We start from the raw sequence: 243,793 nt of genomic DNA, 5'->3' as shown, positions 1-243,793 counted from the left end.
ACAATATTTTTATTCATTCTGCATTACTAGAGGGGCATTCTGTTATTAAAAGCGTGAATGATCTTTCAGACCACGATGCACAAATTTTAACTGTAAAAGGCTTTTGAACTCACACAAACGTCATATTTAATTACAAACTATGTAGGAAAGTTAATCCAACAGCAATAGAGAATTTTTTAAACTTTGTCAAGGGACAAGAGTAGCAGGATGTTTGTAGTGCTGATAACATAGATGATAAACACAATTCTTTCCTTAACACATTTCGTATTCTGTTTGAGAGTTGTTTTCCATTAGAACGTTCTAAACGGGGTACTAGCAGTAATAGGCTGCCCAGGTGGCTGACTAGTGGGATAAGGATATCTTGTAGAACAAAGAGGGAATAATATCAAAATGTTAGAAGTAGTCATAATCAAGTTACAGTAGCCCATTACAAACAGTATTATAAGGTGCTTAAAATGTTATTAGGAAGACAAAGAGTATGTGGTATGCAAATAGAATAGCCAATAGCTAATTCACGTGATAAAATTAAAGCCATGTGGTCAGTTGTGAAGGAAGTGTCGGGTCAGCAGCACAGGGTCGACGATATAAAGTGAGTTTGCAGTAAAAATGTTTCCGTTAGTGATAAATCAGACATATGTAAAGTATTTAACAACAATTTTCTGAGCACTACCTGTGAAATAAATAAAAATTAAGTTTCTACAGGAAATCATATAACTTTCTTGGCAAATGCCTTTCCGTGATTGATGTCTGAAATACTCCTCTGTGATACATACAAGGGGGAGATGGAGTCAGTAATTAAATCACTGAAGACTAAGGGCTCTCATGGTTATGATGGAGTGTCTAGCTGATTATTAAAGTACTGTGCTGTACATGTTAGCCCAGTATTTAGGCATATTTGTGATTTTTCCTTTAGGAGTGGTCAGTTTCCTGAGTCATTAAAGTAGTCAGTAGTAAAACCGCTTTATAGAAAGAGGAACAGGATAATGTAGATAATTTTTGACATCACCAGAGTTTGCTAAAGCTATTGAAACGGCTGTGTATGTAATAATAATTGATCATTTCATATCACACGATTTGCTGTCAAATGTACAGTTCGGCTTCAGAAGTCGTTAAACAACTGAAAAAAACTGTACTCTCTTTTCTCTGTGAGGCACTGGAAGGGCTAAACAAAAGGTTTCAAACGCTTGGCATATTTTTTGATTGAACTAATGCATTTGATTGTGTTGATAACAAAATATTGCCCCAGAAGTTGGACCATTACGGAATACAGGGAGTATCTCACAATAGATTCACCACTTACTTTAGCCACAGGCAGCAAAATTCATTACTCATAATGCTGATAACGGCTGTGCTGTGAGGTCTGAGTGGGGTAATGTCAAGAGGGGCGGTGGGGTGTCCCTGGGAACAGTGTTGGGGCCACACCTGCTCCTTATTTTTATATAAATGTATGCCCTCTAATATTATGGGTAACTCTAAAATCTTTCTGTTTGATGATGAGACTAGCTCGGTAGTAAAGGATGTTGTTTGCAACATTGGCTTGGTTTCAAATAGTGCAGTAGACGACCTAAGTTCATAGCTTGTAGAAAATAAACTAACTCTAAATCACAGAAAGACTGATTTTTTTACAGTTTCTAACACACACTTCAACAAAACTTGACGTTTTAGTTTCACAGAACAAGCATATGATTAGTGAAACTGAACGGTTCAAATTCCTAGGTATGCAGATAGATAGTAAGCTGTCGTGGAAAGCCCGCATTCAGGATCTTGTCCAAATACTTAATACTGCCATTTTTACAATTCGAACGGCGTCAGATGTGAGTGACCTTCCGACACGAAAAGTAGTCTACTTTGCTTATTTTCATTCGCGTATGTCGTATGGTATTATATTTTGTGGTAGCTCTTCACATTCCAAAACCATATTTTGGTCTCAGAAACCGGCGGTTCGGGCAATGAGTGATGTAAGTTCACGAAGCTCTTGTCGACCCCTGTTCACGTGACTGGGTATTTTGACAATGGCTTCTCAATATATGTATTTCTTACTATCATTTCTTATTAACAATATTAACTTATTCCTAAGAATAAGCAGCTTTCACTCGGTTAATACTCGGAAGAAATCAAACCTGCATTTGGATCGGACTTCCTTAACCCTTGTGCAAAAAGTGTGTAGCATACTGCTCCATCCATTTTCGATAAGCTACCAATCGAATTCAAAAATCTTAACAGTAATCCTAGCGCTTTCAAATCGGAACTGAAGAGTTTCCTCATGGTCACTCCTTCTGGCTCTGAGCACTATGGGACTTAATATCGGTGGTCATCAGTCGGTCACTCCTTCTGTTCTATCGAGCACTTACTTGAAAAATTAAGCTGATTCTTATTGTATTGTTGATTGCCTTTACTTAAACTTTTGAAGAGACTTTTTTCGGGTTCATAAACATATAATTTATAGCTGTTACTACTTTAATGTTGTAATTTCATGTACTGACACGGTCCATGATCTCTGAGATTTGCTCCTCAGTTTGATCATACGGAACTTGGCGTGTAAATAAAATAGTGGTGTGTGTGTGTGTGTGTGTTGATGTATGTTTGTGTGTTGATGTTTACGGAGTTTCTGTGAGACTGAGGTTTTAAATTCGCTGTCACAGCGCTTGCTTGCAGCAGTTTTGCCTTGGAAGTAGCTGGGTGTGCTCCTGTGGAAATATTGGCGGTTGTCGACAATGTCACCCAGTTTCATTGCAGTATGTTACTCGGAAATTTCATACGCCGGCAGAAAATAAGCTACCTTCCAATGTAAATACCGCTTGACTACGCATATTGTTGGAATCTAACGCAAACCATAATCGAAATTAAGTATTGTCTGTCCGAGAAATAAATAACTATTCCCAAAATCTAGATAGATACTATTAGAAAAGTAACAAAAAATTGTTTTTTTACATAATTGTTTCTACAATTTGAAACCTTTTCAGTCTGAAATAATCATAGAACATTTGGAAACACTTAAGTTTTTATAGTGTTACAGCATCGTAAATAGACTATGGATGAAAGGGGACTGGGTGGCGGTCGAGGGTGGGGATGCAGGGCGCTTCGGATCCGTAGAATTGAAGCAACCCTCTTCAAAAGATCCTTTAGAATCGAACGAAGTATAGAATGTGCTGTCAAGAGTTTCCCCTTCCGCTCTCCATATAACCTTACACGTCTCTCCGCATCGGAACTGGGTTTCATAAGTACCGCCCAGATGACAAGAATGGGCGATATTTTGCCATTTGGTCTTCTAATGGTATAATTTTGAGCAAATCTGAAACACTGCAACACCAAAGTTCTACCAGTCTCCAAATAATGATCCAGTACTAACATTATACTGTTATGGATATGTAATTAGTCTGTTATAGTAGCGTGTAATATTTTTAACTTATCGTAGCGATAGTGGACGAATGAGAACTGGTTTGCCTCTTCTTTCTTGTTATAAACTTACCTGTAAAGAGAAACCACCCCATTAGCGTACAGAACAAAAGCAATAAATGGCAACACTTGTTTTAAATTCTACTTTAAGTAAGAACTGAACTGATAAGTGAAACAGTAACTGAGATCAAGTAATGTGCAGCACCTGGTCTTGGCTAAAGCATAGACGGGCGATAGCTGATGGTGCAATCGATACATCGAAAATTAAAATGTAGCAGTGGCCATGTTGACTATCGACAGTGTGAATCCCTTTGCCGTTTTACGTTTGAAAACCAAAATAATATCCACTTTCACTACACGGCACCTATGTCGCACGTAACTTCATTTAGATGGTAGGAGGCGTACCCTAACTGGAGCGGAATTAAATACCCCGTCGCGGTCTCCAATAGCTAAGCACAGCGCTTCGTGGAGAGTTGTTTGTCTACACAGAACGCGGCGTGCGGTACCGTGTACACTCCCCTGTGCCACAACGATCGCTTTCACAGCGGCTTTGTCTTCCTCGTCACAAGGAAACGCCCAAGAGAATGTTTTGCAATTTTTTTTAAATTCATTGGTCTTTGAAACGTGCCCACGCAGCCGTCTCACCACTGGTAATGTTACACTACAGTTAGTTCTGACGTCAGTGTAAATCGCAACATGACACGAAATTACATAGGCTTAACAAAGGACATATTTCGACGTAAAGTAGATTTTAGATCAGTAATATAATGAAACAAGTAAAGAAGATGAAGATGGAAGAAAGTATACACAGATGTAGTATGCTGAAAAAAGCTTACGGGTAACAAAATAAACAATGATGAATCGCCGTTGATAGACATTTGCACATTTGGGATAATCCTAATTTGCCATTTCATAATGATGGAAGGACTTGTAGCCTGTTTCAGGAGGCTTGGTGAGTTAGTTTGGTGCACAGTGTTTATTCAACAACAAGGGAACGCTACTGCCACGTTCGGACGTTCGAACTCGATGTGACGCCAGACCCATACTCTTCAGTAGGCAGGAGCCGGATGCAACGATCAGCCGCGTTTTCCAGAGCAATCTTGGCCTGGTGGCAGTTAGCCGTTCATGTTTTTAAAATTAAACAAAGCATCACAAGACGTCAGCTCAACGTATTACTACGTAATTCGGAACACGGCAGAGCCGACAGCTTTACACCATCTATGCCTACATTAACATAATTAAATGTCCAGAGCAATCTTGGCCTGGTTGCAGCTAGCCGTTCATGTTTTTAAAAGTAAACAAAGCATCACAAGACGTCAGTTCAACCCATTACTACGTATTTCGGAACATGGCAGAGTCGTCAGCTTTACACCATCTAACCCTACATTTACATAATTAATCTGTAATTCGCAATTAAGTGCCTGGCTTGTCCTATTCGGAAAGTTCTCCAGCAGTCTCTTCGCCTTTGTATAAACATTCACTTCCGACGCACAATTTCCGATATTCTCTCTTTGGATACTCAGGACGAAGGCTATATAGATAGTTACTGATACTGGAAGTTGTGTTTCACGCGGTTTCTCGAATTTGCAACACCGAGTAGGACCGCTCTGCAATTTTCTACGCATATGTGACATGTGGATGTGCACTGAAAAGGTACCAGTATTTCTGTTATCGAAACTGCTCACAGGAACTTTAGTATGCTGTTGCATTTCTAGATGATAATTTACAGCTTGGCAAAGATAAGTGCTTATCTGACCAAAGTGGCACAAAGGCATTGCAACATTGATAGTATCGTATCTCTTGCAACATTCTGATATGGTTTTTTCCGTAAAAGCAAGAAATAAATCTATCAAACACTGTCATAGCTGACGAACATACAGAGCTTTTTCCTGCTATGAGAAAGGCTGTATTAATTGTTTTTGCTCTTCCTGAGATTATATGCACAATAGAACGATCCACCTGCACTCTAGGAAGAGTAAGACTGTGGTTGTATTCTACGATGAGTAAAAACAGCTCATGTGAGTGTTCACCTACGGAAGGTGAGCGAAACATTTGATTTAACTAAATTGTTGTTGTGGTCTTCAGTCCTGAGACTGGTTTGATGTAGCTCCATGCTAGCCTATCCTGTGCAAGCTTCTTCATCTCCCAGTACCTACTGCAACTTACATCTTTCTGAATCTGCTTGGTGTATTCATCTCTTGGTCTCCCTCTACGATTTTTACCCTCCACGCTGCCCTCCAGTACTAAATTTGTGAGCCCTCGATGCCTCAGAACATGTCCTACCAACCGATCCCTTCTTCTGGTCAAGTTGTGCCACAAACTCCTCTTCTCCCCAATTCTATTCAATGCCTCCTCATTAGTTATGTGATCCACCCATCTAATCTTCAACACTCTTCTGTAGCACCACATTTCGAAAGCTTCTATTCTCTTCTTGTCTAAACTATTTATCGTCCACGTTTCACTTCCATACATGGCTAACTCCATACAAATACTTTCAGAAACGACTTCCTGACATTTAAATCCATACTCCATGTTAACAAATTTTTCTGCTTCAGAAACACTTTCCTAATCATACAGTAAAGCTGCATGCGCTCGGGAAAATTTACGGCTCCAGTTTCCCCTTTCTTTCAGCCGTTCTCAGTACCAGAATAGCAAGGCAATTTTGGTTAGTGTCACAAGGCCGGATCAGTCAATCATCCAGACTGTTGCCCCTGCAATTACTGAAAATGATGCTGCCCCTCTTCAGGAACCACACGTTTGTCTGGCCCCTCAACAGATACCCCTCCGTTGTCGTTGCACTTACGGTACGGCTATCTGTATCGTTGAGGCACGCAAGCCTCCCCACCAACGGCAAAGTCCATGGTTCACTTACTCGTACTAGACACAGTCATTAGGTAATTGATAAAGAGGAAAACGCATTAGGTATGGCTGTAATGTCTTAGGAAAACTGCGTGAAACAAGATCAGGTAAAATATTACACTTTATGTAGTTTCATAACACATATCACTGTTCACCGTTACTTAATGAACAGAGGAGGAATGGCACCTAAGGCATGTACCAGATATCCAACTCTGCGTCTCATGTTTCGACATGTTTTGTTTTACCTAAACCTTCAGGCATTCGGAAGTTTATGTGACCCAAATGGACCAAGAATATCTTCATCGTCATTCACTGTTAAATGAGTTAGTAGTTAATCCTCGGCACACGTTCCCTAGCAGCTGCAGTGCAACTGTTTGAACGTTGCGATGGCAGCAGGTGGAAACCTGACATTGTCACTAAGACTTGTGTCGATGTGCTGTACCCCTAGAGTGAAGAACTAGGAAGAAAATGACACTGCTACAACATGGTAGCACCGGTTGCCCAAATTAAATTTAAATTTATTGTTTTGATAGCAAGAAATTATGTTCTTAAGAACTTGTATTGTGTAAAAAACTGATAACCCAGTGTAAGTTTTATTACATAATTTGACTGATCAGTAATTATGATTTTCACGGCTGGGCGCAGGGCCGAGGGATGCTTGTATGGTTGGAGAGGTGTGTTGCGGTACCTGAAATTTCACAAATTAACCACTGCGTACCTGCAACAATAACTGCTGCGAAAGACATTGTGGTGGGCGTGGTTTCAGTTCCTAGTTTCTGGTTTTCGATTTCTAGTTCTGCTCTTCCTGCTTGTAGACGCTGGACGCCATCCAGGGCATCGGGGTCACCTGAAGCTTCTCATCCCCTACTTCGCAGTCTTCCATTTTCCACTTTTAGTTCTTTATTTTGGCCATAGAGTTTTGTCTATCCTAACGCTGGAATCCATGTGTTGATTCAATGTGGTGAAGCTATAGTGGTTCTTCATAGTTTTTGCTTTTGGTTGTACCTGTAACTCTCTAAGGTTTTCCCCAACAATCTCTGTCATTCGGGATGTCATGTTAAAGTTTCCAATGGGTTGGTACATGGTGCTCACGTATGTATTCTGTCTAATGGTATTTCAGGACAGTGTCGTTGATCTGTGTTAGGAGTAGGGATGAATTAACTCGAGTTACCAAACAGAGTTAACTCGGGCTGAGGGGATTTCAAGACAGCTTGAGTCAGATTGTTACTGACTGGAGTTTTGCCCAGGCGGTGGACTTCGGCTGCCGCTACCGACGACGTCTTCGCGGGGACTAGTTTATCGCCATCCACCGACTTGACCAGAGTTGAACCGAGTCATATGTCTACACCTTCAGTAACGTGCTCGAACTGAATGTTACTGCATGGGATGTTTCACGTAATTGAATGTAAGGTGTTGATTAGATATTTTATTTGATATAACTAGCGAAATGTTTGACAAACATTACTTTTATTGTGTATGATTGAACAATGTCAGAAACCACTGAGCAGTCCATTTCCACAAGATGTTCTACAGCAGCCACGATGATAAAACTATTCCTTGAATTTTTATATACAAACAGAAACTAGATGACCCCCACCCACAATTCTGGAATTCAAAAAAGAAAAAAAATTCAAGCATTATTTAAAATGAGGTATAAATATCTCTGCAGAAACACTACTTTTGAAAGCTGGTATTTGGAGTAATGATTGAACAAGTTGACTAGAGTCCAAAAAAACGATTGAATTCTTTTTCACAATACATCACATTAAAAAAATATTTTTTTAAATTTAATTTTTCATTAATGCAATAACTTTTGATTAACAGGAAAGAAACATTATATTACATTATACTCTGCATTAAATAACACTTTTACTCTTGAGATTTACAGTTTTATTGTTTTAATTCTGGATTAATGCACTTCTAGGTACTTAGTGTTTGAGTTGCGCATTGTGTATAATCCATCATATGTATATTGAAGTAAGGAGTTAAGTAGGGCCAGGGTCAGTTTAAAATTCTGCTATAAAAAGGTCGGTTCAGAGAAATAAATGATACGGTGTTTATTCTTTGTTTTGTGTTTGCAGATGGGTAACTGTTGTTACTATACATAAAACATTTGTTTGATTTTCATTTCATTGTGAAATTAAAAATGTATTGATAATTATTTCCTTGTGAGATGGGGGTTAGATGTATTTTGTCTTTTTGTTTGGTAAAGATGTGTGATTAACACATTAATGAGATTGTATGGTGCAATAACAGAGGATTACATCAAAGAATTTTCAGTGACATCACGTTTAAGTCATTGGTGACTGTCCATGACTGAGGCCTATTAACAGTATTTCAGTGCACTAGTGTATATAAGTAGTTAAGTGATTTGAAAGTTGTGGTATATGAGATGGAAGTTTGAGTAATGCATATAAGTCATATGTATTGGTTGGGCCATTGGAAACTTATGACAGGCAACACATGCAATTGTAAATTTTGTGTATTATTGATATGGAATCTTGGAGTTAGTGACTGAATTAGCAATGTAGCATGTGAATGAGTTGCTGAATATTTGTATCTGTTCTTTTCATTTCATACAAAAATCTGAGATGAGAATAAACGAAAACCCTCCTGGGTCATTTATGTAACAGTGGCGCTCAACAATATGAGAGGTCTATCAGAGATATATTTCTGTACTATTCCCTTGTTTCTTACTTAATGGTGACTGTTAGTCCAGAAACCACATGGTTATAAAGTTAAGGGGACTGGTCATTGAATACCAGGGGAAACTTTGAAGAAATTTTCACTTTTCTAAACATTGTAACTCAAAGAACGACATTTGTAAGCCCATATAATGCTTACCGTCTTTTAATACATCTTTTGCGAACATTTGTATGTACAAACCACAGCTTTAGCTCTCACACATATTGTAATTGTACAGTTTTGTTGCAAGTGAAGAAAACATGCTAATTATTTATGTAAAAGATAGGTTCACATTACTCAAAATACAAACAAAGTATATATATTTAAATCAGACTAATGAAAAGATGGTGCTGTCATAAATTGAGGTACAAAAACATTTTAAGTATGATTATCAAAAATTTTTTAAGTTAATTCCGGGATTGTCTTGAGAAAAGCATTTTATTTTCAAAGTTAAGTCACAAGAGTAGTCTACTTTTCTGTTAAGCGTGTTTTAAGACAGTGTTCATAATTTCAGCTATCTGTCTTTAATAGGTTGTAACTGAAGAGTACCAGAATATTAAATAACTTTCAGAAGACTCAAGATAAGTTAAAACTTGCTTTTTCTATCAAACTTCATCCAAGGTCTGTATTCATCTTGTTTCTTGGGTTGTTGTCCTTCTCTTCTCTTTTTCACACTTCTTCTTCGCATTCTTGCTTCTTTGGTGTCTTCCAACAGGAATTTCTTCTGCTTCAAAGGGTCTCCTTTGGTCAGTCGCTATTAGAGCTTTCTAACAGGCATTCCCATCAGTTCCATAACATTAACCCTTGACACTGCACCGTCATTGAAACATAGAAAATCATCTAGAACACACATTTTTAAAGTATTCAATCCTACTACTACAGTTTTTGGTATTTGTTTCCATATACAACTGTTGAAACTTTCATTTGGATTTTGATTCCTACCATCTAAACACTTATCTAATAATCTTGTGTCACTACGATCCGTTTATATAGGTTTTATAACTTCCATAATAGCAAATGGCAAATAATGCTTATGATTGTATGTCTCGCCTTGAGTAACAGCCCTCTGGTGGCCACATCATAAATCACTGCCAGGTGGGCATAGGGCATGACAGTGGTTGTCGTCTGTGGAGGATTTATGAAAGAAGGTAGCCCATACTGTCTTTTTCAACCCATCAATGTTATTTTTATTTTGTCTTATGGTTTGTGTACAATAGTACTGCAGTATGTCTATTTCTTCGTCTGTAAGCCAACCACATCCACTAATATACTTACCATCAGCTAGTTTATTTCCCTTCAAATTCCTCTTCAAGTTCCTTAATCTTGTACCTAACCTTTCCTGGAACTGTACAACACATTCCATTTTTATCAGTTTTTGTGTCAGTGGAAGGTTTGTATTCATAAACTTTTAGGTATCGTTTTCAGTCTCCCACTCCTAGGTAAGATGTATACATCGTACCATATTCCACCACTGACCCGAGAAATATCTTGACAACATATTCAAATTCCATCCCTCTATTGCAATCACTAAAAGTAATCAAACAGTTATGATTTTCAGTTCCACTACTACTGCCACGACGGTACTTGGTAATACATTCCACAGCAATGACTGCCATTGTCCAAGTAGGTAGCTTTCACTACCTCTTTGTTGACAGGATGTATTCAGGACTGCAGACGTACATGTTTTGCTGTCACTCATGTCTACACATTCCTGGCAGCGTTTTCCACAATATCCCTTGGTACTTCTTCTTAAGTTGGTAGAATAATTTTACTGTACCTGTCAGATCTTTTAAGGGAAGTAAGTCCATAAGAGCAGAGAAAATTCAAAGAAAATTTATGCACTTCTGTATCCTATAATTATATGCATCATAGCATAAGAAAGTTTACCATTTGTGCTATACACTCTTTGTTTAGTTACTCCAAAAGTATAACCAAATTCACATAAATGACAAAAATTGCAAACAATTCTTAATTTTGGTGCACATTCTCTTCTAGCAGGTATCTTCTCAACTACCTTCACATTACTATTGCCACATCCCTTACACAGCAAAGCTTAATTTATTAGTTGAGACACAGCAGAGAGTTCAACAATAACACAACCTGAATCAATAGTTAGTGTTTCTATATTATCAGCACTAATACTGTCAAGCCCATAGTCCAAATATTTCAGTTTTAGGATCGAAGCACTTGGAGTAGTTGGAGCCGATTCAAGTGTTGTATGACGCTATATTCCAGTATTAGCAGACTTAACCCATTTGGTGAACCGATTTCCATAAAAGTTACGTTGTTTAAGCCGAACTTCTTAATTTTTTGTATTTCTTTCAAGTGGAATAAGAAACACACGCACACAATAAGAATCTGACGCAGACAGTTACATCGCTGTCAACAAAATATTCGCGCCAAAGCAACAGCAAACAGTGATTACACTCTCTGTATAAACAAAATACACGCAACTGTAAGACTGTCGCAGGCCAGCCAACTTCAGGGAAAAAAAGTCATAAGAACGAAACAAATGAGAGCAAAACTATGTTTTCAACAGAGCTGACTGTCTGCCATGGAGACGCCGTGGTGCGTGCAGCCACTTTTAAATTCCTCTAATTTTGGTACTCTCTTTGGTCCATTTTCCTAGAAGTAAGCTTTCCCTCGTTCAGAAAACTATAGAGAATTTTTTAAGACAAAACTTAAAAAAAAGTTTTTTTGACAGTTTTCACGTACAAGTTCCCATAAGGTGTTGTCAGTTTCTGTAAATTTATGTTTGTTTTATATTTAACGAATTAAGGTTCAATAGATAAAATAGCACACCTTCAGGAACTCGCAAAGTAGAAAAAGTGGGAAAATGTGATAAATAATCGTAATTCATGTATATAACCCAACTCGTCAGCAAATGACTCACAATATCCTTGAAATGTGGGATGAGTGTATGTACTTTTGTAATTGTTTGTAACTTATGCACATCGAAGTCTGCTATTTAAAGAGTGAATCCGTATAGATGGAGTGCACGAGGTGGCTGAACGGGCATGCAGTTCTCCTTCCACCCTTCCCCCTTTGCGTGCATGGTTCCCGACCTTGTGCAGTACAGTGACCTCTCACGCCGCACCATTCTGTGACTGGGCTCACTGTCGTCACACAGTAGAAATTAAGTGAGAGGACAGTGCTGTTCTACCCCTCAGCCGTACTGACTGATCTAGCTGTATTTCGCGATATGATGATATACATTTCCTGCCACAGTGTCCACCACGAACACAGTGAGGCAGCTAAAAAGTCTTCATCCTGTGCTAGATGTCTGTAATGTGCTCCTGCTACACTCTACCTGTACATGCACAGCAGTCATAAAGATTATGCGGATAGAGCACTGCGTCTCATAAGAGATTGTAGTGGGTCTACCTACCGCTGAAGCCTTATTGTGACATATCTTGGCATCTCTTACAAAGAAAAATTTCGCCACAGATCTGGAAGCAATGTACAATCTCAGAACACTTGATATCAATCATAGCTGCTGGAAGTTCATGTAGTCTTTACATGTTCACTGATAGTCAATGTGAGCAGCTTCCTCATTGGTCAAGATCTTGTTAACAGGGAGACGAAAAGATTCTACAATGATCACTGATTGCACACACAGCTGGTACAGTCATTAAGGTGCGATAATTTTTGAATGTGGACCCAGTGCAGTACTTCAATGAACTCCCCACGCACAGTGAAGGGGAAACCTGATTTTCAACTGACGGCCGATGTAGCCTACCTCAAAGAAACATCTTGAGAACATTAGGAGACGCAGAAATGATCGCGGTTGGTGCACAACGAACTGTCCATTTGCAGAATGAACTGTGACAGCAGCCTTGTGTACTATGAACCCACATCATCTCTTCCCCCTACAAAAGTTTTGATAGCACACTTATAGCTCCAAGTATGTGAACTGTACTGTGTGCAGATGTTACTGCTATGTCAGGATTTAGTGGCTGCGTGTTCTGTATTGTGATGGTTTCTGTTTTGTATAAATTTTTTCCTATTTATAAAAAAAGAGACTAACTATATTTCATTTCTTATTTACTGGGAGTATGAAATGTTCTGTTACGATTACAAACTTTGTTTATGTGAATGACTTTTCCGTCTAACAATTTCTGTAAGTGTTACTTCCGGAAACGTTGAAAGCTCATTTGCATTACATTCTAATAAGTTTGGAACTAGTTAGATGGAGTGGTTAGGGTTTTACGCATCTGTCAGGAATATTATAACTGATATATGGTAGAGATGACCTCTAAATAATCATGAAGTGACCAACTGAGTATGCACATTTTCAGATGATTTACTGTCAGATCATTTGATACTGCACACGTTTGTGTTCCCTGGCAGTCAAACACCTGTGTGAACGTGTATCTCTCTATTATTGCATCTGTATCATAAGACAGCTTTTCAGTTTTCCTAGTACGCTTTCACGCACAAGAGCTGTGATTTTCTTTCAGAACTTAAATATGTGGCACATCAGAAATCGTTGTTTATCTATTTTGATTTTCAGTAATTATCCATTGGTTATTTGCCACCTCTAAGTTTTTGCTCTCAAAGTATTATACAGGGTGGTCAGGAACATTTTGAAAAGCTTGTGAGGGCGTTACGGGTTAGGTTGTGCTGAAAAAGAGTTGATAACCTGTAAATTCGATACGTTGGGTCGTTTACGAGTTAACTGGCATTGAAGTTAGCCAATCAGACATTGCGCGCGCAAATTCAAGTATCACTTTGGAGGTGCTGTCGCTGTAAGTGTTCATCATTTGGTTTCCTAACAAAGGAGAGGACAGCGATACAAAAATAGGACATGATGTGGTAGTACGATCGAACCCAAGCCAGAGGATGAGAAATCACCTGCGCTATCATCTACGCTATGAGAACAACTGACACTAATTGTACCTGATGGGCCACTTGAATTTCTGTTTACAACTGCCTGATTAGGTGGCTAACTCAACCGCTAATTAACTCGGAAACTTATCGAACTTTTTCTTTACAACTATTTCTCATCACAATTTACAATGCATTAGTCTTACAAACTTCTCAAACTGTTTCTGACTACCGTGTACACTTTTTAATTTTCATATCAATAACGATGGGCGAATAATATGTTGTGTACATGTATGTTAGTGAAAAGAGAGATATTTTCGTTTTTATACATATTTGTGTAAGTAGTCTGTCTGCCAATGTTTGTGATATGTAGTGTATTAAATTTTGTTAATGTGAAAAAACATACTTTCCTCTCATGGATATTTCATTCTTTATATAAATTTATTTGCTACAATTTTTCTTTATGTTGTGTAATTCTATGTGTTATCAAGAAATACAATATTTTTGAAATTATTATGTACTGATGATCTAACTATCAAATAATTTTGTTTTCAAACATAAGCATTGCTCATAATTTAAAGAATAAGTTGTATTCTTCGTTAGAACCTGTTCATTAACATTGCATCTTAGATGGGGGACTAGCCTCAGAATGCAACGCTACTCCCAACTTGTTTTGTTTTGTAGGGGAAGAACGTGATGGAAGGGACCTGCTGGACAACTTACCACTTCCATGTAAATTGTGCTATTATTAAGCTGATTCACTGCTTATGGGTACCTGTTAGAGACTGGAGCTAGCCTTCAAGATGCCGAAGAATCCAGTTTCTTTATTTCTGCCTCCATACGAAGAGGATCAGCATTATTACAATACACTAATCCTGTGTATGGAACAGAATGCCTGCTAAATTTGAGTGGAATGCATTTCATGCTGGTGAAGGCAATTACTTTGTCTTCTAGTACAGGTTTGCCGGTCTTTGGCATGTAGTGAATAGACAGAGAAGTTTAACTGCCCCAGGAGAGCTTGTTGCTTTGTTCACATGTATCCTGTTAAGTTGGCAAGGGTGCACAGAGATACCTCCACACCCATTCACCACTTTTTCATGTGAGTGGTTATCAGGAGAACGCTGGTCAGCGCTCTTTTTCAAGAAGGCAGAAGGCGAGGAAAGGCAGTTTTTGTTCGACCTTCACTCAGCATTGGCACGTCAAAGGTTTATTTGAGTTAATAATCTGATTAATAATTTCTTTTTCAGCTTTAGTATGGCAGTAGTGACTTTCGTATCACTTTTAAGTACAGTTCGGTGTGTAGGTGATTACCAGGCTATCTGAGGGATCTGCTTGGTGTATAGGTCAAGTGCCTTCTGTGTGTTCCTGTAGTACAAAGGAAACTTTTCCTTGTTTAATGAGATTAAAAGTAACTTGCTCTGAGGAACCTTAAGGACAGTAAATGAAATTCATAATATATCTGCAAAGTGGGGAACTTATAAGAATGCCCGTTTGTGTCGACCTAATGTTTCCTTGAAAAATGTTAGAGATTTATCTGTGCACTTCATCTTAAACAGGTAGTCGTATTTTTCTTCTGTTGAGCATATTTCACTTTTAACGTATTTAGTGCTTAAACAGTTACTTTCTCCGCTTGATAGTTCTATGATGTCTTCCCAAATGTCCAGCCAAGTGTATATAGGCCCCTAAAGATCTCTAATTCATGTGTTTATTTAATACCTGTAGACACAGTAAATTTTTATTCAGTTTAGATAAGTGAAACTACCCTTGTTTTATTTCAGTTTGGCCATGTGTATCCTCATTTCAATGAGAAACCAATGAGCTACCATTTGTAATGCTAAATTAATAGAATTTTATTTATAGTATGGATTTTTGTGTTAATGAAATTTTTGCGTTTTGGCGCCGACTGGAAAAGTAGTTCGGTCCGTCTACCAAGAATACGATTGTTTTCCCCTGATTTTGATCTATAAAATGGATGGTTCCTACATAATTCTGATTCTTGAATTTACGTTTGTAGGACTGTTTTCCTTCTGCACACTGGTGTTATACGTTACTACCCGCCTAGTCGAAAATCCCTGATGTAATGTGACACGCCGATTAATTGCTCTAAGCGAGATGTGCAACGACTGGACGTTGCTGAAAAATAGACTACTGTATTCCGCGTGGGGTCCAACATGAAATATGCGACACCTCTGCTTTGTGTTTATTGGTTAAGAAATCTTGCTTGAAATTTCTTGGAAATCTGTCAATTACTTTCACAACCCCAAACCACACCCCCTTTAACTTACTGATTTTAACCGGTATGAGTTCTTGAAAAGAATGTAAATTTAGTGGTAATTGGATAGTCACGGCCATAAGGAAGTATTTTATGACTTCTATATGTGTAAGTCGTTATCCGTTGCCGTCTTTAAGTTCATTAAACACTAATCTTATTAACTGTCTCACTTTGCGACACTGGTGAGCTTGCATTTGAGCCACCTTGCATTTGAGCCTGACACAAAGCTCCCAATCAGTACACTGCTTGGACTCAGCTGACCCTACCAGGTCACATTATTTTATTCACAGTAGGTAAACTTCATTTTTCATGGAAATGAAATGAACGTATGGCATCGTTCGCTGGGAGGCCCGAAGCGGGAAAGTTCGGCCGCCAAGTGCAAGTCTTATTTCATTCGACGCCATATTGGGTGACTTGCGCGCCAGTGATGAGGATGAAATGATGATGAGGACAACACAACACCCAGTCCCCGAGCGGAGAAAATCTCCAACCAAGCCGGAAATCGAACCCAGGCCCTCTTGAATGTGAGGCGAGCACGTTACCACCCAGCGAAGCAGGCGGACATTATTCTTGATGCCTTACAAGGATAGCATAAAGGATTAATACGCAGACCCTGCGCAGGTAGAAGTAATGATAAACAGAACAGGAATTTCATATTTATTGTACTTTGCCCCGATAGTTCTAACTTGACACAAAAGGCAATAATCAATACATACGTTTTATTTAGCTTGCGCTGTATCATAGTTCACAAATACAGTTAATAAGTACATTAACAGAGAATTTTGATGCTTACAAATATACAAAGTTCAATAAATAACCACAATAACAATGCTAGAGTTTTAAATAATAAATGACACATCTTGATAAATACACATATAGGAACCTGTGTGCCAATATGCCAAACAAAAAGGCTAGGTACTAATGTATGCAATTACTTATTTTAAATTAAATTATATATATGATTGTATATTACATATTGCACTTCTCCTTGCCTTGTATGCTAGGTGAGTTACCGGTTTTCAGCTGTTGCTACTGAACTGCGAAAACTCTGTTTATGAATGATATTTCGCATATATACTCATATTTCAACAATCTATAATCTTATCTTTGGCCAAGCGAGATCAGAAAAGTGCAGCCTATATCGAGCATGCACAACCTGCGATCTGTCGTGAACTACTAGGCTGCATGTGGTTGACACTGGCGAATCACTGGCTTCCGATGTATGGAGTCCGAACTCTCGCACAGAAAATGTTTCGGCCGGGAAAGAAGGCCACTAGCTCATTTGAAAGTATGAAATGTTTTCCCGTCACACACTGTTGAGAAAGCGAAATTAATAATCTTTTCTCTTCCGTTACTCTCATACTTATAGTACGTACATGAAATGAATTTTATGGTGTCTCATCTTTGGTAGCCCTTGAGGAGATACTGCACCTGAACAGATCGGTCAGAAATTTCTGGATCCCGCATTTCTGCCATTTCACTCACATTTCCAGACTTATTCCTATTATAAATTTCGAGTTGCCAAATGGAAAAAGATAGCACAGAAACTGCACATACATGTACACTTAAAGCAGGTCTCTACATACACTCCTGGAAATGGAAAAAAGAACACATTGACACCGGTGTGTCAGACCCACCATACTTGCTCCGGACACTGCGAGAGGGCTGTAAAAGCAATGATCACACGCACGGCACAGCGGACACACCAGGAACCGCGGTGTTGGCCGTCGAATGGCGCTAGCTGCGCAGCATTTGTGCACCGCCGCCGTCAGTGTCAGCCAGTTTGCCGTGGCATACGGAGCTCCATCGCAGTCTTTAACACTGGTAGCATGCCACGACAGCGTGGACGTGAACCGTATGTGCAGTTGACGAACTTTGAGCGAGGGCGTATAGTGGGCATGCGGGAGGCCGGGTGGACGTACCGCCGAATTGCTCAACACGTGGGGCGTGAGGTCTCCACAGAACATCGATGTTGTCGCCAGTGGTTGGCGGAAGGTGCACGTGCCGGTCGACCTGGGACCGGACCGCAGCGACGCACGGATGCACGCCAAGACCGTAGGATTCTACGCAGTGCCGTAGGGGACCGCACCGCCACTTCCCAGCAAATTAGGGACATTGTTGCTCCTGGGGTATCGGCGAGGACCATTCGCAACCGTCTCCATGAAGCTGGGCTACGGTCCCGCACACCGTTAGGCCGTCTTCCGCTCACGCCCCAACATCGTGCAGCCCGCCTCCAGTGGTGTCGCGACAGGCGTGAATGGAGGGACGAATGGAGACGTGTCGTCTTCAGCGATAAGAGACGCTTCTGCCTTGGTGCCAATGATGGTCGTATGCGTGTTTGGCGCCGTGCAGGTGAGCTCCACAATCAGTACTGCATACGACCGAGGCACACAGGGCCAACATCCGGCATCATGGTGTGGGGAGCGATCTCCTACACTGGCCGTACACCTCTGGTGATCGTCGAGGGGACACTGAATAGTGAACGGTACATCCAAACCGTCATCGAACCCATCGTTCTAACATTCCTAGACCGGCAAGGGAACTTGCTGTTCCAACAGGACAATGCACGTCCGCATGTATCCCGTGCCACCCAACGTGCTCTAGAAGGTGTAAGTCAACTACCCTGGTCAGCAAGATCTCCGGATCTGTCCCCCATTGAGCATGTTTGGGACTGGATGAAGCGTCGTCTCTCGCGGTCTGCACGTCCAGCACGAACGCTAGTCCAACTGTGGCGCCGGGTGGAAATGGCATGGCAAGCCGTTCCACAGGACTACATCCAGCATCTCTACGATCGTCTCCATGGGAGAATAGCAGCCTGCATTGCTGCGAAAGGCGGATATACACTGTACTAGTGCCTACATTGTGCATGCTCTGTTGCCTGTGTCTATGTGCCTGTGGCTCTGTTATTGTGATCATGTGATGTATCTGACCCCAGGAATGTGTAAATAAAGTTTCCCCTTCCGCGGGACAATGAATTCACGTTGTTCTTATTTCAATTTCCAGGAGTGTATATCAGTAAATGACACTGAACAATGTATGAAGTTAATGGACCGGTATAATGAAAATCTCTTGTTAAAGGACTCTTGCTCATAGCTCTAAGATGTTGAATACATTCACATTAAATCTGTTTACGTTACTGTGGTTATAAAACATGTGTCTGTTTTGTTATAGCATAGGTGATACAAATTGCATCCTTTCCATACTTCAAGGAGTTGCTAAGCCTTGACACCATTGAACATTAAGGTATACACTCTTAATGTTTTGTTGGCTGTCCGTCGCCAACACCTTTACCTCATTCCCCCTCAATGAAAATTAAGATTTAATATTTTAGCTTTGATTTCAGTAAACTGAGGCACTTATCTAGCACATACAACTAGTAGTTAATGGCTGCTTGTTCTGTAGATGTTATGTAATAAAGTTAATTTGTAGCTAATAGCAACTATTTATCTAAAAAATTGTTTGGTTAAGTAGTTTACCGTCTACATTACAATCTGTGAATCGCTTATACGTTTTTGGTGCATGGAACAACGTTTCCCATCAGCATGTTACCATTTACAATTTACAACGGACTTAATCATTTCTATAGTAATCATTAACAATTGTTATAAGCAAGAGAAACCACTTCCTATCTCCTGAGTTATTGCCATTGTGTATGATTGTTCCTGTTGAAGTATTTTTAGTTTCATATTAGGAAACAGCTTCCATAATATGTACAAAACTAAAGTCTGATAAATTGTTTAACTGTCTTTGCCAGTTTCTTTTCAACCACTCAGTGCTGTCTTAGGAGAAATACTTCACAATCAATCATCGTTACACCACTAATGAGAAATCAGCTTTTACAGCTGTTTCAAAAGTTGAGTACTTGACATTCACTTTGGTAATAATACAGTATTTATGAATTAGAGGAAAAATTTATTTCAAGGATATAAAGTACAGTGATACAATAACCGGCGAATCAACAGACTGTTTGTGTTTTTAATGGACAGCCTTACAAAACAGTTACAGGACTCAGCACATTATTATATGAAGCCATATATGAAACACATGGAAAATCCACAAGTGTCACAATCCTGGAGCGATAGCAAGGGTACTCACAACTAGAGCATTTCATGTTTGTATCTTGTACAAAGCGGGTTGTAACGATAGGCTGAATGATAAAAATATTTTAGAATATCATCTTCAAGAAAATAAATATATTATTGACCTCTACGATTCCCAGGTCTCGATGTTTAATGTATTGCATAACTGCAGTAAAAATACTTTTATTACCAGTTCTTGTCCTTGACCTAGCATGTCTTTATATTCAGTTATCATTTGTATATCTCTCTCTGTCTCCCTCTCTCTGTCTCTCTCTCTCTCTCTCTTTCTTGACACACTACCACCCAGACACACTTCAAATAAATAATCTATTCCTTGTTACATCCTCCTTTAACAAAGTAGCATCAACTGTTACAGCAATATGACAGCTTAGTTGTGTGCAGGTAGGTACATTTCAGTCCATATTGTAACATATCACAGCTACAAATTTCTTAATATAATTATTGGTTTTTAAATTACAGAAAATGAAATGAGTTTATTGCCAATAAAATATTCAGTTCCAGTCTTAGTGCCAAAAATTTTCAGTACTTAAACAGAAGTATGAAATGTGACTTTCAATTAAAGAAATCAGCAGAAAACACATTCAAATTATAGGTTCTGAAAGTTACAATGGCACTTTAGCTACATTTGTATCAGCGGTGAACGAACTTCTCTACACAATTTGTTTCTTCAGCAGTACCAAATTAGTGTTGTTGTATTTTTTAATGTCTAGTGGTGCTGATGGTTCATTCTTCTTAGTCTGAGTGTGCCACACCAGTACCTAAAACAACGTAAAGAAATTATCACAACATGCTTGCTTGAACCAGCAATAGCTTTAAGAATTTGTCTCTCCAATCATGAACTGTCTGCGAAACTGTGAACAATAATCTAGTATATTGTAGTAATATGAGAGTATATACTTTTTGTCTATCTGAAGTGAATCTTATCGTATCCACATGCAGTACAACAAAATGGGTGTCAATTATCCCTGGTTTCCTAACATTCATGAACTAGTAGCAATGGAGTGACTACAAATAATGATAGCGTCATATTTATTGAAGGTTTATATTACTTAATAACGCATAGGCATCATCATTAAATGGAAAGAGTACTTAAAAAACCTGCCTTGTTAGCTGCTTGTGCTAATGTGCGGCTGCTTTGAGACACGGGGTACAACGATCCTAGATCACATCTCCCCAGGAAAATTAAGGATGATGGGTCTGTGTACTGGCCAGCCTCAATGTGAGTGAGTTTTAGCCGGTTTTCCATTTCGCACTAGGTGAACAGTGGGCTGGTATCCATGTTCCACCTCAGACAAAAAATCGCAAACATGGGTTTCTACTGATTTTGATAATCAAATTCTACCACAAATCAATTGAAACAATCACTATTCTGTATGTTCTTCATACAGTCATAACAGTTACAGTTAGGTAACTACAGAAATAGGAGAAAATACATGAGGCAGATATATATATCTGTATATGAAGGGAATTTTTAAAAATAGGGAATTACAATAGTTTACCAGCGCTGAAATCCAAGTGCGTAAAAGCGCCCAATTCCAGGACAAGGGGCGGCCCACTGATCCTCTACCGTGCCGACGTCACGGATGAGCAATGGAGACTACTATGTCAAACAACCTGGGTGTGTTTTTCGGTGGTTTTCCACATTCACCTATTTAAATAAATGGTTGGTTCCGACATACGATGTCAACACTATGTAACACGATGTCACAATTAATTTTTGATCAAACTAATCAGAGACTGGATAGGTGCACAGACTCCGGCCTAGGGAAGGGAGAGGGTGGTGTGAGGGCCTGGCAACAGCATTAAAATCCTTTTAGGAATGGTAACCGCACTGTAATAATCGCCTATATGCAGGTATTGTTAGTTATCTGTAAAATAGGAGATGGACGACATCAGTTCCAACCAGGTATTGGCTGGATAAAGGGCACCAGACAGGACTGAAGAAACGGAGGTAGCAATAAGTTTTGCATCTTAGAAAATGGAAATTGCACAGTAACAGGTGACAGGTCAATTACTAAAATAAAGATAATTACGTAAACAACCAAAACTTTGTAAATGGAAACGAGGAAAATTGAATATTTTAACACAAAAAAGTTTAAAGTAAAACAAAGCATATGCTTTGTAGATACCCTGTTTCATCAATTACTATTACAGGTGGCACAGTTACTAAGAAATGAGAGAAACCTGCACAGGCATTAAAAGATTTTTATAAATGTGTGTATGATTCATAAATTGTTTAAGCGAGTGTGTGTGTGTGTGTGTGTGTGTGTGTGTGTGTGTGTGTGTATGTGTGTAACTATTTATTGTGTACATGTGTGTGTCCGTATGTGCTGTGTGTACACCAGCTTCTTAAAGTACATTGTGCAAAAGCTAGCGAAGTTTTGATTCCTTTTTGTGTGTCTGTCTATAAATCAATGCTTCTGCTATTTGATCATTTGTCTCCTATTCTCATTACTCCACTCTACCAGAATTTTCCTCGCCATGATTGTACAGTTCCACACATGAATTAAAAACTCAAATAGTGCATAATGAAAATAATGATATTCTAGAAGTAATTTGAATAGATGTGTATAAAGCCATTCAGCAAAAGGCATATAGAGAAAATGGTGTTTCAATACGAAGAACACAAAACAATTGAAAACAAAATTGCAAAATTGTTTAGATAAAATCTTTGGAGTGCGAAAATTCGCTAAAAGTTTGAAAAATATTGTAGTTTTTCACTTCCTCAAGTACATAGACTTTAAAGAAGATGAGAAGCTTTATATATGTAAGTATCATCGATATAAGGTTCAATATATACTTTAAAAGTATCCTCAGAGCGATATTAGAAGCTGGATTTCTATGAAGTAGAGAAAGAATTCATGAGTAGAGTAGTGAATACTAATAAGTAATTTGGCAGCTGTTCATTGACTACTTTCAACTACTCTGTACGTTCAGCTCTTGTGAAACCCATTTAACTACACTGAAGGATATATCAGTGCTAAGAATTTCATGTGTGCCACACACCGTAAGGTGGCTTGCGGAGTATGGATGTAGATGTAGATTATAGGGGATATTCTAAAGTGAGGCCAGCATTAGGCAAATATATTCAACATCACCATCAGGCAAAAAGATTCCAAATCACCAAAACTGTTCCCGACAACTGTAAATAATAACTTCATGCTCATAAATGGGAAAAAATAAGGAATACTGGAAGATAAGTGGAGTGCCATCACTTTGCTGATGAAATAGTGCTATTTACATCATGTGCAAATAAAAAAATCAATAATTAATGCCAGAACTCGACAGAGAGAGTCGAAAATAAATGAGAATAAGAGAAGACCATTCTTAAGGGCTAGAGGAGCTTGAGCTCATCAGAAATTTTGTTAAGTTATTTTATTCTTTGAATTTTTCCAGTACTCTATCAAATATTTTGAGTATGGTATGGGTTTCGAGCAGTATGGGTGACAGGAACCAGAAGCAATCAGGTCCACTTTCTACTGCTCTCTTGCAAAGACACACGAAGTTACTGTCAGCCACCAGTAATTAGGCCAGGCCCTGCCACAGCTCCTCTCTCACAACTCTTTTCAGGGTGCCCTTTCAGAGGCATGAATCTATTTTTCTTTCCCCGCTTCATTCAGCCAGTGGCGTGGGTCAGCTCTCACCACAACCCCAGCTGTGAAGCCTGTAGTCGTAGTGACTTGACCCAACTGTTTCCCTTTCACCACCTACCTCCTTACCACAGCATTAGTGAAGGTCACTTAGACCAGGCCCTGTGGATGGACGAGCTCTGGCATGCCCTCCTTTCCCTGCAACCCATCGAACCCTGCTGTTTCTGTCACGTTACCACTCTCATCTCCTTGTCCACCTGTCTGCACAATGTTTGGAGCCAGCTGGGTTGGTCTGGTAGCTCGAATTTTCACCAAAGTCAGTTAACATGCTGTTAAGTGAATTTACTGCATTTCTTTCCGCCCTACTGCGAAATGTTAATGGAAAATGTTGCACAAAGCGTACAGGGCCCTCTCGTAGTAGTATTCTTTGTTGTGGAGATGTTTCGTTGAAACTCGAGTATTCTTACAGAGATTTTAAAGTAAGTAAAATAGACCGTTTGGTAAATAAGTCCCATTATTTATTAGCTATGGAAGGAAAGCCAGAGATCAAGCAGTTAGATGCACATCAGCCAAGAGTTCTCTTGCTGTTTTAATGCGATAGAAAGAAGAACAGAACTTTCCGCAGTATATGCTCCGGCAAAATGTTAAGATATGTTGAAGATAAGCAAATGTTATCTTTTGTGTGTTATTTCGTTGTGAAGGATCTAAAGCATTTTACTGAACCACTTGACGCTTGATATTTAGAAATTCCTTGTAAATATAAAATGTCTGACACCACTGACATTGCTGCTCAGAATGACTGAGCGTATGAAATATCAGTTCAGAAATATAATGAAACTGAAGAGCCTTGGAGGTAGGCGCATGGAGCGATGGTCTGGTGGGTCCCAGTAACAGACTGGTGGTGGGGAGGAGTACTTTGTTAGATTTCGGATGCACATCTCCTAGTGGAAGTGTGAGGCAGGTCACGCCACACACAGTCGTGAGGGCCGTAGGTGGCCGGCGGGCAGACGGCTTCTGTCCCAAAAGGAGAGGTACACGACTCAGCACCCTACACTGCTGACTTCCGGCCAAGCAGCGGCTGGCGGTCTCTCAGTGTGTTGGGGGTCTGATTTCAGCGGCACACACCTTCTTCTTGCTACGACTCCGTTCTGCTGTAGCACACCCACTATACGCCCTCGCTCAAAGTCCGTCAACTGCACATACGGTTCACGTCCACGGTGTCGCGGCATGCTACCAGTGTTAAAGACTGCGATGGAGCTCCGTATGCCATGGCAAACTGGCTGACACTGACGGCGGCGGTGAACAAATGGTGCGCAGCTAGCGCCATTCGACGGCCAACACCGCGGTTCCTGGTGTGTCCGCTGTGCCGTGCGTGTGATCATTGCTTGTACAGCCCTCTCGCAGTGTCCGGAGCAAGTATGGTGGGTCTGACACACCGGTGTCAATGTGTTCTTTTTTCCATTTCCAGGAGTGTATTTGAACCTTATATACCCCCAAAAACACAATTTATACGCATACTGTACACTGGTTTTGACTTGATACCGTTCGCTAGATAATCAAGTTCTCTGACCTCCTAGCACCAAAATGTGTGTCTAAGCTATCTCTATAAAGCTGGACAGACCCTGCGACAAAAAAAGTCCTCATGTGACGAAACAACAAACAAGCTACAATAAATCCTGGAATAAAACATTGCAAATTACCCCTCCAAATAATCTTATATTGATGTTCTTCAGTACAGAGTCACCGTTTTGCGCTCCCCGCATATTCCAGCAGACCGCATGAATTTCCTTTTCGCCCCGGTACTTCTTTCATGTACAACAGCTGAAATTCGTTATTTGTCTACTGCCTTCCATTGTCTTCCTCTCCAACGAGTAACGTGACAGAGCATCGGCAGTACAATTCTCGGTCCCTTTAATGTAGCGTACCTAGTAACTAAATTGGCTCTGAGCACTATGGGACTTAACACCTGAGGTCATCCGTCCCCTAGAACTTAGAACTACTTAAACCTAACGAGCCTGAGGACATCGCACACATCCATGGCCGAGGCAGGATTAGATCCTGCGACCGTAGCTGTCGCGCGGTTCCGTACTGCAGTGCCTAGAACCGGTCGGCCACCTCGGCCAGCCAACTAAATTGCTGATGGAACATTTCCCAGCGCATCAAAGGGTCGTTTAGTATTCTGCAGTCTTGCCGAAAGCTAAGGACCTTATGCTCAGGTAGCACTGTTGCCTCTCTACCTTCCAAATGCATCCGGAACTTTTTGAATGCATACACGATTGCAAGCAGCTCCTTCTCAGATATGCTGTATCCGCATTCGTGATTGTTGAGTATGAGGCTGGCGAAAGCCACACTCCGATGTTCTACCTTCCCTCCGATATGTTTTTCTTGGAAGATTTCGCAGCCTATCCCATAAGCTGAACGGTCCGACGACAAACAGAACGAAAGTGTCATGTTAGGATTTGGGTAATTCAATCCTCCATCCTCAAGAATTTTCGATAAAACTCACGTGATCCGAAGTACGACTTTAATTGATTTCTGTTGCTTGGCCTTTTACTATCAGTGGTTGATTTTAGTATCGCAGTACTCGGTAAAATTCCCTCAGATGGAAGACTGTGTACTAGAAACTGAATTTCCGCTTGGAAAAATTCGCATTTGGCAATATTTAAGGTCATCCCACCTAATCTTAAGGACACAAGCACTTCCTTCAGCAATTTACAGTGTTCGTCCCAGGATTCTGTCGCTATTAAAATGTCGTCCACATACATCACCACCTTACTCCCTAAGCGTTCTGCTTAGATATGGCTTAGTGTTCTCACAAATACTGCCACTGAAATCTTGAAGTCGAACGGTGCAACCTTAAACCGGTAGCTTCGTACTTCGAATAAGAAAGCTGTGTAAAGTCTGCTTTCTTCTGCCAATGGGTTTGCCAAAAACCTGAGATCAAGTCAACAGTACACATCAGTTTTATGTTCCTGAAGTTTTGCAGCAGTTCCTCCATATTATCAGGCTGGTCGAGTTCTCTCACAATTACCTTATTTATCTTACACGCATCTAACATGGTTCTAAACAATCTGTATTTTTCTTCAAAATTACAATGCGATTACAATAATCGCTCCTACACTGCTCTATAATATCCCATTCTAACATTTTCCTGTACCTGGCCCAGACGGATTCCCGATCAGAAATGCGTGCGGGTTCACTTTAATGGAATATTCAAATTCTGTTACTTTACCGGGACGATCAGAAATATGTACTCATAGCGGCACAACAATTCACATAACTACTTTTCCTCTACCTCCGATATACCCTCGACTGCTTCTACCGTTTCCTTTATCCTGCCACACATATTGTTATCTTCAACCATGTGTATTTATGGTGTGTCCAATATGGATGGTCCCCATCAAAAGATTCTTAACGTTTACTTTCCTTTTTGCACACTTAATTACAAAATCTAAGCCCTTTCCCACACAGTGAAGCGGAGTTTTATATTTACATAAGAAATCCGTTCCCAGCACCACATTATTTACCAGTATTTATTTATACTAAAATTATTCTCTTCGTACCTGAATTCCAATAGCATTTATAGCCTGATATGCTGACTGAAACCCACAACTGCCGTTTTAATTTTTTCACTATTTACGGGCAGTAATACAAATTTCTTATTCTTTCCCTATAAAAAAAAACCTTTTAACACTGCCGACACATTACTTCCAGAATCGAGCAGTGTGCCTACTTTCTCGTCATTACTTTAATTTCAATGATAGGCTGAACATTAATCATTTCTTTTCGCTCTAAAAGCTGTTCCTTCAACAAATCATTCTCTAAGTCTCGTTCCTTCTCTTTCATCTCCAGAGTACGTATATTCTCTTTGACTCACCCCTGACTTATATAATAGTCTCAAAATCATTCAAAAAATGCTTCTTTCGGCCTATTTTCATTTTCCTCCCTTCTAGACTTCTCAGTATATTAATCTTCTCTCGAGTCCACAAATGACGCTATAACGATTGTAATGTTCTATCATTCCATTGACAATCAGTTCCAGTAAAATCTCATTCCTCCTTAAGACCCTTTTCTGTCCAAATATCTGTTTCTACCTTTGTATCAAACACATTGTATTCTCCCTTAAAATAATCGAGTTTAGTAGCTAAAAAATCATTGTCATAATTTAAAATATTACGCTTTACTTCCACGTCATTACAAACACTTTCACAAACAGCACTTTCAATATCCACAGATAGGTCATTCAACTTGCTACATAAAACCGCACTTACCTCTGGCGACAAATCATCAATATAAGAACCGTTCATAGTTACAACATCCTCGGCCGTTACATCGTATAAATTGTAGCTACAGGATCGTGCAATTTCAAAATAATCAGTACCATTAAATTACGCTGTGTTTTTATTTAAACCTGAGCATAATACCTTTGCCTCTTCTACACACTCCTGCGCCACATTAATTTCAGATAGCACATCAAATTCAGATTCACATCCATTCTCAAACAAAAATTTAAAATCCATATATCCATCCAGAATATCGGGTTCACCTCCATTAATAGAAATATATGCACAGAGTTCTTCCTCTGAAGTATCAATACCAGCATCTTCAACTTTCGTAACTTCAAAAATAGGTTCAAATGGCTCTATGCACTATGTGACTTGATATCTGAGGTCATCACTCCCCTAGACGTAGAACTTCTGAAATCTGAGTAACTTAAGGACATCACACACATCCATGCCCGAGGCAGGATTCGAACCTGCGACCGCAGCAGCAACGCGGCTCCAGACTGAAGTGCCTAGAACCGCTCGGCCACAGCGGCCGGCTTTAGTAACTTCAGCACACAAACATCATTACTAACTTCCTTCAAAAATAATTCACCAATATCCACTGGTACACTCACGAACTCGTCAGCAGCTGACGAGACTAATGCTACGCCGCCCTTATAAACCTCCTTAACAATTTTCGCCATCATCAGCTTCATCATTATAATCGTTACCGCTGGTTAGTATGTCTATAGAATTTTCTATACCATCTTGCCTACTCATACAATTTCTTACGTTGCCTCCCAGACCTGTGAGCAACTTCTCCACCTCATCACAGAAATTTTTCTTCGCTTTATCTACCTTAGAGTCAAGTATCCAAGCTTCATCAGAAATTTTGCCCATTTTATAGCGAATAGTTTTTAATTTTCCGTCTAACAATTCCTCGATTCTAATAGCAATTGTATCTACTTTGTGTTTCACAGCCGAAGCTGTTTCCGATTGAACAGAATCATTTTTTTTTTTATTTAAGTCACCCATATCGGTTTTAAGAGAGTCAGATTTGGATCTCAATCCTCTTATCATTTGCATTAAGTGCGACATCATGTCTCCCCCAAATTCATCTCCCTTGCCCGATTTCGGACTATTTGCCCCACTAAATTCACAGCCGATCACGCTTTCCCGCTCTGACATCGGTCTAAGCGGCTCGCTAATAGTTTCAGATACACACAAACTGGCCGATTGCTTAATATTAACGACGTTTATTGTTGCCGATTGAACTACAGAATCATACATAATTTCGCTATCAGCACGGGTACTTATCTTGGTCGAGCTGGATAGTACTGACATGGTATTTCGGCCGATGTTTCAGTTGAAGCCGATGCTGAAGATCTCGTAGCCTCTGCGGTGGTTCTGCAATCGCCACTGAGCGATGAGTCATCGTTGAAGATGCCGCTTCTGGCTGGAACCACGTACTTTCGAAGTCGCCTCTTCTTCCTCGTTACTTTATCACCACTCCTAAGCACTGGTAAAACTTGATACGCAAAACTGTTGCAAAATTCGTAGCTCAGAGCCCCCCAGCAAACTGCCTAAACTGCCACTGAATTGGGACCTAGACCACAGATTCACAACTCTCAAAGAAATCTAATATTCAGTCCTGAACCGATCTCATATTTAAATTTGTGAGAGGTCCTGCCTATCTAAGTTCAGCAAATAATTTTGGAAACACTTCGCAGAATTTAAATCCAGTCCTAAAATTTTCCAGATTCATATTCCGCAACTAACACTTACCATAACCCAATCCTCTTCCTACACTTTTTAATATTTATATCGTTCAATTAAAGTTCCAAAATTCCCAACCCGGACGAGCCCCCAGTTGTGAGCTAACATACCAAAGATGTTCAGGCTCACATGCGGCTCCTCTTCGTCGAAATGTCTTGGCTCAAACTCCTGTATGGTTTGAACCGCACGCATCGCATTACACGCTCAAAATTAGACACTTGTAACCCTTTGGTTAAGTTGTCTGGCTGATGGTATGTTTGCGAATTTGCTTGAACCATACAAAGTTAGTATAATATATAGTAACAGTAATAATAATATCTGGAACTACATTAACGACCCATAAATGACGTTGGCCACACAGTTGAGACTTGGTTAGAATAATGTTTATTCAGAAAGCAAACTAATAGAAGAAGTGGTCGTATTAAGAGTTACTGTTCAACTCGAGCGAATATCCATTTGACACAGTTCGATCATTTATAATCTCATCGTGAAATAAGAATTCAATATTCCACCTCGTTATCTACACGAAATGTTAGAGTTCACACCAGGCGCGCGGCTGCTCACGGATCGGAGACTAAGTCCTGCGATACCACATAACGTTAAATTTTCTAAGACGTTTCACTCCCTAGCTACCTAAGGACCGACTGTCCGCTTTCGCTTCTCAATCGGAACTGTCCCTTTGCCTGTCTCTGGCCGCGATCCCGCGCGCCGAACATCGTCGCTCAACTGACTAGGGCAGTTCCCTCCCCTGAAGCCGTCCGTCTTATTGGCTGCAGCTTAATCAACATTATTTTCCATTTTAACATATTTAAATAACCAAAGCTTGACCATTTACACGTTCTAAATAAAGTAATAGCAATTTTCATTACATAATAAATGTTCAATTCTTTTACATAAAATCAATATAATTTCCTTCTAAACGTTGAATGTCACGGCCGGTAGCCTTGTACCAAAGTGCTTTCTGATTAATAAATAAAGAACAAACGTAACTATTATACACTAAATTTTATGGCAAATAGTCTATTACCTAATGATTCAATAAGGTGTCATGTTGTCATTGTTCAATGTGTTCTGTGTGGAGGACATGATGATCTGATACGTAACTGAAAATACTGACAATTTCAATTTATTATACATTTTAAACAAATAAAGTTACAGAGTTGACATTTACAACATTAATCATATTAATGATGCGCTTCTATTTGAAATGTCTTTCGTTAAGATCGACTAAAGCGTTCAGATTTTTGCATTCAGGTCTTTTTTTTACAAAACTTGTTAATTTCGCTTTAACAGTAAATCCTAAACTATTACAGACATGATCAATATTTAAATTTATTTGGGACCACCATGAAAATTTATGAAATATTGTAGATTAAAATTACTGTAGCTCATTCCCTGAATTACTACAGATTTAAATAATTTTCATAAATGTTTCCCTTTAAGGCGGGTCTTAGGTCCTCCATATTTAACATTGATAAGCCTTCCCGGGGACAAACACCTCCTAAGTGAGGTTTCCCTATGACGTAGGTTCTGGTCTGTCTCACTCGCAGACTACAGCGCTTAGGCCTGATAAGCCTGGCCTCATTCAGCACAATAGACGCCTGTGAATTTCCCCACCTCGTGGCGAATCTGTGCTCTTTGTGGCACACGGTCCTAGACGACAGGATTCATTTGACAATACCTGGAAGGTTGTCTCTTTCGGCCATGTACTTAAATGAGAGGGAAATGCTCTTTCACTCACAAATTAATTGATTAAAGATACGAGCCCCTGATTACCATTCCATACTGGGAAAACCGGACATCAATAGAACTTTCCATTTCCGCAGTACATGCGCTGCAAGTTTTAGATGATGTATTCTGCAGATATTGAGCCTCACCCCTTGCTCGTGACACCCATACTGCCCAAATCAACCAGGTGAAAGCTGTCACTGGAACTCGTGTCTCCTCAAAAATACCAACTGCGTTCACCAGTCACATACTGAACTTACAGATGCAGCTCAACCCCCTACAAAACTTGACGTGACATTGTAGTCAAACAGTATCAAAAGAGAATGACTGCACTCAGCTTAGCATATACAGACTGAAAAGCACATCTGCAGTGAGGTATATTCTGAATTCAAGGATGGCTGTTGGAAGTTGTGGTTCACACGTCACACTGTGGGGGCTGGTTCCCGCTCTGCAATATGTTGGTGGCGACATCAGCTCTCTAGACACCATCGTGTTATGGTGGCTAGAGCAATATTTCAATGATACGTCTTGTATACAATGTGAGGCATTCACTCCCGTGGCAGGTCGGCCATCACCGAAAGGTGGCTGGCTGGTGGCTGGCTTCTGCCCCAGCAAAGAGGTACACGCGTCATTACCCTGTGTTGTTGACTTCAGGCTGAACAATATCCAGAGTTCTGCCAGTGGGCTGAGGCCATGACATCAGCGGCATGTTTCTTCTTCTTGCTGTGACTGTGGTTTGCTCTTGCTCGATGAGACTCTGGCGGCTAAGGGCCAACTCGGGTCCAGCACAGAGATGAGGGGGTACTATCATCCACTGACATGTGGCAGGTGTCTGGAGCTGTGGTACCATGTCCCACATGGAGACTCAATGGTAGAGGTAGCTGGCCCAAACCAGTCTCGAACCCACTGCTGCAGCTGGCGGCGCCTGCTCACCTCATCTAGCATAACCCTGGCATAATGGTGGTGCTCCTGGACTCTGAATACGCCTGCCTCAAAATTCACAGCTATTTATATGGCTCCATGGGCATTTGTTGCTCTGTTAGCCAGCTATTGATCGTATTGCTTACATGCGATCTTATCCCGGGGTGGTGACACAGTCCTGACAACGCCAGGTATTACTGTTGCACGATGCAGATTTCGTGGAGTAAGTCTCATCCGTTTTTCCGTATTTTGTGCACTTTCTGCTATATCCCGTATGCCAACACGAAATACTTAGCAGCCAGCGGTAGCTAAGGCAACGCTCCTCGGTAGCCACCTTACAAAGTCCTACGAGTTTCACTTAGAAATAGGTATCAATGCTACATTACAGTTATGAAGAATAGACGTATATTAAACGTTTAATTGAAGTAATGAGGTAGCATAATAGCATAAGGTCTATGAATGAAAAATAGCTGTCCTCTAACTGTGACGGTTTATTAGATTAGCTACGTCTTCGAGGAAATTTTAACAGTGGGTCAGATGATCCTTAAACTGCTCTAGTACTTCAATCCGTAAAGAAATATCACAGATTATACAGAATATATTTTAGACTTTATGTGTGAAGCTAACACCGAAGAAATGATTAAAGATATTAATACTGCAACTTTTATTTTTCTGCAGGCAAATGAAACAAAACACATTACGTGCAAAAGTTTCTGACTATACTGCTGCATATTAATGGGAAGAAATCTGTTGAATGATTAATTTCCATTGAATATTAATATTTTGCTCTTGGTGCGGTTCTAAAAAGAAATCTGAAACCTCTCTGTGATAATGAAATATTAGTTGCTGAAGCACATGGCGGGGCACAGGTAGAAGTGGCAGTCGTAGGGATATACAGAATCTGATGCAGAGTGTTGCCACACAGCAGAAATGTATTACAGGCAAATGTAAATTCTTCCGGAAGTCCTCTGCAGGCAGTACCAAGCCAACGTGAGCCAGCTCAATGGCCCATTGCGCAATCAAAACGACAAACAGCAAGAAAGGGAATTCAGCGAAAAGCAGAACAAACCGAGAAGATATTGCCCCGTGAGCGAGAGCCTGGAATCATAAAATGAGCATCATGACCTTAAAGAAGAGAAGACAGACCTTCATTCTAACAGCGCAGCTTGATTTCGCATGAGAAACTAAAATTTTCTCAAGAACACTGACAAAAATGCAGCAAGCTAAAGCCATGAAAGCCATTCTCGCAAAATAGAGAGATAATGAAGACTACTCACGAGTCCCGAAAATCGGGCCACATTCGGTCATCACCGGCCAGTAAAAACATCACTGTCACAGATGAGCAGTAATGAACACCCAGGCTTCCGAGTCTGAACCTGTTTACGCTTCTGTACACCAGCTTTGAGGCTGAGCCTGTGGTATGCTGCAGCTGTTCACCGGGACGACTTCTGTCTTCAGGACTGCGAGCTGTCTGGTCTGGTGATCTCGGTCATTGTGAGGTGTCGGCCTCGCAGCCACAGACGTGAAGACTTGTAAACCCTATCTGCAGCTTACTGAACCAAACTGGTTGTGTATGGCGCACACTCCACCTGTCGTAGTGTTCGGGAGGCACGCTAACCGCTGCTGCCCCTAACTAGTCGCAGTAAGCAGTCACCGGCATCCCCAGCATTCCTTGGTGGAAAGGCTATACCGTAGTTCATCTCACACTGTGCAGATCTGCCGAGAGTTTCTGTGAACACATCCTCTCTGTAGTGCCCTGCGGTGGGCAGGAAAGAACTAACGATCAAATTTGAACACACTGTAATTAACTAAAACGCCTTCTTGGCTTATGCTAATTTCCAAACACAAGAACAACAAGAAGCGCAACAATTCTTGTGGTGACAAAAGCCAGATAAAAGTACAAGACAATGAAAAGAAATAATAACCAAAATACTACTCTATACAATTACAAAGTGGCGTCATGATACAACTTTCTACTGAAGGCTACAATGAGTGTCTACTAGGCTAGAGCCGACGTAGATATTGGCGGGAGCTGTCCTAGCTGTAGGTGCACATTGCCGGTCTGACTCGGCGGTGTACTACACGTAGTCACATTAGTTTCAATTGGTGAATCTCTATCACTTGGCTTTTCACAAAATAGTGCCGTGTTTGTGTGGGAAGTCTGCTGATTTTTAGATCCACTGGCGGGCTCGTGAAGTGATGTCGGCAGACCACCTTGCTTGTCTGTTGTGCGGGCCCTCTAACTGATAAGGGACCGCTACAACAACCTCTATGTATATGAGAGTGCTCTGGTGACATGTAGCCGCTTTCCTATGCAGAAACACTTGTTGTATTGAAACTTCCTGGCAGATTAAAACTGTGTGCCGTGCCGAGACTCTAACTCGGCACCTTTGCCTTTCGCGGGCAAGTGCCCTACCAACCGGTAGAGGCAAAGGTCCCGAGTTCGAGTCTCGGCCCGGCACACAGTTTTAATCTCACAGGAAGTTTCATATCAGCGCACATTCCACTACAGAGTGAAAATCTCATTCTGGACTTGTTGTATTAGTTACGCCGTCCGCCAGCGAGGCATGCAGAGGCCTCTGAAGATCGCTGAGACAGCGGCAGCAGGTTAGGAGGCCATGCATTGCACAGTCTTTGTCTTGGGCACGAGTGTAAACTTCACTGTAGTAAATTCTTGTTGCATCACCAGCGCGCTGTGCGCCGATCGGCCACATCCAGTGCACCCCATGCTCTATCATCCTGACAACAGCAGCAGTCTCATTGCAGGCATATACAGAACTTTCCCGTATGCCAATTACCGGTTGATCAAAAAGTCAGTATAAATTTGAAAACTGAATAAATCACGGAATAATGTAGATAGAGAGGTACAAATTGACACACATGCTTCGAATGACATGGGATTTTACTAGAACCAAAAAACCACAAACGTTCAAAAAATGTCGTACAGATGGAGCTTCATCTGATCAGAATAGCAATAATTAACATAACAAAGTAAGACTAAGCAAAGATGATGCTCTTTACAGGAAATTCTCAATATTTCCACCAACATCCCTCAACAATAGCCGTAGTCTAAGAATAAAGTTGTGAACAACACTGTAAAGCTTGTCCGGAGTTATGGTGAGGCATTGGCGTCGGATGTTGTCTTTCAGCATCCCTAGAGATGAAGGTTGATCACGATACACTTGGGACTTCAGGTAACCCCGAAGCCAATAATCGCACAGACTGAAGTCTGGGCACCTGGGAGGCCAAGCATGACGAAAGTGGCGGCTGAGCACACGATCATCACCAAACGACGCGTGCAAGATATCTTTCACGCGTCTAGCAATACTTTTTTTATTCTAGTAAAACACCATATCATTCCAAGCATATTTGTCAATGTTTACCTCTCTATCCACATTATTCCGTGGTTTATTAAGTTTTCAAATTTATACTGACTTTTTGATCACCCGGAACATTTAGCGTGACAAACACTCAATGAATTTGGTTACTCTAAATGTTTGTAGTACATATATAGAGGATGTTAGGTAGGTATTTACTGCAGTCATATTTTGCCCTTCATTGCCTTCTATCAAAGTGATTTTTTATGGACTCTGCTGTAAGAGAATATATTTTTTCAACTGAGTGGAATTTCAAGTGTCGCATTGTAAATGGTGTACCGCAAACCCAAATTACACTTATTGGAATGTTTTGATAATATTGAGGAAAAGCATATTTGAGATGATAGGAGAGTAAAGCGATCTTTTGCTTTAGAAAGTCTGCTTCACAATCCAAACTTTCTCTTCCTCGAATTCTTTGCTATGAGACTGTTAAACATGTCAGTGTTGTATACCACACAGTTAAGATACAGAGTGCATATGCGTTTACGGTATCCAGGGCATTACTAATAAGGCTGCTAACGTTCTTCTTTGTACGGAAACCATCTACCTTCACATAAAAATAAATAAAGATAACTGTTGTGTTAAAGTGAAGAACAATTATATAAAGAGAGAATGTAAAATATTAAACTATCTCTTATTCAGCGTCCAGTGTTTTAATAAAGATTCGAGCTACTGTTATCAAAAATCTGAATGTAGCAAATGTGAAGGGTATGCATATTTTCGTCTCTCTTTAAATGGCTGCAGTGGCAGATGCCTAATAGCTACGTTATTTCGACATTCATATTCTATTTTTTCCTTAAATTATGTTATGTTACATACAGATCTATTTATTATTATTATGGTCCAAACGGTCATCTCAATGTTGCATGCCTTTGGACTGGAAAATTAATCTTAATTTATTACCTTGGAGCAGTTGTTTGCTTTTAGTTCTATTTCATTGGGCTCAAACGGCGCTAGACTCTTCAAAAAACCATCTTCTTCAAACCCAGTCTCATACGGCATAAAAGCGTTTGGTCTCTGTAAATAAACAATTATAGAACTTTTTGAAAATACTCCTGCACTTCTAATTGTCTACACACATTAATAAGTGTGTGCTGAGCAGATAAGTAACAGGGCATACATTCTTTTTTGTTCTTAGGCTGTAATTACTACCGAGTAGTTTAGCTTCTGAAAATACACTCAATAAAACTTTGTTAACAGAAGCAATTATAACAAACAATTAATTATATCTCTGTACTTTTGTTTTTCTTATTGAAATGTTAGCATTGCCTCACCTGCAACAGGAATTCTACACTCACTGCAAACCCTGCCATATCTACAGGAAATTTTCGTTCAGATATCCAGCCATCATAGAAACCTGCTAACCTGCCATCTACAACCACAGGTGTGCTGATACCATAACTTCCGATTAAGCCTACAGGCCACATTGCTACTCTCTCAGTAGACCGCACCTGTAAAAGAAAAAAAAAATGTACCTTATAAAGTACCATTACACTACCATCAGATATCTCTAGCACATACCAAGCGAAACCGTGAGATAGAAGGGAAGGAATGAATGAGGAGAGGGCCATCTGAGAGACAGTAGGCGAAGAGATGTAAAGGCAATGATGAAATGATTGAGAATCTAGGTATGCTGGCAATTCAATTCGCAGTTAAGTTAAGGAACGAATGAGAGTCTGATATATTGCCAAGAGGTATTCCCAATATTAGGTGTACATCTTGCTTTGATTAACATTATTTTATTTGTCGCATGTAAAAAAAAAGAAACATGCCGCACTATAAATTATACAGCGGGTATTTTGAGAAATATCAGCGCCAAACGAAAAGTGGGGAATGGACAAATAGGGTACCAATTGAAAACAGTGATGTGCAGTTTAATAAAAGGGGGTCTGTCGTCCTTAAAGTGATAAGGAGAATTAATAAAACTTAATTACTGATGTGAGGAATTCCTTTTTTCGAATCTTCATTACCAAATATAGATTTTGAACTGAATAACGAGCATGAGATCTAATTTTGCAAAAAATACCTAATTGCTTGAAAATGGTCAAAGTAATTAAGAAAAATTTAATTTGTAATTTGAGGGAAATTAGACTAAGGATTTTTGTCCGAATTTTAATAGACAAGTGAAGAGTGATAATCTACGGGTATGAAACTGACCAGCATGGGGTCTTACTATGCAAAAAAGGGTTTAATGCCTTGTATTTAACAGGGTTCCGAAAAATATTTAATAATGATTTATGGGTAATTTTTTTTAGAATTTCATCTAGAAACGAAATGGTTGAATAAAGTATCAAATAGACCAGCATGACATGTAATTTTGCGAAGACAGAATAAAACTGGTGGAAAAATCAAGAAGATTAAAAAAAATGTAAATAGTGATTTCAGGGAAAATTTAAAAGTTTGGCGCACAGCTCATGCTATCTACGGAAATGAAGTGTCACAAAGTTCACCTCCGCAAGGCATGGCCATTATGAGCATCAAAAGATACATTGGTGTGATATTTAAGAGTCAAAATGTCTTCAGTGAAACTTGACTGTATTTAGCGCATTTCGAGAAGAGACTACGAAAGGAAATGAGGTGACAAAAAGTTCGTTCCTTACAGCCATAGATAATTTACATGCAAAATTGCATTCCTGTGATATTTGCTTGTTAAAATGGTTAAAATGGCTTACCTTGGATCAGGCACTAAATGTAAAATATTCCAGCAACAGATTGCTGCCCAAAGTTTGAAAATAAAATCAATGAAAAGGGAATGGGTCAAAAAGGATTAAAAGAAGTTAGAGGAACATTTGATGTGATGATGTTGGAATACATTTGCAGCAAATAAGGTGCAGATTAAGAATTTGAAGTTGTATGTCTGACACAAAATTTAATATTTTAAGAATTACTAGAGGATAATTATCTGGTGGATGGTGTAGACTGTGAAATCTTCTGTTTTGTGGCCTTAACATTTTTATATCACCTATCGCTGAAGGTGTGAAACAGTTTCAAGAATTCTTTAGTCTCAAAACTTTTTTGGTAGGGAATCCTTCAAATACGAGGAAAGAGAATGTGCATTCTCAATCAGCACATTATTTGCTGTTGCATCATTCACAGAAAATGTTTCTCCAATGTATTTTATTTGTTGCTTTTAGAAAAACCATTCCATAAATATGTGACCATTCTTTCCTTTCTTTAAAATCTTTTATATCATTCTTCTTTATTATGATTAGTTGTACTGTATAACAAACATTTAATTTCTAGGATTATTTTATTACCAGTGAAGTTAACAGATAATGCACAAGACACTTGATCACCTGAGTGTACGTTATTTCCTTGTATGTATGTACGTATGTATATACTGAACTGAGGACCTAGAGACGACGGCGAGGCTTCGTCCCCGCCGCAGCCCTAAGTGGTACACAAACCCACAACAGGCTACAGCAGTCCACTCACCCCACCGCCACCCCACACGGCCCCCATTGGACCCTCCGCCCTAACCCTCCGCCAGGAACGATTTCACACGAGTGTAAGCCCAAGGTTTGTGTGATAGAGTAATTATCGTGTACGCGTACGTGGAGACAGTGTTTGCACAGCAATCGCCGACATAGTAGAACTGAGGCTGAGTGAGAGGAACCAGCCGGCATTTGCCGATGCAGATGGAAAAGCGCCTTAAAAATCATCCACAGGCTGGCCGGCACACCGAACCTCTACGCTAGTCCGCCGGACGGATTCGTGCCTTCAGGTTCGGGAAGCACTGCATTAGACGGCATGGCTAGCCGTGCGGGCCACTACTTCCGTTCTGAAATACACCAAAGGTATTTTGATAGTGCTCTGATGTATTTAAAACTTTGAACAGACTAATGTTCGGTAATAATACTTTTTAGTGCAACATTGCTCCTCATCTAAGGCGAATTAGAAATAAAATGTACAAAACCGAAATTAAAATTTCGCCACTTACTTCTTCAGAGAGGATATCACTGGAGCGAGGACTACATATAGGCTACTATCGAAAACCTTTCTTCCTGGAGTATTAGCCCTTAACGTATCGTTTGAGAAGTTGGCAAGGTGGAGCCGAGGTACTGGAGGACGTAAAATTGTGAGCACTGGTCTCGTGTCGTCATCCCTGGGTTGCTCAGTTGGTACAGCAGTTTCCCACGAAAGGCGAAGGCCACTAGTTCGAGTCTGGGTTCGGCACACAGTTTCGATCTGCCAGGAAGTTTCATTTATACCTGTGTTTGCAGGAAACCTGTTGGTACTTGACATTTGATTTTTGTTTTGTGTGCCGGTGAAGTTTCGAACCGTTCTGGATGACGGCAGAATGGCGACTACATACGACTCACATTATAAGTAGCGAGCTGTTATTTCATTCTCTGGTACATGCAGAAAAACCATAGTAAACATCCATAAACGTTTGTGTGCAGTGTATGGCGACGTTGCAGCTGACGGGAGTACAGTTTGGCGATGGGTAAAGAAAGTTACAGCTGCAGGAAATGCAGAAACAGAGCTCCATGATCAACCACGCTTTGGACGTCCTGTCACAGCCACTTCTCGGACATGCTGTATCTTGAGTACGCCATTATTCGCGCCGACTGGCGCATCATAACATGACAATCGGCTCATCAGTTGTCGGAATCATTGGAAGTGACTCTTCCTGTTGGTACTTGACATTTGATTTTTGTTTTGTGTGCCGGTGAAGTTTCGAACCGTTCTGGATGACGGCAGAATGGCGCCTACATGCGACTCACATTATAAGTAGCGAGCTGTTATTTCATTCTCTGGTACATGCAGAAAAACCATAGTGAACATCCATAAACGTTTGAGTGCAGTGTATGGCGACGTTGCAGCTGACGGGAGTACAGTTTGGCGATGGGTAAAGAAAGTTACAGCTGCAGGAAATGCAGAAACAGAGCTCCATGATCAACCACGCTTTGGACGTCCTGTCACAGCCACTTCTCGGACATGCTGTATCTTGAGTACGCCATTATTCGCGCCGACTGGCGCATCATAACATGACAATCGGCTCATCAGTTGTCGGAATCATTGGAAGTGACTCTTCAATGATCGAGAGTCTAGGATATTCAAAGAGGTGCTCTCGATGTGTTCCACGAATGCTCACAGCCGATCACAAGATTCAAAGAAAGGCCATTTCATCTGAACTGTTGGAGTGTTTTGAGACCGACAGAAATGCCTTTGTGTCACGAATGCTTACGGAGGACGAAAGCTGGGTGCAGCATTTTGCGCCGCAAACGAAAAGGCAGTCTATGGAGAGGAATCATCCTCATTCGCCACAAAAGAAGAAATTCAAGACAGCCCCTCTGAAGAAAGGTCATGGTGACAGTCTTCTGCGCCTGCAATGGCGTCATTCTCGTGGATGTGATGCCAAGATGGTCAACCATCAATTCAGGAGCATACGTGAAGACTGAATAAACACAAGAACCATTTATGAAGTGCTCGATTGGACAAGAATCCAGCAGAAAGTATACTCCAACACGATAACGCAAGCCCACACGAAAATCTGAGAACCTGGGAACACGTCGCCAAATTTTGTTGGACATCACTGCCTCATCCACTCTATAGCCCACCCCTGCCACTCTCGGAAGTCCATCTCTTTTAGCCGCTTAAATATTCTCTAAGGTGAACAAGCTTTGAAGATGACAAGAGTGTCAGTCATGCAGTGAAGACATGCCCACACCTACAGGACAAGACCTTTCACCAGCAGGGAATGCCGGCTCTTCCACAACGTTAGCGTACGGCCATAGAACGTGATGGAGACAACTAAACAAAAAGGACATGGACAAGACATGGATATTGTGATCAAATTCTGACTCTTTAATATAAATATATTCTAAGAAGAAAATGTGAGGCATTACTACAAAAAATGTTCAAATGTGTATGAAGTCTTATGGGACTTAACTGCTAAGGTCATCAATCCCTAAGCTTACACACTACTTAACCTAAATTATCCTAAGGTCGAACACACGCAGCCATGACCGAGGGAGGACTCGAACCTCCGCCGGGACCAGTCGCACAGTACATGACTGCAGCGCCCCAGATCGCTAGGCTAATCCCGCGCGGCGAGGCATTACTTATTGAACGATCCTTGTAGTATCGTCTCAGTTATGCCACTTGATTCGTGATTTACTGTGTTAAGTGGCAGTTCGTAGTCAACAAGTAAGACAGACGTAGAGGCAGCCGTGCTCAAAAATGTGTGAACGGACAAGAGCTGCCCATGGTCGACCCAAGCCGACTGCGTCAGGTATCCGTAGCGCGCACGTCTGCCGACAGGCGAAGTTACGGCGACGTGTGGCCAGCACGGGCGCGTGTCAGAGAATGGCAACGGCCAGTGAGAGCGGAGCCACCGTACAGTACAGAAACGTGTTCTGGATTCCATTTCTGTTAACCGCGGACCAAGTGGGTCCAGCTTGACTCCAACTGACCACCGACGCGTAGGGCAGTTTTTATGACGCTCCCCGTTCGTTTTCGCACTGCGATCGCGAATAAAGCTCGTTTCGTTCCAGGCACGTGTCCAATGTTCTCCTGCGGTCACGTGAACGCTCGACGTGCTCATCACTGACGAGCGTAAGCCCTTCAGGATAGTGTTGTAGCGAAACTGCAAGGCAACACCACTACAGTGTTCGCCAATTAATAGACACTGAGATGTGATTTAATTGATGAAGGGAGAAAATACAAAAATGCAGTAAATGAATCAGGTGGAAATGAACACAAAAATTTCAAAAATGAGATCGACAGAAGCGCAAAATGGCTAAACAGGGATGGCTGGAGGACAAATGTAAGGATGTAGTGGCGTATATCACTAGGTTCAAATGGCTCTGAACACTATGGGACTTAACATCTCAGGTCATCAGTCCCCTAGAACTTAGAACTACCTAAACCTAACTAACCTAAGGACATCAGACACATCCATGCCCGAAGCAGGATTCGAACCTGCGACCGTAGCGGTTGCGCGGTTCCAGACTGAAGCGCCAAGATATCACTATGGGTAAGATAGATACTGTCTACAGGAAAATTAAAGAGATCTTTGGAGGAAAGAGAACTACCTGCATGAATATCAATAGTTCAGATGGTAAACAAGTCCTAAGCATAGAAGGGAAAGCAGAAAAGTGGAAGGAGTATATAGAGGGACTATACGAGGTCGATGTACTTGAGAGCAATATTATGGAAATGGAAGAGGACGCAGAGGAAGATGAAATGGGAAATATGATACTGCTTGAAGAATTTGACAGAGCACTGCAAGATCCAAGTCGAAACAAGGTCCCAGGATTAAACAATATTCCATAAGAACTACTGGTAGCCTTGGGAGAGCCAGCCATGACCATACTCTTCCATATGGTGAGCAAGATGTACGAGACTGACGAGATACCTTCAGACAAGAAGAATATGATAATTCCAATTCCAAAGACAGCACGTGTTGACACGTGTGAAAACCTCCGAACTGTCGGTTTAGTGTGTCACGGTTCCAAAATACTAACACGAATATAGATGAAGGGAAGGCAAACATACGTTTATAGCATTTGTAGACCTCCAGAAAGCATTTGACAATGTCGACTGAAATACGCTCTTTCAAATTCTGAAGGGGGCAGGAGTCAAATACAGGGAGCAAAAGGCTATTTACAATTTATACTGAAACCAGAAGGCAGTTGTAAGAGTAGTTGGGCAAGAAACGGAAGCAATGGTTGAGGAGGAAGTGAGACAGGGTTTGATCCTGTCCCCAATATTATTCAATCTGTGCACTGAACAAGCAGTAATGGAAACCTAAGAAAAGTTTGGAGTGGGAATTACAATCCAGGAAGAAGAAATAATAATCTTGAGGTTTGCGAATGACATTGTAACTCTGTCAGAGACAGCAAAGGATTTGTGACAACAGTTGAACAGAATAGACAGCGTCTTGAAAGGAGGATAAAAGATGAACATCAACAAAAGCAAGACAAGGATAATGGAATGTAGTCGAATTAAATCAGGTGATACTAAAGGGAATCAGATTAGGAATTGAGACACTTAAAGTAGTAAATGGAATTTGCTATTTGGAAAACAAAAATGTAGACAGGCGACGGCAAGGAAAGCGTTTCTGAAGAAGAGAAATTTGTTAACATCAAAAATAGATTTATGTGTCAGCAAGACATTTCTGTAAGTATTTGTATGTAGCAATGTATGGAAGTGAAACATGGACGATGAACAGGGTAGACAAGAAGAGAACATAAACTTTGTAAATGTGGTGCTACAGAAGAATGCAGGGAGATTAGATGGGTAGATCACGTAACTAATGTGGAGGTACTAAATAGTATTGGGTAGAAGAGGAATTTGTGACCCAACGTGACTAGAATATGGAATCGATTGGTAGGACACGTTCTGAGGCATCAAGGTACCACCAAGTTTGTATTGGAGTCAACCGGGAGGGTAAAAATCATAGAGGGAGAGCAAGAGATGAATACAGTAAACACGTTTAGAAGGCTGTAGGTTGCAGTTGTTATTCAGAGATAAAGAGGTTTGCACAGGATACAGTAGCACGGAGAGCTATATCAAACAAGTTTCTGGACTGTAGAACACAACAAAGAAGGGATTTCATTTTTTTCACTTTTTCATTTAGTCATCTGTGCAGAATAAATACATATTCGGCAAACGAGTGCTTATTAATTCCCATCACTGTGGACCACGTCCTGAAGAAAAGTATTGCCGGTTCACTGCAAGACTGACATGTAAGCTGCGGTGGTACCCACATGTTCCCCCTTCACTCGTGTCCCCGGCTTGATGACGAGCTAAACACGTGCTGATGAATTATCATTAGCACGGGTAAAGCTTTACGGTAATGGATATAACAATTTGAGGAAATAGCGAAAGACAATAGACGGTAGACGAAAGGCAATAGACGAGCTGTTGGCGCTCATCCAGGGGCTTTGAAGCGAGCGTGCAGGCAGGCACTCTCAGCACGGACCATCCCTGCCTACCCACAGCCGGCTTAGAAAGACTTCCGCACGCAAATCAGTGCCCTGCGGAAGCAGTCTTCATATATGCGACTAATGGAGGAGTTAGTCTGGCGAATTTCATTGATTGCATCAGCAGCTGCGCCAAGAGGAGTGCGGCGACACGAGGCCAGCTCAGTTGCTACGCCACCTGCGGAGCCTCGCACAGTCCGACAGCACGGCCCTCGACTCGCTCTGGCGCGATATCCGGATGTACAGGCGGTCAACCTTGCACAGTCAAAAGTGCAGCTTATAGCGCGCAAGACAGAGCAGCATAGGCGGCCAGTACCGCTGCCGCGGCAGCCTGCGATGACGCAATCCCGCCGGCAATTATGACCCCGCGGTGATAGGGAGACCTTAACAGCCACCAGCACGGACGCCGACCTGCACCACTCAGGTTGCAGCACTCAGCTCGTAGATCGACCGATTGTCGCACTCAAGGACAGGGGCCAGCAGATCCCAATACCGCCGACTCGCTCACGCAACCGGCGGTACCAGCTGCTCAGGAAGTACACCGCCGATGTGAGAGCAGTTCCCGCGCGGCTTTTGCTGGTATCATTCCCGCTTTGGCAATCGACAAAGTGTCGACCTCCCTGCTCACAACCGAACGTCAGCTGCAACTGGACCAGGGGATACCGTTGTCCCATGGAGCATCCAGGAGTCTCTCCGTGGCAGTCCGACTGATCAGCTGAGTGGTAACGTGTTTGCTTAGCATGCAGCAGGCCCGGGCTTGATTTCCGACCGAGTTGGGGATTTTCTCCGTTCGTGGATTTTCTGTTGTCTTGTCTTTTTATCATCATCGACATCCAAGTCGCCAAATGTGGCGTCACCTTGGAACATCCCCGATTAAATTCCTTATTGGGATTTGTGTAATTTACCGAAGCCGCCGAACAGTTAATTATTAGAATTATATGACCGTGTGGTTAATGGATGTAAGGCTATCGGTTTTCTGCTGTGGTTTCGGGGGAATTTCAAACGAGTGTGGCTGTTCTGAGACGGAATAGTTAATGATAGAAAGTTTGTCTATTATTAAGGACCACAAATGTTGCGATGTTCAAACTGATATATCTTTTCTACTAACACACAAATTATGAGGCAGTTGCTACCTTCGCCTTACACGTTTAATTACTGTTATATCTTTTTATTGGTTGCTGATTTCAAGTATTTCGTCACACGCAATGATGGTGGTTAACATTCACAACAATCCTCACTGCAATCCATGGTTGTTGCTATCCGTCGCGGTTGACGAGAAACACGTAATTAGGCACTTGTCACTTTTGGTTTCATGTCACTCGCGAATCGGTGTCGATAAGCGTCCACCACACGCTGATCAGGGGAACGCGCTCATTTGTCATACTGCGGTGAATTTACCGTTTACTGCTCACTCGACAACCACTCTTGCCCGTCGCTCTAGTACGACACCACACTCAACACTCGTCTGGTACTACTCACTCAACACTCGTCTCACTGCCTCCTGCTGCGCTCGACAATCGACTCCTGTTTTCTATCGACCTGGGAGTCGGATTCTAGCATCTATGTTCGTGGGATCACAGATCCCTTACAACCTGACGTAAGACTGGGAAGTCGGTGGCCGAACTTCTGTACATGGGGCCTCCCGGCCATCAGTGCTACACAATCACTTTATTCAATTTCTTTGTAACAGAACGTTCTAGCATGGTGAGGTACCTTGTCGACATAGATTCTTATCTGTTTACTTTCTCCCGATCTACGCTAAGAGACGTTCGAAAAGCCAAGGCACTGTTACGATGGCAAATAATTCAGCAATAAAAACGTATGGCACATATCATAGAGATTTGGACCTTGGACTGTGCTAGATGTATGCATGGAGGTTCTGTGTGGCTGACATAAATGAATTTGGGTCCGGATTTGCATGGTCTCTACAAATTATTAGCCGACTTGTAAGCGCCCAGCCGATCGATTCGACAACGAATCTGAAGACAGTAGGACAGCGGTGGCCAGCCGCTTTCATCAGTGTGAAACCAGTGAGGTCGTCCTGACCGTAAACAGACATAGTGCAAAAAAATGCTCTTGCCCACCTGGTGCACTGCAGTACGTGAAGAATTCGACTGTCCACCACACCGTGACTACACTTGGCCCACTCACTTTGTGCTGTCAACATCCATTCATTCCCGAGCGATTCGTAGAAGCAAAGTCGAGTTCGAAGCAAATCATGCGACAGGGCATAGTTCGACCATCAAGCAGCCCACGATCCTCATCCTTGCACTCGGTTCCCAAGAAAGATAATTCGTAGCTACGATGCTGAGACTATTATCTCTTAAAGGCGCGACAGTGCTGGACAGATGTTCAGCACTATACTTACAAGATTTTAGACACGCCTTAGCAGTTACAGTTAAATTTAGTGAAACTGACCAGGCGAACGTGTTCATGCTGATTCCTATGGCGTCTAAAGACGTTCAAAAAACGGCGATTATCAAGACAGTTGGGCTTTTAGAAAGCTTGTAGATGACGTTTGGCCTGCAGAATGCTCCTCAGACCTGGAATCTTTTCCTGGATGGCGTCTAAGAGGGCACGACGATCCCTCATGTATGCAGAGTCGCCCCAATTCCACAGCCACCACCTAACGACCATCTTTCTACCCCTGAGCGAGACTGGCGTCGTCATTAACGCCTCGAGAATTATATTGTGGGTCACGGAAATTGCGTTCCTGCGGCATTTAATCACCCCTATCGGATCCACGTCACTACTGGACAGGACGTACTGCACACGCGGACACTAAAAGATACGCCGCTATCTTGATATGATAAATTTCTATTGGCGCCATTGTCAAGTGCCGCTGCGATGCCGGAAACCCTGACTGTGGCGGTACAGGGCTCTACCTCGGAGGGAAGTACTCGTGTTAACTGGACGTGTGCAATGGAGAGAGGCTTTATTAAGTCAAAATGGAGCCATGCAGTAGCGACACTGGTCACTCACACACCCTGCGTGGCACTGAACTGGCCGTGGTCGTGGCTATTAGCCAGACAGCTCTAGGTGGAGTGATTCAACAGTATATTGGCAGTACCTGGTAGGCACTTGGTTTCTTCTCGTGGAAGGTATTAGGGTTGCAACGTGACTGGAGTGCCACCACTGTGAGTTTCTTGTTGTGTTTGAGGCAGTAAAATACTTTCGCCTATCAGTAGAATCCCGTCCCTTGGCGATTTTCACAGACCACAAGCCCCTAAAAAGCGTGTTTCGGAACATTAATAAGTGTAAACCGTGGGAGTTCAAGCAGTGGGGGACTCGTCGGCGACATGGAACACGCCAGCCGGTAACGCTATCAGGGAATATCGGGGAGAGATTTATCTGACTGACGCAGATACGCCAGTCCCTCAGCCTCCCCTCTGCTGCTCCTACCACGTGTCGAAGTCATGGAACAACAGCACCGCACGTAGAACAAAGGGTCACCTGTGCACGTGCCGATCCTCCTGGACCAATAGGAATCAAGTTCCCCCTCCCCTCACCAACTCCTTCTGAAACCAGTTATCATGTGTACCCAGTACGCAATAGAGAAAGAAGCATGTTTGCTTCAGAAGGTACTAAATTTCTCACAAATAGTAATAACAATTTAATATCAGATTCGTTATTGACATTAATTTTTCGCAACTACTCCTATCTTCCTCCTTTTCACTAGATGTCTGTACAAGGAACATCAGCAGCATAGCTATCCTTAGAAAATGGCGATAAATATTACTGCGATAAGCCACTTTCACATTCCCAAGTACCGGGTGATCAAAAAGTATAAATTTGAAAACTTAATAAACCACGCAATAATGTAGATAGAGAGGTATAAATTGAGCCACGTGCTTGGAATGACAAGGGGTTTTATTAGAATCATCCCATATTGCTAGACGTGTGAAAGATCTCATGCGCGCGTCTTCTGGTGATGATCGTGGGCTCATTTGCCACTTTCGTCATGCTTGTCCTCCCAGGTGCACATAGATCTGTCCGTGCGATTATTGGCTTTGGGGTTACCTGAAGTCGCAAATGTATCGTGATCGACCGACATCTCTAGGGATGCTGAAAGACAGAATCCGAGGCCAATGCCTCACCATAACTCCGGACATGCTTTACAGTGCTGTTCACAACATTATTCCTCGACTACAGCTATTGTTGAGGAATGATGGTGGACATATTGAGCATTTCCTGTAAAGAACATCATCTTTGCCTTGACTTACTTTGTTATGCTAATTATTGCTATTCGGATCAGATGAAGCGCCATCTGTCGAACATTTTTTGAACTTTTGTATTTTTTTTGGTTCTAATAAAACCTCATGTCATTCCAAGCATGTGTGTCAATTTGTATCTCTCTATCTACATTATTCCGTGATTCATTCAATTTTTCAAATTTATACTGACTTTTTGATCACCCAGTATTATAATAAAATGATGCCACGACATTTTCATATAACCTATTGCTATTTGCTGTAATTTCCCCAAATACCCACGCCCCCACTCTAAGAAAAAAGATTCAACCAGTGCACAGCACATTATTCTAAAAAAAATACACCGATATTCAATCAACACAGTGTGATGTGTCTGCGAAACAATTTCCGCAATGCAACAGATACACACATGCTACATTTTGTTTGTCTCTTTAATTGGTGGTGACATCGTAGCGAGGCACAGAGAAGTTACCAGTCGAGCAACGGCGCCAGATTGCAACACGTAGGCCACCCCCTCCATATGTCCGGCGCTGCCCGCCACCTCTGTTATTAGCGTGCCATTGTGTAGCTACCACAGTGTAGCACCCAAGCAGGGAATTGCACTCTAAACACTCTATCTGTCACTGTACAGGACAGGAAATGATAGGGGTAATACACATTACTGAAAAGCGTACACACCCACGACCGACCAAGAAGCTATCTGGGAAGAGACTAACGCCCTAGCCTCGGACTGTGTACCTACTCTCTCCCTGCAACCTCTCCCAAGGATACAGTAAGCTCAAACACTTCCTGTGGCATCTGCAGTACGATAAGTCAGGCACGACGTTACCTGTCAAAGAGACAACCGGAAGCAGAGCTTAATGGCTAACTATTAAGTATCGATAATTCTATATAATAAAATGTGCATAAATATCGATGATATTTCAACGAATGTAATGTTAATAACATACTACTGCCGCTAGCAATGTATTCACATATACACTACTAGCCATTAAAATTGCCACACCAAGACGAAATGCAGATGATAAACGGGTATTCATTGGGCAAATATATTATACTAAAACTGACATGTGATTACATTTTGATGCAATTTGGGTGCATAGACCCTGAGAAATCAGTACCCAGAACAACCAGCTCTGGCCGTAATAACGGCCTTGATACGCCTGGGCATTGAGTCAAACAGACCTTGGATGGGGTGTACAGGTACAGCTGCCCATGCAGCTTCAACACGTTACCACAGTACAAGAGTACTGGCGTATTGTGACGGGCCAGTTGCTCGGCCACCATTGACCAGACGTTTTCAGTTGGTGAGATATCTGGAGAATGTGCTGGCCAGGGCAGCAGTCGAACATTTTCTGTATCCAGAAAGGCCAGTACAGGACCTGCTACATGCGGCCGTGCATTATCCTGCTGAAATGTAGGATTTCGCAGGGATCGAATGAAGGGTAGAGCCACGGGTCATAACACATCTGAAATGTAACGTCCACTGTTCAAAGCGTCGTCAGTGCGAACAAGAGATGACCGAGACGTGTAACCAATGGCACCCCATACCATCACGCCGGGTGATACGCCAGTATGGCGATGACGAATATACGCTTCCAATGTTGCGTTTACCGCGATGTCGCCAAACACGGATGCGACCATTATGATACTGTAAACAGAACATGGTTTCATCCGAAAAAATGACGTTTTGCCATTAGTGCACCCAGGTCCTTCGTTGATTACACAACCCAGGTGCTCCTGGGTAACAGCAGCCATGGTCTCCGAGCTGATAGTCCATGTTGGTGCAAACGTCATCGAACTGTTCGTGCAGGTGGTTGTTGTCTTGCAAACGTCCCCATCAGTAGACTCAGGGATCTACATCTACATCTACATGACTACTCTGCAATTCACATTTAAGTGCTTGGCAGAGGATCGAGACGTGGCTGCACGATCCGTTTAGCCATGCGGATAAGATGCTTGCAATCTCGACTGCTAGTGATGCCACGCCGTTGTGATACAGCACGGCGTTCCGTATTACCCTCCAGAACCCACCGATTCCATATTCTGCTAACAGTTATTGGATCTCGACCAACGCGAGCAGCAATATCGCGATACGATAAAACGCAATTGCGATAGGCTATAATTCGACCTTTATCAAAGTCGGAAACGTGATGGTACGCATTTCCCCTCCTTACACTAGGTATCACAACAACGTTTCACAAAGCAACTCCGGTCAACTGCTGTTTGTGTATCAGAAGTCGATTGGAAACTTTCCGCATTTCAGCACGTTGTAGGTGTCGCCACCGTCGCCAACCTTGTGTGAATGTTCTGAAAAGCTAATCATTTGCATATCACAGCATCTTCTTCCTGTCCGTTAAATTTCGCGTCTGTAGCACGTCATCTTAGTGGTGTAGCAATTTTAATGGCCAACAGTGTAACAAAGCACTTGACAACTGAAAGCATCTTCCGAAACGCATCACTGGCATAGGCACCTCCAGCATTAGCCTTTCTGGTTCTGAAATGTAGTATTTGACCAACAAAGCGATCAGTGATTTATAGTGACAGATCGCAGGAGCTTGTTGTTGTTATTGACCACCCCGCGATTTTATGGCGAATAAAGTACACCTCTTGAAATCGGACAGTCCAGGTGTTACTCCACTGTGTCATCCCCACGGTAGATCTTGCTTATCGATCATTAGAGGAATTAATGTACGCCTCGAAATACCTTGTTGTAATTGTCTGGAGCGACCTGATGTAGGGTTGATAAAGCATATCTCTGATTCGGATGTTCTTGCAGGAATTAACTTTGTCATCCACGCAAGAAGTGGCTTACAGACAACGTATTAGTCTGATCTTTAATAAGAGTATTTACCCGTCGGTCTGAGGCCCTTATCAGTTTGGAATAATGAAATAGATGTGCGTTTAAAATTGGTTCTATTCCATACCGGGTGCCTTGTGCACCGGCTGGTCATGAACTTCTTAAAATAAGTCAGTCTAGTGCGGAAATTGTTTCATGTGTTTATGGGCAACGTCTTGTGGGGTATGTTCAGTTTAACCTAGAGACGTAAAACAACATTGTGAGACATAGGTACATTAAAACGGGGCAAGGGGTACGGTGACGCAGAGTGCCAGGCTGTCTAGCTATCTTTACAACTAACAATAACTGTGAACTTACGTAAGAAGTAACGTGCTGAGCCAACATCTGTCCTTCAATGGCAGCATACGACCTTATGAGAAAATTATTAACAAATATCGACGTGTTGTCATTAGGCAAATATAAAAGCATACGAGACCTGAAGCCGGGAATAAAATGCTAAGTATAAGTACAATATGTACCGGAAAGAAGAACTGTGACAAACCAAAAACAAGTTAATTAAAAGGCTTACATAATATGGAGGCCACTGCGTTCCGCAGCATGGACCGTTCCGTACAGGGAAGGAATTCTATGTGCAATTTTACGATATAAATGGAGAAAGCTAAAATTATGACACTATCCTGTAATCATAATTGCTACTTACATAGAAATATAAAGAGCCCTGGAACATAAGATACGTCGGACCTTGCAGCCATCCACAAAAAAATGAAGCTGCAAAGACAAGACTTTCCAACCTTAGTGACAGACGTTATAAAAATACATCTACATCTACATCTACATGACTACTCTGCAATTCACATTTAAGTGCTTGGCAGAGGGTTTATCGAACCACAATCATACTATCTCTCTACTATTCCACTCCCGAACAGCGAGCGGGAAAAACGAACACCTAAACCTTTCTGTTCGAGCTCTGATTTCTCTTATTTTATTTTGATGATCATTCCTACCTATGTAGGTTGGGGTCAACAAAATATTTTCGCATTCGAAAGAGGAAGTTGGTGACTGAAATTTCGTAAAAAGGTCTGGCCGCGACGAAAAACGTCTTTGCTGTAATGACTTCCATCCCAACTCGTGTATCATATCTGCCACACTCTCTCCCCTATAACGTGATAATACAAAACGAGCTGCCCTTTTTTGCACCCTTTCCATGTCCTCAGTCAATTCCACCTGGTAAGGATCCCACACCGCGCAGCAATATTCTAACAGAGGACGAACGAGTGTAGTGTAAGCTGTCTCTTTAGTGGACTTGTTGCATCTTCTAAGTGTCCTGCCAATGAAACGCAACCTTTGGCTCGCCTTCCCGACAATATTATCTATGTGGTCCTTCCAACTGAAGTTGTTCGTAATTTTAACACCCAGGTACTTAGTTCAATTGACAGCCTTGAGAATTGTACTATTTATCGAGTAATCGAATTCCAACGGATTTCTTTTGGAACTCATGTGGATCATCTCACACGTTTCGATATTTAGCGTCAACTGCCACCTGACACACCAAACAGCAATCTTTTCTAAATCGCTTTGCAACTGATACTGGTCTTCGGATGACCTTACTAGACGGTAAATTACAGCATCATCTGCGAACAATCTAAGAGAACTACTCAGATTGTCACCCAGGTCATTTATATAGATCAGGAACAGCAGAGGTCCCAGGACGCTTCCCTGGGGAACACCTGATATCACTTCAGTTTTACTCGATGATTTGCCGTCTATTACTACGAACTGCGACCTTCCTGACAGAAAATCAAGAATCCAGTCGCACAACTGAGACGATACCCCATAGCTCCGCAGCTTGATTAGAAGTCGCTTGTGAGGAACGGTGTCAAAAGCTTTCCGCAAATCTAGAAATACGGAATCAACTTGAGATCCCCTGTCGATAGCGGCCATTACTTCGTGCGAATAAAGAGCTAGCTGCGTTGCACAAGAGCGATGTTTTCTGAAGCCATGCTAATTACGTGTCAATAGATCGTTCCCTTCGAGGTGATTCATAATGTTTGAATACAGTATATGCTCCAAACCCCTACTGCAAACCGACGTCAATGATATAGGTCTGTAGTTAAATGGATTACTCCCACTACCCATCTTGAACACTGGTGCGACCTGCGCAATTTTCCAATCTGTAGGTACAGATCTATCGGTGAGCGAGCCGTTGTATATGGGTGCTAAGTAGGGAGCTATAGTATCAGCTTAATCTGAAAGGAACCTAATTGGTATACAATCTGGACCTGAAGACTTGCCTGTATCAAGCGATTTGAGTTGCTTCGCAACCCCTAAGGGACTGCTAAGAAACTCAGATGTTCGTGTTTCAAATTCTGGAATATTCCATTCGTCTTCCCTGGTGAAGGAATTTAGGAAAACTGCGTTCAATAACTCCGCTTTAGCGGCACAGTCGTCGGTAACAGTACCATCGGCACTGCGCAGCGAAGGTATTGACTGCGTCTTGCCGCTTGTGTACTTTACATACGACCAGAATTTCTTCGGATTTTCTACCAAATTTCGAGACAATGTATCGTTGTGGAACCTATTAAAGGCATCTCGCATCGAAGTACGTGCCAAATTTCGCGCGTCTGTAAATTTTAGCCCATCTTCGGGATTTCGCGTTCTTCTGAACTTCGCATGCTTTTTCCGTTGCCTGTGCAACAGCGTTCGGACCTTTTTTGTGTACCACGGGGGATCCGTTCCATCTCTTACCAATTTATGAGGTATGAATATCTCAATTGCTGTTGCTACTATATCTTTGAATTTGAGCCACATCTCGTCTACATTCGCATAGTCAGTTCGGAAGGAATGGAAATTGTCTTTTAGGAAGGCTTCTAGTGACACTTTATCCACTTTTTTGAATAAAATTATTTTGCGTTTGTTTCTGATGGATTTGGAAGAAACTGTATTGAGCCTAGCTACAACGACCTTGTGATCACTAATCCCTGTATCAGTCATGATACTCTCTATCATCTCTGGATTGTTTGTGGCTAAGAGGTCAAGTGTGTTTTTTCAACCATTTACAATTCGCGTGGGTTCGTGGACTAACTGCTCGAAATAATTTTCGGAGAAAGCATTTAGGACAATCTCGGAAGACGTTTTCTGCTTACCACCGGTTTTGAACCAGTATTTTTGTCAACATACCGAGGGTAGGTTGAAGTCCCCACCAACTATAACCGTATGAGTGGGGTATTTATTTGTTACGAGACTCAAACTTTCTCTGAACTGTTCCGCAACTGTATCATCGGAGTCTGGGGGTCGGTAGAAGGAGCCAATTATTAACTTAATTCGGCTGTTAAGTACAACCTCCACCCATACCAATTAGCACGGAGTATCTACTTCGACTTCACTACAAGATAAACCACTACTGACAGACACAAACACTCCACCACCAATTCTGCCTAATCTATCTTTCCTGAACACCGTCTGAGACTCCATAAAAATTTCTGCAGAACTTATTTCAGCCTTTAGGCAGCTTTCTGTACCTATAACGATATCAGCTTGTGTGCTTTCTATTAGCGCTAAAAGCTCAGGGACTTTTCCAGCGCAACTACAACAATTTACAACTATAATTCCGACTGTTCCTTGATCCAAGCACGTCCTGTAATTGCCATGCACCCTTTGACATTGCAGCCCACCCCGTACTTTCCCGAGGCCTTCTAACCTAAAACAACCGCCAAACAGCCTCCGCTACCCGTGTAGCCGCCAGCTGAGTGTAGTGAACTCCTGACCTAACATATAGTTAACCGGAAGTTTTTTTCCTAATCGTCATTCCTAAAGTACTGAGCAATGGCGATTCGGTTATAACTTCCTCGACTTCTCTCGGTTTTGCTTTATTCTTCGGAGTAAATGCCTTTTCCCCGCAGATCAAGGACTTAAGGTACACGGTCATATAGAAATGTCTAATTAGCAGGAGATGGTGGAGGGTTATAAGGTGAATGCAGCATGGATGCCTATACAAGAAGACGCCATTCTCGCCTCATACTCAAAGATGCCACTACGCATGGAACAAGTTATCAGGGCCCATGGCGTACCCTTTGCCTTCTGGTAAACTCAAATGCTAATCGTGTCTGCAGAACATACTAGTTTTCATGTCCAATGAATACGAACGTCGTATCTCTAGTCGTTCAAGGTATTCTGTTTCTTTGTTTTTTTTTTCGAAACGTGTGTATAAACCCCAGAGTTTGCGTGTGGCTGTGGTAGATAGCTCGTTTCGGCTGTACCGATGCTGGACGTTATTTGTCGACGAAAAGGTTATGTCCACACCATATTTTCTGGTAGGGGACATCGCCTTTTTGTCGATAAACTATCTTACGATAGTGTGCCTACAGAAGTGATTTTAACAAATGTAGTATTAATGAGTAACGGATCTAGCAGAAATTTAAATTTGCCAGGACTGGTTTTTCTGTTGATAAAGGCCGTCTGTAATATGAGGTTGCGTAGTACACGTGGTGCCGAGGTCACGACCACCTCGCCAGCTCCTCCACTTCCTTCTCTTCCTTTGTCTGAACAGGCCTCAGAAGTTTAAATGGTAGCGAGCAACAGCCATCTCATCCTCAGCCGACATCTGCTACTTCTTGCAAAAACCAGGGGCATGTTATCAGAAAATCACTCTCTTGTCCATTGTCAGCTTTCACGACTAGAGCTGCTATTGTGCGATTTAGTCAAAATTCAGCAGTTGTGATGTCTTGTTGTGGTGTACTCTATGAGAATTTGGTATCGGGGAAACTATTACATTATCATACAAATACGGCAAACTTCACAGATGGATATATTTTATTGTTAACTATTTTAATAATTTGTATATTTGTATATTATTTTAATAATTTGTATAAGAGGATGTAGATGAACATGAAATGGGAGATATGATACAGCGTGAAGAGTTTGACCGAGCACTGGAAGACATTAGTCGAAACGAAGCCCCAGGAGTAGACAACATTCCATTAAAACTACTGATAGCCTTGGGGAAGCAAGTCCTGACAAAATTCTACCATCTGGTGAGCAAGATGTATGAGACAGGCGAAATTCCCTCAGACTTCAAGAAGAATGTAATAATTCCAATCCCAAAGAAAGCAGGTGTTGACAGATGTTAAAATTATTGAACTGTCAGTTTAATACGTCACAGCTGCGAAATACTAACGCGAATTCTTTACAGACGAATGGAAAAACCGGTAGTAGCCGACCTCGGGGAAGATCAGTTTGGATTCCGTAGAAATGTAGGAACACGTGAGGCAATAGTGACCCTACGACTTATCTTAGCAGAAAGATTAAGGAAAGGAAATCCTACGTCTCTAGCATTTGTAGACTTAGAGAAGGTTGTTGACAATGTTGACTGGAATCTCTTTCTAATTCTAAAGGTGGCAGGGGTAAAATACAGGGAACGAAAGGCTATTTACAATTAATACAGAAACCAGATGGCACTTATAAGAGTCGAGGAGCATGAGAGGGAAACAGTGGTTGGGAAGGGAGTGAGTCAGGGTTGTAGCCTATCCTCGATGTTATTCAGTCTGAATATTGAACAAGCAGTAAAGGAAAGAAAAGAAAAATTTGGAGAAGAAATAAAAAAATTATGGTTCGCCGATGACACTGTAATTCTGTCAGAGACAGCAAAGGACTTGGAAGAGCAGTTGAACGGAATGGACAGTGTCTAGAAAGGAGGATATAAGATGAACATCAACAAAAGCAAAAGGAGGATAATTTCATATAGTCGAATTAAGTCGGGTGATGCTGAGGGAATTAGAATAGGTAATGAGACACTTAAAATAGTTTGCTATTTCTGGAGCAAAATAATTGATGATGGTCTTAGTAGAGAGGATATAAAATGTAGACTGGCAATGGCAAGGAAAGCGTTTCTGAAGAAGAGAAATTTGTTAAATCAAGTATTGATTGAAGTGCTAGGAAGTCGTTTCTGGAAGTATTTGTACGGAGTGTAGCCATGTATGGATGTGAAACATGGTCGATAAATAGTTTAGACAAGAAGAGAATAGAAGCTTTCGAAATGTGGTGCTACAGAAGAATGCTGAAGATAAGATGGGTAGATCACATAACTAATGAGGAGGTATTTAATAGAATTGGGGAGAAGGGGAGTTTGTGGCACAACTTGACTAGAAGAAGTGATCGGTTGCTAGGACATGTTCTGAGGCATCAAGGGATCACCAATTTAGTACTGGAGGGCAGCGTGGAGGGTAAAAGTCGTAGAGGGAGACCAAGAGATGAATACTCTAAGCATATTCAGAAGGATGTAGGCTACAGTAGGTACTTGGAGATGAATAAGTTAGCACAGGATGGAGTAGCATGGAGAACATCAATCCAGTCTCAGGACTGAAGACCACAACGACAACAACAAGACCAGAAACTTGAAAGACTCTATTTCAATGAGATGCTGAATGACTAAAGAGTCATTACAGTTAATACTTTCTTGACTGGCTACATCATTTAATTGTGATGCCACCCAATACCATTTATTTAATTCATTAGAACCAATTGTACTTTATGTTATTTATTATTCGCAATGACTTCCCAACGTTTGGTAAATTTGGACTGACTATCACTGATAGTTGATGTACATTACGCAGTCAGGCTGCTGCCGGGCGTGGAACCTGAGTTTGGCGGTTTAGCGTTTCCGACCATAGTGAGTCAAATGTCTAATCTGAACCACATCATTCGCAGCACTAGCCTTCATCAAATTTTTTCCTGGTAAATGACAAATGACTTTTCTCATCCGGAATAATCAAATGTGATTTTAATTTTGCTCATTTAATCGACTCTTTTCCATGCTACATCGATTTGGGACGGGGAACTTGATTCCCATTGATCCACCGCTTCCGCTACGTAAATGGCAGGACCCTTCGTTCCTGAAACAGTACTGATGGTTTGGTGGCCTTATCATATGCTGGGGGGGGGGGGCAATTGAGGGAAGGTGGAAGGGGGTTTATGCAAGCCAAGGTCGTCTAGAAATATACTTAATACAGCGCTGCTATCCACTACACCGCGCTGATTGCACCACAGCCCATGGCAGTACACTATTTTGCATTAACTGTGTGGGGGAAATCGTTACAATCTGTGATGGAAGTAAGTTCTCTAAGCCACTGTGGCTTTGAACATGATATTTTCTGCCCTCATCTCATTTACTGTCAGCTTGTATCTACGTATGTGTGTGCAACAATCCTGACTCATTTTCAAAGCACCATGTTGAAAACTGTGAAGCACAGCACATTTTTTTCTAGGTGTTGACCTCTCTTAGTGAATGTGGTGTTCAGTAAGCATACATTACGCAGTAGGTTAGTTTGCCTTCCAAACTTTCTTGTACGATTAAGGATTATATTCTGTAGAAAACACACAAATAGGCTTTAAGGATTAGTCTTTAGTTCTCGTACTCTCTTACAGAATAAAAACATTATTATCTGTTGCCAAGTATGGCTGCAATTGTGTTCCTCAGGACAAAAGGAAATAATGTAGCTACAAGTGGGCTGCAGTGCGTGTTATCTTATTCAAGAGATGCTAGAAATTTAGGAAGTTACACAAGATTTTTTCTTTAAGATAATCATTCGAAATTATGTGGAAACTGCAGGAATTACGAGATGATTTATGTTCATAAATAAGTTTTAAACAACTGTAACTTCAAAGAATTCACGTTCCATTAATTTCGGTGGAAAAATTGGTTTCTTACTTCTTCAAATAACCGAATGTCATAAGAGTTGTCGTCATCAGCAAAATACAAGACACCTCTCGATGCGTTTGCTCTTATCCACTGCAGGCCCCTATTTCGTTGTGGCACTCCACGTGGTTTGCTTCCTGGTAGGATGTTACACTCCTCCGGCATAGGCGCTACACAGAAAATAAATAGCAAATTAGAACGGAGGTAACATCTGGCACCCGGAGTATATCAACTTGCATAGCCCGTTGAAATAATTAGTAGGTCGATTAAGTTGTAACTTAGACAGCTGAAAGAGCTGTAATGATATTCTTCACGACTGGAATTAATCAAGTTTAAAACATTATGAAACAGCTGTTTAGGATAAAATGCAGGCATTATTACTGTAAAACTCCACATTGTAATAACATATTTTGTCTCAGTACATTAACAGTATTTTATTTTCTTTATTGTGTTTCCTCTTTAGTGATAGCATGCTCAGGCGCTAATTCGAAATGACACACAAACTGAAAATTAAGCTATACTGCTTACGGGAATGAGATATCACGAATATTTGGTTTTCTTCCATAGTATGATATTACCAATTTAAAATTGTGCGTTGATTTCTCAGGCTTACAAGTTTTAAATTGTCCACATTTGTAAAAGATACGTCTATTTTGAAATCTCAGAGACAAATGTACAGTCTTAGGCATATAAACTGACCGCCGGCCGGCCGCCACGGAGATTAAGTCCGAGTCGTTCACTTACGGTGGCCAAGAAAACTGACCCCCCTTGACAACTCTAAGTCCGGCCATCTGCACAATCTGGCAACACTGTAAGATGCGGAAGTGTTGAGAGGAAGTGTTGTCTACTTCCGAGATGTTATTGGAATGTGTGAGCACGCGGTCTAGTGGTAATGCTCGAGCATTCTAAACTTCTGATCGCCTATTTGCCTCAGTTTTTTTTTTTTAACCACATTTCGGCCCTCGTGTAAAGTTATAAGGTAATTCGATTCACATTCTACCCACCAGCAACAACAAGTACTTCCAGAAACAATTCCGCAGGACGGTTCGTGGCTACATAGCGATCGGAACAGCTTACGCTCGAGCGTTTCCTCGCGCTGCAGCGGCTACCGGCCACCGGCCAGACACCACCCGCGGCCTGAAATTCGGCGCCGCCAATGTGAACGCGGCGCGACGCTGTCAGTGTATGTATTAACTGTCATTTTCGAGTCTGAAGTACTAGTTATCATCTTACAGTTCAGCATAGGATTTTGCTTACCTGAAAATCATGAACTACCGTTAAACATTGTAAAACTGAGTCGCAATTGGGAAATGGTGTAACATCTACAACACAATATTTACTTTTCATATAACAGAGTGGTGAATGCAGAGGAGGCAGCTAGAAAGATTTGAACTATGTGTGTAGCGAGTGCTTTAGGGAAAAATACGCCAGAAAAAGATATTCTTGTTTCAACAAAGATCGTTCTGGCATGAATGATTTTCCACATTAACGAAGTCTCGACTACTGATATATGTTATGGATTACCATTTAGCCGTCATGCGACATTTGCATTCAACAAGCAAAGTTCAGAAATCTGGTGTAGGAGTACTGCATGCTCTAATTCGAAACAACAAAAATCAGTGGAGTGGCTATTATTGAACGTCATCAGGTCGTTCACTGAGCATTCCTATGCAATACTGTTACTGGTGACGAGTTATGATGCCTTTATCGTTAACTTCCTAAGAATAAATGAAAGGCTGAGTCCCACCAAAAGACGTAAACTTGAGCAAAGGGAAATGTGAACATAATATTTTACATCTGATAGCTCCAAAAATGTGTTTTGCGCTACGAATTCTGCCCTAAGGGGTGTGTGCATCACAGCTGGAATTTATTGGCAACAACGGAGACACCTTTCGGTCGCAGTGTAAGAAAATCGACCACCAAAACTACATTGCCTGTGCTACTGCATGATCACGCACTCTGTTGATTTTAGAAACAAAACTATCCAAGAGATTGATAGGAAAGTCGTCTCTCAGGTACTTGTATTTATAGCGAGCATTTGTCCCTCTCGTCATATACTCGTAAAATTTTACCTTTCCCGCTGTTGATCGGTCAACCGTCATGGCAACTCATTTCTAGACGAAAATACTCTTCAAACTACACTGGTCTAATGACATCGTTAGAACCAGTAGGTTTCTACAGGCGTAGAATTTATAAACTACTTTAGCATTGTCAGATTGTTTTAGATATCGTGAAAGGAAATTCCGATGCTGATTAATTCCTCTTTGATGATTACTTTTGCGTTCAGTAAACTATTGGAAAAGCCAATTAAAATATTCACCAACGGAGGCAGCGAACACATGACAGGCAAGCACGTTACCTTTTTTAAATTTTTTTATAGACGCTACCCCTTTTTTTGACGCAACCTTCCTTTTTTTTTAGGTGGATCAGGTAGGGGGCTGGCGGAGGCAAGGTGGGCAGGGGTCGCGACCCGAGGCCTGTCCACGATGTCTCCTCCCTCCCATCCTGGGGATGTGATGTGGTACAAAGGATACAGTTGGTGTATTCTTGTGATTTTTTTAATTTATTCATTTATTTATTTTTAATTTCTTTTTAACTTTTTTTTAATAGTAAGGAGCTGAAAACTAGTAAGTGCACTCGTTGCGTCGAGTTGGGGACGCACGTAACTGAAACCATGCTAATAGTTGTAGAAAAAGGCATAAAGAAAGAGAGCAAAGTGCGGGGCGCAGGAAACCATGAAACAAAACTGAAGGGTGGAATCCATACCACCATTAACCAGTGCTACATCTTGCACCGGATGGGAAAACTAAAAGTGCGAAGATCTTTTCGCACTGGGGACAAAAAGAGGAAATGGGACAAATACTGCTACAGAGTGTGAGGGTTCACAACGAAACTCTGCATCTGCTGTATCATCCAGGTATGACTTCCCGTAATGATGAATGTAGATCCCACGTTGTACCGTGTAGTGTTCTATTATCGTATTGTAATTTTAGCTGCTCTTACCCGAGATGTTCCAGCTACGTGGAGGGTCGTGGAATGCACTCCACAAAAAATTGGAAAAATATTGTCGATACTTTGGGTTACGGAGGATCTTGCAATGTCGTTCCTGCAAATAGTTCCAAAAGTCTAAAGTGTCCTTAGTGCCGTCTTGAAACAAATAGTGCACTGCATGTCCACGAAGCCACGTCATTGCATTAGTTTTAGTGCGTGGGTAATACGTTACATCCGGGTATAAGATAGTCTTGGGTTCGATATGATTCGGCGTTACCCGAAGGAAGTATGCTGACATTTGCCTCACTAAGCGCCACACTGCTGTAGACTCGCCACAGCTAAGACGGTGTTCATCGTTGTCTTGAACGCCACAGCTCGTGCACGTGGATGAGTCTACCATGTGGATCGCATGTAGCCTTGATCTGGTCACTTGCTTACCGTTGACAGTGATATACCACATCGCCGTGACGTCAGTGTCCAGTGTTACGTGGTGAATTGTCCTCCACACTACTCGCCAGTTGACGTTCGGGTGCTTCCTCTCCACTACGTTATCGGGTCGTCCACGTTGCAGGACCCTATAAACCGTCTTTGCCGTCGCCAGTTGAGTCGCTGGTAAGGCAAGTCGAACGTAACTGAGTTCAAGGTAAAAGACACCGATGTAGAATAGCGAAGAGAGGACGTGGTGTATCGGCACAGGCGGCAACAGGGAGGGTGGTGCTAGTTCTTCTATTAACAAACTGGTCACATTGTCCGGCGGCGGTGCCATAGTTTGACTAATGTGCTCACAAATAGGGCGACCGCTCTGTCATAAACGTGATAAAGGCCAAGCCCTCCCCGATCCGGGGGAAGGATGAGAGTCTCATATTTGATTTTGAAAAGCATTCCAGAACTCACGAAGGACCCAAAAGCCGCAAGTATACGGCGAGCTAACATCACCGGTATAGGTAATATCTGGGCGTAGTGCGGAATGCGTGACGCTAAATGTGTGTTGACATACTGGGTCAGTTGGACGATGTCCAGGGCTCGTACGCGGTTGTTGCCAATTCCAGTCTGGACATTTCGTAAAAGCCGTCGAAAGTTGTGAGCAGCGGTCCGTCGTATATCGTCTGTAAAATCAATGCCCAGACATTTCAAATTATCACTGAGCAGTAAGGGGGTGACACTGTTCTCAGACAATCCGACCCCGATGTTCATCGCCACCGATTTTGCGACGTTGATACGACTACCAGTGGCCATGCCATATTTCGCTATCCAAGTTAGTGCGCTAGCGGTGTCGTCACCGTTGCGGATGACAATCACCAGGTCGTCAGCGTACGCTTTACATCGGAAAGTGTGGCCTCGTAACGTCATACCCGTTAGTCGTTGGCGCAGGCCGCAGAGGAGAGGTTCCATGGCCACAGCGTAAAGTAAAGTGGACAGAGGGCAGCCTTGGTGTATCGATCGAGAAATGGTGAGGGGCTGCGAAGGTCGGCCGTTGACGATCACCTTGGACGTCGCGCCACGGAGTAGTCGCATGACGACAGTGACGAATGGCTGTGGGTACCGCATATGTTGGAGGATCGCTTCCAAATAGTTGTGGTCCACTCGGTCGAAAGCTTGACTAAAATCGATGGCCGCCAGTGCACCCTTCAGATTACATGCCCTCGCCAGTGAGATCAAGTCACGATATTCGCTGAGTGCCGTTTGAATATTATTGTCGCCTCCTAATAACGTCTGATCGGTTGAGACAACATTGCGTAGGGTCTGGCGTATCCGCGCCGCCAACAGTCGAGAAAAGGTCTTAAAGTCGCAGTTCAATAGCGTCAACGGGCGGTAGACTGCAGTCGTGAGCCACCGGACGGTTTGTGAATAGAAATAATCATCCCTTCCACAAGGGCCGCAGGGAGCGGCACGGCCGGGGATAGTACACTCCTGGAAATTGAAATAAGAACACCGTGAATTCATTGTCCCAGTAAGGGGAAACTTTATTGACACATTACTGGGGTCAGATACATCACATGATCACACTGACAGAACCACAGGCACATAGACACAGGCAACAGAGCATGCACAATGTCGGCACTAGTACAGTGTATATCCACATTTCGCAGCAATGCAGGCTGCTATTCTCCCATGGAGACGATCGTAGAGATGCTGGATGTAGTCCTGTGGAACGGCCACCTGGCGCCTCAGTTGGACCAGCGTTCGTGCTGGACGTGCAGACCGCGTGAGACGACGCTTCATCCAGTCCCAAACATGCTCAATGGGGGACAGATCCGGAGATCTTGCTGGCCAGGGTAGTTGACTTACACCTTCTAGAGCTCGTTGGGTGGCACGGGATACATGCGGACGTGCATTGTCCTGTTGGAACAGCAAGTTCCCTTGCCGGTCTAGGAATGGTAGAACGATTGGTTCGATGACGGTTTGGATGCACCGTGCACTATTCAGTGTCCCCTCGACGATCACCAGAGGTGTACGGCCAGTGTAGGAAATCGCTCCCCACACCATGATGCCGGGTGTTGGCCCTGTGTGCCTCGGTCGTATGCAGTCCTGATTGTGGCGCTCACGTGCACGGCGCCAAACACGCATACGACCATCATTGGCACCAAGGCAGAAGCGACTCTCATCGCTGAAGACGACACGTCTCCATTCGTCCCTCCATTCACGCCTGTCGCGACACCACTGGAGGCGGGCTGCACGATGTTGGGGCGTGAGCGGAAGACGGCCTAACGGTGTGCGGGACCGTAGCCCAGCTTCATGGAGACGGTTGCGAATGGTACTCGCCGATACCCCAGGAGCAACAGTGTCCCTAATTTGCTGGGAAGTGGCTGTGCGGTCCCCTACGGCACTGCGTAGGATCCTACGGTCTTGGCGTGCATCCGTGCGTCGCTGCGGTCCGGTCCCAGGTCGACGGGCACGTGCACCTTCCGCCGACCACTGGCGACAACATCGATGTACTGTGGAGACCTCACGCCCCACGTGTTGAGCAATTCGGCGGTACGTCCACCCGGCCTCCCGCATGCCCACTATACGCCCTCGCTCAAAGTCCGTCAACTGCACATACGGTTCACGTCCACGCTGTCGCGGCATGCTACCAGTGTTAAAGACTGCGATGGAGCTCCGTATGCCACGGCAAACTGGCTGACACTGACGGCGGTGGTGCACAGATGCTGCGCAGCTAGCGCGATTCGACGGCCAACACCGCGGTTCCTGGTGTGTCCGCTGTGCCGTGCGTGTGATCATTGCTTGTACAGCCCTCTCGCAGTGTCCGGAGCAAATATGGTGTGTCTGACACACCGGTGTCAATGTGTTCTTTTTTCCATTTCCAGGAGTGCAGTTCGCGACAGATGTCCGTCCATCGGGAGGCTAATAAATATTGAAAAGTCCGGTAAAATTCCAAGGGGAGGCCATCGGGACCCGGACACTTGTTGACAGCTCCTTTTCTAATGGCGTTGATCACTTCTTCTTCTGTAATTTCTTCCATCAAGGCCGCTTCTATTACCGGGGTGACTGTGCCGTAAATCGTCTGAGAGACGTCCTCCAGTGCTGTCGGATCAGGGGTCTGAGCGGAATAGAGCTGGGAATAATGATTGTAGAAACCTGTGTTTATGTCTTGTTGCTTGGTGAGGCGATGACCGTCCTCCGTGTCAATGAAGCGTATCAGCGCTCGTTGGCGTCGTTTACGTTCACGGAGGACGTGGAACATTGACGGGCGATCGCTAGGTATCCGATCCTGCGTCCTCGAGCGGATGACTACCCCCTCTAGGTGGCGTCGCATATGAACGAGGATCTGAGCCTTAGCACGGTGGACCGCCGTTTGTCGTTCCGGAGACGGCGCCATAGCATCGCAGTCGCGCAGGACCCGGAAGTAAAAGTCGAGTGTATGTCTTCGCCAAGTAGCGTGGTCGCGACCGTAGGCTATCAACGTTCCCCTCAGTGCCGGTTTGGCGCAGTCCAACCACCAGCGGATCGTTGTGGGATATGCACGGAGGCGATTTTCACACTAATGCCACGTATCCTCAACGGCTTGGCGGCAATCCAGGTACGACAGGTGAGCGATGTTTAATTTCCACGGGCTGCGGCTCCTCCACACTTGTTGCCGCCGCAGGGTGACGGCACAAATGTAAGCTGAGTGGTCCGAGAATGCTGCAGGGCACAGTTCCGCATCCTGTGTTCCAGCGGCGAGAGAGAATGAGACATAAATCCGATCGATACGACTCGAAGAGTGACTCGTGAAGTTGCGTGAATCCCTGTCGGTGGCCGTGAAGATGTTCCCAAGTGTCCACCATCTGCAGGTCTCGAATTAGCGTCTCGAGTTCCGGGCAGAGATTATATCGTGGGAGTTGGTCTCTGGGCGCCAGTACGCAATTGTAGTCACCTCCAAACAACAGATGGTCGTGGGGGCCTTGGAAGAGCGGGGCGGCGTCTTCCGCAAAGAATCGTGAACGTTCGCGACGTTTGTCTGTCCCGGAAGGTGCGTAGATATTGATAAGGTGGGCACCCAGTACTGTGAGTGCCATTCCTCTTGCCGCAGGCAGAAACAGCATATCGTCCGCCACTATCCCTTCCCGAAGAAGTACAGCGACACCGCTGCCTGTTGGGGAAGCTGGAGAGACGCAAGCATCGTTACCGTACATGCCTGGGAAGGCGTCGACGTACACTTCCTGGAGAAGGGCTATGTCGGTGGAAGCAGAGTTCAACATATCCTGAAGCAAGGATAACTTAGCGCGCGTCCGTATAGTGTTGATGTTTATTGTTGCAATGTGATAAGTTTGAGGTCTATCCACAGCATCCGTGTTGGCCATCAGTACCCCTGTAAGGCTGTCTCGTCACTCTAACTGATGGCGGGAAAGGGTCAGCACTGGTGGGATAAATTTCCCCCCGTGTCGTCCGACACGATGGGCAAGGAGTGTGCCTCACAGTCGTCCGCCCAGTCGCCATGAAATACCATCGGCTGTTGGTGGCTGTTAGTGGCTGCTGCGGCACTCGGCGCTGACTCCATCGGCTCTTCTGGCTAGGAATCGGGACCGGCTGTCTGCATGTGATCCTGCTGTTCTGTGGGGTCGGAGGGGCTGAAGCCGTCACCACGGCGATCTGTTGAGTTTGAAGTTACAGCGGCCTCTGTACCGCCGGTTCCGTCGTCGGAATTTCCACAGTCCATGTCAGACGATCGCTGCAAACACTCATCCGATGGAGCACGCCGCCATCTCTTGTGTTTTCGCGGGGAACGCTGTTTACGGACGTGTGCTTCAGTGTCTGAATGTGGGTGGATTTCTTCAGCTGCTCCGGTGTCTGGAAGAAAAGCCGCTGTCGGCACAACCCGTGGTTCAATTTCCATCCTGTCATCCACGTCTGCTTGCAAGGTCGGTCGGTGATTATCTTCAGGTGGGGATGTCGTTGTAGAGGCCGGATCCTGTACTGCAGAAGCCATTATGTTCTCGCCATCGGGGGCGGCTATCGGACGAGTGTTGTCAGCATCGGTAAAGGTTGCTGCCCGTGTAATTTCGGCGTAATTGAGAGGAAGGGTCGTCACCGTAGGAGTCTTAGATTCACCTGTCGGGATTTGAGTAAGCCGTCGTCGGAGACAATCCGAATGGACGTGCCCTACTTGGCCACAACCAGAGCAAGTGCGTGGCTGACCGTCATACATAATGATCGCCCTACATCCGCCGATGACAAGATATGGCGGAACATTTTTGGTCAATTCAATTTCAATCTGTCGTACGGGGTACGTTGTAAAGGTGGTCCATTTTTCGGCCATATGGCTGATCACTCTGCCGCAAGGCTGGAAAGCCGCGGCGACTGCGTCCGGTGGTACTTCAAAAGGGAGTTCGAAGACGCGTATCGTACGTAGGCCAAGCCCCGCGTGATCGATAGAGACCGCCCCAATATGGCCATCAGAATGTTTGAATTTAAGACCGTTCGCATGTGCGCTCACGATTCTGTTGTACACCTCGTCACTTACTAGCTTGACGTAGACAACACTGCTCGTGATATGGAGATGGATACCAATTATGTCTCGCGAGTCAATTTTAACGTCGTCACGTAGGAAACGTTCCACTTCAAAAGCTCGCGGTCGTGCATGATCGGGTTGAAAACTGATCTTGATGGTGGTTTATCTGTATGAATGTGACATGTTGCGTCGGTAGTGATGGACTCTAAACTAGCGACAACGCAGTAGTAAACAACTACGGGCACTCGCGACCGCGCGGACGGGACGTAAACAAGACGTCCTCGCCGCAGCGCTGCGGAAAGCAGACTGATACCTAGGAGCTAGCGAACAGGTGTGGTGTCATTGACTTACTTATTGGCCCAGTAGGCGCTATGGCAGATAAATCGCAACATAAGAGGCGGGAGTATTTGTATTACTCGTGTGGAACGACTTTCGCTGACTCAAAAGCATTAACCTGAAATCCTTATGTCACATTTCAAGAGAAAATCACATTATTCAATTGAAATGACACGATAATATCAAGTGAATTTAGGAAGCTAGTTTTGTGCCATCAAGGTAGTAACTCGTCGGTCACAGAGGTGCCAAATATATTCTGCACTGTTGCCAAGTTTCAGTTATACTGCCAGGAAGAATACCAACTGATGTGTTCTGTGAGCGACCTCGGAAATGACTATATCTTCGTCTCAAAGTTGCGAGTGGCAAGGGCCGCAATGTCCTCATTATATGTCAATGAGCCTTAATTCGCATTTCTGTAACTAGGTTTAGGGGCTAGAGTGTAATTACTTGTAATACATCGATGCACTGCGTGCAAACTAAATGTCATAAATTAATAACTGCGACAAGTATTTGTGTTTACCGGCCTTAATCAGACGGAAACATTGAAAGCATATTCACCAGACGCCATTCACAATGGTGGTTGAGTTGGCAACGTATCTTTGCTGTACAATATTGTTATTGAGATCACTGTCATTGGCACATCCTCCAGAAGACAGGCATGGTCTGGCTTTTTGTTGTCGGCTTTTCTGACGGATATTCTGCCTTTGCTCGAAAAGTGAAGACTTAAGGCGAATTCGAATATTCCATATGACGAAAATATGATGTTTCTATACTTCCAGCTCTAACATTCAAAAAACAGTTACAACAAGCGGCAGAAAAGCGCCTGTGAACCAACAATTAATAATGCAGTCATAATTAGTGGAATCTGACAAATTCCATCTGTCATCTGATAATTGAGAAAAACTACTTTTTTCATCTGCACAGCAGCTCAGTATGAACTCATGGGTTTCATAGGATTTCTATACTTCATTTCGTTGTGATCGTTTGCAATGACAGTAGGGGAGGAGCAAAAATATACTTTTCTAGTGGGATTTGAATTTTTGGCTATAGTTGCAGTAGCACGTCCAGTGAGGTATCAAGAATGTGAACAATCACTCATTGCTGTAGTATAGGCTAGGGCAGAAAGAAGGAGGTTTCTGACAAAATAAACGATTAGAGACACTGTCGCTGTCACTTATTAAACAGGGATTGTTCATAAAAATACAACTATATGTAATGAAATGAGTAGGTTGCTGCCGCTCCAGTCCTGCACTATCACTGATTTGCCAGACATTTTCCGAATAGCACTTAAGATAAAAATGTGTGTGTGTGTTTCTTTTCTTTCGGACATTTCCGAAAGCACAGACACTACGAATCGAAATAGACAGCATTGTTAATCAATTAAATATCGAAAGACAGATGTCCAGGCTGTCATGGGCGTTAAAATAGAACAACGGTGTTAGATGAAAATTTGTGCCTGACTAGGTCCGACATGTCCGAAAGAACAGACACCACACCTATATCCATATTGAGGGTGTCTCAGGAGGAATAGTAGATATTTTAGCGGGTGATAAGGTGGTAGTACAGACGAATTGCATAAAAAAGTTACAAATAAATGCGTCCACTTTTTATTCAAACAGAGATACAGCTGTTAGTACGTAACGCTAACAAACTCAAAGGAAAGGCAAATGAGGACGTTCAAAGTTGATTTTCAAAAATTCGCCCACCAACTACAATGCACATTTGACTTCTCTTGATAACACCACATGTAGCTCTCCCGAGGTCGTCTTTGCGTTCTTTTATGAGGGCTGCATTTTCATAATCCGAACTATCAAATCGGCTGTTGGTTTTACTTTTTCTTTGTAGATTTCGCCTTTAACCATCAGTGCAGGCAAATATCCAAAGAGGTAAGTCCGGGGACCTTGGTGGCCACGAAATGTGCCCATATCTATTGACCCATCTTCCGGGAAATATTAGGCTTGGATAATGCCACCTGAGGACTAGAATGTGCAGGAGCCCCGTCATGCTGGAGGAACATACGCGTTCTTGTAGCCAAAGGAATCTCTTCCAATAATGCTAGAAGCTCATTTTCAAGGAAATGTAGACACCTGGGTCCTGTAAGGACCAACATATGAAATGAAAATGCCTTGAACACAGCTATATGTACTCGATAAAAATTGGACACATGTTATATGGTATTTTTCTGCAATTTCCTCTACTACCGCATCGTAAAATATTTACTATTCCTCCTGAAACAGCCTGTATAATTATTCAGGTGTCGACTGGTTGTCGAAAGTTTCAGTGCTAGATGCACGTCATCGTTCGAACCCCGCGGGAAAACAGTGTGGCCGCGAGTGAGTGGAATCATGGACGAGGGGGAAGGTGGGATTGGGAGGGGTATGCACCACGCATGTGGTGTGCGGCAAAGTTGGGTATTCGCGTCTGACGAGTACCGTGTGTAGATAGGTGCTGCAGAGAAGTTGGCTGCTGTGTCCCTATAGTGCCCACCGTCGGAAGTACGAGTTCTGCCTCCGGCGCGGGTGTGTGTGTTGTCCATAGCGTAAGTCAGTTTAAGTTAGATTAAGTAGTGAGTATGTTTAGGGACTGATGACCTAAGCAGCTTGGTCCTATAATATCTTAACACAAATTTAGAAAATTTTAAATCCAAAATACTGCATCTCGGTTCTTACAATAGTGCAATAGGTGCGCACTGGTCAGATGTAACTGAAGAGAGACTCCAGTTCTGATTGTGGTTAAGGGCGCATCCCAAGCGCATGGCTACGAACAAATAGGGGCGGAAACTTAATGTCATCGAAGCCTTGTTGAAGGACAATGACATGCGATCGTTAGACCGATTGCAGAACATTCAGTTTATAAATACATCCATACTTAGCAAAATATGTCGCAGCAGTCTTACCGATACCGCAGGTCACCGCACATAAAATACTAGCTGCAGCGTGTTGATATGTGTGGAAACAAAATGTCTTCAAAGTATCCTTCCACACAGCGACTTTGCAGAAGCAAAACGGAGGACATGGAATTAAAGACGTTAAATCTAGATGTGACGCACTATTTCTACCTTGTGCTTTTAAAATAATACGTGCCACTAAGACAGGCATCATGAAACTTCTGTTCCTCTCGATAGATGCTGGGGATCGCAAGGCTCCTGTTAATGTAGCACATATAGGTGCCGGCCTTAATTACGTCCTGAAGTACTATGGCGATTGGAGCTGTATACGACTTCCACTAGCGCAAACCAACACTAGAACCGTCTATGATTATATTACCAGACATCGTCTTCACAACCCAATTCAGGTAAATTAACCTACTAAAAACTGAATGAACGTATGGAAAAATATCAACAATAAAATTCTGCCAGTGCCGTATGGTACGACGTTGTAAACGAAACTATACCCACAACGGAACGATTATGAAAAAGCAAATTGAGGCCATCTCCATACTGCGACAAATGTCGGCTTGTAGAAACTGTAGCGCACATATTCTTATGTGAAAATAGAATCAGAAATTGGGACTACAATAGGAAGAAAATAGCACTATTAACAGAACCGCAGAAAGTCATATACCGATAACTGAAGCCTTACAACCCAACTGGAAATGTTACCCGTCCGCAAAGAATACCAGTTTTTCGTAGCTTCTGGGACTGTTTGTGTTTTACGTGTTAACAAACAAAACTTCGAACTAAGAACAGTACATGTTTTATATTGCAGAAGAACATTTTAAACTGAAGAAAGATAACAAGTCTAAAGAAAGGTTTCAACATTTTTGTCTATTGCTTTATGTGGGGTACAAAGAAGTGGGCAGTTTTATTGATTAGAAGCAGAATACTATTCTTTCACCTTTTTATTCCTGGAATCTGCTTTTATATTGGTTCTAAAGTCAGAGCTGTTCTAATTTGGTAAAACCCCTCCGGCTCTGAAATTTCTTTCATTTGTTGAAAAGTATATGGCTTCCTTACAGACCTCATATGCATCCAGTGCATAATAACTTAAATTGTGAATATGTTTCTGAATCAATGTTTGCGTATTTTTCCGTCACCAGTATGACTCTTATAAGTTATGTTCTTCAAGGTACGCACACCATTGGAGGCGGAAATCTGTAATTTATTTTACCTTAATCACTACTTCAATTTTGTTCTACAATTTGAGGCTTATATAGGAACAAACATGAAATACATGGGAATAATGCAGTTACTCAGTGACAGGTATGGGGGAGCCATTGTGGCCAGGCCTCGGATCTTCGACCCTTGCCCTCTTTGCCTCCGCCAACCTGGTGCTGAAAGTCTTCTCAAATTAAAAAAAAAAATGCAGTGGTCAGCACGTCTGTCTAGTAAGCAGGAGGACCAGGTTCGAAGCCCGGTCGGTCACAAATTTTCATCTGACCGTTGCTGTATTTCAACGCGCTGTGACAGCGTGGTTGTCGGTCTTTCGATATTTATGATGCAATTGTCTTTTGAGGCAATAGAGGTGATTTGCAAACAATTGTCTTGCCATCAGTGTAACAGGACTTCAACGGCATCCGACCCTTAGTCATTGCTTTGTGACGGCACTAACTCATGTCATATAAATCTAATCAGATTGTAGCGCATATTTAGTAAAATAACGAATGGTCAGCATACAGGTATTTACGAACAGTAGAAGCAGGATTGCAGCGAACTGATCACTTAACCAAGTGCAACGTTGAGTACCTGTATAATGAGTCATTCCAGCTGCGTAGCTGAGGGTAATGTTTGTTAAATAATTCACTGCAGAATTAATGTAATACCCGCACGATGATCTCTGTAGTCATACTGTATCATTAGCAGCTGGCGAATGGAGTGCTATGTTGGTTAAATCGGATTACTCAAGTTAATGCCAAATAAAGAGAAGTGACGAAACCACCACACTATCTTTACTTAAGCAGGTATTCAGTGCTAAATTATGTGCGCCATCATTAACGTTACTGCAAGCAGTTTGATAACTACACCACCACTACTACTGCCAACCTGTATCATTATCATCAGACAGTTGTAACTCAGAGTGATTACAAGTTGCTGATGTTAGTCAAGAATAGCGGAAAGGGCCTCATGAATGTGATGTTCCATTTGCATTACGCCTAGGACGGAGAGAATCCTAAATAACAGTACAAGGTCACGCAGCGAAGAGAAGAGTCCTCGTATTGTCTCAGGTTCTTGCAATCTGATATTAATGCAGTTCCTGATGGTTTCACACGAACGGATTCTTTTGACTATCGGAATACTCATATGGGAATTATCAAAGTGCAATTGCTAGAAAGGTCAACTACCTTAATAACACTTCATTCTGGATTGAATGAGACTGAGAAAGTAACGTTAATTTGATGCTTCTGCCCATCTCCTGACGTCTTACTGAATGAAGTCTGACGTGCACGCACAGTTCTGTTGCCTGCCGCATGAATTCTGTGAATATGAAGTCATTGCTGAATACAGAGAAGTGCAAATATCCTCACTGCTCTAGGGGAACTCGTCCTTGTTGCATTTTCCCATACCGTAATTAGCGCAATAACGTAATGTTTATTCTTCTGAAGAACTTGACGCCCACAAGTCCTTAAATAAGAATCGCCGAGCGTTAGTAATGCCTGAAAGGAAACAGACTGTTGGACAAAAGAATGGACAGCTTCCTGCTTTTTTGCTTTTCCGATAGGGCCTACGATAAGAATCTGGTATCATATTATGCTTCAGAACCCTAAACTGTTTATTTTTTTACTTCATACTAAACCAAAATCTATGACATGAGAAGAGGAAATGACGTATACTTCTCAGGAACTTTAGTTTTTCGTGTTTATTTTCTCACTTCATACTAAGACAGGGGCGTTGATATGAGAAGAGGAAATGAAATACACGCTTCCAAGACATAATATTTCCTTGTGTGCTACTACTGCACTACTGCGTGCATGAAAACGCTGCAGTTAATTTTTGCGTCTTAGACAAATTTTGGTGTCATCTCACATTACTTTGTGATAGAGTTCCCATTTTTTGGGATTCAAATAGAGTGAACATTTCATCACTGGTAATTATTCTGGTGACTAATGACTTGGTACCCGTTGCAATTCCTCCATAGCAACTGTGAGTAGAGTCCCACGTTTCTTACTATAAGAACAAGCACGCAGTGATGTCCGCTCACTGCAGTCAGAGCCAAGGTGATTTCTTTCTGTTTATGGCGAAGGGTCTGCTGCAGTGTCTACGCTCAGCGAACATAAATAAATCGCGGCGGCATTGGGCACTGCTAATCGCTGCACTTGCCGTGAGCCGCGACAACAAGAGCGCACTATCTCCCCTAATGAAATTATGGACTTAATACATCTTACTTACTTAACGTAATATGCTGGACGTGGGTTAGGTAAGAATTCAGTTTGTAACTTCCCATCGCATTAAAATACTTTACAGACATATTTGATGCAATATTTACTATGTCTCTAATGTTAGTAGTTTTGATTCAGATTGTGCGTGATCACGAAAACACACACACACACACACACACACACACACACACACACACACACACACACATTCATTGATTCCAGTGATTATGACGACTACTGTGTGTTGAACGACACATGCACCAGTCAATTCATCAGTTGGCGTCGAGTGGATGAGATTTTTCAATTACCTTGTGTGTGTTGTAGATTAAAGCTGAAGAAACTGCAAAAAGGTGGGAATTTAAGGAGATGGGATATGGACAAACTGGTTATACCAGAGGTTGTACACAGTTCCAGGGAGAGCATAAGGGAACAAATGTCACAAATGGGGAAAAGAAATGCAGTAGAAGAAGTATGGGTAGCTCTGAGGGATGAAGTAGTGAAGGCAGCAGAGGATCAAGTAGGTAGAAAGATGAGGGCTAGTAGAAATCCTTGGCTAACAGAAGAAATATTGGATTTAATTGATGAAAGGAGAAAATATAAACATGCAGTAAATGAAGCAGGCAAAAAGGAATATAAACGTCTCAAAAATGAGATCGACAGGAGGTGCAAAATGGCAAAGCAGGGATGGCTAGAGGACAAATGTAAGAATGTAGAGGATTATCTCACTAGGGGTAAGATAGATACTGTCTACAAGAAAATTAAAGAGACCTTTGGAGATAAGAGAACCACTTGTATGAATATCAAGAGCTCAGATGGAAATCCATTTCTAAGCAAAGAAGGGAAGGCAGAAAGGTGGAAGGAGTATATAGAGGGTCTATACAAGGGCGACGTACTTGAGGACAATATTCTGGAAATTGAAGAGAATGTATATGAAGATGAAATGGGAGATACAATGCTGCGTGCAGAGTTTGACAGAGCACTGAAAGACCTGAGACGAAACAAGGCCCTGGAGTAGACAACATTCCATTAGAACTACTGACGGCCTCGGGAGGTCCAGTCTTGAAAAAACTCTACCATCTGGTGAGCAAGATGTATGAGACAGGCGAAATACCCTCAGACTTCAAGAAAAATATAATAATTCCAATCCCAAAGAAAGCAGGTGTTGACAGATGTGAAAATTACCGAACAATTCAGTTTAATAAATGACAGGTGCTAAATACTAACGCGAATTCTTTACAGACGAATGAAAAAACTAGTAGAAGCCAACCATGCGGAAGATCAGTTTGGATTCCGTAGAAATATTGGAACACGTGAGGCAATACTGACCTTACGACTTATCTTAAAAGAAAGATTAAGAAAAGGCAAACCTACGTTTCTAGCATTTTTAGACTTAGAGAAAGCTTTTGACAATGTTGACTGGAATACTCTCTTTCAAATTCTGGAGGTGGCAGGGGTAAAATACAGGGAGCGAAAGGCTATTTACAATTTTTACAGAATCCAGATGGCAGTTATAAGAGTCGAGGGACATGAAAGAGAAGCAGCGGTTGGGAAAGGAGTGAGACAGGGTTGTAGCCTCTCCCCGATGTTATTCAATCTGTATCTTGAGCAAGCAGTAAAGGAAACAAAAGAAAAATTCGGAGTAGGTATTAAAATCCATGGAGAAGAAATAAAGACTTTGAGGTTCGCCGATGACTTTGTAATTCTGTCAGAGATAGCAAAGGACTTGGAAGAGCAGTTGAATGGAATGGAGAGTGTCTTGAAAGGAGGATATATGATAAGCATCAACAAAAGCAAAATGAGGATAATGGAATTATGTTAGGTGATGCTGAGGGAATTAGGTTAGGAAATGGGACACTTAAAGTAGTAAAGGAGTTTTGCTATTTGGGGAGCAAAATAACTGATGGTGGTCGAAGTAGAGAGGATATAAAATGTAGAATGGCAATGGCAAGAAAAGCCTTTCTGAAGAAGAGAAATTTGTTAATATCGACTATAGATTCAAGTGTCAGGAAGTCGTTTCTGAAAGTATTTGTATGGAGTGTAGCCATGTATGGAAGTGAAACATAGACGATAAATAGTTTGGACAAGAACAGAATAGAAGCTTTCGAAATGTGGTACTTCAGAAGAATTCTGAAGATTAGATGGGTAGATCACATAACTAATCAGGAGGTATTGAAGAGAATTGGGGAGAAGAGGAGTTTATGGCACAACTTGACAAGAAGATGGAACCGGTTGGTAGGACATGTTCTGAGGCATCATGGGATCACAATTTTAGCATTGGAAGGCAGTGTGGAGGGTAAAAATCATAGAGGGTGACCAAGAGATGAATACACTAAGGAGATTCAGAAGGACGTACGTTGCAGTAAGTACTGGGAAATGAAGAAGCTTGCACAGGATAGAGTAGCATGGAGAGCTGCATCAAACTAGTCTTAGGACTGAAGACCACAACAACAACAACATTGTGGGTGTTTGTGTGTTTGTTTGTGTGTGTGTGTGTGTGTGTGTGTGTGAAATCTTTTGTAACTTAACTGCTAAGGTCATCAGTCCCTAACCTTACACACTACTTAACCTAAATTATCCTGAGGACAAACCCACACACCCATGCTCGAGGGGGAGGACTCGAACCTCCGCCGGGACCAGCCGGACAGTCCATGACTGCAGCGCCTTACACCGCTCGCTTGGATTGCAAGAATTGTAAGGAGGAGACTGTAAGAAAATGGACTTGTATGCTAAAGAGCTGCGACAAAGTAAAGCTTGACCGTTTAGATTTATTAGTTTCATCAACCTTGACGAATGAGATAAAGTTAAATTCGTTACTACTGTTGAAAGCTGAGTAAACTACGTCGAAGGACATAGCCTTTCATTCCTGAAGAATCTTACAGTCATTTGTGGTCAGTTTTGTAGTAGATAATAACAGACACGACATGCACAGTTAGTCCACAGTTTATTGTCTGTGCTGTTGTGGCTGTCGTAAGTATCCCACTTACAATGTCCGGTGGCCAAAACCTTAAGCCCACGGTAAGTTAAGTTAGAATTACAGAGGAGGAGCTTACACTATGTAATAACATCTATGACGAACCCTATATCACTAAATACGTTGAGATACAACGATACTAAACAACTCGAATTGAATGGGAAAAAATATGTTTCTTTCATCAAACAAATATCTCAAGACGACATTCACCCTCGAAACATGGCTAGAAGCAGACACATGACTTCACTCAGCAGTCAGACTGTTCCACAGGACAGTATTCAAACACAAAACCGGACTGTGTCTCAGTGAGTATCTCAGGACTTTTCTACTGTGCCCGCCAAAGAGAGCCAACTGGACATTACACAATTTGTGCCAGTGACCCTTCATTCTATGCAGCATTTAAAGGTACCTTAGTATTGATGTATGTCGCTATCCACACATGTACTCAAGTTAAGTATTATAAAACTTCCATTAATAAATAATTGTAAAATGTTGCTAATCTGTTTTGCGAAGTATTTTTCCTTAGCTGTTGCTAACTGGTACTGCTACAAAGCTGTACAAGTACAGCGGATGCGTGCAACGTTTATATGGCACATTTACGCAATACATTTATACGTTTGAGGCTAAGTGCATTTGGTAAATGAAACGTATCCAAATTTAGTAGGGATGAATTGAAACATCTTCCTGTTGTTAACAATGTATACCAATTTTATGGTGTTTAAATGAGAAATCTTATTTTATGAAGTAATATCTTTTCAGTGTTACCTATTATCACCAGACGTAATTTCACTGACGGGTTGAAATGTTTACACAGGATGTTTTCTTTGTAACAATTCAATCGTTTTCGAGGATTTATTCGCACTATTTCAAGAAAAAGTAGTGGCTTTATGAGTTTATTAGGAAATTCTTAAAGTTGAAATAAATTACGTTACATTGTAAATTGTATATGGTAGTGAGTAAAGATAAATCTGCATTTTACATCCACATCTAACTCTATACTATGCAAACAACTAAGAAGTTCATGGCATGGGATATTTCCCATTGTGCGAGCTATTGCTGCTCCTTCACATTGAGTATATGTATGGAGCACAGGAAGAACGATAGCTTAAATGCATCTGCAAATTGTGAGCGCTTGAAATCTATAGGGGAGCGATACGTGGTGTTTCCGAGCTTTCTAAACGAATCCTACCTCTTGAAACATTGTAAATAGGCTTTCAGGGGACAGTTTGTATCTGTCAGTCTGTCATCTGAAAGCAGGATGACAGACACAAACATGGTTCATATTTAACGCAGGTCAGACTACAAACATGAAACTCGACAACGGTTCTGAGAGCAGATTTCCGTCTAGAAACATTTCTACCAAAAGCATCCAAGGCACATCCTACAGGTTTTAGGTTCGAGGAGTATCTACGAAATTCCATATGTTAAATATCTTTTTGCAGGATCTGCATAACATGAATTACCATATTCTAGATGACATTGAAATCTTATCAAGTTAGACAATCCTCTTGGATACTTTTGAGGGGAAACTAATTACGGATAACTGTAAGGTTGCTATTGATATTGTTTGCAAGGGTCTTTGATATGCTAGTCAAACAACAGGAATCAGAACATACTTTGCTGTGGCACGCTTGAAATTGCTTCTACATATTTCGATAATCTGCAGCCAGTTAATAGACTCCTGTCACCCAATCAAGTGTCAATTGTCTGCAAGTGTTCTCGTATTTCAATACAAGCATACAGTGTCGGAACGTTTGTACGTCCAAAAGCATTTATACTGATCAGCTGCGTAGAGCTCTTGACAGTATCCACTACATCGATGATATACTTCTCGCCAAGAGTAACCCTATCAAACTTTGTTAAAAATCAGAGTAAGATTCGATGTACGTTTTGTAGAGGTTGACTGTAGGCTTGCAGGCAGTGGAGATGCCTCGGCTGCATGCCAAAGTAATCACACGGTGTAAGGTCTGCCGCAAGTGGGAACACGGGTGCAGAACTCCATTATAATAACTGATACTTGTCTGAGAATATAAGAATCGATCTTCCATATATTCATCAACCAAAGCAATAAGACATTCTTTGTTCCACTGTGGAGACACTTGTAGCCACTGAACTGCACTTTGAGGTTCTGCTCCTTATGTTGGCCCCATCTTCCAGACTGTGACGTCAGACGCCGACTAGACCACTGACTGGCCGGCGCAGATAATGTTCAGGGAACGCTAGAAGGAGGAGAGCACCGGAATACTAAGCGAAAACGCAGTGATGTCCCTACATATTGAGGCCGTCCAGCGGGCGACGGAACTTGGTGCGGTGCCAGTATGTGAACCAACTTGTAAGCTTACAGCGAATAATACTCCCTGGGAGATGTGATTTACGGTGACCATTTCTCTTTATTGTAAAGTTACCGAGTTCCGTGAACTAGGAAGTCTCCAATCCAATGACAAACTTGCACCCTTGTTCCTTGATTTCTTGTTTTGTTCATTACGAGACAGTGATACGTACACTGACAATTGCTAAGGAACAGAGACACTGTTGGACATCAATAATCAGTGGCAATAATGGACGTCATGGAACAAATCTGCAACGAAAAATGGTACGTGTTTCACCTCATGGGAAAGCAGGATGACAGACACAAACATGGTTCATATTTAACGCAGGTCAGATTACAAACATGAAACTCGACAACGGTTCTGAGAGCTGATTTCCGTCTAGAAACATTTCTACCAAAAGCATCCAAGGCACATCCTACAGGTTTTAGGTTCGAGGAGTATCTACGAAATTCCATATGTTAAATATCTTCACTTTCCAGTGTTTGTAAGACCTTAGAAATCCGGTGAGGACTGGGATTGTCGTCCATGAACTGAAAGTAAGAACCTACCGCACTCCAAACCAGAATAATGTTATCCAGAATATCCTCTCTGCAATACCGCTGTGCTATAACGGTACAGCACGCAAAGATATCCAGCACTCTTCGACCGTCTTGCATAATATCTGCCCACACCTTAAGGTCTAGGCCTCACCGGTGACGTTCACGAACATTCTGCGGCGTGTAATGTGTTACAAAATTGTAAAGAGAGTCGTCTGTCACAATGCAGTGCGATTTGTCGGAGAACATCAGCATGTACCACTGTTATTGACCCCAATTAACATCCTCTGCACGCCAACGAACGCATTCTCGACCACTGCATGATACAAGTGGGATCAGCTGCACAGGCTTTCGTCCACAAAAAGCAACCCGATTTACATGCCGCGAAGTGCTTCTCATATAAACACGTTGCAAGAGCTGCAGTGGTCTGCTCTTTTTCGCAGACAGGGTAACGTATCGATCCTCTTGGAGTCTGGAGGTCCGTCTACCATCACCGGAATTTCCACCTTCAGCGGCCTGTTTTCAATCACGATATGACTCTTTTGGACACAGATACAGGGTGTTTCTAAAAGAACCTTACAATTCTGAAAATTCGTATGAATTTATTTATAGTACCTACAGAGATGACTGTAGTGTCAATGTGGAGGGAAATACGTCAAGTTTGTCTCACTTAGCTCACTAGAGCGAAACAGAAGCGCAAGGAGCGCTAGCGGCAGTTGCGTTAAAGGTGGCTGCCTTCATTGGGCCCCATCGTGCTAGCTGTGAGTTCTGGTTTGAAGAATCGACGTCGGTGACAACAGTTAAGTGTAACTTCCGTACCACGTACACTGAAGATCCGCCTAGTAGGCCTAAATTTATGAGTGGCATAAATGTTTTGTAGAACAGAGTGCTCGGTAAGACATGGGAAACCATCAGGTGGTCCAAGTACATCTGACGACGTCGTTCAGGGAGTGAGACTACGTTTTTTCAAGAGTTAGCTCACTCTCGTAGGACGGTCGTCCAGTAAGTAATGCCCCACATTCCTTCAAAAAGCCGTTAATATAGACGGTCAAACTTCCCCGTTGGTGCTTCACATTTGATGTTTGTTCTGTGCGCCGTCGAAGTTTTGAACCGTTAGGCAGATCGCAGAGTCGTAGTACCGTGTCACAATTTCGTCTACACACGGCTCACGGTACAAGCAGCATGCTGCTATTGAATTCTTGTGTGCAGTATAAACATCTAGGTGAACATCGATAAACGTTTGTGTGCAGTATATGGTGGTGCTGCAGCTGATAGGAGTGCAGTTGGGCGATGGGTAAACAAAGTTACAGCCTCAGAAAGTGCAGAAACAGTGCTCCATGATCAGCCACGCTCGGGTCGTACTTCCTGTTGCAGCCACTCCTGCAGACATGCTGAATCGTGCGGATGCCATTATTCGTGCCGACCGGTGCGTCACAACTCGGCAATTGGCCCTACAGTTGTCGGTGAGCATAGGAAGTGCGACTGCAATGATCAAGACTCTCGGATATTCAAAGAGGTGTTCACGATGGATTCCACGAATGCTCACAGCCGACCACAAGATTTAAACATAGGTCATTTCATCTGAATTGTTGTAGCGTTTTGAGAGCGATTAGAGTCCTTTCCGTCACGGATCATTACGAGATACGAAAGCTGGGTGAAGCACTTTGCGCCGGAAACAAAAAGGCAGTCCACAGGGTGACATGATACTCATTCACCACAAAATAAGTAACTCAAAACAACCCCCTTTGCGGGAAAACCGGCCGAGGTGACCGAGCGGTTCTAGGCGCTACAGTCTGGAACCGCGCGACCGTTACGGTCGCAGGTTCGATTCCTGCCTAGGGCTTGAGTGTGTGTGATGTCCTTAGGTTAGTTAGGTTTAATTAATTCTAAGTTATAGGGGACTGTTGACCTCCTCAGCAGTTAAGTCCCTTAGTGATCAGAGACATTTGAACCACTGATGTGATGCCAAAAGGGTCAACAATCAATTCAGAAGCATACGTTAAGACCCTGAATAAACGCAAGAACCGTTTCCAACGTGTTCGATCGGACAAGAATCCAGCAGAAACCTTGCTCCAACACGATAATGCAGGGCCACACAAAAGCCTGAGAACCCCGGCACACATTGTGAAATTGGGTTGGACGTCACTGCCTCATCCACTCTACATTCCAGACCTGGGATTCTGAGACTTCCATCTATTTGGTTCGCTTAAATATTCTCTGCGGGGAACACAGTTTGAAGATGACAAAGAGTGCCAGTCGTGCAGTGTTTACATGGCTACGCATACAGGACAAGAGCCCTTCGACAACGTTGACATACGGCCGTAGAAATTGATGGAGACTAGTTAGGAAATTAGCACACAGACATGTTCATGTGTGTCGTCACCAAATTCTGACTCTTAAGAATAAATATGTTCTGAGAAGAAAAATGTGGAACATGTTATTGAACAACCCTCGTACGTAGGATTAGGCAACAGCTAGTGATTCTTACAAGGGAACCTCCCCATCGCACCCCCATCAGATTTAGTTATACGTTGGCACAGTGGATAGGCCTTGAAAAACTGAACACAGATCAATCGAGAAAACAGGAAGAGGTTGTGTGGAACTATGGAAAAAAATAAGCAAAATATACAAACTGAGTAGTCCATGCGCAAGATAGTCAACATCAAGGACAACGTAAGCTCAGGAGCGCCGTGGTTACGTGGTTAGCGTCAGCAGCTGCGGAACGAGAGGTTCTTGGTTTAAGTTTTCCCTTGAGTGAAAAGTTTAATTTTTTTATTTTCTGACAATTTTGAAAGTTCAGGCACTCACACATAATCAACTTCGCTCTCCTAAATTCCAGAACATGTTCCGATTTGCCTGGACATACGCAGGATTTGACGGTCAACACACGGAAAAGTTTGAAAACGTTAAAACGTTATGTTTTGACAGAGCATAGGGAAAATTTTGCGACTGTGAAACTGTTGCCTTGATTTGTTGCAGTTTATGTGACAAACTCTTATGTTTTCATCACTTTTTTGGGAGTGACTACTACAGCCACAAGAAAACCTAAATCCGGCAAGGTAGAAGAATCTTTTTACCCATTCGCGAAGTGTACAAGTTAGGTGGTTTGACAACATATTCCTGTCATGTGACGCACATGACAGTGTCGTATAGATTATATCAGACGTGTTTTCCTGTGGAGGAATCGGTTGACCTATGACCTTGCAATCAAATGTTTTCGGTTCCCATTGGAGAGGCACGTCCTTTCGTCTACTAATCGCACGGTTTTGCGGTGCGGTCGCAAAACACAGACACTAAACTTATTACAGTGAACAGAAACGTCAATGAACGAACGGACAGATCGTAACTTTGCGCAAATAAAGAAAGTAAACTTTTCACTCGAGGGAAGACTTGAACCAAGGGCCTGTCGTTCCGCAGCTGCTCACGCCAACCACGGGACTACGGCGCTCCTGAGCTCGTATTGTCCTTGATGTTGCCTATCTTGAGTATGGACCACTCAGTTTGTATATTTTGCTTATTTTTCCCATAGTTCCACACAACTTCTTCCTGTTTTCTCGATTGATCTGTGTTAAGTTTTTCAAGGGTGGGGGGGGGGGGGGGTGCGATGGGGAGGTTCCCTTGTCAGAAGCTTCGGCACAGTGCACAGCGCTCGCTACTCACCGACGAGGTGGTCGTAGCGGACGCCGGTCCTGGCGAGGAGTTCGGCGACGGCGGGCGTGGTGCGGGCCGCGTCTTCTACGACGAGCCAGTGCAGCGCGGGCACGTGCATCAGCGTCTGCGCCAGGCGCGTCAGCTCGGCCAGCTGCTCGGGCCGGCGGTACGTGGGGGTGATGACGTACACGGTGCGCTGCTGCGGTGGCGCCGAGTGCAGCAGTTGGCAGCGGTCAGCAGTGAAGGCAAGGGCGACGGCCGCCCGCGAGCAGCGCTGCAAGAGCCGGCGACAACCGAGTGAAAACAATCGAGTCAGTTTCTTTTACGTCTATGGTCACACTTTTTTTCTATTTTTACATCAGACTACCGATTTCGCTCTACAATGACCACCTTCAGATCTCTTTTATAAAACCATGTCCTAATATATTGGAGCCAGTATATTAGGACAGGGTTTTATAAAACATAATCTGAAGATGGTCAGTACAGACCGAAACCAGTAGTCTGATGCCAAATTAAACAAAAAAAAAAAACTTATTCCATATTCGGGTCCTGTTTTATTCGCGACCATGTCGCAGCTTGTGAAACAATCGGGTCATTGTGTTGTTGGAAACAGTCGAATCATTCGATTGTTGTTATACGTATAGGTTGAATTATTCAACAATCCTTTTGACTGGAACTAATCTGTTTGAACAACCAAATGAAAACAATCGTGTCAGTCAGTTGTAATTTTACCTATCGGTTCGGTTATTATTCGTTCTTTTTTTTTTCGAGCCTAAACAGTCAGTAGGAGCAATCGTATGAAAAGATTCGACGCCATTGTAGCTTTGCGTATTGACTGAAATATTATTTCTTTCCTTTCAACTGACGACAATCAGTGGAGGTACATTTGGTCTATGCAACTAATTGACGGCGGTTTATTTATTTCCTTAAGCGTTTCGCTTCTTTTATTTGGGAAGCATCTTCGGTGGCCTATAATACGTGTTTTTTCATACATGCAGTAAATGTATTATGTGATAGATACAATATACTCCAGTGTTACATTTTTCTCGCATTTTGATCTTGTATTTTAGGTTAGAACCAACTTTCGTGAAACAAATTTCATATGTGAAATTATCGTTTGGTGTTATGATTTCCAGCGCTGTTATCCTATGTGTGTGATCCTGGAGATGTATTCAGTACTGGGCAATTGTTGGAGCTCTTACACCCACATTTGTCACATAGCTTGCATTTTAAATTTTGTGATCAACATGTGTGTGTTGTAGACATTTGTCCGAAAACAGTACTTATAAATAAGCAAATATTGTGAGTTCACTATTACTCTTGTCCTGTTTGTTTTTCTTACCCACATGTTGCCAAGCTAAAGAAGTGTACACTGAAAACTAACGTCGGACCAGAGAGAGCCAAAGAGTGTGTACATGTGTATATGCATTTTGTGTGTTTGTGTGTGTGTTGAGGGCGGGGGCTGTTGGTGGTCATTCAGTGTAAGTTGCAGAATGTTAAATATGAATGTAATAACTGCTAGAGAGTGGCTGAGAGCCTTGGTGATCATCTCATCTAAGTTTTGATTTAAATGTTCTGTGGATGGGTACATGGACAAATGAGTGGAAAGGTGCTGGTTAGTATTATTATTATTATTATTATGATAATAATCTTCTTTTGACGTATGATACCTTTACTTTACTTACTAGTGTAAACAATGATTCATTTGGCATGTGTAAATGACAATTCAACAGTGTTTTATTTTCTGCTTGGGTTTTCTGTATGTGGTAATTTTCTTGCAGGATTGGGAGGTGAATTTTATGATAGATTCTAATTATTTTCGTATCATCTTCGACAGTGGTTGGTTTGTGATTATGTTCTCTTAAGTACTCTGTAAATGTGGAGTCGTTTGTCCTGTACTGTGTTCTTTGTATCTGATATCAAATTTCTGTCTGTTTATTTTTTTAATCTGTCATTAGAAGTGTAGTTTGTTCTTTGTAACAGACATCAAATGTTCTGTCTGTTTATTCTTTGGATCTGCCGTCACAAGTGTAGTTGATGTATACCTGCTTTCTGGCATAAGTCTCTGTTTTTTGTCAGTTTTGGGATGTATTTTTGCACAGGATTGTCTGTTATGTATGCTAGGTTTATTCTCTGTCTTTCGAAATGTTGGTGATTTCATGTGTGAGTTCGTGTTTGTATGTAATTGTGTATCATCTAGTGTCTTATATTTTTCTGGTTATTCTGTGTAGTTGGTATGATACTGAGTGTTTGCGTTTTTTCTGTTGTGTTGTTACCTATGGTTTGGTGCTTTCTGCTATTATTTTAAGTTTTATTTTATTGTTAAGCTTTGTGGCTGCGTTGCAACTTTAAGCATTGTTTTCTGCTGTTTGGATTATTATGTCAAGTTCTTTTTTGTGATTTTCTTCGGTGAATGGAACTGTGTTGAGTCCATAGGGCAAAAATTGAAAAACTACACACTAATATCAGCAAGTTACATAAAAATATAAAAACCACAACTGAAAGAGAGCAAAATAACCAAATTAGCTTTCTGGATGTAACAATCAAAAACTAAAACATAAGCATGTGTTTGAAATTTAATGTAGATCTGCAGCAACAGTCCTTATCATTCCCCAATCCTTGAACTGTCCACACTCACAAAAGCAAGCAGCACTTCGACACATGCTCCATAGAATAATCACAGTGCCACTCACCGAAGAAAACTGCCAAAAAGTGCTTGACATTATAATCCAAATAGCACGAAACAATGCTTACAATAGTAACATAGCCACAAAGCTTAACAATGAAATCAAAAGTAAAATAAAAGTAGGAAGCCCCAAACCACAGGTAACAACACAACAGAACAAAGCGCAAACACTCAGTAGCGTAACAAGTACACAGAATAACCAGAAAAATATAAGATACAAGATGGTACACAATGATAGACAAACACAAACCCACACATAAAATCACCTACATTTCAAAAGACAGGGAATAAGTCTAGCACGCATAACAGAAAATACTGTTCAAAAATACATCCCGAAACTGACAAAAGTAGACGTATATACCAGAAAGCAGGTATAACTGTAACACTTGATGGCAGGTAAAAAGGACGAACAGACAGAACATTTGATATCAAATATAAAGAACACATGGGAGTCTGTAAGTATGGGTTTAACCACTCCACATTTTCAGAACACCTCAGAGAACATAATCACAAATGAACTACTATTGAAGACGACATGAGAGTAATTAGAATCTACAATTAAAAACACCTCCAAATCCTGCAATAAAAGTACAATGTACAGAAAACCAAAGCACAAATGGAAACACTGTTGAATCATCAAGTACATATACGAAATAATTCACTGTCTATACCAACAGGAAAAAAAATAGAGTTACCCTCCTAAATAGGATTATTATCCTAACAATAATAATAGCAATATCACCCAACACCTTTACACTCACTTGTCCATAAACCCATCCATTAACTTTTAAACCAAAACCAGCTCATTACCAATGCTTTTTAACCACTCTCTGACATCTATTACATTCATATTCAACAGTCTGCAACTGATGATGACTAACGACCAATACCGCCGCCCCCACATTTCCCCTCCCCCCAACATAATATCTATACACTTTTTAGCCCTCTCTCTCTCTCTCTCTCTCTCTCTCTCTCTCTCTCTCTCTCTCTCTCTTTCACACACACACGTTTTTCAGTATATATTTCGTTAGCTTCGCAACATATGGGTAAGCAGACCAAACAGGGAAAGACAGTGAACTAACAGTAATTATATCTTTATAAGTAGTTTTTGAACAACTGTCTACAACTAGTTTCAGAAGAGTAATAGTGCACCTCAAAAACAAGGGTAAACAAGAAGCGCAATGTGAAGGAAAATGTTCGAAATATAAAAATATGCTTATGTTTCATAAACTGATTGATAGTGTGAGCTCCATATCAGATGAGAGGAAACGCAGGTGCTAACGAAAAATGTGGACTGTAAGTAATTATTTATTTAAATAAGAAGCTCGACGTGAACCGTTTTATAATCTAAAAATAACCCAAGACTGTATTGTTCTAGATCCCACCGAAGATGCCTTAGAGCAAAAAATGTCGAAAAGCGTCTGGGAGAAATACAAATACAGTGCAATAAATAAAGGCTTTTTTTTGTTCACAAAAGAAGTATTTCTGTGCTTGCTGCGAAGGTTGTACAAGCAAACAAACTTGTTAGAGTTCAGTGTGTCAAGGTGGCCATAATTTTTAGATCCGAATTCGGGACACATTATAATATTGTGATATCACAAGATAAGTCTGAAGTGAATGTAATAAATATAAATTCTCAGTTCAATTAGGTACATTGATTTATATTTTATTAGCACTTTCTAAGATGAAGTATGTGAGTGGACATGCAGTATTTATCAGTACTGCAAATTCGCTTAAGCCTGTCTGTATTCTTAAACAGTCTTTTGAAAACATTCAACTCAAGTTCATAATAATTCACTACAGTCACTTACATTGCCTTAGTAGTTTCTACAACAAACTGTGTTTTGCCACTGTCCGAAATAATACTCACTTGGGGAAAATATCCTTTCAATAAGAGCATACTGATATAGATGTAGTGAACATATAGTTCGAGAAAAATCGTTTCTTAATTTTTAAATCCGGGATAAACAGGTGTCCCGAAATACTTTTGAGACAATTAGGGACAGAGCTGGAGAAATCGTGATTTTCGCAAAAAAAGGGAGGAAGGGATGATAAAAGTTCACCTTAAACATGTGCGCCGTCTGTGGCGCACAGGTTGTCTACGCGATATTCCCGTTCCATGTCCTCCCTAAAGCGTGCTATTGCCGCTCTGGGGCAAGCTCACAGTTCGCTCGTACCTTCGTTAACAGCCTGCAGTGGGGCACCGTGTCAAGTACTTTCCCGAAACTTAAAAATATGGAAACTGCCTCTTGTCATTCATCCGTAGTTCGCAATATATCATGTGAGAAAAGGGCAAGCTGACTTTCGCATGAGCGACACTTTTTACAACTCTGCTAATTGGTGGATATTAGCTTATCGGCCTAAATGAAAATTATTATATTCGAACAAAGAATATGTTCTCAAGGATGGTGCAACAAACCGATGCTCCGGATATTGGTTTGTAATTTTACAGGCTCATTTTGTTAACCTTATTATGTACGGGAGTAACATGGGTGTTTTTCCTGTTGCTTCGGACTTCGCATTAGGCGAGAGAATTGCGATAAATGCAAGCTAATTAAGGGAGCAATGCACCAGAGTACTGTTTGTAAAATCGAAGTGAGATTCCATTCGGACCTGGTGACTTATTGTTTTCAGCTTTTTCCGTTGTTTTTCTACACCAGGTAGGCTTATTACTACGTCGTCCATAGGGGAGGCTGTTCGATGGTCCAATGAAGGTATGCCTCTATGATTCTCCTCAGCGAACCAAACGCGAAATTTAAAACTTCGGCTTTGGTTTTGATCTCTTCATCTGACGTACCACACTGTTTGTGGGAACGGATAAATAAATGTAATCTTCGCTGTTTACAAAAGCCTGGAATCTACTTTTGTGGTCAGCCAGGAAGCGATGGATAACATACTGATTTCCAATCTGGAAGACCGCATTACTCATTGTGCTCTCTGAAAGAGAATGCTCCTACTTGTTATCTAGTCAGCAGGATTAGGGAACTATCACTATGAATAAAAGATTAGAGTTTTAACTGATTGATGTATTCAATACGTGTTAACATGCACAATATACAGGGTGAAGCTAAATTCGCACACTCAGGCTTCGCAGCGCGACTCCTCACATGCCAGTTATAAAAAAAAAGGTCTGTCACGAAATTTCGTCCGGCGAGTACATCCGGTAGAAAAAGGACATTTAAGAGTGGCAATCTGGCAACGCTGTAACCACACGTATAGTAACTACCTCTTTCAGCTCATATCAATCGTGCTGTGCGGTTGGTGGAGTGGACAGAGTTTTGGGTTAGCATACAGGAGGTTCATGGTTCGATCTGGGTTGGGCCGCGTTTTTTTATTTGGTAAATGTAGTTCAGTTGGTACAGTATCTGGCATCTTAATCGTCAACAGCGATTGCAACGGGTCCTCTAGAAAATATTTGCATCTGCATATTACATTGGTAGTAACGGAAGATTAGTCATTTTTGAAAGAAGCACTTTCCAAGTCGTGGGCGTAATTAATTCGCACCACTTCGTCTACTAGATACGAAACCTGCTTTGTTTGTAGCCTCCTCCAGTGGTCCCATAGATTCGTACCAACTATTATTCTTGCCTCGTTCAGGTCCATCACATTTCGTTAGGCCGTTACGTTACCAGCAGGGCTAGCAACGTGCTTCGTGAATAGTGTCCAAACTCGGTTACTATTTGTATGTTTTATCACCATGGTCCCACTAATTATATGTCTTTCAGCATTGAGTCTGGTAACCAAACGCTGTTTAGTATGTATCTCAATGCATTAATATTATCATTATTATTCTTAGTATTATTGTTCTATCGATGGCATTGTGGAAATATCACGTTCATTACCTTAGGGAAACAGTGTAATTCGAAAATTTCACAATATGCAGAACAATATCGGTGAGAGGGGTAACGGGCGTTAGGTGGAACAGCGCACAGGACTTGCAGCGTGGTTATACTGTATGCGCTGTCCACCAGACAGGGACTAGTTGCGAGCGGTGTAACATGCACATGACAGGCTCCAATGTACAAGTGTACACATATCGAATTTTCTCGTTGTAAACCTGTAAACCATTGTGGCAAACCATGGCATACACATTCCATGAATATGTGGATATGATTCCGGCCCTTGGTGCATCTGATAACCGGGCTGGTGTTGACGCTCATGAATATGCTCCTAGATATTCTCGTCTACGCCATCCAGCTCAAAATGTGTTCCGTTATCCGGAGCTGCACTTTTGGGAGTCAGGTACTCTTCTTCCACCACCACCACAGGACAGACGCCATTGACGTCCTGAATGCTAACCCAAAGCTCTAGCTCCTGCACCAACTACACAGCGCGATTTACATGTGCTGACAGGTGTACTTACGATACATGTGGTTACAATGTTGCCAGATTGCCACTCTTTAACGTCCTGTTTATGCTGGATGTACTCGCCATATGAAATTTTGTGGTACTTTTTTTTATTACTGGTATATGAGAAGTCGTGTTGCGAAATCCTAGAGCGCGAATTGTGCTTCACCCTGTATAATAAAATCTGCAATGATACAAATAATATCCGCATCGGAGACAGTAGTAGTAAATGGAAATGAGCGTTTGGCGTCATTGGCCGGGAGGCCCCTTACGGGGCAGATCCGGCCGCCTTGGTGCAGATCTTATTGCATTCGACGCCACACTGGGCGGAGAAAATCCCAGATCCAGCAGGGAATCGAACCCGGGCGCGTAGGACAGCAATCCGTCACGCTGACCACTTAGTTATGGAGGCGGACGCAGCAGTACTAACAGCAGTAACCTATGTGGAAAGTTCTATGTAAAATAGTCTGTCGCACTGACTTGTGATCACCAAAGTTAACTGCTCGCATTAAAAGTGAGAAATAGTCGCGTCACGTTCCATGCGCTTTTTCCGTTTATTTGGCGAAACATGTTCATTTGACCATTGTGAGGCTTCACAGAATTAACGTTGAGATAATGAAGTATACACTGGCAAAGTTTGAAAAAGTTATTTTAATTTTTAGTTTCACTCACGCACAGGAGCGTTCTGATGAATAGGCGCTGGTAGTAGTGAACTGGTGTAAGCGCAGCATGCTCGTTCATCTCTGTACCTCTCACAATGATACAGCCTTTGATTCGCCATAACATACCAACGAGAAACTGTGTGGAAGGCTTAGAATCACTTAGCAATTTTACATAGAACCAGAATTTTGTCAGGTTCTTGGTCAGATCTTTTGCTAAAGTGTGGCGGTGGTAGTTGTTCGCTGCTCCGCACACAGATCTTTTCACAGACGCACGAATCCCTACTAATGTTTGATGGTCACCATTTGCTATTTCTCTTTTGAACCTAAAGTACAACTGCCTTTGCTTCCTCAGCATTTTTGAATTTCATTGATAATCCACGGTGGGTCTTGTAAGTCCTTAATCCATTTACTAGGCACTTTCGCAGCACCAGGTGGTCACAACATACTTAAGTGAATCTCTCAGTCGAATAGGAAGCATTTTTGGGGTTTTCAGGTCTGACGAGTCTTTGGCACATGACCGGCTTCGCGCAATGGAATACGTCGGCGACAGGGGCTCTATAGTTGGAGACAGTACAGAAAGACTCGGGTATTACGCTAGGGAGGTAGAAATGAAGAAACAATATTCAGGGTCGGTATCTTGGTCTAATTTTATTGCTTCTTCTCGAGTTTACAGGACCCTGTGAAAGAGCACAGACACTGAGTCTTAATTTCACTAAGCGTAAAACATAGATGAGGCTTGCTAGATTAGGAACTCAAATTAGTGGAAAATGTAGCGCGCCTGGCCTATCACTTTGACTCGAATTCCAAAAGGAGACAGTTTCTTATTGTTCGTCATAGTGTACAAACGCGTCATACCATAAGTGACAATCAGCCGTAGGTACATACAAGCGATGATAGACGAACTACCGACAGTCCAGAGGTATGTACAGTCAAGAATACAAGCTTAAATCGGTAGATTCTTTCGCTCGCATAATTTTCTGCTGTCGGCTGACGGGCACCAGAGGCACGTCTGATAGCTGGAAGTCTCGACCTGTTGAACTCTACCCTGCTCGTCAACTGGTGGCCTCTTTGTTCTCTGTTGTCCTCATCATTTCATCATTATTCGTGGAAATGGCGAGACTGGACTGAGTGAAAATTGGGAATTTATACAGGCGCTGATAACCGCGCAGTTGAGTGTCCCACAAACCAATCATTATCATCATCATCATCTTTGTGCTGTGTAGGGGCAGTTCAGCTTGAAAGCAGCCGTTTCTTAATGATCGCAACCTCATATTGGTTTGGCGAAAGCGTCAAGCACTGTACGTCTCCACGTAGGTTTCCAGGCTCTACATGTTAAAATTGTTACCGGGATGACTTTTTTTTTTGTTGGCAATCCCTTAATGATACTGACACTACAGCGCAGAGTCCTCCAGACCAGGATTTACGGACTTTTTAAACTTTGGGCTTAATTCCTCTACGTCCATTTTACTGTAAGTGACTAATATCAATTCTCTCTATGTGAGATGCTAACAACTACTGATATGCTGTTCCTAGCAGAAAGACTCTCCTATCACTTATGGCTGATCTATTAACTTTAATGGGCAACGGCCCTGCTGCAGTGGTAACACTGGTTTGTGTCAGATCACCGAAGATAAATGCTGTTGGGCTTGGTCAGCGTTTGGATGGCTCACTGTCCGTGTCTGCTGAGTTGTATTGAAAAGTAGGATGCCCGCGGCTCTCGTGTGGCCAACTGCTGAGCTGCTTGGTTGGGAAGTAGCGGAACCTGTCACAAAAACTGACGATTGCTGGGAGAGCTGTGTGTTGACGACGTGCCCCTCCACATCTGCCTCTGGGGACGCCTAAGGACTGAGGATTACATGGCAGCCCGTCGGTACCGTTGGGCCTCCACGGCCTCTTCGGACGAAGATCGTTTTTTCTCCTTATTAACTTTTATAACCATAGTTGTGATGTACTGGGCCGTGTGCACCACACCAAACTTCAGAAGCTCATGTTCCTTATGCATATAAATGATATCCCCTCTAGTACTATCGGTAACTCAAAAACATTTCTACTTGCTGATGACACTAACTTGGTAGTAAAGGATGCTGTGAGTGACATTGGCTCGGTTTCAAATAGTGCATTTCATGACGTAAGTTCATGGCCTGTAGAAAATAAACTAACGCTAAATCACAGTATGACACAGTTTTTACAGTTTCTGACACACAACTGAACAAAACCTGACGTTTTAATTTCACAGAATATGCATATGATTAGTGAAACTGAAAAGTTCAAATTTCTACGTTTTCAGATAGATAGGAAACTGTCGTGGAAAGCCCTCTTTCAGGATCTTGTTTGGAAATTTGTGGGAAGGACTATGGGTCCAAACTGTTGAAGTCATCGGTCCCTAGGCTAACGCACTACTTAGTCTAACTTAAACTAACTTCCGCTAAGAACAACACACACACCCGTTCCCGAGGAAGGACTCGAAACTTCGACGGGAGGACCCGCTCGCACCGTGACAAGGCGCCTGAGAGCGCACGGCTACCCTGCGCTGCAGGATCTTGATGAAATCAATCAATTTCTTTATTCATACTTTGACAATATACATTGCATGGATTTCGTCAATTACAATATAATTTCTTATGTTTCTTTTGTTTCAAAAACTTGGATAATAAATACAAATATTTTATATCAGTATATACAAATAAAATTATTTTTCCATATTCAGATACTTTTCAATGTTATAAAAAGTACGAGTTAGTAAAAACTGTTTAAGATCTACCTTGAGTTTATGAAATTTTTAAATTTTCTTTATTGTAGCAGGCAATGCACTTAAAAGTATTTTGGCCTGGTAGTTTACACTTTTTTGGTAGAGTGCTGCTTTGTGGACATCTCTGTGAAAATCATCTCTGTTCCTTGTCTCATGCTTATGAAAATGATTATTTAATGTTGAAAATTCCTGGTGAGTTTTCAGAATGCAGACACATTCATAGATGTGACACATCAAAAAAAGTTTTGCATCACCCCAGTTCGCAAAACTTCTGAAGATAGACGCTAATTGTGGATATTGTATCAAAGACACAATCCCTTTGACGGTTCAGAGATGTCACTAAACCAGTCCAGAGATGTAAACAACCATGCATGAGCAGCGCCTGTTATACGGAGGAGCTCGGACAGCCCATCAGTTCCAGTCATTCCACCAGGAAGGAAGTGCACGGCTCGTGTCATCTGTAGTTCAAAAATCTCTAGACGGTCAATACCGCAGTTCGTCCTCATCGTTACTTTGTGCCAGGAAGGGCTCTCAACAAGGGAAGGGTCCAGGCGTCTCGGAGTGAATCAAAGGTAAAAACAACTAAGTACATCGGGGACCTATAGGAAATTTTCCAGGTGAATAAATAGAAGTTCAATCAAAAGCTCATTACTTGTAATACAGTAACAGGTGTTATCGTGAGAGCATTGTATGCAACGGTTCCAAAAACTGTCAGCTGTTTCGTATGTATAAACGTACAAACCACACAGTGACCAACAGTCAAAAATGAGAGATGGCCGAGCGGTTCTAGGCGCTTGAGTGTGGAACCGCGCGACACTTATGGTCGCAGGTTCGAATCCTGACTCGGGCATGGATGTGTGTGATGTCTTTAGGTAAGTCAGGTTTAACTAGTTCTGAGTCTAGGGGACTGATAACCCCAGATGTTAAGTCCCATAATGCTTAGAGCCATTTGAACCATTTGAATCAAAAATGAGAGGGAAATACGATGCCCTGGCCTGCACAATTAAGATCCTGTGTGTCGTATAACCTAGTCCCCTTTATAAAATATGTAGAAATTTAAGGATAATATGCAAACGTTGCACGCCATCAATCTGACAAGACTGGTCAAAACGAAATGAATTATACAATGGCTCCTCTGGCTAAGCGAGGTAGCCAACACAGACGGCGTGGGAGCGCTGGAATTTACAAAGATCGACACAGTTATATCGTACGTATACTGTAAAAGAACACGGCAAAGATAATTAGAAATGATGATAGTGTCTAACATATAAGAGGGCTGTCGGGAAAGTAAGTTCCGATAGGTCGCGAAATGTAAACCACATACAAAACCAGAAACGTTTTATTTGCAACATTTAGGTACACCTTCCACCTACTTCTCTACATATTCGCCGCTCCAACTTCGAGCGTTGTCGTAGTGTTGTATTAACTTTCCAATATCCTCGCCATAGAAAGCAGCCGCCTGTGCTTTCGGGCAGTTACGAGCACTGGTCTGCAGTACGTTGTCTGTGGAAAAATTTTGTCTTCATAGCCAGCGGTTCTTGTGAGCAGAGATGAAAGTCTGGGGCAGAAAATTACGGACTGTATTGTGGGTGATCAAACACTTCTCATCAGGAACGCTGCAGGAACGTCTTCATTGCCCCTGCTGTGTGCGGCCGAGGATTGGCACGAAGAAGGAACTGCTCGACAGTTGTGTTATGTGGGCTGCATGACACAGGCGAAATCTCTCACCAGGCCCTCATACTTGGCGGGAGACGCTATTCCCTACGCACCTTTACGTGCTCGCTGTTCACTCAAAACTGAAACGATCGACGCGACACGCTCGACGGGCATACTAGAGACACTGCCCAACACATCTGTGCAAAGCTTTAACGGATTTTCGCAGTAGTTTCCATTTCGCGACCAATCGGAACTTACTTTCTGACAACCCTCGTTTATGAGGCGCCCCTCTGTCAATGTTAGTTCATCCCGAATATCACAGGTACCGAAGGGTTTGCCTAACCAGAACAGTGAAGCAGAGTCCACACAAGTGGAGAGGAGATCCTGCTAAACGCAAGAACTGTGCTTAAAAACAAAAGGTTTCGGCTATAAATGGTCCTGTAGCACGTCGCTATAAAACTTCCTTGTCGTAGAAGGGGTTCGATTCTGGGCTCGAGAATGTGGTCTGTGTAGAAGAATGATTGTCCCTGAACAAAACAATACGCACAAGAGCAAAAACACGTTAATTATATTTTTCTAGCCATAGCAACATATGTCAGCTAATTTATTAACAACTGATAACACATCAGTTCGTAATTCACAACTGGCATTATTCCATATATGATATCATATCTTTGACTGCCATAAGAATATCACAAATGTTTCCAGAATGAGATTTTCACTCTGCAGCGGAGTGTGCGCTGATATGAAACTTCCTGGCAGATTAAAACTGTGTGCCCGACCGAGACTCGAACTCGGGACCTTTGCCTTTCGCGGGCAAGTGCTCTACCATCTGAGCTACCGAAGCACGACTCACGCCCGGTACTCACAGCTTTACTTCTGCCAGTATCCGTCTCCTACCTTCCAAACTTTACAGAAGCTCTTCTGCGAAACATGCAGAAATAGCACTCCTGAAAGAAAGGATACTGTGGAGACATGGCTTAGCCACAGCCTGGGGGATGTTTCCAGAATGCCTTAAAGGCAAAGGTCCCGAGTTCGAGTCCGGTCGGGCACACAGTTTTAATCTGCCAGGAAGTTTCATATCAGCGCACACTCCGCTGCAGAGTGAAAATCTCATTCTGGAAACATCCCCCAGGCTGTGGCTAAGCCATGTCTCCACAGTATCCTTTCTTTCAGGAGTGCTAGTTCTGCATGTTTCGCAGAAGAGCTTCTGTAAAGTTTGGAAGGTAGGAGACGGATACTGGCAGAAGTAAAGCTGTGAGTACCGGGCGTGAGTCGTGCTTCGGTAGCTCAGTTGGTAGAGCACTTGCCCGCGAAAGGCAAAGGTCCCGAGTTCGAGTCTCGGTCGGGCACACAGTTTTAATCTGCCAGGAAGTTTCATCAGAAATGTTATTCCTTTAAACCTGTGTTATAGAGTAACAGATCTTTATAATAGCATTATTCGTAACACAAATGTTCGATTGGATGCATTGATACAAGCGCCTCCTACTATTATATTGGACACTCCTAACATTTCTGCAGATACTCAACTGCAAGCGTGACATAGTCGTCCTTTCAGCACATCTGTATTTTCCGGTTCCGTTTCGTAAACCCCGGCCTTGATATAAACCTAGAAGAAAACAGCCAAGGGCGGTAAGTCAGTTGATCTCGCTCGCCATCGAATTCAACCATCACCGCATGTCCAGCGTTCGGGGTACAAATCGTTCAGATATTCCATAATCCCTCTTCAATAATGGGGTGCTGTACCATCGTGCTGAAAGCTGTAGCTCCCCGGTAACTGAAGTTGGATGTGTTCTAGGAGATTGCCAAGATTCAGCAGACCAATTAGTCTGGGAGCCAAATAAACCGATCAAATGATGTGGCCTCCTAGATTGCCGTACCGTACCTTAACACCCAAGAAAGCTTGCGGGTGATCTTGTTGTAACCAATGAGGATTTTCAGTAACCTAGTGGTGCACATTGTGTCTATTGACAGTTCCGTCATTGGCGAAATAACTTTCATCTTCCCATAAAATCTGCCTAATGAATTATTGATTTACAGATACTTTAGTTACTGGAGGAAGTATGTATGTATTGGTGAATAGCACTGTTCTGCAATCATGTGGCTAATACACAGTTTCCAGTCACTGCTGTGCTATGGTATAGTTAAACAACAGCAGGTTCGATAGTTGGGAGACTGCTTGTGGAAAAAGAGGACCTGCTAGCCAGCACCAGATTGGAGTCTGTAACAATAATGACAAAACTTAAGTACAAACACACTGGATATGTAACTTGTATGAAGAACTGTAAGGTGTCAGGCAAATCCAACACCTTCCATGAAAACCCTGACATAATAAGCAAATCTACTAGTATGTCAGATAGCTCCGAATAAATCGTGACATTAAACTAACCAAAGTAATACAAGTAACGAGTGAGCAAATGGAATGCCACAGACTAACACAGGAATGCCTAAATGCATGTCGTACCTTCCCACCGTGAGGCAGACGCAGTTCCGAGGGGAGAAACGAGGACAGAAGCCGAGAGCAGAACCGTGTTAAGCTAGAAGGCCCTACGATAAGGGATGGGCTGGACACCCACGCCGCCAGCCTACCTGTACGACTACACAACCCGCACGTTTTAGCGTGAGGCTTTTTAGCGTCTCTGTTACATAAAGGACCACCCCTCAGCCCATGTTAAAAGCTAGAGCCCTCCAGAAAAACAGTATAGATCTTACGATAACACAAAATGGGCCACTACCACCCGCAAGTTTTAGTGTGAGCGTGAGACTTTTTCGTGTCTCAGGTACGTCAAGGACCACCCCCCAGCCCATGTTAAAAGATAGAGCCCTCCAGAAGAACAGTATAGATCTGACGATAACGCTAAAAGGACCACAGCTGCAGGTTTTAGCGTGAGACTTTTTAGCGTCTCTGTTACGTTACAAACTTTAAAAACATTGCCCCACCACGAAAAGTATAACGTTTCTCATTGGATAGAGAGAATTTTTGTAGGCGGAGCTTAAGGTTAACATTGAGACCCTGATTGGTCAGATAAAAACATAGCCAGATAGTTTTTTTAAACTAACTTCGGTAAATTGTAGTAAGGAGAAGTTAGAGGAGTTACTTCCGAGATGGCGATGTGAGCGGAGCTGTGCCGAGGGCCGCTGACGCCCTGACGCTGCTTAAACACCGACAAGGTAATGAATGCACGCGATGCCGCAGTTTTGAGCGCATAAGGCTTCACTCAGAACTGCAGAAGTGTCATCTGTTACACCCCGTTTTTGCGTAATACTAGTGGCGATCGTTAATTAAAACTCATGGTGTTCACATTTATCACTTGAAGTAAAGATCTGAAACGCGGTGATTCTTCTTTTATATAGTTATTGAGAAGCCACATCAGCCACTGTAATTTACGACAAGTTAGATAAGTAATTAAAGATAATTGAGGGTCACTGTAGATCATTTTGATAGTTTTTTCTTTTGTGAAACTTAAATTTAACCTAGATTATAGATGTGATATGGCATAGGTCATCCTTCGATCGATTGTAGAACTTGGAAACCCATTTAGGGAATATTTGTTCGCATTTTTGTTGAACGCAGTTGGTTTTTACCATCCTGTATTAAAACATTTCCTTTTATCAATAGTGCAATTTATAAACGATGTTTCGTGAGTAGAATAAAATTTCCAATGGTAAACTTAACTGCTTTTTCGACGTTATTTTACCAGCTAACTAAAAATAGGAAAGCCCTAAATTTAGTTAGTATTAAGATTCTTTTACAGGGAGTGCAGTGGAGCTGACGCAGAGATCATTAAGTATTTGGTTATATCATCGATAGTCTCACTGAACTCTTCTGAATTCTACATGTCATGTGTGGTCTGGCGTCTCCTTACCAGCAACAGGTCCCAGGTTCGAACTAGTCAATTCCCTAAAAAACACGCTCAGAGCGTCATTGAGCGTAAGTGGTAGAGAGACACAATATAGAACAATCAGACACCACCATGAATGTTTAGAGAACGGCTTAACATTAATTCATCACTATAGATGAGTGTGTCTGTAAAAATACGTATACATTACGGAAACTCCCACATGGAAACCATACAACTTCAGAAAGATATCGGATTGTGGAGATCGTTTCCATATATGAGGGTTGTCCAGAAAGTACGTTCCGACCGATCACGAAATGGAAACCACTGGGAACATCGAGTAAAGCTCTCCGCAGATGTGTTGGGCAGTGTCTCTAGTATGCCCGTCGATCGTGTCGCGTCGCTCTTTTCAGCTTTGAACTGTGAGCACGTAAAGGCGCGTAGGTAGTAGGGTCTCCTGCCAAGCATGAGGGCCTGGTTAGAGATTTCGCCTATGTCGTGCAGCGCACATAACACACTCATCGAGCAGTTCGTGCCAATTCTCGGGCGCACACTGCAGGGGCAACGAAGATGCTATGAAGACAAAATTTTCCATAGACAATGAGCTGCAGACCAGTGCAGATAACTGGCCGAAAGCACAGGCGGCTGCTTTCTATGACGAGGATATTGGAAAGTTGAAAGAACACTACGACAACACTCGAAGTTGGAGCGGCGAATATGTAGAGAAGTAGGTGGAAGGTGTACCTAAATTTTGCAAATAGAACGTTTCTGGTTTTCACTCTGGTTTACATTTCGCGACCGAACGGAACATACAACCCTCGCAGTTGTTGGTGGAGGTGCAGCTTAAATCGATGCCATCCAGAATCTTTTGTACCAAAGATCTAGATATCCTCAGGTCCGCCACAGCTTTCTTTGTCTTGATTGCGATGAGAAATAAGTATTACTGGGGGAGGTGAAATGACCTTTATAATATTAACGGTAATGACCATAATAGCATTAATGTTGTTATTATTGTTATATTCCTTTTTTAGACGTTATGTCTGGTTAAAAAGGGAAAGTGACGCGGACCTTGATCGAGCGTTACTTCCTTTTAACCCTACGATATATGTTACATTGCATTTAGGAAGTTTCGGGTAATTGAACATGTATAAATAATTACAGATCTCTGTAGCTGTATATATACGTTTGGATGTAGCTGTATTGCGTTGATGTACTAGTGGATATTGTGTGGTATGACTCTTGTAGTTGATAGTATAATTGGTATAATGTCAACTTTATCCTGATGCCACATGTCCTTGACTTCCTCAGCCAGTTGGATGTATTTTACAATTTCTTTTCCTGTTTTCTTCTGTATATTTGTTGTATTGGGTATGGATATTTCGATTAGTTGTGTTAATTTCTTATTTTTATTGCTGAGTATAATGTCAGGTTTGTTATGTGATGTTGTTTTATCTGTTATAATGGTTTTTTTCCAGTATAATTTGTATTCATCACTCACCAGTACATTTTGTGGTGCATACTTGTATGTGGGAACATGTTGTTTTATTCGTTTATGTTGTATGGCAATTTGTGATGTATTATTTTTGTTACATTGTTCTGTCTTCTGGAGTATTCAGTATTTACTAGCATTGTACATCCGCTTGTGATGTGGTCTACTGTTTCTATTTGTTGTTTGCAAAGTCTGCATTTATCTGTTGTGGTTTTGGGATCTTTAATAATATGCTTGCTGTAATATCTGGTGTTTATTATTTGATCCTGTATTGCAATCATGAATCCTTCCGTCTCACTGTATTTATTGCCTTTTATTAGCCATGTGCTGGATGCGTCTTGATCGATGTGTGGCTGTGTTAGATGATACGGGCGCTTGCCATGTAGTGTTTTCTTTTTCCAATTTACTTTCTTTGTATTTGTTGACGTTGTGTGCTCTAAAGAAGTAGTTATGAAATTGCAGTGGTGTAGCTGATGTATTTATATGAGAGATTGCTTTGTGTATTTTGCTACTTTCTGCTCGTTCTATAAAGAATTTTCTTAAATTGTCTACCTGTTGATAATGTAGGTTTTTTTATGTCGATAAATCCCCTTCCTCCTTCCTTTCTGCTTAATGTGAATCTTTCTGTTGCTGAATGTATGTGATGTATTATATATTTGTGGTATTGTGATCGTGTAAGTGTATTGAGTGCTTCTAGGTCTGTGTTACCCCATTTCACTACTCCAAATTGGTATAGCATAAGTATTTATAGCTTTTGTCTTGTTTCTTGCTGTCAATTCTGTTTTCAGTATTTTTGTTAGTCTTTGTCTATATTTTTCTTTAAGTTCTTCTTTATTGTTATTATTATTATTATTACAAGTGATGCTGCAACCTAAATGCAATAGCGTGATAATACTTTCGTTTATACTACGTTGTATGTACGCTTTATTTTCATTTAAGCTAGGCTTAGCGTGCGTGGGATGTGCTACAAAATACTGGCTAACGTTCCGGGCAACGTCGGTGTGTCTCTGATTGATCTTTCCACGGCACTTTGAACCTGGAAAGGTCCCTGTATTCTTAAGAACATCTCTGTACGTCTAAAACTATGCGCAGAGGGTAGGCGTCAGACTGGAAAACGTTCAGACCTCAGCTGCATTGTGGTGCGTTTCCTGTAGATCAGTATCATATCGGTGTATTACGTTGCAGCTGTTACCTGTTTGACTGTGAGACCTGATTAGAACTACGGAGACAAACGGCCACGCGAACTTCCCAGATCGGAACCAAGAGGAAGAGTACGCAGGCGGTGGCACAGCTCGCTGGAGGTTCGCTTCTCCCTCGCTTCCCCTTTAGATAGCAGTGTCGAGGCAACCCTTCTAGCACCAACGTATGCGGTAAACATAAAACTACAGAGGATTCCTTGGGTGAGACACCTGGTATGAAAAAAATGAGGAGTGCCCAAATGGTCTTAAGGCTGTAAACAGCAGGGACTGCTGTGTTGTTCATCATAGAATTTAACAACATAGAATTATAAAATTTAAAATATCGGTCGAAATGAGACGGTAGCTGATGGTAACGAGCGCCATCTTGCGCGAAGCAGGTGGGGTTCCTCTAGCAGCGCTGAGGCCGGCGCAGCTGGATGGACGATGGCGGTATTGCTACGCTGTGAATGCCCAGGCTGGAAGACGTGCTGTCGCAGCATTGCAACGAGTATTTGCTCTATAAAATTCCATCGAAGATACCGAATAAATAATTCTGGGTGAATTCTTTCTGTTCATTCACAATCTTATCTGGGACCTGCGTCACGCTGGAATAAATCTCTAATCCTTCGAGCAAGAAATATTTTAACGTCTCAACCGTATGCTTTTCAGTGGTAACATGTGACCCAAAAACTGTTCTATTTTGAGTGTAGTTGTGATCGATGTAACGTATATTAAAAGACCGGACTGTCTTGTCAATATGGAAACTGTAGCAGTCGTTGCAGTTGATTTTGTACACACCCGATTTATGCAGCTTACTAAGATTTGTCCCAATTCAGTTTCTTATTTGTGTTTTAAATGAGTTGTTAATATGGATGTCAGTATTAAGGAAAAACACTGCTCAACTTCTTGTGACACATGACCATTGTAGGCCCTGGCTGAAAATTTAACTTTATTCATACGATTACATAAAAATTCGTAAGTTTCCAGGTTCACTGTAGACTGGGTACTATCTAGGGAGCCATCAGGTGGTGTTGTACCTTTGCCTGCTGAGATTTTTCGAAAGCCGAAGGCCTTCGAAAGTAGTTTAGAATGTAATGAAACATTTATGGTGGCACTGAAATGGTCTATGTGTGGACAGAAAAGAACTTATCCTAATTTAGCCAAAGCCGCTGTAACATATGGCCCATTCTGGTAATTACCTCCAGGATGAATGTGATGTTCACTTTAGACCTAAGCGAAACCACAAGATTAAAGTGGCTGTGGGAAGGAAACAAGGCGGGAGAGCAATGTCTTCTCTTCTATGTGTGGGAATTTATAAGTAGGGACTGGCTGCTTCTCCAGGAAAGAGAAGAACATAATAAAATTTTGTAAGAATTGGCTGATGAGTAGAGCAGACGAGTTAGAGGGGAGACATTGAGCTCGGGGAGTCTTGTAATTGGCACGAAATACTTTTTTTTGGGTGGGGGCAGGTTTGTGCGAGTGCATTGCTGGAGTTTACTGAGGTCTGATGGAGAGAGAGGAGAGGTGAAACTTGGCCAGGACTTAGCTGTACTGGCACTTCAGACCTCAGTCATCTCAGCCAGCTCTCTGCACCAGGGGCAATCTTGTTCGTGTCAGGTCTTCCACGATAACGTTTGTTCTCTTTATGCGAATATTTGTACAAGTAAGCCAATTGGTCCGGGGTATGACTGGGGAACGATAGTGTCACATGATGGAGTCTGCCATGATTCTAGATCTCCATTAGAGAGTAATTGCGATCCGTCTAACAGATCGCCAGTTGCGACTTTGCATATTTTGTGCCCGCGATAACGAACTTCAAGTGCTGTACATCGGTACCCTGGAGACGCTTGCCCCATCACCGTCACCTACGACAGCGCTACACATCGATAAAGTGGTGTAGTATTGCTCTTTGAGACTTGTTAGGGCAAACAGAAACATAGTATCGCCACTTGTTCTCAGCTACACCAATGTAGTACAATTTCTGTGTACAATAAATCCATTAATCAGCCAATCTTCGTCTTCGCCAACCAAACCCCACCCAGTGGAATGTTAACTATTTGTAGCGTCTATTTGTGATGTCAATATATTGCGATTTATTTCTCATTTCGCTTTAATTGTATTGTTTGTCCTATTTAATGATCAATAAACTTTTGCAACGATTATTATATAAGAGATCTGTCCTGTTTTGATATATTAATCACTCATCAGTAATTGACTAAAATAATGACAGAGCCACCATTTCATTAAATTATTTCAGAATTCAAGTCCATTTGGATTCAGATAAAAGGGATAACCTGTAATGCAGGCCAACAACAACAACCTCTATCAAAGGGAAAAATCTACTTAGGAGACGCCTGGGCCTGGTAGATAAGTTGAAGACTTTCTGGTTACAGTGATTGTTGTCAGGGCGTAACTTCATAGTCGGCTTTAGCCTTTCAAATCATACGGCAAGACTAGTTTAGTCTTGCAAGGGATGAATGTAATCACAAAAATGAAGACTGTTTAGCATTAACATTTACATCTAAATCTACGTGGATACTCTGCAAATCACATTTAAGTGCCTGGCAGAGGGTTAATCGCAGCATCTATTCAATAATACACTATTATTCCAATCTCGAACAGGGCGCCGAAAAAAGTAATCCCTATATTTTTCCGTGCGAGGTGTGATTTTCCTTATTTTATTATGATGATTGTTTCTTCATGTGTAGGTCATTGTTAGAAAATATTTTCACATTCAGAGGAGAACGTTGGTGATTGAAATGTGGCAACAAGATTCTGCCGCAACTAAAAACGCCTTTGTTTTAAAGAAGTTTACCCCAAATTCTGTATCATGTCAGTGACACCCCCCCTCCAATATCTCTATAATATAAAACGTGCTCCTCTTCTTTGAACTTTCTCGATGTACTCCGTTCATCCTGTCAGGCAAGGATCCCAGACCGCGCTGCAGTACTCCAAAAGAGGACGGACAAGCGTAGAGTAAGCAGGCTCTTTAGTAGATCTGTTACATATTCTAAGAGTTCCACCAATGAGACGCATTACTTGTTGTCCTTCCCCACAACGTTTTCTATGTGTTGTTTCCAGTTTACGTTGTTCGTAAATGAAATTCCTAGGTATTAAGTTGTGTCTACGGCCTTTAGATTTGTTTCATTTATCATGTAACCGAAGTTTAAGGGATTTCTTTTGGCACTCATGTGGATGAATTGCCAATTTTCACACCATGCAGATGGTTTTTCAAAATTGTTTTTCAGTTGGTTTTGATCTTATGATTACTTTACTAGACGATAAACGACAGCATCATCTACAAACAAACTAAAACTGACTGCTCAGATTGTTTCCTAAATCGTTTGTATAGGTAAGGAACAGCAGAGGGGATATAATACTATCTTGGCGAACACCAGAAATCACTTGTGTCTTACTGGATGACTTCCCGTCAGTTACTACGAACTGTGACCTCTCTGATGAGAAACCACGAATCCAGTCACATACCTGAGACGACATTGTGTAAGTACGCAACTTCACTACAAGCCGCTTGTGTTGTAAAGTGTCAAAAGGCTTCTGGAAATCTAGAAATACGGAATCAATCTGCAACCTCTTGTCAATATCACTCAACACTTCGTGAGAGTAAAGAGCTACTCGTGTTTCACAAGAACGATGTTTTCTAAACACATGACAATAGACAGTTCTCTAAAAGGTAATTCATAATGGTGAAACACGATATATGTTACAAAATAATGCTTCATACGGGCATTAATTGTAACGGCATGTTATTTAGTCCGTTACTTCTGCTGCCTTTCTTGAATATTGGTGTGAGGCGTGCAAGTTTCCTGTCTTTGGGTTCGGATCTTCCGTCGAACGAGCGCATGTATGAGAGTGTTATGTATGGAGTTATTGCATCAGCATACTCTGGAAGGAACCTAATGTAACAGTCTGGAGCGGAAGACTCGCTTTTATTAAGTGATTTAAGTTGCTTCATTACCCCGACGGTATCTATTTCTAGGTTACTAACGTTGGCAGCTGTTCTCGATTCAAATTCTGGAATGTTGTCTTCGTCTTTTTTGGTGAGAGATTTTCGGATGGCTGTGTGTGTAACTGTCCTTCCACACCACCAGCATCGACATTACTTCCATTTCTACTGCTCTGAGAAGGCATTGATTGTGTCTTGCTGCTGCCAAACTTTACATGCGACCAGAATCTCTTTGGATTTTCACTATTTCCAGACAAGGTGTCGTTGTAGAAACAATAAGTATCTCCCATTGAAGTCCGGGCTAAATTTCCAGCTTCTGTATAAGAGCGTCAATCTTGGAGATATAGCTTTCGTTTTAAATTGGCGTCCATTTGTTGTTTCTGTAACAGTTTTCCGTCCCGTTTTGGGTTCCAAGGAAGATCAGATCCGTAGTTTGTTAATGTATTTGGTATCCATTTCTCAGTAGATGGTCGACACTGTTTCTTTCGAATGAGGTCATGTCTGGTTTACACCTACCAGTATATGAAAGAGAGGAAATCATATCTGAGGAAGGCGTTACATGAATTTTTATCTCATTTTTCGAATAGGTAAACTTCGCATTTATTTTTGTAGGATTTGGCACCTACGGTATCCAGTCACGTCACGACAGCCCTGTGTTCAGTAATCTCTGTATCCGTTTTGATGCTCAGGATTATTAGTTGCTAAGAGGTCAAATGTGTTTTCACAACCCTTTACTATTCTAGTGGATCACGAACTATGTGCTCGAAATAATTTCCAGAGAATGGGTTTATCATCGTTTCTAATTACGTTTTATGGATACTTCTGGATTCAAGCGTGTATTTTCATCAAGATGTCAAGGTCAACTGAAGTCACCACGAACTATATTTATATGAGTCGGATACATCTTTGAAACTAGATTATAGATTTCTTTGTACCCCTCAACAATTGCTCATATGACTGGCGAGGTCGATAGAAGGAAAAAAATCACTAATTTGTCCAGGTTGCTAAGAATGACTTCTATGCATACTACCTCACAGGAACTACCTATTTCAGTTTCGTTACCAGATAAACTACTTCGAGCTGCAACGAACATGCCACCGCCAGCTGTGCCTATAACGAGTTGAGCATTAGTGCTTTTTATTGGCGCTTGGAGCTGTGGTACTTCCACAATAGAACTATGACAATTTACAACTGCTACACCGATGGTTCCTGGTTCTACGTTATTCCTGTATTCGACCTGCACCCTTTGAGACTGATGTCTTTTTTTCTGTTTCCCCAAAACCCTTTAACGCGCAGTCCACCCCACACAGCTCCTGCTATTTATGTAGCCGCCTCCTTCGTGTAAGGGCCTCCTGACCTATTTAGCAGAACCTGAAACCCCTCCAGCCTATGGCGCAAGTCGAGCTATTTGCAGCCTACAAGGTCGCAAAATCTTGTGAGTGTCTAATTCAGACCCTCCATTCGTTTCTGCACCAGAGATCTGCAAACAGTCCTGCCAACTGTCCTGCAAATGGTGAGCTCTGTTTTTATCTTGCAAGCAAGACTGGCAACCTTTACCGCTTCTGATAGCCTCTCGAAACTGAAGAGAATCTTTTCTGATACAAAGGTCACACACCATTGGCACTGACGTGAGCCACCACCTGCGGTTGGCTATACCCTGTACTCGTCCTGGCATCCGGGAGGACCCGTTCCACATCTGGAATGACTCCACCTGGTAGCACACGGAGTGCATATTGGCTTTCTTCCCATCCTTGCCCGCTATTTCTCTAAGGCAACTCATAATTCACCTAACACCAGAGCTGCCAAGTTCCAATAATCCTACCCTGTCTGAATGTCAGGGTCTTGCACGCTGAGAGGTTCCCTCTGAAACAGGACAGGAGACTGCATCTGGTTGAGGGACATCAGTGTGAGCAGTAACTGGGCTGGCTACCAGTGCAGGCCGATCAGCAGACCCAGACTTGCTGGGGTTCCGTTAGTTCCCCCATAGTCAGCCATCATCAGTGGCACCCATCTCCTGCAGCCTCAATCTGTGTAACCGAAGCCATCACAGCCTGGAGCTGAGAGCAAAGTATCACCAGCTGGCTCGCATCTGCTCACAGCAATCACTGTCGCTATCCATACTACGGACTGTAGAAACCTACGCTACACAGACAAACAAAGGAATGTTGACACATAATATGGAACAGTATTGTAGACACTGGGGAAAACGGAGGAGCCATGTCTAATAAATCAGATTAATAAGCAGAGATTTAAAAACTGAACTACCAAAGCACTCAGGTGACACTACATAATTCACTCCTGATTAGGAACTTGTAATATATCACCAAATCAGTTTACTTTCAAACACAAACACAAGCGGGAGGGCTGTGTCTATTAAATATTAAATTAACAGGCAGAAATTCACGGTGCTGAAATACTAAAGCACACAGATGGAGCTTTACAATTCGCTTCCTATTAGGAACTCGTAAAATGTCACAAACTTGGTTAATTCCCTGTGGCTGCTTGTGTCTTGGCCGGCTGCTGCTGCCTGACTTACTGATACCGACGAGCGGTCACTAGCTTTCAAAACAAACGAACGAACGACTGTCGACACGCACTACAGAACTCTACATCTACCTACGTAAATCTACATCATAACTGTGCAATTCAAAGTTCATGCCTTGCAGAGTGTTCATAGAACCAACATCAAGCTATTTCTCTAATGTTCAGCTCTCTATGAGTGTGTGGAATATGAACATGTAAATTTTTGTGTGAGCTCTGAGTTCTCTTCCTTTATTACAATAATCACTTCTGCCTGTGTAGGTGGGTGCCATCAAAATATTTTTGCTTCAAGTGGGGAAAGCTAGTGACTCGAATTTAGGAAAATATTCTGCCACAGTGAAAAACCTCTATGTTTCAGTGACTGCTACCCCAGCTCGCTCTTCATATCCGTAATGGTTTCACCTCTAATTTGCAATAACACAAAATGTACTGCACTTTGTTGAAATTTTTCAATGACCTCAATGGATTTTATCTTAATCCAATCCCTCAGCATGCAACAATATTCGAGAAGAAGATGGACAAGCATAATGTGAGCAGTCTCTTTAGTAGGCCGGGTGTGTCGTGTACGTTTTCCGTCAATAAATCACTGCCTTTAGTCAGCGCTCCCCAAAACATTATCTATGTGATACTTCCAATTTAAGTTTTTCGTACTTGTAATCCCAAAGTTTTTATTTGAATTCACAGCATTTAGACTTGTGTGATTTATCGTGTAACCGAAAATTAGCAGAATTCTTTAGGTAATCATGTGACTGAATTCACTCTTGTCATTATTTAAAGTCAATTGGTACTTATCTTCGATGGTCTGATTACTTTATGACCTGGTAAATGACAGCATTATCTCCAACCTAGCGAAGAGAGCAGGTCAGGCTATTTCCTGAATCATTGTGACAGATTAGGAACAATGAACGGCCTGTACTGGTTCCCTGGGGAACGCCAGAGATCATTTCTGTTTGACTCGTTGACTTTACATCAATTACTACAAACTCTGACGTTCCTGACAGGAAATTGTGAATGCAGATTTATAACTGAGATGAGACTCCGCAGGCAAGCAGTATGAGTAGAAGTCGCTTGTAAGGAGTGGTGTGACACGCGATCTGGAAGTCCACAAATACTCTATAGGGATCAATATGACATCCCTTCTCCTAACAGCACGTGTCACTTCACGTCAAAAGAAATCTTAGTTGTGTTTCACAAGATCGATATTTTTGAATGTGTGCGGACTGTTTGTCAATAAATCATTTTCTTTGAGGTAAGTCATAATGTTCAAATACAGTATATGTTGCGAAACATACTGAAAATCGCCGTTAATGAAATGAGTCTCTGAGGAATACTACCAGTTCATTTTTTCAGTACTACTGTGCGAACTTCTCGTCTTTAGGTGAAGATCCTTCGTCAAGCGTGTAGTTGAGTACAGGGTGATTTTTTCCACCGTGTGCAAACTCTAGTGATTGATCGATGAGAGAATACGGAGCAAAACAGGTACTGATATTGACATGGCGGTAGCCTTCCACAGTGTTAATTACATTTTCCTCCAAGTATTGTGTCCGGACATTTCGGGTAAGTCCTTCATGATTTCCTGCGTCCTGTAACAACCTTGTCTCAACCAAACCGTGAAGCACTGTTGCAAACATTGAATACTATGTCGGCAGGGATAGGTCTCCTAATACAACCTTGCTGACTGCCACCCATTGCCATTTGCCTTTCCGCAAGTAAAAACCACGTCAGGAAGCTCTCCATTCGAATATAGAACCATTGTGCACAATGCTGTATCACATCCATTACAAGCTGAGTCAGCAAAAGAAGTGAATCGGACACAACATTATCAATTACTATGGCTGGAGCGCGCGCTTGGGCATGATATGTAACAGTACCACCCTCTAAGAGGAAACGATGCATTTTCTAGCTTTGGCTGCATTATTCAGCGCATGTTAGACCACAGTCTTCTTCTTCTTTTGCTACTGCCTCTGCCCTGCATCGTTTGCAGGTTCGGTAGGGTTAAGTACGGATTTTGCAAGGTTAATTTCAATGGGTGGCCGGATGCCCATCCTCCTGCCACCCCAGGTCCCCCAGGACAGAAATACTGTATCTGACTGTCTGCTTCCAGTGTAAATCACGAAACAGTGCGAATCTGTTTCAAATGTCTGTGAGTCGTATAACTGAGGCGGGACGTGTGACCAGCCAAGCATTCACCTAGCAGGATGTGGAAAATCACATAAAAATCACATGCAGGCTGGTACACTCGTCCTCGTTGTTAACCAGTCGGGCGGATTCGATCTGGGGCCGCCGCGCCTACCTCAGTCCATGAAGCAGCCCATTAGCGCTTTCGGGTAACCTAGCGGGTGACGTACTAGACACAGTCTCTGTAAGGAAGTATGTTCGAATATATATTCTGTAGCATGGAAACCATGCATTTCCGGGCACAAGTTCATTAGAATACTTTGTCCCGTAGCCTCTCTACAATCAATCCCTAGAGTTTGTACATGGTTGGAAAAACACACAGCAAACCTTCCTTTCATGATTTAAAACAGGTGTTAGCGACGATTTCTTTTATGGCCTGTGGAAAATTCTACCAGGCGGCTTGCTCTTCCATCTCTTTTAGCCCTCTCCATTCGCTTACAATGCTGACTTCCAGTTTCCCATCACAATGACAATTTCGCCTCACATAGTCATCTGAATAATTTCTTTTGTTTCATTATACGTTTTTTCAGTGTCTTCATCAACAACATAAATAGTTGGCGTATAAATCTGAACTGATATGCAGAATTCTAAATTCAGATGCAGTAGAAAATGAAAATGTGAATTTGGACATAAGTGTAGTACTGCATGAAGCAGGTGTAGTGTTACATGGCTGCTTTCCCGCAAGACTGTGGTACAACATTCTTCACGATATTATACACTCACTTCCTTTGGTAAAAGTTTTCGCGCTCTTCCGCTGCATCATATTTGCAGACAGTATTCAGTACTACCAGCGACTGCTCAGCTAATAGCTTTCTCTCTGTCTTTCTTTTATCAAGGGTCGTTCTTGATAGCTTCTGGAAAGCTTCCGAGCTGACTGAAGTGACACAGAAGTCTACTTAATAGTATCGGGAGAGGCCCTAACGTTTTCATTGTTGAGAGTTAACTTTCGGCACACTTAGTTGGAAGCGGAATTCTCTTCAATCAACCTCGCGCTCCTGGTGGCCAGCTTCCTGAAAAATACCACTGGCAGGAATGTTTTTAGCAAGAAAATCTAAGCGAGTTGCAGCCGCTCAGAGATGGTGCATCTTCAGAATCGTCGTTTGCTTCAGCAGCCACGTCACAAATGATGATGCGTTTTAAATCCTGTAGAGCGCACTCTTTCTTGTGGCTGTCTACATGTAAGCCTTTCAGTTCGCCATCTTCAGAACCATATCATGTTGCCTGAGAGGTTTTTTGGTTTCCTCTTCACACCACAGTATCTTTGGTTAATTATAGCAAAATCCGCAGGAGTAGTAGTTTGTGTTAACTTATTTACAAACATGACCACTGCTATTGGCAAGAGAGATCTCGCCTTGGCAGAAACAGCCAAACTACGAAGCGTTACGACAGAGTACTCGTATGGGCCGTAGAGTTAAGAATAAACGCCTGCTACCAGGTGGGACGTGCGGTTGTGTGGGAGGATGTCTTCACTACACTACTGAGAGCAGAGTGTGAGCTGGAGCCGGAAATTCCAGCCGCTACTGCTGCCGCTTTCCACCTACACGCTGAGTGAGTGTGGGATGAATGGGCCAGGGTTGCTACCACTGGTTTATAGTGACATGATGTTAGGTGACTCCCACCAGGGGCTAACTGGACAGTTTTAAAGTTTCGCATCCAAAACATTGCTTTCATCATGCACTTTGGCGATCTTAGTGAAGCTTGTACTTATTTTTTTCGTGTTCTTGCAGCCATTGACCGCATCCACTCATTATTGTGCTTTTATCGTGATCACGTACGTGCACCAAGGTTATATTTTACAATTATAATCCCTTGCTCATTCGTTATTTATTCTCTTACCTACGATAGTGACAGAAGCTGAAGAGCTGAATTGAAATATGCACTGCAGCCGGGACCCGAACCCACGTCTTTTTGTTTGCTAAACATAAATGCTAACCACTACACCATCGCAGCACTACAGTCAGGACAGCTGCGCGTCCTACTCAAGTCGAATGCCCCCCCCCCCCCCTAACACAATATTCAATTTATATCTTCAGATTATTTTCCCTGTACAATGTCCCAGATAAACATGAGACTCAAATGTCTCAGTGAAAATTTAATGATAAGATCTTAATCGGTTATCTCAGAGGGTAATTCATACGTCGATGCATTACAGTGATAAACCATATTGTTAATGTGAACACTTGTTTCTTTTATATACTTCTAATAAACAGAGATCAGAATTAAGGGAAGTATTAACCACTCGTCACAATGTCTTCCCGAATACGCCCGGTAAAGTTAAAGGGTGTGAGTATAGTCTGAATGTACAACCTGTACTTTTCAAGAAGCGTGATCAGCTACGTACATTTTTCAAGAAAGTAAGTGGTTAAGAAAGACATTCTACATACGCTGGCATGCGGTGCCACTGAGCGAGCAATTAGCGAATACAGTAATGATGCTGTGCCTAAGTGTGACGGAAGCTATAGATTACTACTGGACGCACGCTATCTAAATGAAATTGTAATAAGAGATAGCGACCGTCTCCAAAATATGGTCTAACAGATACAAAAGTACCGACGCATTAGTATCTGACATTAATGGACATATCTTGATGGTGCTGTAATTTGCCTCTGGAAAAAGAATCGCGTAAATATATAGGCTTCTTGTATGAAGGGCAGGCCGAATTGGTCGTGCGGTTCTAGGCGCTGCAGTCTGGAACCGCGAGACCGCCACGGTCGCAGGTTCGAATCCTGACTCGGGCATGGACGTGTGTGATGTCTCTAGGTTAGTTAGGTTTAACTAGTTCTAAGTTCTAGGGGACTGATGACCTCAGAAGTTGAGTCCCATAGTGCTCAGAACCATTTGAACCATTTTTTTTGTATGTAGGAGTGTACTAATATTTTCAAACAACATACGGGAATTCAGCCAGGTACTCTTTACAGCGAACTTCGATATTTCGGACACCCCGACATTTTCAAGGCGCAAACTGCAACGGACAGACGCAGTGCAAGCAGATTTAAAGTCTCGGTTCTTGGAGTAATACAGGAAAGGTAAAACACACACACACACACCCACACTGAACACTAGCGCCATCAAAGTTGTCCAAAGTCAGAGGTATCGATAGTGAAAGATTACGAATTAGCAGGTGAGAAATCATTGACTCTGTCCTATTTCTTGACAAGGGAGAGGGCACTGACTTGTACCTACAAGCTGATAGTTGTCACCATCTGGCTCAGCGTGAAGGGGTACGTGGTACCTTGGTACATAGGACACAAATCATTTCCCACACAGAGTTTGCCAGCTGAGCTGGCCCATCTTGAAGCTACAGTTCGTCAGAATGGTTATAGTGAAGGACGGATTGAAAGTGCGTTGTGCTATCGATCAACAGTGCATCGTGTGACTGATGATAATACTGAGTCGACAGCTACCTACTGCCTTTTTTTCCTTACGCAGGAAGCACTTCCAACAAGATCGATCGTGTTTTACGGAAATACAATGTGAAATGTGTTTTACGATCTCCATCTAAAATTAGAGTGCTTTAGGCTTCTGTTAACGGTGACCTTGGTTTGCGTAAGGCGGGTTTGCATATCCCATTCCTTGTAGCTGTGGCATGGCATACATTGGTCAGACTATTTGGACCGTGGGGAACCGATGTAATGAGTATAAACGGCACACACGATTACAGCACCCAAGTAGATCTGAGATTCTCGAACATTGTTTGATTACTGGTCACTCTATGTTGTATAACCATACAGAGATATTGGCTTCCACGTCCAGCTATTAGGACAGTCTTGTTAAAGAAGCTGTTGAGATTAAATTAGCGAGCAATCTTGTAAACAGCGATGGAGGTTTTTGCTTAAACCCTGCTCTCTCCCTTGTCAAAAAACAGATGGACAGAGTCAATGTTACCTCACCTGCTAGTTCGTAGTCTTTCGCTATCGACACCTCTGACTCTGCCATCTTTGGTGGCACTAGTATTCAGTGTGCGTGTGTTACCTTTCTTGAATTACTCCAAGAACGGAGATTTTAAATTTGCTTGTACATCGCCCGTCCGGTGCAGTTTGTGCCTTGAAAATGGCGGGGTGTAATCCCGCCGAAATATCGGCGTTTGCTATAAATATTACCTGGCTGAATTCCCGTAATTGTTTGAAACCTGTATACGCCAGGAGAAACTCATTTCTCACACCGTTCTACTAATATAAAGCAGTCCCATTTGAATTAATATTTCTGTGTGCGCTTTTATAACAGTGACGGCTCATGCATTGAGACAGGATCTGTTAGACCAGGTGACTATTTATGTAGGTGATATACTTCTGGCAACTCTCAAATGAGAAGGACATATCAGTCTACTAGACAGGGTTCTAGAAGCTAGAAAAAGAAGGTATGAAATTAAAGTTAGCGAAGCCTGAGTGTGTCAGAGACAAAATAAAATTCATGGGCAATGAAATTACCAGGGAAGGTGTATTACTTGATACTTCGAAATTGTCAGTCATTGAAAATTTTGAAGCGCGCAAAATAAAAAGCAGCTCGGACCAATGTTCGGTTTATCCGGATTCTTTGCCGTTTTGTTAAATATCACTTGCTTAATGCATCTTGTCTACTCCACGTTCTGAAGAAGAATACCCTCCGGGTTTGGACTGGAGAGTCCGCTTTTGAAGAATCAAAAAACTGTTTGCTGAATAGTCCGTTCTTTCGCCGTCTAGATTTTTGAACGTCTTTTGCATGTCAGTTGACGTAAGTGGATATGGGATTGCAGGAGAGTTGTTTCAGACAGAAACAGAAGGCAACCAAGAGGTACATAAAACAATCGGTTTTGCGAGTCGTTCATTGCAACGTGCCGAGCGAAATTAAGGAATTTCGGAATTAGAGGTGCTGGCTATAGTATCTGGTATGCAAAAGTTTGAGGATTATTACTTAGGTCAGAAGGGGACTTACGTTTTTAAAACCTGCAGACTAAGACATCCAAGACTAATCAGGTGGCTACGTGTCTTAATCAGTTCGACCCTGAGATTAACTAGATACAAGAGAAATACAATCTGATAGCAGATGGGCTATCAAGATGTGATGAGCTAGGCACGTAACAGATACTCCATTAGCAAATAAGAATGAAATGTGCATGTTGGTCATACTTCAGCTCAAAGAGGAAAGTGCCTTGAAGAAAGTACATAAAACCTTAAGAAGGGAGCAAAATGATGATCACTTGAGGCTAGTCAAAAGCCAATTAGGGATCCATAATTATCCAAAAGTAGGCCACTGCTGTTGCGTAGTCTATATAAAGGAATTCTATTCCGAAGAAAAAATTAGAATCAACGGAATGGAAAATACATTTTCCATCGCAAACGTGCTGATCTGCTGCTGTTGTCTGTAGATTACGTGAATCTACGGTATTGGTATTATGGAGCCAGAAATTTCATTTCTAAATTGATTGAAAAGGTGATTTGCGACAACATGCATTGTACATAGTATGGTGGCAAGGATTCTAACATCCTGTGTTGTGTGTTGCAGGGCAGGTACAGTAAATAGTATGGTGTACGGAGATATGCACAACGTATAACCAAGTGTAACTATGTGTAATAGATCTTTTCCACCGCTTCCCTACATCTAAAAAAGAATTTACGCATGTTTTTGTGGTTACTGACGGCTTTAGAAAGAATATCAGACCATATCCAACAAAGAGAGCTAATGGAAAAACCCTGATAGACAAGCTAAAAAAGTACTATTTTGTAAAGATTGGCAGATCTGAATGTCCCTTGTCGGATAATGGTCGGCAATTTGTATATGGAAAATTTAACGAATGTCCAGAAAAGGCCACAATTCGTCATACAAGGAGCTCGGCGTATTTTCTGCAGGGAAATATAAGCGAGAGTGTTATGCGTGACCTAAACAGATTGTGTAGAACTTATTGTGCCTGAAAGCACCTTGGGCCAATCATATCAAGAACTTTGAAGAAATCATCCTTTGCTCCCTGTGAAATAATGTTTAATCAAGAACCACATAACATCCTTTCAAATACGGTTGATGTTCCAGTCCTCTCTCAGAGCTCCATAAATGAGAAGAGGGCACAGGCTGGGGCAAACATACTTAAAAGAGTCTTGGACAGAAAGAGAAGGCATGGCGCAAAATCTTCCCCCACTAATTTTGACATTATTGAAATCAGTGTTATTCAAACCTAAATAAAAATCGAAGAAAATTTCATAGGAGACAAAGACGTTTATGCATGTTTAAGGACCATGCAGGACAATAGGTAAGCCCCATGCAAACGCTTCTCGTTTGGAATGAACGAAAAGTACGAGAGAACTATGTCTACGAAACGTTATGGTTCTGAAGCCTTGCAGAAATGACAGTAGCCACATCCTGTAGAAAGTTTACCACTCTTTGGCGGATACATAGTTTGGCTAACTGTGCGGTCCCAGTTAGGTGAAATTTTGTTTCCCTTTCAAGTTTCATTCTCTTCTTCTGTTCTATCTATAGTATATAAGGAATATATGTCGTCATGCTGTATATATGGTACTAGTTCGTAATATCTTCCTAGTAAGTAAGATGATTCCCTAAAATTATTATACCCAAATAATGACTTATAAGAGAATAGAGAACCAATTTTCCATTTTAAATTCTAAATATTAAAATAGCAGTGGGTAACTTTTGAGAAGCAATGATGAAGAAAAAATAAATGAAGTAAATAAATAATAAATGAGATCCACAAAAAGGATTAGTAACAGTAACATACGGATACCTTGCGGTCAGAGATGTAATTGAAGAAGAAAATTTTGAAATCTGAAACAATAAAATTTGTACGAAATCAGTATTTTTCAGCTGGAAGTAGGGTTGTCTGTAGATAAAAGACTAATAAAATGGTCCCACTAGAGGCAAGCCAAAGCGTTCATCATTAATTAAAGAGATGTGTGGAAATGGTATGAGGATCACACCCAAAGTATATGTAAATAATAAGCTCAGTAGGCTGACGAAGATAAAAGACAGAAAGAATTGTCGAAATATATGGATAAAGGAAAATAGACAACAGTACAGGTGAACGGATGTATTAAGACATGCAGTTTGAAGAGTATTGGAATGTTACAAAAAAAAGCAGTTTTTTGATTACGTGTGTGACAAAGCAATGTAACTGCTGTCAAACTAATGAGTTCCTTAGCATAGTCATCCACACGATAACTGAGACGTATGAATACAGAACTTACAAAGGTTACTCATACTTCTAAGTAAGGCAACACCTGAGGAAATAAAATAAATTGCAAACTAGCACAAAATGTGATTATTCCTTCCAGCATGTGTATAAAATATGAAGACATCCAGATCGAAGAGGCTCACAGTGTTATATTTCTAGGATTAAAACACGATAATAAATTCAGTTGGGATGAGCATACCAAAGAATTGCTGAAGCACCTAAACAAGTCAGTAATTGCAATGAGAATGATGTCGGATGTATGAGGTGTAAGTATAAAATAAATTTGCATATTTCGCTTACTTTCATTCCGGCATGTCATACGGGATCATATTCCGAGGTAACTCATAAAACCGAGCAAACGTTTTTGCTTGCAATAGCGTGTAATAAGAATAATTTGTGTTGTAAGTTCAAGAACATGATGTAGGCACCTGTTCAAGTGACTTTGTATTCAACCACTGCTTCTCAGTAAATGTATCCCATAATGAAATTTGTTGCAAGTAATATATCTCTATTTTCAACCAATAGTACCAATACTGGGAATAAGAGTAGTCTACATAAACCTTGGTCCAAAATGGGATAGCCGGCCGATGTGGCCGAGCGGTTCTAGACGCTTCAGTCTGGAACCGCGAGACCGCTACGGTTGCAGGTTCGAATCCTGCCTCGAGCGTCGATGCGTGTGGTGTCCTTAGGTTAGTTAGGTTTAAGTAGTTCTAAGTTCTAGGGGACTGATAACCTTCGATGTTAAGTCCGATAGTGCTCAGAGCCATATGAGCCAAAATGGGATACAATAGTCAGGAACTCACATTTTCAATAAATTGCCAGATATCATTAAAGACTTGGTTTCAGGTAAAGCACGGTCTAAATAGAGTTTGAAAACTTTTTCATACGCAACTCCTTCTGCTCTATAGATGATTATCTTAACAGGGACTGTTAGGCCAGCATAGGTAAACATGTCCGTCAGATTTCAGTTTTGACAGCACTTGGCCACAAGTCAAGGTTAGGTATTTTGTGGCTGATAAAATTATTAAACGTGGATAACAATGTTTCATTCTGAGAGTCTGTTAATTCTCAAGATATTAGCAGTTACGTTTTACTGTAATGGATTCACCCATTTTGACAATCTTATGACAAATGATCAGCGTAGTGAGTATTATGTTCAAACGTTTTATGTTTTTTATATTATACTGACATGTACCACATCCACGTGAATCATCTCATTCTTTGAGTCTGTGGAACAAAAACTAAATCTAATCTAATGTAATCACTTAAACATATGTTGTCTTCCGAGAATAATAGCTATGGTTAAAAAAGTTGCATAGTCTGTGATTCAGGCTTAACAATGACGTAATATGTCACGACTTTGTGAAAAAGTTAAGAATAGCATTCCAAATAATAAATTTGGAAAAAGGAAAACTATTTCGAACCACATCTCAATTATTTATTTAACTTATAGAAGGAAATTAGATTATAGAATGTATTTTGTCCTCACTTAGAGCTAAGTTTAGAAGAAAAGCTTAGTCTACGTTACGCGTTTCTCAGGGACTCGGAGGCTTCATGAGAGGCAGTCCACAAGCTGTACTGGAGAAGGGACCGAGAAGAACGCACGCAGCAGCAACTCCTCCCCTTTCCATTTTAGTAGTAGAGTATCATAAAGAAAGCCATATATAGTAATTTTCACTTTGTATATTAAATGTTTTAGTGAAAGACGTTTGTAAGGATGCACAACACCGCGCCTGGGTTCCCGGGTTCGATTCCCGGCGGGGTCAGGGATTTTCTCTGCCTCGTGATGGCTGGGTGTTGTGTGATGTCCTTAGGTTAGTTAGGTTTAAGTAGTTCTAAGTTCTAGGAGACTAATGACTTAAGATGTTATGTCCCATAGGGCTCAGAGCCATTTGAACCATTTTTGATGCACAACAATGCCTAAGGTTATGGTTAAATGAGTGACTACTGAAAATCGAAATATATCTTTGCATCTGCATGGATACTCTGCATATCACACTTTAGTGCCCGACAGAGAGTTTATCGAACCACTTTCACAATAATTCTCTATTACACTAATCTCGAATAGCGCGCGGTAAAAGAGGAACCCCTGTATCAGACCTTGCTAGCGCTGATTTCCCTTATTTTGTTATGATGATCGTTTCTCCCTATCTAGATCGTTATTAACAAAATGCTTTCACATTCAGAGGAGAAGGTTGGTGATTGAAATTTTGTTAGATGATTGTGCCACATCGGAAAGTGCCTTTGTTTTAATGCTGTACGTCCCAAATCCTGTATCATGTCAGTGACACTCTATCCCCTATTTATCGATAATACAAAATGAACTGCCCTTCTTTGACCTTTCTCGAGGTATACCAACAATACTCTCGGGTAATAATCCCAGAGCTCGCAAGAGTGCTCCAAAAGAGGACGGACAAGCATAGTGTAGGCAGTCTCTATAGTACATCTGTTACATTTCCTAATAATAAATGTTCTGCCAATAACATGCAGTCTTTGATTCACCTTCATCACAACATTTTGTATGCGTTCTTCCCAATTTAAGTTATTAGTAATTGTAGTTACCAGGTTTTTAGTAGAATTTACGGCCTTTAGATTTGACTACTTTATCGTGTAACCGAAGTTAAATGGATTCCTTTTAGCATTCATGTAGATCACCACGAACTTTTTGTTATTTAGGCCCAACTACCAATTTCCACATAAGAGTCGAGGAGCATGAATTCTGTCAGAGACAGCAAAGGACTTGGAAGAGCAGTTGAATGGAATGGACAGTGTCATGACAGAAGGGTATAAGATGAACTTCAAAAAAGCAAAAAGGGGATAATGGAATGTAGTCGAATTAAGTCGGGTGAAGCTGCGGGAATTACATGAGGAAATGAGACACTTAAAGTAGTAAATGTGTTTTGCTATTTGGGGAGCAAAATAACTGATGATGGTCGAAGTAGAGAGGATATCGAATGTAGACTGGCAATGGCAAGGATAGCGTTTCTGAAGAAGAAAAAATTGTTAACATCGAGTATAGATTTAAGTGTCAGGAAGTAGTTTCTGAAAGTATTTGTATGGAGAGTAGCCATCTATGGAAGTGAAACATAGACGATATCTAGTTTGGAGAAGAAGACAATAGAAACTTTCGAAATGTGGTACTACAGAAGAATGCTGAAGATTAGATGGGTAGGTCATATAACTAATGAGAAGGTATTGTATAGGATTGGGGAGAAGAGAAGTTTGTGGCACAACTTGACTAGAAGTAGTGATCAGTTGGTAGGGCATGTTATGAGGCATCAAGAAATCACCAATTTGGTATTGAAGGGCAGCGTGGAGGGTAAAAATCGTAGATGGAGACCAAGAGATGAATACAGTAAACAGATTCAGAAGGATGCAGGTTGCAGTAGGTACTGGGAGATGAAAAGGCTTGCATAGGATAGAGTAGCATGGAGAGCTGCATCAAACTAGTCTCAGGACTGAAGACCACAACAACAACAAACCAAAATTCGCACCATACAGATATCTTTTCTAAATCGTTTGCATTTCTTCTGACGACTTAACCATAAGATAAACGACATCATCATCTGCAAACAGCCTAATGCAGATCGTTACATGGAAAACTTAAAACTAATACTTGAATAAATTATCTGATGCGTATTTGAATATGAAAAACTGCAGTAACAAATGATACTGTAACAATGAATATGCAAGCTCTCTGATTGCGATTTTGAATAAGAATTTACAAGTGATACAGAATCTGACTTGTGCAACGGAATTTAATGGATTAGAGTACATGTCATGATGTGGTGTGTCAGTGTCTTTGTTTTGGCCCTATGGTTTCACTCTCCTCTTTAGATGACTCCCTGTTTCCATGTGGTTTGCAGTAATTCACTGCAGCATGCAGCAGCAGCGGCTACAGCTTGTTGTTACTAAGAACGACTTTTTAAATGAGTTTGTTTGTGTCCTGTTAACTGCTAAATAACTTGTGAGAACGCATTTCATGAAGTAAGTCTATTTAAACTTCACAAATAATCATGACCAATAATAGACAATGATAATGACATAAGTATCAATAAAGGCTGAGTGTCTATTCAGATTGTCTCCTAAATCACTTACATCGATAAGGAACAGCACAGGTTCTATGGAATTACTTTGGAGAATGCCAGAAAAATCACTTCTGTTTTAACCGATGAGTTTTTGTCACTTACTACGAAGTCTGACCTCTCTGGCAGGAAATCAGGAATCCAGTCACATAGCTGAGACGATAGCTCATAAGCACGCAGCTTCACTACAAGCTGATTGTATTATACAGTGTCAAAAGCCTTATGAAAATCTAGAAATGCGGAATCAATTTCAAATCCTTTGTCAATGGCACTCAACACTTAGTGTGTGTAAAAAGGTAGTCGTGTTTTAGAAGAACGATATTTTCTAAAAACGTGTTGACTGTGTGTAAATAGACCGTTCTCTTCGAAGTAATTCACAATGTTCGAACACAATATTTATTCCAAAATCCTGCTGCATATCGACGTTAATGATATGCGCCTGTAATTTAGTGTATTACTTATACTACCTTGCTTGGATATTGGTGAGACGTGTGCAGCTTTCCAGTCCTTGGGTACTAATCTTTTCTCGATAGAGCGGTTGTATATGTGTTTGCGTGTTTGTCCTTCAGGTGAAGACTAAAAATTCTAAATCAGGAAATTAATATTGCAATAATTTAGATTTTATTTGCAAAAATCAAATATATTATGTTTTATATAAGTATACGATCTATAGTAACATTACTTGTTTCTAATATTTATTTTGTAAAAAAAAATTACAGAAATTAATAGGGGTTGCTGTGGCGAAACAAGCTCTGCACCATTCTGAGATACAAAGGGAAGCGAGTGTGCCTGAATTTAGCCCAGTTCACCACTGCCAGCGCCACGTTATCATAACACACGTACACATAGCACATAAAGTATGGCACCCTGTTCTAGGAATGAAATTCAAAGTTAAAGTAACTCTTACCATAATTTGCAAGTGAGTGCTGTAGTACATTACTGTTAACATTGTGAAGTCTAAGAATGATCTAATGAATATGTTTTGCTAAATAAGTTATTTTAAGAAACACGTAAATGGCTCTAGAGAGTGAAAACAGGAAGCTAAAAATAGCTCAGAATGTGAAAATGTATCCCACAATCAGATGTTACAAGTCTCGACTTAATCAGAGCAACGTTTTGGTCAAAATCGGTGTTTCTGCGAAAAAAAATTGAAGGCACTATATATTACACTCAGAAAACGAAAATTCGTATGTAGCTTCAGTTTTGTAGGAAAACATTAACTACGTAACACAAATAAGCTATCTCTGCTAGTTTTCTAGTAATTCACAGGAAACTAAATTTGAAACGAAAATGTTCCTATTCGTACTAGATAAAGTATAATTTGTATTTGTCAACTCAAAGTTCAGTTATAGAAATTGATTACAATCACTAAGTAATGTACTGTACCAAGTTTCGAGACATTACAAGGAATCTTAGAGAAGAAGTTCAGAGGTCGCCTTCTGCTGTCGGTTCCGTACAAAACATTCCAGCTGGCAAGGTTTAAACGCAGTCGAGCTAAGCCTTTTTCAGAAAGTAAAGCAAATATAACTCCATTCATATAAAAATTAAGAAGACTCTAAACTGTTAAACGACAGAACTATTAATTAACAAGTGCCCAGCAAATGGACATTTAGATGCTGCTACAATGTGCCAAGAGCAGGTGTTAGCGAGATGTTTCGATCAGCGGTCCGCTGCGCCCATATATAAAATACGGCCAGAAAGGCAGTGAGAAGAGACACTTTGCACCAAGCTATCACGGTGTCTGGGTCAGTCATAGGCCGGCATACTCTGTACTTTGGATAACGTCAGAGCTGTGAATGCACCGAAGACGTTTTCTGTAAAAGTAGGAAGTGAACTGACGGGCCTGTAGACCGTCCCGCATAGCTTGAATTTCATGGAAGTAACTGTTTGTGTGCCGCCCATAATTCTGACAAAAGCGCGTGGAAAGTGATGAGCTTATTTTCCACTTTTGTGGGGAGCAATTAACTTTTGGTGATTACAAACTTGGGTGATAGACCATTTTACATTAACTTCTCGAAAAGGTCGCCTCTGAACAGCTAATAGTTCTTTTTCCAATTGGGACATTATTATTATTATTCCCTTTCTCAGACATTTTGTGTGGCTAAAAGTGGAAAGTGACGCGGACCTTGATCAAGCGTTACTTCCTTTTAACTCTACAGTACATGTTACATTGCATTTAGGAACTTTCGGGTAATGGAACATGTATCAATAATTACAGATTTCTGTTGTATATATACGTTTGGATGTAGTTGTGTTGCGTTGATGTACTGGTGGATATTGTGTGGTATGACTCTTGTAGTTGATAGTATAATTTGTAAAATGTTAACTTTATCGTGATGCCATATGTCCTTGACATCCTCAGCACGTTGGCAGTTTGTAGGGGAACCACTGCATGAAGCGATTTGTAGGTATCGGAGCGGCCGCTCTCTTTGTTGCTGAGGATTAAAATCGGGATTCAAAACAGTACACACTGCTGTTTGTCCTGTCTATCAAGGCGAGCAGTATAACGGCTACACAACAGACTGTCTTAGTTTGCGAACACGTGGAACGATGGTTAAGCGTGTCTTTCTGAAGACTGCGTTCGCACGATGTTGATGGACTGTAGCCGAAACTATGTAGCCGTGGGCTTGTCGGAATGTCGCCACTGACTGCGTTACACCAGAAGGTGCTAACTTTTGTCGTAGGCAAGAAGCTCGGCCCACACCTGACCTCCACATCAGTCGTGGCTGGCCGTACAATCAAGTCGTCATATCAGCACTTAGATGCTGTTAACCGAAGCTCCAGATCTTCGGTGCCGAAAAGCGTTTTCGTAAACACTGTTGTCGAATATGCCTCAGCTGATAAGATAGGGCTGTCAAGTGGCGCAGATCATGGAGGAGGGCGGTAAGGGAGCAGGGGGAAGAGGATGATGGATAACAAATAAGTAGCAGTGGGACTTGACAGATGATTCTCTATCGTATTGCAATTACGGTGGATTATCCGCGCTACAACTTTGGTTGTGAAACGAGTCCGACCGAGTCCACCATCTTCACGTGCTAATAAGCAGGTTAAGTCAAATACGGTGAATATGTCGCCACACCTCCAACCCATGTTACTGTTCGTTCCAAGTATTGTGGGAAATGAAAGATCTATGCGAAATACCATGCTTTGCTCGGCAGAAAGGTATTCATAAAGAGAACACATTGTGCTAATGCCAGGATGCAAGTGGTGGTCATGTGGGCCGTATCTTGTGTTACACAATTCGCCAGTTGAGACTACAACGTTCATAAGATTGAATCCAAAACGGTCTTCTAGAATCTCATGCTTTTGTTTAAAGTAGAATCAAGGACACATAAATACGATTGTTGGGTTGTAAATGCGCAAGAAGAACGTCTTGCGGGCGATGATCAGTGTTTCCGAACCAAGCCCGTATTGCATTAGTATTCCTGGCTGGAAAAACCTTTCCTCTTCCTCTGATTTGTATGTTCATGTATGGTCTGTGTAATTTACGAAAAGACATAAAGAAATGAAGAAAAATGTCATCGACATTTGTCTAATCATTTTACTTTTACTTGTAAGTCCATATGTAACAAACCGCAAATATTACGCTGTAATAACTATCTCGTAGTTTAAGAAGCGTTAGAGTATTGGGAAAGAGAAAAGGCATTACATTTCCACATAAACAGAACTTGTCTTGCAAAGTTTTTCTCAGCGTTGGGGCTGGTTGATTTGCTCCTGCAAAACTTGAGAAAAATATTTCGTCTAGGGCGTTTAAATGACGAGGCACTGATACATCATTTTGCTTTTAACCATTTTCTCCTTTTATTTGCATCTTCTTGAAACACAGTTTGCCATTACATTTACATTGTGTGACTTCCTTGAGCCACACACAGAACGTAATCTATCAGAGAGTAACATGTACGCGGCTCAATAGTTGCTAAACCCACTCTTACATCATCTACAGTAGTCTGTTGTGCTTGGCGCCAAAATACATAATATATTACGAGTCTAGCTTACAAAACCAAATAGATAAAGTCCAAATTAGCATTGAAATGACTGTCTTACATGAGATTGTTTTCAGATTTAATTTATGTCTTAGTTTCTGAAAATAATTTTTTAAACGAAGAATTATAGCTTTAATCTTCACAATCTAAAAAGTAGCAGCTTTCTGTTATTTAAAAAAATATTTCACCATCGATAGCAAAATCAGAAATCTATGAATGAAGACAGAAGTTTTGTTTGCACTGAAACTGAAGCATAACAGTATGATGTTTACTGTAAATTTCTATTTTAATCATTTAAGTTGACAGTTCTGATAGTTAATTTTAACGGTGCAAGAGCGACATTATGAACCGGATCTACATCTACAGTTACAGTTACATCTACATCTACATGGATACTCTGCACATCACACGCAGGTGCTTGACACCATATTCGTCGAACCGCCTTCACAATAATTCTCTATTATTCCACTCTAGAACATCTGATTAGTTCTGATTTCCCTTATTTTATCATGGTAAGTTGGCGTCAACAAAATATTTTCGCATTCAGAGGAGAAAGCCGATGATTGAAATTTTGTGGGAAGATTGCCCCGGAACGAAAATTGTTTTTGTTTTAATGATGTCCACTCCAAATCCTCTATCATGTACATGACACCCTCGCACATATTTCGTGATAACACAAAACGTGCTGTTGTTCTTTGAACTTTCTCGATGTACTCCGTTAATGCTCTCTGGTGACGATCCCACAACGCTTAGCAGTGATCTAAAAGAGGACGGACAAGAGTAGTAGATCTCTTTAGTACATCTGTTACATTTTATAAGGGTTCTCCCAATAAAACACAGTCTTCTTTCTTTCCAAATTAATTTGTTCATAATTGTAATTCCTAGGTATTGAGTTGAATTTACGGCCTTTGTATTTTATTGATTTATGATGTAACCGAACTTTAAAGAATTCCTTTTAGCACTCACGTGGATATATATGAAATTGAAATAAGAACACCGTGAATTCATTGTCCCAGGAAGGGGAAACTTTATTGGCACATTCCTGGGGTCAGATACATCACATGATCACACTGACAGAACCACAGGCACATAGACACAGGCAACAGAGCATGCACAATGTCGGCACTCGTACAGTGTATATCCACCTTTCGCAGCAATGCAGGCTGCTATTCTCCTATGGAGACGATCGTAGAGATGCTGGATGTAGTCCTGTGGAACGGCTTGCCATGCCATTTCCACCTGGCGCCGCAGTTGGACTAACGTTCGTGCTGGACGTGCAGACCGCGTGAGACGACGCTTCATCCAGTCCCAAACATGCTCAATGGGGTACAGATCCGGAGATCTTGCTGGCCAGGGTAGTTGACTTAAACCTTCTAGAGCACATTGGGTGGCACGGGATACATGCGGACGTGCATTGTCCTATTGGAACAGCAAGTTCCCTTGCCGGTCTAGGAATGGTAGAACGATGGGTTCGATGACGGTTTGGATGTACCGTGCACTATTCAGTGTCCCCTCGACGATCACCAGAGGTGTACGGCCAGTGTGGGAGATCGCTCCCCACACCATGATGCCGGGTGTTGGCCCTGTGTGCCTCGGTCGTATGCAGTCCTGATTGTGGCGCTCACCTGCACGGCGCCAAACACGCATACGACCATCATTGGCACCAAGGCAGAAGCGACTCTCATCGATGAAGACGACACGTCTCCATTCGTCCCTCCATTCACGCCTGTCGCGACACCACTGGAGGCGGGCTGCACGATGTTGGGGCGTGAGCGGAAGACGGCCTAACGGTGTGCGGGACCGTAGCCCAGCTTCATGGAGACGGTTGCGAATGGTCCTCGCTGATATCCCAGGAACAACAGTGTCCCTAATTTGCTGGGAAGTGGCTGTGCGGTCCCCTACGGCACTGCGTAGGATCCTACGGTCTTGGCGTGCATCCGTGCGTCGCTGCGGTCCGGTCCCAGGTCGACGGGCACGTGCACCTTCCGCCGACCACTGGCGACAACATCGAGGTACTGTGGAGACCTCACGCCCCACGTGTTGAGCAATTCGGCGGTACGTCCACCCGGCCTCCCGCATGCCCACTATACGCCCTCGCTCAAAGTCCGTCAACTGCACATACGGTTCACGTACACGCTGTCGCGGCATGCTACCAGTGTTAAAGACTGCGATGGAGCTCCGTATGCCACGGCAAACTGGCTGACACTGACGGCGGCGGTGCACAAATGCTGCGCAGCTAGCGCCATTCGACGGCCAACACCGCGGTTCCTGGTGTGTCCGCTGTGCCGTGCGTGTGATCATTGCTTGTACAGCCCTCTCGCAGTGTCCGGAGCAAGTATGGTGGGTCTGACACACCGGTGTCAATGTGTTCTTTTTTCCATTTCCAGGAACAGCAGAGGTCCTATAAACACTACCTTGGTGAGCACCAGAAGTTACTTTTGTAGTACTCGATGACTTTTCGTCACTTACTACGAGCTGTGAGATCTCTGAAAGGAAATCACGAAACCAGGCGCGTAAATGAAACGGTATTCCAACAGCAACGCAATTCGATTACGAGCTGTTTGTGTGGTACAGTGACAAAAGCCTTCTGGAAATCTACAAATACGGAATCAATTTGAAATCCCTTGCCAAATTCAGTCAACAGTTCGCGTGAGTAAAGGATCAATATGAAGAGTATTGGCTGCAGATTTATAGTCCTGCGCTATTTGGTGGGGAACTGTAAGACGCCCCTAGATAGGCCAGTGGTGCACTACACAAAGGAAGCGGCTACTCGGGTAGCAGAGTACTTGTGGCGTGAACATGGTTTTTTTTAGGCTAGTCAGTAGTGCGAGGTGTCCTGATGGACACTCACCAGTCGACGTGCAGACATGGTAATCAGGACGCGCTCAGTGTAAAGACACTTCAGCTATCACGATATTAGCAGTAAATTTTCAGAGTGCTCGGAATAAAGTTCCTGAATTTACTGCCCTCAAGGAAGCGTGTGGCCCCCGCATCTCGTGGTCGTGCTGTAGCGTTCTCGCTTCCTACGCCCGGGTTCCCGGTTTCGATTCCCGGCGGGGTCAGGGATTTTCTCTGCCTCGTGATGGCTGGGTGTTGTGTGGTGTCCTGAGGTTAGTTAGGTTTAAGTAGTTCTAAGTTCTAGGGGACTGACGACCATAGATGTTAAGTCTTATAGTGCTCAGAGCCATTTGAACCATTTGAAGCGTGTGTCGCGCAAATTAAACTCGGAATTGAGACCTGGCTGAACCTTGAGATAGGAAGTTCTGAAATATTTAATGAGGGTTGTAACTTGTATGGAAAAGATAGATTAGACACCGTAGGAGGTGGTGTCTTCTTTGCAGTTGACAAAAATATTGTGTCTACTGAAGTCGAAGTAGAATGTGATTGTGAAGTTATCTGGACACGTTTAACAGGACTGGGAGACATAAAATTAATTGTTGGGTGTTATTACCGGCCACCAGGTTCCACCGTGACAGTTCTAGAATCATTCAAAGGGAGTCTACACTCTGTATCGCAGAAGTACCCGGATCATGCTATATTAGTCGGAGGCGAGTTCAACCTACCTAGTATAGACTGGGATGTCTATGGATTCGTTGCAGGTGGTACAGACAAGCCGTCGTGTGAATTACTTTTGAACACATTATCCGAAAACTGTCGTGAGCAGCTAAATCAACAGCCAAAGCGTAATGGAAATATTTTGGATCTGGTAGCCAAGAACAGGCCAGACCTCATCGACGGTGTCAGTGTTGAGACAGGGATTAGTGATCATGATGATGTCATTACGACTATGGTTACGAAAGTTAAAACGTCGGCCAAGAAGGCTAGGAGAGCATTCTTACTATAAAGAGCAGGTAATCAGTTGCTAGCATCCCACTTAGTAAATGAATCGACTTCATTTATTTCCGGGACGATGGACTTGGAAGAATTATGGGCAAATTTTAAACACATTGTAAATCACGAATTGGACAAGTATGTGTCGAAAAAGTAGGTTACGCACGGAAAAGACCCGCCGTGGTCTAACAGCGCAATTCGGAGAATGCTCAGCAAGCAAAGACAGTTGCACTCGCGGTAGAAGGAAGATCGAGAGAATGGGGACAGGCAAAAGTTAGTAGAGATTCCTGATGCTTTAAAAAGAGCGATGCGAGAAGCATTCAGCCACTACCACCGTTATATCTTAGCAAAAGATCTTTCTGAAAACCCAAGCAAATTCTGGTCTTACGTAAAATCGGTAAGCGGGTCGAAGGCTCCCATCCATCACTCACTAATCAGTCAGGCCTGGCAACCGAAGACAGCAAAATGAAAGCTGAAATTTTAAATTTAGCATTTTAGAAATCTTTCACGCAGGAGGATCGTACAAACATACCGCCGTTTGAGTCTCGCACGGATTCCCGTATGGAGGACATAGTGATAGACATCACTGGTTGTGAAGCAGCTTATTGGGTTGAAAATAAATAAATCGCCAGGTCCTGATGGGATTCCAATTCGGTTTTACAGAGAGTACTCTACTGCATTGTCTCCTTACTTAGCTTGCATTTATCACGAATCTCTTGCCCAACGTAAAGTCCCGAGCGACTGGAAAAAAGCGCAGGTGACGAAGGGTAGAAGGACAAATACTCAAAATTACAGACCAATATCCTTAACATTGGTTTGTTGCAGGATTCTCGAACATATTCTCAGTTCGAATATAATGAATTTCTTTGAGACAGAAAAGTTGCTGTCCATGCAACAGCACGGCTTTAGAAAGCACCGCTCCTGCGAAACGCAACTCGCCCATTTTTCACATGATATCTTGCGAACCATGGATGAAGGATATCAGACGGATGCCATATTCCTTGACTTGCGGAAAGCGTTTGACTCGGTGCCCCACTGAAGACTCCTAACCGAGGTACGAGCATATGCGATTGGTTCCCAAATATGTGAGTGGCTCGAAGACTTCTTAAGTAATAGAACCCAGTACGTTGTCCTCGATGGTGAGTGTTCATCGGAGGCGAGGGTATCATCTGGAGTGCCCCAGGGAAGTGTGGTAGGTCCGCTGTTGTTTTCTATCTACATAAATGATCTTTTGGATAGCGTGAATAGCAATGTGCGGCTGTTTGCTGGTGATGCTGTGGTGTACGGAAAGGTGTCGTCATTGAGTGACTCTAGGAGGATACAAGTTGACTTGGACAGGATTTGTGATTGGTGTAAAGAATGGCACCTAACTCTAAATATAGATAAATGTAAATTAATGCACATGAATAGGAACAAGAATCCCGCAATGTTTGAATACTTCATTAGTAGGTAGCGCTTGACACGTCGATTAAATATTTTAATGTAACATTGCAGAGCGATATGAAGTGGGACAAGCATGTAATGGCAGTTGTGGGGAAGGTGGATAGTCGTCTTCGGTTCATTGGTAGAATTTTAGGAAGATGTGGTTCATCTGTAAAGGAGACCGCTTATAAAACACTAATACGACCTATTCTTGAGTACTGCTTGAGCGTTTGGGATCCCTGTCAGGTCGGATTGAGGGAGAACATAGAAGCAATTCAGAGGCTGGCTGCTAGATTTGTTACTGGTAGGTTTGATCATCACGCGAGTGTTACTGAAATGCTTCAGGAACTCGGGTGGGAGCCTCTAGAGGAAAGGAGGCGTTCTTTTCGTGAATCGCTACTGAGGTAATTTAGAGAACCAGCATTGGCGGCTGACTGCAGTACAGTTTTACTGCCGCCAACTTACATTTCGCGGAAACACAACAAAGATAAGAGAAATTAGGGCTCGTACAGAAGCAACAGGCAGTCATTTTTCCCTCGTTCTGTTTGGGAGTGGAACAGGGGGGAGAAGATGCTAGATGTGGTACGAGGCACCCTCCGCCGCGTACTGTGTGGTGGATTGCGCAATATGTATGTAGATGTATATGTAGAATATATTGTTCGAAAAATAGTTTTTGGTAATCAAATGGGTTTATAGGTACCTTTAGATGAGAAGTATATAATTTAAATGAGAAAATTAAGGGAAGACTGCTCGTAATTTATACGGAATCAGAGTTTTCAGGTAACTTCCAAAAGTTTCGAGGAGGCAAGGTTCATTACAATGGGACACACGTGTTTCAAAGAACACTGAATTTTAATTTTGTCTTAAAAAATTCTATTCACACAGACACGTGGTGATGAATTACGAAAACCCTTAAAATCATTTTCTTAAACTTCGTTCCAGATTAAATTTTTCATAACATACGCTACAGCTAACTGTAAGTAATCTGCTCAAATGACAGTGAAAGACAGAACACCCGGTGGGCTCGGGTTCATGGTGGCAGAGGCTGATGTGACCCAGGACGTCGTCACTGTATCGTAAACAGGTTGATTCAGCTGGCGCACCCGATGTTTCATGCAAATATTACGTCTAGCCTTCAGAAAAATTGTGAAAAATTTTCATATTCTTCCGCTCGCTATGCAGAACCTGTTAGTCTTACAGAAAAAGTGAACTGAACCTTATTGTAGGAAATGTAACGTAGTTAAATTGTGTACTGGATTACGTGTTCGTTAGAGGCGGTAGTTATTACACCAAAAACGTATAAAAGTGTCATTCAATCCCATCCACACTGCCACACTCAGCCCCTTCGGTCAGGATTTCTAATAGGTTGCTCATGGCAATCCCTCCAAGTACTATACAAAAGTTTGCGACTGCAAGAATGATTTTCCACATTTAACCGTTTTTGGTCTTCAGTTACTGGCCTTATTACGCGGCCAGTCTAGTCTAGCACTCACAGATCATAAAATTGACGTTTGCATGTAATTTACGTAACAATTTTGTGAATTTTCACAACATTGCGTAAACAATTAGATCGTTGTATTTAACATTGCAGGCTGCATAAAACGATGTCGGTAGGGGTATTAGAATCACCCCGAGTTTTCGTATTACGCACTTCATAGTGTTGGAAGTTGTTGGTGATTTTCGACGATAGATTTTTAATCCACAGAAGACACATTTTGCAAGCAGTTAATAGCCTCAGTTGAAGATACTTATGTACCGGATATTAGACAATTTGTTATTCAATTTTGCTTTTGACGTTAATAAGATAACCTCCTCGAGATAAGACGAAGAAATCACAACTCAATTCATAATTTCATTAAAAACTTCCTCTCTCGTCGATCCAAAAATGTGCCAGAACTGAAACTATTACGGTAGTCAGTACGTCTGCATCTGGTGACTTGTTTTTGGCGCACGTTTTAAGCACATCTCCTGCTACATAACAGTAAAATATTCTGTACGGTGTCGCCTATCGGTTACTGTTAAGATGTGAGAAACCTCATGCAAAATGTCAGCACGACTGCGTCACCTGTTTCCTTATCACTAAATAAACCCGCAAATCAGTGGATGGCCTCAGGTACAGTTTCCGCTTGTGTGCGTGATCGCGTGCTGTCAGCGGATTTAAGGTCCGTTGTGATACACGGAGGGCGTGCCTACGTTTACCATGTTGTTGGAACAAGTAAGAATCTTCCTCTACGAGATGCGCAGGAGCCTGACTTCACACAACAAATTTACAAAGAGGCCTTCTTTTCATGTGAGTACGACCGCTTTTAACTTTCCCAATACACGTCGCTCTAACAGCACGATCGTGGGTCTGCAGGTTAATTGCGTGCTGTTAACAGCTCTATGTTGGGGAACATTGGTCTGATGTGATAGATGAAGAAACAGCAGTCGATTTAGAAGAGCTGGGGGATCCAATATTAGAATTAGAATTTAAGAGAGCTTAGGACGACTTCAGATCAAATAAGGCAGAAGGGATAGATAGAATTACATCAAAAGTTCTAAAATAATTGGGGAAAGAGGCAACAAAACGACTATTCACGTTGGTGTGCAGAATGTATGAATCTGGCAATATATCATCATACTTTCAGAAAAATATCATACACACAATTCCGAAGACTGCAATAGCTGACAAGCGATAGAATTATCATCTCACAGTCAGCTTAACAGCTCATGCACACAAGTTGCTGAAAATAGTAATATACAGAAAACCGTAAAAGAAAATAGAGGATGTGTTAGATGACGATCAGGTAGGCTTCAGAAAAGGTAAAGGCACGAGAAAGACAATCCTGACGTTGCGATTTGTCATGGAAGCAAGACTAAAGAAAAGTCAAAACGCATTCACAGGATTTGCCGATATAGAAAAAGTGTTCGACAGTGTAAAGTGGTGCATGATGTTAGAGATTCTGCGAAAAATAGGGGTAAGCTGTAGGGAGAAACGGGTAATATACAATATGTACAAGAGCCAAGAGGGAATAATTAGAGTGGACGACCAAGAACGAAATGCTGGGATTAAAAAAGTGTAAGACAGAAATGTAGTCTTTCCCACCTGCTGTTTAATCCGTACATCGAAGAAGCAACAACCGAAATAAAAGAAAGGTTTAGGAGTGGGATTAAAATTCAAGGTGAAAAGACATCAATGATACGGTTTGCTGATGACATGGCCAGCCTGAGTGAAAGTAAAGAAGAATTACACGATATACTGAATGGATTGATCAGTCTAATGAGTACAGAATATGAATTTAGAGTAAACTGAAGAAAAGCGAAAGTAATGAGAAGTAGCGGACATGAGAAAGGCGCGAAACATGTTTGATTGTACCGAGGTATATGAAGTTAACCAATTCCGCTACCTATGCAGTAAAATAACGAATGACGGACGGACGGAGCACGGAGGACAGCAAAAGCAAACTAGCTATGGCAAGAAAGGCATTCCTGGCTAAGAGAAGTCTACTAGCATGAAACGTTGGTCTTAATTTGAGGAAGAAATTTCTGATAATATAGATTTGGAGCACGGAATTGTGTGGGAGTGAAACATGGACAGTGTGTAAAGTGGAACAGAAGAGGATCGAAGCATTTGAGATGAAATGCTACAGTCGAATGCTGAATATTAGGTGGAATGATAAGGTAAGAGACGAGGAAGTTCTGCGTAGAAGCGGAGAGGAAACGAATATGTGGAAAACACTGACAAGGAGAATGGACAGGATGATAAGATATCTGTTAAGACATCAGGGAATGACTTCCATGGTACTACAGAGAGCTGTAGAGGGGAACAACTGTAGAGGAAGACAGAGATTGGAAAACGTGCCGCAGGTAATTGACGACGTAGGTTGCAGGTGCTACTCTGGGGTGAGGAGGTTGGCACAGGAGGGGAGTTCATGGCGGCCCGCATCAAACCAGTCAGAAGACTGATGACTCAGAAAAAGAGAGCACCTCTCATAAAACGGCAATTCCAGTGCAGCCGCGCGCTGCGCTACCTTCGCGTACTCCGCCCACCACAACAGAGTTGAGGTCCACAGACTGCGACACTGAGGAGCCCGTTGCCACAGATTAGCAGTGGTCGACGGTGAGTTGGGTAAGAAAGGTGGCCGATGATAAAATTACACAAGTACCTCGTACGGGATTTTGATCACTGACTCGGTGATGCTGTTCCGTGTGGAAATTGAAACATGAATTCATTTAATGATAATCCTAGAAGTGGAAGACAAGCACGTGAATCCTATGGGTGACATGTCTTCAAGGCTCAAATAGCTGCTACTCCTTTAGCAGCGTCTCAAGTCCCACTATTTGATTTCAAATGACATACGTACTCTGAAAATAACACGTAAGTGCTTGGCAGAGGGATCACCGAACCACCTTCATAATAGGTCTCTATTATTCCACCACGCAACATCGCGGCAAAACAACGGACACATGTTTCCTTCTGCGCGAACACAAATTATTCTGCTACTATGATCGTTTCTTCCTATGTGGGCCGACGTTAACTAAATATATTCCCTTCAGAAGACAAAGCTGGTGATTGAAATTTCGTAAGAAGATCCCGCCGTAACGAGAAACTCCTTTGTTTTACACTACTGGACCTTAAAATTGCTACACCAAGAAGAAATGCAGAGATAAACGGGTATTCATTGGACAAATATATTATACTAGAACTAACATTTGATTACACTATCACGCACTTTCGGTCCTTAGATCCTGAGGAATCAGTACCCAGAACAACCACCTCTGGCCGTAATAACGGCCTTGATACGCCTGGACATTGAGTCAAAAAGAGTTTGGATGGAGTCTACAGGTACAGCTGCCCATCCAGCTTCAACACGAAACCACAGTTCATCAAGCGTAGTGACTGGCGTATTGTGACGGGCCAATTGCTCGGCCACCATTGACCAGACGTTTTCAATTGGTGAGATATCTGGAGAATGTGCTGGCCAGGGCAGCAGTCGAACATTCTCTGTATCCATAAAGGCCCGTACAGGACCTGCAACATGCGGACATGCATTAACCTGCTGAAATGTACGGTTTCACAGGGATCGAATGAAGGGTAGAGCCACGGGTCGTAACACATCTGAAATGTAACGTCCACTACTCAAAGTGACGTCAATACGAACAAGAGGTGACCGAGATTTGCACCCAATGGCACCCCATACCATCACAGTTGGTGATACGACAGTATGGCGACGACGAATACACGCTTCCAGTATGCGTTCACCGCGATGTCGCCAAAAACCGATGTGACCGTCATGATGCTGTAAACAGAACATGGATTCATCCGAGAAAATGGCGTTTTGCCATTCGTGCTCCCAGTTTCATCGTTGAGTACACCATCACAGACGCTACTGCCTGTGATGCAGCGTAAGAGTAACCGCAGCCATGGTCACCGAGCTGATAGTCCATGCTGCTGCAAACGTCATCGAACTGTTCGTGCAGATGGTTGTTGTCTTGCTAACGTCCCCATCTGTTGAATCAGGGTTCGAGATGTGGCTGCAAGATCCGTTACAGCCATGCGGATAAGATGCCTGTCATATCGACTGCTAGTGATACGAGGCCGTTGGGACCCAGCATGGCGTTCCGTATAACCCTCCTCAACCCACCGATTCCATATTCTGCGATACGCTACAATCCGACCTTTATTAAAGTCGCATGTTACGCATTTCTCCTTCTTACATGAGGCATCACAATAACGTTTCACCAGGCAACGCCGGTCAACTGCTGTTTGTGTAAGAGAAAACGGTTGGAAACTCTCCTCATGTCAGCACGTTGTATGTGTCGCCACCGGCTCCAACCTTGTGTGAATGCTTTGAAAAGCTAATCATGTGCATATCACAGCATCTTCTTCCTGTCGGTTAAATTTCCCGTCTGTAGCACGTCATCTTAGTGGTGTAGCAATTTTAACGGCCAGTAGTGTTATTATATCCGCCCCAGATCCTCTATCACGTTCTATGCACTCTCTCCCTGTTTCTCGATAATACAAAACGTGCCTCTCTTCTTTGAACTTTTTGGATGTACTACTTTAATCGTGTCTAGTAAGGATCGCACACTGCACAGGATTACTGCAAAAGAGGACGGAGTAGTATAGTGTAGGCAATAGGAGATCTGTTGCACCTTCTCAGTGTTCTGCCAATAAAACGCAGTCTTTAGTTCGCCTTTGCCACAACGTTTTCTCTGTGTTCTTTCCAAATGAAGTTCTTTGGCATTGTAATTCCTAGGTATTTATTTGAATTTATGGCATTTAAATTTGACTGAGCTTTGGTGTAACCAAAGTTTAACGGATTCCTTTCAGCGCTCATTATATGGTGTCAACTGCCAATGTTCACCATAGAGATACCTTTTCTATGTAAGTTTGCAAGTTGCTTTGATCTTCTCATGACTTTACTAGGCGGTAAACGACGGCATCATCTACAAACAACCTAAAACGGCTGCTCAGATTCTGACCTAAATCGTTTAAACAGAACAGAAAAGGTCCTATAACGCTGCCTTGGAGAACGCCAGAAATCATTTCTGTTGTACTTGGTCACTTTTCTCCAATTACTGCGAAATGTGGCTTCCCTGAAATGAGATCAAATCCAGAGACATAACTAAGATGATATTCAATAAGCACGCAATGTGTCTGCAAAGTGCTTGTGAAGTATCGTGTCAAAAGCCTTCTGGAAATCTAGAAATACGGAATCAATTTGAAATATCTTGTCGATAGCACTGAAAACTTCGTGTGAATAAAGAGCTAGTTCTGTTTGACCAGGACGATGTTTTCTCAATCGGTGTTGACTGTGTGTCAATAGACCGTTCTCGTAGAGGAAACGTATAACGACCAAACTAACGCTGCATATCGACGTTAATGATATGGGCCTGTAATTTAGTGTGTCAATAGACCGTGCTCTTAGAGGAAACTTATAATGATCAAACTAATAGTGCAAACCGACATTAATGATATGGGCCTGCAATTCAGTGGATTACTCCTGCTGCCTTTCTTGAATATTGGTGTGAAGTGCGAAACTTTCCAGTTTTTCGGTACGAGTTTTTCGCCGAGCGAGGGGTTGTGTATGATTCTAACGGATAGAGTTATTGCATCAATGTATTCTGAATGGAACCTAATTGGTGTACAGTCTACACCGGAATACTTGCTTCTGTTAAGTGATTTAAGTTGCTTCACCTCTCCGAGGCTATTTACTTCTATGTTACTTATGTTAGCAGCTGTTATTGATTCGAATTCTGGAATATTTACTTCCGCTTCTCGGGTGAGGGAATGTAGGAATCCTTTGTTTAGTAACTCCGCTTCAGCAGCACTGTCATCGGTAGCGTTTACACTGATATGGAGCAGAGAAGGCCTTGATTGTGTCTTGCAGCTAGGGCACTTTGCGTAAGACCAGAATCTCTATGGATTTTCTGCTATGTTTCCGGGCAAAGCTTTGCTGCGGAAACTATTATAAGCTTGCTGCTTTAAATTCCGCCTTAATCTTCAAGCATCTGTAAAATATCGCGAATCCTGGTGATTTTGTGTTCGTTTAAATTTGACATGCAGTTTTCTTTGTTCTGCAACAGGATTCTGACACGTTTTGCGTACCATGAGAATCAGCTCAGACTTTTGTTAATTTATTGTGCATACATTTCTTAATTGCTGTCTATATTATTTCTTTGAATTCAAGCCACATATGGTCTACACTTACATTGTTACTGTAGAAGAAGTGGATATGGTCTCTGAGGAAGGTGTGAAGCGAATTATTATCTGCTTTTTTGAGTAGATATATTTTCAGTTTATTTCTGCTGGATTTAGGAGCTACGGTGTTCAGTCTCGCTACGACAACCCTGTGTTCACTGTCCCCAGTACCCGTTTTGGTGCTTGTTAGTAGATCAGGATTACTTCTTGCTAGGAGGTCAAGTGTGTTTTCATAGCCGTTTACTATACGAGTATGCTCATCAACTAACTACTCGAAATAATTTTCAGAGACTGCGTTTAGCACAATATCGGATGACGTTTTATGTGTACCTTCGGCTTAAACATATATTTTCGCCTAGATTTCTAGAGCAAACTGAAGTCACTACCAACTATAACTGTATGAGCAGGGTACGTGTTTGAAATTAAAGTCAAGTTTTCTTTGAATCATTCAGCAATTGTATTATATGGTTTGGGAGGTCCTTAAAAGGATCCAATTATTATTTTCTTCCGATTACCAAGAATAACCTCTAATCAAAAAAAAAATGGTTCAAATGGCTCTGAGCACTATGGTACTTAACATCTATGGTCATCAGTCTCCTAGAACTTAGAACTACTTAAACCTAACTAGCGTAAGGACAGCACACAACACCCAGTCATCACGAGGCAGACCTCTAATCATTCTCACAGGAAATATCTACTTCAATTTCGTTACTGGATAAACTACTTCTAACAGCAACAAAAACGCCTTCCCCAACTGTAGTTATGGTAACCTTTCTGAAATCCTTCAGACCCTTCACAAAAATCTCAGCTAAACTTATCACCGGCTTTAGCAGCTTTCAGTGCCTACAATGATTTGAATATCAGTGCTTTGACCTAGCACTTGGAGCTCCAGTAAATTCCCAATACAGCTACGACAATTTACAACTGCTATTCCGATGGTTCCTGGATATACATTCTTCCTGTATTCGACCTGCACCCTATGGTGCTGAAGTCCCTTTTACGTTTCCCCAAGGCCGCCTAACCTAAAAATACGTTCAATCTACGACATACGGCTTCCGATACTTATGTAGCCGTCTCCTGCGTGTGCCGGCCACAGTGGCCGAGCGGTTCTAGGCGCTTCAGTCCGGAACCGCGCTGCTGCTAAGGTCGCAGGTTCGAATACTACCTGGGGCATGGATGTGTGTGATGTCCTTAGGTCATGATCAAAGTCTAGGGGACTGCTGACCTCAGATGATAAGTCCCGTAGTGCTTCTAGCCATTTGAATCATTTATCCTGCGTGTAATGGACTCCTGACCTCCATCGGAACCCGAAACCCCACCACCCTACGGTGCAAGTCGAGGAATACGCTGCTTAAAGGTCCACAGAATCTTCTGAGCCTCTGATTCAGACCTTCCACTCGGCTCTGTACCTGAGGTCTTGTTGACTATGCTCCAAATGGTGAGCTCTGCTGTCATTTCGCAAATTATTCTAGCAGCCTCTATCATTTCACTTCACTTTATAGGAAGCTGGTGAGTGTTAAAAAGGTGGCAGATATCACTACCATAAACAACACGCCTTACCATTATCCCCTCAGCTAATGCAGATTCATTGATATATAAACGTCTTCGGCAGCTGATGGGGTGCCACACATAACACTTCTCTGTTATATGCCACATATTCTCAGCAATCTGACTTCACACGGTTCAATTTTCTAAGAAGGTATAATGTTAAGAAAGCCAACTGGAAGAAATCTCATCTACGTTAGGCTAGAGAATCTTTAAAGCTTATCTTTCTCCAGAGTCATATGATGGCTTTGCAACAATCGTAAATCAGTGCTCCCGTATCATAACCCCACGAAGTTTCCGGCTACAACGCATAACTGTTTAAAAAAACTCACGGAAGTTTGTGAAACTATTTTCAGTTCTTTGGCAATAATCCTTTTAATAAAGAACTTTTGCTGGACGGAGGACATATGTTAATAGGGATATCCAAGGACAGGGAGGACGCTTGGTGCAACATGATGGAGGAGAAAAATTTGACCAAGAGTATCCACAATGCTCGGAGGGTTCTTCACCGCCTGAGTTGTGGCCCAACAGTTAGAAAGGAACACCCAAATGCTTTGAAAGCCGGAAAATTACTAGAGTGACTTTCACCAAACTGACGGCTACTTATGTCACTGTCAGACACCATGCAGTGTCATACATCTACGGAAGAACAAAAGATTATGACTTCAAAGTACTTACCCCGATAGGTTCTATATGGACTTCCAGGGGCAGTGTAGCAGATGGAGGTGTCACAGGAGTTAGTTTACCAAAAGGAACTGTTCCTTCATAAACCTTATTGAACATCAATACCAATGATTAACCACTTCTGGTGAACACAAATAGTTTCCTTTATGACGAAGACCTGGCAGTAGCGATCCAAGGGATATCATTTTGGAGATGTTGAAACCCGCCTGACTGACGCTATCTATGTCTAACGACTTGCTCCAAACTCAAGACCAACAGTCTGCTGTTCATCTTAAGCAGACTTGTCACGAACTTAACATCGCTTGCCAAGGGATACAGTTATCTCATATGGTCCATCCAAAACATCTGGGTGTCATTCCGGATCGTACTCTGGCGTACAAGGGGCACTTGGAGATTACGAGAATGGAGGTGGAAGTCAGATACAACATCCTCCTCAAGATCACTGGTAATACTTGAGACTCTCGTCCACAAACGCTCAGAACGACGGCACCAGCAACATGTAACAGTGCTGCATAATGTTCGTATTCCGTATGGTTAAAATCAAACCACGCAAACCAAGTCGACAAGGCACTAACTGAAACGTGTTGTCTTACTGCAAAATGCCAGTGACGTTTACCACTCCTCAGAATCTACCAGCTCGTATAGCGTCGCCTCACATCCGTCGTTAAGTAGCTACCAACACAGAGAGAACTAATTATGCTTATCAAGAAAACGAATCGTTATATGGGCACATTCCAGCTGTACCAAGGCCGAGCTCCACAAGAAATTTCATCAAGATCTGTTTGATGTTGCAAGCAACAGGAAATGCAACAAGGGAAGAACAGCGGATTTCTCGGCTTGAGAATAACTCGACCTGGACCTGGCCACCTCCTGAAGAAGCCTGTCCTCCTGGGTATAAACAGGGTTGGGTCGTGTGGACGTCCTTGGCCGCCTTCAATCTATAGTTGGAACACCGAGCAGTAACCTCCACACATAGAATTTCACTGAGGTTACCACCAAATACGACTGCGGAGGAGTTGTCTGGCAACACTTCCAGGCATCGAGCACAGATATCCGGTTCGCAAGCCCAAGTGTAACTGATGTTCCAATATTTTGAGCAACGGTAATGTAGCTTAATAATTATTTCGATCTTTTGATTTTAATGGTCACTACGATGTATGGTATTTATTCCGACTCGAGAACAGTAGTAAACACACTACTGGCCATTAAAATTGCTACATCACGAAGATGACGTGCTGCAGACGCGAAATTTAACCGACAGGAAGAAGTTGCTGTGATATGCAAATGATTAGCTTTTCAGAGCATTCACACAATGTTGGCACTGGTGGCGACACCTACAACGTGCTGACGTGAGGAAAGCTTCCAATCGATTTTTCATACACAAACAGCAGTTGACCGGCGTTGCCTGGAGAAACGATGTTGCTATGCCTCGTGTAAGGAGGGACAATGCATACCATCACGTTTCCGACTTTGATAAAGGTTGGATTGTAGACTATCGCTATTGTGGTTTATCGTATGGCGACATTGCTACACGCGTTGGTGGAGATCCAATGAAACTGTTAGCAGAATATGTAATCGGTGGGTTCAGGAGGGTAATACGGAACGCCGTTCTGGATCCCAACGGCCTCGTATCACTAGCAGTCGAGAAGGCAGGCATCTTATCTGCATGGCTGCAACGAATCGTGCAGGCACGTCTCGATCCCTGAGTCACCAGATGGGGACGTTTGCAAGACAACAACGATCTGCACGAACAGTTCGACGACGTTTGCAGCAGCATGGACTATCGGATCGGAGACCATGTCTGCGATTATCCTAGACACTGCATCACAGACAGGAGCGCCTGCGATGGTGTACTCTACGACGAACTTGGGTGCACAAATGGCAAAACATCATTTTTTCGTATGAATCCAGGTTCTGCTTACAGCATCATGATGGTCAAATGGCTCTGAGCACTATGAGACTTAACATCAGTGGTCATCAGTCCCTTGGAACCTATAACTACTTAAACCTAACTAACCTAAGGACAGCACACAACACCCAGTCATCATGAGGCAGAGAAAATCCCTGACCCCGCAGGGAATCGAACCCGGGAACCCGGGAACCCGGGCGTGGGAAGCGAGAACGCTACCGCACGACCCCGAGCTGCGGACTCATGATGGTCGCATCAGTGTTTGGTGACATCGCGGTGAACGCATACTGGAAGCGTGTGTTCGTTATCGTCATACTGGCGTATCACCCTGCGTGATGGTATGGGGTGCCATTGGTTACACGTCTCGGTCACGTCTTGTTCGTATTGACGTCACTTTGAACAGTGGACGTTACATTTAAGATGCGTTACGACCCGTGGCTCTACCCTTTCTTCGATCTCTACGAAACCCTACATTTCAGCAGCATAATGCACGACCGCATGTTGCAGGTCCTGTACGGGCCTTTCTGGATACAGAGAATGTTCGACTGCTGCCCTGGCCAGCACATTCTCCAGATCTCTCACCAATTGGAAACGTCTGGTCTATGGTGGCTGAGCAACTGGCTCGTTACAGTACGCCAGTGACTACTCTTGATGAACTGTGGCATCGTATTGAAGCTGCATGGGCAGCTGGGCCTCTACACGCCATCCAAGCTCTGTTTGACTCAATGCCCAAGCGTATCAAGGCCTTTATTACGGCCAGAGGTGGTTGTTCTGGGTACTGATTTCTCACGATCTATGCACCAAAATTGCGTGAAAATGTAATTCATGTCAGTTCCAGTATAATATATTTGTCCAATGAATACCCGTTTATCATCTGCATTTTTTCTTGGTGTAGTAACTTTAATGGCCAGTAGTGCATACAGTGTATTCTGAAACTTGTTTCTCACTTAATACTTTCACTTAGTGTGCTTTAAACTCGTAATTTATGTACAAATTTGTTGTTAAGGTCTTGAACACCGAAGAATCTGGGTCAAGCCCAAATGGGGTAATCGGAATGTTTTATTCTTCATGTATATTGATGTCTCATGATGAACCTCCTTATCTTGTCATATATATTTCTTAATGATTATACATCTACAACACAGACAGAACAGTCTGATGCTCGTAAACCTGGGGATCCTGGATCTAACAAATTCCCGTTATCTTCAATCTTTATTAAAAACAAATTCCTCTGAAAGTAATTCTTCAGGTTTGAAGTGGTGATAGAGATGATTATTTTTCATGGCTATTAATAATTTCATGTTACACAATTTTATCTTGAGTTTATTTAACATTCCTGTAAAACAACATGGGAATGCTCGAGAAGGAATTCTGTTCAATGTTTTATTTTATTCTGTGTCCTTATTCAGTTACTAAGCTCTGTAGCCTCAGTCCCTTTCTTATTTCAAGTGCTTGTGCTACCACATGCATGAAATCGGATCATGACGACTTCGTTGTAAGTTAGAGGCCGTTTCCTGAATTTTATTTATCTCTAACCAAAGGAAATGTCGATGCTTTCTTTAAATCTGGCCAGGACTGGCTTGCAGTTGGGAACCTCAACGGCGGAAGTGCACTTTCCCAGCACTTTTAAAATACGTTTCCTTGACTAGTTCTGTGAGACCGCGGGCAGAGCCTTCCAGTACATTCTGGAACTTCTTCTCTATTCTGAAAGACCTGAGGCCAGTGACCTCCGGCTCTTTTTCGGCACCTGTCTTTGCCTCAGCACACACGCTTGTCAATCGTTGTAGCTCAGTGGTTGGCAACCTTCCTGAGACCATTACTCTTAACCTAACCATATGCTGCCCCCCACCCTCCACCCTATCACGACCTCCTCATCATCAACGTTACCACCCATCTAAGTTTTTATTTCAACACCTTTATGTTTAAAATGACAAAAGGTAAACCACATTCAGTTTTAGTAGGTTTTCCTTGAACCACTAACAAGAGGGTCACTGAGACAATTGGTAATGCTTATTTATAACAAGTTTTTTCTGTATAGAATGATGAAGTGATTCCCAACTCACCTCGAGTGCTACCCACAGATCCCTCTCAGGAAAGAAAGGAACATGTCTACACTTAGAGCGGAGCGGGCACTTGATTACTAAACATGATTTCTCTACGCGACTCTACGCCTTAGCGACATTTCTACATTTACATCTACATATACACTCCTCTAGCCACCAAGAGGTGTGTGGTGAAGGGCACAATTCGCGCCAGTCATATTCCCCCCCGTCTGTTCCACTCGCGGATCGCGCGAGGTTTAACACGACTGTCTGAACGCCTCAGAACGAGCTCCTATTTTCCTTATCTTTGAATGGTGATCATTGCGCGATTTGAAAGTTGGTGGTAATAATATATGCTCTACATCCTCGGTGAAGATCGGATTTCGGAATTTAGTGGGCAAACCCTTCTGTTTAGCGCGCCGTCTATCTGCAAGTGTGTCCCACTTCAAACTTTCTATGAGATTGGTAACGCTCCCGCGATGGCTAAAGGTACCAGTCACGAATCTCTGGGCCATCTCAATTTCTTGTATCAGACCAATCTGGTAAGGGTCCCATACAGACGAACAAGACTGGACGAACTAACGTATTGTGAGCTATTTCCTTTGATGAATGACTGCATCGCCTCAGGAATCTACCAATAAACCGCACTCTACAGTTCGCCTTACCCGTTACTTGCTTAATCTAATAACTCCATTTGAGATCATTTCGAATAGTCACATCCTAGATATTTGACGGACATTACCGCTTCCAAAGGCTGAGAATTTACTTTGTACTCGTACATTAATGGGGATTTTCACCTTGTTATACGCAGTAGGCCACACTTACTAATATTGGAAGATAACTGTCAGTCATTACACCACGCATTTATTTTCTGCAAATCCTCATTGATTAGTTCACAACATTCATGTGATATTACTTTCCTGTAGACTACAGCATCAACGGCAAACAGTCTAAGGCCGCTGTCAACACCGCAAACCAGATCGTTTTTGTAAATCGTAAAAAGCAAAGGACCTATTACGCTGCCCTGGGGCACACCTGAAGTTATGCTAGTTTCTGTTGAAGTCATCCCGTTCAGGAAAACATACTGCTCCCTGTCTGTTAGAAAACTTTCTATCCAACCGCATATGTCATCGGATAGACCGTAAGCGCGCACTTTGTGTAACAAGCGACAGTGTAGAACTGAGTCGAACGCCTTTCGAAAGTCGAGAAATATGGCATCAACCTGGGAACCGGTATCTAGAACCTGTTGTGTATCATGCGAGCGTACCCTGCACCCTAGTTTCAAATCAAACAAAAGAAAATGTGTGCACTATATTTATTGTCTTCAAATCACTGGACGCTGGAATCCTTACATTTAGGCCGACAGAAACTGAAACAGCTCCGTTTGCCAATGTCTTGTTTATACTTACCACGACTAATATCAATAACTTGTTGTTTTGTAGATATCAGGTATTCAGCAGCTTCAGTGTAAATCCTTTTCACCAAAACGAAAGCCAGTCGTCAACTGCATAAAAATTTTAGTTTTACTTTACCGGTTTCAACAGATTACTCCATTATCTTCAGAAGTTTGATACAGGCTTAAAGCATAGGCAAAGGAAATTTTAAAAAAATGATCCAAGGATGAATACGTCCTACAGAGAATAAGTAAAAAATACCAAAATTTCGTTAAAACATATATATACAATAGCTGGACATCATAAAACTATAAAAAAATTTTAACATCTAAGACACAGTAGCTGAGCGACAGAGGAATCACATAGCTTCGTTACAGCACAATTAAATATGACATTTCGCAGAAGGGATATTTTTGTTCACAACTCTTTGTAGGACGTCTTTACTGTCCAATCTGCATTTGTTGTCTGCTTACCCATGGCTTTAGCTTGTATTATATTTCTTAAGATAACAGATTAGTATGTTGAAATCGGTAAAATGAAATTAAAATTTCTGTGCAGCTGCCAGTGCAAGTTTATTTTGGTGAAAAAAATGATAATAATGTGTACGCATTACAGTAAAGTAGAAGTCATCGTATAGTTACCGCAGCGTTTTGCTGTCAATTAGTTTATCTGTCTGTTACGGACTCAAGAGGAAGCAACTTCTCGTCCATTACTGGAACTACTTACAGGTCAAGAAGACAGTTTCATGACGTATTTCAGTATACGCTGAGATGACAGATTCATGGGAGAGCGATATCATATACACAGATGGCGGCACTATCTCTTACACAAGATATAAAAGGGCAATGCATTGGCTGAGCTGTCATTTCTACACAGCTGATTCATGTGAAAAGGTTTTCGGCGTGATTAAAGCCGCACGACGGGCATTAACAGACTTTCAACGCGGAATGTAATTGTACCTAGACCCATGGGACACTCCACTTCGGTAATAGCTAGGTATTTCAATACTCCTAGATTCACAGTTTCAAGAGTGTGCCAAGAATACCAAATTTCAGGCTTTACCTCTCACCACGGCGAACGCAGCAGCCGACAGCCTTCACTTAACGACCGAGGGCAGCGACGTTTGAGTAGAGTTGTCAGTGGTAACAGACAAGTAACACTGCATGAAATAATCGCAGAAATCAATGTGGGACTTACGACGAATGCGTCAGATAGGATAGTGCGGAGAAGTTTTGCGTTAATGGGCTGTGGCCGCAGACGACGGACGCGAGTGCCTTTACCAACAGCACGACATCACCTGCAGTACCTCCCCTGGGCTTCTAACTACGTCGGTTGAACCCTCCACGACTGGAAAACCGTGACCTGGTCACATGAGACTCGATATCAGTTGGTAAGAGTTGACGGTAGCGTTCGAGTGTGGTGCAGATCCCACGAAGCCATGGATCCAAGTTGACAAGAAGGCACTGTACAAGCTGGTGGTGGTTCCATAATGGTGTGGTTTGTGTTTACGTGGAACAAACTTGGTCCTCTGGTCCAACTGAACTGATCATTCGCTGTAAATGGTTATGTTCTTCTAATTGGAGACCATTTGCAGCCATTCCTAGACTTCATTTTCCCATGGCTCAATGTTTCTGCAAGGGGCATCCAAGGATTTGAGTCCACGCCGTATCGAGTTGCTGTGATAGGTCTGGAAAAAGGCGGTCCGAGACGATATTAGGAAGTATCCCACAACTTTTTCAATTCAGTGCATGTGACGTATATGTCTCAATGTTATACTGTCAGAAATATACGGTACAATGTATAAAATATATGTGTAATGGGTGGAGTACATCTACATTTACATCTAAATGGTTACTCTGTAATTCACACCTAAGTGCCTGGCAGACGGTTCATCGAACCATTTTCATACAAATTCTTTACTGTTCCACTCTCGAATGGTGCGTGGGAAAAATGAACACCTAAATCTGAACGCACCTCCTACCACATTTTCAGGGTTTAATGTTAGTATTAAAAACAATCTAATTATTGGCAAGTAGTGATAATAGTAAAGATATTTTGAAAAGAATTTAGTATCGTGACGGAAACACAATCTAACACTTTTGTTTTCAGCCCTCAGAAAACTTCATGTTGTCGCTCAGGGGGTAATTACTCCCAAGGTTGGGAACTTCTGGATTAGGTGATTGAGCGGTGACTCTACCTCAACAGAGAACTAACTCTGAATGTAGTGGATGGGGTAATTTAGTGAATCTTCAAGGAGTGCACATTCTGGCTTCAGAAACCGAACACACATTCCATCGGAACGTGGTGATAGGTGGTAATTCTTTCTTAACTTTTATAAGTTAGGTCACATTCCAACCTGACAGAATTAGTGTCACTAGGAAGCGAATTATGTTGTTCCCTTTAACCACTGCGTGTGAAACTCAGCTATTTTCGTGTGAGGTTTAAAACCCTGCACTTACGGACTTGTGTTGGTTCGAAATCGTTCACGTTGTGCGGTTACGCAGTCAGTGATGAGTCTTGAGTCAATTAGTTCCTTTAGGTTATTATTCATAGCGAGCAATACGGAGCACTAGTTCTCATTGTTCTAGAACAATGCTGGTTTAGATACGGTGATTGATTTTAGCACAATATCGAGCACAATGCGTTCGCATACCGCAGCCATTTCATTGAAAGCACGCTTAGTCGGAGAAAGAGCGCACGCTAGCGAATTTAAGGAATGCCGACTTCCATTGTTATAAGTGTGTGGCTCACGGCTTAAACAAAATCTATCTGAGTGGAATAACGGTTTTCCGTTTTCTAATTTCTATCTGTACGGGTTACTTTCTTGTATGCATGCCCGTTACCCAACCACGAACCAGATAAGTAACGGACGTACAAGATGAGGCCCTTCATACTGAATTCTCATCGCATTCACTAAAGTAACATAAGATAAGTAAATTCCTTTGGGGGTCATCAGTCTTCTGACTGGTTTGATTCGACCCACCACGAATTCCTCTCCTGTGCCAAACTCTTCATCTCATACTAGCTCTTGCAACCTACGTCCTCATTTATTTGGTGGATATATTCCAATCTCTGTCTTCCTCTACAGTTTTTGCCTTCTACAGCTCCCTCTAGTACCATGGAAGTCGTTGCCTGATGTCTTAACAGACGTCCTATCACCCTGTCCCTTCTCCTTGTCAGTGTTTTCCACATTTCCCTTTCTTCCCTGCTTCTGCGCAGAACCTCCTCATTCCTTACTTTATCAGTCCGCCTGATTTTCAACATTTGCCGTAGCAGCACACCTCAAATGCTTCGATTCCTTTTTGTTCCGGTTTTCCCACAGTCCATATTTCCTACCATACAATGCTGTACACCAGACGTACATTACCAGAAATTTCTTCCCCAAATTAAGGCCTATGTTTGATACTAGTAGACTCCTCCTGGCCTTGCCGTTGGTAGTCTGCTTTTGATGTCCTCTTTGACCCATCTGTCATTGGTTATTCTACTGCCTAGGTTAGCAGAATTCCTTTACTTGATCTACTTCGTGCCCATCAATCCTGATATTAAGTTTCTCGCTGTTCTCATTTCTGCTGCTTCTTATTGCTCTTGTCTTTCTTCGATTTACTCTCAATCCATATTGTGTACTGATAATTACATAAGACAATTAATGCTGGGGTGGTACTGCTTTTGATGGTCATTTATTTATGGTATGGCAATATATGAATAAAAATTACAAATTACTACACATCAACGTTTAAGCACAGCTCTCCACCGTAAGGTAACACAAATAACAACAGCTGCAGATGGATCAAGGTCTTTTATGAATTTTAAAACATCGCTCCTCGGTTTGATGAAATCTTCGAAAGGACCCTTGTAGGCACGTGCAGGACATGTAGATACAAGATACTGTGTGTCGTTCCACACTGCACTCACAGATTTTGATTACGCGATAAGTCACACAAATCTGAAGGCTGTAAATCCAACTAAATACTTAGGTACTACAATTTCAAAGAACCTAAATAGAAACGATCAAGTAGATAATGATGTGGGTAGACCAAACCAAACACTGCGACTCATTGGCAGAACACTTAGAAGGTGCAACAGGTCTACTAAAGAAACTGCTTACACCACGCTTGTTCGTCCTGTGCTGGAGTGTTGTTGTGCCGTGTGGGGTTCGCATCAGGTAGGACTGACGGCTGACATAGAAAAAGTTCAAAGAAGGGCAGCTTGTTTTGTGTTATCAGGAAGTAGGAGAGATAGTGGCACAGACAATTGGACAGTGTGCCGCCATGGATAATAACGAGATATAAATATTTTCCTTTCTTTTACTATTTGTACCCCATAGATATATTTATGTTGACTTAGAATATTCATTATTTGGTTATATAGTGTAGAACATGAAGTGTGGATGACAATGTTTACTGTGCTGCTTTCTATACGAGTTCCTTATATAAACACTTGTATTTTGTTTCTGGTGCACTTTCAAATAGTTTTAGTAAATGTATTGTGTATAACAGAGTGCAATAGGCATAAGAGTTTTAAAAACAGTGGAGCGAGAAAGGTATCGATAGTTGTCGTGTCGAACAGTGAAGCAGACAGATGGCGTGAAAGCATGCCGGTATGGAAGCACGTACTGTGTGTAGCAATGGTGTGCGTTTAACGCGATACTAACACAGGACGTTTTTGTGTTAGACCGATTTGGAATTTGACTTTACCGTAGGTATTGTAAAAGGACGTTGTACTGTACAAAGGCTGTTGGGTTTTGCAGAACGGTGCCTGTGTCAGTGACAATGCACTCGTAAACAGACGGTATTGTCGTCGGTGAATTGAGCTGCATTACATAAACTGTGAATTTAGTATTGCACATTTTATTGACTACGATATATGACGTGTGTTAAAACACTAACTGATAAAGTGGAAACTGTGAACTGTTTTGTTGCGTAAGTGACTTTTTTCACGGGAACAGTGTTATTATGAACCGTGAATATTAACATTAGATGGACTATGTAGCTTCGCAATTTGCAAAGTATATCAAGGGGAATGTTAATTGAAACACGATGTCGACTGTCCCAAACTATCGTATCTGAAAGTTGAAGATTAACTAATACGACCTTCAGGTGCTGCAAAAGCAGGAACTTTGTTCTGTCCTGCGACAAATGGGTGCTATGCCACTTATTACCACCGCCAGTCGAAACAGTATGTAAGGAAAAAAGGATATTTTAATGCCAAGTACACGACTGGATGAACTTACAGGATTCATATCAGCAACTTCAAAACTAATTCTACCGCCGTTGACACATCTCGCCGACCCAGAACAGATAAGAATCAAAACATTCCTCTTTTCGAGAAACACAATTGTAACAAATTTAATTGCTTTATTCTTTGTAATAGACTATCTCTTAATGTTTCTCTCAGTAAATAAAAAAAGTGAGTTGTAAAGACTGTTCACCTTCAGTGACTGTTGACCCCACCACTAACAGTAGTTCTTGCCATCATTTTTTTCCGAGTATTTGCATTAATCGTTGCATCCGTTGTATGTGTCTCTTGGAAGGGCGAGCTGCGATATGTATACACAGTAATTTAGACAGGAGAACTTATGTGTTGCACTGTGAAATGTGACCAAACGTGTAAGTTGAGGCATCTGTCATTGAATTTATTTACACCAACCAATTACAAAGAACTAGTTTATTCGCCATTGGTTCAAGTTTGTGAACTGGAGGGAACTTTGAATCTCACAGTTGTCAAGGTTCGCGATATTTGTTTACATACCGCTTAACGTCATAATCCCATTCATTCACGTTTACATGTAAATTTATCTGGGTTTAACTGTTACTGGCAAGCAAAACAGTGCACTGTTTTGTTATTTATAAAATTAGCTTCAGACTGGTTTACTGTTTTCCACTATCAAAGGATTTTATTGTCAGGAGTTTAACATGATTCGGAAACTTCTCATACAGAGGTGTGGTTTTGAAGTTTCCGGAAGTAAAACGTGTTCGTGGGGTACGCGCAATATTAATTTTCTTCATGCTGTTTTTCTTTAAACATTTTCTGATTACAAATTCACGATCATAGTAAATCTTCTTCAGAAGTAGCAATCATTAAAACAAAGGCGGTTTTCGTTGCGACGGGATCTTCTCAAGACATTTCAATCACCAGTTTTGTCCTCAGATTGCAAAAACATTCTGTTGGCACCCAACTACATAGGGAGAAATGATCATCACGCTAAAATAAGAGAAATTAGGGATCGCGCAGAAAAATTTAAGTGCTCGTTTTTCCCGTGTGCCGTTGGAGAGTGGGACGGTAGAGAGACAGCTTGAAGGTGGTTCATTGAACCCACTGCCAGGCACTTTATGGTCAATCGCAAATTAATCACGTAGATGTAGACGTTCGTGACCAAAATAGCTACAAACAACTATACACCCCTTTCTTGTCTTTATCTTTTTCCGATTTTTGGAAAGGTCTTTCCCATGTGCCTTAGCTTACTCGAGATGTAACGGTTTTCCGCTTTGCTGTCGTCATCGGGTGTGGTCCGCCAGTGAAATGCAGCCATATCACTGGCTGTAACGTTAACCTGGTCACGCACTCACGCCACCAACTGTAAAGTCTTCCGTGTCAAACGTAGATTGTAATCTATACGATTCCTTGCCATTTCTGAGACAAGTTGTTTTCATTCTACTTTATTCTCTGGAAGTTAGCCGTGAAATATGGAAGTTGATACCCTTTCCGTACTCTCTTTCCTCTTTAGGCTCAGGATGTGGAGGGATGAACAGTAACGCGAAACATGAAATGCAGAATCTGAAGGGGTCACCACTGGCCGACGTTACAGATTCACCAAACGGTTGTAGTCATTTGCATTTAGGTAGCGCAGGAAACACCTATGTAGATTTTTACAACAACAACAAAATTAAAATATTTGAACAAAATGCAGAACTAGGCGCACACTTATTTTTTCAGTGACGACCATCCGTACGAAATTTCACTGGAATCCATGATCTACCACCATAATTTACCACCATTAAACTGTAGAACTTGTAACAATGAAAATGCAGATAAAATATCTTCTGCGCCATCGATAATTGTAACTTGTACTGTACTTCTAATTCTGAATCTGTAGACGTTATTACAGAAACTGTATTTAAAATGTAATGGGCGTAACCGTGTATTTATTATTGAATGTATATAATTGATTATAGTTATAATGTAAATATTGTAAATTTCTGGGTAATAGCCAAGGGCACTTTATTTTAATGTACCGATAGAAACGACGAAATAGCTGTGCCTTTTTTATCTTTGCATATACAGAGTCTTTGTCGCACTGCGAGCAGAGAGGATGCAGAGTAGCTTGAGTGATGGAAGAGAGCAGAAGTATTTGTTGGGCTCTGCCACAGACGTCCAGTGTAGACGCATCTGATTCGTTAACCCCCTAGTACTGAGAGCAGGGTAGGAGAGGGCTGGCGGAGGAAGCTGCAATTCTCACTACTGACTGTCCCCTAATTATCAGTGGCTCTGGAGACGGCTCGTGGTTCTCAACCAGCCGGAGCAAAAGCAGTAGTTCAGCATTGTCGTCGGCTAAATTCTTCGTCGTCGGCACAGTTACAACATCGTAAGACTGACATAATATAACTAATATTGTACAGATACTACCCAGTGGCATTTCCTTAATAATAACCTGCAGTAGTTAAAACTTAATACTCGTTAAAAAAATCACTGTGAAATATAATCAGTTGGTACCACTGTGTTCTTCTCTCGTGTATTCCTTCATTATTGTCTTGACATCTGCTGTGAACAATCGTTTCTGTCTGTGATTGTTACAAGTGGAGTTATCTCATATTTCTTCCGCCTGTGTGCAGCTGGCGCACAAAGTGCGCCGCTCACCTGCTGATGTCTCTATAGCAGTAAGTTTTATGTGCTGTACAAAACATTAACGTTATATCACTTAATTGTTTTCAGGGTGTATACAACCCGGGACAACCGGCAGATCCGGCAAAATCCCGGAATTTTTTTAGAATTCCAGGAAATGTTTATTGTTTTAGTTTTTAGTTAAATTTTTGTAACTGACTGGTAAGAACCAGCACTCTAACAAAGAATATTACTGTATCTCGCTACTGCAGAGTAATACTGCAGCAATAAAACTCGAACGAGAGAAAAAAAACCGAAAATAAAACTTAAGTTGCAAAGCAAATGTACCATATACAACAACAAAGTACAGTACTCATACGAGCGACTGCCAACAGCAAAATGTGTCAAAGGCTTTAGGAAGACAATGCAGTGCTTCATAACAACAAATTGCCTCCGATGAGCGTGACGTCACAACTGTTTCCATTAGATTCGTATCAGCTTATGCCAGCAGACAGTGACAAAATACACGTAATCAGATCAAAAAACCACACCATTCTTGGGTACTATTTGTATTAATAGCGTTTCTAGTATTAGACAACGACATTTCATTTTTTCATGTAAGAAAATGTTGACGAACTTTGATGAGGTAATAGATTCTTTCCCAGAAAGGAAAGTGCGCCACATAAAGTTGTAACAAGATTTGAGAGGGGAAAAGAAACCTGGGACTTAAGGATTGAAGAAATGTATACTGGCTTGCTTGTCTCTGGTCATTACTCGTTTTATGTGTCCTATATTTAATTTTATGCCATACAAAACAGCAAGTTATTAGCTAATAGGCAGTAAAGACTGCAAATTTTCTGAAATGTTCTTGTTTTGCCTGTTACAAATAATCCCAGAGATTTTTTTAAAAAGGGGAAGGGTGTCAAACCGGCAGACTGGGAGCAGGGGAGGCACGACAGAAAATTTTAATTTCCACTGGCCTGAATATAGTTTGATGGCACCCATTACAAAATATTACATGTTTGAACTCCACAGAGTGAAATACAGAGACGTGCGGTGGAAGAATCCTGTGTGAAGAGGCGTGGCACTGCACTTGGGCACACTTAAGACCAAATAACCTCGTCTTACGTTCCCTCGAACATATATGTTTTATGTATTCATTCAAAAATCAAATCTTTGAGGACGACTATTTAGAATATTTTCGAGCCCAGAAGATCAGACATTTATGTCGTTAAAAATTTCACTGACACATTTGTGTGCAGTATCTTAAAGCGTAACACGCGGAAAAAATATCTGCATCATGTGTGAAAGCTTAGCTTCTCTTGGAGCTTATTAACCTTATACATCTACGTGGTTACGCTGCAATTCACACTTAAGTGCCAGGCAGAAGCAACACTATGTATATTAATTTAAACCATTACCTTTTTCTATTTGCGTGTCCGCGCTACTAAACAGTAGTGTTGCTATTGGCTGACTACATCACGTGTCTATGCTCTGTATATCCGCTGTCATCGGCTGGCGAGATCGCTTGACATGAGCTGCGACGGGCTTACAAAAGCGCATCGCAATCTCGATTTCTAATTCGAATTTAAACTTCCGTAATACGAAAATATACAGTGTGTATGTTGCTGCACATCAGACAACTTTCCAAAACGTGTTTTTCCCCTGAGATTCGTTTTCTAAAGTGCCAGGAAGTTCTACGTTGGTGAAAGGATTGATAAGTTCTACAATTCCGAAGAAGAGTATAGTGTAACTTAACACGGAAAAAGTCTGTTTTCATCTGGGAGAAATAGTATTTTTAACCGGTAAATCCGGGAAAAATCCGGGAATTTTGTTTCCTCGTCCACGTATACACCCTGGTTTTACATATTTTGTAATTATTTTTGCTTTTATTGGACTAAAAGATACTCAGTGAGAATCCAGATTTTCAGGTATCGAATTTCGAGTTTGATATTTGTGAAGATGAGGACGAAGAAGAAAAAGAATTGATCACACAGAGTGACCATGATTCAACAAGTGAGCAAGAACGTACATCTGATGCTGAAGAAAATGATGTCGAATCTGTTTCAAATAACAAGCATTATGCTGGAAGGCATAAAACGTGTAAGTGGAAGAAATCTTGGAGTACAGCCGTAACAAAGACAATAAGTAAGAACATTGTCAATATACTTCCCGGATCTAAGGCCATAGCTAGGGATGTCAAGTGCATTCACTAAAATAATCAGCAGTGACATGATCGATGAGGTTGTCAAATGTACTAACATGTATATTCAACATAAAAAGGCTAGTGTAAATTACGTGAAAGAAAACGATCCCAAAGACACGACGAGAGATGAAATAACGGCTTTGTTTCGATTGATCCACATCTTAGGGACGAAGAAGGCTAACCATACAAATGTGAATGAACTTTGGATGACTGACGGATCAGGCACGCAGATACCTAGAGCTGCGATGAGCTCCAAGCATTTCTGTACCTATTACGGTGTCTAAGATTTGATGATAAAAGAATACGACAAGTGAGACTAGAAATGGAAAAGTTTATTGGAAACTGCCAAAACAGTTACAGCGTGAGCGATTCGTATCTGTGGATGAAGAAAAGTTAGAAGCATTTAGAGGACGCTCTAAGTTCATTCAGTATATCCCAAATAAACCAGCGATATGTGGAATAAAGATGTTTGCTCTCTGTGATGCGAGTACTTTTTACACCAGTAACTTCTATCGTGGCACGCAACCTCAAGGGCCATATGCTGTTTAAAATTCTCCTTCAGACGTGGTCACCAGACTCACCAGCCACACTAAAAGAAGCAATAGGAATGTGGCTATCGATAAGTGGTATATCAGTTACGCACTAGCGCTCTCCTTACTGACCAGGAAAATCACATGCATTGGAACAATGAGGAAAAATAAACGTGAGATTCCGCCAGAATGCCTACCAAAGAAAGATAGTGTACAAAATTAGTCCTTATTTGGGTACCAGAAAAATATTACTTTGATGTCCTATGTACCTAAAAAGAATAAAGCTGTGGTTCTCCTATCTACGATGCATGATACTGGAGCTATCGGTAAAGAAACTAACAAGCCTGAAATCATTATGGACTATAACGCCACAAAAGGAGAAGTTGACGCTGTTGATCAAATGCCTGCTATTCTGTAGCAAGAATGACGAGAAGATGGCCTTTGGCAATATTTTTTGCGCTGATGGACCGTGCAGGTATCGATGACCAAATAATCTACCATGCAAATTCTAAGCATCCTAAAATCCCAAGAAGAAGAATCCTGAAAGGCTTGTCATGTACCCTAATGAAAAATCTGCATCAGAGAACTAAGATTCAATCACTACCATCTGATATTTCAACATTCTTTCGAAATTACAAAGGAGCAGAAGTATCAAAAGCTGGAGGGTCTTGTTCAAAGAATCCTGGATGATGTGTAAACTGCGGACGTGCTAAAAATATAAACCCTATAGTCGAATGTGATTTTAGCCGAAATTTCGTCTGCCAACAGCATGTGACTATCATATAAACATGTGAAAACTGTAAATATGTAAACTCAGAATAAGACGTTACAAATAAATATGTGTGTATTGTTCACTGTCATAATGATGTTGAGTTTTATAGTTGATTATTACGATAAAGAAATAACATTGCACTGTCTCTATGTAATATTTAGTGTTTTACACGCAAGGCATGGAATATAATCTTCTGCTAACCCAAATATATGTGTACTATTTATGTCATTCCTGAATCCATGTAAATAGCAATAAAAATGCAAATGAGACGTAAGAAACTGAAAAAAGCGACACAGCGTACAGGATGCGCCACGCGCTCACACGCGTAATTTAATGGAAGCGCGCCCGCTCGGGGGTTACAGGGCGCCTGTGTTGTCATTTTTCTCAGGCATTATTAACAAGCAGAGTCCCTTTCTTTCCATGCAATCACAGAGTGTCGTAAAAACATGAAAATTATCTGTTTATTGCCTGTTTTGTTTGTTGGCTAGTGGCCAGTTTCAGTCTAAATTTTGCTACCTCAGTAACTGTTCATTCCTGTTTTGCATAACAAAGGCTCAACTAATTTGCAATTTTCGGTATTTACTTCACTCAGTTAACGTAACGTAAAACTTAACTGGCAAAATTAATAACTGAAGATATAGCACAAATTAAGAGTGCCAAATTTCATTTATTCGGTATTAACCTTGGAGAGTGACCTTTTCTGGCTTGGTATGTATTTTATTGTAGTTACAGTAAAAGTGAAATCAGTTCCTCATTTGCTTTAAAGTAAATTCAGTTAAATCTTTAACTAATCACAAGTTAGTTGCTTATCTTTTTCTAAATTTTGCACTATGGTACACTGAGGTTTAACTTAGCTTTCACAATTTAGTAATTCAGATTAAGTAACTGTAGACTCAGTACTTTCTCATTCACTTATCTTCTCGTGAAATGTTGTGCTGTGTATAAGCGTGAGAACCTTCTGTTGCCACACTAGTGATTATTTGCCCAATTTTCTTTACCATTACCTTTCTTAATATTGTAAATATTCATTTCCCTAGTGGCTGGCGATCGTTTAATTGTCTCTTGTTTACCTAACAATATTTTATACACCGGAAAATTTTTTTGTATTAAAACTGTTACGTGGTACCCATCCTCCCCGCCCCTTGTGTGGTTCGTGAGCGGTTGCACTCAATTACACCCATTTCACAATTGTTATCAGTATTTAGATTCTTCCTTCACAAGGTTCTGTTGTACACTTTCCTCCTACGAACCGGTATTATTTTCCTTAGGTAACGATAGCCTTGCTCATTGTAAAATTTCGTAGTGCATACGCGATCACTGTCAATTACATCGTAATTCAGTAGGCCGATTAGGGAGCAGGACATTGACAACTGACTCCGTGAGCATACGGAAGCTTTTTTATGGTTTGATCACCAACTGCAGACACTACCAAAGTTTCTCATCTTACAAGAATAAGGTCTATAACACGTGATTTCCGGATAATGCTCTTATCAGTTAGCGCACACAAAAACAACTTGGACTGTATTTCACACTCTGTCGGTGTCATGTAATTCAGCTCCTGTCGAATTAACCTGACACCTTGTACAAAATTTTTAAAGCTTTCCTCCACATAAAAAACAAAACAAGGACACTTGTTGCATACCATTAATACTGTATATAGAGCAAGAAATTAGAGGAACCTCTTGCACGTTGAAAAGACAATGTTACCATTCTAGTTTATACTGTACATATATGTGTGTTTGTAAGCTTAATCCTCTGCTTGCCAGAAAAACAGTATAGCGCTGCCTATCAGTTGGGTCCCCTCAGGCCTGTCTTGTTTAAATTGACAGTGTTTAATGATGCAAAGGACATTTAAGTGTGAGTCCTTACAAAATAATTTTTTTTATTTTAAGTTTATATTTAAAATGACAAAATCATGTTACCTTTAATGGTGAATTTTGTTATTGTTGAAAATTTGCGCAATATCTACAGGTAGAATGATCCGAGCGCTTAGTATACTTGTAACATTGAGTATGACTTTTGCTGTCTTTTTTCTCTACACAATATGCACATCATCTCCTTTTCTTAGCTGGTCGTTTCACTTCCCTTCCTGGATCTGGTGACATCCTTACCCCACTAATTCCTTTCCCAAATTGATGATGAAAGTCCGATGTCTCACGATTATTGGTAGACAGCGTCATCCAAGTTATATATTCATTCCTTACACGTACATCGATCATGATGAAGAAGAACACCAATGGACAGCAACTTGTTTTTCTCTTCTCGCTGTGGCATCGCGTCCTTTGGTCCATGGTGTCAACGCCCTTTGTGACACTGTATATCATTGTAACTTGAGGTTTCTTTACTTGTGATGATGACGCCATTGATTGGTCATGAAGAGAGCTAAGTTCGGTAACAACTTTGCTTTTTTAAGGAAAATAGTATGCAATCAACAAAACAAAATGAAAACCAAATAGTTAAGAGTATATTTTACGTCCTTTAGGTGTAATACATTTTGCAGGCAACTCACATTTATTGTTGTGGATAGTACCGTCTAATGTCAGATCTTTTGACAACAAATAAAAATGTAGAGCTGTAAAAAAGGTACCACACAAGGTATTACATCATGACTTTTGAAGTTCAGTCATCAGGGTTTTCGCAATATTTTCGCCAAGTTACACGGATCTGGTTTCTTCCTCCTTCCCAAATACACTTTCGTCTTCCAGCAGTAGTTTGTTGCACTACCACGAATTGCCCAGAACTTTATTCCATATCTATCAGGTTTTGATGGGATGTACTGTCGAAATGGAAAGCAACTTTGAATTGTGACCAACCGTTCATCCACCTCACGCACCATCCTGGAATGTAGGCATCCATAAGGGTAGTTAAAAAATGGTTGAAATGGCTCTGAGCACTATGGGACTTAACGTATAAGGTCATCAGTCCCCTAGAACATACAGGATTCGAACCTGCGACCGTAGCGGTCGCTCGTTTTCAGACTGTAGCGCTCAGAACCGCTCGGCCACCCCGGCCGGCAAGGGTAGTTCCCCACGTCACAAAAACGTCTCGGATTGGTTCCAATTTGTCACTTGACTACGTTCATGTCGGGGTACTGCATCGTCAAAGCGCAACACCATCAGAATAACATGGAAGTATCTGCGAGATATAATGTCACTGAACTGTGGTCGGCTTTTCTCAATAGTCCAAAGGTGACTGTTATCATCTTTTAGTGACTTGTAAACTCCAGTCAGGATCAGACCACCAAGAAACAGTCCTCGTAAAGGATTGGACCTTCTTTTGTTGGTCCACACACACATTTTGTCAGTGACGGGCACACGAATGAACAACATGAAGGAAGACTCTTCATTATAACAGTTCCTAATAAAAAAACAATTAAGTCTCTGGTTTAAATGGTTCAAATGGCTCTGAGGAGTATGGGACTTAACATCTGTGATCATCAGTCCCCTGGAACTTAGAACTACTTAAACCTAACTAACCTAAGGACATCACACAACACCCAGTCATTACGTAAGTCTCTAGTCTTCTTTCAATACGTCCTTTTTGCTCCGCCTACCAGAAATTCGAGCCTGAGGATCTGTAGCCCATATTTCATTCCCATTGTGAGAAAAGAATGAGTAACACTCAGCAGAATTTGCACTACATTGTTCTTCTCCATCTTCGTAATGGGATTCTTCATTATTTTGATTTTTGTGTATCTATTAGTTTTCTGCGACATCTACCTCATTATCAATGGAAGATTCACGTTCTCGAGGTCGGTTCCCAGAATCAGAAGACTGCTCCAACATGTTCTTCATCATCTCATTTGATTGTCCTCTTTCCTGGTAACATTTTGGGGCTGCGCAGACACATCTGGTTGTTGAAACATTGGTTCTAACCGCACGGACCTGCGAGGTACGTACGTGAGAAAACGTGTCACAATCCATAAGTAAACATTAATGTTTTTTTCGAAAATTGTGACTAACTTGACAAATAATAAAAAGTCACAGAATTTCATTAAAGTAAAATGTATAATTACTGTGACAAAAGATATTAAACGTCACGGATGGGCCTCTGAAGCTCGATGAAAGGGAAAACATGGTCCGTAAATCCGACCATAAGGGGACGCTTGGACTCCGAAACGAGCCCAGCGAGTCCAGCTGTGCGTTAAGAGGCAGAAACGGCAGCTGCGCGCCGCTTCTGTGATGTGCACATGTAATGAAGTGTGGCTGTAGTCACTCTGGGAAGTGTGAAAAATACTGCTGGATTGCTTTATTTATTTGCACTACGCTGAAAAGAAATACTGCTCTGCCACTGTTGGTAAATAATAGCTACTTAAAATTAGGTATTTATCCAACTTTACGCAGAATACAATCACATGTCAGTGTATTGGCAGAATCAAGATATACCCAACACGTATATGAGAATTATGATGAATTAACATTCTTGAATTCCCACATCCTCTCGCACTTTTCATAGCTGATCTACGATATACATAAAATACACCAAGGTACCTGTTAAAACTTTTGTATCTTACGTTGATACAGCTGATGAGAATTTACTTCCCAGTTTTGTACATCTACATCTATATAAATATATATGTATACATACATACTTTGAAAACCACTGTGGAGCGCATGGCAGCAAATTTCTGGCCTTGTACCACATGGAAGGGTTTTCTCCGCTAACAGTCTCATATGGAACGCAGGCTGACGCTTTGCTCAAATGCCCCTTGACGTGCCGTAAATTGGCACAACTCTGTCTTGACTAACGGCTCAGTGGCGATTCAGAGGGGGCTGTGGACTGCTCACCAATTAGCGATTCGGTAAATGTTTTTAGTTGGCTTTCGCTGGATGATCTGCATCTGTCTCTAAGTCAGCCAGTTCTACTTTTTCAACTATTCCGTGTTGTCATCTCAAGACTCAAACAAACCCCTGAGTATTCGCGCTGCTCTTCTCTGTATGCTGTGACTATTAGTCCTATTTGGAACGGGTCGCACACAGTCTGGTAATTTTTTCAGATGGGTTGTTCACATGCCATACCTACGACTCACTCTGTGTGACTGCTCCATTTAACAGCATTACAATTTGTGACACACAGATGTTTGTATGAGTTGAACTATTCCAAGAATTGTTGTAATCATGGCATAAACTGGATTTTTCGCATTGTGAGATGCATATAAAATTTCTCCCCATTTAATCCTCGGATGCGTGAGTGGCTCGACCCGCAAAATTGTTGTAGCGGGTTCTGTAAGATCCTTGTATCGCAACAAAAACATAAAGCCTTTTATTAATACTACATCATCAAATTGTGAGGTGTTTGGTGGTACAGAATGAATAACAAAGTATTTGTTGTGATATTGTAACCTTCATTTCAGTACTTTCAAAGCATACAATTCGCTATAATATTTCTGAGATTCGACAACAAATTTTAATTTTACTGGGCTTACACCAAAAGTTTTGATCATGAAAACAACCCCATTTACAGTCCCATTAAGTTTTTGTAATAATAGATTGTGCATTAGCTGCATTGCTGACCACTTTTTCTGTCTAATCTGTTTCGGCACACGGAACACCTTGTGTCTTTCTAATCTGGTTAGCATAGTATTCGTCTGTTAGTAACGCAACAACTTGCCTTGGCCTGTAAAACGTTGTTTCGGAGGCGTGGATTGTTATCTCTCTTCTCCATATGAGAACGTATCACTTCTAGCTGTAGCTCATCGAGGAAAATTCTCCTTTCAGCAGATCCATCTCACTGGTAGTCGGGATTTTGTTGTGAAAATGAACTCAGAGTACTTGTTGGTTCTGCGCCCATTACATTGGTCCATAAGTAAAACGGCTATATTCTTGATTTTCTCTTGCATTTGTATCTAAGTACCTTTTCGTGAAGAGCCTTCTCTTTTAATTTTATTGTTCAAATACGTTGTTCCTCCCCCCATGAACCATGGACCTTGCCGTTGGTACAAGTTTATATGCCAACTAGCTCTGCAGATGATGAAGAAATTGAAGAAATGTATGATCAAATAAAAGAAATTACTCAGATAGTAAAGGGTGACGAAAATTTAATATTCACAGGTGACTGGAATTCGGTAGTAGGAAAAGGGAGAGAAGGAAACGTAGTAGGTGAATATGGACTGGGGCAAAGAAATGAAAGAGAAAGCCGCCTGGTAGAATTTTGCACAGAGCTCAACTTAATCATAGCTGACACTTGGTTCAAGAATCATAAAAGAAGGCTGTATACATGGAAGAAGCCTGGAGATACTAACAGGTTTCAGATAGATTATATAATGGTACGACAGAGATTTAGGAACCAGGTTTTAAATTGTAAGACATTTGCCGGGGCAGATGTGGACTCTGACCACAATCTATTGGTTATGACCTGTAGATTAAAACTGAAGAAAGTGCTAAACGGTGGGAATTTAAGGAGATGGGACCTGGATAAACTAAAAGAACCAGAGGTTTTACAGAGTTTCAGGGAGAGCATAAGGGAGCAATTGCCAGGAATGGGGGAAAGAAATACAGTAGAAGAAGAATGGGTAGCTTTGAAGGATGAAGTAGTGAAGGCAGCAGAGGATCAAGTAAGTAAAAAGACTAGGGCTAGTAGAAATCCTTGGGTAACGGAAGAAATATTGAATTTAATTGATGAAAGGAGAAAATATAAAAAATGCAGTACATGAAACAGGCAAAAAGGAATACAAACGTCTCAAAAATGAGATCGACAGGAAGAGCAAAATGGCTAAGCAGGGATGGCTTGAGGACAAATGTAGAGGATGTAGAGGCTTATCTCACTAGGGGTAAGATAGATACTGCCTACAGGAAAATTAAAGAGACCTTTGGAGAAAGGAGCACCACGTGTATGAATATCAAGAGCTCAGATGGCAGCCCAGTTCCAAGCAAAGAAGGGAAAGCAGAGAGGTGGAAGGAGTAGATAGAGGGTCTCTACAAGAGCGATGAGGACAATATTATGGAAATGGAAGAGGATGTAGATGAAGATGAAATGGGAGATACGATACTGCGTGAAAAGTTTGACAGAGCACTGAAAGACCTGAGTCGAAACAAGGCCCCTGGAGTAGACAACATCCCATTAGAACTACTGACGGCCTTGGGAGAGCCAGTCCTGACAAAACTCTACCATCTGGTGAGCAAGATGTATGAGACAGGCGAAATACCCTCAGACTTCAAGAAGAATATAATAATTCCAATCCCAAAGAAAGCAGGTGTTGACATATGTGAAAATTACCGAACTATCAGTTTAATAAGTCACAGCTGCAAAATACTTACGCGAATTCTTTACAGACGAATGGAAAAACTAGTAGAAGCCGACCTCGAGGAAGATCAGTTAGGATTCCGTAGAAATGTTGGAACACGTGAGGCTATACTGACTGACCTTACGACTTATCTTAGAAGCTAGATTAAGCAAGGGCAAACCTACGTTTCTAGCATTTGTAAACTTAGAGAAAGCTTTTGACAATGTTTACTGGAATACTCTCTTTCAAATTCTAAAGGTGGCAGGGGTAAAATACAGGGAGCGAAAGGCTATTTACAATCTGTACAGAAACCAGATGACAGTTATAAGAGTAGAGGGACATGAAAGGGAAGCAGTGGTTGGGAAGGGAGTGAGACAGGGTTTTAGTCTCTTCTCGATGTTATTCAATCTGTATATTGAGCAAGCAGTGAAGGAAACAAAAGAAAATTTCGGAGTAGGTATTAAAATCCATGGAGGAGAAATAAAAACTTTGAGGTTCTCCGATGACATCGTAATTCTGTCAGAGACAGCAAAGGACTTGGAAGTGCATTTGAACGGAATGGACAGTGTCTTTAAAGGAGGGTATAAGATGAACATCAACAAAAGCAAAACGAGGATAATGAAATGTAGTCGAATTAAGTAGGGTGATGCTGAGGGAATTAGATTAGGAAATGAGACACTTAAAGTAGTAAAGGAGTTTTGCTATTTCGGGAGCAAAATAACCGATGATGGTCGAAGTAGAGAGGATATAAAAGGTAGACTGGCAATGGCAAGGAAAGAGTTTCTGAAGAAGAGAAATTTCTTAACATCGAGTATAGATTTAAGTGTCAGGAAGTCATTTCTGAAAGTATTTGTATGGAGTGTGGCCATGTATGGAAGTGAATCATGGACGATAAATAGTTTGGACAAGAAGAGAATAGAAGCTTTCTAAATGTGGTGCTACAGAAGAATGCTGAAGATTAGATGGGTAGATCACATAACTAATGAGGAAGTATTGAATCGGATTGGGGAGAAGAGAAGTTTGTGGCACAACTTGACCAGAAGAAGGAATCAGTTGGTAGGACGTGTTCTGAGGCATCAAGGGATCACCAATTTCGTATTGGAGGGCAGCGTGGAGGGTAAAAATCGTAGAGAGAGACCACGAGATGGCTACACTATGCGGATTCGGAAGGATGTAGTTTGCAGTAGGTACTGGGAGATGAAGAAGCTTGCACAGGATAGAGTAGGATGGAGAGCTGCATCAAACCAGTCTCGGGACTGAAGACCACAACAACAACGACAATACACAGCTGGTATAACCGATATTTTAACTAAGAACAATATCATCTGAATTATTCTCATATAGGGGAAATGTGGCCGATGATATGGGAAATGATTAATAGCATTGAGCAAAGGTTAATCAAAATTATCAATATACACTCCTGGAAATGGAAAAAAGAACACAATTACACCGGTGTGTCAGACCCACCATACTTGCTCCGGACACTGCGAGAGGGCTGTACAAGCAATGATCACACGCACGGCACAGCGGACACACCAGGAACCGCGGTGTTGGCCGTCAAATGGCGCTAGCTGCGCAGCATTTGTGCACCGCCGCCGTCAGTGTCAGCCAGTTTGCCGTGGCATACGGAGCTCCATCGCAGTCTTTAACACTGGTAGCATGCCGCGACAGCGTGGACGTGAACCGTATGTGTAGTTGACGGACTTTGAGCGAGGGCGTATAGTGGGCATGCGGGAGGCCGGGTGGACGTACCGCCGAATTGCTCAACACGTGGGGCGTGAGGTCTCCACAGTACATCGACGTTGTCGCCAGTGGTCGGCGGAAGGTGCACGTGCCCGTCGATCTGGGACCGGACCGCAGCGACGCACGGATGCACGCCAAGACCGTAGGATCCTACGCAGTGCCGTAGGGGACCGCACCGCCACTTCCCAGCAAATTAGGGACACTGTTGCTCCTGGGGTATCGGCGAGGACCATTCGCAACCGTCTCCATGAAGCTGGGCTACGGTCCCGCACACCGTTAGGCCGTCTTCCGCTCACGCCCCAACATCGTGCACCCCGCCTCCAGTGGTGTCGCGACAGGCGTGAATGGAGGGACGAATGGAGACGTGTCGTCTTCAGCGATGAGAGTCGCTTCTGCCTTGGTGCCAATGATTGTCGTATGCGTGTTTGGCGCCGTGCACGTGAGCGCCACAATCAGGACTGCATACGACCGAGGCACACCGGCATCATGGTGTGGGGAGCGATCTCCCACACTGGCCGTACACCTCTGGTGATCGTCGAGGGGACACTGAATAGTGCACGGTACATCCAAACCGTCATCGAACCCATCGTTCCACCATTCCTAGACCGGCAAGGGAACTTGCTGTTCCAACAGGACAATGCACGTCCGCATGTATCCCGTGCCACCCAACGTGCTCTAGAAGGTGTAAGTCAACTACCCTGGCCACCAAGATCTCCAGATCTGTCCCCCATTGAGCATGTTTGGGACTGGATGAAGCGTCGTCTCACGCGGTCTGCACATCCAGCACGAACGCTGGTCCAACTGAGGCACCAGGTGGAAATGGCATGGCAAGCCGTTCCAAAGGACCACATCCAGCATCTCTACGATCGTCTCCATGGGGGAATAGCTGCCTGCATTGCTGCGAAAGTCGGATATACACTGTACAAGTGCCGACATTGTGCATGCTCTGTTGCCTGTGTCTATGTCCCTGTGGTTCTGTCAGTGTGATCATGTGATGTATCTGACCCCAGGAATGTGCCAATAAAGTTTCCCCTTCCTGGGACAATGAATTCACGGTGTTCTTATTTCAATTTCCAGGAGTATATATATATATATATATATATATATATATATATATATATATATATATATATACAAAAGATTTAGGAGACAGTATGAGCAGACGTCTTGTGTTGTTTGTACATGATGCTGTCGTTTATCGTCTAGTAAAGTCATCAGAAAACCATAAGAAATTGCTAAACAATTTATAGAAGATATGTGTATGGTATGGCAATTGGCAGCTGACCCTAAATAACGAAAAGTGTGAGGCCATCCACGTGAGTGCTAAAAGGAATTGTTTAAAGTTCGGTTACATCATAAATCAATAAAATACAAAGGCCTTAAATTCAACTAAATACCTAGGAATTACAATTATGAACAAATTAATTTGGAAAGAACGAAGACTGTGTTTTATTGGGAGAACACTTATAAAATGTAACAGATGTACTAAAGAGATCTACTACTCTTGTCCGTCCTCTTTTAGATCACTGCTACGCGTTGTGGGATCGTCACCAGAGAGCATTAACGCACTGGGACAATGAATTCACGGTGTTCTTATTTCAATTTCTAGGAGTGTATAATCTTTCATCAGAATAACGCCCGCAGCAAATTAGCGCTTCAGGGAAATCAAAGAGTGTTTGACGCCGCTACTTTTGTTTCTGGGTTCTACTATGGAAACCATAGTCCTCTCCTTCTGTTTTCTGCGCTCTGGATAAGTCTACGCTGCTGCGGATTACAATAAAGCGGGCATTTCCGTGTAGCTACGGAATGGATCAGGGCACTTTCGTTAAATTGCCAAAAATGACTATTGTTATTTTTTACGGAACGGGCTTTTCCCGTAAGGTCAGGGACTAAGAATATCTGACGAACCATGTGAGAGAGAAAAAGTAGCACTCAGTCTTAAATTCTATTACATGTGGAATAACTGATAACAGAATGTGTGGAATGGACGTTAAATTGAGTATAAGAACGGAACTGGGCACTTAGATTTGTGAAAATAAGAGCGTACGAAGTTTGACTGTATCGAAGTATAGCAATGGACCGTAGTCTTTTGTACGATACCTATAAAAAGAACGGACATTTAAGTTGCCGTAATTGCTGTGAGTAATTGTAAGATCAACCCTCCTTTTCACCCTATACAAAAAGCAATCATTCATGATCATTTAATTATTATCGAATGTTGTTAATAAGAAACTTAAGTTGTTTCCATAATTACGTGTATATTCGTAAATAATGACCAACATCCAAAGACGATATTAACTATCTTGTCTTCGGTAAAGCAGCAACAAATGACGGGTGATCGACTGAGCCAAAAGTTATTATTAATTAGTAGCATTAAAACCCGAAATTTAGTCACCGTTACAGTGAAGATGTTTGTGGCTGCTGCATCTGATGTGTAGATATAACGAAAACTCTGGCGCACACACTAGATAACAATATCAGTATCTTACGTCAGAGAAGTCGACGTCAGCAGATCGACGGAGGGCGGCTACATTAGCCATCCAGCATGCAATTCCCAGGAGCGGAAATATAGCCAGATTGGTTTGGGAGATAACACGTAGTACAAAGGTCACATTACTGAAAATACAACGCTATATGGAGTGATGAAGATGAAAGCGGTATTGTGTTGCCGCCATTGCTGGCTACAGTTGCTGCTACAAACCTCGGCATTGAAACACAGAGGCTTTGAATGTGTTGTTCGGGTACAGCAAGCAGTCCATGCTGCTTCCACATATTGCCAAAGGTGATCCGGTACAGCAGCAGGTGTTGTATTCCGGGCCAGTCGTTCCGCAGACACCGACCACACATTTTGGATATGCTAGAGATCGGAAGAAGAGGGGGGCCAAGACAGAATTTCAATCCAATGGGCGACGAAGAAGTCTGAAGCATTGCGTGTCACATGTGGTTGTGCGTTATCCTGTTGCAATGTCGTCGTCGACAGGCTCCGAAGGTATGGGAGGACAACGGGTTCCAGCACTTCAGAGATGTAACGCTGGCTGTTTAGTTTACCGGCAATGCGTACTAGGGGGTTGCGGGAGTGGAATGCAATACCACACTATACAATGATACTGGGTGCAGGGGCAGTATGACACTGCATAGGTGCCATTTCAACAATCCCTCACCACGATGTCTCCAGACACTACTCCGAACATCACAATCGTGCAGGCAGAATCGTGATTCGTCGGTAAAAACAACGTCACTCCATTCGGTTGTCTATGACCGTGATTCGTCGCACCATTACCGGTGAAAAAACCTGTGGTTGGCAAACGGAGCAATGGACGCCTTGTGGAAAGTCCCCTGTGCCGCAAACGACGTCGAGTGGTACGCGCGGACACTGCTTATTGCGCAGCAGACCGAATTTATTGTGATACGGTTCGCAGTGCGTCAGAGCGATCCATCACTGCCACGCCCGCAATATAGCTGTCACCGTGCGCAGTGGGGCAACGACGTGGATGTAATCGGTCCCGTCGGTACGTCGTTCCCCCGGCAACGAGCGAGTGCAGATCCGTAACGCTGCTGCTTAGGTCCGTCCGACAAGACCACCGATTTCTCTAACGGATAATCCGTAGGCAACTGTTGTTCCTCGGTCGAACTGCGAAATGTGCTCGAAAGAAGCTCGTTGTCTTCTACGAGGCATACTGAAGCTGCTCACACGAAACAACCAGACGATAGAACATTTCCGGTACGTCCACACGGCCGCCTGTTCCCCATTTATACAGCGCTTGCAGGAGGGGCTACTGGCGCCACTGATGAGCTAAAATATTAATTATGTGTATCTCTCGTCGCCGTAAACGCGTGCAGACAATTTCACCTCATATCCATTTTGAGTGGCCAGCAATGTCCTGTATCTGGCTTCTTTGAACGTTCTTCAGCTATTGCACTAATGAGGTTTAGAGAACTGACCAATAGGACACATTTCTTCTCTTGGGGCACATAACGCACTGATGTCAAATTCTCTCAAAAACCATGTGATGGAGATAAAACTTCTCTGGACTTAGAAACTTTCACTTTTCGTTGAATTCCATGTTGTTTTACTTCGGTGTTCCTGCTGCTATGAACTTTTTGTGCAATACCTCTCCAGATAAAAGAAAACTTGTTAAAAAAATTGGTCACCGTAGGATTTGTTGATGACCTACCCACTTTTATGGCTAGGTCTTTACTGTTGTAAAAACAACAGTGATCCTTTTCTTTCTGTTCTGGGTCAAAAAATTAATTTGTTTCCTCAGAGGTAATACTCTGCCATAATTTCCTTGGATGCACCTATTTTCCACATTAATATAATGAGCGATCAACTCGAACATATTTTTCAGAGTTAAAGTAGTCCCATACGTTGTTAGGGTTACAGTTACGCTAAGAATTACTGCTGCAGGTAGAATATTTAAAATATTGTGTAGAAGAATCAAGGTGCCAAATTACGGTGTTTTATTCCACATCAAGACTATTCACTACATGTCATGTGTAGTGATCGGGCCAAATAGGTCCCAATGGGGAAAGAAGTATCAGAGATCCCACAAACATCAGTACTGGGCCCACTATTTTCCTAAAAAATGGTTCAAATGGTTCTGAGCACTGTGAGACTTAACATCTGACGTCATCAGTCTCCTAGAACTTAGAACTCCTTAAACCTAACTAACATAAGGACATCACACACGTCCACGCCCGAGGCAGGATTTGAACCTGCGACCATCGCTGTCACGTGGTTCCAGACTGAAGGGCCTAGAACCACTCGGCCACAGCTGCCGGCAGTATTTTTCTCAGTATATGTTAATGCTGTGTCGATCACCATTTACCATTGAAAATGTCATTCAGAAGCTGACGACCTTCAATTGTATGGCACTGCAAGCACTAACTTACAGTAAGTAAATGCTCACCTGTTTAGTTTATCAGAATCCACACAGAAAATAGAGTCTCAACACATCTGAAACGCAAGCAGTCTTCATTGCTCGCAAAATACTTATTACTACTAGGTCCCGAGAATCTCTTTCACTCTTAATCCTAAAAGAACAATAATAACCATATCTTCTCCTGCAAAAAACCGGGGAAAATTCTAGACCATCAATTAGACTCGACTGAACAAAAAGCTGCAGTCACTAAGAAGGCATCAGCATCACTTCATCCACTACAAAAATATACAAAAAAATTAACTTTCTTTTGAACTTAAAAGGGAACTCATCCAGTCACTAATACTTCCACTGATTGATTATAGCCATCCTATCATTCAATGATTTTAGTTTGAGAACTGACATCGCTTTGAACTGACGACGAATGCTTGTGTGCGATACTTTTGTGATGCAAACTACCTCGACCATATCACTCCTGTCTGTGAACAATTATTATGGCCGGCCGGAGTGGCCAAGCGGTTCTAGGCGCTACAGTCTGGAACCACGCGACCGCTACGGTCGCAGGTTCGAATCCTGCCTCGGGCATGGATCTCCTTAGGTTAGTTAGGTTTAAGTAGTGCTCAGAACCATTTGACCCAATTCTATGACCGTGTGCCACTAAGCGTGGAGATGATTATACACTTCTATATCGTTTTCTCAGTCATTGCACTCCGTCCTATTTATCTTCAATTCTTACATTACTATCAGAAAAAATACAACAGAAATACACATTCTCAGTCCTCTCTGTACCACTACACAACCCTGCCATGTTCTCTACATCATTTTCTGTATTAGGAAGCTGACTTTTGAACAGAATTCCTCAAAATTAAAATCATTTTAAACTTCGTAAGGCAGCTAATGGCCCAGCTTCTATCACACTAGCTACCTCTCACTCTTGTCAACCCTCCCTCACTCGCTACTTCTCCTGCCCATTGTCTACAGAATTGTCTTCTGAAACTCTCTTTTTCCCTAGCGGCCACTGTCACTTTTGTTTAAATTTTCTCCACTTTCATTTGCCCTTCACTTCTCCTAATATGAACCAAAGTTTCAAGAGCTAAACTAAGAAATATCTTACTTAATACCTCAATAATTTTATTATTATTATTATTACTATTTATTAATACTGCAAATTACTATTAATGAGTTTTTATGTAATACCTAAGCAATATCATTCTTCATTATGTTATCATTAACATTATTATTGCTATTATTGCCAAATAATTAATTAATAAAGCAAGCTATTATTATTGAGTCTTTTATGTAATGCCTATTCCATATCATCCTAATTCCTTCATTATATTACATTCCTTCATTATTATTTTTATTATTATTATTATTATTATTATTATCATTATTATTGCCCATTATTTTATTAATAATGGAAATTATTGTTTTGTTGAGTGTTATGTAATGATTTTCCTATTCATTGTTCCTGGCCAGTTGTAGGAGAGGTCCTTGAAGCCATAATGTAATTAGAATAAAGTAGCAATAAATAAACAATTTAATGTACCACACGAACAGCGCGTGTCCCACCACATTTGCTGGGCCACACCTAAAGTATCTTTCATTTCAGTCGATAACTCTCCATCTGAAATAAGATGTTGGCATTCGCCCACCAAGATACACTGAACGTAGTCATCAATTTAAGTTGCTACCGCACATAACGGTACTCTTGTTAATAAACATTGGTGCCGTACCGAGTAACAAGTGTTCCAGAAATTAATAAATTTAGTTTACGCTATATGTGACGAAACGTGCTTTAGACATGGAGCAAACCTGAACCTCTGAGTAATTTACAGACCAATACGGTGCAAGAACATAGATTTCGAGGTTCACAGTAGTGCGCTGAAACTTCAGTATGAAGCTACACTGCTTACCGTTTAAACATATCTACTTTCCGAGGAAAGAATGCCTTCCTTTCGTATTGTAAAAAAAAAGTCCTGTATGAAATTCTATAGCTAACGAGAGCTATACATGAAGAATGTACAATAGCCTAAATACCTTCACAGGCCCAAAATCATACTAGCAGAGAAACGAGGGAAACTCTTTGGAGGGCGGTAGGCGAGAACAGGCTGCGATCTTGGTCTCACTTAAGAAGGCAATGTGCGCCGATTGCACAAAAAGCTCAGTCCAAATTACAGAGTTATTGGCGATGACTGCACATTAACTGGACAGTTCTTTCTGGAGCCAATATAAAATCTGAAATCAGAAGTGAGGGAGTAGGAGGGGACGACGGAATATGAAATGGAATTACGAGATGCTCAAGAGTTTGTGTGAAATTGCCTCGGTAAGAAGTTCATCGTAACTGCACCCTCGCCAGCCGCGGTGGTCGAGCGGTTCTAGGCGCTTCAGTCCGGAACCACGTGGCTGCTACGGTCGCAGGTTCCAATCCTGCTTCGGCCATGGATGTATGTAACGTCCTTATGTCAGTTAGGTTTAAGTAGTTCGAAGTCTAGGGGACGGATGACCTCAGATGTTAAGTCCCATAGTGCTTAGAGCCATTTAGCGAAATTCACTTTGCACAGCATGTATTAGTACCCTTTGTGTCATATGCTTAGTGCTGGTTGGTGCTTCGCTTTTGGTTTGACGTTTTCTAAACGAAGTAACTGTCAGTTGATAAATAACATCAATCACAGCTATTGTTTCAATATAGTGTCAGAGCTATGTGAATCACTACGTTTACTGGATATTACATTTTGTGTAAGATTCTATACGACGTGAGCTAATGTGGTACCACGATAACATTTAGCGTCTTCTCACAGGCAAATACGCTCTGGAGTGATGGTTTTATTCATTTATGACGTTTCGTACTATTCTCCCAGTGATTAAAATCAAATCACCCTTTTTGTGGTGGCTGATTTGTCGCAGTAATTATCAGCTTGTCGACATTGTATGCAATTTTATTGAGGAGTACTATTGCGTAATAAGAGCACGACTAGTTACCTGAAACTCGAGTGGTAGCATTCGAATATTGCGTATTACAAAAGTGCGACGCCAACATTTCTTTCATTGAGTAACAGTTCGCTGTAGTCTGGTTTAGACCAGCCGCCACGTGACTCTTAAGGTCCAAAGCAGGGGCGCTGTCGCCGACCGCACGCGGAAGCAACGGCCACTGGCAGTTTTCTGCACACCTCCTCTGTCACTGTTTCAGTTGCTAAATTCTAAAGGCGTTCCACTGCGGGCAACTCTATTCTTTGCTACTGTCTGTAAAAATGCATCGTTCGACCCGAGCCCAGCTGAGTGGCTTGTGTTGCGACTGGATGTCTAACAATCATACCCTTTTTAAGTTACCGTAAAACCGTGTCTTAGATTGATCTATCCAATTAACCTTATCTTGCACAACGAAATGATTGCGAGCGTTATTCATAACAAGTACAGAGTTTTTCGTTATGTTTCGAAGCGGAAAGTCTTCAAACGATTTCGCAAAAGCATTTTGGTTCATATCTTCGTGGAAGTCTGATCCGCCCGGTCAGTGGAAAGCGATAATGCGCTCCTTTCCTGGACTCGGGTAGGCGCTCTCTCAGAATGGTTGCCCAACACTGGCCCCTGGTGAGCAGCGACTGGTTGTCTCTGTACACCCTCATATTTGATGTGGTCAACAAAGGTGCGCAGATGGCACTGAGGACGGTGTTGGAAAAATTGGGGATTTAGAGGGACCCATAGCATTTTTATTAAAGCGTATTTCAATGTCGCACCCCCTCGCCCCCATCAGCCCCAAACTCACAAACGCCCAAAAGGAGGACGCAAAACAGTTGGACTGAAAAAGCAAAAACGACCTTCTCTGCTTCGTCATCTGGTTTTGAACGGTTCCTACTGATTACCACCCTGTACACCAGAGTAAAAACTGCGGTCGCATAAATTCCTTCACCAGGGAAGACGAATGGAATATTCCAGAATTTGAAACATGAACAGCTGCTACGATGAGTTTCTTAGAAGTAGATACCTTAGGGGTTGCGAAGCAACTCAGATCGCTTGATACGGGCAAGTCTTCAGGTCCAGATTGTATACCGATTAGGTTCCTTTCAGATTACGCTGATACAATAGCTCCCTACTTAGCAATCACATACAACCGCTCGCTCACCGATAGATCTCTACCTACAGATTGGAAAATTGCGCAGGTCGCACCAGTGTTTAAGAAGGGTAGTAGGAGTAATCCATCGAACTACACACCTATATCATTGACGTCGGTTTGCAGTAGGGTTTTGGAGCATATACTGCACTCAAACATTATGAATCACCTCGAAGGTTACGATCTATTGATACGTAATCAGCATGGTTTCAGAAAACATCGTTCTTGTGCAACGCAGCTAGCTCTTTATTCGCACGAAGTAATGGCCACTATCGATAGGGGAACTCAAGTTGATTCCGTATTTCTAGATTTCCGGAAAGCTTTTGACACCGTTCCTCACAAGCGACTTCTAATCAAGCTGTGGGCCTATGGGGTATCGTCTCAGTTGCGCAACTGGATTCGTGATTTACTGTCAGGAAGGTCGCAGTTCATAGTAATAGACGGCAAATCATCGAGTAAAACTGAAGTGATATCAGGTGTTCCCCAGGGAAGCGTCCTGGGACCTCTGCTGTTCCTGACCTATATAAATGACCTGGGTGATAATCTGAGCAGTTCTCTTAGGTTGTTCGCAGATGATGCTGTAATTTACCGTCTAGTAAGGACATCCGAAGACCAGTATCAGTTGCAAAGCGATTTAGAAAAGATTGCTGTAAGGTGTGGCAGGTGGCAGTTGACGCTAAATAACGAAAAGTGTGAGGTGTTCCACATGAGTTCCAAAAGAAATCCGTTGGAATTCGATTATTCGGTAAATAGTACAATTCTTAAGGATTTCAATTCAACTAAGTACCTGGGTGTTAAAATTACGAACAACTTCAGTTGGAAAGACCACATAGATAATATTGTGGGGAAGGAGAGCCGTAGGTTGCGTTTCATTGGCAGGACACTTAGAAGATGCAACAAGTGCACTAAAGAGACAGCTTACACTACACTCGTTCGTCCTCTGTTAGAATATTGCTGCGCGGTGTGGGATCCTTACCAGGTGGGATTGACGGAGGACATCGAAAGGGTGCAAAAAAGGGCAGCTCGTTTTGTATTATCACGTAATAGGGGAGAGAGTGTGGCAGATATGATACGCGAGTTGGGATGGAAGTCATTAAAGCAAAGACGTTTTTCGTCGCGACGAGATCTATTTACGAAATTTCAGTCACCAACTTTCTCTTCCGAATGCGAAGTATAGGTCGAACGAGTGTTTTGTAAGTCACCTACTTTGTTGATGGACTACATTTTCTAAGGACTCTCCCAATGAATCTCAACTTGGCACCCGCCTTACCAACAATTAATTTTATGTGAACATTCCACTTCAAATCGTTCCGTACGCAGACTCCCAGATATTTTACAGAAGTAACTGCTACCAGTGTTTGTTCCGCTATCCTTCTTTCAATGTATTTGCAATAAATTACATTTGTTTATGTTAAGGGTCAGTTGCCACTCCCTGCACCAAGTGCCTATCCGCTGCAGATCTTCCAGCATTTTTCTGCAATTTTCTAATGCTGCTAATTCTCCGTATACTACAGCATCGTCCGTGAAAAGCCGCATGGCACTTCCGACACTATGTACCAGCTCATTTATATATATTGTTGGACGCTATACGACTGGGAAACCGTACCCTGGCCACATGGGTTCCAATTTCAGTTGGTAAGAGCTGATGGTAGGCGCACATCCCACGAAGCCATGGACCCAAGTTGTGAAGGATGCACTGTACAAACTGGTGTTGGGCCCTTAATGGTCTGGCGTGTGTTTATCTGGAATAAATTCGATTCTCTGTTCCATCTGAACCGATGATTGACGGAAAATGGCAACCTTCGGCTACTTGAAGACCGTTTGCAGCCATTCAACCATAGAATTTTTATGGCTAAAATTGCGTCATGTCCTGGGCCACAACTGCTCGTGATACACATTGAAATGTGTGTTCTAATAGGACAACTATGCAAGGAGTTCCATCAAATAATATTCAAACAGCAGACTCCGTACGCAATTTATTAAATTTGCCAATACTAATAAGTTAACTTTGCATTACAATTTAAAATGATTTATATAAAAAAACTTTGAGAATGATAAATGCGCTTGGCACCATAAAATGAAAGAAACGCAACACACAACCAATAAATATAATTACAAAACAATAATTTGATACAACCAAAGGGCGAGGGCAACTCCCAACGCAATCACAGACGAGCGAGCTGTCAACACTTCAGAGTCTTCCCACTAGAAACGGTACCCGAAATAAACCGCTGAGACCTCCCCGACATGCCTCCCACAACTGCCCATCACTTACGCACCTTGGTTATGTTCTGTAACACACGACACATAATATCAACACAAGATAAAATTCAAAAATACAATATAACATTCCGACAGCACATCATAACCACGGCGCCGTTAACTCGGACGCTCTTAATAAGTTCCGGAAGCTAACAAACACAAATCTCAATAAACAATTCTCGCTCCTTAAAACGAAACAAAAAAAGCAAAGCGCACATGAATACTCAAACCACAGTCTTAGAAGTGCCTTAACGACAACAAACCCGACTATTCCACCAAGTTAATAATAACACAGTGAGAACAATACAAAACATACCACTAAATGCTGTTACACAACCAAATTGACGAGATCGTGTTGTTCAGGTCCCACAAGACCACATATATCAAGCAGCAGTAATTCACTATGTATATACTGTACAAAACCGTCCATTTTAGGCATACTTTACCTAACACATCGAATGCCAAATATACCATACATGAACGCTTCTCCGGGAAGGCCTCCAGTTGAGCAAATAAATTAGTACCAACAAATATCGTAACGAGCCACACACACACACACACAGCAGAGAGTTGCAACAACGCCGTCCCACATCAGAATGAAGTTCATAAACCGCTGCAGGAGCTTCCAGGTGAAAATCCGTCGAGCCAACTGAGGCCACACACTAACCTGGCAGACGACTCCAAAATTCAGCAACTAGTTGTCTCCGAGCCAGAGTATCACAGGACCCCACCGGACCTCTACATCAGACAGGCAGGGAGAACAAGTAAGCCGATTCCAATTAATCAACACCGCATGGCCAGCACAGCGGCGAGTCGCCTCCGCCCCAGACCCCTCTGCTGATATTGCGAGGCACAAAAACCTTAGCGCTAGTCGCTAGCAGGTCAGGCAGAGCGAACTTCACGTTCCGTGAAATCCCGGGAAACAAACTACCCTCTCGCTTTCCGCGACCGGGCTCCCGGGTTCGATTTCCGGCGGTGTCAAGGATATTCTCTGCCTCTTGATGACTGGGTGTTGTGTGATGTCCTTAGGTTAGTTAGGTTTAAGTAGTTCTAAGTTCTCGGGAACTGATAACCATAGATGTTAAGTCCCATAGTGCTCAGAGCCAGTTGAACCAGTTCAAATCATACATAACTGAGCCCTAAAGTTACAGATATTTTTTATTTTCGTAAATTGAATGAATTCTCACTAGGGGCAACAGCCCCCACTGCCCCCTTCCCCCCCCCCCCCCCTAGCTAGCTCTTTATTCGCACGAAGTAATGGCCACTATCGATAGGGGAACTCAAGTTGATTCCGTATTTCTAGATTTCCGGAAAGCTTTTGACACCGTTCCTCACAAGCGACTTCTAATCAAGCTGTGGGCCTATGGGGTATCGTCTCAGTTGCGCAACTGGATTCGTGATTTACTGTCAGGAAGGTCGCAGTTCATAGTAATAGACGGCAAATCATCGAGTAAAACTGAAGTGATATCAGGTGTTCCCCAGGGAAGCGTCCTGGGACCTCTGCTGTTCCTGACCTATATAAATGACCTGGGTGATAATCTGAGCAGTTCTCTTAGGTTGTTCGCAGATGATGCTGTAATTTACCGTCTAGTAAGGATATCCGAAGACCAGTATCAGTTGCAAAGCGATTTAGAAAAGATTGCTGTAAGGTGTGGCAGGTGGCAGTTGACGCTAAATAACGAAAAGTGTGAGGTGTTCCACATGAGTTCCAAAAGAAATCTGTTGGAATTCGATTATTCGGTAAATAGTACAATTCTCAAGGATTTCAATTCAACTAAGTACCTGGGTGTTAAAATTACGAACAACTTCAGTTGGAAAGACCACATAGATAATATTGTGGGGAAGGAGAGCCGTAGGTGGCGTTTCATTGGCAGGACACTTAGAAGATGCAACAAGTGCACTAAAGAGACAGCTTACACTACACTCGTTCGTCCTCTGTTAGAATATTGCTGCGCGGTGTGGGATCCTTACCAGGTGGGATTGACGGAGGACATCGAAAGGGTGCAAAAAAGGGCAGCTCGTTTTGTATTATCACGTAATAGGGGAGAGAGTGTGGCAGATATGATACGCGAGTTGGGATGGAAGTCATTAAAGCAAAGACGTTTTTCGTCGCGGCGAGATCTATTTACGAAATTTCAGTCACCAACTTTCTCTTCCGAATGCGAAAATATTTTGTTGAGGCCACCCTACATAGGTAGGAATTATCATCAAAATAAAATAAGAGAAATAAGAGCTCGGACAGAAAGGTTTAGGTGTTCGTATTTCCCGAGCGCACTTCGGGAGTGGAATGGTAGAGAGATGGTATGATTTTGGTTCGATGAACCCTCTGCCAAGCACTTAAATGTGAATTGCAGAGTAATGATGTAGATGTAGACAAAGATGTAGACATTTCATAGACGTGCGATTAAGTTCAAAGTGAATGCATGCCCACAATGTCCTTACAGTAGGACTCAGTCGTCCGGGAGGGTATCATCAGCGTGATAAATTGTCAAGAACGTCTTCCCGCTGCTCATCGCAAAGCGTACTTTCGTTTCCGACGGAGATATGTGTGGGAATCAATGCCCCAAGTAAAAGGGTCCATTTATGTCTCCCTTTATGCCACCGTTGAGTCGATGTTGAGCGGCGGTGGGTCTGGAATGTTATCCACGGTCACACACGGGAAAACGGCGTGACTGCAGTGCTGGGCATTGCGGTTATGACCTTCAGCTCATAGGTGTTCAGAGAAAGGGTGAAATATGGGTGAAACGGGTCGTGACGAGCTTTCTATCGTGTGACACGCCCGCAGTGGCGTTGGAAAGAACTGTGGTGAATTTTGTGCCTGTATGACATTATTACCTCACTTTATCTCTCACGTGAACTTCAGAGCTCTGGCTTTCTCTTTCCCTGATGTGTTTACACTCGGTTGCTTGAAACTTATACAAGATACAAGTCCGAAAGTGATGATTTTGCACCTTTACGGAGGAACGTTGTAGTAGCCTTTGCGTCAAATTTCAAACTTCTACGTCCTAATGGGAGACAACTATGGGATTTCGAAAAAGTGGCTGTTTAACAGTTTTGTCGACTGCAGTTTAAATCAGATATTGGAATGCTGAATTATTATTATTATTATTTTATTATTTTCATTTATTATTTTAATAACAGTCCAGACTCGCGATTTACTTTTGCTTGGTGTAGTGCAGCAACTCGACGTAACGTGTAGTCAAGTCTTTGGAAGTCCCCTGAAGAAATATTGATTCATGCTGCCTCTATAGAAGTCCATATTTGCCGGTGCAGGATTTTGTGGATAAAGTGACCTTCTAATTACGTCCCATAAATATTTGGTGGGCTTAGTGTCGCTCCAATTATCCAGAACGTAAATGGCGCGCGACGCTATCCTGTGATCTTGTTCAGAGCTCGCAATGTAGTCGATTATAGTTCGCTGTCCTGGTACGGGTGGCGCTCCGGTGGCGATTTGCTATGACGTCGCTAGCGTGTGTTTGTGGTGGCTGGCGGAAAGCGAGAGGGTAGTTTGTTTCCCGGGATTTCACGGAACGTGAAGTTCGCTCTGCCTGACCTGCTAGCGACTAGCGCTAAGGTTTTTGTGCCTCGCAATATCAGCAGAGTGGTCTGGGGCGGAGGCGACTCGCCGCTGTGCTGGCCATGCGGTGTTGATTAATTGGAATCGGCTTACTTGTTCTCCCTGCCTGTCTGATGTGGAGGTCCGGTGGGGTCCTGTGATACTCTGGCTCGGAGACAACTAGTTGCTGAATTTTGGAGTCGTCTGCCAGGTTAGTGTGTGGCCTCAGTTGGCTCGACAGATTTTCACCTGGAAGCTCCTGCAGCGGTTTATGAACTTCATTCTGATGTGGGACGGCGTTGTTGCAACTCTCTGCTGTGTGTGTGTGGCTCGTTACGATATTTGTTGGTACTAATTTATTTGCTCAACTGGAGGCCTTCCCGGAGAAGCGTTCATGTATGGTATATTTGGCATTCGATGTGTTAGGTAAAGTATGCCTAAAATGGACGGTTTTGTACAGTATATACATAGTGAATTACTGCTGCTTGATATATGTGGTCTTGTGGGACCTGAACAACACGATCTCGTCAATTTGGTTGTGTAACAGCATTTAGTGGTATGTTTTGTATTGTTCTCACTGTGTTATTATTAACTTGGTGGAATAGTCGGGTTTGTTGTCGTTAAGGCACTTCTAAGACTGTGGTTTGAGTATTCATGTGCGCTTTGCTTTTTTTGTTTCGTTTTAAGGAGCGAGAATTGTTTATTGAGATTTGTGTGTGTTAGCTTCCGGAACTTATTAAGAGCATCCGAGTTAACGGCGCCGTGGTTATGATGTGCTGTCGGAATGTTATATTGTATTTTTGAATTTTATCTTGTGTTGATATTATGTGTCGTGTGTTACAGAACATAACCAAGGTGCGTAAGTGATGGGCAGTTGTGGGAGGCATGTCGGGGAGGTCTCAGCGGTTTATTTCGGGTACCGTTTCTAGTGGGAAGACTCTGAAGTGTTGACAGCTCGCTCGTCTGTGATTGCGTTGGGAGTTGCCCTCGCCCTTTGGTTGTATCAAATTATTGTTTTGTAATTATATTTATTGGTTGTGTGTTGCGTTTCTTTCATTTTATGGTGCCAAGCGCATTTATCATTCTCAAAGATTTTTTATATAAATCATTTTATATTGTAGTGCAAAGTTAACTTATTTGTATTGGCAAATTTAATAAATTGTGTACGGAGTCTGCTGTTTGAATATTATTTGATGGAACTCCTTGCGTAGTTGTCCTATTACAACACATATTTCAATGTGTATCACGAGCAGTTGTGGCCCAGGACATGACGCAATTTTACCCATAAAAATTCTATGGTTGAATGGCTGCAAACGGTCTTCAAGTAGCCGAAGGTTGCCATTTTCCGTCAATCATCGGTTCAGATGGAACAGAGAATCCAATTTATTGCAGATAAACACACGCCAGACCATTAAGGGGCCAACACCAGTTTGCACAGTGCATCCTTCACAACTTGGGTCCATGGCTAGGTGGGGTGTGCGCCTACCATCAGCTCTTACCAACTGAAATTGGAACCCATGTGGCCAGGGTACGGTTTCCCAGTCGTCTAGCGTCCAACAATATATATAAATGAGCTGGTACATAGTGTCGGAAGTGCCATGCGGCTTTTCACGGACGATGCTGTAGTATACAGAGAAGTTGCAGCATTAGAAAATTGCAGAAAAATGCTGGAAGATCTGTAGCGGATAGGCACTTGGTGCAGGGAGTGGCAACTGACCCTTAACATAAACAAATGTAATGTATTGCAAATACATTGAAAGAAGGATAGCGGAACAAACACTGGTAGCAGTTACTTCTGTAAAATATCTGGGAGTATGCGTACGGAACGATTTGAAGTGGAATGTTCATATAAAATTAATTGTTGGTAAGGCGGGTGCCAAGTTGAGATTCATTGGGAGAGTCCTTAGAAAATGTAGTCCATCAACAAAGTAGGTGACTTACAAAACACTCGTTCGACCTATACTTGAGTATTGCTCATCAGTGTGGGATCCAAAGAAGAGCGGAGCGTTTCGTCATAGGGTTATTCGGTAAGCGTGATAGCGTTACGTTTAGCAAGCTTAAGTGGCAGACTCTGCAAGAGAGGCGCTCTGCATCGCGGTGTAGCTTGCTGTCCAGGTTTCGAGAGGGTGCGTTTCTGGATGAGGTATCGAATATATTGCTTCCCCCTACTTATACCTCCCGAGGAGATCACGAATGTAAAATTAGAGGGATTCGAGCGCGCACGGACGCTTTCCGGCAGTCGTTCTTCCCGCGAACCATACGCGAGTGGAACAGGAAAGGGAGGTAATGACAGTGGCACGTAAAGTGCTCTCCGCCACATACCGTTGGGTAGCTTGCAGAGTATAAAATGTGGATGTAGATGGAGAACTGATATGGTGACGAGCCCAGGAGAGGCGCTGCAGACGATGTCGTGCTGTCAGCAAAGACACTCGCGTCGGCTGTCTGTGTCAGAGTCCATTAACGCCACATTTCTTCGCACCGTCCTAAGGGATACGTTCGTCGTACGTTTGCACATTGATTTCTCGTCAGGTTAGCTTCTATTCAGAAGGCTTCCTTTCCACGGTCAATACGAGACTGGAATAGAAGGGAGAACCGATAGAGGTACAGGGTACCCTCCGCCACACACCGTCAGATAGCTTGCGGGGTATGCTGTTGCATTCAGCGACTGTTATATTGACTTGTAAATAATAGATTTTAGCTATCAGTCGTACTTTTTAAATTTTATTGGCTGATCTAGATTTCAGCTAGAGACTAGCCATTCTCAATGCACTATCATTTTTGGTCAATGGATGTAATGCCTGTTGGTCGGACTTCATCCACAGTTCATTGAATACTACTGTTTGCGGAAGGTTATTTGACACTATGCTTGTCTATTAGCACTGAAAACTCTACGCACACGACTCCGCTCCCGGCCGTCGGCATCTGGGTTGCCCGTGGTGAGAGGTAAAGCCTGAAAATTTGGTATTCTCGGCACACCCTTGACACTGTGGATCTCGAAATATTGAATTCCCTAACCATGTCCTGAAATGGAATGTCCTATGCGTATAGCTCCAACTACCATTCCACATTCAAAGTCTGTTAATTCCCGTCATGCGGCCGTAACCACATCGGAAACATTTTCACGTAAATCACTTGGGTATAACTGACAGATGTGCCAGGGCACTGTACTTTTCTATCTAGCGTATGCGATACTGCCGCCACCTGTATCTGGGCGCCCGCAGGTTTTTGCCTCAGTAGGGGCAAAAAGTTTTCATCATATATATATTCCCAGATTTGCAGTTTCTAAACTGCATTATGCCAATAAATTGTTTTCTTACGACTAATAATTGTTTAAGCGCTTAAAAACACTGCTCATGCAGTGAACGCAGTTGGATTTAAATTAACAGTCCGAAAAAAACGGTTCACTATGAGGCGTAGCGCTTTCGCAATGCTCCTGTCACTTGTTAGGACGATATCTTTATAGGCATGAGTCATCGACAGATGTCACCAGCTGACATGGACCTGAGTTACAGAGCTGCACGTAGTTGTACTAGTGGGCGGCAGAGGCCAGTATTTGACGTACAGTGATAGCAGTCGTAGTCAAAACAATGTTGTAAGGTTATGTTTGATTAATATTTAATGTATTTGCCTAATTATAATTGTTTAATATGTTTAATAATTAGCAGTGTAAATGTTGTATGAGTGAAGAAGAACAGAAGTAAATGAAAATTGTTTTGTTTATTCACGAAGTACCAGTTAAACTATACAGGAGATTTACTATAATTAAATGTGCAGTCAGTTTATGGTACTAATAAATCGTGAGTAGAACACAAATTAATCGGTAATTTCGGAAAGAGTAATTATATATTTGATACTTTGCTAAATTTATTTATTTAGCAATTGCCATAGAAACAAATGTTTTACTATGATTGGTCATTGAAGTAAAGCGCGGGTTAGCGCGAGATAATACTGCAACCTGAATTCCTGTTTGTGATAGCGAATCAGAAAAATGCAGGCTCGCACCAATCTATGCTGGGAACAAAGCCTTTGGTGTGATCTAAGTCAGCCGGGGACTAAGGGTTAGAACTAGTAACATTTCACTGAAAGCAGCTCCGACGAAAGTACTATAAAATCGCGGTAAATTGCTAATTACGAGTTCGCGAAGTAGTACAAAGTGTATTTAAGTGAGCGGTATAGTGGAAGTCGTGTGGAATTTCGGACGGAATATCAAAATTATTGCTTTTGACTGTTAGTTAAAACCGCGTGGCGTGTTGTGCGATCTTAGGCTGGAACAGGTATTATGTGTAGAGCAGAGTGCACAATATTTGAGCGAGCATTTTCATAACTAAACGATCTAGTGAACTCTATTAACTTCGGTAACGGGTGTAAATACCATAAACTGGGTACGTGTGTGATTGTGGTGTGCGTGGGTGCTTTACATTGTGTAAACACTTAGTACGGATTTGGCAGTATTAACTGTGATCTTTATCGTAAAAATAACCTGAAAATTTACATTGCCAAGTTAAAACTTTTATTTCAGTAGCTGGCTACATCCCGTTTACCGGACAATTCTATGTATTTTGTGACCTGCAGTAGACAGTAGTGGTCTAGTATATTCTACTACAGCTTTTCACTAGACAAATGAACACTGCTGACACTGGCAGGGCGGTAAAAAGAAACGTGCCGCGCCGCAACTACACTCAACTGTGTAAACCTGGTCAAATTCACTTACATTACTGTGAAAGCTTCTTTATTCACTTAACAATAGTGTTCTGCAGCTGCGTAGTATATTAACTAAGAACGATTCTTTCATGTGATACAGCTCTATTTTGGAATTGGCCTACGCGTTGTAATATGCTTACTGAATTACTATTGTTCTCTGAAGAGCATTTGTCGTTTCATGGTAAGCCAGATGTTTTCCCCTTAAATGCAATTTAGAAATGGTCATGCACTTTTAGTACCATTCCCGAGTTATGAACATAAAAAACTAACATTATAAGTATAGTAAAACCTGTTTTTACATTAGCAGACTGTACATTTTGCCGCTATTTTCGTTTCGTCGTGTCCTAAGCTTTTTCTCTCTGAACTACTTGTTGTCCTGCTATCAAAAATCGACATTCGGAAGTAACTGAAGGATATCTTGTCATCCTTCCCGGATACATAACAATTTTGCACCTCTTCAACGAACGAGATTTCTTAAAGAAAAACACAATTTTTAAATTTATAATTATTTTTAATTTTAGTTCGTTTCTACTTTAAAGTTTTCATTGCTCTAGTTCATCCTGTAATTCTGTTTACATATGTTTTATATTATTTTTATTTTATCGATATTTTTCGGTTATTTTAGTGGTAACTTTAAAGGTATTTTAAATCATACATAGTCCGCAGCTCGTGGTCGCGCGGTAGCGTTCTCCCTTCCCGCGACCGGGCTCCCGGGTTCGATTTCCGGCGGTGTCAAAGATTTTCTCTGCCTCTTGATGACTGGGTGTTGTGTGCTGTCCTTAGGTTAGTTAGGTTTAAGTAGTTCTAAGTTCTCGGGAACTGATAACCATAGATGTTAAGTCCCATAGTGCTCAGAGCCAGTTGAACCAGTTCAAATCATACGTAACTGAGCCCTAAAGTTACAGATATTTTTTATATTCGTAAATTGAATGAATTCTCACTAGGGGCAACTGCCTCCACTGCCCCCCCCCCCCCCCCCCCCCCTGCGGGCACCAATGACCTATATATACCCGCACATCGCTATCTCACTGCTTCGGCACCTCAGTACGGAGTTTGGGTACGGGGTGCGGGTGCACGCACAGTAGCCTGAGGATGACGCCCTACCTGTAGGGCCGCGGCGCGCCTCTGCGACGCGTAGTCTGAACGGAAGACGCCCAGCAGCAGCAGGAGGAGCGCGACGGCGGCGAGCAGCCAGCAGGCCGTCAGCAGGCGGCGGGCATGCGGTTGCAGCCGCAGCGGCAGCGACCACAGCCGCAGCCACAGCCGGCGCAGCGGCCCGTCGGCGCCCATGGCGGCCTCTGCCTGCTTCACCGGTTCCCCTGTCACCGGACCCCTTATCATCTGCCCGTCTATCACCGCACCGTTATCGCCTGCCCCCTTATCACCAGTTCTTCAGATTATCACCACACGACTCAGCAGCTGTACCATACACCTGGATATCCCAGTAGGCCATCCATTTATTGAATTGCGACTTTTCTTGCACTTGAGCACGATTCGTGTTGTATCTCGAGATATCTCACGTTCCTCTCGAGTTTTCGACCGCATCTGTCGTATCGCCACATTGCTGCTCGCGTTAGTCGAGATCCAATGACTGTTAGCACAATATAGAATCGGTGGGTTCAGGAGGGTAATATGGAACGCCGTTATGGATTCCAACGGCCTCGTATCACTAGCAGTCGAGATGACAGGCATCTTATCCGCATGGCTGTAACAGGTCGTGCAGCCACGTCTCGATCCCTGAGTCAACAGATGGCGTTGTTCGACGACGTTTGCGGCAGCATGGACTATCAGCTCGGAGACCATGGCTGCGGTTACCTTTGACGCTGCACCACAGACAGCAGCTCCTGCGATGGTGCACTCAACGACGAAACTGGGTGCACGAATGGCAAAACACATTTTTCGGATGAATCAAGGTTGTGTTTACAGCATCATGATGGTCGCATCCGTGTTTGGCAACATCTCGGTGAACGCACATTGGAAGAGTGTATTCGTCATCGCCATACTGGAGTATCACCCGGCGTGATGGTAAGAGGTTCCATTGGTTACACGTTTCGGTCACCTCTTGTTCGTATTGACGGCACTTTGAACAGTGGACGTTACATTTCAGATGTGTTACGAGCCCGTGGCTCTACCCTTCATTCGACCCCTTCGAAACCCTACATTTCATCAGGATAATGCACGACAGCATGTTGCAGGTCCTGTACGGGTCTTTCTGGATACAGAAAATGTTTCACTACTGCCCTGGCCAGCACATTCTCCAGATCTGTCACCAATTGAAAACGTCTGGTCAATGGTGGCCGAGCAAGAGACTCGTCATAATACACCAGTCACTACTCTTGATGAACTGTGGTATCGTGTTGAAGCTCCATGGACAGCTGTGCCTGTACACGCCATCCAATCTCTGTTTGACTTAATGCCCAGGCATACCAAGGCCGTTATTACGGCTGGAGGTGGTTGTTCTGGGCACTGATTTCTCAGGATCTATGCACCCAAATTGCGTGAAAATGTAATCACATCCCAGTTCTAGTATAATATATGTGTCCAATGAATACCCGTTTAACATCTGCATTACTTCTTTGTCTAGCAATTTTAATGGCCAGTAGTGTATTTTGCATCTAATGGCAACAAATAGACCTGACCTCTTAGAAGATATCCAGATCGAAACTAGCACCAGCAACTATGACATCTTTATAGCAATGGCCTCAGCTCCTGCCAGAAAAAGGAAAACACACAAATTCGTTCACACATGCAAGCAGACCCTTACACACATGATCGCCACCTCCATCAGCTCAGACCAGAATGCTACTGTCAAATGCGGTGCAAGCAGCAGTCTGGAGGGGTCAAGGAAGGGGAAGGGATAACACTGTATGGTGGGGACAGAAGAGAGAACTATCTGGCAGTGTTTTCATGGACTAAACGGTCAACATACGCAGTTTCTCGAGGTTTCGGGCATGGAGGTGAGAAAAGGGATGGAGAATGAAGCAATAAAGGAGAAGACCTGGGAAATACGGGTAGGTGAGTTAGCAGAATGCCACACACAAATAGGGTGGGAGATGGTATGGTAAAAGGGAGGATATGACCGGATAGAGGTGGTGGAAACTGTTAGGTAAAAGGTGTGGGAACTCTATGTCACCGTACATTGACGTTGGGATAATTTCACGAATGGAGAACGTCTTATAAGGATAACTACCTTTTGTGCAATTTACAACAGCTGGTGGCAGATGGGACGAATTTTACTTTTTACTTATTGGTATGACTAGGGCCCCCCATCGGGAAGACCGTTCGATGGGCGCCGGTCTTTCAATTTGACGCCATTTCGGTGACCTGCAGTCGATGAGGATGACAGAATCATGATGAGGACAGCGCAACACTTAGTCACTGGATGAAGAAAATTCCCGGACCCAGCGAGGAATCGAACGTATGTCCAGAGGACTGACAAACTGTCACGCTGACCATTTAGCTACTGCAGGCAGACTGAGTGGACAATCCAAGGGGACAGCCATTGAAATCAAGCATGTTAAGTCCAATTGCATACAGTGCCACAGGGTGTTCTATATTGCTATTGGAAACAGTTTGGTGGTGGTCGTTCATCCCCGGCCACGGTGGTCTCGCAGTCCTAGGCGCGCAGTCCGGAACCGTGCGACTGCTACGGTCGCAGGTTCGAATCCTGCCTCGGGCATGGATGTGTGTGATGTCCTTAGGTTAGTTAGGTTTAAATAGTTCTAAGTTCTAGGGGACTGATGACCACAGCAGTTGAGTCCCATAGTGCTCAGAGCCATTTGAACCATTTTTTGGTCGTTCATCCTGATGGACAGCTGGTTGGCAGCCATACCAATATAAAAAGTCATGCAATGATTGCAGCAGGGCTCGTATCTGACATGCCTGATTTCACAGACAGCCCAGACTCTGATGGTGTAGGATAAACCTGTGTCAGGAACAGGAAATGCTGGGTGGATGAATAGCTCACAACATGCACCTGCGACTTCCTGAGGTCTATGATCCTTGTGGCAATGAGTGGGGATTTGGAGTGGCTTAGATGGACCAGGATGTTGTAGAAGTTGGTTGGGTAATGGGGTCGGAAGAATTTTGGTCAGGATGTCCTTCATTTCAGGACATCATGATAGGTACTCGCACCTGGTGAAAGGTATGGTTGAGTTGTTCCAGTCTGCAATGGTACTGGGTCACAATAGAGGCATTCCTTTCTGGCTTGCTCTTGTGGGAGGTGGAATGATTGGGGGTGTGAGGGCAGACAGCACGCGAATTCTGTAGGTATGGGGGATAGTGACTGCCTGTGGCGGCCTTCGTGAGAAACTTACAAAAACCCTCACTCACACAGAAGTTTCAGTATTGTCTCACCTTTAGGTCTATGCACAAATTGAATGATGCTCAACTCATCATAAACCTATTCTCCTTTCATAGTCCGTTCCTTGAGGCCAATACCTTCAACGAAGACCAATATAATCCCAGAACTGAACCCTGTATCTCCCAGTTTGTACCACCATCCAATCATGATCGTCTTCCCCCTTCCGACCTAACTTCCCACAGGTCACCTTTCAGAATTCCTTTCGTGAAACTTATGCTCACCATCCTTTACCAGGTCCCTTCTTCAAAACACCTACCTTGTAGCAAAATAAAGGACAACCACAAACAAAATCAAAACCAATTCTGACTTGATCATCCTACCTGCAAACAATGGTTCCACTACTGTTGTTATGAATCACAGTGACTACCTGGCAGAAGGGTTTTCCCAGTTATGTGACTCATCCACCTATAAATTCTGCCAGAGTGATCTGATCCCAGAAGTCGAACATAAGCTGCGACCACTAGATCCTTCCCAAAACCTCTCACCTGAGTGCATTTCCCTTCTAAGCCATATGACAGTCCATACATCCACCTTCTACACATTCCCCAAAATCCACTAACTCAACCATCCCACATGCCTCATTCACCAAACCCTCCAACCAATTGCTCATAATCTAGCCTCCAATGTGAAAGAAAAACCAACCACTTCCTTCACTAACTTTTCAACATCCCACACTCCCTTTACCTCCTTGATTCCTATACACGAACACCCGTCATGCCTTTGGTGTTATACTATTCAACACTTCCTTTCCCAACGTCCTTCAGACTGCAGATCAACTATCTTACACTTTACTAACTTCCCCTTTGAAGGGTAGCTATACAACCAAGTCAACAGCATGGCCATAAGCCCCCACATGGCACCCTCCTATGGAAACTGTGTATGGGCCACCTAGAGGAGACCTTCCCTGCCACCCAAAATGCCAAACCCCTAGTCTGGTTTTGGTTTATTGATGATATCTTCATAATCATGGCTCAGAATCAAGACACTCCATCTTCATCCTTTCACAACCTCAGAACCATCCTCCCATCGTATGCACCTGGTCCTCCTCAACATAGGGTGTCACCTTCCCTGAAATTGAGCTTCTGTACTGTGGTGTGCATCCACAAATCTCTCCACATTAAAACCTCCAACCAAAACAGTACCTGTGTTTCGAAAGCTGTCATCCATTCCAAACCAAAAAATGTCTACTATGCAGCATGTCCGCCCTAGGACAGCATAGTTTCAGTAATAAGAACTTCCTTGCTAGTAAGCTGTCTCAACAAGGCCTTCATAAAGAGGCGCCATCTCCAAGACCTCATTTGCAAACAGATTCCCATGACATCTGCCCTTACACCCACAATCCTCCCACCATCTCCAAGAAATAGCCAATAAAGAGTGACCCTTTGTGATCCAATACCACCTCAGAAAGGAACAACTGAACCATATCTTTGCCAGAGGTTTGATCACCCATCATCATAGAAATAGAGGACATCCTACCCAAGGATCTTCCCACACTCCTAAGTATGCTCCACCACCCAGACAACCTCCAGGACATCCAAGTCGATCCCTAAGCCACTTCTACCCCAACCCCTCGCCACGAGGTCTGTAGTCCTTAGAAGACCGAAGTGCAATACCTGTCCTGTCGACCATACTAGCATTTATCATTCCAGTCCCATCACAGACTTACAATGCCCCATCAGAGACTGCGCCACATGTGAAATCAGCCATGTCATATGTCAGTTCAGCTGCAATAATTTCATGGTTTTTTATGTTGGTATGGCTGCTAACTATCTGTCCATCAGGATAGATGACCACCACCAAACTCCTGGTCAATAGCAAAGTAGATCACCAAGTAGCACAACATGCAGTTGGGTATAACATGCTTTATTTCAATGGCTGCTTCACTATCTGAGCCATCAGAATCTTCCCCTCCACCCGCAGCTTTTCTGAACATCACAAATGGGAGTTATCCTTATAAAATATTCTGCACTCCTGAAATTTTCCGGCTTCAACCTATCGTAACATAGTGTCCTAACAGTCTGCACTACCTCTGACCTATCACTTCCTCCCTATTATTGTTTCCCACCCTCTTTGTGCGTGGAACTTTGTCGACTCACCTACCCATGATTGCTCAATCTTCTCGTTTTTTGCTCAATTCTGCCTCACCCTTCTGACGCCCCTGCCCAAACCCTCTAGACAGTGTACCTGTTGGCAATTTAGTCTATAGGCACTGCGAGACGGTTCTCTCCTTTCCCCTCGCCAATACCTTCGCTTTCCCTGCCACCTCCAGATTGCCGCTTCCTTTTGCAAGTGACAGTTGCATTCTGGTCTAAGCTGACAGAGTTGAAGATTATGAGGGTGTGAGGTGTGCTTGCTTGTGTGAATGAATCTGGGTGTTTTTCTTTCTGTGGTGAAAGCTGTGGCCGAAAGGTAATGTGTAAGTTTCTTGCCTGTCTGCAACTTAACATGTTATCTTTACAGTAAGTAGCAATCTAAGTTTTCCTTTCATTTTTGATGTAGCAACTTGGAGTTCCACTATTTGTTCAGTTAACTATAAAAGAAAGAAGTAGTGTAATATCTGTACGGCTACCTTCAAACTATTATCTCAGAACAAAAGGAAGTGGAGGAGCTACAGCTCACATTTAAAAGAATAGTTGAACAAGTACTCGGTAGATACACTGAAGTGACAAAAGTCATCGGATACTTCCTAAAATCGTGAAGGACCTGCTTTTTCTCCCAGGTAGTGCTGCATGGACTCAGTACGTCATTGGAGGTCTGCTGCAAACATATCAACCAATGCTGCCTCTACAGGTGTCGATACTTGCAAAATTATTGTTGGTGAAGGATTTTGTGCACGATCTGACGTCTCGATTGTGTCCCACAAATGTTCGACGGGATTTATATCGAGTGGTCTGGATGGTTAGAGTATTCCCTCGAATTGTTCAGTATGTTCCTCAAACCAGTCGTAAACAACTGTGGCCCAGTGACATGCTCCACTGTCATCCCTACAAGTTCCGTCGTTGTCTGAGAACAAGAACTACATAAATGGCTGAAAATGGTCTCCAGGTAGCCGAACATAACTACTTCCAGTCAAAGCTTTATTCAGTTGGATCACAGGTCCCAATCCATTCTATGTAAAATCAGCCCACACTGCTATGCTGCCACCACGTCCTTGCACAGTGTCTCGTTGATAACTTGAGGCCATGGCTTTCTACGTTCGGCGGCACTCTCGAAACCTACCAACAGCTCTTGCCGACTGGAATCCGCACTCATCTGACTGGGCCACAGTTTTGCAGTCGTCTAGGTCCATCTGATGTAGTCAAGAGGCCAGGTTCAAATGGCTCTGAGCACTATGGGACTCAACATCTGAGGTCATCAGTCCCCTAGAACTACTTAAACCTAACTATTGTAAGGAGATCACACACATCCATGCCCGAGGCAGGATTCGAACTTGCGACCGTAGCGCCTAGAACCGCTCCACCACGACAGAACGTCATGTAGTTCTTTTCAGTATGAATGATAATCTAATACAGCTCTCCACGCTACTGTATCTGAATCTCAGAGTAATTACTGTGGTCTACCTCCATTAGAACAAGATTTCTTTAGTGAAGTCTTGTTCTTTACCTTCCCCCATCCAACACTACACACACACACACACACACACACACACACTTTCCTCCATTACCAAAGTACCTATACATTGATCCATCAGAATGTCTTCTACTGACATTTCCCTTCTTTTGGTCAAGTTGTGGTCACAAAACTTCCTTCTCCCCGGATTGCTTCAGCACTTATTCATTAATCGTCCAATCTACTCACTTTAGTTTCAATTCTGAAGCACCAGATTCCAAAACCTTTACTACAACTCCTACTGCATCCCCCACGAAAACTTGACTTTGCACCCATGGTGCGGCTTGTATGTCTATGCGACACGACACAGATAACTGTAACCAAATGGTTTAAATGGCTCTAAGCACCATCTGAATAAACATCTGAGGTCATCAGTCCCCCAGAAGTTAGTACTACCTCAACATAACTAACCTAAGGACGTCACACACATCCATGCCCGAGGCAGGATTCGAATCTGCGACCGTAGCGGCAACGCGGTTGCAGACTGATGCGCCTAGAACCGCTCGGACACAGTGACCGGCAGCCCTAATCCTTGGTGCGACCACATTCAAAGGGTATCGCTAGAGAGGCCAGAGTCAGACATGGTTCCTGAAAAGGGCAGTAGGCTTTCTTGTTGTTGCGTGGGAGACAGCCTGTATGATCCACTGGTATGGCCTTGTCACATTAGACTACTTGGCTTTGCAAGTTGGTACCGCGAAGAACTGAAATCAAGGGCAAACTACACCCACTATACATTTCACGAGGACATGCAGCTATCGTTGTTGTTGTTGTTGTCTTCAGTCCTGAGACTGGTTTGATGCAGCTCTCCATGCTACTCTATCCTGTGCAAGCTGCTTCATCTCCCAGTACCTACTGCAACCTACATCCTTCTGAATCTGCTTAGTGTACTCATCTCTCGGTCTCCCTCTACGATTTTTACCCTCCACGCTGCCCTCCAATGCTAAATTTGTGATCCCTTGATGCCTCAAAACATGTCCTACCAACCGATCCCTTCTTCTAGTCAAGTTGTGCCACAAACTTCTCTTCTCCCCAATCCTATTCAATACCTCCTCATTAGTTACGTGATCTATCCACCTTATCTTCAGTATTCTTCTGTAGCACCACATTTCGAAAGCTTCTATTCTCTTCTTGTCCAAACTAGTTATCGTCCATGTTTCACTTCCATACATGGCTACACTCCAAACAAATACTTTCAGAAACGACTTCCTGATACATAAATCTATATTCGATGTTAACAAATTTCTCTTCTTCAGAAACGCTTTCCTTGCCATTGCCAGTCTACATTTTATATCCTCTCTACTTCGACCATCATCAGTTATTTTACTTCCTAAATAGCAAAACTCCTTTACTACTTTAAGTGTCTCATTTCCTAATCTAATTCCCTCAGCATCACCCGATTTAATTTGACTACATTCCACTATCCTCGTTTTGCTTTTGTTAATGTTCATCTTATATCCTCCTTTCAAGACACTGTCCATTCCGTTCAACTGCTCTTCCAAGTCCTTTGCCGTCTCTGACAGAATTACAATGTCATCGGCGAACCTCAAAGTTTTTACTTCGTCTCCATGAATTTTAATACCTACTCCAAATTTTTCTTTTGTTTCCTTTACTGCTTGCTCAATATACAGATTGAATAACATCGGGGAGAGGCTACAACCCTGTCTCACTCCTTTCCCAACCACTGCTTCCCTTTCATGCCCCTCGACTCTTATTACTGCCATCTGGTTTCTGTACAAATTATAAATAGCCTTTCGCTCCCTGTATTTTACCCCTGCCACCTTTAGAATTTGAAAAAGAGTATTCCAGTCAACATTGTCAAAAGCTTTCTCTAAGTCTACAAATGCTAGAAACGTAGGTTTGCCTTTTCTTAATCTTTCTTCTAAGATAAGTCGTAAGGTCAGTATTGCCTCACGTGTTCCAACATTTCTACGGAATCCAAACTGATCCTCCCCGAGGTCTGCATCTACCAGTTTTTCCATTCGTCTGTAAAGAATTCGCGTTAGTATTTTGCAGCCGTGGCTTATTAAACTGATAGTTCGGTAATTTTCACATCTGTCAGCACCTGCTTTCTTTGGGATTGGAATTATTATATTCTTCTTGAAGTCTGAGGGTATTTCGCCTGTCTCATACATCTTGCTCACCAGCTGGTAGAGTTTTGTCATGATTGGCTCTCCCAAGGCCGTCAGTAGTTCTAATGGAATGTTGTCTACTCCGGGGGCCTTGTTTCGACTCAGGTCTTTCAGTGCTCTGTCAAACTCTTCACGCAGTATCATATCTCCCATTTCGTCTTCATCTACATCCTCTTCTATTTCCATAATATTGTCCTCAAGTACATCGCCCTTGTATAAACCTTCTATATACTCCTTCCACCTTTCTGCCTTCCCTTCTTTGCTTAGAACTGGGCTGCCATCTGAGCTCTTGATATTCATACACGTGGTTCTCTTCTCTCCAAAGGTCTCTTTAATTTTCCTGTAGGCAGTATCTATCTTACCCCTAGTGAGATAAGCTTCTACATCCTTACATTTGTCCTCTAGCCATCCCTGTTTAGCCATTTTGCACTTCCTGTCGATCTCATTTTTGAGACGTTTGTATTCCTTTTTGCCTGCTTCATTTACTGCATTTTTATATTTTCTCCTTTCATCAATTAAATTCAATATTTCTTCTGTTACCCAAGGATTTCTAGCAGCCCTCGTCTTTGTACCTACTTTATCCTCTGCTGCCTTCACTACTACATCCCTCAGAGCTACCCATTCTTCTTCTACTGTATTTCTTTCCCCTATTCCTGTCAATTGTTCCCTTATGCTCTCTCTGAAACTCTGTACAACCTCTGGTTCTTTCAGTTTATCCAGGTCCCATCTCCTTAATTTCCCACATTTTTGCAGTTTCTTCAGTTTTAATCTACAGGTCATAACCAATAGATTGTGGTCAGAGTCCACATCTGCCCCTGGAAATGTCTTACAACTTAAAATCTGGTTCCTAAATCTCTGTTTTACCATTATATAATCTATCTGATACCTTTTAGTATCTCCAGGGTTCTTCCACGTATACAACCTTCTTTCATGATTCTTAAACCAAGTGTTAGCTATGATTAAGTTGTGCTCTGTGCAAAATTCTACTAGGCGGCTTCCTCTTTCATTTCTTAGCCCCAATCCATATTCACCTACTATGTTTCCTTCTCTCCCTTTTCCTACACTCGAATTCCAGTCACCCATTACTATTAAATTTTCGTCTCCCTTCACTATCTGAATAATTTCTTTTATTTCATCGTACATTTCTTCAATTTCTTCATCATCTGCAGAGCTAGTTGGCATATAAACTTGTACTACTGTAGTAGGTGTGGGCTTCGTATCTATCTTGGCCACAATAATGCGTTCACTATGCTGTTTGTAGTAGCTTACCCGCATTCCTATTTTCCTATTCATTATTAAACCTACTCCTGCATTACCCCTATTTGATTTTGTGTTTATAACCCTGTAGTCACCTGACCAGAAGTCTTGTTCCTCCTGCCACAGAACTTCACTAATTCCCACTATATCTAACTTTAATCTATCCATTTCCCTTTTTAAATTTTCTAACCTACCTGCCCGATTAAGGGATCTGACATTCCACGCTCCGATCCGAAGAACGTCAGTTTTCTTTCTCCTGATAACGACATCCTCCTGAGTAGTCCCCGCCCGGAGATCCGAATGGGGGACTATTTTACCTCCGGAATATTTTACCCAAGAGGATGCCATCATCATTTAATCATACAGTAAAGCTGCATGTCCTCGGGAAAAATTACGGCTGTAGTTTCCCCTTGCTTTCAGCCGTTCGCAGTACCAGCACAGCAAGGCCGTTTTGGTTAATGTTGCAAGGCCAGATCAGTCAATCATCCAGACTGTTGCCCCTGCAACTACTGAAAAGGCTGCTGCCCCTCTTCAGGAACCACACGTTTGTCTGGCCTCTCAACAGATACCCCTCCGTTGTGGTTGCACCTACGGTACGGCCATCTGTATCGCTGAGGCACGCAAGCCTCCCCACCAACGGCAAGGTCCATGGTTCATGGGGGGGGGCAGCTATCGTGTACAGTGTAAATAACTGCATAAAACTAGTATTCCAACGTAAGACTGAAATGCGGTAGTTAGCTGTTGTTGAGTGGTAGGATACTGAGCCACAGTTTATTAACAAATTTAACAAAAAATATACTTTTTACTGCCACATCAAGAAGATCTAATAACTCTCAGTAACTGCCACCAAAAGATAATTTACTAGTGACTTTTTCTTTTGGAATCAAGGCGACTGGTGGTAGAATCTACAAAACATCTAAAATAACTTTTAAGAAAACAATCTTAAGAAAAATTTTATGAGCTCTTGACATTAAATACAGGCCAAAACATAGATGTTTGATAAGGTCTACAATGCGGTGTTTAATGATACGTTTTAAATTTAAGCCATAGAAGCCTACAGAGATTGTTAACAGGCAGCTAACATCTCACATCCACTGGCAAGTAAAACAGTTCGCATGTAATCAGGAAAAACAAGCAGTCCGAGTAAACAGGCTGATGACGAGTTTACATCAATTACAAGCAGTTAGTCGTGTGGACAAGGTGGGCGTGTAGCTCCAAACGAACTTCTTCCTTTTGTTTATGAACCGTAATCAAGCTGGTGGCCAGCTGAGATTTTAGGCTCTCGCTTAAGTACGGTTGATAGGGAGAGCAACGTTTCAGGCACGGACTTACTTCCACCTAATTCTTCTTCAACGGCTAATACTAAGAGCAGACCGACAGTGTGGCTGTGGGGAGCCCTCTTTCGCCAGTGGTATCCAACTTATTTATGGAGAGTTTCGAAGAGGAGGCACTACAAGCGGCCAAACGGAGACCTGTGTGCATTTTCCGATACGTGGACGACACGTTTGTCATCTGGCCCCTGGGGCCTGAACGTCTACAAACGTTTTTAGAACATCTAAATTCCGTCCACGACAACACACTGTTCACCGTGGAAATAGAGAAGGAAGGGAAATGACCCTTTCTTGATATTCTTGTAGAGCGCAGATCAAATGGCACACAGGGTCACAGCATGTACCGCAAGCCTACAGATACGGACTTACATTTACAGGCCTCGAGTTGCCACCATCCTGCACAGCTCAACGGGATGCTCAACACACTGGTTCACATTCCATACTCGATATCGTACGAACAAAATCTGCACAAAGAACTCAGAAACCTAGAAAATGTGTTCTGCAAGAACGGTTACAGTAATGAACAGATCCAGACAGCCCTCAGATGACGGAATCACAGCGGAAACCCAGATGAAGAACCGTCTGAAGATGAGGAACCAGACCTTGCCTTTCCGCAGTTCGCAGGCAACGTGACATCAAAAATTGGGAGGCTGCTAAAAGAACACAAAACTGACACGGTCTTCCGACCATCGTCCAAAATACGCGAGTTACTGGGGACAGTTGTAGTGTCCTGCGGTTGTCACAGCAACATGGCTCCCATTCAATGATAACAGCCTGGTGTGTGTCAACCTGTTTATTATAATGAAATAAAAACGCCTTCTTGTCATACACTAAGTTTTAAAGCAAGAACAACAAAAAAAAACACAGTTCTTGCGGTGGCCAACCAGATAAGGAAACAAGACAATGGAAGAAATTTCTGACCAAAATCTACCCTACAAAATACAAAGTGCTGCTATAATGCTACGGCGAGTGAATACAGTGGTAGGGGCGGTGCTGTTCCTAGCAGTTGGTAAGCACCCCCGGTCTGATGGCGTAGCCGTGCTTATAAAGCCAGGCCGTGGGAGTGCTACATGAGTTACATGAGTTTCCATTGGTGGAACACTGTCACATATTGTCTGGCGAAGTATTTCCCTGTTTATTTCGAAAGTCTGTTATAGTTTCTGCCCGTTGTCAATGTTTCTCTCCGCACTCCTGAAAGGTGGTGGCAACCTGTCTTGCGTGTCGGTTTTGCAGGCCCTCTAACAATGAGGGGCCACTACGTCGTTTCTCCCCTTGGAGAAAAAAAATGCACAGCACCACAAACGTCCATGGGCTGGGCGGCTGCGACGCACCACAGACAGCTGGTGGCTGAGACAGAGGCTGAGGTGGAGGTGGAAGCGAGGGTTCTGAAACAGAGCAGTCGGTAATAGGAACTGGCAGCCTCCCTGGGAATCATGGTCCACCAGACAGGGAGGAGCTGGTTGAGATGCCCGGGGGCGGCGATGCCGTCATCACCCAGAGAGACACCACCACCTGGCTGCAGAGCTCGGTGACGACGGCAGGCGCCCAGCGCAGCCGTGGATGAGAGAATGTCCGCAATCACACCTCCTGCTTGAAGCGGAGGGAGTGGGTTGGCGTGGAGGTGGAAAGTCTCGTGAACCAGTACAGATAAGGGAGAGCAGAATGGTCGGCCGTGAAGTATCTCCACTGGACTTTTACCAGCGAGGGGGCAGCTCGGTATGTAACCAAGAAAAGAAACACAGCCTCAGCAGGTGATGGCTCGTCAGTCTATTAAGCTGGGTCTTGAACATCCACACAAAACATTCTGCCCAGCCATTTGATACAGGGTTAAATGCGGTATTACGGACTAGGGAAACTGCATTGGCAGTATAGAACTGCTTTAAGTCGGTCAAAGTAAACTGTGATCGGTTATCCATAACAATCGTTTTGGGGAGTTCCTCGACAGCAAAGAGGCGCTGGAGAATTTTGATAGTCTCAGCAGAAGTGGTGTTCATCATGCAGGAGACGTAAGGGTATTCCAACCCGGAGTCGATTCGTGTGAGCCACTGGGAACCATGAAACAGCCCTGCGATATCCAAATGGAAACGTTCCTATGGAGCAGCAGCATCCAGCCATAAACAAATAATGGTACGGGGGTGCTACCTGACGTGTTTGGCACATGGTGCAAGCTGACACGAGGGAGGCGATGTCTTTACCCAACTGTGCCAATACAGGTGTCGGCGGATCAGCTATTTGGTGAGGACGATGCCCAAATGGCCAGCATGGAAGAAGTCGAGGACACAGTGGCACAAAGCATGCAGTGTGACAATCTGGTAAATGTCCAAATCATTATGCAAAAGGATGACACCATTTCACAAATAGAGACTGTGCCAATGATCCCAAAAATGCAGGACCTCAGCGATTTGGCGGCTGAGGGCTTGCAGTGTCTGATCCTGAGTGGTGGCCCTCGGGACCGTATCGTTATCCAAGAGAAGCGCGTCCAAAGCTGCATCCACGTCCGGTTCCACATCTAAACTAACCAAGGGGGAAGCGTAAGACTCAGTCTGCTCCGGCAAGCAAACGAGACAGAAAACTGGCGTTTGCGTGCCATTCAGAGGTGCGGTAGTCGCAAGGAAGAGCGTCCAACGCTAGAGGGGGTGCGTCGTACGGGTGGGCAATGAGGCATCTGGGTGAAACAAAGAAACCTAAGGCTTGTGATCAGTCTGCAGCGTTAAATGACGACCATACACGAAATGGCAGAATTTCTTCAGGACGTAAACCTGCGCCAGAGCTACCTTGTCCATTTCAGTATATTTGATTTGAGCATTGTTCAATTTTTTGGACTTGAAAACCATAGGCCTATCAACACCGTCGACCACTTGCAAGAAGACCGCACCCAGGCCGTAGTCCGAGGCATCAGCGGTGATGATGAGGGGCAGGGAAGGATCATAAGCGGCCAGACAAGGAGGGCGGGAGAGAGCTGACTTGAGATGTGTGAAAGCCTGCTCACACGCCGTATCCTAAACCAATCGCGCACCCTTGTCCAATAATCCGGTCAATGAAGCCGAAATCTCAGCGGCGTGGACTCTAAAACGCCGATAATAGTAGATTTGACCAAGTAAAGGTAGCAGTTGCTTCACGTTATTGGGGGAGGCAGGTTTTCAATCACTTCGACACACTCCTTTCAGGAGAGCAGGCCGCGGGCATCAGTAGTGAACCCGAGATAGCTGACGTTTCGAGCAAAAAAGGCACACTTTTCTTCCTGGCAACGTAGGTTATCCTCGGAAGAAACCAGAAACAGCCTATCCAGCTTGTCTATGAGGTCCATCGCTTACGAGCCACCGACGATGGGATCGTCCAGATTATTGTCTGCCCCGGGCACTTAGCTTTTGAGGCTTTCCAAATAACGTTGGAAATGGGGGGGGGGGGGGGGGACGCTGGCGATGCCAAACGGGAGGCGGTTGTACCGGAAAAGGACCCACGGGTTATTGATGACTAGGTTTGGAGCATGAGAACAATGTTTCGTATTTGCTGAGCAACGGGGCAAGCAGGTATCCGATGAGGGAATCGACATCGCCTGTACCGCGTCCTGCACTGATAAAACCAGACGACCAAAACTGTCCACACCCAGGAGGTTAGTTGGAACGAGGGTTCCGGTGACCAAAAACTGACCGGTGAAGGAACGACCATTGTAAGAGATATGCGTGAATAAAACGCCGTCGACTGATATAGAGTGATTCCTGAAACTGCGCAAGGTGCGAGTGTATGGGGATAAAGCCGGCGACCCCAAGAGTTGGTGTGTGGCACCATCCACAATAGAAACGGATGATGCTGTGTCAATTTGGTAGACCACAGGAGTACGCGCGACCTCCAAGGCAAGGAGAAAACGGGCACCCGACTGGGGAATGATGGACAGTACTTGACCGTGAATGGAATGTGAGGCGTTCAGGTCCTGAGGTGACGGTTCGTGACGAGCTTGTGCGTCCGAAGGAAGCGTGGCATCCACGCGATGTTTCTGCGAAGCCTGACACACCACGGCAGTATGTCCCGCTCGGCTGTAAGTCGTGCATCTTGCTCCTCAGTGGAGGCACTCCGACCGTTGGTGTCCGGAAACAGACCGGACAGGGTGGGAGCCGGGTGAAAGACTTCCCGCCACGGAGTGAACCAACGGATCGACTGGCATCTCGCTCGGTTCTAGGCAACTGGCTCGCTACGGAAACAGGTGGATCAAGACGCGGTGGTTGTAACCGGTGAGACTGTTCAAATGAACGAATGATCTGTAGACAGGTGTCAAGGGACGGGTCCTGCAACCTCAAAACATCAGCCGAAGACCCTCGTCAGGTGCGCGAAACACCACCATATCGAGGATCAGTGAACAGACGTAAGACTGCTTCCAGGCGACGTTGGCGCACTGTAGTTTATAATCGCTGGGGAGGCGCTGGAGCGCCCTAATCCATTCCCGATAAGTCTGACGTGGGGACTTCCGGCAAGAAAAGAAAGTCTGACGGGTGGAAGTAGTGTGTATTTGTGAGTCAAAGTACTCAAAAAGGCATCCCTTAATATGAATAAATGACGGATGGCAAGGGAACTCCACAGGGTTTAATTGTTGAATTAGCGATACACCTGTGGAACGACTGTTGTGGTGGCAAACTCGATAAAGAAATAAGACAATGGAATAAAATACTTCCCAAAATCCACTCTACAAAATACAAAGTGCTACTACAATGCTACGGCGACTGAACACAATGCTAGGGCCGGAGCTTTTCTTAGCGGTTGGTAAACACCGCCGGTCTGACCGTCTAGGCGTACGTGTAAAGCCAACTCGGCGGAGTGATACATGAGTCATATGAGTTCCGATTGGTGGAATACTGTCACATATAGTCTGGTGAAACACTTTCCTGTTTATTTGGAAAGTCTGCTATTGTTGCTGCTCGTTGTCGATGTTTCTCTCCGCACACTTGACAGGGGTCCGCCAACCCATCTTGCACGTCTGTTCTGCGTATCCTCCAACAATAAGGGGCAGCTACGACAAACAAACAGTCGAAGATCGCTCAAAGAACACCAGCGTCACACGCGCCTTGGCCAGCCCAACAAATCAGACCTGGTTAAATGGCTCTGAGTACTATGGGACTTAACTTCTGAGGTCATTAGTCCGATAGAACTTAGAACTACATAAACCTAAATAACCTAACGACATCACACACATCCATGCCAGAAGCTGTATTCGAACCCGCGACCGTAACGGTCGCGCGGTGCCAGACTGCAGCGCCTAGAACCGCTTGGCCACCCCAGCTGGACACCCGAGAGCCCAGGAAACAACACTTTACAGTTTACCATTACTTTCAGCGGAACTAAAAGTATAAACATGTGAACTCAAGTTATCCTGTAACACATAAATTAGTAGTTAACAGGTTTAGAAAAAGCTACAGCACCTAAATACACTCCTGGAAATGGAAAAAAGAACACATTGACACCGGTGTGTCAGACCCACGATACTTGCTCCGGACACTGCGAGAGGGCTGTACAAGCAATGATCACACGCACGGCACAGCGGACACACCAGGAACCGCGCTGTTGGCCGTCGAATGGCGCTAGCTGCGCAGCATTTGTGCACCGCCGCCGTCAGTGTCAGCCAGTTTGCCGTGGCATACGGAGCTCCATCGCAGTCTTTAACACTGGTAGCATGCCAAGACAGCGTGGACGTGAACCGTATGTGCAGTTGACGGACTTTGAGCGAGGGCGTATAGTGGGCATGCGGGAGGCCGGGTGGACGTACCGCCGAATTGCTCAACACGTGGGGCGTGAGGTCTCCACAGTACATCGATGTTGTCGCCGGTGGTCGGCGGAAGGTGCACGTGCCCGTCGACCTGGGACCGGACCGCAGCGATGCACGGATGCACGCCAAGACCGTAGGATCCTACGCAGTGCCGTAGGGGACCGCAGCGCCACTTCCCAGCAAATTAGGGACACTGTTGCTCCTGGGGTATCGGCGAGGACCATTCGCAACCGTCTCCATGAAGCTGGGCTACGGTCCCGCACACCGTTAGGCCGTCTTCCGCTCACGCCCCAACATCGTGCAGCCCGCCTCCAGTGGTGTCGCGACAGGCGTGAATGGAGGGACGAATGGAGACGTGTCGTCTTCAGCGATGAGAGTCGCTTCTGCCTTGGTGCCAATGATGGTCGTATGCGTGTTTGGCGCCGTGCAGGTGAGCGCCACAATCAGGACTGCATACGACCGAGGCACACAGGGCCAACACCCGGCATCATGGTGTGGGGAGCGATCTCCTACACTGGCCGTAAACTTCTGGTGATCGTCGAGGGGACACTGAATAGTGCACGGTACATCCAAACCGTCATCGAACCCATCGTTCTACCATTCCTAGACCGGCAAGGGAACTTGCTGTTCCAACAGGACAATGCACGTCCGCATGTATCCCGTGCCACCCAACGTGCTCTAGAAGGTGTAAGTCAACTACCCTGGCCAGCAAGATCTCCGGATCTGTCCCCCATTGAGCATGTTTGGGACTGGATGAAGCGTCGTCTCACGCGGTCTGCACGTCCAGCACGAACTCTGGTCCAACTGAGGCGCCAGGTGGAAATGCCATGGCAAGCCGTTCCACAGGACTATATCCAGCATCTCTACGATCGTCTCCATGGGAGAAAAGCAGCCTGCATTGCTGCGAAAGGTGGATATACAGTGTACTAGTGCCGACATTGTGCATGCTCTGTTGCCTGTGTCTATGTGTCTGTGGTTCTGTCAGTGTGATCATGTGATGTATCTGACCCCAGGAATGTGTCAATAAAGTTTCCCCTTCCTGGGACAATGAATTCACGGTGTTCTTATTTCAATTTCCAGGAGTGTACACTGGAGATGTTTTAGAATAAGCGAGTTGTGGGTTGAAATCACGTTATTGTCTACCTAATTAGATAACGCCAGATATCGCGTCCTACCCAGGTCAGAGGCTTCCACAACACTAGTTTATTAATGGTCAAAAACAGACAGTAAAAGGCCGGCCGCGATGGTCAAGCGGTTCTAGGCGCTTCAGTTTGGAACCGCACGACTGCTACTGTCGCAGGTTCGAATCCTGCCTCGGGCATGGATGTGTGTGATGTCCTTACGTTAGTTAGGTTTAAATAGTTCTAATCTCTATGGGACTGATGACCTCGGATGTTAAGTCCCATAGTGCTCAGAGCCATTTGAACCATTTTTGAACAGACAGTAAAGTGACTTGAAAGAGTCGCATCAAAGGTTTACAAAAATCGATTTAGAGACGAGGAGGGATAAGGAGGATGCCAACTAAGAGAATTCACGTAGGAACTATATCGGCTGATAGAGAGAACAGCCACTTTACGGTTAACCATTCCTTTCAGCGGAACGGTAATTGAATGCTGAGGTTAAATCTTATGAAATAGGAACACAAGTCAAAGACCGCCCGATCAATGTTTGCAATCGGTTTGACATAACCACCAGTCACTGTCGAGTCCTCTGTAACTGGCTGATGGGAAACCAACCTTACACACCGGTGTACTGAGGCGTCTTCGGAATGGTAAGTAACCAAGTGAAAGTAGCTGTCTAATCACCATGCCAAAATAACTTCCACATCGGGCACTCTCCACCGATCCATTCGATACAGGAATCAGGTAACTCTCTCTGACTAACATTCCAAATGAGCAGCGAGCCATGATCTCGACAACCCTACTATCCGCCGTAGCCACACAAACCGCTTGACACCCGGTGACTGAAAGACACTTAATCGTCACTGTGCTGCCCTCTGACGGCGGAAAATCCCTCCGACTCTAGCTACCACCGACAATGATGCTGATAATCAGAGTATCTATCAATGCTTAATTGCGCGACGATATACGGGCACGATACAATACTCTTCCCTCACCATAGGTGAAGGGTCGGATTTGTTGTGAATGAAGGACTGGACTGCACCCTGGCATCCTGGGTACTATGACAACTTTAAGCTTACTTGGGCACTAACAGCTTTGTGTGAAGATGGATCCCGAATCAAGAAACTTTGGAGATTGCTCCAACGACCTGAAAGGGCCCTAAAGATCTCAGGAGCGTTATATGTCCCTTGAATGTGCCACACCCAAAAACGGAACTACAGGCCCCTTCTTGCGAGGTCGCCCACGACATTGCTTGGTTGTAAGTCTTCAAATAGAACTATTTATGTTCAAGATAAAACTTGAAATGCTCCAACCCGAATAACATCACTAGAGCGTGTAATTTATTCGCTGAATATTTCTTCTTAGCAGGGGACAACGCTATCGAAGCATAGCTGTCCATCTTGCACTTCCACTTTCCCAGAAGTAAACCACCCCCAATTCAGAATTGAAAGCATTGATTTTGCGAATTAAGTCTCTCTCCAAATTCGGTATCGCCAACCCTGGCGCATTACCTAACGCCGTCTTAAGAGCATTGAAGGATACTTGCTGAGATTCGCCTCAAGCGATCTTTTCTCCTTTCCACATCAGCTGGTTATGGGGGCCGCCACCGGTGCAAAATACAGTTCGAATTTACAGGGGAAGTTGTTCATCCCAATGAATCTAGCAGCCTCCGTTTCATTTTTAAGCAACCAGAAACAGAGGGATGGCTTTAATGCGGATTTGGTGTATCTGTACAGCATTGGTGGACGTTAGGTGACCCAGGAATGAAAATTTCCTTCTTTTCTATGTTAATTTGGACCGTTTTACTGTCAATCCCGCCTCCTGACGTATGTGACCTACGTGGTCTTCAAAAGTCTTACTATAAGTAACAACATCATTCTAAAATGTAGTTGTCTGAAAAGAGAATCCCAAAGATGGGACAATACTGCAGCACCTGTGGCCAAACCAAAAGTGGCACAGTCATGTTCAAACAAATTCCAATGCGTACAGAACGCTGGTGAGAGCTTTGACTACTCCGCTACGAGTATTTGATTAAAGGCCTGATTCTAGTCTAGCACCAAAATAAATACTGAAAACCCAAAAGTATGGCCAATCAGTCATGTAGATCAGGAAGAGGAACTGACTCTAACACCAACTTCTGATACAGTTGGCGATAGTCAACAGCCCGATGATACTCCTGAATACCCGCCTTAGTCACTAAAATTACAGGCGAAGCGTAGGAAAACACAGATGGTCGGATGACACAATTACCCAATTGCTGATCGATTATCTTGCAAAGTTATTTCATTATAGGAGGGGATAATCAATGAGGTGGCTGACAAACTGTGGCCCCATCAGTCAACTGAATCACATTGTCACTCTAATCCGACGCACCCAACCTACTCGTTGACATCTCCAGGTACTAGTCTAAAACCTGTAAGACGGCCCTAGCCTGCCCCAGCTCCAAATGCGAGAGTTCGAATGGAGCCTCCCTTTTCTTTACGGAACATATCCTCTGGAGGCAATTATGACCACATAAAGGATACTTCCTTCCAGGACAAAAATTGTGCACTATTCATTAAGCACCCACCGCGCTTAAAAAACTAATACACTAACCATACATCGGTACTCAAATCCTGAACCACAGTAAACTCATTCCGCGAAGGTCACTGTTGAATCTCGAAATATAGTACTACATGCTCTACACCGGAATGACGTTCCCACAGACAGTCCAACACTTAACGTCATGTTTTTAAATTTTAGGAAATGTAAAAATTCGAGCATACCTATGATATCTGGATTCGCCAATCAGCGAGAGATTGCTACCATTATCTAACAGACTACAAACGGGATCATGACCCATAGTGGCACACACAAAAGACAAATAAACTTGAGTGACAACTATGATTTTCCGAGTCCTTTTCATCAATCCACGCCGACCTGCACAATGCTTCTGACGTCAACCCTACTCTCCTTCCTGTCGGGGCACTGGACAGTCATGCACAAGGAATCCTGTCTTATTCAGCAAAAATGTAGCCTCCTGTAGTTGGTCTAAATTTTGACACATTCTATCTACCTACAGCTCTTTCAGCCTCCAAGCTTGGGTTACTACCAGTGGCGCTACACCTCTCATTGCTAAAACTAAACTTTTCAATATTAGCGACTCGTTCATCTAGCTCCGAAAAACTTTGTGACCTAGCAACAAAGAGAAATCGTGACTGATTCCATACCCTCAATAAACAGCTTGCTCATTTGTGCCCACAGGCAGATTGGAAATCCCTTTATGTGCTCTCAGAAGAGGATTAGGCCATTTACTGGATACATCCCAAGTACGGAAATCATTCCCCTTTATGAGCTAACTTCCTGAGAATTATGATTTCCCTGGTAACAGAAACCTGATAGTGACACATTCAGTTGCCAGATCTAGAGACCCCCTTCAAGCTGAAGCTTAATTATTTTATCTCTAAACATTTCAGTCACCTGTTTCTGAACAGGATCAGAATTAATGTAACTAAGATCTATCAAGAGGTTAGCCAAATAATTTAACAGAGTCTGAAAGCGAAATACTTGTGTGGGTGTGGGAGTCCGGAACCACGCTGCTGCTACTGTCACAGGTTCGAATCCTTCCTCGGACATGGCTGTGTGTGATGTCCTTAGGTTAGCAACATTCCATAAATGTTTTAGGATACATTGTATTAAAATTCTGGTGCTGTGAATCATTAGAAATCACAGAGTTCGTGCTTAGTTCAATCATTTTATAGCAGTACGATCAGGAATGGCGTAACTGTACTAGGGAGACACACATATCCGATAGTGTTAGCAGTCTAAGAAGGATTTTAAAGTTTCAGAATTATTGTCAGCTGCATTCCCGTAGTTGGCTCCTTACGTAGAGTTCTTGTGCCATGTTAGCAGCGGGAGTGGGAGACGGGGAGACATATTGGCAGGTGCAGACGCAGATGAACGGGGTTGAGTCGGTGGTGTAGTAGATCTGAAAGCACTAGGCAGGCAGTCTAATAACAAAGTGGTGTGCACTGTACGCCGCCATGGGCAGCTGCGACAGCCAGCTTGCTCTGCGTTGCCAGTTGTGAGCGAACTGTCCCATGAAGAACTTATGCAACTGCCTTTTTCTTCTGCGCACTTGTAGCAGCCAGACGATCCTTATATCCTGAAACCAATTTCATGCTGACTTTCGACACCTTGTGGGACTTGGGAGAATTTCCAGTTCTGGCGGAACGTACAAAATGTATTCAAATTTATAGCCATCTCTTCTCGCCACAACATTTTGTAAGACACGGCATGCATTTACTGCAGCAAATGCTAATTAATCTCAAGAACCCACTGGGAAAACATTCATTGGGGGCATTAAATTTTCAGATAAACCAAATGCTTCGTCTCTAGCAATGACACACGGTATTGGTACTCCCTCGTTTCATAGGGGACTTTTCTCCAACACCTGTAAATTTTGACAAACGAGATTTTCATGCAAATCTGATTGCATAAATACAGATGAGTCACTATATTTTCCTTATTATCCCACACGTTTGTAATAGAACATATGATCCGCAGCACATTAAGCAAATACAATGATAGGTAAATAATTTTTTTAAAATTATAGTGTAGTACGTTTATTATGAGCGAAAACGCGTAACATATTCCACGTCCATCTTGCTCGGCTGACTGGTCACTAGTCACCCGTCAGCTGGCTGAGTAAATCGCCTGCTTAACATTGCGGCTGCCTAGCGTGCGTTGTAGCCAAAACTTGTGTGATTGTCCGCCTATAGGCATTGTTATCTTTCAGTTGTCGATCCGTAAAGCTAATAAAGCTATTCTCAGCTTCAAGAATTCTTTCACAAGTGTTTTGCTAGGTCTTGTAGTGTACTTTTCACTTCCTCCCACTTTTGAAAAGATAAAACCATTTAGAGGGTTATATATATATATATTTCAACATCTACTCTGAAATAGGTGCAATTTGACTTTGCATTATTCTCATTTTTGTAGGGGAAAGAAGCGATAAGAACAGAGAAAATAAAAGGACAAACAAGGAATCAACCACACAATCATAAAAAAGGTAAATTCTGACCCTACCACTAGACAGAATCAGAACCCTGCCACTCGATTACTGTCACGCTGTGCTAACAATGAAATGTGGTAGTGAGCTGGTGTTCAGTGGCAGGAAACTGGGCCATTATTTTATCAACAAATTTCATAAAAAATAAACCACTTAGTGCCACATAAAAAAGATCTTAAAGAAGTCTCAGAAACCACCACCAAAATTTAATATGCCAGTGAATTTTTCTTTTCGAAGCAAAATAACTGATGGCACAACTTACAAAACCTCTAAATTAACATTGAAGAAAATTTTAAGACAATAGATTTTAAGAAAAATATTTCTGGAATCTTGACAATAAATCCCAGCTTTAAACACAGATGTTTAATAACATCAATACTGTGGCAGTAAAAATACATTCCAAATTTAAGCGTTAGACACTTACAGAAATGATTAACAACCAGTTAAAACACTAAATCCACTGGTAGGTGAAACAGATCGCATGTAATTAGAAAACCAAGCAATGGAAGTAAATAAACTGATGACAAGTTTACATCAGTTACTAACAGTTGCTCATGTATAGCCAAAAGAACTTCTTCTTTTTCTTTATAAACAGTAGTCAAGCTGAAACTTCATGGCAGATTAAAACTATGTGCTAGACCGAGGCACCAACTTGGGAACTTGGCCATTCTTGGGCAAGTGCTCTACCGACTGAGATACCCAAGCACGACTTGAGATTTTCCTATCAGCACAAACTTCCCTGCAGAGTGAAAGCCTCTTCCTGGAAATATTCCTCAGGATGTGGCTAAGCCATGTCTCCGCAATATCGCTTCTTCCAGAAGTGCTAGTTCTGCAAGTTTTGCAGAAGAGCTTCTGTGAAGTTTGAAAGGTAGGAGACGAGGTACTGGCGGAATTGAAGCTATGAGGACGGGTCCTAAGTCGTGTTAGGCAAAGGTGCCAAGTTCGAGTCTCGGTCCGACGATCGGTTGTGATCTGCCTGGAGTTTTATATCAGTGGACACTCTGCTAAAGAGTGAAAATGTCATTCTGGTGGTCAAGGTGCTTGGCCATCTGAGATTTTTGGCTATCGTTTAAACACTGTTGATGAGAGAGCAACCACCTTAGAATTAATAATTATTTATCTCGAGACCCTTTGAGCGGAAGTAACAGTACAAACTGCATGTGTTCTCACCATGTTCTGTAACATAAAGGTTGCTAGTTAACAAGCTTAAACAAATTACAGCACCTAAAGAAACTGGAGAAATTTTAAAGTAAGCTAGTCTCTTGCTGAAACTATGTTACGTACTGCCACATTTACATAACACCAGTTATCGCGGCCGAACAAAGGCAAGAAGCTTCCACCCGCAAAATTATTAATAGAAATAAACAATAAAATGACTTCAAAGAGATCAAGTTCACAAAAACAGACAAGGGATAAGCAGCATGGTAATCCAGAGAATAGCCTTTTCACACATAAACCATAACAGTTGGGAATGTAAAGGCATGCCCACTATAATTCTTATGTAGTAGGGACATTAGTCATCGATCGCCAAATCAATGCTTTCAGTAGGTCGGGCACATCCAACAGTCGCCCTCATGTCCACTCCGTTGTAACTGGCTGCTAGGAAACCTATCCATCACCTCCGTAATCACAAACATCTTTGCAATAATCCAAATCCAAGTGCAAGGTAGTAACCAAGCAACAGACCGAAACAGCTTCTACATCGGGTAGTTCCACTAATCCAGCTCACACAGGAATCACGTAGCCCACTCTGGCAAACATTACAAATGTAACAGCTAGCCAATGATCAAGACGGCCATCAGAGTAGTAAGACAAATTTTATTTTGACACATTTTTTTGTGTGGATTACATACATTCAGGGACAAGCATACATCGAATGCATACCCAATGTTATGCTATTTGATTTATGAATACCTGGTGGTTGATTTATGACTCCCTGAGAAGCCCCTCTACCTCCTCCTCTCACACCCCTCCGGGAAATACCCAACCCTTCCTGTCGCCGATACAACCATACATATGATATCAAATTCATTGGCTAATTTATAAAATTAATCAATTAATAACTTCCTCCTATCATGCAAAATCCGCAGCTCTCTCATCCCCTCTTTCCGCTCCCCCCTCCCCTCTAATGAAAAACTGATATGAAAATCGAACAGTCTGTGTGGAGTTGTTGATTTGGATGGTGGAAGTTGACTCTCTCAAGCAAATATATGTCTCTTGTTTTTGAGTCATCTGTCATCTGACTGGTTTGATGTGGCCCGCCATGAATTCCTCTCCTTTCACAAAATATTTGGGGGTAGTGCTTGCAACCTATGTCCACAATTATCTGCTGGACATATTCCAATCTCTGTCTTCCTTTACATTTTTTTTACCCTTACAACTCCGTCTAATACCATGGTAGTCATTCTGTGATATCTTAACAGATGTCCCATCATCCTGTCCCTTCTCTTTGTCAGTATTTTCCACATATTCCTTTCCCCTGCGCAGAACCTCATTGTTCCTTATCTTATCAGTCCACCTAATTTTCAACATTCGTCTCTAGCACGACATCTCAAATGCCTCGACTCTCTTCTGATCCAGTTTTCTAATAGTCAGTGGTTAACTACTATACAACGCTGTACTCCAAACGCATGTTTTCAGGATCTATTTCCCAAATTAAGGCCTACGTTTGTTACCAGCAGACTTGTTTATCTAGGAATGTCCTTTTGGTAAGTGCCAGTCTGCTTTTGATGACCTCCTTGGTCCATCTGACGTTAGTCATTTTGCTGACTATGTAGCAGATTTCCTTAACTTTATATATATAGTGACAGTCAATACTGTTGTTAAGTTCCTCATTGTTCTCATTTCTGCTACTTCTCATTACTTTCTTTCGTCTTCTTTCGATTTTCTTTCAATTCATATTCTGTAGTCATTAGACTGTCCATTCCATTCACCAGAGCATGTAATCTTTCTTCCCTTTCATTCCGGATAGCAATGTGATCAGAGAATCCTATCACTTATATCTTTTCACCTTGGATTTTAATTCCACTCCTCAAACTTTCTTTTATTTTCATCACTGATTCTTCGATGTACAGATTGAACAGTAGGGGCGAAAGACTACAGCCCTGTCTTACATAACTTTGAATCCAAGCACTTTGACCTTGATCGTCAGCTCCTACAATAGCCTCTTGGCTCTTCTAAAAATTGCATATTACCCACCTGTCTCTCCCTATCCCTTAGCCCTATTTTGCACAGAGTATCGAACATCTTGCACCATTTTACATTGTCGAATGCTTTTTTCAGGTCGACAAATCGTATGAACGTGTCTTGACTTTTTCTTTTAGCGTTGCTTCCATTATCAACAGCTATGTCAGACTTGCCTCTCTGTCCCTTTTCCTTTCCTAAAGCCAAACTGATCGTCATCTACCACCACTCAGTTTTCTTCTCCGTTCTTCTGTATATAATTATTGTCAGAAACTTGGGTAGATGAGCTGTTAAGCTGATTGTGCGGTAATACTTGCACTTACCAGCTCTTGCCGTCTTCGGAATTGTGTGGATGATATTTTTCCGAAAGTGAGATGGTTTGTTTCCAGACTCTACACACCAATTTGAGTAGTCCTTGTGTTGCCACTTCCTCCAACGATTTTAGAAATTCTGATGGAATGTTATCTTTCCTTTCTACCTTATTTGATCTTAAGCCCTCCAAAACTCTTTTAAATTCTGATTCTAATACTAGATCCCATATCTCTTCTAAATCTACTCTTGTTTCTTTTTTTATCACATCAGACAAATCTTATCCCTCATAGAGAATTTCAATGTAATCTTTACAAATATCCGCTCTCTCCTCTGCATTTAACAGCGGACTTTCCGTTGCATTCTTAATGTTATCACCCTTGCCTTAATGTCACCGAAGGTTGTTTCGACTTTCCTGTATCGTGAATCTGTCCTTCCGATAATTATTTCTTTCTCGATATCTTCACATTTTTCCTGCAGCCATTTCGTCTTAACTTCCCTGCACTTCCTATTTATTTCGTTTCTCAACGACTTGTATTTCTGTATTCCTGAGTTTCCCGGAAAATTTTTTTACTTCCAGCTTTCATCAGTCAATTGAAGTCCTTTTTGTGTCACCCATGATTTCTATACTGTTACCTTCTTTGTACCTATGTTTTCCTTCCCAACTTCTGTGATAGCCCTTTCAAGATATGTCTATTCCTCTTCAACTATACTGCCTATTGAGCTGTTCCTCATTTGCTCTATCTATAGCCTTAGAAAACTTCAAGCGTATATGGTCATTCCTTAGTACTCCCCTATCCCACTTCTTTGCATATTGATTCTTCCTGACTAATATATTAAACTTCAAACTACTCTTCATCACTACCACATTGTGATCTGTGTCCGTATCTGCTCCTAAATACGCCATATAATCCAGTACCTGATTTAAGAGTCTCTGTCTGACCATGATATGATCTAACGGAGATCTTCCCATGTCAACTACCCGTTTGCAGGTATACCTCTTCTTGTTGCGATTCTTGAACAGAGTGTTCGCTATTACTAGTGACATTTATTACAAAACTCAATTAGTCTTCCTCGTTCCTCTCCAAAGCCCACATTCTCCTGTAATATATTCTTCTACTCCTGCCCCTGCAACTGCTTGCCATTCTGTCATGACTATTATATTTTCGTCTCCATTTTCATACTTTATTACCCTTTCGGTGTTCTCAAATACTTTCTTTCTCTTTTCATTTTCAGGTCATGATTTCGGCTTTTAGACCTGAACTATCGTTGTCGTTGTTGGTTTGCTCTCGGTTCTTATAAGAACAACCATACCACTGAATCCTTCAGAGCAACACACTCTCTGCCCTACGATCCTGTTCATAACTAATCCAACTCCCATATTCTCCTGCTGTTGATATTACCCTGTACTCACCTGATCAGATATCCTTGTCTTCTTTCCGTTTCACTTCACTGATTTCCACTATATCTAGATTTTCTAGCTTGCCTACAATATCCAAGCTTCTCACATTTTGCACCTGGTCTCACAGAATGTTATCCTTCCGTTGGTTATTCAGTCTTTTTTCACGGTCACCTCCCCACTCGAAGCCCCTCCTGGAGATCCTAATGAGTGACTATTCCAGAACCTAGTGCCAATGGAGAGATCATCATGACACTTCTTCAATTACAGGCCACATGTGCTGTGAATACACGTTACGTGTCTTTAATACAGTGGTTTTCATTGCCTTCTGCAGCCTCATGCAGTCGATAATTGCTGATTTTCCGCCTTTAGCAGCCGTTTCCCACCCCAAGGACAAGAAAGTGCCCGGAACCTCTGTCCACTACCCTGCCCTCTTTGACGAAGCCGTTGGGTGAATGAAGGGTGACTTCTTATGCCGGAAGTCCTCAGCTGCAAATGATGATCACAATTTAGTCATTGGTGGGTTTACTACCTGGGACCGGTGTCGTTTTGATTACTAATGAATGACCCTATACCTAGACCATGGCCAGCCGCTGTGGCCGAGCAGTTCTAGGCGCTACAGTCCGGAACCGCGTCGCTGCTATCGTCGTAGGTTAGAATTCAGCCTCGGACATGGATGTGTGTGATGTTCTTGGGTTAGTTAGGTTCAATTAGTTCTAAGTCTAGGGGACTGATGACTTCAAATGTTAAGTCCCATAGTGCTTGGAGCTATTTGATTTGAACCTAGACCATGGGTAAAATATCTACGTGTAATAATTACGTAAATACACTGCTGCAGATTGGATGTGTTGCCTTTTTTGCAAATCTTTTTCTGTGTGCTCACTCTGACATGCAGGAATCGACTGAGCTAGTGCACAATGCCGCCAGAATACGATGTCCTACTCTCCCACCCCTCGCCCCCTCTCTCCCCACGGCTCCCAGAAAGAGTACTCGGATAGAGACTCAATCTTTCCTGGAAAATAAGGACCACAGGACACGAAATTTAAATCATTGTAAATAATATATTGATGCACATTCTTACTTGTCCTACTTGCGTAATTACACTGCTGCAGACAGGAGGCGTTGTCTGGTTGGAAAATTTGTGTTTGTGTCCCCACCTCGATGTGCAGCGATCGACTGAGCCAGTGCACGATGCCATTACCAGAAGATGTGTCACACCCATCCTTCGCCTTCTCGCCTCCCCCCCCCCCCCCCCACCACAGAAAAAATTGGTGGTATTAAGACTAAGTCTGTGCTGGAGGGAAGGATCTCACAACACGAAATTCAACTTAATGTCAGTAATTATGTTCATGCCTATTCTTTATTTAATATGTTTGTGGGAAACAATGCTCTCTATCTGGGTAGAGCTCTAATGTCCACCGTCAACCCACACTTCCCATCATGTGATAACTCTTGGGTCCCCCATACGTATGTCTGTCACCTGTGCACCACCACACAGGTCAAAAAACTGCCCAGTGTCCTAATTACAAATCATAATACTAAATACCGCGAACATGGAGCAGATGTTGGCCTTCTTTCGTCTCACGACCACAAGCAAAGCATCAGGTTGCAACATTCTATTGATCAGGAAATTCCAGACTAACCTCCTCTCTCTGTCTCTCTGAAGTGGCTACTTCCTGATTGTGTGTGGACCAAAGTTCCCAAACACACAGACAGACGTTTTCATATCTTCTTAGAACGCCGTGTTCCTGATGGGTAATGCTGCGTCAAATGGAGAGCTCATGCAATTTCTGTATCAAAACTAGGTTGAAAGTAGCCCACCAGCACTACCCTATCTAATTGTACAAAAATGTACATGAATCAAATAGATCACTGAAAATACTCACCACCAACTTATGAGGACCCTTCTTCATAATAAACCAGATTTTCAGCGTCTGAGATCATACGCAAAACATTGTGCAAATCAAGTAGTGAAATTTCCGCAACAAATAGATGGTAGCGCTAAATATATCTAAGGTGTTGAATAAAATTGGTACAGGCAAAGAAAGACATACAGAAAAACAGCGCTGTTGCACTACATGTTAACAACTGTGTTACATTTATAAGCAATTTTAGAATACATGGCAAGAGTGACGTCTTGATCACATGAACAGAAGTGACATAACACCAGGAAAATTAAAGGAAAATACGTATAAATTGAGGGAAAAAGCACCAAAATGTAGGTAAACTGTGGGAGAACGAGGGAGTACTTACATGTCTGCTTGGTGCAGGAAAATTCTAGTACACATGGACGAGACCACGACAGCAAGAGAAATATGAGAAAATGTTGATGTGGAAGCACTGGGTACCAGAGAGACAGTCATTTTTCGTAGACAGCTAGAAGATGGCTGGAATACATTTGTTAATGCAGTTGGCTACCGAATTTAGAGAAATAAATTTTTATATGTCTCGTCACAAGCCCAGGTGTTATCCCAGAGTTATAGGCAATTACCTTAAAGATGTTTATAGAATATCCTTAGCTTCAGAGCATTTTATTACAAGCTTGGCGAATGCAATATACGAATACGCTATGGATTGCGTGTTTGACCCAGCTCGAGTCTGTTTACATGTTTCGGACTCTAACAAACTGTATTTACAGCGTCCTTCTCTTTACTCTGTGTCAATAAGAACCATGTGATTGTAGCTAAAAAAATACCTTGCAGAAGGGATGCCGTATGGTTTTTACGACGTTCTGCTGTGCGTCTATTGACGTAATAGGGATACATATAAGCTGACTGCTGTCTTTGATGATTTTTCTGGAAAAGAGAACCATCTGCCTCTAAAATGACATGGATCTGCGTTAAAGGATGATAAAAAGTAGATTCAGTAATCGGTTGAGAGCGGTTATAGTGAGGTGTGATTCAATAGTAGAATGATGATGCATTCTAGAGTGAGGCAGATGTTGCAGCAGGTCGCTTACCATATATTTAACCAATTTTTCCATTTTGCTCTCGGGATGTATGAACTGTTTGATATAAGCTACTTTCGACTCATGTACAATTGCATCTTATGTGTGTAACTTAGAGCGCTATCTACCTGAAATCGACTACAGCAAAGATCTCCATACCACAGTCAGTAGAGGACATCCAGCGCATGTGGGATGAATCATGTCCACAAGATCGATGGAAAACGTATTTAGGCACCCTCATCTAGGCAAACGACGGTGTATGCAAAGTATTCCATTTTCCTGCCACATTTTTGACGTATATCAAGTCTTCAGTTTTATAACTGTAGTGATTCGAAGCCAGTGACAGAGGTTTTTGAGGTACTGTAAACCCTGTGCATACAGCTGCTAAACAGATGTTGTGTGTAGAGGAGACTGTGTCCTGTTCGCGAGGTTACGGCAGCGTGAAGTGTAATTTCACATGTAGAACTCCGCTGCCATGCATTTGTCTATATCCTGATACAATGTCGTGGTTTAATGCTTGGATGATCATCTTATAAGAAGAGTGCCAGCATAGCATTGTTTCATAACCATAATCAGATATGAACAGTGAGCACTGTACACCTCCAGTAAGCTATATAGTCCAACGCAAAACAAAGAATCTATGTTTTTCTTTCCGTTAATGTAGCAGGTGGCAGTTTTATCATCCTACAGTTTCTCTCCATAGTGACTGGGATAGAAAACATACAGGGTGAATGTATGTCAGGGGTTGGAAATATATTTCCTGCATTGGGGTTCTAACAGCTTTGCATTCAATATGACTAATATACCGGAAATCACACTGATTTAACAAAAACAAAAAACAAAAATGGTTCAAATGGCTATAAGCACTAGGGGCTTAACATTGGAGGTCATCAGTCCCCTTATCCTAGAACTACTTAAACCTAACTAACCTAAGGACATCACACACATCCACACCTGAGGCAGGATTCGACCGTAGCAGCAGCGCGGTTCCGGACAAAAGTGCCTAAAGCGCTCGGCCACAGCGGCCGGCTCTGCTTTAACGTTGTATCATGTTTAAGTGCACATCCATGTAGCCTAGAAGTGTGTTTTTATGTTTTATAATCATTTCTCTCTTTCCAGTATCTTCTTGGTGTGGAATCCAAACATTGAAACAATACTACAGAATTGACAGAACAAGTGACTTTCGGAAAATGTTTAAATTCTTTCCATTTTGAGCTCCATCATGAATAAACCATACGTTTCTTCTTCTTCCTAATAGTCTGTCATATCACCACAGTACTCTGAAATGTATCAGGCTTGTAGCTACTATACGCCAATAAGGGGTGCTAACCTCCTCAGCATGCATACATCGACAGATATAGTGTGTATATGGCTAGGTGACCGAGTAAGATTGGTACAGAATGTCTTCATAGAACGGTGGTTATGGTATCAGAACGAGACTACTATGCTGTATCACAGACATTGATAGGTTGTGCAAGTTTGGAACACATGCTATGCTCTTCCTGAAATAAAAATATGAAAGTGTATTGATTACGTGGATCTCATTTCGTTCTTTTCCTTAAGGAGACGTCGAATGTAGCAAGTATAGTGCACCCCTAATTCTCTTTAGTTCCATATTAAATCGGAGACAATGCTGCAAGGAGGGTATTTGAAGACAGAGGAACAGTTGTAAGATGCATAGAGAGACTATCTACAGTTTTTCTTAAAATCCATAAATGCGAGAATACTTTGACTCCCATCCACATAGGTAGAGATTGTAAACCCTAATGAAATCTTACCGAATTTGCAAAGTGTTTTTGCAAGAAACAGTATTTGCGTTAGGTGATCTATTCAGTGTAACAGGGGTCATGATATTTCCACATGTATATAGCCCACAGAGAGCAATGGAGGGTGGTGTTTTAGCAATGATACAGAAACTCTGAATCATGCTCCACTGTCATCAGCTGGTAGCATCACGACATCGACGAGATGAGACGTTTTGTTAACGTGCCGTGTCGTTGAGATAGGTTTCTTGAAACTCAGGTAATTGGGTAAAGTGCGTTTTAATTAAGGGAAACCTGGTAAAATTACGAAAATTGATGGAATATTCGTAAAATAGAGGTAAATATGACTAAAATGTGGATGAATGACGATACTTACATGCCTGCCTGGGTGTATGAAAGTCTTTCCATTCTCCCATTGGTGCGATTGACCACTGATAGCCCTTACTATCAATGCTCCATGTGCTTAAGTCCTGCAGAATACGCTCTAGTTCCACGTGCATTGTAGCCCAAAAGAATTAAAGACGTCGTGTCCAAAAACTTGTCAGTGATGATGACCACCACCTAGGACACCGAAAAAATGATCGAATACCTGGGTGCTATATTCCCTGCTGATGTAAGAGCCAGTGCTCTTGGTCTCATCAAAAAAAGTAGTGGACTGAGGCATGTGATACCCAATTACTGTGGAACATGGATTTAAATGTAGAGGTCATCACTTGTGTAGAGTTTAGATATGTCTTCAGAATTTTGGTCAATTAAGAACATTGGCTCTTTCTTTTATTTCAGCCGTCTAGTGTGTTGTGGGAGCAGTTTAACTTACACTATGTGATGTCCAGCTTTCAGTGCGAGCTGACGGATCGAAACGTATTACTGCTGGTTTAGCACTTTGACAGAGACCTGAAAGTCATGGTGGGGAAAAAAATGGTGGGGCACAAAGGTGTGTTGTACACCGCTTAAATGTGTTAAAGCAGAAAACAGTGTATCAAATTACTTCCGAAAGAATGACACAAGAACCCACTTTTGTGACTGACAGTCTTTGGGATATGGTCCTGCTAGAGTACAGGTGACAAAACTTTAAACAAGTCTGCACGAGCGACATTGATCAGTGGTCACCTGATCTGGTGCACCAATACATCACTATACAGGGTGGTCCATTGATAGTTACCGGGCCAAATATCTCGTGGAATAAGCAGCAAACGAAAAAACTAAAAAGAACAAAACTTGTCTAGCTTGAAGGAGGAAACTAGATGGCGCTATGGTTGACCTGCTAGGTGGCGCTGCCATAGGTCAAACTGATATCAACAGCGTTTTTTAAAATAGGAACCCCCATTTTTAAATCATATTCATGTAGTACGTAAAGAAATATGAATGTTTTAGTTGGACCACATTTTTCGCTTTGTGATAATGACACTGTAATAGTCACAAACGTGTAAGTACGTGGAATCACGTAACATTCCGCCAGTGCGGACGATATTTGCTTCGTGGTGCATTACCCGTGCTACAATTGACCATTTACCACTTGCGGAAAAGGTCGATATCGTGTTGATGTATAGCTATTGTGATCAAAATGCCCAACGGGCGTGTGCTATGTATGCTGCTAGGTATCCTGGACGACATCATCCATGTGTCCGGACTGTTCTCCGGATAGTACGTTATTTAAGGAAACAGGTAGTGTTCAGCCAACAAATGATGATGACCATGTAGGTATTTTAGCTGCTGTCACGGCTAATCTGCACATCAGTAGCAGACAAATTCCACAAGAATCGGGAATCTCAAAAATGTCGGTGTTCAGTATACTACTTCAACATTGATTGCACCCGTACCATATTTCTATGCACCAGGAATTGCATGGCCACGGCTTTGAACGTCATGTACAGTTCTGCCACTGGGCACAAGAGAAATTAGAGGACGATGACAGATTTTTCCACGCGTTCTATTTAGCCACGAAACGTCATTCATCAACAGCGGTAACGTAAACCGGCATAATATGCACCATTGGGCAATGGAAAATCCACGATGGCTGCGACAAGTGGAATATCAGCGACCTTGGCGGGTTAATATATGGTGCGGCAATATGGGAGGAAGGATAATTGGCCCCCGTATCATCGATGGCAATCTAAGTGGTGCAATGTATGCTGATTTCCTACGTAATGTTGTACCGATGTTACTACAAGATTTCACTGCATGACAGAATGGCGATTTACTTCCAACATGATGGATGTCCGGCACATAGCTCGCGTGCGGTTAAAGCGGTATTGAATAGCGTATTTCATGACAGATGGATTGGTCGTCGAAGCACCATACCATGGCTCACACGTTCACCGGATCTGTCGTCCCCGGATTTCCTTCTGTGGGGAAAGTTGAAGGATATTTGCTATCGTGATCCACCGACAACGCCTGACAACATGCGTCAGCGCATTGTCAATGCATGTGCCAACATTACGCAAGGCGAACTACTCGTTGTTGAGAGGAATGTCGTTACACGTGTTGTCAAATGCATTGAGGTTGACGGACACCATTTTGAGCATTTACTGCATTAATGTGATATTTACAGGTAGTCACGCTGTAACGGCATGCGTTCTCAGAAATGATAAGATAACAAAGGTACATGTATCACATTGGAACAACTGAAATAAAATGTTCAAACGTACTTACGTTCCGTATTTTAGTTTAAAAACCTACCTATTACCAACTGTTCGTCTAAAATTGTGAGCCATATGTTTGTGACTGTTACAGCGCCATATATCACCAAGCGAAAAAAGTGGTCCAACTAAAACAGTCATATTTCCTTACGTACTACACGAATATGTAGTAAAAAATGGGTGTTCCTATTTAAAAATGCAGTCGATATCCGTTTGACCTACGGCAGTGCCATTTAGCGGACCAACCGTAGCGCCATCTGGTTTTCCCCTTCAAGCTAGACAAGCTTCGTTCTTTATAGTTTAATCGTTTTACGATTACTACGTGAGATATTTGGCCTGGTCACGATCAATTGACCATCCTGTATAATGGTATCACCACATGTACTCGATGTCAATATGCGGACTGCATTTGTTTTCGATATATTGGAAGAGAAGAAGTGATACTGTGTTAACGAGTTCTGTACCAGGTGATGTTAGCTAATTTTTTATAGTTCATAGTTTTATTCCACTGGGTGTTACAAAAATAACGTGGAGAAGGAGAGACAGAGAGAGAAAGAGAGTGTGAGAGAGAGAGAGAGAGAGAGAGAGAGAGAGAGAGAGAGAGAGAGAGAAAGAAATTGTGCTGCCAGAGAAGTCTTTGAAATCATTACATTGTAGTGTTTCTAACATAATCATAGGAATACGTTAAAGGAGATCAGGGTGATATTTGTAGACCATCATTTGATATGAATGAGTTGTAAATGTTGTGCCTCTGAATTTATTTGTGCAGTTCATGTATACTCCGCATGGTTATGAATTTCCTCCTGTATGTTAGTGTGATATTGTTCTCATTGTGATGGCTGGAGGGCTAGACAGTCTTCTAAGTTACAGAACACTGCAGTCAGAACGTGATGGGATTTCGAGAGTTTTAGCAGGGGTCTGTGGCTTGGTGGGAGACATCTCTTAGTCGTGGAAATCATGTGTATTCAAATGCTATACATCTAAGACTGGGGTACAGCAGGTAACCGATACTCTGACGAAAGGGGAGTTGAGACGTGAGCTATATACCACCTATTGTAAGTGTTGCGAACAAGCATGTTACAGCCTCTCATATACATCTCGCTATTAGACTGCAGTGAGAAAATTAGGAGCCAATATGAATACGTTTACCTAGAGACAATCAGCAACAGAAGTTCTGACACTTATTTTATCAATAAGTAAGAGACAACTTTCTTGTATGACGTTTGTGTTCCTATAAATGGATGGAGTGACATATTAACAGGTAGACGAAATTTACACTTACATTCATATACTTACTTCTAAAGCCATCATACTGTGTATGGCTGAGGGTGTCCTGTACCACTGCTTGTCATTCCCTCTTCTTTTCTACTCAAAAACTAAGCGAAGGATAAATAAAGTCTATATGCCTCCTCATGTGCGGTGATTTCATGTATCTTCTCTTCGTGGTCCTAAAGCGAAATGTATGTTGGCTGTGGTAGATTCCTTCTGTGATCAGCTTCAATTGTCAGTTCTTTATACAATTAGAATATCGCGTTCCCTGTTGGGATTCCACCTGAGCTACCTGGCGAGTGTAATCTGACAGCTGGAGAATAATTACTCACCCTGCAAAGTGACTCTCACGAACAGTTTAATTAATTTGCCTACAACTTCATATCAATGCCATGCCAGCAGGCGGGTGGAAGTGAGGAATAGAGCACTGAGAAGTGGGCGCCGTAATCAGGCTTTTTTTGTTGCTGCAAGATCTTTTAACGAAATTTGAATCTCCCACCTACGCACAGAGAGATGACTATCATAATACAGTCAGCTTTACTACCGAATTTGAAATATGATACACAGTATAAACCTGATATTTACAACTTCTCTGTGCTGTTGCTTTAAGAGACTCGGTATGTGATGAAGTATTTCGTTACTTTAAGAGAGTCTGAAAGTGAGGAAACATCTTGTGACAGATGTAGAGCTTGTTCTTAGCACTCTGTCATGAGCGAAAAATGAGTTAAATGTTCCAGTCCTGTGAAGCAGAACCTAATAGGTATTAATCTGATTATATTAGATTCTTTTTTACTTGATGAGAGAATACTTATACGAGTAGCGTATTCCATACTGTTAAAGCATTTTCACAACAGGTAACAATGCTTTAACGAAGTGTAAATTCGTGTATGATTCGATTTCTTCTGTCTTCAAAAATAAGTCGTATGAAAGTGAGAAATCTATATTTTGCGGCAGAAATTCAAAGTATATGGTCAATAACATTACTGTTTCAAATAGGGTAAAGTGGACTTTTTAAACTGGGTGGTCAATGTTAGGGTGGAGTTGATTGTAACTACTGTATGCATCGGAGCCACTGCTGCTTGTCTCTCAATGTCTGCGGCCAGTGGCTGACTGGAAGTGATGGCTTAGCCTTGCATGAACAACAGACACATAGAAAACATTCTGGCTACTGGCTGGTCGACTCTTGCAGCAGCCAGGGACAAGTGCCAGTGATAGGCCTCGCGGTGCCCTCTCGATAACTGCTGGTAGAGCAGTGACAGAAATGGGCGTGTGTGCTGCGTAAGAAGAATCAATATGGCGAATGTTTATGGTGGACAATTATCCCCCTCATACAAATTAATTGGTTAATGGTTGAGTGCCCATAGTAATGCTTTTCCTGGCCGCTGAGGGTCTGTGCGGAAGGTGAACGAATGCCAAGCGACTGGTGCTTAACTATTGATGTGGTCGATACATGCAACACACTTGTCTCCCAGTGGTGCAGTGCGGTTTCGAGAACAGCGGCAGATGGCATGTGCTGTATTCCGGCGGTCGTTTAGCGATCGCTATTTTTTTTCATCTCGTATGTTCAGTGCGAATGTGCGGTGGAGGAGGGTGCTTGCGTTCTCAAACATCAGCGCACACAAAACCTCGGATATATTTAGTGCTAAGATCTATTTGTGGCGGAATTGATTTGCATAATCTTTGACACTTACTTGTGATACTCAGTCGTTGAAAATTATAGAGGAGGATCATCATAAGATGGAGGTGAGCGTTTGACGTGAAATACTTGTATCCTGTATATTGTTAAACAATTAAGTTGACGCAGTATTGCTAATGGACTCTTTCCCTCTATTTTTGATATCGAAATTGCGTCAGCTCTCCCTTTGTCCCTAGTATTACCCAATAGGAACACAGTATTCTGAGGAGAGATGAAAAACTCTGTCTGTGTTTTTTGAGACGTTGGCTAACACACAAACAGCGAGTAGCCATCTGAAAGAGACAAGGACTGAAAGTGAGCCTGGAATTCATTGATCAACAGAATGTCGCCACCTACTGCTTTGTTTGGAGCCAAGAGCTAAAAGGGAGGCTACATCCGGTCTGTCGTTGGTAGTATTTAGAAATGTGATCTTTAATTAGAACATTGGGCGGATTTTGACCTCTCTGGCGGATCCTAGATGACAGACAAGCGCAAGGCGGCAAAAAAGGGCGACTACTACATTGCTTACAGTTACTATGTTGTAGGAAATGGGGAAGTGGCCCCTGTGGTATAAGGGTAACGTCATTAATTAGTAATCAAAACGACATCAGCCCTGGCTTCGAAACCCGCCATCGCCGAAATTGTGAATAATAAACAGAATTTGTGGCCGAAGACTTCCTGCTACAAGAGTCACCATCGTTCTGCCAAAGGCCTTGTGGAAGAGGACTGAGGAGCAGACAGAGGTCACGGAACTCACTTGTTCCTGGGGTAGGAAACTGCATCTAAAGGCAGAAGAATCAGCATGATCAATGACATCAGGATGCAGAAGGCAATGACAACCACTGCAATAAAGATACATAACGTGTATCCACAGGATAAGTGGCCCGTAACCAAAAAAGTGTCATGATCTCTCCACTGGCAAAAGATTCCAGAATAGTTCGCCATTCTGATCTCTGGGAGGGGACTGCAAAGGGGGAGGTGATCAGGCGAAAAAGATTTAATAACCAAAGAAACGATACATTCTATGAGTCGAGGCGTGGAATGTTAGAAGCTTGAACGTGACAGGGAAGTTAGAAAATCTGAAAAGAAAAAGCAAAGGCTCAATCTAGATATAGTAGTGATCAGTGAAGTGAAATGGAAAGAAGACGAGAATTCCTGGTCAGTTGAGTGTAGGGTAATATCAACAACAGCAGAAAGTGGTATAACAGGAGTAGGATTCGTTATGAATCGGACGGTAGGAGTGAGAGGGAGTGATTGAGTTACTGTGAACAGTTCATTAGTAGTATTGTTCTCATCAGAATGGTTCAAATGGCTCTGAGCACTATGGGACTCAAATGCTGTGGTCATTAGTCCCCTAGAACTTAGAACTACTTAAACCTAACTAACCTAAGGACATCACACACATCCATGCCCGAGGCAGAATTCGAACCTGCGACCGTAGCAGTCGCACAGTTCCGGACTGTGCGCATAGAACAGCGAGATCACCGCGGCCGGCGTTCTCATCAGAATCAGCAGCAGACTGACACCGACAACAATTGGACATGTTTACATTTCAATGTCTCAAGCAGACGATGAGATAGAGAAAGTACATGAGAAAGTATATGAGGATATTGCAAGGGTATTACAGTACATAAAGAGAGATGAAAATATGATAGTCATGGGCACAGGCATGTAGTTGTAGGGAAAGAAGTAGAAGAAAAGCTTACAGGAGAATATGGGCTTTGAACAAGGGATGAGAGAAGAAAGACTAATTGAGGTCTGTAATATATTTCAGCTAGTAATACGAATATTCTGTCCAACAATGACAAGAGGAGAGGGTGTAATCGGAAAAGACCAGAGGATATGGGAAGTTATCAGTTACATTACCTCATCGTCAGATAGAGGTTCCCGAATCAGATACTGGATTGTAAGGCATACCCAGAGAGGATATAGACCCAGATCACAATGTAGTAGTGATGAAGAGTAGGCTGAAGTTTAAGAGTTTAGTCCGGAAGAATCAATATGCAAAGAAGTGGGATACAAAAGCACTAAGGTATGAAGATTTACGTTTGAATTTCTCTAAGGCTATTGATATAGGAATAAGGAGGTGCTCTTTAGCCAGTGCAATCGAATGGATATCTCTAGAAACGTCAATCACAGAAGTTAGAAGGAAAAACATAGATAGAAAGAAGTTAGCTGCGAAGAAACCATGGGTAATAGGAGAAATACTTCAGCTGAACAACGAAAGAAGGATGTACGAAAATGTTTAGAGAAATCCAGGAATACAGAAATACTGGTCCCTGAGGAATGAAATAAATGGGAAGTGCAGGGAAGCTTCGACGAAATGGTGGCATAGAAATGTGAAGAAATCGAAAAAGAACTGATTGTCGGAAGGGCTGACTCAGCATATAGGAAAGTCAAAACATTTTTTGGTGAAAGAATTCGAGAGGAAAGGGATATGTGGAAATCAGTGATAAGGAGAAGGGAGATGATGAGCGTATGTCTGTTAAGACATGAGGGAATGACTTCCATGGTACTAAGGAGACCTGTAGAGGGAAAAAACTGTAGAGGAAGACAGAGATTGGAACACATCGGGCAAATAGGAGTAATTCAGGATGTAGGTAGCAAGTACTCCTTTGAAATGAAGAGGTCGGCACAAGTTAGGAATTCGTGGCAGGCCACATCAAACCATTCAGAAGAACGTTGATTCAAAATAAAGGAAGGAAGGTTGGAGGTTGCAGATGTAACCTCTACCCCAGTGAAGGAGTACTATCTCCTGTATATGCTCAATATGTTATTGAAATTGATTTGAATTTCATGTTATGAAATGCTTCATCTGCAGCACAGACTTAATCATGTCCCAGCTAGTTTCTTTCTGAGAGGGTAAGGAGGGAACAGGTGGTGGGTGGGGCGTTGTGACATTCTTTGTTGGTGGCATTGTTTACTAGCTCAGCACAGCTTAGCACAAACATTCCAGCAAGACAACACATTCGGTCTGTATGTAATTTCTACATGTAAGATTATGGATCAATAAATTAATAACAGTAGACTATTTTTGGGGGTTCTGGCTCACTAACTCACTTTCTGGCTCATACCAAGGGTCCCCTCAGGTTTGCCAAAAACTGAGTCGGTTATCAAAAACCCCCAAAGTATTCTACTTTAAATTAATCCTTCACCTAAAATTTCTCTCAAAATATTCTGAGGTTAACACAAGCATTCACCTTCGATCAATGTCGATCACATCTTTATTTTCTTATGTTCACCTCTTTGTAGAGAAGGAAACGAATGCTAGTCTCTTCAGCAGCAATGAGATTTTTATGAACTGCCAATTCTCTATGCTGTATGAGTGATGTATTGAATACAGCTCCACCACACTCACATGTAATTATTTTTTAATCGCCATTAAATTTTGTATGTCACAAATGGATGCCTACAACAACTCTACAATGGTCCACACTGTTGAAGAGAAAGTGCAAATGGACTCAGAAGACAACAACAACTCTGTAAAAGTCTACACTGTCGAAGAGGTAGCTGAAATATATACAACAGAAGTGAATTGAGAGCTTAATTTGAATCAGAAGATGGATTCGATGATAATGAATATGTTAACTATACTGATTATGAAGAAAATGACAATAATGAGTAGTGCGACAGCTTTCTTACGTAAACGTAAGAAAAAAGTGCAATACATTTTCTATCGAACACCTTCAACTCAGTTATCACTGCGCTTCAGACATCTGCCTCCTGTACAACAACTCAGCACAGAGTCCCATCTCGGAATTAACAGTGCTGCTCCATTACTAGGGTTCAAACACCCCCTATGGATAGCGAGAAGTCGTACAGAAGCGAGGATAGAAAAATTTCTGTTAATTGTCTAGCTTTTCTCAGACCAGTGACACTTCATGACTCCATGACATAATGACCAAAAGCCATGTGCTTAAATGCTCTTTTTTTAAAATCTCGTTTTGTTCTTTTTAGTTCGTTGTATCTGCTCCGGGCGGACGTCGAAAGACACGTGTTTCAGGTCGTGATTGATCCATTAACTCAGTTTTTTTTATTACAGAGGGTACGTAACCCTCTGACCGAACACGCTGAGCTAACGTACCGGCGTGCTCAGATATAATACAGTAAAGAGGCTATGTGTGTGTGTGTATGTGTGTGTGTGTGTGTGTGTGTGTGTGTGTGTTTGTGACAAAGTTGGTATGAGAGCAAAACGTTTCGAGCTATATAACGATCATTAAAATCGATTTTAATCACTTAGAAGCTTTAGGAAACTGTTTAATTCAGCGATTGCTGAATCAATCATAGACTGCGCTAGCTTTTTTCAGAAATAGTAAAATTATCTTAATATTAATTTTCTGCAGTCTAGTGCCAGCTGAAGCAGCCTTTGGCCTGTGGCCAGAGGCATCTATTGAGAGCTTGCTTAACTGCTGCAAGACAAGTGCAGCTGAGACCGAGAGAGACAGAGATAAGGAGGCATGACTAGTTCTCTGAAGGCCGCACCAGCTGCTCTATAACAGCCTGCTGTTTTCTCTACCAGCGATAGGAGTTAGCGATCTCATACAGGCAAGACTTAGGAAGTTTCTCGTGCATAACGCAGCCAGTAGCGGCCAACACTTTGTGAAGAAGTAAAAATTCCAACTTTTCAGTCAAAATTCTGTGTTGCTAACTGTTTGACAAATTATTTTACCATGCATTACCACATACACAAGTGTATCATTCGGAATTTTATCATTAAAAGTGCCACACGTTCAATGTTTGCATTCATTGTTCATTGTTCTACCGTTGTGTTCTACGTTCAACACTTACCTTCAACGTTCAATAATTATGTTCATTGTTCAACACATACATTCAACACTTATGCTCAGCATTCAACACTTGCATTCATCATTCAGCACTTGCGTTCAACATTTGCACACATCGTTCTCTGCCATAGGATGCGTTCTTGTGTGAATAAACGTATTGAACATGAGCAAAATTCCAGCTAGGAATTCTTGCATACCATTCCTCGACGACGTGTAGTAGGTGATGTATTCGAACCACCGAGTGCATTCTTGTGGGCATGAATGCATGAACATGAACAAAATTCCTGAGGAAGAATATTACCCTCAGGAAAAGGCGAAGATTTATGTCGTTCTTCATTTCTTGCATCCCATGTCTTCACGACTTACAGATGACAAAGGAATAATATTATCCCTTGCTGAAAGAAGAAGATTCATGGCGTTTTCGTCATTTCTCGCGTGCAACGATGATGTATAGACGACAAATGCTTTCTTGTATGAATGAACCAACGCAAGAGATTCTTCACCTCATCATCCTTCAGGTGAGCTTCTCGCGCATGGATGACACTCTCATCCTTGTAATGAATTCCCACGCTGGGAATTTCACAAGAATCACACATGGTTAGGAAATGAACCAACATAAGAGACTCGTCTCATCGTCCTTTGAGTGACCGTCTCTAATATTAACGGTGCTCTGATGTTTTTTGTACAGGAATGCAGGCGTGAAATATTTCCCACCTGGAATTCTGCAAGAACTGGACGCGATCGTATAAATTTTCTTCAATAGAATGCATCCTTGCAAGACGCTCCACTCTTAGGATCTGCATGCCTGCATGAACGAACCAATGCAAGAGACTCATCACATCACCCTTCGATTGGGCGTCTAGAGCATGGCCGATGATGTCGTTTTTGGAATAAATCACAGGCTTTAAAAATTTACCTCCTGGAATTTTGTGAGAATTGGTCATGGTCATGTACATTGTCTACAAGATAATATGTCATATCAAGACCATCCACCTCAGGGCGCATATGAATGCATGCGTGAATGAACCAAAGCGAGAGACTCTTGTCGCATCGTCAGTGACCTTGAATGTGATGCTGTAACGTTTTGTACTGAGTAGCAGGCGTGCAAAATTCTCATATTCCACCTCATGGCACACTGCGCTGTATTTCTGGGGTAAAAAATGTGTTCTCTGGAATTTCGTAAGCATTGAACGCACCTGCAAGACGAACTATCCCCTGGGGCACGCATGCACCCTTGTGTGAATGAACCAACATATGGCCACAATTCTGTGCTTTTTTATTAGTCAAGTGAAACATCTTTGTATAAAATGTCTACAGCGCTGACTCTGCGACTAAGAAGATGTAAGCATCACTACGACTAAAGACTCTAGCACTACTGTAGCTGCAACTGAAGAAGATGCAAGCAAAACTCAATCAACACGTTGACTGCAGCTGCAGAAGGCTCGAGCAGTGCTAGCAACGAGAGTCAGACGCCAATGCTCTCCATCTTTCACTTCACCCGAGAGAAGAGCTACGTCTTGAACGTGGGCAAATGGTTCGCTGACGCATGGGTGCCTCTGTACGAGGAGAAGAACGTCCTCATCACGGAGGACATCCTTGCGTTTTTGTATAGCATTCCAGGCCGAGAATCTTCTTCTTCAAGGTTGAGTGAAAGCAACTTAAACATAAGAGAATGAAAGTGTGAAGCAAACTATCTACAAGAGAGCAACTTTTCTGAAGACTCAAATGACAATTACTTGACTACTGCAAATTCAGAACAAAACTTGCCAGTAGCTGATGGCGTGATCAACTCACTAGAAGAGAGCAACATGGCTGACAATCCCGAGGTCAATGATTCCTCAACAAATTCAGTGCAAAACACAACAGAAGACATTCACATGGTCAACTTGCTAGAAGAGAACAACTGCCTGAAGACGCAAAGGACAATTATTTGACCTTCGGAAATTCAGCACAAAATGCAATGGACGGCAATGGCGTGACCAGCCAGTTGGAAGAGAGCAACCTGACAGACTCCAGTGATGTGGTCAACTCACTAGAAGAGAGCAACTTGCCTGAAGAAGCAAAGATCAGTTATCTGACGGCTGCAAATTCAGAACAAAATTTGACAACATTCGCTGGCGCGATGATACGGCTGACAGCGCTTAACTTAGCCAAAAATGCAAAAGTCAATAATTTGACCTCTGCAAATTCAGCAAAAAGTACGACAGATGATGGACTTGCGACAAACTCTCTACCAGCGAGGAATCGAAGCGAAAATGCATGTAAAACCGATAATTCAAGTGAAGAATTTAAAAAAATGAAGAAGCACTACGTTAGATTTCTCAAGGACACTGGCATCCCCTTCATTGTTGACTAACACGATGACACGATTGCGTGGGAGTACGATTACATACATGAAGAGAAGCAAATCTTGGGGCCGTACAACCACATGCAGAAGAAGAAGATCCTCTTGACTATAAACAATTTCAAAGAGTCAATCATTACCGTCAGCATGAAGTAATGCAAGCATGTGCACAACTAGACTGGCTCATCTTCAAAGATAGAGACAGAGATTCACTCACTGGCGCTAGTTCACTGGCGCTTGCTCACTTACGCTTGCTCACTGGCGTATGCAAGTGTACTCGCTTGAATTCACTTCATCGAAAAGACAGAAGAAGGTTACTCACTGAAGTTTGCTCATTGAGGCATGTACACTTTAATTCACTTCATCTTCGAAGACAAAGACCTGGCGTGCGTTCGCTGTCACCATGGAGTGGCGCTAAAATTCATTTAATCTTCAAAGAAAGAGAAACTCATGTATGTTGTCCATTGTTTGTTGTCCATTCTATGTTGTCCATTGTTTGTTGTCCATTCAATTTCTATTTACTTCGATTTTTCGTTCACTTGCATTCATTCACCTATGTTGTCAATTGTTTGTTGTCCATTCTATGTTGTCCATTGTTTGTTGTTCTCATTTTTCAATCAATACAAAGAAAACGACATTGAAGCTGTGTGCAACTTTTAATGATAAAATTCCGAATGATACACTTGTATATGTGGTAACGTATGGTAAAAAAAAATTGACATATGATTCGCTACACAGAAGTTTGATTGAAAATTTTGAATTTTTACTTCTTCACAAAGTATCACCGCCACTGGATGTGGCATGTGCGAGAAATTGCTTAAGTCTTGCCTGCATGAGATCGCTAACTCCAATGGCCGCTAAAGGAAACAGCAGGCTGTTATAGAGCAGCTGGTGCGCCCTTCAGATAACTAGCCACACCTCCTTATCTCTGTCTCTCGCGATCTCTGCTACACTAGTCTTGCAGCAGTTAAGTTAGCTCAGAATATATGCCTCTGGCCAAGGGAAAGGCCTGCTTCAGCTGGCGCTTGACTGCAGCAAATTAATATTATGATATCTATGCTATTTCGGAATGATGCTGATGCAGTCCAAGAGTGCTTCAGCAGTCGCTGAATTAAAAAGTTTCCTATAGCTTCTGTGTGATTAAAATCGATTTTAATGGTCGTTATATAGCTCGAAACGTTTTGGTCCGTACCAACTTCCCAACTTCGTGACTCACATACCAACTACATACACAATCTTTCAGTCTCTTTACTCTGTCAGACCTCGTAAGCGAGTTTGTAAACAGATAGATTTTGGCCATTACCTCGTGGAGTCACCAAGTGTCTGTGGTTGGAGGAGAGCTAGTCAATGGCAGAAAACTTTCTATCCTTACTTCTGTAGGACTTATAACCATCCATGGACGTGTTTCAACCCCAGTAATGTTACAGCACTGTTAATTCAGAGTAGGACTCTGTGCTGAGTTGATGTACAGAAGGCAGATGCCTGAAGCTCAGTGATCACTGAGTTGAACGTGTTCGATAGGGAATGTTTTCCACTTTTTTCTTACATTCACCAAGGGAAGCAGTCACACTACTCATTATTGTCATTTTCTTCATAATCAGCATAGTCAACATATTCATAATCATCGAATTCATCTTCTGATGCAAATAAAGCTCTTATGTCAGGTCTTTTGTATATCATTTCTGCTAGCTCTTCAACAGTGTAGACCGTTGTAGAGTTGTTGTTGGCATTCATTTGTGACATACAAAATTTAATGGCGATTAAAAAAAATTAAAATTACACCTGAGTGTGGGGGGTGGGGGCTGTATACAATACATCATTCACACAGCATAGACAATTGGCAGTTCATAAAATTCTTATCGCTGCTGAAGAGACTAGCATTCGTTACTCTATCTGCAAAGAGGTGAACATAAGAAAATAAAGATGTGAATGACGGTGAACGAAGGTGAATGCTAGCGTTAAACTGAGTATTTTTTGACAGAAATTTCAGATTAAGGATTGGGGTATAAAAGTAGATACATTATGTGGGTTCCAGATCACTAACCCAGTGGGGCTAGTGGTCGGAAACCTCCAAAACGTATATACTAATGATATTGATTTGCATTTTATGTTATAAGATCCTTCCGCTCCAGCACATATTCTTATTTCCACCCATTTTTCTGGGAGGGGTAGTGAGACATTCTGTGGTGGTGTCATTTCGCACCAGCTTAGTCGATCCTTGAATGAGATTTTCACTTTGCAGCGGAGTGTGCGCTGATATTAAACTTCCTGGCAGATTAAAACTGTGTGCTGGACCGAGGCTCGAACTCGGGACCTTTGCATTTCGCGGGCAAGTGCTCTACCAAGTTCGAGTCTCGGTCTGGCACACAGTTTTAATCTGCCAGAAATTTTCTTAGTCGATCCTTGCATCTCAACGTGAGCACGCACACTGCAGCAGTGTAATTGTATAATTAGGACATGTAGTTGCTCCAGAGAATAACAGTTGCACCTTCCATACATACAGCTCGCCATGTACTGATTACTTAGGTGGGTGGGGAAGGGGAAGTTAGGGGAGGAAAGGGGACGATGGGTATTCACAGGAAGGGTCATGGCGTAATAAACTCATCAATTCCATTAATTAGGCAATTAATTTGATATCAGATGTTTTCTTTTATCAACTAGGGGAAGTGGTGTATGGTGGATTTCCCAGAGGAGTACGGAGGAGGAGGGGGAGATGAAGGAGTGGGTTGCTTCTCAAAAGGGTAGATTGTCCTCAGGGGGTCAGAAATCAACTCCGTGGAGTAATAAATCAATTAATTACCAGCCGTCGCCACACAAACCTCTTGACACCTGGTCAATGAGAGAAATCAGCTGTCCCCGCTGTCGCACTTGAGGCGTCCTAGTCGTCACTGTCAACTCCTCCCTAGCAAAACAGTCTCCTTCCTTGACAACAAATATTACAGTTGAGAGCTATACCGGAATTATTTTTTTTTAGAAAAGTTGAACCTCCTTCAAAATTGTATCTCATAAGTTTGAAGACGTCTCTGGTATCAAATCCAAAAACAGCAAAACAGTCTGCTTCCTTGACAACCAATGTTGCAGTTGAAAGGTTTATCGGAATTATTTTTTTTAGAAACATTGTACCTTCATCGAAATTGGTGTGAAGACGTCTCTGATATCAAATCCAAAAACTTTATTTGTTTGCCAGTATCACATACTGAGTGCTTGTCAAGAAGTTTGTACGTTTACGTTGAAAATTTCATGGCGAACTGTTATTCTCCTGCAACGCCATTCACACTTGAAACAACCGCACCAGTAAAATTATTGACACAAGTAGCTACTAGGGCTCCCGTCAGCCGTAAATATTCCACGTCACCGAAGCGTCCTTGAAATCAGTTCATAAAGCGTACACACGCTACAAAGGTTATCTGCTACTGATGCTAAATGGGCACTTGTTTTATAGCACTGTTTTACACCAGCTATAAAGGTTATCTATTCCGGCTGCTAAATGGACATTCGTTTTATAGAACTGCAGTATATTAAAATTGTGAACAAACGAGGATAAATAACGAATATGATATTCTGCTCTACAAGTGCACTATCACATCCCGTAAACTTTATATCTTCAGGATTGGGCCTTCCCGTGTTCTGCATATAAAAAAGCCACCAGACAAGTAAGATTTAGGTGTTCCCTCCAGTAACTACGGTGGCTAACCGTGCTCCAACGGCATAATGCTCACATGGACAGCAGCATCAACAGTGTCACGTCGCTCATGGGATATTACTGATTTCTCTTGAAAGTGTTTAATGACGTAAAACCACAGACACGCTGTCCTGTTGTTCTTGCAGCCGAATGCTACATCGTTCCTAACAACTCATACTGCGTCTCTTCCGGAAACATTATGAATCCAGTCCCTCCAGGCGTTCTAGATGTGTTATTATTTGATCCGCTGAGCTATCGGTGCCGTGAACGCTAATGATGATGGATGTTTGTAAGGGTGGAAGGCAGCCATGTTGTTGGCGCACTTCCAAATATGTCTCATCAGATGAGTGAAGTTAAAGAAATATTAACGTCTACTATTCTGTAACGATCATTTACACACTCGCAGACATCCAGACACGCACTCGCTCTCGCAGGAATACAAAGTTCAAAGCTACTGTCAATTTATGGCTTTTAGTAATAACGATAAAGTATTCAATGGAAAAATCGAAAACTGTGCAGCAGATAAATGTGACGGGCTGATCAATGCCCTAAGAAAACATGCGACAGTCGCACTGAAACACGCTGAGACCTGGAACCACAGCCTCTACGCTTGAGTCGAGATATTACATAAAATGTAGTAGTTCGATCGTACAAGTGTTGTCATCACCGAAAATCTAAGGCAGGTCCTTTCATTTACATTTTCTTCTGCCCACTTGTCAAATTTGAATGTTCACTCTTTGTAAACGTTGCGATCATTGACTTCCACAGAACAGCCGTCACACGCCGGAGTTTCCTACATCAGAATATGAGGTCACGAGTTGACGGACAATGTCCTGTTCGGAGGGAATTCTGATTGATTTCATTCCGCCAGTGGAACAGACATGAGGCACACACCGACCGCATGGCTCAGTCCATTGACTTCATGTTACTTTTCTCTACTACCAGCCATTCCTCGTCCCTTAACTGTATGTCCCCGACTGAGCAGCGAAATTACGGCATGCTGGGGAATGGTTCACTGCGTCGTGTTGTTTTCCTTGGGTGGTCTACCTTCTCCTTTCCTCAGAGGATATAGACGAATAATGAGCAAAGTCTAAACTGATTTATGACGAGGAAGTAGATTACTCTTCAACGTTCCTTCGACAACGAGGTCATAGGAAAGAATACAGAAGGAGATCGGCTGTGCCCTTTCGAAGGAACCATCCCGGCATTTGCCTGAAGCGATTTAGGGAAAGAATGGAGAATCTAAATAAGGAAGCCCTAGAGTGTTTGAACCGTTATCCTTCCGAATGCGAGTCCAGTAAACTAACCACTGCGCCACACTTTTCCTTTTAAACTGATTGTAAACTGCACTCTGAATTGCGTATGTGCCCGATAAGTGGATTGAGAATGGAAGAGACTTTACGAGTCCTCATTATCAGATTCGAAAATTGACGAGGAAACAGATACTGTTGTGCGTCCGTAAGACGATCAATGCGCGAAGCATACAAAAACTTCCACCGCCATACCTTAGCGAAAGATTTGGTCGAGAAACCGAGAAAATTCTGGTCCTAGGAAAATTATCTAAGCGGATCGTACGCTTCTAGCCAGTACCATTGAAGCAGTCTTGTGTGACAACAGAAGACAGTAGAGGGAAAACTGAAGTTTTTTTACTTCGCATTTAAGAAAACATCCACGCAGGATGGTTGCACAAACGTACCGTCGTGTGACCGTCCCGCAGTCTCCCAAATGGAGGACATAGCAATGGGCATTCCTGGCGTTGAGAAACAAAAGAAAGAGTTGAAAACAAGTAAGTCGCCAGGCCTGGATGGGTTCTCAGTTCGGTTTTACAGAGGCTGCTCTTCAGCCTTGGCTTCTTAGTTAGTCTGCATTTATTGCGAATCTCTCACACGGCACAAACTCCCAAACAACTGTGCGAAAGGTGATACCTGTACATGGAAATAGCGAAAGAACGGATTCGGAAAATTACAGACCAATATCATTAAGAAATGTGTTACGTCGAATATAGACTTACGTGATAGAAAGTCTTTTATAAAGATATTTGTCTGGTGTTTAGCCTTTTTTGCAACGAAACTTGGACGATAAACGGTTTAGATAAGAAGAGAATCGTAGCTTTTGAAATGTCATGCTACAGAAGATGGAGAATGCTAAAGAGAGACTGGTAAATAGATGGTGTTGCTAATGAGAAGGTATTAAATAGAATTGGAGAGAAAATAAATTTGTGGTGCAGCCTTACTACAAATAGGAATCGGTTGGTAGGTTACATCGTGAGACTTCAAGGCATCACCCAATTAGAATAAGAGGTAAGTGGTGCGAGGGGGCAGCGGAGAGGTAAACATCCTAGAAGGAGTCCTTGAGACGAGTACAGTAAGCAGATTCAGAAGAATGAAGGTTGCAACAGCTATTCGAAGTTGAAGAGGCATACACAGGATAAGGCGACTTGGGGAGCTGGAACAAACCAGTACTAGAACTGAGGTCAGAACAGAATTCTGAAGCACATTCTCAGGTTCTGTCCACAGATCGCTCGAGGGAATCAGATTTTTTTTTTTTTTTTACCATTCCCACATGATATCTTGTGCACAACAGGTGAAGGACAACAGGCAGATTCCGTATTTCTATATTTCCGGAAAGCGTACACGATAACCCATTGAAGATTGTTGATCCCTTATACGTGAGAACTTATCTTGTTTACGCCTTTGTACTCTTCTCACGGTCATCAGATCGAATAACGCTCGATATCGTTTTGAACATTTCTAGTGACATTGTAGCACTGAAAACTGGGCAACCTTTGTAGTCAGCCGATAAACTTTCAGTAGACGCGTCATATGACTTATAAACTCGTGCAACAACAGACCTGCATAATAATCTATAACAATAACGTTTAATTTTTTCCACTTACCTCCATATAAACGCATTCCTTGAACATTAGAATGGATAAGTATAATGTTTAATTTTGAAGCAGGAAGGACCAATTTGAAACCTGAGAATCAATTTGTAAAGCGAAAACTGACATACCGTGTTGGTCCTGGAGTTGTGTGAACTATATTTTATGCTGCATGCCATCCCAGTTGATGTAGAGGTTCTGTCTTCATTTTATTTATCCTTTGACATTATTGCACCGCTTACCGTATGCTGTTCTAGTGTATTGTCAGGGCCTTCGAATCAAGACGAAGAGCTGTATTCAAAACATGATACTAATCCTTCAAAACTACTTCTTCAATATCAGATATGTTCATCATATATCTACTATTTCATCATCTGGCAAAAAGGTATTAGCTTGAGAAAAAAATCTTACAGATTATATGAACTGGAAAGGTATAAACCTAGCGACTTGAGTAGAAGTGAATCACCTTACAAACTCATTTGCTTACAGGAAAAAACAATGACTCACCTTCCCCTTTGCTCCCTTTCCGCAGAAACACCGATGATCTCCCTTCTTTATACCCACGTTACACCACGCATACACATTCCATTGATGGCCAACTAAATATTGTCAGAATTTCCAATAATAATGTAGGTTAAAATACGCAGGATCTAAAAAGGCTCTAACAGCTTGAGGCGTACTATCCCTGTCGATGCAAGACCAAAGATCCAAAATAATCTTTTGTGTATGATTACATTTCACTAAGGAGCAAAAAAGTCACTGAAGGAAATGTAATAGAACCAAATACACGCCTGGAAATGGAAAAAAGAACACATTGACACCGGTGTGTCAAACCCACCATACTTGCTCCGGACACTGCGAGAGGGCTGTACAAGCAATGATCACACGCACGGCACAGCGGACACACCAGGAACCATGGTGTTGGCCGTCGAATGGCGCTAGCTGCGCAGCATTTGTGCACCGCCGCCGTCAGTGTCAGCCAGTTTGCCGTGGCATACGGAGCTCCACCGCAGTCTTTAACACTGGTAGCATGCCGCGACAGCGTGGACGTGAGCCGTATGTGCAGTTGACGGACTTTGAGCGAGGGCGTTTAGAGGGCATGCGGGAGGCCGGGAGAACGTACCGCCGAATTGCTCAACACGTGGGGCGTGAGGTCTCCACAGTACATCGATGTTGTCGCCAGTGCTCGGCGGAAGGTGCACGTGCCCGTCGACCTGGGACCGGACCGCAGCGACGCACGGATGCACGCCAAGACCGTAGGATCCTACGCAGTGCCGTAGGGGACCGCACCGCCACTTCCCACCAAATTAGGGACACTGTTGTTCCTGGGGTATCGGCGAGGACCATTCGCAACCGTCTCCATGAAGCTGGGCAACGGACCCACACACCGTTAGGCCGTCTTCCGCTCACGCCCCAACATCGTGCAGCCCTCCTCCAGTGGTGTCGCGACAGGCGTGAATGGAGGGACGAATGGAGACGTGTCGTCTTCAGCGATGAGAGTCGCTTCTGCCTTGGTGCCAATGATGGTCGTATGCGTGTTTGGCGCCGTGGAGGTGAGCGCCACAATCAGGACTGCATACGACCGAGGCACACAGGGCCAACACCCGGCATCATGGTGTGGGGAGCGATCTCCTACACTGGCCGTACACCTCTGGTGATCGTCGAGGGTACACTGAATAGTGCACGGTACATCCAGACCGTCATCGAACCCATAGTTCTACATTCCTAGACCGGCAAGGGAACTTGCTGTTCCAACAGGACAACGCACGTCCGCATGTATCCCGTGCCACCCAACGTGCTCTAGAAGGTGTAAGTAAACTACCCTGGCCAGCAAGATCTCCGGATCTGTCTCCCATTGAGCATGTTTGGGACTGGATGAAGCGTCGTCTCACGCGGTCTGCACGTCCAGCACGAACTCTGGTCCAACTGAGGCGCCAGGTGGAAATGGCATGGCAAGCCGTTCCACAGGACGACATCCAGCATCTCTACGATCGTCTCCATGGGAGAATAGCAGCCTGCATTGCTGCGAAAGGTGGATATACACTGTACTAGCTCCGACATTGTGCATGCGAAAGGTGGATATACACTGTACTAGCTCCGACATTGTGCATGCTCTGTTGCCTGTGTCTATGTGCCTGTGGTTCTGTCAGTGTGATCATGTGATGTATCTGACCCCAGGAATGTGTCAATAAAGTTTCCCCTTCCTGGGACAATGAATTCACGGTGTTCTTATTTCAATTTCCAGGAGTGTATTTTCAAAGTTGTAGACCATCAAAAATCATTGTTGGTCAAAATAGACGTGAATACCTCACAAGGCCTATCATACGCACAATTCGAGAAGGCCTTCCTAAACAAACACAAACTAAACAAAGACTTGTAATAGTAAGCAGGGCACCCTACGAAATTATTTTTATAAATATGTAAAAAAAACTAGTTACAGAGTTGAGCCCACGTCACAACAAGAGGTGATACGTCTGTTAAATTCCGAACGACCTGTTCATATTAAGGAAAAGTTGGTACACCTAACCGAGACTGACGTAGATCTACTCTTGTGTACCCTTACCTCTACTGATCTCTAACGTCAAGAGATTAATTCAAACAACGGTAACGCTAATAACGTAACTGTTACGAACTGTAACATTCACTATGGTGGTTACAACATCAACAGTAATGAAAAGAATAACGGCGTGTCGACGACACATAAATACTGTCCACATAGCCGGTTAAGTGATGGTGTAAACTCGTCACATTTCAGCAAACGTAGGTGTAGTAGTGCACGTTAAACCCTGAGTGTTTTCAGAACAGAAATAACCGGCAACCTCACTAGAATAATTGTCAATGGAATAACTGGCAAATTTCATTTTTGTCATCAGCCTTCTGACTGATTTGATGCGGCCCGCCACGAATTCCTCTCCTGTGCTAACCTCTTCACCTCAGAGCAGCACTTGCAACCTACGTGCTCAATTATTTGTTGAATCGATTCTAACCTCTT

General features: G+C 42.5%; 1 protein-coding gene across 1 annotated transcript; it reads right to left on the bottom strand.

Annotated features, from left to right (window-relative positions):
• Window positions 1-18,311: 18,311 nt before the first annotated feature.
• Window positions 18,312-188,767, bottom strand: LOC126335966 (galactosylgalactosylxylosylprotein 3-beta-glucuronosyltransferase P-like). Its single transcript, XM_049999442.1, has 7 exons — window positions 188,700-188,767; window positions 188,419-188,560; window positions 84,502-84,766; window positions 59,443-59,600; window positions 37,071-37,247; window positions 36,700-36,813; window positions 18,312-20,897 (listed from the first exon to the last, which is right to left on the bottom strand). The coding sequence occupies exons 1-7, from the start codon at window positions 188,765-188,767 to the stop codon at window positions 20,790-20,792; spliced, it is 1,032 nt and encodes a 343-aa protein (XP_049855399.1). The 3' UTR covers window positions 18,312-20,789.
• Window positions 188,768-243,793: the final 55,026 nt, after the last annotated feature.

The sequence above is a fragment of the Schistocerca gregaria genome, chromosome 2 (genome assembly GCF_023897955.1).
Source record: "Schistocerca gregaria isolate iqSchGreg1 chromosome 2, iqSchGreg1.2, whole genome shotgun sequence".
In the NCBI taxonomy this organism is placed as follows: Eukaryota; Metazoa; Arthropoda; class Insecta; order Orthoptera; family Acrididae; genus Schistocerca; species Schistocerca gregaria.
This window is presented reverse-complemented; position numbering and strand designations above follow the sequence as displayed.

Bases quoted from the DNA above. Each gene is read 5' to 3' on its own strand.
- LOC126335966 (XM_049999442.1), bottom strand. From the start codon at position 188,767: ATGGCCTACTGGGATATCCAGGTGTATGGTACAGCTGCTGAGTCGTGT. The intron at 37,248-59,442 runs GTAAGAAACCAA...TTTCTTTTACAG, and splicing joins ACATTCGGTTATTTGAAGAA to GTGCGGTCTACTGAGAGAGT. The intron at 36,814-37,070 runs GTGAGGCAATGC...GTTTATTTACAG, and splicing joins GTGTAGAATTCCTGTTGCAG to AGACCAAACGCTTTTATGCC.